The sequence below is a fragment of the Xenopus laevis genome, chromosome 3S (assembly GCF_017654675.1).
Source record: "Xenopus laevis strain J_2021 chromosome 3S, Xenopus_laevis_v10.1, whole genome shotgun sequence".
NCBI classification, from domain to species: domain Eukaryota; kingdom Metazoa; phylum Chordata; class Amphibia; order Anura; family Pipidae; genus Xenopus; species Xenopus laevis.
Genome location: NC_054376.1, coordinates 22,778,553 through 23,043,000, shown reverse-complemented (window position 1 = coordinate 23,043,000; position 264,448 = coordinate 22,778,553). Strand labels below are relative to the sequence as shown.

The 264,448-nt window shown below is 41.3% G+C and overlaps 6 protein-coding genes and 1 long non-coding RNA gene across 18 annotated transcripts; 4 read left to right on the top strand and 3 right to left on the bottom strand.

Annotated features, from left to right (window-relative positions):
• Positions 1–20,370: 20,370 nt before the first annotated feature.
• On the bottom strand, positions 20,371–31,326 carry egr3.S (early growth response 3 S homeolog). The gene is made up of 2 exons (XM_018255037.2): positions 30,627–31,326; positions 20,371–21,422 (listed from the first exon to the last, which is right to left on the bottom strand). Exons 1-2 carry the CDS (start codon positions 30,763–30,765, stop codon positions 20,437–20,439), a joined length of 1,125 nt encoding a protein of 374 aa, XP_018110526.1. The 5' UTR covers positions 30,766–31,326; the 3' UTR covers positions 20,371–20,436.
• A 16,638-nt stretch (positions 31,327–47,964) lies between these two features.
• On the bottom strand, positions 47,965–103,193 carry pebp4.S (phosphatidylethanolamine binding protein 4 S homeolog). 2 transcript variants are annotated; one of them, XM_018255036.2, is made up of 7 exons: positions 102,903–103,193; positions 94,840–94,967; positions 94,269–94,401; positions 74,909–75,007; positions 59,617–59,665; positions 59,415–59,528; positions 47,965–48,204 (listed from the first exon to the last, which is right to left on the bottom strand). In XM_018255036.2, exons 2-7 carry the CDS (start codon positions 94,965–94,967, stop codon positions 48,113–48,115), a joined length of 615 nt encoding a protein of 204 aa, XP_018110525.1. In that variant the 5' UTR covers positions 102,903–103,193; the 3' UTR covers positions 47,965–48,112. The 2 variants fall into 2 exon arrangements, with proteins under 2 accessions (XP_018110525.1, XP_041444025.1); XM_041588091.1 differs by having other exon boundaries at positions 94,840–94,895.
• An 8,906-nt stretch (positions 103,194–112,099) lies between these two features.
• On the top strand, positions 112,100–152,553 carry rhobtb2.S (Rho related BTB domain containing 2 S homeolog). 4 transcript variants are annotated; one of them, XM_018255033.2, is made up of 11 exons: positions 112,100–112,358; positions 112,680–112,769; positions 136,560–136,761; positions 136,881–136,984; positions 137,591–137,776; positions 138,319–139,223; positions 139,395–139,513; positions 146,348–146,498; positions 149,638–149,726; positions 150,629–150,734; positions 151,388–152,553. In XM_018255033.2, exons 2-11 carry the CDS (start codon positions 112,720–112,722, stop codon positions 151,591–151,593), a joined length of 2,118 nt encoding a protein of 705 aa, XP_018110522.1. In that variant the 5' UTR covers positions 112,100–112,358; positions 112,680–112,719; the 3' UTR covers positions 151,594–152,553. The 4 variants fall into 4 exon arrangements, with proteins under 4 accessions (XP_018110522.1, XP_018110524.1, XP_018110523.1 ...); XM_018255035.2 differs by lacking the exons at positions 112,100–112,358; positions 112,680–112,769 and adding an exon at positions 132,072–132,644 and having other exon boundaries at positions 151,388–152,552; XM_018255034.2 differs by lacking the exons at positions 112,100–112,358; positions 112,680–112,769 and adding an exon at positions 132,072–132,667 and having other exon boundaries at positions 151,388–152,552.
• A 14,716-nt stretch (positions 152,554–167,269) lies between these two features.
• Positions 167,270–181,504, bottom strand: tnfrsf10b.L (tumor necrosis factor receptor superfamily member 10b L homeolog). Its single transcript, NM_001090997.2, has 9 exons — positions 181,273–181,504; positions 173,550–173,634; positions 173,296–173,427; positions 170,955–171,069; positions 170,512–170,585; positions 169,400–169,492; positions 168,744–168,763; positions 168,409–168,523; positions 167,270–167,634 (listed from the first exon to the last, which is right to left on the bottom strand). Exons 1-9 carry the CDS (start codon positions 181,336–181,338, stop codon positions 167,348–167,350), a joined length of 987 nt encoding a protein of 328 aa, NP_001084466.1. The 5' UTR covers positions 181,339–181,504; the 3' UTR covers positions 167,270–167,347.
• A 7,504-nt stretch (positions 181,505–189,008) lies between these two features.
• Positions 189,009–215,852, top strand: LOC121402126. Of its 8 annotated transcripts, none has more exons than XM_041588089.1 (4): positions 189,011–189,103; positions 209,340–209,675; positions 210,438–210,616; positions 212,988–213,359. In XM_041588089.1, the coding sequence occupies exons 2-4, from the start codon at positions 209,378–209,380 to the stop codon at positions 213,003–213,005; spliced, it is 495 nt and encodes a 164-aa protein (XP_041444023.1). In that variant the 5' UTR covers positions 189,011–189,103; positions 209,340–209,377; the 3' UTR covers positions 213,006–213,359. The 8 variants fall into 8 exon arrangements, 4 of the variants coding, with proteins under 4 accessions (XP_041444023.1, XP_041444022.1, XP_041444020.1 ...); XM_041588088.1 differs by lacking the exon at positions 212,988–213,359 and adding an exon at positions 213,944–214,535 and having other exon boundaries at positions 189,015–189,103; XM_041588087.1 differs by lacking the exon at positions 212,988–213,359 and adding an exon at positions 215,286–215,852 and having other exon boundaries at positions 189,087–189,103.
• An 11,844-nt stretch (positions 215,853–227,696) lies between these two features.
• On the top strand, positions 227,697–234,008 carry LOC121402127. The gene is made up of 3 exons (XR_005966582.1): positions 227,697–228,249; positions 232,843–232,931; positions 233,846–234,008. It is a non-coding gene; the product is annotated as an uncharacterized LOC121402127 (long non-coding RNA).
• A 24,371-nt stretch (positions 234,009–258,379) lies between these two features.
• Positions 258,380–261,693, top strand: ppp1r3c.2.S (protein phosphatase 1 regulatory subunit 3C gene 2 S homeolog). The gene is given in 2 exon segments (NM_001095855.1): positions 258,380–258,542; positions 260,409–261,693. Coding segments are annotated over 2 exon segments (744 nt in total). The 5' UTR covers positions 258,380–258,479; the 3' UTR covers positions 261,090–261,693.
• Positions 261,694–264,448: the final 2,755 nt, after the last annotated feature.

Below are 264,448 nucleotides of genomic sequence, written 5' to 3'. Positions count from 1 at the left end.
CAATGTTTGAGTCTGTGTTCATAACTTCAGCTGCATGCATCTTCTTTTACTTATTTCATAACCAGGTCGTGCTGTTACTTGTGGTAACAGAAGGTATAATGGCTGGGGGGATTCAGTTAAATCCCCCCTTCAATGTACCACGTGTAAAGCTGCAGAACAAAATATATACCAAATTTTAGGCACCCCCAAGTGAATGTATTTACTTACCTGAAACCCCGGGTCAGTGCTCCTATCAGCAGAAAATTGCACCGGCCCAGTTTTATTCCAGTGAGCACCACGGAGCTATTCTCTTCCGGCTTCTTCTTTCTTTTATATTTCCCAGGGCAGACGCATGCGCAGTAGAATGAAATAGCCAACTTTTTAGTTAAAGATCGGCTTTTCACTCTAATGCGCATTCACAGCCGTGAGAAGCAAGAAAAAGCTGAAAGAGGATTGCTCTGTGGTGCTCACTGGAATAACCCCAGGCCGGTGCAGTTTTCTGCTGGTAGGAGCACCGGCCTGGGGTTTCAGGTAAGTAAATACATTCACTTGGGGGTGCCTAACATTTGGCACCCCTTAGAGCTAAATGACTTTCCTTCTCCTTTAAAGGAGAACTAAAGGTTATCTAAAGTAACAACTGAAGTAGGACAGAAATGTTGTATATTATGTTTTGTGCTTCTATTCCAGCCCAAAGCAACCATGGCCCTTTAGCAGGGAAGATCTGTGCCTCCAAAGATGCCTCAGTAGCTCCCCATCTTCTTTTCTATTGATTCCCTGCACATGCTCTGTGCTGCTGTCAGTTTCTGAGCTTAGGAACCAACACTCAATGTACTGAATATATATCATATACATGTCACAATATAAGGCTGATTAGTAAATTATTCAGATTATTGGTGCATAGCAGTACAGAAACTAGTAGAATTAGCATCAGCCCTGTATCATCAGTTTATTTGACAGGCAAATCTCATTTTCTGCTTTATGGTATGCAACTACCCCTAAGCTTAGGTTCTCAATAGCCACTCAAGCCCCACAGAGCATGTGCAGTGTCCCTGACACTCTTAACAGAATTCAAGATGGGAAACTCATGTGACAACTTTGAAGGCCTGAATCATTACTACTATAGAGATGCTGAACTTTCGGCAGGCCCATTAAAAGAGAAAATTGTTTCATACTTACCGTAATTTTCTTTTCCTGGCCATTCCCCGTAGTAGCATTTCAAAACTTCTGGGTATTCCCTCTCAGCGATGATAAGACAGAAGGAAGAAAAATACCGACACTATAAATGCCTCATCCCACTATGCTCCATGTCTAAGTACAAAGCTTCTGGAATACATAGATAAAAACATTAATGGGTGGGGAGATGCTACTACGGGGAATGGCCAGGAAAAGAAAATTACGGTAAGTATGAAACAATTTTCTCTTTTCCTGGCCATTCCCTCTGTAGCATCTCAAAACTTCTGGGTTAGTACCCGAGCAATAATTCACTAGGGAGGGGAAAGGAAGAAACAACACTCAAAATAATGCTACACACAAATTTAATGATTCAAGAAGAAGAAGCGGCCTGCAGAACCTTGAGGCCGAAAATAGACTCTTTCTGAGAAGAAACATCAAGCTTATAATGTCTAAGAAAAGTATTAGAGGATCTCCATGTAGCCGCCTTGCAGATCAAGTCAGGAGTCACCTGTGCCTCTGCCGCCCAGGATGCTGCCATTCCTCTGGTTGAATGAGCTCTCACCCCACTTGGTAACTGTTGACCTTGTTCTCTGTAGGCCGTGGTAATTGCCAGTACTATCCATCTTCCGATTGTTTTAACAGAAGCAGCATTACCCTTATAGATTCCTGCTGGGATAATGAAAAGATTATCTGACTTTCTGATAGCTTGAGTTCTCAGAATATATTCCTCCAGACAATTTCTCACATCCTGGTTTGACCATAGAGCCTCATCCTGAGAAGGAAAGTCAAGATTAAATGATGGAAGAACAATGGGCTCATTTAAATGAAAACTCGACACTACTTTCGGTAAGAAATCTGGCATTGTTCTAAGAACTACCTTCTCCGGATAAAAAATAGTATAAGGGGCCTCATATGAGAGAGCCCTCAGTTCGCAAATTCTTCTGGCTGAAGTTAAGGCAGTCAGTAAAACAGTTTTTAGAGTAAGGTGCCATAACGAAATTTCTTCCATTGGTGCAAAGGGTTTTGCTGCTAAAGCCTTCAGGACAAGTGGAAGGTCCCACGGAGGAGAGCGAGACTTAATTGGAGGATGAATACGCTTTACCGCTGCTAAGAAACGAATTACCAAAGGCTCTTCTGCATATTTGACGTTCAGGATAGCCGACAAAGCTGATACCTGCACCTTCAGTGAATTCCAAGAAAGGCCTCTATCTAGACCTGACTGCAAGAATTCCAAAATTTTCGTTGTAGATGGCATAAAAGGCGTAGAACTGTCTCTCTGAGCCCAATCCTGAAAACAATCCCAAATCTTGTAATATTGTGAGGAGGTAGTGCTCTTCCTGGCTCTGAGAAGCGTAGAAACAACTTTGTCAGATATTCCAAAACCTAGAAGTCCTCCCCTCTTAACCTCCAGGCCTTGAGATTTAGATATTGAGGAAAGGGGTGATATACTGGCCCCTGAACTAGAATGTCGGGTCTCTTGGGAAACTGTATTGGTTTCTCGATACTCAACCTCCCCAAAAGAGGGTACCATGGCCGACGCGGCCAGTCTGGCAGGACTGCTATTACATTTGCTCTGGATCTCATTATCTTTCGGAGAACCAGGAAGATGAGTGGTAGCGGGGGAAAGATGTAGACAAGATCCTGACCCCAATCCTGGGCTAGGGCATCCACTGCTTCTGCTTCGAGACAGGGCCTTCTTGAAAAGAACCGTGTCACCTTTGCATTCTGGGAGGTCGCCATGAGATCTAGAGTGGGAGTTCCCCACTTGCGAGTTACTTGAATGAACATCTCCTGATTTAGTTCCCATTCGGTATAATCCAATGGTCTTCGGGAGAGAAGATCGGCTGTTAGATTTTCCTTTCCTGGTATGTAAACTGCGGTAAAATCTGACAAATGCATTTCTGCCCAGCATATAACTGGTTCCACCTCCTGAAACAGGGAAAAACTTCTGGTGCCCCCTTGTTTTCTTATATAAGCAACTGTGGATACATTGTCGGATCTTATCTTTACACAAGTTCCCCTTATAAGATCTGCGAAGGCCTTTAATGATTTGGCAACTGCTCTTATCTCTAAGATATTTGAAGGAACGTCTCTCCAATTTCCAGGCCAGAGGCCCTGTGCTGAATGGCCTGAACAGTGAGCTCCCCAACCTTCTGCTGAGGCGTCGGTATATATCTCGATCCAGGATGGGTCCTTTAGAGGAAAGCCTCTTAACAGATTTCCGTCTTCCAACCACCACTGCAGACTTAGCTTGATAGAGGGTGGTATTGGAATGAGTTGAGTCCAGTCCTTGTGATATCTGTTCCACTGGGAGAGAAAAAGATGTTGAAGAGGCCTCATTCTCCACTTGGCCCACTTCACTAGACCTATACACGAAGCCATGAGACCTAAGATCTTCATTATACATGTTGCTGAAGCTTGAGTCTCCCGACAAAGTTTGGAAATTTCCCACTGAATCTTTGCCTTCCTTTCCTGAGTCAACCTGACTATATTGTTTGTTGTGTTTATTTCTGCTCCCAGAAATATAAGGGATTGAGCCGGTGACAACTGACTCTTGTTCTCGTTCACCAACCAGCCCATCTCCTTGAGCTTGGTCAGAGCAAGATCTCTGTTCTTCAGCGATTGCTCTCTGGATCTTGAAACTAGCAACAGGTCGTCCAGATAATGGAAAATCTCCAAGCCTGCTTGTCTTAGCCATGCAATAACTACTATGAGCACCTTCGAGAAGGTCCTGGGAGAAGTAGATAGACCGAAGGGAAGACAAGTAAACTGTAGATGAAGATCCCTCCAAGCAAATCTCAGGTACTGCTGATGCTCTACTGCTACTGGCACATGAAGATATGCATCTTTCAGATCGATCGTTATTAACCAGTCGCCACAATTGATTATTGGCCTGATGGTAGCCAAGGTTTCCATCTTGAAGGATTGGATCTTTATAAACCTGTTTAACCTCCTTAAATCCAGAATAGGTCTGAGGTCCCCCGAACTTTTCATAACAAGAAAAAGAGGAGAGTAGAAACCTCTTGTCCTTTGATGCTGCGGAACAAGTACCACCGCTCCTTTCAGCATTAACTGTTGCACATACTCCTCCATTGCTAGAATGGCTTTTGGGTCTCTTGACACTTGAGTTTGACAAAAAAAATCTTGGTATGGTTTTGAAAGAAATTCTATTCTGTATCCTCTGTAAATAATTTCTAGTACCCAGGAATCCTGAGTTATTCCTGCCCAGGCCTCCCTGAATTGTAGGAGTCTTGCACCCACTCCTAGAGTCTGGGCAGGCCTCATCTCATGCTGACTTATTCTGCAGTTTAGGAGAGCCACTGATTCTTGGCTTACGGTTCTGAAAAAAGCCGGAGTTATTTGAACGCCAGGAATGGCCACGAAAGGAATCTCTTCTTGATCTATAAGATTTAGACTCCTCCTTGCGTCGACTGAAAAATCTCTCAGATTGAGATCTCCTAAAGGTTTCCCTGAAGCGTTTATTCTGTGGCAAAAAAGAGGACTTTCCACCGGAAGACTTGGAAATAATTTCGTCCAGGGATTTACCAAAGAGGCGCCCTGCTTCATACGGGAGCTTACATAACGTATTCTTGGACGCCGTGTCTGCCTGCCAATTCCTCAGCCAAATGGCCCTTCTGGTTGAGATAGACAAGGCTGTAGTACGGGCAACCAACTTTGTTGCATCTATAGCTGCCTCTAAAGAGAAACTAGCAGCCATCTTCAGTTCAGCTAAACTCTCTCTAAATGAGTCTCTAGAAGCTCTAGACTCCATTGCATCTTCCAAATTCTCTATCCAAATAGTCATGGCTTTAGCAACAGAAATCTTGATTTTCTCGATCAATGGAGTTTTCACATGATAAACCACAAAATAACTTCTTCTAGTTTAATTGAATCTGGAATATTTTTCAAAGTCAAAACCGGATAAATAAAACAGGTTTCAATAGCAAATATATTGACACATAGCTGTAAAACCACTGAAATTATGTAGTTATGAAATTATCTATGAATCTATTAATTAATTATGAAATTATCTAATGAATGTACAGATATGGGACCTGTTATTCAGAATGCTCAGGACCTGGGGTTTTCCTGGATAAATTTTTGTAATTTGGATCTTCATACCTTAAGTCTACTAGAAAATCATGTAAACATTCAATAAACCCGTTTTGCTTTCAATAAGGATTAATTACAGGGCCCAGTCACTAAGTTTGAGTGAAGGAATAGAGGAAAAATAGTTCAATTTTCGAATATTTTTTTTGGCTACTTCGACCATCGAATTGGCTACTTCGACCTTCGACTACGACCTTCGAACGATTCAAAATAAAAATCGTTCGACTATTCGACCATTCGATAGTCGAATTACTGTCTCTTTAAGAAAAAACTTCGACCCCCTAGTTCGCCACCTAAAAGCTACCGAAGTCAATGTTAGCCTATGGGGAAGGTCCCCATAGGCTTTCCAAGTTTCTTCTGATCGAAGGATAATCCTTCGATCGATGGATTAAAATCCTTAGAATCGTTCGATTCGAAGGATTTAATCGGTTTGAACGATTATTCCTTCGATCGAACAAATTGCGCAAAATCCTTCGACTTCAATATTCGAAGTCGAAGGATTTTAATTCGCCAGTCGAATATCGAGGGTTAATTAACCCTCGATATTCGACCCTTAATACATCTGCCCCTATATCTTAGTTGGGATCAAGTACAAGGTACTGTTTTATTATTACTAAGAAATTACGAAGAAAAAGGAAATCGGTTTTAAAAAGTTGGATTATTTGATTATAATGGAGTTGATGAGAGATTGTCTTTCCTTAATTCTGAACTTTCTGGATAATGGGACTTCAGATAACAGATGTTTGCTTTCGTTTGGCCACCTTGTTAGGTTTGTCCATACAAGTTAAAGTGTTGTCCTGCACTTGTAAAACTGGTGTGTTTGCTTCAGAAACACTACTATGTAGCCTTACAGATCATTTGCTTTTTAGATGGAGTCAGTGACCCTCATTTGAAAGCTGGAAAGAGTCAGAAGAAGAAGGCAACTAATTTAAAAACTATAAAAAAAATAAATAATGAAGACAAATTGAAAAGTTGCTTAAAATTAACCATTCTATAACATACTAAAAGTTAACAGGTGAACCACCCCTTTAACAGGTGTGACACTTTTGAATATAATAATAATCTGCACATGTCTCAGCACACTACAACACTGATAAACCTTTGTGCTTTTAGTTTATGGGAATGTTCAGCTTGCTTCATGTTATCAAGTAGAGACGATTCCTATTTTCCCCAGCCTCTCCTAGATTTAAGCCCGATGTTTGGATAAGAGGTCGGCACCTCTCCAATATGCCTGGATAGAAGAGATTACCAAACACACGAAGGCGAGTGTAGCGGGGCGAACCCCTGCGTGTTTATTTAACGTTATATCATTGACTTGAAATAAACACGCAGGGGTTCGCCCCGCTACACTCGTCTTCGTGTGTTTGGTAATCTCTTCTATCCAGCTTGCTTCATGTGCCATAGCCCTTTAAAGGGGTTGTTCAGAAGTAAAAGGCAAATAATTAAAAAATTAAAAATAAAAAAATAAAAATAATGAAGACCAGTTGAAAAGTTGCTTAGAATCAGCAATTCTATAACATACTAAAAGTTAACTTAAAGGTGAACAACCCCTTTTAGACAAGTGTTGGTCAACATCATGTCAGCGTTCATTCCAGTCTGCTATAATATTATTCCGGAAACATTCTTGTGTTGGGCTAGAACCATATCGAGGACAATGCTCAGTGAAATGTCATTTCATTTGGATAATACCTTTGCTGTCACCTAGGTAACTAAATAAATAAAAAAATAAAAGAAGTGAAGGGAAAGGGATTGTGGGTTATGGGTGAGGTCATGTCAGCAGGATCGCATCATTCCTTCTCGTACAAATTCTCATAAATAACAGAGTATATATATATATATATATATATATATATATATCTAACACAGCTTTCATTATAGTAGTAGTTGAACTGTAACAGTTCTTAATCGATGCTGATAGCAGGCATATGAGCACGATGATAAATTGTAAACCATTTCAAACCTCACCGAGAGCCTGTTAACCCCTGTGTGAAGGAAAATGTAAAAGCGTTTCAATAAATTAAACATATCTGGATAAAATAGATACGCATAATTGTTATGTAAAAGTGATGGTATAGAAAGCAGAGAACAGATTAATAAACACTTGGCTTTAAGGCCCCATGTAAACCAGTTTCTATGGTAATACCGGCTCCTAGGCACCACTTTCACTGATTATACAAAGCTTTAAATTTAGTGTGGCAGCCATATTTAATGTAGCACTGTCTGTCAAAATTACCAGCAGCAGAAAGTTCTAATGTACAGTGTGACCTATTGCTGACTGTCAGGACAAGTGCAAATAGTACTGGGTTTGTAGCAGGTGAGATTCTGGCTATAGAGTACAAGGGAGGTCTCAGACAGTGGTGAATTATTTTTCAGTGACTACAGGTTATAAAAACAGACATAGAGGTAGAACTTGGGGCTACATTTAAAGGGGTAGTTCATCTTTCAGTTAACTTTATTTGCCTTCTGCTTTCTTTCCAGCCTTCAAATGTGGGTCACTGACCCCATCTAAATGTAACAAATGCTCTGTACAGCTTTACATTTGTTGTTGTTGCTCATTTGTATTACTCGCATTTCTGATCAGTCCCTCTCCTGTTCATATTTCAGTTTCTTTAAATTAATGCATGGCTACTATGGTAATTTAGGCCCTAGCATTGGCGTAACTGCATACCTCCCAACATTTTGGAAATAGTGCGGCAAATTTTTTACCACACCCATATTTGTGGCCACACCCCCTAATTACCATGTTCATTTTGCAAAATTTGGCAGGTTATGAAAGTTTGAACACATTTCTGTGGTTTTTTTTCAGTTATTACGGTTTTGCTAATGAAGGTGAATTGCCCTTTAATCTGTGAGTCTAACTTCTTCCAGGAGACGTTATCTTATATTGTTACAATTACTTATTTGCTTATCTCAAAATTGTTACAAATGTATCTTATCTGCAGCTGTGGCTGTTCTGGGCTCTCTGCTAAAAGTAGGGATGCATCGAATCCAGGATTTGGTCCGGGATTCGGCTAGGACTCGGATTCGGCCGAATCCTTCTGCCCAGCGGAACCGAATCCGAATTCTAATTTACATATGCAAATTAGGAGTGTGGAGGGAAATCGTGTCACAAAACAAGGAAGTAAAAAATGTTTTCCCATTCCCACCCCTAATTTGCATATGCAAATTCGGATTCTGTTTAGTATTCGGCCAAATCTTTTGCGAAGGATCCGAGGGCTCGGCTGAATCAAAAATAGTCGATTCGGTGCATCCCTAGCCAAAAGCCAATTAAGTTAATTCTGGACTTTCCAGTACAAATGAGGGACTGCGGGTTGTGCTGTCAAAAGAGGGACTGTCCCTCTGAAAATGGGGCATTTGGGAGGTATGCAACTGGATGGGCCCCACAGCAAATTAATTTTAGGGCTCCCAAGTCCCAACATATCCAGAGATTGTCCTGTTTTACAAATATATGTTGAAATTGCTCATTATTTGGGCCTCATGGGGCCCCCTATACTGCCTGGGCCCCCTGCAGCCGCAGGGTCTGCTTCCTTTGTAGTTACGCCAATGCCTAGCAACCAGAGCTGCTGAATAACAACCCTTTAAATAAACCTAATAGGGTGGTTTTGCTTCCAATAAGGATTAATTATATCTTAGTTTGGATCAGGTACAAGGTACTGTTTTATCAACACAGAGAAAAATGTAATCGTTTTTAAAAAAGAATTTTGGATTATTTGGATATAATGGATTCTATGGGTGACGGCCTTTCCATAACTTTTGAATATTGGGTTTCTGGATCATGGATCCCATACCTGTTCACAAGTAACCTAAATGATAAATCTTTGCATACATTACTGCTATAAACTCATATTTCACTTGTATCCTTAGGTATATTCTCCCTTATTATTATTATACCTTGTCCACACGCACTTTTATTCACCCTCTCGAACACACTCATCCAGCCATCGCTTTACTTACAGAATTGTAGAAACAGTTGTTGATTCGCTTTCTTCTTGCAACATTGCCTTCAGTTGCTACAGTAACACAGACTTCCTGGATCATTGCTGCTATTGAGAAGCTGAAACTTTAAGCTGGTGCAATAAGTTCAGTATATAAAATATGCCATTTTTAGCCACATTCATTTTTAGGGTTGAATTCTCCTTTAAGGACCAGGCCCCGATTTGCGGCAAGGCCGCATAGGCCCGGGCCTAGGGCGGCAAAAAAATAGGGGCGGCATGCCGCCCAGCCGCACTATGGGGACGCGTGCGTCCCCATTCAATTACAGCAGCTGCGCCGGCGAAAAAACGCCGGCGCGCTGGGAAGGGGAGGTGAGGTGGGCGCTAGGACCGCGCGGCCGCCTGGTCGGACCGCGCGGCCTAGGGGCGCCGCACATTGAAATCCGGCGCTGTTAAGGACTTCTTTGAATTTGGAATGTTGTTCTCCTTGGATGAGTGGACCTCTTGCCAGCTCCCAGTGCTACAATATAGTGAGTCTTTTAAGCAAGAAATGCTTTCACTTTCTCGTGCATAGTTACACATTAACTGGTCTCTCTGTAAAAGAACATGCTGCCATGCTATTTGCATCTTTGTCGCTGCAATAGTTTTGTCTGGACAGCAGAGGGGGTTACTGCTCCAACACAGGCTGTTACACTAAAATGGGGTACCAGGCACTTCATCTAAATATGGGGCATAATGGAGAGGTCGTTTGAGTGGTACAGGTATGTGATTCGTTATCCGAAAGCCCGTTATCCATAAAGTTCCGAATGACGGAAAGGCAATCTCCATTATAATCAAATAATGCAAATGGTAACAGTACTTTGTGCTTGATCCCAACTAAGATATGATTAATCCTTATTGGAGGCAAAACCAGCCTATTGGGTTTAATTACTATTAACTATTAAGATTTTCTAGTAGACTTAAGGTTTAAAGATCCAAATTACAGAAAGATCTGTTATCCGGAAAACTCCAGGCCCCGAGCATTCTGGATAACAGGTCCCATTCCTGTAGGTGCTATTATACCAGTGGTCCTCTGTGGGGATGAAGCAGGGGTGGGGAGTAGCGCTCAGACTGAAGGGCATTTAGGGAGATGCCTATTAGCTTGTGTAGACTTACCTGAAAGTCCAGCTTAAAGGTCAGTAAGGATGAGATTTGGGGTGAAAAGGTATTTGTTGCCCTAGATATTCCTGGAATTGACTAATAGACCAGAGTTTTCCTATACCTCTGACCTTGTTATATAAGCTATGTGGCCCTGACCTAAGGCAGGACTTCCAAGGTGAATTGAATTAGTAAGACCTGGGAACTACTGCCCTGTACTAAGCAAAAAAAGTGAATTTCTTAATGACTGATTGTTGCGGCTTCCTGTGAAAATGTCCTTACATCTGTCACATTATAAATGCATAAACACTGGGCATATTTTCCCCAACGCAGTTACCCATAGGAACCAGAGATCATAGATTTACTTTATGAAGACTGATGAAAACAAATTGCCTATTGGTTGCTATGGGTTCCTCCATAGGCCAAATTTGAACAGTGTCCTGCATAAAGTTCTAATATTGTTTTGAAGATGATAATAATATGGGATGTGATTAATTCACAATTGCCATATTTTTAAATTTTTATCACTTGTTTCAAGTTTTGGTCATTCTGTCAAACATTTTTTTGCAGGATTCATCTGACCTTTGGACTTGTATCCAGTGAATCCAAACCCTTGTTTTCATACAACCTTTTTGTGCACTAGACAAACATCTTTTGCTCATACAACCTGAATTAAGCAGAAACTTACTGTTAAGAAACAATGTGCCAAAGTTTTGTGATTTGATCAAATTATACAGGTATGGCACCTGTTATTCAGAATTCCCGTGACCTGGGGTTTTCCATCATTTGGATCTTCATACCTTAAGTCTACTAGAAAATTATGTAAACATTAAATAAACCCAATAGGCTGGTTCTGTTTCTAATAAGGATTAATTATATCTTAGTTGGGATCAAGTACAAGCTAATGTTTTATCATTACAGAGAAAAAGGAAATTATTTTTAAAAGTTTGGATTATTTGGATGAAATAATCTGAATAACGGCGCCCATACCTGTAATTTTTTGGATCATGTACAGCGCTAGTTAATTAAAGGGCAACTAAAACCCTAACAATACTTATCATGTTATAGCTCCTGTACTTCAGTTCAGCAGATCATCTCTGCGATAATAGGAAACCTCTGAGAAATCACCCCTTTAAATGTAAAGACAAATTTGATCGCATTAAACAACTAATTTTAGCACAATCTGACCAACCGTCTAGGTATTGTTAAATTGATGGGGAGCAAACTATCATATCATCTTGACAAATAGTCCTAATAGTTGATCAAACATGTTTAAAATTTTTCATCATGAATCCCTTTTCAGAGATTATTATGCCACTATAGACACAATCTCTCCCTACTATCCCACAGCCACAGTCCCTTCCCAGAGACTATTATCCCACTGTTACTATAGGCACCATCTCTCCCTACTATACCTGCTATCCCACAGTCACAGTCCCTTCCCAGAGACTATTATCCCACTGTTACTATAGGCACCATCTCTCCCTACTATACCTGCTATCCCACAGTCACACTCCCTTCCCAGAGACTATTATCCCACTGCTACTATAGGCACCATCTCTCCCTACTATACCTGCTATCCCACAGTCACACTCCCTTCCCAGAGACTATTATCCCACTGTTTCTATAGGCACCATCTCTCCCTACTATACCTGCAATCCCACAGTCACACTCCCTTCCCAGAGACTATTATCCCACTGCTACTATAGGTACCATCTCTCCCTACTATACCTGCTATCCCACAGTCACACTCCCTTCCCAGAGACTATTATCCCACTGTTACTATAGGCACCATCTCTCCTTACTATACCTGCTATCCCACAGTCCCTTTCCAGAGACTATTATCCCACTGCTACTATAGGCACCATCTCCCCCTACTATACTTTCTATCCCACAGCCACAGTCCCTTCCCAGAGGCTAGCATCCACACATTTACTATAGGTACCCTCTCTCCTGTCCCTGCTATATATGCTATCTGAGTCACAGAGGATATATTCTTTACTCGCACTAGAGACTTTAGAGAGCTATTTAGTTACGACTTACCCATACTCACCTACAGCTGCTGCTACAAATGGTGTAAATACATCACTTTCTGTTACAAAGCAACTGATTCATTCCACTTCTAGAATGCATCATTCATACAGGACACAGTTTTTTACATCCAATGAAATTGACAAGACATAAATGGATGCCATTTTTCTGCTCCAACTAACATTATTTATTTATCAGCCTGATGGATCAGTTTTACAAAGCGAAAAAAAACATGGGGTCTAACAGATTAGTCTGTACCTTAATAACCCTTTTGAAGCACAGGGGGTGCTCATGCCCCTCTACCAGAAAATATGTGTATAGAAATATATGTATCTGGGAATATAAAGGGCACAAAATATAGAAGACATCTGTTACTTTCATACAAGATTGTAAAAAAAACAAGTGTTTTAAACAACTTTCTGAAGTAGTTCACACTATCCCTTGTCACCCATGAACATATTAAAGGGAAAACCCCAAGTGGAGTCACTTTATAGCCACAGAATCGCTATACAGCAGCCTGGTCATTATCAGTGTATAGAGATACTCAGCATAAGTATACAGAGCAGCCTGATCATTATCAGTATATAGAGATACTCAGCATCATTATACAGAGCAGCCTGCTTATTATCAGTGTACAGAGATACTCAGCATCATATTTAGCACAGCCTGTTCTTTACCATTACCAGTGTATAGAGATACTCATCATCATTATACAGAGGGATACAATTGTGTCTAGGGATACTGGACTTTTGGGCACATCCTATGACAATATGGCAGACATATTGTATTAAAGATTGTATGTGAACATAGAGGAAATGAAAATATTCATGAACCCCTTCTTTGTCATATTAATAACTTTGTCTATGTGTTACAGGCCAACAACATTCATTTGTGCATACATATACACTTGAGTGTAGCATATCTAGTCATAAAAAGTGTTTGCAGAGAGAAATTCTACCATCCAGACCTCCTGACACAGAAGCGTATACACATCCATAGCATGTAAAGTGCAGCGTGTACTCACACAGAAAGCCTCGGTATCTAAGCAGGCTTACATTCCAAGTATTCAGGTAGTGCTGAGTATACTGACATACACAGCAGTACATTTAGGTAGTGCAGACAAACAGAACTTCAAGTGCAGTGTATATTCAACAAGGGATTTGAAGGTGAGCTGCCTTTAGATAGCATTGGAGCAAATTCTTTCTGTCTGTATATGTGGAGAGTACCATGCATGAAATGTATGTGGGGGTGTAGCAATAGTAAGTTTATACATATGGGTGTGGATAGGGGATACAATGTATACATACGGAACACATTTTAGGACATCCTGCAGTGAAATATCTGTCCTTTATGCAATGTCCTATGCCTTCGGAATGACGGATTGGTTGCTTTTACCGCCTTTCTCAGCCGTCAGTCATACGAACGAAGCCCTCAGCCTCCCGCACTCAGCGCTTCATCCTCCGCCCTCAGTCCTCTGCCTTCCGCCCTCAGTCCTGTTACTTTTAGTCCTCTTCCTTCCGCCCTCCCTGCTCAGCCCTCCACCCTCTTTCCTCAGCACTCCCCACTCAGATCTCTCTTTTCAGCCGACAGTCTTATCCATAAGTTTCAAAAGTGGTGAGCGAGGGTGGAAGGAAGAGGACTGAGGGCGGAAGGCAGATGACTGAGGGCGGAGGATGGAAGGCTGAGGTCAGAAGGCTGAGAGCAGAGTTCGTATGACTGACGGCTGAGAAGGGAGGGTAGAGGACGGAGGTGTGATTGCAGATTTGGACGATGAGTGACGGTAAAAGCGACCGATGCGCCATTCCGAAGGCATAGGACATTGCATGAAGGACATGTATTTCGCTGCAGGATGTCCTAAAATGCGTTCCGTATATACAGACAGGTTTGCTCATATACAAACGCAAAGTGCAAATCCCTACAGAAAAACGGCACACACGTTAACATATTTCAGAAAGGTCCATACATGCTCCTTTGCAACTTGTGGTAAGTGCACATGTGCTCATTCAGCCTCCTCTGATGAATAATATGGATTCTGGGAATGGGGTTGCATTAGTCGGGGGGTCATGTTGGTAAGGGAGAAGGACAATTGAGACTTAGATAAGCCAAAAGAAAATCCCCAATAGTGCAAGCTATAACACTATATTTATTCTGCAGAATGCCTGAGAAAACAGCTCTAGAAGCTCTCTCTGTTTGTTTAGGATAGCAGCTGCCATATTAGATTGGTGTGACACTTCCTGCCTGAGTCTCTCCCTGCTCACTCATAGCTCTGGGCTCAGATTACAGCAGGAAGGGGATGAGGGAAAAGGGAGAGGGAAGAGGGAGAGAGGAGCAAACTGAGCATGCTCAAGCCCAAGCCCTGGAGGTTTATACTGAAAACATGAAGTCTGATACAGAAGCCCATGGTACACAATAGAAGGAAAGAAATGAGGTGTTTCTTTTGACAGAGGACTCAGAGCAGCATTACTTTGAGGGTTTACTGGTGTATTTATATAGACCAAAGGTCCCCAACCATTTTCACCTGTATGCAACATTCAGATTAAAAAAGAGTTGGAGAGGTGCAAAATAAGTGCTGTGATTGGCTATTGGTAGCCCCTATGTGGACTGACAGCCTACAGGAGACTCTGTTTGGCAGTGCATCTGGTTTTTAAGGAACCAAAATTTGCCTCCAAGCCAAGCACCTGCTTTGAGGCCACTGAGAGCAACATCCAAGGGGTTGGAGAGCAACATGTTGCTCACGAGCTACTGGTTGGGGATCACTGATATAGACCTTTCTGCTTAATTCATTTTAGCCTTTCCTTCTCCTCTCATTAATGGAGGCAGTGCCTTGATATGAAGTACAGAGCACACAAGTCAGTGACTGTAGAGCAGAGCATTATGCAGGTACACAGAGCAGCACTTATGTAGTTAAGCAGAGCAACGGATGTGTTTAGTAGCATTATCTAACCTACCTTAAAAGTGCAAACCTGCAGTAACCCATAGCAACCAATGTGCAATTATCTTGATCAATCTAGTGCAAATTGGACTAATAAACACAAATGTCTGACTGGTTGCTATGGGTTACTACACTTGTGCCCATATGTACCTGTGTTAGTATAAAAAGCCTCTTGGTGCAATCTCTGGTTCAGGTGCAATTCAGTTGTTTCATTAGACTGCCATTTCAACTGCGCCACAAAGTGAAATCTTAAAGGCACATTTATTAAAGGTCGAATTGTGAGTTTTAAAAAACTCCCTTAAACTCCCATAAATTCGAAAAAAAAATTTCAATGAATGGAATTGACCTGAAAACTTAAATTTGAAGTCGCCCGAAGTTTACTTGTGAGGAAGCGCCGCGAGTGTATTAGCGCAGGAGATTCTTCATTCAAGCAGACGGAAGGCAGTTTGGGGAAATTGTCACCCCGCAGATTAATCGCCAGTCAAGTAAATCTCCCCGAATCTGTCTGCCCAAACCCTAAGTGTATAACTCCAAACTGTCCCATTTTCTGTGGGACAGTCCTGACTTTGACAGCTCAGCCCTGAGATTCTCTTTGATCTCCTGCACTGAGGCCAGATAAAAATACAAAGTTTCTGAAACTCAATTAAGATAAGAGGCTTTTTGGCAGAGAGCCCAGAACACTTAGCACCTGCACTTGCATACATTTGTAACAATTAAAGATAACACAATTGTAACTATTTAAGATAAGCTTGTCTCTCTGGAGAACTGAGACTCGCAGCTTAAGGCTAGGGCCACACGGCGCGATTTTGCCGCGATTCTGCGCTGGGCGAGTTGCGAGTTGCGAGTCGCTGCGGTTTTTAAGCCGAAATAGCTTTGTTAACTTTGGCGCTGGCGTCAATGCAAATCGCGGCGAAATCGCTGCGCTAATTCACACGCGGCGATTCGTTTTCTATTGTCGCCCGAAGTTGCCTCGCTGGGCGTTTCCGGGCGACAGTAGAAAAAGAATCGCCGCGTGTGAATTAGCGCAGCGATTTCGCCGCGATTTGCATTGACGCCAGCGCCAAAGTTAACAAAGCTATTTCGGCTTAAAAACCGCAGCGACTCGCAACTCGCAACTCGCCCAGCGCAGAATCGCGGCAAAATCGCGCCGTGTGGCCCTAGCCTAAAGGGCAATTTCACCTTCATTAGCCAAACTGTTATAACACATAAAACATGGCCCTAAAACTCGCAGGAATGTGTTCAAACTTTCATAATCTGTCAAATTTTGTAAAATGGACATGGTAATTAGGGGGTGTGGTCATAAAGAAGCGGCGGTCACTGCATGCATCACACTTTTTGTCCTTCCTTCCATTTTTTTTAAATGGTGGGAGGTATGTTGGTGTATAGGAAGTGCATTTGCATTGAAGTGTTTTTGCAGTGTTTTTTCAGTGCATGAAGCAGCTCATGTGGTTAGAAGTGCAGTGCATGCAAATAGAAAGTGCAGTGCAGCTCCCTTCATGCAACTAGGAAGTGCTGCACATAGAACATTACGTGTAGATATCTGAAGTGCAGTGCATGGAGCATAAAGTGTAGATATCTGAAGTGCAGTGCATGGAGCATAAAGTGTAGATATCTGAAGTGCAGTGCATGGAGCATAAAGTGTAGATATCTGAAGTGCAGTGCATGGAGCATAAAGTGTAGATATCTGAAGTGCAGTGCATGGAGCAGCTCATGTGGATAGTAAGTGCAGTGCACGTAGCACTGTGTTAGCATTTTTGTAATTAATCTCTTTTATTTTATATATATTTTATTTACTTATATAAATTTCATTTTTTTCATTCCTGACTGTCATCGGTACCAAAGAACGAAGCTGTATAGTCTAGAGAAATACAGACATTGTATACACCTAAGCTGACAGTGGAGGGGTTAATGTGATTTCTTTTTGTTTGTACCATTTTAGAATAGCAGCAAAACTTACCAGGAAAAAGAAAAAGATACTTTCAAGACTTGACTGTCATGCAAGAGAAAGAAAAAGACTGAGAGAGTGGTGGGGAGATGGGGCGGCTCACCCCAAAGCTGCACCACCCATTTATAGCAAACTGACAAACACATCCTTTTATAAAGAGAAAGGCAGGAGAGCAGGCAGACATATCAGAGGGAAGGAGGGGAGTGAATGACAAGCAAGGGAAGAGGGAATGAGTAGTAATAAGTGCAAGTAAATGAGAGGGAGGGGAGAAGGGAGGAAGATGGTGAGCCCAAATAGCGGAACTACACCTTCCCTCATCCTCCCATTATAGCTGCTTTTTTGGTGGATGAAATATGCCCTTCTCTGCCCTCCCTCCTGTTCAGTCTCTCTGAGAAACATTGACAATAGTATGGAAAGAGAAACGGATCTGAACAGAGGGGGTAGATAAAATAGTGTGTGTGTGTGTGTTTATTTGGGAATTAAAGAAGATAAATGAAAACCAGACAACCGCAGGTTAAGAACTGTCTCTGGCCTCTGTGTCCCACAATAGCCGAAGTTCCTCTCTTACAGAAGTAGAACAAGTCCTTTCTGCCCTGGGCCCTGCCATTGCTAAACCTTGACCAGATGCTAATTCTGCAACCGAGCAGAAGTAGTTCAGCAGGTACTACCATAGGGAATAATGAGTTAAATACAAGAAAAGGAAATGATGGAGCATGCACATGAGATTACAGATAACGCATTTTGCTTATTGTGCACTAGGATAAAGTTTGAGCTTGAGCTGTAAGAATAAAACATAAAGGAAGAATAGGATGACAAAGAGTAAGAAAGAAATTAAATGAATGACAAACAAGTCAATAATGAATAATAAGGACAATGATACGGTGCCACATTGAGACGGAAGGACAGGGTTATGGTGTACTATATGTAGGGCTGCCACCATTTCTGGTAAAAAATACCGGCCTTCCTATATATTTATCTTTTTTCTCTATTAATAACATTGGGATCAGCCATCAGCCATCACTGGCATGGTGATCTTGGAACAGTTATTACAGGATTAAACTTGTATCTTGATAAAAATGTAATCCCCAAATGAAGCTTCAGATAATCTTATTAACATGTAGTGGATAGGCCTTGAAATCACTAGCCACATCCATAGAACTGACCCCACAAGACACAACCACTGCCACATTGTCACACGTTCACAGCCACCACCACACACTCACACACTCGCACACATCCACAGGGTGACTCAAGCTGTAGCTGTTTTCTTTTCCCAATAAAACTCTATGACAGACGTTAAAAAGAAAAGTAGGGGGGAGCATGTATGAGAGAGAACAAAATGAGAGTAAGAAAGGAGAATGGAGAGTGTAATTCTCAGAGAGGAGAAAGAAAATATACTAAAGGGTGTTGTAACTGTTGGAAAGTGAGATAGATAGAGATTAGATAGATAGATAGATAGATAGATAGATAGATGATAGATAGATAGATAGATAGATAGAGTGAGAGATTGAGCGAGAGAGAGAGAGAGAGAGAGAGAGAGAGAGAGATTGATTGATTGAAAAGGAGTAATTTTGTTCTGAACAAATAATGTCCAGTGGGAGAACAGAAAGGTCAGGGAAAGCGTCTATATTGGGGATACATAGGTAAGAAGCACCCTGGGGTATAACAGTTGGAGTATACTAGCAGCAGCAGAATCTTATCTAGGCAGCATTAAGGGACCAGAAGCCCTTACAAAGTAGGACCCTGTTTTTAGAATAACCACAAGTTCCCTGTACTCTCCTAACAGGAGCACATACATTTAGCAAGTATAATAGGCTAAATGTCACTATTACTGCAGTGTGGCTACAGAGAAGGGATGGAGCAGTGTTCTGTTGGTACAGCATAATAGGAACACAATGGATCCTGGCCTAACAGGTGAAGTCATGCTCTGCAAGGTACACATTGGAGTAAAACACTCAGGATATTAATGCAGGAGTGTGATGAAAATGCACTGCCGTGTTAAGGGTGGGCATAGAAAAATGTTATGCAGTACAGTATAGAACACTTGACAGAAAGGAGTAATGCTCTGCAGGTCTTCAACCGATACTAATGCTCAGCTAATGTCTGTTCAGGAATTAATGCACAGGGAATTTTCTTTTAAACACATTTCACTCAGGCAGGAATGCATCGTGTGTTTTCTTCACTTTTAGATAAACCCAGGGCTGGGCAGAAACAGTCCTTAAAGGGATTCTGTCATGATTTTTATGATGTCGTTTTTATTTCTAAATGACACTGTTTACGCTGCAAATAATTAACTCTACTATATAAAATTTTATTCTTGAACCAGCAAGTGTATTTTTTAGTTGTAATATTGGTGTGTAGGCACCATCTCATGTCATTTTGCCTGGTCATGTGCTTTCAGAAAGAGCCAGCACTTTAGGATGGAACTGCTTTCTGACAGGCTGTTGTTCCTCCTACTTAGTGTAATTGAATGTGTCTCGTTGGGACCTGGATTTAACTACTGAGTGTTGTTCTTAAATCTACCAGGCAGCTGTTATCTTGTGTTAGGGCTAGTCCACACGGGGAGATAGCGACGTGTTTGCGGTCGCGGCGACAAAGCGCCGCGACCGGCGCAGGCGACAGTTTTGTATGGGCGCCTATGTAAAAACGCCTGTGCTAACCACACGAGGCGATGCGCTTTTCAACAGTCGCCTGAAAAAGCCTGGCGAGGCATTTTCAGGTGACTGTTGAAAAGCGCATCGCCTCGTGTGGTTAGCACAGGCGTTTTTACATAGGCGCCCATACAAAACTGTCGCCTGCGCCGGTCGCGGCGACTGTCGCGGCGCTTTGTCGCCGCGACCGCAAACGCGACGCTATCTCCCCGTGTGGACTAGCCCTTAGGGAGCTGCTTTCTGATTACCTTCCAATTGTTCTGTTGTTAGGCTGCTGGGGGGAGGAAGATAGTGGGGGTGATATCATTCCAACTTGCAGTACAGCAGTAAAGAGTGACTGAAGTTTATCAAAGCACAAGTCACATGACTGGGGGCAGCTGGGAAACTGACAATATGTCTATTCCCATGTCAGATTTCACAATTAAATATAAAAAATTCTGTTTGCTCTTCTGAGAAATGGATTTCAGTGCAGAATTCTGCTGGAGCAGCACTATTAACTGATGTGTTTTGAAAAGAAAAACCATGTTTTCCCATGACAGTATCCCTTTAAGCACAGGTGGTTACAGCTGGTGCCCCACCCACAGAAGGTGAGCAGACAGCCATGTCCCCTCCTTTCTTGTCTTTTTGCTTGAGATGGATTTTTGCGTGTCGCTTCCTCTCATCACTACGTGCAAATTTGCGTCCACAGAAATCACAAGAAAAGGGCTTTTCCCCGGTGTGAGTGCGAATGTGGGTGGTGAGGTGGTCGGAGCGGCTGAAACTCCGCATACAGATGCGACACTGAAAGGGCTTGTGTCCCGTGTGGATTCGCAGATGGCGTGTCAGCTCATCGGAGCGTGAGAAACGACGGTCGCAGCCTTCTGCAGGGCAGGCATGAGGCCTTTCATGGACAGGGGTTTTACTTGGGCGGTTGGGGTATTTTCTGGGACGAATGGGTTTCAGGATAAGAGAGGGTTGGTGGCTCATGCCTACAAAACTGGGCAAAACCTGCTTTTCCTTAAATGCCTTAATCGTTTCCAGTGGTGTTATGGGTGGTGGATTGACCCTTATTGCCTCCATGTTCTGAAAAGGCTTTTGGTCCACTGGAGGCATCTCTGTGTTGTGGTGGAACAAATTATAGTCTGGTATCATAGGAAAGTCCAAACTCTGTTTGGCAGATGAATATTCCTGGGAGGTGTAGGGTGCCATGCCACCTCCTTGGAAGCCTACTTGCTCATGGTACAGGTCTCCGCAGCCAGCATATGATGGTAGGGCATGAAACATTGATTCCACATCACTTTGATTTTGTCCCATAAGGCCACCGTTACTTCCACCGTTTCCACTTCCTCCAGCATTTGTTGCTTGTGAAGTGGGCACACCAAGGATGCCAGTGCTCATAAGGCTAATTATATTTTCCTGGCACCAACTGGAGGGTGAGTCAAAGGAAAACTTTCCCAAATAAGTGACAGTCTTATTACCTGGCTGAAATGTGCCACTGTAGGAGAGATCCTGGGAGGTTTTGTCATTGCTCAAGCCCAGGTCTATCACATTATCTAGAGGAAAAAGAAACAATATGACACTCATGAGTATATACTGTCCATGATTTATTATTACCTTAGCAATTGGTCTGAGGCTCTGAAACAGAAAATGCATTAGGACTCATTTAACACTATGCACAAAAATGATTGCTGAACAGCACCCACTATTAATGCCATACAAATAGCAGCTACATGTTGTCATTTATACTAGAGCTGTACTTGATTCTTTATTTTAGTGATGGGAAGTGCAGCCAGCTCCAGAGCAAGGAAGCCCTTAACACATGCCTTAGCCACACAGTTAGTACAAGGCAAGGCTTGCTTAGAAGGGACATTGTTTGTTTTACACCACAATTTATAATTTTGCTTTTTAATTATTCATGCAAAATTAACTGTTTAATTTAAAATTGCAATTCACACCAATTTTCTAGCCTAATAATAAACAGGGCCAGATTTCCTAGGCAGGCACCTCTAGGCCACGCAGTCCTAGCCTGAACTACCCCCTGCGAGCGCACACATGCATGTGTGTATGTGCCAGAACACTGGGGAGTGTTCCCCTGAAAGAGGCTGGGCAGCATGCCGCCCCCAAATATTTTGCCACCCTAGTGGCCTCGCTCCAAATCCAGGCCTGTTAATGAATCGTTTAACCAGAAATGTACTGAGCTCTTCATAACTGATGAATTGCATTATGGGTTATTTATGGTTATGGTGTCCTCAGGCAGAATTAAAGGAAAACGATACCCCCAAAATGAATACTTGAGCAACAGATAGTTTATATGAAATTAAGTGGCATATTAAAGAATCTTATCAAACTGGAATATATATTTAAGTAAATCTTGCCCTTTTACATCTCTTGTCTTGAACCATCATTTTGTGATGGTCTTTGTGCTGCCTCAGAGATCACCTGACCAGAAATACTGCAGCTCTAACTGTAACAGGAAGAAGTGTGGAAGCAAAAGACACAAATCTGTCTATTAATTGGCTCATGTGACCTAACATGTTTGGTTTGTTTGTGTGCACTGTGAATCATACGATCCCAGGGGGCAGCTCTTATTTTTTAAAACGGCAGTTTTCTATTTATGAATTACCCAATGGCACATACTACTAAAAAAGTATATTAGTATGAAAATGGTTTATTTACAGACACCATGCTTTTGTTGGTTATCTATGTATCTGACTGCCAGTCTATCGGCCTGTCTATCTGTCTACTAAATTGCTCTTACTGGTAAGCCTGGAGTTAATGGAGTGCTCATTGGCCAAATTTCCAGTGATCTTACTGGCTTGTCTGAGGTTAATGGGGTGCTCCTTGGCAGGGCCAGGCCAAGCCGACCAGGCGAGTACAAATTAGGAGTAGGCAGAAGGGATACCTGCATACAGCTAATTCCGGCCCTGCTCCTTGGCCATTCCTACAGTGATCTTACTGGCATTTTGGGGTCAATATGCTGATTATTCATTTTCTGTAGTAATTACATTAACACGTGTGGGGTTAATATCCATTTTATTAAATGATTATACTGGCACATCTGGAGTTATTTTGCCCTTAATCCATTTTATTTAGTGATTATACTGGCACATTTGGGGTTATTATGCCCTTTATCCATACCTCCCAACTGTCCCATTCTGAGTGGGACAGTCCCACTTTTGACAGCTCAGCCCGCAGTCTCGGATTGTTACTTAAATGTCCCCACTTTCTCTTTGATCTCCTGCACTGAACAGCCTGAAACAGATACAAAGTTTCTAACTTAATTGGCTTTTGGCAGAGAGCCCTGAATAGATACTTAGATACTTTTGTATTGATTTAAGATAAGAAGGTCTCCTGGGGAACCTGCGATTTGCAGTTTAAAGGGCAATTAGCAAAACTGTAATAACACATAAAAAAACACAGAAATGTGTTCAAACGTTCATAACCTGCCAAATTTTGTAAAATGAACATGGTCATTAGGGGGTGTGTCCACAAAATGGGCGTGGTCAAAATATTTTCGCCACGCTCTGCACAGAAAATCTTTTTGTCCCTCTGTCTATTTCCAAAATGTTGGGAAGTATGCTTTATCTGTTTTATTTAGTGATTATACTGGCACATTTGGGGTTATTATGCCGTTTATCTGTTTTATTTAGTGATTATACTAGCACATCTGGGGTTATTATGCCCTTTACCCCTTTTAGTGATTATATAGGTGTGGTATGTAGGGACGTGGTCACAAAGTGGGTCTAAAAAATTTCGCCATTCTACACACAAGAGTTTTTTTGTCCCTCTTTCTCAAATGTTGGGAGAGGCATGTTATTGTATCCATGGTGCACTTGCACTGTTGTGTGTAAATGAGCTCTGCTTGTTAGCACAACGTACAATAAGGTTTAAGCATATATAATCCAGTAGATGGTGCTAAGGTGATTAACAGGTTAATAAAGCACCTAGAGGCTCTGGTTATTTCAGTCAGTGACATTGTGCCTTGTATATATAAGGGCTAATATGGCACCCAAGAGTTTTTGCTATTTTGCGTTTAAAGTATCCAAGAGTTGTACATTATGAGACCCATTTATCTCAATTTTTTCTGAAAAATACTCTGTCCAAATCCGCACTGGATTTTCCCCTTATTTATCAATAGATTTTCTGGAAAATTTCCTGTGCAGGAAAAAAAATCATGAAAAAACCCCAAGAAACCCAGAGCAGATGAAGATATCTTCGGGACTTCTCCCATTGACTTACATGCCACCTCGGCAGTTCTGAGATGCCGGATTTTCAGATTTGGACTTTTTTTTATCCTCGGGCTATAATAAATCCCGAAAAATTTGTGGGTTTTTTTCCCCACAAAAAATTTGGATTTTAAAGTAAAAAACACAAATTGTTCGAGTTTTTGTCGTTCAACCTTGAATAAATAACCGCCTGAATGTATCAGACCACATTATCTGATAAAGACCATGTTGCCTTTAGGCTTGATTCACACGGGACGATTTGTCGCCCGCATTTTTAAAAAGCGAGTAGCGGCGACTAGTCGCCTGTATTTTTACAAGTGAATATTCCTAGCGATTTTGTCTCCCGAGCGATTTCTTTCCCGCCATGCATTGCAGGACTATCTCCGCCCATAGGATGCACCGCAGTGCATCATGGGATAGCAGGCGGAAGTGTTATCTCGGCGTGTTGTTCTCGGCGGTTATTCTCTGCGTGTTTCCTCTGCGTGTTTGGCTGGTTCTTTGAAAATGGAAAATAGATTTGGCTATTTAAATTTTTCTTATATACTTCTATTATTATTTGCTACAGAAAGAAAGACATGAAAGAGCTGCTGCTAGAAAATATTGGGTACATCCCATCACAGATCAGCGGTTAAAGAATGGACAATTTCAGTTATTACATGGTGAACTTCGCAACTATCTTTCACAAGAGACCAGGATAAGAACTAGTGCATGAGTTGGGCTTCTTTCCTTTCAAGTCTGTGCTGTGATTCATACACAAACCGCAGCAGTGAGAGGGTTAAATGTAGAAATCCCCCCTACTCTGCAATACACCTACTCACCCCTTTCCTGTGAGCTGTCACCTCCCTGCTCAGTCTCCTGCCTCCCCCACACAGGGCTGGGAGCTCCCCCACCTCCACAGACATATTTAAAGACTTCCGCCCCCCCCCCCACAAAATAATTCTCGAAGTATCGAAAGAGGGGACCTAAGCTCCTGTCACATCAATAAGGCACTCAGTAGATGGGTTACCCTGAGATGATGACATACAAGACATATTGGGACCTGCAGAAAGTGACTAAGTCTACTGTTGTGACATAATAGGTGTGTTTGTGGTTTGTGTTGATGCTGTGTAGCAGTGAGGCACTTGGGATACCCTTTGTGATGCAGCAGAAAATATACAGTAAATACCTAGGAGCTTGGTAGCCAGTGAAGAATAGCGGAACCCTTCCTGTTCTGCAGAGTTGCCACTGCACATTAGAGAGTTAATAGCCATTGACACACAAACTTTATTCCTTATCTGAAGATTAGCAGAATCTCCTCATCTGGCCTTACCCTAACAAAGGATGTGTTGCTCGATACACTAAGGAGGTTATTTACTTAAAACAATATTATAGAATCCGAAATTTTAGTGGAAAAAAAAAAAAACACAAACTTTTCGGATTTATTACACCCCGAGGATGGGAAAAGTCCAAATACGAAAATCTGGCATCTCAGACCTGCCGAGGTTGCATATAAGTCAAAGGGAGAAGTTCCAAAGATATTTTGGCACTGGGTTTCGTGCAATAATCCAAAGATTTCGTGGTTTTCGGGCAAAAATCTGATCAGATACACGTTACTGTTTTATAGAGATAAAGTGGATTACTGTATTTGGATACAATAGAGTCTAGGGGTGATGGCCTTTCTGTAATTCAGAGCTTCCTGGATAATGGCATACCTCCCATCATTTTGGAAAAAGGGACAAAAAGATTAGTGACCAGGCCCATTTGTGTGACCACACCCCCTAATTACCATGTTCGTTTTACAAAATTTGGCAAGTTATGAAAGTTTGAACACATTTCTGTGTTGTTACAGTTTTCCTAATGAAGGTCCATTTAAAGGGGACCTGTCACCCAGACATAAAAAGCTGTACAATAAAAGTCCTTTTCAAATTAAACGTGAAATTTAAATTCTTTTTTTTATTAAAACGTTCATAGCTGTTGTAAATGCATTTAAAAATCTCAGCGGTCAAACAAATATTACCAGGCCCTCCTCTATGCCTAAGGCAAAGATGTGGGGCAAGCAATTATTTTCACTTTCCATTCAGCACTTCCTAGATGTCACTGCTCTCCCCACATTCCCCCAGTTCTCTTAATCATTTATTGTATAGTCAGGCATAGGGATGGACATCGGGTCCCCCATTCTTGTGCACAAATAAGATTCTGAGATGATACAAGGCTTGTCTAAATAACAGTGTCCACAAAATGGCTCCTGTCTGCTTGCTATAATTATGAGTTCCCAGACTGAAGAAAACAAGAATCAAATAATTTATACAGTGTTCACTTTGCTTGACTATCATGATAAAATAGGATTTGGAATAAAATTTTTTGGGTGACGGGTCCCCTTTAAGCTGCAAGCCACAGTTTCTCCAAGAGAACTGCTTACACTTAATTTGTTAAAATTATTTCTTTGCTTATCTTAAATTGTAACAAAAATATCTAAGTTCACCTGCCACGTATTCTGGGCCAAAAGCCAATTAAGTCTTAGAAACGTTTAGAATCTTTTTCTGGTTGTTCAGTGATATCAAAGAGAAAGTCATATTCTGCACTACTATTCAACTGCCATTGCTCATTAATAAATCTAAGAGCTTTATCACACTGTGCACTACTGCCAGTGTCGGACTGGGACACCAGGGGCCCACCCAAAAACCTTAGACCAGGGGCCCACTCTCAGTACTATTATTCTTTCTCTCCTCGCTTTGCCTCTATTCTTCTAGTTTATTTTCTTTACATTCTGTAGTCTATTATTCCATCTATTTAGCCTCTTTATTCTTATAGAAATGGGGAATGGTCATGAAATAGACCAAATGTTTAGCAGCATGAGGGCCCACTGATACCTGGGCCCACCGGGAGTTTTCCTGGTATCCCTGTGGGCCAGTCCGACATTGACTACTGCTCAACAGCAGGGGTACCTGTATCATAATATGCACTAGTACTTAACATAAGGGAGAGATTTATCATACTGGGCACAAGTACACAACAGCATAGAGAGTTTTATCATACTGTGCACTACTGCCCAACAGCAGGGATACCTGTAAAATACTGGGCACTAGTACTCAACAGCAGGGTGAGCTTCATCATACTGTGCACTAATACTCAACAGTATGCAACAGCAGGGTGAGCTTCATCATACTGTGCACTAATACTCAACATCATGCAACAGCAGGGTGAGCTTTACTATACTGTGCACTAATACTCAACAGTATACAACAGCAGGGTGAGCTTTCCTATACTGTGCACTAATACTCAACAGTATGCAACAGCAGGGTGAGCTTTACTATACTGTGCACTAATACTCAACAGTATGCAACAGCAGGGTGAGCTTTACTATACTGTGCACTAATACTCAACAGTATATAACAGCAGGGTGAGCTTCATCATACTGTGCACTAATACTTAACAGTATACAACAGCAGGGTGAGCACTAATACTCAAGAGCAGGGTGAGGTTTATTATACTGGTTACTAGTCCTTAACAGCAAAGAAAATATCATATTGGACAGTATTAGTCAATGGCAGGACAAGCTTTATCATACTGGACACTTGCACTTAACAACAGGGTGAGCTTTATCATCACACAGAACAGACTTTTTCATTCATTGAGTTATTACTCAACAAGACAGATAGCCAGAGACTCAATCCAAGGCTTTCACAGCAGTTTTCAGGTTTAAGAATAGTTCTTTCTCAGATGGCCCCATGAAAATATCTGTCCTGTTCCCCTGCTTACCACTTGGTTTCAATGCCATCATCAACCGGCCACAGCTTCAAAGACTGAGCCCCAGAACATGAACATGCTCATATCATGGCATAACAACACCAAACAGGGGACTGAGTTTTACAATGACCGTTGCTATTGCCCAATATAGGGGGATGCTTAGCAGGTTTTCTTTATGATGATATTGTACAATCTCATGTGCTGCACCAAACAACAGATACAAAGTTATAGCGAGCCATCTCAGGTCATTTTACCTGGTCATGTGCTTTCAGAGAGAGCCAGCACTTTCGCATGGAACTGCTTTCTGGCAGGCTGTTGTTTCTCCTACTCAATGTAGCTGAATGTGTCCCAGTGTGACCTGGATTTTACTATTGAGTGCTGTTCTTAGATCTACCAGGCAGCTGTTATCTTGTGTTAGGGAGCTGCTATCTCGTTACCTTCCCATTGTTCTGTTGTTAGGCTGCTGGGGGGAAAGGGAGGGGGTGATATCACACCAACTTCCAATAGAGTAGTAAAGAATGACTGAAGTTTATCAGAGCACAAGTCACATGACTGGGGCAGCTGGGAAACTTACAATATATCTATCCCATGTCAGATTTCAAAATTAAATATAAAAAAAAAAGTGCAGAATTCTGCTGGAGCAGCACTATTAACTGATGCGTTTTGAAAAAAAATTTTTTCCCCATGACAGTCTTCCTTTAACTAGCCATGCACGACCAACATGGGGGTGCTCTTCTAAGCCCCTCATACTTTTTTTGGAACTTCAATGATTTTGAGTCTGCATTGAAGGAGTTTAAAAGCTTTGAGTTAACTTTTAGTATGATGTAGGGAGTGATATTCTGAGACAATTTGCTATTGGTTTTAATTTTTTGTTATTCATGTTATTTTTGAGATATTTAGCTTTTACTCAGCAGCTCTCCAGATTGCAATTTCAGCACTCTGGTTGCTAGGATCAGAATTACCCTAGACACCAAGCATCAATTATGAATGAGAGACACGAATATGAACAGGAGAGGGTCTGAATAGACAGGTGAGCAATAAAAAGTAGCAATAACAACACATCTGTCGCCTTACAGAGCATTTGTTTTTAGATGGGGTCAGTGACCCCCGTATGCAGTGGCGTAACTAGATATTACTGGGCCCCACAGCAAATTATTTTTCAGGCCCCCAAAATGTTTAGAGGTTGACTTGTTTCTCCAATATTTATTGAAATTGTATATGAATTAGGGCCCCGTGGGGCCCCTATACCTCCTGGGCCCCCCTGCAGCCGCAGGGTCTGCTTCCTCTATAGTTACGCCCCTGCCCGTATGAAAGCTGGAAAAGGCAGAAGAAGAAGGTAAGTTATTTGAAAACTATAACAAATAAATAATGAAAGACAATTTAAAAGTTACTTAGAATTGGCCATTGTATAACATACTAAAAGTTAGGTGAACCACCCCTTCATGTTACTTTTTAGTCCTTTTTCCATCCCTCCTGCTTTATCCCTTTCATTCCCAATAGAGAAATACTGTAAGTCTAATGTGACTTGGTCAATGTGCCAGTGCCATTTGGTAGCAAGTTGGCAAGATGTCAGCGGTCATACATGATACTACAAACATGAAGGTGCTTCTGAGTGCCTGATACTTTTGGGAGCAGTATTGTTTTAGGTCTAGCTAAAAGGCAACATCGTCTTTAGTACTTGTTTTCTCCATCCCAGTTGACCCTTTTACTGGCCAGCCTAGAAACATTGGATGACCTCTGTAACTTGCCAGGGCTATTTGGTAGCAGGTTGTGGCAACATGATGTCAGAAGGTCACACTCTGTCTGGGACCCTCCAAGCTGCCTGCGCTGGTTTCCTCTGCCCTTCAGACCAGGCTCAGTTCCACTGATGGAGGAATCTAATTACAATATAATTGAATGCGCAGGCAAGTTTGACATTCAACTTGAACTGGTGCGCTCTAACATGAAAAGCCTCCCATCCACTTGCCCCACTACAGACTGTTATGGCAGAGTTTTTGCCTGGTGAAAATAAATGTGATACAGGGGTGGAGGTGTTGCTTTGCTGCTGCTGTTGCAGGACGGAGCTTGACAGTTCAGATAACAACTAACCACTGACTGTCATCCTATACTGCCATCCATTAGGGCAGTGATCCCCAACCAGTAGCTCGCCAGCAACATGTTGCTCCCCGACCCCTTGGATGTTGCTCCCAGTGGCCTCAAAGCAGGTGCTTATTTTTGAATTCCACGCTTTGAAGCAAATTTTAATTGCATAAAAACTATGTATAGTGCCAAGTAGAGCCTCTTGTAGGCTGCCAGTCCTTTTAGGGGCTACCAATAGCCAATCACAGCCCTTATTTGGCACCTCCCAGGAACATTTTACATGCTTGTGTTGCTCCCCAACTCACCCAACTTTACATCTGAACGTTGCTCACGGTTGAAAAAGGTTGGGGACCTCTGCATTAGGGTATCATCACCAGGCGTTAATACGCACTGCAGGGCCCCTCACTACACAATACAGTGACTACCAACAACGTACTCAGCTGTACCATCTCCATACACTGCTCCATACACTGGCACACACACTGCTTTGCACTAAATATACCCCATGCCAGTGTTGTGGGATTCAACCGGACTTCTCCATCATCCTGCGCCGCAAGCGCAGCCACAGCGCTATCTTGCCATGATCACCTTGCGCCCTTATTCTCCTGCCACTCTGGCCTGTACCATGGCACGGGGCAAGCGGGGGCTTCCTTCTGATTAATATGTAACCACTCATTAACCCCCAAATCCCTGTGGAATCCCCTTATCCTAATCGCAGCCACTCACCTGTAGACATGGGATAGTGCTGATCGCCAGGGTAGATGGCTAGAGACGCAGACAGATCCTGCCCCTCATCGGGGTACAGGGAATCCGGCAGCAGAGAGGTCATGTTCACTGGTAGCTTGCCCAGCAGCTTGCCACTCATAGCTCCGGCATCACACAAGGAGGGGCAATAGGTAAGTCACTTAGCCCTGTCTGCCTGAGGAATAGGACTGGGGTGCTATCGAGTGCAAGTGTAAATGGTTCTGCCTCTCAGTTCTGCCGCTTGAGCGCTGAGGAAAAGTGCGCAGCGCAAAGGAATGTCGGGATCCCTCGGGGTCGGGATACATCCATCACATTGGGCGCAACATGCCCCAGCGGCACTGAGAAGAGGCAAAGGCACAGAGACTGCTGCCAATAGGGGGAAAAGAAAGATCTGGCTCGTTTGGAGGTTGAGCGATAGTAGAACTGGGCATGAGACATGTATGGAGGCTGCCAATGATGTCCTGTGGCACCAGATGAGGGAGGCAGCAGATCTGCCCCAGGGAGGCTAAGGATGGTTGGAAGGTGGGAGCAGGTATGGAAGGGGATGCCCCATGGGTCGGGGTTGATGCGGGTGTTGTAGTGGATTTAGCGCTTCTGTCGTCTCTCGCTGAATCTTGACGCTCTGTTCGGGGACTTCGGCTTCTTTTTAATCTCCGCCCGGGGAAGCTTCAGTGACGTAACTGCCCATATATGGACACAGAGCGCCCGTGGCAGCGCAATGGAACATTAAAGTGAAAGCAGGAAGCTCCTGAGAGCCCGGGACCCCCCTCGCTCTCTCCGCTGAGTTTCACCCATGCGCCGCCTAATGCCTCACCTGCACTCGCTGAGAAAGGTCTGTCCCAACGCGCTGTAGGGGGGTATAATCGCCCAACATTGTCTCATGCAATTTTACTTGAAATGCGACCTGTGTCCATCAGTTACACATAGTTTGTAGTAAACTAACCACCTTCACAAAAGGCTCTACAATGTGCAGCAGAACCAGAATAAGGTGCCACCTTGCCTTCTCTTCATTATGTGATCACGTGTGCAGTGGAACTAGAACTTACTGGACTTTGGGCCCACAGAAGACTCACTACAGTCCCAAACATTGAGAATAAACATTTGTCAAAAACATATTGAAACTGTCAGTCAGCTCCTCACCCAGCCTCAATACCGGGGTCCCCAAAGTTTTGTTTTTTACCTGTGAGCCACATTATAAAAAAATGATAAAAAGAGTTGGGGAGCAACACAAACATGAAATAAAGTCACTGAGGAAGTCAAATAAGGGCTGTGATTGGCTATTGGTAGCCCCTATGTGGACTGACAGCCTACAGGAGCCTTTATATGGCACTACACCTGGTTTTCATGCTACTAAAACTTCAAAAATTCCAAAATAATCCCCTGCTTTGAGGCCACTGGTAGTAATAACAAAGGGGTTGGGGGGGGGGCAACATGTTGTTTAAGGGTTAGTCCTCACGAGGAGATTCGGGGAGATTTTGTCACCTGGCGACTAATCAGCTCGTCTTCTGAGCAACAATCTCCCCGAACTGCCTCAGAGAGTGCATTATTGGCACAGGCGACTTTTCATTGTAGCCTATGGGAAAACACGCTAAGGCAGTTCTGGGAGATTGTTGCTCAGAAGATGAGGCGATTAGTCGCCAGGCGACAAAATCTCCCGAATCTCCTCATGTGGCCTTACCCTAAGAGCTGCTGGTTGGGGATCACTGTTCTAGTTCTGTCCCCTCCAGTAGTTGCCCAGGCTGCTCCATTTATAGTTATACCCAAGGATTAAAAATCAATAAACAGAATTTGTATTTTTTTCTTATTTCAAGCAATTTTATGTGTATATATCAAGTCAGTTTTCATCTCAGCATGTATAAACATTAATACTGAAACATGACCAGTTTGAACCCCTCCAATGAATATTTCAGTGCCACCAGCTGCCCTTACAGAAATAGAAGTCTTTCTGTACCTCATTCCCACCCATGCCCATTTCCTACCACATGCAATTTTTTATGTAGAGGGAAAAGGTTTGTATTGATCTTGTGTATTTTTGTGCCATAACTAGAAGTTATTGGCAGTGGGCAAGGCCAGAACTAGGGTAGGCACAGGGGCGATCCTGGCCCATCTGTCGCCTGAAGCAGCAGCAGTTGCTGCTGCCCCCCCTCCCCCGGAAATTCGCTCTTAAAGTACCAGGAGCAGCATTTTTGCTGCCCCTGTTACCTAGTGGGGCGCTGCCGCCTGAGGCGACAGCCTCAACTTGCCTCATTGGCGTAGCACCCCTGGGTAGGCAGAAGAGGCACCTGCCTAGGACACAATGATAAGGGGCGCTGGGCAGGTACCTGTTAAAGGGTCTTCTGCCTACCCCCACGGGTGCTGTGCGAATGAGTCGAGTTGAAAAACTTGCCACAGGCAGCAGCGCCCCACTTTGTACCAGGGTGGCTAAAATGCTTCAAACTGGAAATTTGGCTCTTCCAGCGCAGGGAGCGCAATTATGCTCTCTGAGCTAGCGTCCTGGCCCTCTCCGCCACTCTCGTGGACCCCCCCTGGCACAAAATAGGTGGTCACATGGGGGTGCAGCAACAGCAAGCTGCCTCAGGCAGCGGAGGGGCCAGGTTCGCCCCCTGCCTACCCCTAATTCATGTTCGCTCCCCTCTGTCACCAACCCCCCCCATGAGATATTGGACCTGGCAGTGGCATAAATATTAGGGACAAGGGGGTATAACTGCACCAGGGTCCACCCCCCAGTGGGAGCAAACTGTCCAAAAAAACACCACTGCCCTGGAAGCAATGTTCCCTCTAATCGCTCTTTGACTGTGTATGCAGCTACAATAATCTTTTATGTATGTGCTGTCTGTGTTTGCAGAGGGAAGCAGATGTATGAATAGTATGCCAAAGTATGAATAGAATTATGGGTATGCACAGAAGCCATGCCGCATCTGCTGAAGTCCCGAAGAACCGAAGTCCTAAAGAGCTGAAGTTGAAGTCCCGAAGCCGCAAAAAGACCCAAAGCCACAAAAGGAGCCAAAGTTGAAGTCCTGAAGTCGTGAAAAGACCACGCCACAAAAGGAGCCAAAGTTGAAGTCCTGAAGTCGTGAAAAGACCCCAAGCCACGAAAGGAGCTGAAGTTGAAGTCCTGAAGTCGCGAAAAGACCCAAAGCCACAAAAGAAGCAGAAGTTGAAGCACCACATCTGCGAGAAGACCTGAAAGCCACGAAAAGAGCCAAAGTTGAAGTTCTGAAGCTGCAAAAAGACCCAAAGCCAGAAAATGAGCCAAATTTAAGGAGCCGAAATTGAAGCCCTGAAGCCACGAGTTCAGTTCTACTGAACACCAATGTGTTTTAATTTTATTAAACCCCTAGCCACCATTGTATTACTTTAAAGGAAAACTATACCCCCAAACAATGTAGGTCTCTATTAAAAGATACTGAGTAAAACAGCTCATGTGTAAAACTCTGCTTCATGTAAATGAACCATTATCATAATAATATACTTTTTTAGTAGTATGTGCCATTGGGTAATCATAAATAGAAAATTGCCATTTTAAAAATTAAGGGCCGCCCCCTGAGATCGTAAGATTCACTGTGCACACATACAAACCACATGTAAGGTCACATGAGCCAATTAACAGACAGAGTTCTGCCTTTTGCTTCCTCATTCTTCCTGTTACAGTTAGTGTTGTAGTATTTCTGGTCAGGTGATCTCTGAGGCAGCACAGATAGAGTCACGAAATGGTGGTTCAAGGCAAGAGATGTAAAAGAGAAGTATTTATGTAAATATATATTCCAGTTTGGTAAGATTCTTTAATATGTCATTCAATTTGATATAAACTATCTGTTGCTTAAGTATTCATTTTGGGGGTATAGTTTTCCTTTAATACTCTATAGCCCACTGCCACCAATAATCCCCTGCTTGAGGCCACTGGGACAACCTCAAAGGGGTTGGGGGGCAACATGTTGCTCAATAGCCACTGGTTGGGGATAATTGTTCTATACCTACTCTCCAGTGGTGTAATGTAGATATTACTGGGCCCCACAGTAGATTATTTTTCAGGCCCCCAGGTTGACAAATATTTATTCAAATTGTATATGAGTTATGACCTCATGGGGCCCCTATACCTCCTGCTGCTCCATTGATAGTTATACCCAAGCGCTTATGCCCTTTGTGTCTGCACCTGCTGCATAGAAATGTCTTTAAGGTGATAATACCCCACATATAACATTTCACAGGATAAAAATCAATAAAAAGAATTCCGAAAAACCCAGAGTCACGAAATGAGTGGAAATTGAAGTCCTGAAGCCACGAGTTCAGTTCTACTGAGCACCAATGTGTGTTTTTTTATATTATTAAACCCCTAGCCACCATTGTATTATTTTAATACTCTATAGGCCCCTGCTATCAATGTTTTTTTAAAAATATTCTTTGGGGCCCAAATGTTTTCTCTAATGGGGGGCCCTGGCGCCAATATTTTTTTTCAACTTATAGGGGGGCTCTGACCACCAATTTTAAAAAAAACTTTTATGGGGGGCCCTGGCGCCAATGTGTTTTTTTTAACTTGTAGGAGGGCCATGACCACCAATTTATAAAAGAAAACTTTTATGGGGGACCCTGGCACCACAGGTTTTTTTAACTTATAAGGGGGCCCTGACCATCAATGGCTTTTTATAACTTGTGTGTGGGTAGTTTTTGGTGCTGATGTCTGTGTGGTCTTTTAACTGTGGTGTGATTTGGGGTGGGACTTGGGGGCAGGGTGGGCACCAGAGGTTCACAACCTATAGCTACCCACCCTAGAGAGCCTATATAGAAAATATATCCCTAGGTGCAATCTTTTAAATCAGGTCATGGACAGTATTTAATTCATTTTTGTGTCTATCTGATTTTTTTTCCAATTCATGTATTTTTTTGTAGAGAAGTTGTCCAAAGTGTGTCCCATATGATAACCTGGAAGTAGTGGGGCCAAAAACTTATTTGAAGTCCATTTGGTCAGGGCCCCTTTGGCTGATAGCAAGGTCGCTTTACATCTACATTATATATAAGATATAATATACAAAATACATATATAAAAATATTGCTGCATCAGCCATTTACCCATAGTTCCAAGAATGTCTAGGTCAGCAAAAAAAGAACACTGCAAATCTCAATCTAATCGACGATAGCCAATTATCGATTATCTAGAAGCGTGAATTAGCATTCTTCCCAAATCTTACCCTAAATGGCCTTCAGAAAGATCCCCCTAAGCTAGAGCTGGGCCAAGAGATACTGGTGCCCAAGGCTGATAAACTCCAACCTAATGCCATCTCCGTCTTCTACAAGCCCCCACCAATTTATTTGCTGGAAACCTCGGCTCCCTGTTTGCTGCCACCTTGCTGCTTACTGCCAGCCAGGTTATTTACTAAACTCCAAATGCCAAAAACCCCAAAAATTATTTTTAGTATAAAATCCAAATTTTAAGTGGAAAAAAACAAAACACATTTTCAGGATTTATTATACCCCGCCTGAGGATGGGAAAAGTCAGAATCTGAAAATCCGGCATTTTAGACCTACCAAGGTTGCATATAAATCAATGGGAATTGTCCCAAAGATATTTTAATCTGCGCTGGGTTTTGTGCAATAATCCGAAGATTTTAAGGTTTTCGGGGCAAAAATCATAAAAATCGGAGAAAATCCAAAAAATTTGTATGATTCGTTTTTTTCCCAATTCCTTAGTTTTTTTTTTACAGCAAACAACATTTTTGAACCTTCTGACAAATCTTGGTAAATTAACCTGGGATCACAGATTTGTCCTGAGGACTAGAGACAAAACTCCTGGGAAGGGTATCTGCCTAAAGATTCCTTTTCCCTGGCTTATAGATTTTGTTAATGACACAATCCACTTGGGAGGTTTTGTTTGGGTAAGCAGGGGGAGCCTGAATAGCATGAAGATAACCCTTAAAAGGCAGAGACACACACTGCTATTTCAGAAGATAAGTCGCCCAGTGACAAATCGGTTCTTCTTAGGGCGACTAATCTCCCCGAATGGCCTTCCCGCCGGCTAGAATGTAAATCGCCTGTGGGATGGCACTCGGATCGCTTCTGCTTTCCGAAGTCGCCCAAAGTTTTCTTGCGAGGGGTAGAAAATAGCATTCTCTCCTGATGCCTCTCCCTATGCCTCCTATCAATTTGAATAGCAAGTTGCATTATGGAATCAAGGGAGGACAGAGCAGGTAAGTTAACAAGGCAATCTTTGAGAGTATCTGAAAGGCCCACTCTGAACTAACTGCATAAGGCAGTATCGTTCCAGCCCGGCTCTACCACCCAATGGTGGAATTCAGCACAATAATCCTCAACCTGCCATTTGCTTTGCCCAAAGGTTATGGATTGCTTCACTGGCAGAGGCGGCACGGTCAGGATCATCATAAATAATTGCCATTGCCTTGAAGAGGGCCTCTAAAGAGAGATGGGCTGGTTCATCAGGGGATAGACTAAATGACAAAATTTACCTGGAATTCCTCAGTGGGAAAGGAGTGGGGTAGGAACCCAAAATGTAATTTGCATGCCTCCCGGAAAGCAAAAAAGTATAGTAAAGAGTAAACCCCAAGGTCCCGGTCTCGGCTCACACTTCTGCCTATAGCAGCTGCCTTTGGTTTTGGGAGGAGCCCTCCGCTACTCAGATGCCGCCAAGACTTAACGCGAGAGGACCAAGGGAAAAGCTCTGGGCGGGCAAGGGAACGGTAACGTGTAACTGTAACAGTTGCCAAGGAGTGAGGTCAAGGGACAGGCCGGGTCAATACAAAACAAACAATACGTTACCAAATCGGGAAGCTGAAGCATAGTCGGAGTCACAGGCCAAAGTCAAAACACCTATATCGAGATACAAAGCAGGATCCGAAGGAATAGTAAACATTCAGGAAAGGGTAAGGACAGGCGGCACACGATTCAGGGACAGGCAAGATCAAACACAGCTTAAACAATAACAGATCTCACCCATGAAGTACCAAAATAGAACTATACTGGGCAATGAGTCAGAGTAGAATAGAGGTTTTTATAGCCAGTCAATTGGCTTACACAAATAACCTGTGGCCAGATTGGCATAAGGTGAAACAAGCAGCACCGATCCTGTGGTAATTGCTGCCAGAGGCGGCTCCAGTAATGCCGCCCCCCCGCCCGATTACATTTCCTGGGTGGGGAGGCAGCAACCCTAGTGCAGAGAGCGCAATTGCGCTCTCTCGCCCTAGTAAAGCCAAATTTCCGGTTTAAAAAACAGAAATTCAGCTCTTAAAGGCACCAGGAGCAGCTTTTTGCCGCCCCTGGAAACCTAGCTGGCGCTGCCGCCTGAGGCGAGCGTCTCAGCTCACCTCATTGGCGGATCGCCACTGGAAACAAGCCATGCTTACCAGCAATTACCAAGCATAGCCATAGGAGTGAACCAAGGCCTTAACTGTCTGCTCGCATAGAGCAGTAGTAATGTAGACAGCACAGACACACCAGGTCCCTGGTTCAACTCCAGCCAGTTTATCACTGGCTCAGCTTGGGAACAGTGCAAATATTTTTTTTCTGGAATCCTGCCCTTGCTCCTTGTTGTGCCCAAGGCTCCTGCCAACTCCTAGTTCCTGCCTTGCCCTTAAGCACTGCTCCACTATTGGCGTTATTCTTTATAGGAACTATATAAGCATCACTACCAGAACACGACTGCACTATATACATTTTTGTAACTACCCTCCAACCCAGCCCTAGCCCAGCATCAACCCATGGCTCTGGAATGTTTAACTGAGCAGCCCACATAGAAGAGCAGGTTATGTCAGTCCCACTGGTCTGGGGCGATGTGATCCTCCTATAGCCCGGAGTGAAAAAAACAATACTCAAGTCTCAAGGAGGAGATACAGAACATGATCTACGTGGGCAGCAGAGGAAATGATGGAGTATTTTAATGGGCTACAGAGGATTAGGGAGGTTTGAAAAGAAAAATGTATAGTGCCGTCTTCTTTTGGCAGCTTCTATTATTTGTACCGAAACGTTTCTTTAAAAATGAGCCTTTTATCTACAATAGCATCCTTATTAATAACCATTATTAGTTGTGATGTTTCCTATGCAGCTTTTATGGGCCAGTTTGCACATTCACATGCTCCAGCTAAAGGATTGTAAGGAGAACTGAACCCTAAAAATTTATACGGCTAAAAATGCCATATTTTCAGCTTCTCGTTAACAGCAATGATCCAGGACTTCAAACTTGTCACAGGGGGGTCACCATCTTGGAAAGTGTCTGTAACACTGACATGCTCAGTGGGCTCTGAGCAGCTAATGAGAAACCAAGCTTAGGGGTCAGAGCATGTGCAGTGAATATTCCAAAAAGAAGATGGGGAGCTACTGGGGCATCTTTGGAGACACAGATCTTTACTGTTAAAGGGCTGTGGTTGCCTTGGGCTGGTACAGAAACCCAAAGCATAATGTACAACATTTCTACCTACTTCTTTAGTTAAGCTTTAGTTCTCCTTTAAAGCTACTGCTCCTGTTTATCCTTAGCCAATTATTGTGGGTTTTAGTGCACGAAAGATGGAAGCTATTGACACATTGGCATATATAGGCAGTTATAAGGTACTACCCCAAACATCCAAGAGGGGAAATACAGTATGATAAGATTCATATGTATGATTGGAGCACAGACCTTCATAAGTTCCACTCTTACCAGGGTGGTCAACAAAGGAGTTTTCCTGTTCTCCCTCTGTCTACATGGATTTCCTACCACTCTCTAAAACAGGGTTTCCCCAACCTTATTTACCCATGAGCTAAATTGAATTGTAAAAAGAGTTGGAGAGCAACAGAAGCATAAAAAAAAGATCCTGGCAGTGTGGGGGTGTCAAATAAGGGCTGTGATTGGCTATTTGGCAGCTGCTATGTGGACTGGCAGCCTACAGGAGAGTCTGTTTGGCAGTACACCTGGTTTTATGCAAATAAAACTTGTCTCCGAAACCTGGAATTCAAAAATAAGCTCCTGCTTTGAGGCCACTTGGAGCAATAGCATCATGTTATTGCTGAGCCACTGGTTGGGATCACTGGTCTAAAACATACAATGGAGGTTAACTGGCTATTGTTGAAACTGACCATAGTGTGTGTGAATTTTTTTTTTTTTTTTTGTCTCTTTTTGAACCCTTTGAGTGTTTGAATGCCTACATTATTTTTACTAAGGATTTGCTGCTCCCTATGCTGAGGTTCTGGGGCTGGTGCAACTGGATCACTTTTTCTGTTGGTCAGATTTTTTTGTGCCCTTTTTCTTTCTAGAATTTTTTTTTGATGTTACTGTTCCTTTAAGCCTCAGCCTACATGCATCTAAAAAGACCTAAAATTAAAGGAGGACATATTGTATATAAGCGGAGTCCACTGAACCTTGAAGGCTGCTAAAACCAGTGTGTACATTACCTTAAAGGACAAATAATGCTGTGCCAGGAGTCACATGAATAGGTAGTTTATTTGATTAAACCACTGGATTGGTATGCGCATGACTGAATGGTAATATTAACCATTAAATCATTTATACCAACACCATTGTGCCTGTGGTTTTCTCTTTATGTTGAGTGATTATTTTGCCCATTAAAAGGGTTATAGCCCAGGGAACTGTGTGTATGTATTGTTCCCTCTCTAGAGTGTTGCCAGATAAGTGAAATAGTAATAATTAACAGGCAATAAGTGAGAGAACTGCAGCTAGAAGAATTCTCTGTAAGCATGGGTATTCAGAGAATCCTAGGGAAGAGGGGAGTCTGATGGGCATAGAGAGGGAATTCCAGAGCATGGGCATGGCACAAGCGATCTCTCAGAGCCAAGAGAGCAGGTGATGCACGAGGAAGTCAATAGGAAATTGTGGGCAGAACAAAGAGAACATTGTATTTTATCTCATCACTAAACTTCCTCTGTTGAATTCTACGCATAAAATTTTTCTTCTTCAGCCTTTTCCAGTGGAACGTTTGGCATATGGTTGTGGTTTGTTGTTATTGTGGTATTGCAATGGGTTTAGTGGTGCTTTTATGTTCCTATTTACTGTGTTTTACTATATTTAACAGATGCACTTTTTTCCCCCACACACACCTTTCTGCCTAAAACTGAAGCTGGTATAAACTACAATATGAAATGTTTCCATTGTTACAACACTGATACCATAAGGAAACATTTTAGGTTGGTTTTGGATTTTTATTTGCAGAAAAGTGTACTGGGTAATAGAGTGGAGGGGTGCATAGATACTATTTCTTAATGAATATTTATTAAAGGGGACCCGTCACCCAAGAAAATCATTCAAACTCCTATTTTATCACATTAGTCAAGCAACATTAACTTTAATTACACAATATAAATAATTTGAATCTTGTTTCCTTCAGTCTGGGAATTCATAATTATGGCAAGCAGGCAGGAGCCATTTTGTGGACACTGTTATTAGGACAAGCCTTGTATCATCTCAGAATCTTGTTTGTGCACCAGAATGGGGGACCCGATGTCCATCCCCATGCCCTGGCTATACAATTAAATGGTGAAGAGAACTGGGGGAATGTGGGGAGAGCAGTGACATCTAGGAAGTGCTGAATGGAAAGTGAAAGTAATTGTCTGCCTTGCCTCTATGCCCATGGCATAGAGGATGAGCAGACAATATTTGATTGACAGCTGAGTTTTTTGAATGAGTTTACAACAGCTATGAATGCTTTAATAAAAAATAGAAATTGGATTTCATGTTTAATTTGAAAAGGACTTTTATTATACAGATTGTTGTGCCTGGGTGACAGGTCCACTTTAAACAATTAGGGTAAAGGACTGATTAGAGACTATTATTACTGGTGGCAGGCTGAGGGACAAATCCTAAGACACTGATGGACAAGCCAAGACGTCCAATATTTCTACATCTTTTTAACGGGTTTTTGGATTAGTAGTACACAAACGTAGGGTGTCATGTCATATTTGGACCTGCTCTCATGCAAGGAAAGGAGAAAATTGACAACATATTCACGGTCCTACCTGTGAGAAACCATAACAAGGAATAGTTTCTTAACTTATCAAATTACTGTAGCTGGGTTGTGGGAAACTTCCTAAAAGGAAAACTATACCCCCTGAACAATGTAGGTCTCTATAAAAATATATTGCATAAAACAGCTCATATGTAAAACTCTGCTTCGTGTAAATAAGCCATTTTCATAATAATATACTTTTTTAGTAGTATGTGCCATTGGGTAATCCTAAATAGAAAATTGCCATTTTAAAAAATAAGGGCCACCCCCTGGGATCATAGGATTCAAGATGCACACAAACATACCAAACAAACTTACATGTTAGGTCACATGAGCCAATTAACAGACAGAGCTCTGTCTTTTGCTTCCACACTTCCTGTTACAGTTAGAATTGTAATATTTCTGATCAGCACACAGACCATCACGAAATGGTGGTTCAAGCCAAGAGAAGTAAACACAATATTTACTTAAATATATATTCCAATTTGATAAGATTCTTTAATATGCCACGTTATTTGAAATAAACCATCTATTACTTAAATATTCATTTTGGGGTAATGTTTTTCTTTAAGCAAGTCCCTCTGGTCAAGCATTTTTGAAGGCAAATGGGTGATAGCTCTGATTGTTTTGCTCCTGACATTGTCTTAAGGAAATTCTCAAACATTAATGGTATGCCACGGCCTTAGAAAAGTATGCAAGATGCTAAACAAAAGAAAGTAAAATGTTTTGTGATGTCTATGGGTCCAAGGTCCATCTCTGATATAAAGAATTATTTTACACCAATAAAGTTTGGATAAATTATCCATTTTGTGCAAGTCCCAGCATTGGCAGTTGACTGGATGTAGACGTTATTAACATTATTACACACTCTTTTATGTACCTACATTTTTCTTCTCCAAATGGCCTTTCTTTGATGCAGAGGACCCAGATAGTGTCGGACAGGGATGCCAGGGGCCCACCAGAAAACCTTAGACCTTGTGCCCACTTTACAAATATTATTCCTCCTCTCCTCACTCAACCTCTTCATTCTCCTACCCCTTATGTAATAAAGAGCACTAAATTTGCCCAGGAGCAGTAACCCATAGCAACCAATAGGATGCTTGCTTTTAAACAGGTGGCCATTACTTTCTACCTGCTGATATGGGTAACTACCCCTGGGCAAACTTAGTGCCTTTTAGAACATAACCCCCCTAGTCTTTTACAGTATATCTACTTACTATATTCTTCCATTATTAAGCATTTTTTCATAAGGAATGACCATGAAATTGGCCAAATGGTAAGACGCAAGAGGCGCCACTGACACCTTGGCCCACGGGGAGTTTTCCTGGTATCCCTGTGGGCCAATCCAAAACTGGTCCCAGAGGTAATGCGCTCTCTGTCCTTCATTGATGACACTGTGAAAGGCAAAAGAACTTATTTGATAATGTCTCTAAACTGCTAATCCAGGGAGCATTGGAGAGATTACTGCTCACAAAGTGGCCTTTGAGTCCAGCTGGTAAATCAGCCCCACTGCTTAAACACAAGCAGAGCAGAGAAGGAGCAATAATATATGTAAGAGCAGATGTGGGATACATATAGTAAGTGTGGGAGAGAAAAGGGATCAGTGCAATTTGTCATGTTTATATGTAGAGCTGGGCAATGAACAGCAGTGTTCCACTGTCATTACAGCTCACCCTATGAAGACGTTATCTATCCAGGAATTTTCATGAGTGTCCCATACTCTCCACTACTACTCTTCCATGGTAATAGCCTTCTCTCTTTTTTCCATTTTCCTAAATGCAGAGTGGAGCTAAGGCTGAAGGGGGAAATCTGGGAAAAAATATTTATTTGCTGTTCTAGATATTCCTGAAAGCTTAGCATGTGGGTAAGTTAGAGTGGATTTGGCTGATACTCCAGTGGTTTTGTATATCTGTATAAGCTGGGGGGGGGCATAAATGAAAAGAGCCTAACAGACTAGAAAAACAGCATTCACAAACAAGCCTGGCCATGTGGCCCTTGTAATTCTTCTTAGATTCCAATCTGTTGTCACTACCTTGTGTTATCTAGCAATGCCTCCTCTCAATAAGAAACACTGGATAAATCTGTCCCTACCTTAGCAGCCAACAGGACTAAGCTTTTTATCAATTTACATGCCTTATTTTTAGTAACTTTACATCAATCACTCCAACTGAAAGTGTACAGCTTTTTCTCTGATAGAGAGACCTCACCTGACTCCTGGCCATGAGCAACAATTATCCAGCCACCGTTTTGCCAAGCCGTTTAAGTTCACTATCCAATTGTTTCCACCATCAGAGGTATGGGCTGACAGGCTTGTCCCCTGATTGTGCGTACACATGAGCACTCCGGAGTGGAAGTTGCCTTTCCGATGCAGGTGGCACGGGCCTTGCTAGGGGCATTTTCTGGCGAAAAATAGTGTTGTTTCCCCATTGTTGTGCAGGTTGTATTAGCCTGTATTACCATTTTGCTAAAAGAGGTGCGCTACCATTTCATATTAAGTGGAAAATAAAGAGCAATTCATGACTTCCAATGGGTTGTAAACCAAAAAATAACATGTTGCTTAAAGGAGAACTAAAGTTTAACTAAATAAGTAGCTAGAAATGTTGTACATTATGTTTTGGGCTTCTGTACCAGCCCAAGGCAACCACAGCCCTTTAGCAGTAAAGATATGTGTCTCCAAAAATGCCCCAGTAGCTCCCCATCTTCTTTTCTGCTGATTCGCCGCACATGCTCTGTGCTGCTGTCACTTACTGAGCTTAGGGACCCACTCACAATATACAGTACACATAGAATAGAAATGTTACAATATAAGGCTGATTAGTAATTAATACAGATAATTACTACATGGCAGCACAGAAACCAGTGCAACTAGCATCAGTGTTTAATAATCAGCCTTGTAGCCTCAGCTTATATTACAGGACAACCTCATTTTCTGCTTGATAATTTGCGATGAACCCTAAGCTTAGCTTCTCAACAGCTGCTCAGAGCCATTGCAATAAGTTCAGTATTTAAAATATGGCATTTTTAGCCATATTAATCTGTAGGGTTTAGTTCTCCTTTAATACGAATTTAATTCTAAGCTGATATTCAATATACACTAACTACACATTTATAATTAGGTTTCAATTGGAGTTAATATAATTGCTATGGATAGCAGGATTTTCTGCTTGTACCCAGGGTCAGACCCGTTCCTGCACTCCCTCTTCTTTCCGGGAACGCTGCAGCGCTGGAAAAATGAGGGGGGAGGGGGTGTACAGGAGGTATCGGCACAGAGGAGTTTGCAGCTGGGGAGCCTCTGGGTTGCCCTGGTGGGTCCAGTGCCCCCCAGTCTGACACCATGTAGAACTACAGTGCATGAAACAGTGTTACAGCCACAGGTGGCCTCCGGCTAAGACTCCATTGCTCACAATGCCTTGCATACTTGATAACATTTTTAACACTGGATGTGGACTGGCAGTTTAGATATTATCATCACAGGTCAGGCATCATGAAAATATTTGGTGTGGATTACTTCCAAACTATTTCCGTGGGAAAGTGACAAACTGCTGTTTGCTATTAAAAACATATTATACCACCTCCACATGTACCTTTTCTTTTGTGTGATACCGTTTCAATGAAAGTTTCAGTGAAAGTACTCACCGCCCCACTAGAACAACTCACACCCACTGCCGACGTACTGTCACCTCATTGTTCAGGATACATTTCTCTCTGCATATCTGCAACTGATACCTGGCCCATCCCCATACACACCTGTTCTCCTAGTTCCTTCTCACAATCGGCACTGACAGCCTTACACTAAAAGGATTTTAAAGCAAAATCAGTAAAATGGCTAAAAGTTGTGTGATGTCTATGAGGCAGTAGGAAAGGGTGGCTAAAGATTTACAATGGACACTTCAATGGAACTAGTTACCAGAAAACATCTGGTTGCCACCAGGCCCAGACTGACAATCTGTAAATTCTGGCAAATACCAGAGGGGCTTCTCTAAGATGCCATAAAAAGTCACTATTTATTGAGCCCCTGGAGTTTGCTGTCTACTGCTGAAGCCTATTTGAATCTGTCTGGACCTGGTCCCTACTAAAATATGAGTTACACCCCAGTAGAACAACAGAAAAAAATCAGTAAATACTGTATACTAAAGGTGGCCATAGACACAACGTTTTCGGCAGAAGACTTGGATATCGGTCAAACATCGGCCACTTTTACTGCTGAATCGTCAGATACAGGTAGAGTTTATTATTTCTAAGGATGCACTGAATGCAGGATTCGGTTCGGGATTTGGCCTTTTTTCAACAGGATTCAGATCATGAAGGTTTTGGCCGAATCCCAAATAGTGGATTCGGTGCATCCCTAATTTTTTCTACCAGTTTATCCGACGATTCAGCTCTAAGACGACCAATGGTCACTGGTAATATACTGTTACGTCTATGGTCAACTTAAAGGAGAACAAAAGCAGTAGCTAGAAATATTGTAAATTGTGTTTTGACACTTTCCAAGATGGTGACCCACTGTGACAAGTTTGAAGTCGTGGATCATTGCTGCTATTGAAAAGCTGAAACTTTAGGCTGTAGCAATAAGTTCAGTATATAAAATATGGCATTTTTTGCCATATTGATTTTTAGAGTTTTCTTCTCCTTTAAGACACTTACCACTGATCAAACCACAAGCAAAGTATTTCCATGAAAAGCTATATGAAAGAGGTCAGAGGATCTGTATTTTTTGAGTTTGCTGCCACACTAGCTTAAGAGAAGTCATGGCAGCACTGAAGTAGGGTGCAAAGTGCCGTTTGTGACACAATTCTGCATGTTGTTTACCCACAATACAGCATTTTTGCTCATAATTCCAGCATAACTGTATCTGTCATCAGGAGTTGCCAATTGGACAATAATATTAGTTTTTACTCAATTGTGGCAAAAATTTTCCAAGTCTGGTTGGTGTCATTTCTATAATTTGCCGTTAAAATGATGTTGGCGCCTGATTATTTAGCCACATTTTAGTCGTTCTGTTTGATGAAGCACTCATTGGGAACCCAGTGTCCCCTGTGTTGATTACGGTAATTCATCTGAAATAATTTGTTTGGTGCATTGGTGCCTAGTGTCAAAACATAAAAATGCTTCGGGAGTTTGGGATGCAGGTACCTTTACTGAATAATAATTATTTGCACAACTGCAATTGTGGCACAATTGTGACTGCAGTTGTACTTTGTAACAGAACCCAATCATCTTGTATATATACCACTCTATTAACGCTGCTAATCAGGGGTGTAACTACAGGGGAAGCAAATCCTGCGGCTGCAGGGGGCCCAGGAGGTATAGAGGACCCATGAGGGCCTATTTGATATACAATTTCAATAAATATTGGTAAAACAGGTCAACCTCTGGACATTTTGGGGGCCTTAAAAATATTTGTTGTGGGACCCAGTAATATCTAGTTACACCACTGCCAGAAGCGTCACTAGAGGGAGGCGGGCCCTGGTGCGTGACGCACAGCGGGGCCCCGCCCCCTCCGAACGGCCGCATTTGTCAGCGGCGCGCGGTCTGCCGGGGGGCACTGAGGGGGTGCGGGCCCTGGCCCGCTCGCACCCCCTGCTCCCCCGGTAGTTCCGCCACTGATCACTGCTGCTAATTCATGCAGTACGGTGTAGAATCCATTTAACTGGGCTGTATTAGCAGTAAATGGAATGTACAAATTGGAATCACTGGCTTGTTTGACAAATACAGATATGGGATCCATTATCTGGAAACCCATTATCCAGAAAGCTCAGAAATACAGAAAGGTCCCACAGACTCCATTATAATCTAATAATCCAGTTTTCAAAACAAGATTTTCTTTTTCTCAGTAATAATAAAACAGTAGCTTGATCCCAACTAAGATATCATTAATCCTTATTGGAAGCAAAACCAGCCTATTGGGTTTATTTAATGTTTACATGATTATCTAGTAGACTTAAGGTATGAAGATCCAAATATTATGGAAAGATCCGTTATCCGGAAAACCTCAGGCCCCGAGCATTCTGCATAACAGGTCCCATACCTGTACTCCAATGCAATATGGATTACATGTAAAGCTTGCCTTCCTTTTAATGCCCCTTGAATAGTTAAATGGGAGATAGTAGCAGATTGTTGGCATGCAGCATTCTCTCTCTCTGTGTATTTGCTCTTTTTACATATGAATGAAATCTACTGTATTGCTTTTAAATTTTCCCGGCAACATCAGTAATAGCAGCTCCTTGTGAAGTGCATTAAGATTACTTTAGTCAAGTCACTCAGCACTGAATCCCCCAATAATATATATAAATGTGGCAGCAGAAGAATATTGTGTAAATGCTTTGTACTCATGTAGTAAATAAACATTGGGGTCTATGCTGCATTTCATTACACAAGCATTTCATTTGTGCTAATATCTCTTTATGTAGTGTTGCCCAAAAAACAAAAAATCATAGTTGACTGTAATAACTGGTATGCCTAAACACAATAGCCTCACATTATCATAGGAAGGTCATAAAGGTGTTGCCTGCCCTTGTTTACTGTATTCTACTGAATGTGATTCATAGCCATGAACTGGGTGGTGGCCACGGGCTTTCCTAGGTTGCTGCGCTGAACAAAGGCTTCGAAATCCCACATGCCTAAAGGAGAATGGGAGAAGAAACTGATAAGAAGGGAAAGGTAGAAATGTATTGAGTTGAGATAGTGATGACTATAATAATAATGAGCCGACAGAATGGTAAAGGATAATGATAGAGAAAAGGCAGATAAGGAAAATATGTAGCAGAACTGACAAGTCTCCGAAATTATTATTAAATGGGTTGTTCACCATTGAGTTAACTTTTAGTATGATGTAGAGAGTGATATTCTGAGACAATTTGCAATTGCAATTGGTTTCCCTTTTTTATTATTTGTGGTTTTTGAGTTATTTAACTTTTTATTCAGCAGCTCTTCAGTTTGCAATTTCAGCAATCTGGTTGCTAGGGTCCAAATTACCATATCATAGATTTGATTAAGAGACTAAAATATGAACAGGAGAGGCCTGAATAGAAAGATGAGTAATAACAATACATTTGTAGCCTTACAGAGCAATTGGTTTTAGATGGGGGTCAGTGACCCCCATTTGAAAGCTGGAAAGAATCAGAAGAAGGCGAATAATTAAAAAAAACTATAAAAAAATAAATAATGAAGACAAATCAAAAAGTTGCTTAGACTTGGCCATTTTATGATATACTAAAAGTAAACTTAAAGGTGAACCACCAGTTGGTAGGCAACAAGAGAAGAGGACAGAAAACAGAACACATAAGGTGATCAACTAAAAGGGGGGCTTGGGAGGATAGATGTTCTATTTATTCCACGCCTTCACTATTTATTCCAACAGACTTAAACCCTGACCAATGGCATATGTAGGGTTGCCACCTTTTCTGGAAAAAAATACCGGCCTTCCTATATTTTTATCTTTTTTCATTATGAATAACATTGGGATCAACCATCATTTTTACCGGTCAGGTGGCAACCCAAGCCATATGCGCCAGATACAATAGAAGTAGGGTTGCCACCTTTTTTGGAAAAAAATACCGGCTTTCCTATATATTTATTGTTTTCCCTATTAATAACATTGGGATCAGCCATCATTTTTACCGGCCAGGTGGTAACCCTAAATAGAAGTAATGAAAGTATTGATGCCAGACACTGCAGTAATGAACAGTAGTGAATGGATTTCTGTATGGCTTTTTCTTATGGGCACAGATTTGTACTAATTTTCCCACCTAACACTGGTCCCCTTTTAATGGAGTTGTTCACCTTTAAATTGAACTAATGAAGTAAGTTTCGGCGACGATCAATCGTGCGGCGCTTGATTTCTCCTCCCTGGCTATCTCATATACAAGGCAGGGAGAAGAAATAGAGCGCCGCACAATGGATTGTCGCGTTTTCTGAAGAGGAGCACAAGCGGAGTTTCGGTAAATTATTTTTTAATAAAGACTTTGCGATTTTAAAGTTAAATATGCATTGATGTTTTTTTCCCCCGTTATATACAAACAAATTTTTTTTAAAAATGTTTTGCCGTTATTTGCCGTTACTGGTCATTTAACTGACAGGCTGAGATGGGACAGTCAGGTTGGCAAAACAGTCAAGTTTAGAAGCTTCAACTAACAATTACTTACAAAAACAAACCTCTCAGCAAATGACCTATAGATAACTTTTAATGCACACATATTAAAAAGTAGTTTTTTAGTGTCAGTATCACTTTAAGATGAACCAACCCTTTAATGAAGAAGGCTCAGTGTATTTTATAATCTGTCATACTGACTGGTGGATACAAGGAAACAAGGAAAGGAATAGAAAAATTCACCATAACACTGCCACAATAAGTCATTCATTACAATACACAAGGAAAGACAGACAGACAGTCAGCAGGCAGAATGAGTTAACTTTCCAGTTTATATACTCAGACACAATATGGTTTTGCCAGAAGGCGAAATGCTGTCCTGAAGGTTTATAACATTTGCTACCCCAGCATTTCTGCACAAGTTCAATTATTATCATGCCAGAGCCCCCAAAAGATTAATGGCGGCCGTAGAGAGGTGGGAGGTAGCAATTAAAAAGGGAATTGTTTTGTCCCTTAAAAACGCTTTAGAAGCTAATACAATTGTCCTCAATGCACGACTTTTGCAGTACAGGCCTCTAAATATGGAGCCGTCCTTCTGTTGTTACTGAGCCATTCACACTTGTTAGCTGTTAGCTGTTGGCTGGCCGATGTATTTTGGAGGTTCTGCGTCAATCACAGGTTTATTACACAGTTGGCTTTTAAGATTTTAAACTGTGGTCTGAAGCAGTTTTGGGGGGAGCAGCTTGAAGGAAGATTTTTAGGAGGTACCACACCTCTATGACAAGCATGCTGGCTTGCCTCTTGGCATAGTCCGTTGCTTAGCTACCTGCAATGGATGTTTCTTTTTTTTTTATCAGATTGTTTTTATTGATTTGCCTTTTAATATTACAAGATGTAACAAGTATAGAAAGCGAAAAGTAAGAAGTAGAAAAAAAGGGAGATAGAATTAGCTAGGGGTGGGCATTCCATTTACATGCAGTACATGAGTTCCATGAAGTATAAAACAAGCACATCGGCATTAAAACATTTTACAGATAACTAGTTGTCCCAGATTTCCCCGAATTTGCCTGGGCAACCTCGTGCAGTATTAGTGAGTTTTTGGCTTGGGAGACTGTCATTCAGCAGTTTCTTCCAGAAAGACTATGGGCTAGATTCACTAATGGGCGAAGTGGTCATCGCTAGCGAAAATTCATCTCCAATTCACAAACAGGCACAGGCGAATGGTCGTTAATCCACAAATTCAGTTGAGTGCGGATTTTACTGATCGTTACCTCTTTGCCAGAGTTGACTTTACCACCTCAGACCACTTACATCATATCCTGTCTGCCAAAAATGCAAGTTTAAAAAACGCTGGTGACTTTTCCTTTTTTTCAGCGGGATTGCCTTCAAAGTCCTGACTTAAAATTTTTGGCTCAACATTTTTCCCCAGACATTTGAGAACATATGGGACATATGGAACATTAATTTTACAGTGGGCTCATGTGTAGGGCATTATTTTAACTCTTTTGTCTTTATTAAGGTTCCTTGGACATTTGTAATAAAAAGTGGTAACTTCAAGCATTTGCACCAACATCTCTAATAAAGACGTCCATAAAACTTTAATGTACCAGCCCTATTCAAATTGACCTAAGTGCAAGATCACTAGTGAATTTTCAATAGGCACAACGAATGCTAGCACATTTTCACTATGAAATGCTTGCACTGCCGAAGTAACGCTAGCGAAAAGCGGCCAGGACGCAACTTCGCCTATTAGTGAATTAGTGTACTGGTAGCGAAATTTACGCCTGGCGAAGTGGTGCGATGTGTGAATCGGTCGCTGCAGACAATTCGCCATTTAGTGAATCTACCACTGTGTTGGAGCCTGGAGAACTAAATGCCCTGTACCAAAAAAAGCCCCCTTAAGTACCTGCCATTGCCCCCCCTCCCCGCACTGTGCATTAGTCAAAAACAGCCCCTTAAAAAAAACTGACCCTAAAATGCAGCGCAGCAGAGCTCCCGGGCACCATCTTCCACCACTTTGTATTCTTTCAACTGCACATGTTAAAGGACCAGTAACATCAAAAATTTTTTGTAAAAAATTCGTTAGTACACAACAAAAAAAAACACATGCACAAATTATACTTTAAAAAAGCAAAGTCTTTATTAAGCAATAACTTACAGAAACTCTGCTTCCTGTCTTCTACAGAAACGGCGAAAGGGCGACCATCCATTGAGCGGTGCTTGATTTCTCCTCCCTGGCTCTCTGCTGCTGGATCCTTCAGCTGACACATTCTGTGCTTTCTGTAGTGCAGCAGCGCTTCCAGCAGGAACTTGAGGCGGATCTGCGGTGCCGGTGTTCCTATGGGCCATGTTCTCTCTATCACTGCTGTAACAGCTCCGGCCCTACCAGATCCCCCTCCGCCCAGGGAGGTGAGTCCGGGTCAGTTCCCTGTAGGGCAGCTGCGTGGCAAGGGGAGAAAGAAGACTTGGAAGGGGGCGCCAAGGTATTTAGGGGGGACCGGAGGTATTTGGGGGTTTGCTGGGACAACCGGTAGCGCGTCCTAGAGCCCTCGCAGCTGCGCGCACCCGCTGCAACTGTTTCTTTCTGGCGCTTCGCAGCTACCGAAAAAACTACAAGTCCCACCATGCATCCGTCCCATCTGCTGGGCAGCTTCTCCGAAAGCGTTACCGGCAGTGGGACGCAGGGACTTGTAGTCAGCTGGATGCAGAGCAATGAGAGAGAGAACATGGCCCATAGGAACACCGGCACCGCAGATCCGCCTCAAGTTCCTGCTGGAAGCGCCGCTGCACTACAGAAAGCACAGAATGTGTCAGCTGAAGGATCCAGCAGCAGAGAGCCAGGGAGGAGAAATCAAGCACCGTTCAATGGATGGTCGCCCTTTCGCCGTTTCTGTAGAAGACAGGAAGCAGAGTTTCTGTAAGTTATTTCTTAATAAAGACTTTGCTTTTTTAAAGTATAATTTGTGTATGTGTTTTTTTTCGTTGTGTACTAACGAATTTTTAAAAAAATTTTTTTGATGTTACTGGTCCTTTAAAATTGTCAATGAACCCGAAATAATACGAAGTGGCAGAAGATGATGGGAGCTCTGCTTCTCTGTATTTTGGGGTCATATTTTTTTAAGGGGTTGTATTTTGACTAATGCACTAAAGCAGGGAGGGAAAAGGGGGGCTTTTGGTATGGGGGGGGGAGGGGGTTTATTTTTCCTTTAACCAGAATATGGTCACGACTTTCTATTATGTGCTCAAGATTCTTTTATATGTGCAATACTTTATTTTATTTTTTAGAATAATAAAGCAAATTACACTATGGGCACTGCCCCTGCTGTTAAATTGTTTTTATAGAAGAGAAGTTTTGGTACCTGCTGCTCGGCATTGATATTATATGCCTTCCCGTTGCTAGGGATCTGTAAGTAGGCAATTCTGCTGCACAACCAAAACTTAGGAGACTCCACACAGATTTTTGAGATTCATTATATATATACTGTATATATATGTGTGTGTGTACTTTCATTTCTGCACAGTGAACTGTCTGTGTGCTAGAACACCAAGATGTATAGATCTTTATTGCACTAGGTGTGGTATTTGTTTTTCCTGGACACTCCATGTCATACTTACCGGGATAGCCCCGCCCCAGTGCTCCCATCAGAAGGACCCTCCCCAAAGCTTTAAAAGCCCAACCCCACCCCCCAGTCCGGTGTCTTTTTTTCCTTCTGCTTCAGTTTTTTTTTTGCTCCTGTTAGAAGCAAGTTTTCTTTTTAACCTTGGGGAAGCAGTAGGGCTGCTGTTAGCGTCCTAGGGACTCGGGTTGGTCCTGGTGATCTTTTACCCCTAAGCACATTACCTCAGGTGGAATCTTCAGTGTTTAAACATCTGGATCAGGTAGGCACAGTTTTTACTGTGGCTAATATCATTGCTTTCCTTGATCCATGTGCCCTCCAGCCTGATTACATCCAGGTCTGTGGCAAGTGCTATGTCCCCCCATCCGTATGCCTACCTGGGCATGTCTAAAAAGCGTCCAGCGGCATTGGGGTATATGGCTCATACACCCTTTATGATTTTTACGGATGGGAGAGGGAGGTGGCAGTTAGGTACGTTATTCTGATGACAAATATTTAGTTAGCGGCCTGAACCTTATGGCCTCCTTCTCTTTTTTCCCCCACATGGGGGTATTATTTTTTTCTTCTGGAGGAATTTAGGTGTCAGAGCCAGCTGCCTCCCTCAAAAGACTTTCCCAAGGTTGAGGTAATTGGCAGCTTCCAGGGTTAAATAAAAGAAAACCCTGAGGTCTTAAATCTACTGGCAGTTAAAGCTAAATTTAAGCTGAGAATGCCACCTTGTTCCAGAGTCTCCTAACTCTTAAAAAAGTATGAGCCATGTTGGCCATTGGAAGAACTGTGCAGCTGCAAGGCTGATATATACGTTCTATGAGCAATGATAATGCAGTGCAGTGATAATGCAAAACTGTTTCTACGTGCTGAGAGCAGCTGAGAGCAGTTCTATGCAATGATGATCTGCAGGGTCTGAAAGCAGCATTAAGGCAAGACTTGTCTATATGTGATGTGAATGTTGCAAATACAATCTTAGCCTTCTTATTTGAGCGCTGAGAATACTATGTTGATCTGCAGGTTCGGTTAACAGCAGCTGCAGGTAATTGGGTAATTACTCTGGAGGTCAGTGTTCAGGTTCAGTTAATGAACAGGTAGATCCCCTCCCAGCCCCTCCCTTAGCAGCTCAGATTGATTATCTGAAACATCAGGTAAGGTTCTGTGTTACGACTCTTTCCTTTATAGTATAGGTTTGTGAACTAAATTAACATGTACTTCTTCTACTCTGCTTCTGATTTAGCTAGCTTAGAAGCTTAGACATTGCTGTATGGAAGGAAGTAAACTGTTTAGCCAGTATATATATGTGTTTATATTAGGGTTGCCACCTTTCCCTGTGGCTCCAGCCGGACAGGGGGTGGTCCCGTGACGTCAGTGGGCGTTCCCGTGACGTCAGTGGGCCTTCCCGTGACGTCAGTGGGCGGTGACGTCACGGGGCGGAGCTATGACGTCGCGATCGCCGATTGGCCGATCGCGGCGTCAATCAAGCTAATCCCGCCCGGTTTTCCTTATTTGGAAAACCGGGCAGGAAGCATTGAACCGGGCAGCCCTTCAAAATACCGGGCTGTCCGGTTCAAAACCGGACAGGTGGCAACCCTAGTTTATATATGTGTGTATATGCGTGTGTATATGTGTGAGCATGTGGATACTGGCTAGCTGGGATGGGCAGCCAGAGAAAGGGGCCTCTTTACTCTTGGGCCGAGTGCTCTGTCTGCATTATGTAGGAATTCCTAGTCCTGGCACTACTGAATATTGCAACCAAACTGACTGTTTCAGTGATTCTAGAGCTGGCTTTAATAACCAAATACAAATGCATATGTTATACATTTATGGGCCTGTCGCTGCATAAGGCAGTAACCAAACTGTCTGTATATGTGGAAACAAAATGTGTATGTTATACATTTATGGGCCTATCACTGCATAAGGCCGTAACCAAACTGACTGTATATGTGGAAACATTTCAGTGATTCTAGAGCTGGCTTGAATAATCAAATACAAAGGCATATGTTCTACATTTATGGGTCTATCACTGCATTTTCTAGTAATCAAACTGACTGTATATGTGGAAACATTTCAGTGATTTTAGAACTGACTTTAATAACCAAATACAAATGCATATGTTATACATTTATGGGCCGGTCACTGCATAAGGCAGTAACCAAACTGACTGTATACGTGGAAACATTTCAGTGATTCTAGAGCTGGCTTGAATAACCAAATATAAATGCATATATTATACATTTCTGTGTCTGTCACTGCAAAAGGCAGTAACCAAACTGACTGTATATGTGAAACATTTCAGTGATTCTAGAGCTAGCTTGTATAACCAAATACAAATGCATATGTTATACATTTCTGGGCCTGTTGCTGCATGATGTGGTAACCAAACTGACTGTATATGTGGAAACTTTTTAGTGGTTCCAGAGCTGGTTTTAATAACCAAATATGAATGTACATGTTAGACATTTTTGGTATAGGCACTTTTTAATATTACACCAAACTGAATGTAGATGGGGTAACATCAGTGGTTCGGAGCTGGCTATAATAACCACATACTAATGCACATGTCATACATTAATTGGGCCAGCCACTGGTCACTACTATAACCTTACTGTATGTATATGCTTAAACATTTCAGTGGCTTTGGTGCTTACTAAGGTTATAACTAAAGTAAATGAACATGCTATACATATCTCTGGTTTGGACACCAATCAATAGAACAACCAAACTGAAGGTAAATGTTAAACTGATGAGTAATGGGTGTGGTAAGGTTCTAGGCATTTCCGGAGGGTGCCTATATAACCTTCAGGTTTGTATGTAAGCATAGTAACACAAGTTAAGGCATCAGTATCCCTGGGTCATGTCTGTTTCAAGTAACTTTGATTTAGGTTATAAGCATGGATTACTCTTGCAAATAAGCCAATAGGGTAACGTATGCTTGCTGATAACAGCAGCCAAGACTGACTTAAAGGCGCTAGCCAAGTCAGATATAGGTATTATGAACTTAATTAAGTACGTCAGCTGTGTTGCAGATAAGTATTATACCCTTATTTACAGCAGTCCATAATGGCTTAGGGGACTGTGTCCCGGTAAGTATTCCACAATCGGTATATGGGTTACAGATACAGTAAAGGTGGTAACTGATGTAGACATGTATCTTGTCTAAATGGATTGGCTAAGGCCAATTCTGATTCATATAAATGCTATGTAATATATAGGATTATGCACCGTTACAAAGACGGTGTGAGAGTAGTGGCCAATTCTGGTTTAAAGGTATACGACTATATTGCATATGGGGGTTATGCAATAGTCAAACAGCAGGTAGGTATTATACAATGGCTGTATTATAACATGAACTTGTAGACCACAACTTTTGAAGTCAACGTGGTCCATATATTTGCTTACATTCAACTATAGGCTGTTGGAATAGTTATCAGTCTTAAGGATCTCACTAATTAGAATCTATGTTCTACGACTGGATTTATTCCTGCTGATTAAGAAAATAAGATAAATACGTATCCTGCTTCTGCGATAGGATTGGCCTGGGGCTAAATGGACGTAGAAATGTATACAGTCATATATACATTTAACAAGGATTCTAATATCGCCACAGCTGAATATCAGGCAAGATAGATGTTCTGTATATTCCAATGATAAATCAAGGTCTATTTATAAAACTGGTATGATATTCATCAGGATCTCTTTCTTGGTTACAGGAGTGCAACTTATCTGGTCTCAGTCTGGAAGACAGTGGGTGCATCAGTCAGTGCAAATGTTTGACTAAATCACATACTGTATACTGTATTCACTACTTCCACAGGGTTTTAGAGCTTTGCAATGAGGTATTTTATAATACAGACCTATTTAGTTTGTCTCCAATACAATAGGGGTCAGCTCTTGGACTATATATTCATGGGACATATTATATTAATGGGTACCATATAAAGCTGGCTGTAAAATTAGGTATTCTCCATCAATTCAGTTATAGCTAAAAGTTTTGATCCACAGGTTCGTTATAACAGGCTATTCTGTAATGTTAATCCATATGGTGGACAGGAAGCATGCAATCTTGGCATGCTGGGTTTTCTAAAGGACTATGTTACTCTGTGTTTAGCCTTTTACACCACCATAGACTGGCCTGGCTAGTTGAGGTAAGTATCATAGGGCTTAACATCAAGCTATAAAAAGGGTCTTGTACACTTTATCCTTTTAGACCAAGGCTGCAGTATCGGCCTTAGGCAAGGTCCTGGTTATTGCATCTCTTGCCAACAGGCTTGGACATGCATGTATGGTTAGTAGGGGAGTTCCATTGCAGAATAATAGGTAAATAATTATATCTCCATACCTAGATTAATTTTAATCTTGAACACTTAAGGATGGTACTGTCCATGTCCGGGGATTTGAGAATAACCAATCTCTAGCAGTATTGTTGGTTGTAATACTTCCTTGAGTCATTCAAATTTCTTCCTATATGGTAAACTCATGGGAGCAGGCCATACAGATTGTTTATAGGCCCAATCTATGGGGTACGATAACTCCAGCTATGTACAGGTCACATCTGTGAAGGCTCGAGGACTGTATCATAGCAAGGTTATGCATATCTGCAGGCATTTCTTTTACCTGGTCTACTCCAGGGCACGCTGATCTTTAATACTATCCAGTCTTGTTTGGTGTTGGATCATGAGCTAAAGATAAAAACAATTTCAATCTGTACAGACTGCAGAATGCTTCTAGATACCTCACAGGGCAGGTAAGGTATTCCCACATTGGCAGCACTCCTTCTCCATAAGTCATTCTACGGACCTCTCATTGAGAGGTGTATTGGTTATGGTCTAGAATAAATACAGGTTCCTTAGTATTAAAGAGACTGGGAACTACACTAGGTGATGCCATGTACCGGTAATGTCATACAGAGCGGGGTCATGTAGAATACTAGTGATGGTATTTTTCCTTCCCCCTACTAAATCCTCTTTTGCAGGTACCATGCTTTTTGAGCCATTTCCAAGAGTCCTCTTGTGGATGTTATGCGGTTGGAATAAACGTGCTGGTATGTAGTAGGAGTAAGACTATGTAGAAGTGTTACTCTGGGTTCCTATCCGCTTCGATTTAATAAGAGTTCTCTCTGTTTAAATGTAATTGTCATGCTGGTTTCACACTCGGTATCATTACTTTGGCGTGGGTTCCTTTAAGGAGTACTATTTCCTTTTATTCTCTTCCAGTCCATTTCCTCTGAAAATAGAGTTCACAGATTTCCACAAGGTGATTTTGGTCCACCTTTGGGGGTTTCATTCTTCTGAGTTTTATCTGGTATAGATTATACTCGGCCACTTCCTTATGTGTAACAAATTCCCTCCCATTGGGATATTAGCTTGCTAAGTCCCGGTAAGTATGACATGGAGTGTCCAGGAAAAGGGAAGATTGTATCATACTTACCGTGATCTTCCTTTCCTGGACACTCCATGTCAGGTTTCCCATCCCTTTTTCGGTAGTTTCTAGAAGCTTATTACGAGACACCGGACTGGGGGGTGGGGTTGGGCTTTTAAAGCTTTGGGGAGGGTCCTTCTGATGGGAGCACTGAGGGGCTATCCCGGTAAGTATGACATGGAGTGTCCAGGAAAGGAAGATCACGGTAAGTATGATACAATCTTCCCTTTCCCTCTCTCTGTAGCCTCTGACACTGATCATTGCGATCTGAAAATATATTGATGATCAACAGAAGCCATTGCACTCTGAGGGCCCTGTACTTACAACTGTTTTAATTTAGAAGCACTTTTACTGATGGCACTTTACCTATAACTATTCTAACACAGGAACCATCTCACTCTGATATTTCCATACCTATTAGTGTTTTAAAAATGGCACCGGTATTCACAGCTAGGGATGGGCGAATTTGTCCCGTTTCACCAAAAATTCACCGCCGGCGAAATGATGCCTACGCCCATTAAAGTCTATGGGCGTTACACGCATCTTTTTTTATTTTGACGCACAACGCCATACAAGTCTATGGGCGTCATTTTTTTGGCAAAACAAGGCGAAAAAATTCGCCCATCCCTATTCACAGCATCATGTAACAGATGTGCAAAACCATAATACTTTATAGGATGCTTAATAGAAATAACAGGACATTTGGATAACTAACCTCTCTTTAATTCCTCAGGGAGGAAGTATAGACTTATCCCATTAGGCTGCTCATAGAGGTAGAACTGGTATCTGTGGAAGCCGGTCCCTGGAGGTGGACTTGGCCGACGATAGGCTGAGTAAAAAAAAAAAGTGAGTCTGAAAATAAAGAAACAGAAGGGAATCACTTTTTTTTTGCAAATAATGGCATCAGGATTTCTTACATGATATATCATCTCCATCCAAATCTTGTCCAGAAATAAGCTGCCAGCCCTACAATGAGAAAGAAAAACTCAGAAAAGAAAAGGATGATGTATTTTATTTAGAGCAGAATCATATTTTTCAGTCTATTCGATTACAAATGCCATTGACAAATCTTACTACTCCAGTTGCAAAACATTTGCATGCTGGGTTATCTGCTATTTTACTATGCACAGAAACGTACATGGCCATCTCCAGGGCCGTATTTATATATAGGCCCCCGGGGGCCTGTGCCTAGGGCGGAGTGGTTTTGGGGGTGGCCCTCGGGGTGCCTGTTTTTTTCTTCAGTTTTGTTTTTGACGGAGCTGAGGGGGTGAGGGGTAGGGGAACCCGAGAAAGACTGCGGAAGTGACGTCACGCATATGGTGTGCTGACGTCAGCGAGTACGGCATGTGACGGCAGCGCACCAGCGATTGATGTCAGCGCCCACGACGTAGGGGCGTGTTTAGGTCCGATGCCTAGGGCTGCATCGGAACTAAATACAGCTCTGGCCACCTCATCAACTGCAGAAATAAGTTACATCTATGCAGAAATATCAGGGGAAAATAAAGCATAACCAATTGCAGAATAACAACAATTTAGTGTGCCCTGGGCCATTTATTACACACAATACAGACAGGGTGCTAATGAGTACACTCCCTACTTTTGTGTACGCGGTGCATCCGGAGTGGCAACTATGAGAAGAATGCTTTCTGTCAGTATGGAAAGATTGCTTCAGGTGAGGAAACACGTAGCGTGCAAGGATTGCCGCAGGTGAGAAAACAGCATGTAGAGAATGCAAGTGGGCAAGCAGAGTAATGCGCTTCCTCTGGGTGCAGCATTCACCTTCAGGATGGATGGTAAGGTTGCTGGCAGCCCAAAGTGGCATAATGAGCGTTTATACAACTCAGTCTCTTTTCAAGTTCAGTTCTTACATAAACAATTTAAAGGGATACTGTCATGGGAAAAAATTTTTTTCAAAATGAATCAGTTAATAGTGCTGCTCCAGCAGAATTCTGCGCTGCAATCCATTTCTCAAAAGAGCAAACAGATTTTTTTATATTCAATTTTAAAATCTGACATGGGGCTAAACATATTGTAAATTTCCCAGCTGCCCCCAGTCATGTGATTTGTGCCTGCACTTAAGGAGAGAAATGCTTTCTGGCAGGCTGCTGTTTTTCCTTCTCAATGTAACTGAATGTGTCTCAGTGGGACATGGGTTTTTACTATTAAGTGCTGTTCTTAGATCTACCAGGCAGCTGTTATCTTGTGTTAGGGAGCTGTTATCTGGTTACCTTCCCATTGTTCTTTTGTTTGGCTGCTGGGGGGAAAAGGGAGGGGGTGATATCACTCTAACATGCAGTACAGCAGTAAAGAGTGATTGAAGTATATCAGAGCACAAGTCACATGACTTGGGGCAGCTGGGAAATTGACAATATGTCTAGCCCCATGTCAGATTTCAAATTTGAATATAAAAAAATCTGTTTGCTCTTTTGAGAAATGGATTTCAGTGCAGAATTCTGCTGGAGCAGCACTATTAACTGATTCATTTTGAAAATATTTTTTTTTCCCATGACAGTATCCCTTTAAGGGGCAGATTTATCAAGCGTCGAAAAGTAAATTCAAATTTTCGAATTTCAAAATTCACACATTCGAATGTAAATTCTAATGTGAGATTTCTAACACCTCGGCCATGGAAATAGTCCTAATTCGAATATTCACCACCTATAACCTGCCAAGTTTGTGTACAAGTCAATGGCAACGGTCCGCTGAGCCATTTGGAGATGTTAATAGCCTTCCTGGGAGAAAAACTCGATTCACATGAATCGAATACTATTCGAATTTTCGGGTCAGAACCATTCGATCGAATATTAGACATTCAAATTTTTTCTTAAAGAACCTCCCAGTCGAATTGTGAGTATATTCGAATTAAAAAAATTGACATGAATTTGAAATTCAAATAAATGGGCCTCCTCCAGTTGCAAGTAGCTAGGACTTTGGGTTCCACCAGTGAGGTCTTCTTCATACATCCAACTCAAGAATGCCTGGATGTTGGCCTCAGGGTGTGAATATTGGACAAACAGCTAATTTTATTGGCAAGATATGCTCTCTAGTTTCTCTTCTTATATGCATTTTGCAAATTAATTTGCTGATACATTGCAGATAGACAATGCATAAATACTTGTATCATTCACAGGCAGGGATAATGGGATTATAATTGTATTTTAGCTCGGAGTGCATAACACTAGGGCCAGATGATGGCGGATGCAGGCCAAGAATCCAATGCCTCTCTGCTCTTCTGTTCCTGCTCTACCTGCACCTGGAAGCATTGGCTCCACTTCGGTTCAGGCAGACATGGCGAAGTCCAGCGTCAAAATGCGAGATTTTGACATTTGGGGGGTTATCTATCTAAATCCGATTTTTTTAAGTAAAAAAAAGTCAAACAAAACTGGAATCCACAATTTGACCTTATTTATCAATTAAGAAAACTTGATAAAATCGGTTAGCAAACAAACTTGGAAAATTCAGGTTTTTCTGAAAGAAAAAAAAACCTGAATTGCTCGGGTTTAAACCTGAAACGCTTGAATTTTTCGTGAAACAGCTCGAAACCCCTGATTTTTTTGGATCTTTGGCCGGAACTCAGCGCAGAGCATGATATCTTCTCATTTGAAATGGGACCTTTGCCATTGACTTGTACAGGACCCCGACAGCTTGGAGATGGAGTATTTTCGGATTCTGGCTTTTATCAGCCTCAGGATATAATAAATCATGAAAAATTAAGAGTTTTTTTTATCAACTAGAAATTTGGATTTCACATTAAAAAAATCTAACATTTTTCGAGTTTTTGGCATTCAGACTTAGGTCAAGAGTTGATTTAATCCCTAAACATGCAGCCAAATTATTGTACAACTTTAAAGTATTCCACTGTATGTATATTTAAACACACTGTGTCGCCTGTGTACATTAAACCATGAGGACTTTGGTTTTTAAACATTTATACGATTTAACAAACTGCATCAAAAACATCCAAAATAGACAATGGCAATTAGAATTAAGGTGGCCATACATAGGCAGATTTATGCTGCTTTTTTAGGCCCTTCTGCTTAGTGTACGGCGCCTCTGATTGGCCTACCGAAAACGATATGTGGCAGAAAATTTGTCAGATTACAATCAGTCAAGTTTGATTTTTCCCATCGGATTAAATACAACATTTGTATATTGATGCAGTCCTTGATGCGACAGGTGGTGTAGGATCAAGCGGAGCATATCATTGAAAGATCCGCTCATTTGGCAACCTCACTACACAAGGGAATCATATACTATATCAGGGATCCCCAACCTTTAGAACCCATGAGCAAGATTCAGAAGTAAAAGAAGTTGGGGAGGAACACTAGCATGAAAAATGTTCCTGGGGTGCCAAATAAGGGCTGTGATTGGCCATTTAGTAGCCCCTGTGTGGATTGTCAACCTACATTGAGGCTCTGTTTATACAACCAAAACTTGCCTCCAAGCCTGGAATTCAAAAATAAGCACCTGCTTTGAGGCCACTGGGAGCAACATCCAAGGGGTTGGAGAGTAACATGTTGCTCACGAGCTACTGGTTGGGGATCACTGTACTATATGGTCAGCATTGCTTAAGCATGTTTATCTACTGCACAATCTGAACTTTAAGAGCCAGATGCACAGTTTTGAGCTGCTCCCAATTTGCGGAGACTGCGGGAATTCACTCCATACAAAAATCCCAGGTTTTTATAAAAAAAAAAAAACCAGAAGAATTTTAATGTTTCTATCACCAGAAATCAATTCTTGTCTTCTCTTGCTCAGCTATGCAACAACTCTAGGCTGCCGACTTAAAGTCACTAATCTTGATCCATGGATTGGTCGGATAGTGGAGAGTAAATATTTTCCTCTTTTTTGTTGCAAACAGAAAACAGGTTCAGAGTTTACTTCCTGCACTTTCTTTTCCATCAACTATTATCTAAAGAGGAATTATGTGAGTCTGATCTTGAAGCAGAAATGTCTATTCATCAGCTTTCACATGTTGCTACCTGTATACATATATATTATAGATCTCTGCCACTAATCAATCATGGGAGCAACATACAGTCTTTTGTACTTGTCAGTCGCTGAAACTCAATTACACAAAGAGAATCAGCTACAGCTCTCAGGGAAACTGCTGTAATGTTTCTAAAGCTTTTTGTAAATGCTGCAACCAACCCTGTATGTATGTATGTATGTATGTATGTGTATGTATATATGTATATATGTATATATGTATATATATATATATATATATATATATATATATATATATATATATATATATATATATATATATATATATATATATATATATATATATATATATATATATATATATATATATATATATATACATACATATATGTGTGTGTGCTTACCTCCCAACTGTCCATTTTTCGGAGGGACAGTCCCTCTTTTGACAGCTCAACCCGCAGTCCCTCATTTGTACTGGAAAGTCCCTGTTTTCTATGCACTGAACTGCCAGAAAAAGAAACAAAGTTTCTCACTTAATTGGCTTTTAGCAGAGCCCAGAACACCTAACAGGTGCAAATAAGATACTTTGTAAAAATTTTGAGACACAAAAACACAGTTTAGATGAGGAGAAATATTTTCAAACTTTCATAACCTGCCAAATTTTATAAAACAAACATGGTAATTAGGGGGTGTGGCCACAGATATTTTAAAGTGGGTTTGTGTTTAAAAGTTTTAACTGTTTTTTGTTTTTATGGGAGGAAGCCACTGATAATGCCTATAACTTCTTGGTTTCCACCAGGGACAGATTGATCAACTTTAAATCTTACACTTCTTTTACTACTCCCCTGCTAGATAGCATAGGGTTTTCCCTAACAAATCCTCTGCCTGTCCACGTTGCCATCAACTATCTGCGAGCTTCATTCACATGATTTGGGAGTGCCCTGTAATTCTACGGTTTTGGAGGGATGTGGTGAGATGCCTCAGCGATTATTTAGACCTACCACAGGTGCTGTCCCCTGAGGAGTGCTTACTGGGTGCTGTAGCTGAGCTAGTTCCCCGCAGTCACACCAGAATTATGTATAGATCCTTACTATTCTATGCAAGAAAGGTTATTGTTATGCACTGGATCCAACCCCCTACACTTAAACAGTGGTCTAATCTGGTTAATTGTATGCTTCCATTAATAAAACTGACCTACGAAGCCAGAGGGCTTCTTGACAAGTTTGATAAGGTTTGGGGTCAGTGGGTGGATGTCTTTCCAATGTCACCAATTGAGTGAGGTTTTCCAGGACTTTGTACTGACATGGTTCCAATATCTGTGTGTAGTTGAAAGGATATGTTATATGTCTATTTGTGTACTTGTAATGCTGCACTGATTTGATGTATAGCCAAGTGTTAAATAAAAACTTTTTTTTTAAAAAAAAATATTTTTGTTTTAATAATTGTTTTTAACCATTTGAGGGGCATGCCACATTTGTTTTAGGGTGGGCTCATGTCTGTGGCATTAGAGGATCTCTTTTGTCTTTATTTTGCTTCCTTGGTGTAATAATAAGTGGCCAATTCAAATTGACCTAAGTGTATGAGTACTAACGAAGTTTTGCTAGGCAGAAATGAACATTAGTGAAAGTTCGCTATGAAATGCTTTATCTGCCAAATTTACGCCTAGAGAAAGTTTGCCAGCATTCCCTGCAGAGAAGCAACTTCACATTTTAGTGAATTAGCATAGTGGTAACAAATTTTAGCCTGACGAAGTTGCGCGAAGTGTGACGAAGCTTTCGCAGATAAAAATTCGCCCTTTAACGAATTTGCCCATATGTATGTTAGTAGCAACGGTGCTTTGTTTATTAAGTTGTTAAGTTTCACTATGATCTGTGAAGGCCTCAAGTAGGCCAGATATACATATTGTACAGGTATGGGATCCATTATCCGGAAACTCGTTATCCAGAAAGCTCCAAATTACAGAAAGGTCGTCTTTCATAGACTCCATTTTATCCAAATAATCCATATATTTGATAATGGTTTCCTTTTTCTCTGTAATAATAAAACAGTACCTTGTACTTGATCCAAACTAAGACATAATTAATCCTTATTGGAAGCAGAATCAACCTATTGGGTTTATTTAATGTTTATATGATTTTCTAGTAGACAACGTATGAAGACCCAAATTATGGAAAGACCCATGATCTGGAAATCCCCAGGTCCTGAGCATTCTGAATAATAGTTCCCATACCTGTACTACAAAATCTAAAAGTCAATAAAAAAAATATTTTTATTAAAAAAAAAAAGATTAAGATGAGAGGTGAGCACCTATCTGCTGAAGTTCTCTAGCAATTCAGTTTTCTTGGCTTGATCCAAACAGAGTGGCAGGGTTTATCTAAATGAGGGGTCCCCTTTACCCATGAGCCACATTTAATTGTAAAACAGTTGGGGAGCAACACAAGCTCAAATAAGGGCTATTTAGTAGTCAATGTGTGGACTGGCAATCTAAAGCAGGTACTGTTTAGCAGTACACCTAGTTTTAATGCAACAAAAACTTGCCCCCAAGCCAGGAATTCCAAAATAACCTCCTGCTTTGAAGAAATTGGGAGCAACAGCGATGGGGTTAGTAAGCAACATGTTGCTCATGAGCCACAGGTTAGAGATCCCTGCTCTAAATGACAGAGTAACAGTATCTCTGATAAAAAACACTGTTCTCCAAGTTCTAATGAAATGATCAAGTCTGTCTACTCACTAGGCTTAGCAGTTGCTTTGATGCTGTGTATTGTCTGCCAGACTGGGGCTTCACAAGTGAAATCTTTTGCGCTCCAATTTCTTGCTGTTCCTTAGTACAACAGTGGTTATTGTACATGTCAAATCCTGATAAGATACACGGCACCTTGAGTGGAACTTTAGGGGCAGATTTATTAAGAGTCGAATTTTCAAATGATTTTTTTCTGGTGTCAAAATTCACATTCAAATTTGAATCCCCTAATTCAAAATTAGAATGTGAGATTTATTGTATCACATCTCAACCATGGAAACAGTTCTAATTCAAATATTTGCCACCTGCTGAGTTAATTTACAAGTCAATGGCAGAGGTCAGTTGAACCATTTTTTTTTAGAAGGAAAACTCAATTCGTACAATTCAAATTCGAATTTTCAGGTCGGGACTATTCGATCGAATATTAGACATTCTAATTTTTTCTTAAATAACCTCCCATTCCAGTTCAAATTTATTAGAGTAAAATAAAATTCACATAAATTCGAAATTCGACCTTATAAATCTGCCCATTATAATAACAATTATAATATAGTGAATTAAGTTGTAAATTATAAGGATATTATAAGTTACTCAGGAGTTTCATGACCATATACATTTTATACAGGTCATGGAACTCTGAGGTAACTTCTAATATCCTCATATTTTGCAACTGAGGGTACTTTATTTATTATAATACACAAGTTTCAGTGAGTCATGTGACAAAAATAACATCAGAACTCACCGTTTATAAGGATATAATTTACAAGATATTCATGGCTTTTGTGTATTATAACATTATAATAATCAAGTGACTCTAGGTACAAGGAAGTAGGTACATAAATATAAACCTGTGTCTAAAGATGTCAGTGTTACAGTCCTCAATCTTTGAGGTTAGGACTATTGATTCGTGAACCCTGGTGAAGTCCTCATGTGAATGGACTTGGGCCATTTCTTCTATTGATCCTTTAAATTTATTTTATTTGTTTTGGGGAAAAGGAAATACCTGAGCTCACCAAATTTGAGCATATATCATCAGCAATTAACAATCAAGCTTACAAAGATATTGATCTGTGCAAGTCCTTCATTTACTGATATTCCCAACAAAATCTTACTTAGCAGATTTGAATCAGGTATATAATGTAAAATCTATGTAGCCAGGGACTTAAAGGGGTTGTTTGCCTTTAAATTAACTGTTAGTATGATGTAGACTGTGATATTCTGTGCAATTGGTTTTTATTTTTTATTATTTGTGCTTTTTGAGTTATTTAAATTTTTATTTAGCACCTCCCCCATTTTGCCATTTAAGCAATCTGGTTGTTAGGGTCCAGATTACCCCAGCAACCATGCATTTATATGAATGAGAGACTGGAATATGAATAGAGGAGGGCGTGAATAAAAAGACGAGTAATAAAGAGTAGCAATAACAATACATTTTAGCCTTATAGAGCATTTGTTATTAGATGGGGTCAGTGATCCACCATTTGAAAGCTGGAAAACGTCATAAGAAGAAGGAAAATAACAAAAAATGTTAAAAAGGAGAAAATGAAGACTAATTGATAAGTTGCTTAGAATTAGCCATTCTAGAACATACTAAAAGTAAACGTAAAGGTAAATTACTCCTTTAAGATGGTCATAGAAAAAGTCGTACAAACCGAAGGTTCATAAGATATTTGGGCCGTCACTACTATTTGTCGGACACAACTTTCGTACAATTGCTGTCTGTCAATTTATGGCATTGCTTAAATTTAATCTGAATGGTTAGTGGTAGGTTGGAAGATTGCAATAGACGATCGTTTATCGGATATAGGTATAAATTTGCACATCTATGGGCAGCTTTAATTGGTTCATGTTTGTTCTGCGTGGCTACTGGCTAATGAGTCGACTAAGGTTCCCTAATAATCCAGTTGTTCAGGTAAATAATCCCCATATATCTGTATGTATTGCAGTACTGCAGTGATTTTGTTCCCATTTTCTTGTTTGAAAAATTAATTCCGTGGTTGACCCCATTTTTACTAAGATGGATATAATACCTTGTATGATTTAAACATCCAAACCTGCTTGGGCAGAAAAAGTAGAGGTAATGAAAAAGGTGGGCAGAAATCATATATGAGGGAAATACAGATGAAAGTAGAAGATAATGGTAACTGAAAGTTAAGATGAAAGAGATAAATAGACTGTGGTGACCTGTGGGCAGGGAATTCCTGACAATTCTACTGTACTGAGCTAGAAAATGCTTTATGTGCCCACAACCAAATACATGCATATTAAATGTAATGTATATTTCTGTGTATTATTTTTTCCTGCTTGTATTTATAGAGCTCAGAATGGGGAAAAATACACAGATTTTCCATGTCAATACGGGGAGGCACATTTATCAAAGGTCGAATTTCGAATTCAAAAACTCCCCAAAACTCACATATATTCAACCAATCTAAATGTATTAAAAAATCGAATTCTCGGATGAATTAAATCGACCCGAAAACTCGAATCAAATTCGAATTTAAGAAACTCGACTCAAGTTTTTTCTCAGGAAAAAACCTTTATATGGCAGGAAGGCCGCAAACAACTCCAAATTCATCCCTGGACCTCTCCCATTGACTCAAACAGCAATTTGGCAGGTTTTAGGTGGCTAATAGTGACATTTGAATTCTTAAAGGGCCAGAGTATGATAAATCTCAAAAATCTAATTGAATAACTCCCTAGTTGAATTTGACAGTTTTGACCATAAAAAAATTTGAATTTTCAAATTGACCCTTGATAAATCTGCTCTGTACTGCTTGAGGAACTGTGCTAGCAAGCTTCATTGTGGTTGTACAAGAGCTCTAACGATCTGTGTGCTGGGCAGGGCATATAACTATTTTAGAAAAAGCAGGACAGTATGACAACGAAGAGTTCTAGGGCAAGTTTCATAAAATAACATATATACAGAGCAGGTTGTAGATCTCTGCTAAACCTTGTATTAATGAAATGCAGCATAGTTTAGAACGGTGTTTTAGAGATTACTCCATCAACAGTGTATCACTGGGAAATATATAAAAACCGGGTGCATTAAAGAATCTTTCAACAGCATTATGTATTAAATTACCGTATAATAAGCATAGTACAATATAGCAGCTGCTGAAAAAGGAACATGACAAAATACAGGATGAAACTTTGGAGTGTCCCACCTATGCTAAATAGCCCCTCATGCAACGGAGCCTGACAATGTCTCCTCTTCATTCTCTTGTGTGTGTGTGAATGGGTAGTATTGTAGACTCTATATAAATACCTTGTAGTAATAATAATAATAATGTGCAGGCTTCATTGAGCTGCAGTGAGGATGCTCTTGAGGGAGCAACCAGAGAGTAGTACAGGAATGGGATTTGTTATACAGAAACCAGTTATCTAGAAAGCTCAGAATTACGTGAAGACTTTCGATAGACTCTCCCATAGACTCCATCCAAATAATCAATAGATATAATTAAGCACAACTAGCCTATTGGGTTTATTTAAATTGATACTGACAGTAAAAATTTTCTTTTCAAAATATTAATCTACATTAAAAGTTACATATAGGTCATGTTGATTGTTTTTGCTGATTGCTTTTGTAAGTAATTATTGCTTGAAGTTCCTAAACCTGACTGTCCCATCTCAGTCTGTCAGTTATAGGTTCTAATACTAACGGACTCCTGCTGCACAAATATGGCAGCCCCCTCATAGATGAACGTGGGGATAAGAAAGGTAAAGTAAAAGCATCAGGCAAATACTTTTATGGCAAAATTATAAATGGCATTCAAAGATGATGTTATGATAGATATAAAAAAAGGTTATTTTCTGGTGTCAGTATCTCTTAAATGTTTACATGACTACACCAGCGTTTTCGGCACCAATTTTTTCGCCTTGTTTCGCCGCGGAAATGACATCCATAGACTTGTCTGGCGTCGTGCGTCAAAAAAAAAAGACGCCCGTCAAAATTTTTTTGACATACGTCAAAACATTTTTGACGTCAATAGACTTTAATGGGAGTCGGCGACATTTCGCCGGCGGTGAATTTTTGTCTAAATGAAACGTGTCAAATTCGCCCATCCCTACTACTGATTTAACCCTTTACTGGAACCTGGAAGCCTTAGAGCTCCTGTTATGGTCTGTAAAAAAGGAATGCTTATGAGACAGATTATGCTAATCCAATGTTCCGTGAAGCAGGAGAACCCCTACCAGCACCGGTTATCACCAATGTTTTGGAACTTTCTGAGGCAGTACTAACAGGGAACCTACCTACTCCAAAGATTAACAGAGGACCAATGTGCCCCAGTTCAGAACTAGTAACCTCTAAGATGCTGTCGAATGGCAATTCTTTAACTGCTGTTAGTGCATAAGCCCCTTAATTCTAGGGTGCAGTCAGTTAGAGGTTGACCTCCGCAAGGAATTATTCAGTGGCAAATTCTGATCATCAGAGGGCATAACTAATATACTGTTAGCAGGCCAGGACTGGCAATCTGTGGGTTCTGGCAAATGCCAGAGGGGCTGCTGTATGGTTCAATAGAAAGTTACTATATAGTGGGCTGGTAGGGGGCTGTGGAGCCTCTGTGTACTTGAAATGGAAGGGCCTATTTTGACTACCAGTCCAGGCCTGGCTGTTAGGCAAGTAATTGTTTAGTATTCTCTGCTAATTAGGATGCATATTAGTAGGAGACAGGCAACCTTTTGCCCTGCAGACTGTGTTGGGCAACAACTTTCGGGATCTTCTGATAACTTTCGTCTGTCAGCTATGCGGGGCACGGTGTATTAATAACTGTTATCTATAACAGGGAAACTCTTGCATTCTCCCACTCCTGGGCCACGTGTGAAACGGAATCTCCCACTCAGACATGTAACAACACAAAGAATCAGGAGGAAGACCAGGCGTGGGAGAGGTGGAGGGGGAGAGAGAAAGAAAGCCAGGGATGACGATGAGAAAGGCATATGCAACACGGATATAAAAAGCGAATGAAGGAAAATAAAAAGAGACATTGAGAAGATTAGAGAGGAAGGCTGCAATGGGTGGTTGAAGACTAGAAATGGAGGCAAAGACTAAAGTGGGAAGAAGGCTAAATAAATTAAGGAAGGCCTGATACAATATTCTTATGTAGATAACAAGGTTGGCTTTGCTTTATTCCACACTATCCCTGTTCTCTTCCAGATATTCTTGTCTCATCTGACAGTTTTTCCCCTCTTGATCTCCTCCCATGTTCGCTCAGTTTTACTTCTGCTGTCTTTTCTCAGTATTTCTCTCTGCTTATTTCTCCCCCCTCATCTCTCTTTCTAGGCTCTCCCCCTCTCAGACATCTCTAAACGCAGTAGTTCCCTTGGTAACTGCAGTGGGTTTGGATTTGGGGATGAGTCAGGAGAAGGCAGTTCGCTTTCTTCCTCCACTTTAAGTTCTGACCATGTGGGACAGAGCAAACTAACTTTTATAGACAACAGCATCTGGAACCACCCCCACTCCACTGATCCTAAATTCAGCCCCACCAATTAAAATATACAGCACTTTTATTATCTAGCAACCTAAATATTTGTATAGAACCTCTTAGTTGCTACTCATTCAATACATTATATATGCATTACAATCCTAGACTCTTTATATAGCCATTGGCATGATTTGGGGTGTATCCAGCCTAAAATACTGTCATTCATAAATGCATTGAAGGGAATGTTAGGGAACTGCTGTGTGCCATTGCCTTATATGTATATATGTACCTCCAATGGCTACTTGGCCAGCAAAGAAAAAGCAGCAAGCTGAGTAAGATGAACAAGACTTCTAGAGGGGAATCCATAGCACAGAAGTGATACACTTACAAACACTCTGAATTATTCTTTTTTTTTTTCAGCCTGCAACTGAAAATGCTCGTCATAAACTACACAGGAGATTCTGATCAGATCTTGTGGTTCAGACTTGATCTGACCCACAAAATCTTGTCATGCAACAGAATGAGATATTGTGGAATTCTACAAAATTTGATTCCCCCAATGTAGTTAGATGCATCAAGGTAAAGTTGAAAGGTGTGCTTTGTTTATGTCATATCATAATATCATATTGGAGTCATATCACTCCCCTCTCCCCCCCTCCCCAGCAGCCTAACAATAGAACAATCGGAAGGTAACCAGATAGCAGCTCCCTAACACAAGATAACAGCTCCCTGGAAGATCTAAGAGCAGCACTTAATAGTAAAAGCCAAGTCCCACTGAGACTGATTCAGTTACATTAAGTAGGAGAAATAACAGCCTGCCAGAAAGTAATTCCATGCTAAAGTGCAGGCACAAGTCACATGACTGGGGCAGCTGGGAAACTGACAAAATGTCTAGCCCCATGTCAGATTTCAAAATTGAATATAAAAAAAATCTGCTCTTTTAAGAAATGGATTTCAGTGCAGAATTCTGCTGGAGCAGCACTATTAACTGATGTGTTTTGGAAAAAACATGTTTTTACATGACAGTATCCCTTTAAATGGAGGCCCATGAGACCTATTGTTCTTGGAGCTAGGTGTTGCTGACTGACAGAGGGAGGGGGTGGGGTCTCTCTAGTTGGTTGTTTTCAACCCCCTCCCCTTTACTCAATGCAGGTATGCGAGGGGAGGAGATTAAAGCTTATAAAATGGAGGAGAGGGGCCAGATAACCTTTTGTTTTTGTGTATATAAATTTTGAAAAGTAAAATAAAAATTCCCCCCACCCAGCTGGCACAGCCATATTTAAATATATATAGGAACCATGGCAGTCTTTCTGCATTAATCCAGTGGCAGAGCTGGGGGGCGAGGGGGTACAGTGATCACTGCACTGAAAACCAGGGCACTGCTAGGTACGTTGCCTAGGCTACAGGGAACTGCTGAATAGATTGGATCTGCTTCTCTCGCCTGATTACAAACCACAGAAAGAGAGAAGCACAGCATACAACACTGTGATGGTGCCTTAGACTGCATCAGACATTGGGCAAAGTGGCCATTGCTAGCAAAAATTCACCAGAAATCTCATCCTCAGGGACATTGCCAATTCACTAACAGGTGTAGACTACAAATCACTAGCGAAAGAGATCGTCGCTAGTGCAGTTTCGCGCCCTATAGCCAGGTGAATTTCCACTCAGGCCAACGATCGTTAATCCGCAAATTCACATTTTACAGAACGCTACCTCTATCACCAGAGTTTCCTTCACTACCTTAGACCCGGTGAACTGATAAGATATAGCTACACCTTCCTCAGTCTTGTGTCAGTGACATCATATCCTGTATGCCGAAAAGTCATAAAAATGATAAAAAATACCCTGGCGTTTTTTCATATTTTAAAGCGAGATTTCCTTCATAAGTCCTAGCTATTAAAGATGTTTGTGTTAACGTTTTCCCAACCATTGAGGGGCATGCCACATTTGTTTTAGGGTATGTCTAGGGCATTAGAGGATCTCTTTTGTCTTTATTTTGCTTCCTTGTACATTTGTAATAATTAGTGGCCACTTCAAGCATTTGCACCAACGTCTCTAATAAGGACACACACACACTTATATGACCTATATTTACCTGCCCTATTCAAATTGACCTAAGCGTAAGAGTACTAATGAAGTTTTGCTAGGCAGAATTGAACGCTAGAGAAAGTTTGCTATGAAATGCTCACATTGATGAAGTAACGCTAGTGAAACTTCGCCAGCGTTTGGCTACAGAGACGCAACTTCGCATTTTAATGAATTAGATTAGTGGTAGCGAATTTGTGCCTGACGAAGTGACATGAAGTGTGGTGGAGCCTTCGATGGCGAAAATACCTCCTTTAGTGAATTTTGTGCCTTGCCTTGTCGATTACAGATGAAGCATGCGTTGTTTCGTTGCGACAGGCGTGTCATGTCTGATGGCTAATCTTCCGTATAGTTTACACATCAGATTTTGCATTTTGACCTGGGAAACTACACCAGATGTGTAGGATAGGGTCTGCCAATCAGACCCCATCCTACAAAACCTCCCATGCGTTAGCTCTTATTTTTCATGTCCCCCTCTATTTATTTTATGACATCCGAACTACTGCCTGGTTGCTAAGGTAATGAAGCCTACCAAGAATATAGCAGTTGAAATTCCAAGCCTGAACTACCCCTTTAATTACAAGTTATTTTAATTAGTATCAGCTCATTATCAGAAAACAGAAGAACTCAGCTCTTTATGTTAGCTTTGTACTTAACTTCTCATTTACAGTATTAATAGAAGGGACATTTACAAATGCAGCCACATGTCTTGCATAAAAATGGATGCATATGTTGCATTTATTTGCACCATTCATTATAGGTAATTGCATCAAAAGGTGATCCTTCCACTCCAGTGGAATGCTGTGTTGTGGGTAGAAAGCATGGTTCTTCCTTTTCCTATATCCTCTCTTTCCCTGCTCATTCATAGACCTCTGTCTCTGTCTAACAATCACACTACCACTCACCAGCATGTTCTAATAATCTATGGCCTCCTTCCAATCACAAGTCAGCTCTCCAACTTGTTCAGTCTTTGTTCTGCTAAACTCCATGTACTGCGTATTTACTCACCGGTATATCAGTAAGCAGCCAGTGCCTCCAGTATCTGTATTTGGGGTTCTGACGGGATGGTGCATCTGGATCCACCATAATCAGTATGTAGTTTACTCCCTAAAATGAGAAAATCTTTATCTTGTCAGTGTTTACCAAAAGCACAGTATATCAGTAGAGCAATTCTAAAATAACTAAATAATGCTATCATTCCAAAGCAAATAAAATATTGGTAACAGAACTGTTTCAATAACATGACAATTTGCAGTCCCCCAAAATGCACAAGCCAAGGTGCATATGTTTCTACCTCCCTAGACATATGTATGCATAAGGAGCCCAAGAAAGCTGCTATGTCTAGCTGAGCTATCAGGAGCTGTTAAGCAAGCAACAACAGGTATGGGATGTGTTACAAAGCTCAAAATTACAGGAAGACCACCTCACATAGACTCCATTTTAACCATATAATTCAAATTTATAAAATAGATTTCCCTTTTCTCTATAATACAGTTATTGAATCCGTTATCTGGAAACCCATTATACAGAAAGCTCTGAATTAGGTAAAGGCCATCTCCATTTTATCCAAATATTCCAAATATTTAACAATGATTCCCTGTTTCTCTGTAATAATAAAACAGTAGCTTGTACTTGATCCCAACTAAGATATAATTAATCTTTATTGGAGGCAAAACCAGTCTATTGGGTTTATTTATTGTTGACATGATCCATTATCCAGAAAGCCCCAGGTCCCGAACATTCTGGATAACAGGTCCCATATCTCAACTAAGATATAATTAAACTTATCGGAAAGGAAGGAAAACAATCGTACTGGGCTTATTTAATGTTTCAGTGATACTTTAGTAGACAAAGTATGGAGATCAAAATTACAGACAGATGTCTTATCTGAAAAAGTCCAGGTCTCAAGCAATCTGGATAGCAGAAATTCAAGGAAACAGTTCCAAATAAAATATCAAATCATGGGTTATTTTGATTTACTATACTTTACTATATTTTGATTTAACATATAGGTTTGTAGAAGAACTAAATCGGCAAGCTGCAGAGCAGGGTTTGTGAAAGCTCCCGTTTGTTGTAGTGATTGGATTATTTAAAGCTCTGTTTCTGTGACAACTGCTCTGCCTGAAACATGCATTATGTGTAACATGGAGACCTCTTTGCAAAGGATTCTGGGAGATTGCATCTTCAACTCAGCGAATGCGCCCTCCTCTTGGAGCAGCTTCACATATCCACAACCTCATAAGTTGCTCACAGAATTTCAACATTCATTCTCAACACCCACATGCAGTATATGGATTTTCCCAATTAAACTGTCGTCCCCCAGTGACATGCAGATCGGCCATCTATACCCACCAAACCACACATTTGTCTGCCAGCCCAGCTGTACATGCATGTAAAGTGTATGAAGGCACATTTTAGGAAGAGCAGAGTTACATCTGAGTCATTAAAAATTAGAACCTGCATTGTGGCATCAATCATGGTTCTTAACAACTATATATTTGAGAAAGGTGATGAATTTAATTTGTGTATATGAAGGACAGTAACTGCAGTAACTGCATGGAGCCAAAAGAGAAGGATTGGCCTTTGACCTTTAATAAAACGCCTTCTTCATTTTTGTACATGAAAGTGCTGCAGCATATTTTTTGATTTACTACCCAAAGCAAGGGTCTAAGCTGCCGGAGCACCCATCCAACAGGTAAGGCATCATGCTCTCCTAATCGAGTTGTGGCACAGGAGAAATGGTGACTCAAACAAGCAGAATTGTTGTCCTAAATATTTATGGGTTTTTTTGTCACGGTTTTAGAAAAGGTATTTAAAGGCATGGTTCCGCTTTGAGTTAATTTTTAATATGTTATAGAATGGTTAATTGTAAGCAACTTTTCAATTGGACTTTTATTTTTTGTCTTCAACTTTCAAACGGGGGTCACTGACCCCATCTAAAAAATGGCCTGTAAGGCTACAAATGTATTGTTATTGCTTATTACTCATCTTTTCTATTCAGGCCTCTCCTATCTATTTATATTCCAGTCTCTTATTCAAATCAATGCCTGGTTGCTAGGGTAATTTGAAAACTGGAGAGCTGCTGAATAAAAAGATAAATAACTAAAAGACCACAAAAAATGAAAACCCAATTGCAAATTGTCTCAGAATATCACTCTCTGCATCATACTAAACGGTAACTCAAAGGTGAACAACTTCTTTAAGCACATGAAATTCAGCATTACCCTTCATAACAAAACAGCAGCAGAAGAACTTCAAGTGGCTTGACGTAAAACAAATTGGAGTAAATTCACTGAGGATGTTAGAATACAGGGACTGTTATGATTAAGATGAAATTTGAAATTAGAGGCAAAGAAGTGGTAATTGAATAAGGGTGTACATTTATCTCATGGGAAAATTACACTGTCCATTCACTTGTGTAGGATTTTATGTAATATCCTTTGATAAATGTGCCCTTGGAGATTCGTAAAGTGAAAAAAAGCAATATAATAAGGATTAATCACAGATACAACATAAAAATGCAAAAGACATATAGAACTTTTCTTATCTGGCCTATCATGTACGACATTAGATCCTCAGTTTTTAGCCTTGATGTCAGGAGACATATTTTGCACCTGGATATACAGGTATGGCATCCGTTATCCAGAAAGCTCAGAATTAAGGAATGGCCGTCTCCCATAGTCTCCATTTTATCCAAATAATCCAATTTTTAAAAAAAAAGATTTCCTTTTTCTCTGTAATAATAAAACAGTACCTTGTACTTGATCCAAATTAAGATGTAATTAATCCTTATTGGAGGAAAAACTAGCCTATTGGATTTATTTAATGCTTAACCGATTTTCTAGTAGACTTAAGGTATGAAGATCCAAATTACGGAAAGATCAGTTATCCAGAAGACCCTAGGTCCCGAGCATTCTGGATAACAGATCCCATACCTGTACCAGAAGATAAGTAAGCACCTTCTTTATGGGGAGTGTACACCTAGCACAATTTCTGGTGCTGAGCCAGAATATGACCTCCTCCTGCTCTTTGAAACGTAGGGACCACATTGCCACTGCAGATATATGGTGGACACATCAATTGTGGACAGAACTTTGTCTAAAGTAGAAAAGTAACATTCAAATTATGATTTTGCATAAACAGCATTTTAATGTTTTTTTAATATTAACAGATGTCCTTTGGGTTAGGGATGATGCCATGAAATTTGGGAGAAACATTGGTTCAACCTAAACATTAGTACGTAGGTTATTTTATCTACTCCTTCAACTGAGCTTCAACTTTTCTGTACAATTCATAAGATGGTACTGACTATTATCATTCATTAGTAACTCATTTCATGTCCCAGGGCCTTATAGATTTCTTTGTATGGCTAAGAATAATTATCATTTGCCTTGCATATAGTATATTACTGTGTATTGGACAATCTGTCCATTGCATGGAAACTACTTATTGACTTGTTTTTTCTCACTGTGCTTGCAGTTGAACTGTCTAACCCTTATTACTAGTGATGCTCAACCAGTGGCTCGTAAGCAACATATTGCTCACCAACTCCTTGGATGTTGCACCCAGTGGGCTCAAAGCAGGGGCTTATTCCTGGTTTGGATGCAAGTTTTGGTTGCATAAATCTAGATATACTGCAAACAGAGCATCTTATAGGCTGCCAGTTCACATAGGGGTTGCAAAATAGCAAATCACAGCCCATATCTTGCACCCACAGGGACTTTTTCATGCTTGTGTTGCTCCTCAACTCTTTTTACATTAAAATGTGGCTCACTGGTAAAAAAAAAAGTTGGGGAGCCCTGCCTTAAGACTGTAACTTCTAGCTATAGGGTTTATATCATCTAAGGGGGACCCGCCATTTCAGGGAGATGATCATTTCCAAAGATATTGTTCTAAAACCAATGACATCCCTGTAGCAAATATCAGATTGTGACACTATTGTGTAGCAGCCAAGTAGGAAGAACGAGCCAGAAATCTTTTCCATCTGTGGTGGCACCGAAGGTGTGGGAATATTTCATCAATATACACACACATATATATTCATAGGGAGGTTGCAGAAGTTCCCTAAAAAAATCAGCTTGATAATGGTTCAATATGTAGGCACAGATGTTGATCAACTGGCAGTTAGGCAGGTTAAAAAAAGTAAAAAGGTTGAACTTGATGGACGTGTGTCTTTTTTCAACCTAACTTACTATGTTTCTATATAACTATGGAACTACAACTGCCGATGGGGTGCAGGAAGTTAGTTAGTAGTAGTAGTAAAACATCACCTACTCCACACCTCTAGATTTGCAGGGGAGTACAAGGCAACCCCCCCCCTTCCAATACAACTTGCTTTACACTGCAGTTTGTATTTCTTTTCCCAGTAGACAGGCAGCAGCAGGGAGTCACACACAGCTTATTAATGCCTTATTGATTTTTTTAGGCTTGCAGTCCGACTGGAGGCGGAGGGGCTGCAAATGCTCCCACTTCTCCTTCCCCTCTGCAAATGCTATCCTCCTCCGCTGGAGACGACCACTCGGGCTTCCCCTGGCTGGATCACTGCGGGGGCTATGTGGAAAATACCAGAGAAATGGAGAGAGGAGAAGGAAGGCAGAGCTACTGAATGTCACATTACACAGGAAGTGATGGCCAATGTGAAATAACCCTTGAGGTGCCAAATGTTGCAGAGAATGCTCTCTACTTGCTCACACAGGGAGTGCAAGTGCAACCTCAATCACAGTGCAACTGAAAAAGGAAGAATAGGGTACCCTTTACTAAATTACACTGATATGGTATTGTTCATTATGTGAAATTACTACCTCATAATCTAATATGGGTGTGCAGGTGGCCATCTAAGTTCATAGTGCCTGATCCTGACCTGAGCACTGCACAATACAACTGCTTCCAGACAGCTATAGTTTCTCCTATTCAAGGTTATTCCTCAATTTCCTAAAATGACTTGCTTGCATGATAGTGCTCCTGCTTGGGTGCTTTTCTCACATGTACCACTGCTTGGGCCATTAGCAATGCATTTTTTTCAATTCATTGTGAGCTATATAATGTTGAAACCTTCTGTATGCTTCATTTAACCTGCTTTTTGGAAGGGTAAAGAAATCTATGGGGTCAGAATCCATTGTCTCTTACTGTATTTAAAGGAATAGTAAGAAAAAAAATTCTTTAGTAAAGAAAAAAATGAAAGTGCTCTGCAACTGATGTGCTTCAGAAACTCTACTATAGTTCGTATAAACAAGCTGCTGTGTAGCAATGGCGGAAATTGAAAAAAGGCTATATGGCACAGGTTAAAGGAAAACTATACCCCCCAAACAATGTAGGTCTCTATTAAAAGATACTGAGTAAAGCAGCTCATGTGTAAAACCCTGCTTCATGTAAATGAACCATTATCATAATAATACACTTTTTTAGTAGTATGTGCCATTGGGTAATCATAAATAGAAAATTGCCATTTTAAAAAATAAGGGCCGCCCCCTGAGATCGTAAGATTCACTGTGTACACATACAAATCACATGTAAGGTCACATGAGCCAATTAACAGACAGAGTTCTGCCTTTTGCTTCCTCACTTCTTCCTGTTACAGTTAGTGTTGTAGTATTTCTGGTCAGGTGATCTCTGAGGCAGCACAGATAGAGTCACGAAATGGTGGTTCAAGGCAAGAGATATAAAAGGGCAATATTTATGTAAATATATATTCCAGTTTGGTAAGATTCTTTAATATGTCATTCAATTTGATATAAACTTTCTGTTGCTTAAGTATTCATTTTGGGGGTATAGTTTTCCTTTAAATAGTGGATAACAGATAACACCGTTATGCTCTACAGATCTTAAAAGCTATCCTAAACCGTTTCTCCTTTGAATGGCTGCCCCCATTGCTACACAGCAGCTTATTTTTATATAAACAATAGTGGTGTTTTAACAGTGCCAGGGCAACATTGCATTATATATTTATTACTTTAAAACACTTACATTTTATCCACTATTAACCTGTGCCATATACTGTAGCCTTTATTCAGTTTCCCCCATTGCTACACAGCAGTTTATATGAACTATAGTAGTGTTTCTGAAGCAAACACATCAGTGCAGAGCAACAGTACATTATATTTTCATTACTTTAAATCACTTTAATTTTTTGGCATTACTGTTCCTTTAATGTTATGGGCAGGAAGTTTAAGTAATGAATTTGTGACTGTGAGTCAGATATACCAAACCGTACACTAGAATAAATGTAACAATAAGCAAGATGCAGCATTGGTTCCAGGAAGGCAGGGCCGAGAAAACTCAGTGCTACACTATCAGCCAGAAATAGATTAGGATGAAGTATTCTAAAAGAAAGGAAAGAGGAAGGGGAGGGTAAAAGTGACGTTACAGGGAGGGTGAGACAGAAGGGAAAGTACAACGTTGGAGTGAGGGGGAGAGTGACAGCTAATGGAAACTTCAGAGAGAAGAAGTGAAATTAATAGCATGATGAACACAAAAGTAAAATGAAGTAAGAGAAACAGTGGCTCAGGATAGAGACACATTGCAGGAGCCTCGGAAAAAGGAATGGGTGGAATAGGACAGGGTGGGGAGCTCAGGTACAGGAAAGTTAATAGATCTAAAGAGAATTATTTTCCTGCTCCATGGACAAAATAGCAAGGGGACAAATGAGGTGAAATGTGACAGACAGATATACTGAAATAAGGAATAAAAGTAGAGAAAAGAGGAAATAAAGGAAACACTATCATCACAAAGTTTCCATTTTGTAAATATTCTATTTATAATCATTTATAACTCTATATGTCACTTTATTTAAAGCTATATATACTGTATGGCCAACAGTATTCAAACACCTGTCTGACCATCATCTCATTCCCAAACCAAGAGGATTGACATGAATTTGGTCCTTCCTAACAGCTTTTGCTCTTCCAAAGATTTCCAGTAGATATTGGAACATTATTGGTGAAAATTACTTCCATTCAGCCACAAGAGCATTATTGAGGTTGGGCCCTGATGTTGTAACTGATCCCACAGGTGGTGATTTGGGTTGAGGTCGGGCTCTGCTCCCATCGTAGCAAACCCATTCTGTATGGAGCTGCTTTCTAGAGGCATTTTAAAACTCTTCAGTGAGTGCTCCATCTGAGGATATGTTATTTTATCCAAATAATCCAATTTTTTTAAAATCATTTTTTTTCTGTAATAATAAAACAGTACCTTGTATATGATCCAAACTAAGATATAATTAATTGGTAACAGAACCAAGCTATTGGGTTTATTTAATATTTACATGATTTTGTAGTAGATTTAAGGTATGAAGATCCAAATTACGGAAATATCTGTAATCCAGAAAGTCCCTTGAGCATTCTGGATAACAGGACCTATACCTGTATTTCCTCTGCAACCCTATTTAAAGGGGTTGTTCCACCTTTAAATCAACTTTTAGAATGATGTAGAAAGTGATAGTTTGAGGCAATTTGCTATTGTTATTCATTATTTGTGGTTTTCAAGATATTTGGATTTTAATTCCGCAAGTTCAGCAGCTGTCTGGTTGCTAGGCTCCAAAATACCATAGCAACCAGGCACTGTGAAAGCCTGAATAGTTGGATAATAAAAAGTCACAATTAATGTGTAGTTTACGGAACATTTGTTTTTTTAGATTGGGTCAGTGACCCCCATTTGAAAGCTGGAAACAGCAGTAGCAGAGGGCAAATAATTCAAAACCCATATTAAAAAAATGAAGGCCAATTAAAATGCTGCTTAGAATAAGCATTTTTATAACATACTAAAAGTTAACTTAAAGGTGAAGCACCCCTTTAATCTTATTAAAGTAATAAATATACTCAATACCAAAAACTCTTCCTATACAGTACCTACAATGGAATCATTTTATTGTATTTCTGAACAAATTGTGGCATTGCTCCTGTTGCAGATATGCAAAAAAAATTCCATTACCCACCATGTTTATCTAAATACACCCATAATTAAATTCAATGGGCTCCCTGAGTCAATAGGCCAAGCTGTCTTGTTTTACACTAAAGGTAGGCCGTGGGAGGTTGTGGTCAGACAGGCTTAAAGACTGCAAATTAGGACTGCACTGAATCCAGAATTTGGTCTGGGATTCAGCGACTAAAATGATGGATACCAAAAGTGTAATTAGACACCAAGAAAAAGGGACGGCACTCCGGTACAAGGAATATACTTAAGCATGCCTATGATTAAGGGAGTGATTCCCGAAACGCGTAGGGCGTTGGATCCTTACATGAGCTTGGAATAAAAGTATATTCCTTGTACCGGAGTGCCATCCCTTTTTCTTGGTGTCTATTTGGATTTCAGCAGTGGGGATGCTGCGGACAGAGCACCCGATTGGAGCAGCAAATAGGGAGAGTGAACCTGGAGCGGTCCCTCTTTGTTGAGCTAAGATACCAAAAGTGTGTTCACGGATGATGCATTGGAGTCAGATTTGGTGACATATGAAAATGAATGTTAAATCTTTGTTGAGCTTTGAAGAATTCAGTAATTGAATTTAAAATGATTTGATGCATCCTTGTTGCAAACAAAGCCATGTGAGTAATTCTGCATCTGATAACTTGACGTTAATGAACGGAAACTGGTTGTAGTCCAGTTTTATTAAATTGCTGATGTTGTGGCCAATGTTTCTTGACAAATTTGATGTTTTTCACTTTAGTTAATATGCTCTTTGGTATTGCTCTTTGCTAATCCACAATGCAAATCATAACAGGAGCTTAGAAGTTGTTCCTTGTTGACCTGCAAGTGAAAATGTTAAAGGGGTGCTTCACCTTAAAGTAAACTTTTAATATGTAATAGAATGGCCAATTCTAAGCAACTTTTCAACTGGTTTTCATTATTTATTTATTAGTATTTTTTAATTATTTGCCTTCCTCTTCTGACTCTCCAGCTTTCACATGGGGGTCACTAACCCCCTCTATAAAACAGTTGCTCTGTACTACAAATGTATTGTTGCTTTTTATCACTCCTCTTTCTATCCAGGCCTCTCCTATTTATATTCCAGCCTCTTATTCAAATCAATGTATGGCTGCTAGGGTAATTTGCACCCTAGCAACCAGATTGCTGACACTGCAACTGGAAAGCTGCAACTTAAAAACCACAAATAATAAATAAAGAAAAACAATTGCAAATTGTCTTAGACTATCACTCTCTGCATCAGACTAAAAATTGCCACAAAGGTGAACAACCGCTTTACGACACTTTCTGCCAAAAGTTGTATCTCTTTATATGGCTTCCTTCTATTTCTGTTGGAGATTAATAGGGTCAAATGAGCTCAGTGCCTGAGTTAATGCAATCCATACATCAGGGAGCGGACATGGGGAAACGCGCCTATTTATCAGTTATTAACCAATAAGATGTTTACATTTAAAGGATGACCATTAAATGCTTCCTGCTGATTGGTTGCTATCAAATAGAGTGCACCAGGCCCCCCTGCAAAAAAACTCAGATCCCCATCCTCCCGCCCTGCCTCCGCTCTGCCCCACTTCCCGCCTCCGCCCCCTCCCAACCCTGACTTGTGTCCCCCTTCTTTACCACAGGTAAGAGAGCTGCCGTGGAGGATTGAGTTTTTATAAGCTATAAGGGAAGCAGACCCCACAGTCTGGGCCCTGCCGTTCTCCCGGGACCCCCTGCGACTGTGAGGTCTGCTTCCTCTATAGTTACGCCACTGGTTTCTATGATTTATTACTCCTGGGCAAACTTAGTGCCTTTTATTACATAACCCCATAATACTTGTTCACATGTTTACTTCCACTACATTACATTTATTGATTATACTGACTATACACATGCCTCCCCACTTCCCAGCCAATAACTGGTGTCCCTTGATAAACCCTGGACTCCCACATTGTTTTGCAATAAGTCTGTTGTAGTTGATCAGGGTTCAGTGCTAGAAGCATGGAGGAGAGGTGAGTTACAGAGTTTTGTGAGCAACACACAAAGATGGTATTGCAACAGCTGGCTATACAGGTACAAATCGTTTTTATGTTTGTGGAGCCAGTCTCGAGTGATGACTTTGTATCATGGATATCAGTCGGGTCCCAGATCAGAGGTTTCATTTGTCAAACCACCATGCTGGCCAGTGCATAGTTCTCTGTGGCTCTTTTATACTTCCTGCTGTTCTGATTGGTAAGGGTAGCAAAACGAATTACCTAATTTCTCCTAGGTCTCTCCTGGTAATAGTTGCCCGGTGCTGGCTGGAGGGGTCGGCGCCTCTCCCAGAAATATCTGCAAAGAAGATTAGCCAAACAACACAGGCTGGTGTAGCGGGGATCTCCCCTGCACGTTTATTTCGTCAAGTGATGTAACGTTTCGGGGGCGTGCCCCTTCATCAGATGTCTGATGAAGGGGCACGCCCCCGAAACGTTACATCACTTGACTAAATAAACGTGCAGGGGAGATCCCCGCTACACCAGCCTGTGTTGTTTGGCTAATCTTCTTTGCTGATTGGTAAGGGTGCCAGCCCAAAACAGAACTGTTGAGCAAAGAAGAGTACAGTTAACCATTATAGACCACCTTTCCACCACAAAAGCAATCTTTTGTCAGTTTCATAAAAATAAAATAAAAAATTTCTACCATATTAGAGGGAGAATTCTCTACAGTACAAATGTAGATCCAACTGTTTCTACCGGTACAATGAAAAGCCACAGTAGCACCCTGCATCTCAGGCTAATGCAAGCTGAGCTATTAATGGCGTAAAATAATCATTAAGCTTCATCAGCTCACTCTGGCATGTTGCCACCTTGCATGGCGAGCTTCCAGAGAGATAGCAGTGAAAACAAGAAGAATAATTATTTAAATTCTATGTATACATGCATGAAACTCAAAAGCAGTATAAAGAAAACTCATTCATTAGCTGCTCATTCTTGTAATCCCTTTCCGACCCGCTCTTGCTAGTCCCATCTATCTCCTTTCCAACCCCACATTTAAAAAAACGGGACCAATGGAACCATAAAGAAGACACTGTGCTAAGGGTTTTCGTAAGGAATGTTTGGCCCCCATATGCCCACATGACCATGTCCTGATCCACCCCATTCTGCCCTAGCCACCTACACCTGGCTTCTTTGATGGTAGTATGGGCTTCAGCTGGGCCACTGACAAAAGTCCGAACTGTGCCACTGGTTGCATACCATAAGTAGTTATAAAAGCACCTTTATTTTCTTTGGACACCAAACCAGCAGCAAGCCCCTACAAGTTGTAAATATGCCAGGGTGGTAAACTCTCTAGAAACTGTGCTTCTTTTTTAATGCTAGTGCCCCAGTCTGATGCACAGCTATGATTTATAGATTCTTTAGAAACCAGGAGGGAAGAGTGAACAGAGTAAATTTAGCCAAAAAGAAAAAGTTAAGCTGGCCTTACATAGACCAATAACAGCAGATGACCCGGCCCCTCCAGCTATGTACAATCAATATGAAAATCAGGCAGGATTAAAAATGCTGTTGGACGAGTACCATATTGGAAACATTGATGTGGTCCTCTCCAGATGTGTATCCGTGTATGCCCCATTATGATCCAATCATTGACCCAAGGCCAAATGCGGTGGGTGATGTTGGTGACCATGTAAATATTCTTTCAATTTGTGACTTTGTCATATGAATAGCTCTAAAAAAATAAAATCCCATTTAACTTTCATGAATGAAAAACAAATCTATCTCCAATATCCTTTAATTAAAAAATGTGTATCGTTTTTATAATAAACCTGACTAATTGCAGTGAAATTCTGCCTTAATTTACTTGCTCTGGCTACTGCAGATAGGAAACTTCAGACAGTCCCTAACTGCTCTGCAAGGAAACTATCATAACGGAGCCCCCCCACATTACTTCCCAGAACTTGAGCAGCTTTGTTTGTTTCCCTATAAAGCAGCTGACTGTGTAGAGATTTATATCCGCAGACCCAGTGCATTCTCCATATTCTGTTTATTAATTAGTCTTGCTGTATCGGCTTCAATGGCAGATATTATTTGACTTGTGCTGTTTTGATAATTTATGACAATCCCTAAGCTTAACCTCCCAACAGAAGCCCAGACCACACTGAGCATGTGCGTAGTCTTGGCCTTGCAAAGATTGTATACAAAGTTACAAGATGACAGCCCCCTGTGGCCAGCTTTGAAAACATAAATCATTTGTTTAATTACGCTTCTGGTGCAGTAAGTTCAAATTTATATTTAGTATACAAAATACAGCATTTCTAGCAGTATTCTGTGTTAGACTTTAGTTTCCCTTTAAGATGCAGCCAGCTTTAGCTGCCCCATAATAAAGACTATTAGGTTTAGAGACTCTGACCTTGTATTTGGACACCTAAATGGTCCTTTGATTCACCCAGGCAGCTATGTCTCTTTTCCTAGGTCCCTTTGTAGTTTGCCCAATAGGTGGCAGTGTTTTTTAAAGGGAGAGCACACATGCTCAGGGCCCTCTTCCTGGATTTAACCTTGTGAGGAGGTGGGTACAGGAGTTTTCTGGACAGTAACAGGCCCAAGTTAGGGAAAGTTTATTTAGTGGTATAAGTTAAGCGTCATAGTCGCTCTAGGAGCCAAAGAAAGATAGAGGCAGGGTAATTTAGCGAGCAGCTTTCTAGCTCAAACAAGGAGAGTAGTTGGGGTTAGCACCCTTGCAGGGATCAAGCCGTCAGTGAGACATATCATCTGCCATTGTCCAATAAAGAAGTTATTTGTTTGAACCAATCACCCTGGACTGCTGTTACTTACTTACTTTTTTTTATTAAACCGTTCATAGCTGTTGTAAACTCATTTAAAGATTTAAGCTGTCAATTAAATATTGCATGCCCTTCCTCTATGCCTTAGGCCAGGGGTCCCCAACCTTTTTTACTCGTGAGCCACATTTAAATGTAAAAAGACTTGGAGAGCAACACAAGCACGAAAAAGTGGGAGTGCCAAAAAAGGGCTGTGATTGGCTGTTTGGTAGCCTCTATATGGACTGGAAACCTACAGGAGACTCTGTTTGGCAGTACACATGGTTTTTATACAACCAAAATTTGCCTCCAATTCCGGAATTCAAAAATAAGCACCTGCTTTGAGGCCACTGGGAGCAACATCCAAGGGGTTGGTGAGCAACATGTTGCTCGCGAGCTACTGGTTGGGGATCACTGCCTTAGGCATTGAGGTGGGGCAAGCAAATACTTTCACTTTCAATTCAGCACTTCCTAGATGTCACTGCTCTACCCACATTCCTCCGTTCTCTTAACCATTTCATTGTGTAGCCAGTGCATGGGGATAGACATCAGGTCCTCCATTCTGGGGCACAAACAAGATTCTGAGATGATGCAAGGCTTGCATCCACAAAATGGCTCCTGCCTGCTTGCTATAATTATGAGTTCCCAGAAGAATAAAGGAAACTAGATTCAAATAATTTATACAGTGTAATTAAAGTTAATTTTGCTTGACTAACATGATAAAATATGATTTGGAATAATTTTTATGTGACTTTAAGAAGTCACATAACATTTAAGTTCTATATTTCATAATCATATAGAAAAAGAATAACTGAACCTAAAGAGAAAGTGTTTTATTCCACACAGGGAATCAGTAGTAAAAAACATCCTGGGTTCCCCAAGTGGTGGGAAGTAGTTAAGGTAAGCTGTGACCACTTTATATCAATAGCAAGCAGTTCTCAGCACAAACCAGGTTTAAAATATTAACTGAATCAATGACAGATATCAGTTGACTATATGGCATAGAAATAAACCTGGAAACGGGCCAACAATGGTGCTAATACAAACCCCTCTGTTTCATTTTTCTGCCAACTTCAACACTGGGGGGGGGGGGGGGCTATCTAAAAACGCATTCAGAAAAGACAGTCACTTATATTTACCGGCTGCTGTAATGGAGTGGCAGTATAAAAATCAGAGTTGTAATTTGTCACCATCTTCTGGCTGCTCAGAAGGCAAGCACAGCATTCAATAATGTATTCTATCAGTATTAATATAGAGCTACTTGTATATGCCAAGCTGTACCTCCCAATGATATTAGACATGGTAGTAATAAGAGAAAGGTAACAATTGTTGCAATTTACAATGGTTGATTGCCTCAATAGTGGCAAGGCTGAATCCATTGGTATGCCAGTGCCCTAAGAGGTAGTCTTTTATTGGGTGGTGTGAACAGGAGGCAGACAGGAATATGTAAAGAAATAAATGAAGAGATGTAGTGAGGTGCAGAGCAATTAAAGCATTGGAAAAAGTGATGCATGGGTTCAAGATTTTTTTTACCTTAACCCAACCTGAGACCGACCCAGGCCACTGTGCTGTGCCAATTTATATACAAACCCCTACTCATCTAAGAATTCGCTGAATAGCCTAGAGGTAGGGGAGGGGCTGGAATCAAATATGGCCCACCATTCACCACCAATCCACTCCTAGGGCAATAGGTTAGCCCAGACCTGCCCAAACTTCATATCATTACTTGGAAAGTCATGTGTAATATTCACCATTTAAGCAAACTGATGCTTAACCCAACTATCCAAAAGTATAATGAGTGTGTATGGACACATGGAGTGTGTTAGAGTACCATTAAAGGACCGGTAACATCAAAAAATTAAACTGTTTTAAAGTAATAAAAATATAATACAGTGTTGCCCTGCACTAGTAAAACTGCTGTGTTTGCTTCAGAAACATCACTATTGTTTATATAAATAAGCTGCTGTGTAGCCATGGGGGCAGCCATTCAAAGGAGAAAAGGCTCAAGTTACACGGCAGATAGCAGATAAGCTCTGTAGAACATAATGCTATCTGTTATCCATTATTTATCCTGTGCCATATAGCCTTTTTTTGAATTTCTACTCAGCAGCTTGTTTATATGAACTATAGTAGTATTTCTGAAGCAAACACGTCAGTTTTACCAGTATAGGGCAACACTACATGATATTTTCATTACTTTAAAACACTTTCAGTTTTTGGTGTTACTGTTCCTTTAATGAAAACCAGCACCCAGCCTTGCATTTATTTTAGCTCAGGCGAACTTGTGGTCATGCTGTATAGAGGGCAGACACAATAATATCCAAAGATTCTTCTTCTACTGCACCTGTGACTCCATGCTTGCAACAAAAGGCTAAGACAGTGTGTGTTGCCAAATGCAACACTGATGCTTTAAATAGGTGGTTCACCTTTAAGTTAACTTTTAGTATGTAATAGAATGGCTAATTCTAAGCAACTTTTCAATTGGTCTCCATTATTTATTTTTTATAGTCTTTGAATCATTTGCCTTTATCGCCTGACTTTTTCCAGCTTTCAATGGGGGTCACTGACCCCGTCTAAAAAACAAATGCTCTGTAAGGCTACAAATGTATTGGTATTGCTACTTTTTATTTCTCATCTTTCTATTCAGGCCTCTCCTATTCATATTCCAGTCTCTTATTCAAATCAGTGCATGGTTGCTAGGGTAATTTATACCCTAGCAACCAGCTGGATGAGATTGCAAACTGGAGAGCTGCTGAATAAAAATCTAAATAACTCAAAAACCACACATTATAAATCATGAAAACCAATTGCAAATTATCTCAGAATATCCCTCTCTGCAACATACTGGGGAATAGCCCCTTTAAGCTGAAACCAATTGTGCAAAAGTCAGGTGTGCAACACATGCATAGATACCTATTGCCCTCTTGTGGTTATTCAGGAATATGGGCTGGAATTCTTGTATCTGATCAGCAACACAAAAGAGGCTATTTATTAAAGTACGAATGCCAAAAAATGTGAGTTTTTTTTTACTATAAAATCGAATTTTTAGTGAAGACAAAAAAAACTTAACATTTTTCGTGATTTATTATACCGTGAGGATGGAAAAAGTCAGAATCCGAGGTTATATATATGTCAATGTGAGAAGTCCAGAAGATTCAAAGATTTTGTAGTTTTCAGGCAAAAATCCGAAAAATCTTATTTTTTTCGGACAGAAAATCTGAAGAATTTATACAGTTCGAATTTTTGGACAATTTTCACTAGTTTTTTCCCGAATTGGAATTTTTAGGGAAAATGTATTGATAAATAAGGGAAAAAAACCCTTGTGGATTTGGTCGGAGTAGTTTTCAGAAAATAATGAGATAATAAATGATAAATGGGCCGCCCTCATACATTAATTGCTGTCATATGGACACTCAGGAAATGGATCAGAAATAAAGCATTATGCATGAACAGATTTATTATAATGTATAATAATTATAATATTGTATATTATTCTTATGTCAAATGATCAGATCAGCCCAATTTGACCCAGCACATAGGTGGCCTGGACCACCAAAGCTGTAAAGCACTGCAGAACATATTGGTGCTATATAAAGAACAATAATTTGTTTATTACCAGCAGGGGTAAGAGCTAGTTTATTAATTTTTAGTTTGCTGTAGACAGTTCTATTCTGCTATATTTGTAGCCTCGCACAATAATACATTTTTTGAATGCAGGGGTCAGTGACACCCCCCATTTGAAAGCTAAACGTACAAAGAACTTGGACAAGAGTTTTAAAGACGACTTTCACTGTAAAATGGTATGGACTTTTTTTCAATGAATAGAAATATATTACAAGAATATGATTCCCTATTATTTGGATGATTTATTTCACATGGGGAGTTGGCATGACATCAGAGGCTCCCATCCTAAAATATTCAATGATTCTTGCAGTTTCCTTGACATTGATGAAGCCACTGTAAATTGTGCATCTGCCATTAAAAGGGCACATCATTTGGGTTGCATAGTTGCATTGCATCTCTACCCAGTGCATGGATATCGCAAGCGAAGAGCAAGGGTCGAGTCATATTTTTGTAATACTAAATACCATTTTGTGACATACAGTTTTTTAGTAATAAGACAGTCAGTAGAAGGGAAAGAGAATGGATTCAAGTGCAAGAACATGTTTAGAAGGGAAGTGCCTCAGTCCCTACATGCCGTCATGCTAATGTGTGTTAATTAACAGCAGATGAGGTACAACAGCACCCGGACTGGGAATGCTGTAATGTCAAAGCAAGATTTTTGGCACCACAAGATGAACAACCATCTGTATAAGAAATACATCTTCTGTCATTCTTCTTAACAAACTGCATTTGTTCTAAGGAAGCTTGTGGCACTGTGCCCAAGATAAGTGACTGGCACAGGAACTTGGCTGCATGTTATTTTGGCATGTGCTATCTGTCTATTGCAACCGCACAGCCATCTTTATAGGGGTCATTTATGAGCTCCAAGGCAGTGTGCATTTTTTATACTTTGTACACTGCCTTCTTACCCTGCACCCATGTATAGAGACTTGCAGCTGCCCTGAAAAATATAGCACTGGCTACATTCATTGGTGCAATATTCATATAATATGATATAATACAATAGGGGGGGATGAAGGCACCCCAACTACCACTCCTCAATTTGCGTGTCATTCAGGCACACCAGTTAGTGGCAGAAGAAGCAGGCTGCAATCCTGAGCCGTGTCCTTAGGGGTCATTTATGAAGTTCAGTTGCGGTTGCCCTAAGTTGGCTGCATTTATACTATTCATTTAAGGGATTGTTCACCTTTAACTGTTAGTATGATGCAGAGAGCGATATTCTGAGACAATTTGCAATTGGTTTTCATTTTTTATTATTTGTGGTTTTTGCGTTATTTAGCTTTTTATTCTTTAATTCTCCACTTTGCAATCTCAGCAATCTGGTTGCTAAGGTATCAATAACCCTAGCAACCATGCACTGATTTAAATAACAGAGAATATGAGAGGACCTGAATAGAAAAATGAGTAATATAAAGTAGAAATAATAGTAAATTTGCAGCCTTACAGAGCATTTTTTTTTTTAGATATTGTCAATGACCCCATTTGAAAACTGGAAAGAGTCAGAAGAAGGCAATTAACTCAAAAACTATATATATATAAAAAAAAAAAAACAGCGTGCCTATTGACGCAGGCAAACCAGGCAAGTGACAGAAGTGGGACCATCTAAAAGTATAAAGTGTGTCGATTTTATCTTGAACTGCAAGTTTGGTGCATCGAACACAATTGGGTCAGGAGCATCACACTTTCAAGAACATAACTTATAATTAACCAAAAGTGCACTTTGCACACACCGCATAACTCCCAACTGTCCCGTTTTTAGAGGGACAGTCCCTCTTTTGACAGCTCAACACGCAGTGCCTCATTTGTACTGGAAAGTCACGTTTTTCTCTGCACTGAACAGCCAGAAAAAACTTAATTGGCTTTTGGCAGAGAGCCCAGAACAGCCTCAGCTGCATATAAGATACTTTTGTAACAATTTCTAGATAAGCAAATAAATAATTGTAACAATATAAGATAACAGGTCTCTTGGGAAGACTCACAGCTTAAAGGGTTTACTTATATATATTATATAAGTTGCCTATATTACTTATAATTGCCAACAAAATTAGGGTTTTTTCATTTATCCTTTAAATGGCAAATTAAGGCACAGCAAAATAAGCATTCATTTTATTAGTATTAAACTATAAAGGTTGCATCCCAGGCTTCCTATGTCCTATGTGTTTTTAAATTTAGTACCTACTTCCCCTAGACCAGAAGTTTACTATAAAATCCGAATATTAAGCGAAAAAAAAAAAACTTGAATTTTTCATTATTTATTATACCCAGAGGATGGAAAAAATTTGAAAATCCAACATCTCAGACCTGCCGAGGTTGTATATAAGTCAATGGGAGAAGTCCCGAAGATGTCCTGATCTGCGCTGGGTTTCATGCAAAAATCCGAAAATTTTGTGGTTTTCAGGCAAAAAATCCAATAAATCTCAGTTTTCGGGCATAAAATCCAAAAAAAAATGTACGATTTGAATTTTCGTATGTTTTTCAAGTTTTTTTCCACACTCAAATTTTTCGGAAAAATGTATTAATAAATAAGGGAAAATATGTCTAGCCCCATGTCAGATTTCAAAATTGAATATAAAAAAATCTGTTTGCACTTTTGAGAAATGGATTTCTTAATAGTGCTGGAGCAGCACTATTAACTGATTCATTTTGAAAGAAATGTTTTTTCCCATGACGGTATCCCTTTAACAAAAGTCTTATCTTTTAAGTCTCACCCAAACCCCATAGTCCTTCTTGTCCTGCTACTGCCGATCATGAAAGCCACAAGAAGTTCCTGTGAAGTCTGAGGAATGTGAATGATGTAATGAAAATATTATAGAAGTAGTAAAAGATCAGGGAAATCCCATTATGTCACAGAGTTTTTAAAGACTTCTCAAAGTATCAGGTATTAAAATAGATGAGAATTGGCATTTGAGTGAACAGTACTGAGAAACACTGCTAAGGCACTACCAAAAAATCTACTTAAAACTTCAATAACCAACAATGCTAAATTTAAGCCACAGTCAAAATTATTTGGTAGAAGATAAAAAATAAAAGTACTTTCCATGGCCTAAGTATAGTTACCGGTTGGGCTTTGGAGTATCTGACTAAAGGATGATTCCACTCTTTGGAGAGGCTCAGAGAAAAGTCAAAGCAGTTGGGGATATAAATGCAGGACACAATACCAATATCTGGATATATGATATCTAAATCTTTACTGAAAGACAAAAGGAGGACAAAAAACACAACATAAATAAAATTGTGAGAAAAAATGTTAAGGGAAGTATGGCGGCAGGGCAGGAAAGAATGCAAACATCAGCGCTCTAAAAATAAATAATAATACAGATATGAGATCCGTTATCCAGAAAACTCAAAATTATGGAAAGGCCACCTCTCATAGACATTATAACAAAATAATCCACATTTTTAAAAATGATTTCCTTTTCCTTTAATATTTACATGATTTTCTAGTAGACTTAAGGTATGAAGATCCAAATTACAGAAAGATCTTATATCCAATAAACCCCAGGTCCCGAGCATTCTGGATAACAGGTCCCATACCTATAATAATAAGAATAATAATAACATGGCAGAAATAAAATCCTGTTAAATGATGGCTCATTATTTCTGGATTAATTTTTGACAAATGTCTCACCTGCAGAATTTTTCATCCTCAATATTGTAGAGTTTCCTCATGGAACAGTCTTCAGCCTGAATTGTACAGAAATGGGCAGTCAGTGATAGGATACATAAGAGTGGGAACCACATCCTGGTCATCTCCATCTACAGCAAGGGAAAGAGAATCACCCAAAAATAAATTGTATTTATTTGAATTGTGAGAAAGGTACATGTAAAAAAAACATTTTATTTGAAGCAGAAACATTATGTGGCCTCAAGTAAATGGACACCTGCCATGTTCAGCATCTCATGCCAAAACCAAGGAATTAATAGGAAGTTGGTCCTCCCTTTGCTGCTAAAACAGCCTTTGCCCCTACACTTCTAGAAAGGTTTTTCACTAAATGTTAGAACATTGTTAGTGGGATATGCTTCTATTGTCAATATGGGCATTATCATGTGGAACTGTTGCCACAAAGTAAGAAGCTTAACATTTCATTAGGGGCTAAAGCTGGCCATAGATGCAAAGATACAGTCGTACGAAACAAAAACTTTTGTACAAAAATTCGTTAGTATACATGGAAAAAAAACACCAAGTTCGGACAAGTCGCCATGTCTTTTACCAGCAGGGTCCTTTTATAGACCAGCGCTGACCTTCCCCGCGATGACATCACAAAAGGGGTGGGCGAGCAGGCGTGCAATTATAAAAGTTCAACCTGGAAGTCGGAAGCCAGCATTTGTAAGGTCGTGGGCGGGGGAGAGCAGTCAGAAGAGCTCAACCCCCACCCACCTGTGACCTGGAAAGGGTCAGCGCGAACCCACCCATTTTTTTAAAATAATTTAAAAAAAACCACTGTGTCCATTTTTGCTTATCAACAACTGTGGTTACAGCCGTAAACAAGCCCTTGTGTCTCTTGTGAGATGCAGGGGTCATTTATAGGTTTGCCACTTTGCTGATGGCTAAACCCGAACATGGGGGGCGGGGCAGATAAAATTGGGGGTGGGGCAGTGATGTAGGAACAGACATGATGACATCAGAGGTGGGCACAATGATGATGGTGGAGTTATGTCTCCAGGGCAAGGTTATTGCATCACTTAGATGCAACCAATGTTTTAAAGTGTTGATGCCCAGTTCAAAACCACACCAGTGGCAACCCTATCTCTCGCTATATTCTGCTTGATAATTAAGCCCAATCCTTTAATTACAGGTATGAAATCTACTATACAGAAATCAGTTATCCAGAAAGCTCTGAAATACAGAACTGCTAATTTAGAAAAAAAGTTCTTATTTTTGATTGATTTGCTTTTTGTATCTGTAATAAGAAATGAACTGCACTTGATAGTAAGCCATGTTGATGTGAGCATCTTTGTATTTAAATTAATTTCATGTACAGTATTGGCCAGATTATTAACCGAACAGAAAGTTGAGACCCAAACAGGCCTTACAAAAACCGAACAGTTCGGGACAAAACCGAACAGGTGGCAACCCTAGTAATTTATTGAGGTGGTACAGCTCAATAAATGACCCCCTGTACCCGACATGGTGCTAAACAATTGCCAGGATGCTGGCACAGCATTGCCAGATACTAGTTCTAACAATACATGTAATGCAACATTTTTGAAAGATATAATTTTTGCTGTAAATAATTTTCACTTGCCCACAAATATTTTAGATAAAATTTAATTTGTACAAAGGCAGAAAAGAGGCTTCAATGCTATTCGCAATGGTTGTGTGGTTTTATTTTAATAATAATAATTTGGGAAAAGTCAACCTTTCTTCTGTCACCAACCAACAACTCCATGAGCATTCAATAAACACGAAGAAGGGTAATGGGCAGAAACTCAGCAGTGTTACAGTCCATACATTTCTAGAATTGTTTTTTTTATTATTTTGGAGCTCTCCATCAAACCCTACTGGTCCAGTGCAAAAAAAATTCAACCATGCTACTGCATGTTTTAACGGTATAGTTTCAGTTTGAATGAAGTAATGTGGATCATCATTACTAGAAAGTCATGGAAACATTAAATAAACCCAATTAGCTGGCTTTGGCTTCAATAAGAATGAATTAATAATTATATCTTAGTTTGGATTAAGTACAAGGTACTGTTTTATTATTACAGAGAAAAAGGAAATAAGTTTTAAAAATGTGGATTATTTGGATAAAATTGAGTCTATGGGAAACGGGTATTCTGTAATTTGGAGCTTTCTTGGGTTTTTTATATAACAGATCTCATACCTGAATGATTTACACTGTGGGGCAGATTTATCAAGGGTCGAATTTCGAGTTTATGAGAGTTTCTAAAAACTCCCATAAACTCAAAATTTGGGAACAAAAATGACTAAAACGTTGTTTTTTTTAAAAAACTGGTGAATAGGATCAAGCTACAAATTCGAATTTGAATTAAAAAAAAATTATATATATATATTTTTAAAAACGGGTGAATAGGATCGAGCTGCAAATCTGAATTTGATTCAAGGCTTTTCACCCACAAAATTTTTTTTTTTCCAAAAGTCCACCAAATGACTCCAAATTGATTGAAGGATGTCCCCCATAGGCTAAAACACCAATTCGGCAGGTTTTAGATGGTGAATAGTCGAATTTGAATTCTTCAAATTCGAATCGAATTTGGACTATTCCTTAGTCGAAGTACACAAAAATAACTAGAAATTTGAATTTTTTAAATTTGAAAATTCACCTCGACCTTTGATAAATCTGCCCGTGTGTGTACTTTGTGAATTTGCAAGTTTTGTGTGTGTGAATTTTAATATTTAGATTTCTGTTTAGCACCTCTCCAGTTTGGAATTTTAGCAGCTGGCTGGTTGCTGGGGTCCAATTTATGTTAGCAACCAGGCAGTGGTTTGAATGAGAAAATGTAGATGAAAAGGAGAGGCACCAAGTAGGAATATAAATAATGAATGACAATATTAGCAAATAAAAAAACCTATTAAAAAATTTAGATCTACTGAAAATCTGCTAGGAAAAGGACACTCAATAACATATTAACAGTTATCTTTTAAAAATACTGGCATTAAACAACAAGTCAATAGACTAGAGATGAAAGCCTCACATCTATTCTCAACGGACAGTCCAACTGAATCTGATCTTCACTACTGACAGCCCGATTGCAATAAGAACACTGTACTGAACTGCACACATCCTTCTGGAGTGGGACTGAGATTTTTCAAGGGGAAATGTTTACGTCTCCCCGTGGTAATTAATTAAAATGAGGATCACTAAGGCCGCCTGACTTCCACTCTTTAGCCAACAGAGAAAACCTCATCCATGGCGAGGGATGTTGCCATCAACCACATGACTAAAATGGTGCCCAGCAAGAAATTGTGGCAACACCCTTTAATTGCCATGTTCATTTTACAAAATATGGCAAGTTCTGAAAGTTTGAACACATTTCTGTGTTTTTTATGTGTTATTACAGTTTTGCTAATGAAGGTGAAATTGCCCTTTAAGCTGCAAGTCACAGTTTCACGAAGAGACCTGCTTATCCTAAATTGTTACAATTATGTCTTTGCTCATCTTAAATTGTAACAAAAGTATCTAAGTGCACCAGCCACGTATTCTGGGCTCTCTGCCAAAAGTCAATTAAGTTTTAGAAACGTTGTATCTTTTTCTGGCTGTTCAGTGCAGGAGAAAGTCACGACATTTCAGTAACAATCAGGGACTGCGGGTTGAGCTGTCAAAATCGGGACTGTCCCGCGAAAAATGGGACATTAGGGAGGGAGGTAAACATGAACGCAAATTTTCAGATTGAAAGTGGTAGAATTTCAGGACCCTGTGGTCCAGGTCCCTCCTGCAACGGTAGTGTCTGCTTTCTCTAGTTACACATCTGCATTTTTTTTACTTTTTTCACCTTTATAAAGCATTCATGAAAAATGTTTTGTTTTTCTTTGAACTCACACCCCCATTCCCCTTGTAAACAGGGTAATTTGTATAAAGTTAATAAAAAAAAATTTTAAACAGAAAATGCTGCATTTTAACGCACTTGATGCACTTCACCAGTAGCATAACTAGATGTTACTTGGCCCCACAGCAAATTAATTTTAGGGCCCCCAGTATATCTAGATTTTGTGCTGTTTTACCAGTATATATTGAAATTTCTCATTAATTAGGGCCTCATGTGGCCCCCTATAACTCATGCGCTCCCTTTGCAGCCGCAGGGTCTGCTTCTTCTGTAGTTACACTCCTGCACATCACAATATATTACAATAGAGAGATACAGGTCGCTCTCACTTTATCATAACTTCTCTTTCTGCATTTCTGCTCTAATGCCTAGTTTCACTTGCAGTCTATCAGAGCAACACTACTGTTTCACATTTATGGCGGAGCCTCTCAGTAAAGAGTCCTCATATTTCCCTGACAGTGCAGGCTTTCAGGATCAGAAACCTTTCCAAGTGACACAGTATTCTATTGCCTGACATGTGCTCAGCAAAGCGAAGTGTAAACAAGCAGAGTAGCAAATTGTTTGTTTATACAGTATGGCAGCATGACTTACTGTATCCATATCTAATTTCCCCTCCAGCTCAATCCAGGTCCTGGTAATACCTTAGTAATACCTAGGCCCTCTCTTAGTGAGCTGTCCTACAGTAAAAATATTAACACAATATTAGCGATGAGCGAATCTGTCCCAATCCGCTGTGCTGAAAAATTAGCGGAACTGCAAAAAAATTGCAGGAATGGAGAAATTTCTTATGGGTGTTTTTTTCACTGTGAGTTTTCCATGGGGGATTTTACGCTGCGAATTTTCGCCCCAGTTTCGTGAAAAAATTCTCACCGCCACGAATCCATGGCTGGCGAATAAATTTGCTCATCACTACAAAACATTAAATTCTGCTTAACAAACAGATAAAAAAGGTACAAATAGGAAAAACAAACAAAGTCCTTTAAAAAACTTTTTCTTGCCGATACTGGCTTAGTTTTATGCGCGACGGGTTGCCATAGCAACTGCTCAAGTTCTAGCTTGTTCCAACTTTCTGTCGCTATTAGCCTTTTTTGTATGCTTCGGGTAGTGAGACACATCTTGAGAACGTAACCTTCCAGGGAACTTTTGGTTTGTATGACGACCACGGGAGATAAGTAGATAAGGGAAACACGTAGCCAGGAAGAGTATGCCTCTGAGGAAGCCAGCTGATTGGCGAAACACGTCAGGCAGGAAGTGACGTCACGCAGGGAACACAGGTTTACACATGCCGGCAGGGCCCCTTTACAGAAAAATACCCCTATATGTGATTGTTTCTTCATACTAAATGTGAGTGCAAATTTGTTTTTTAAATCTTTTATATTGTTTAATTAATGTTGTTACACTATCCTGGATTTATATCTTCCTATGGGGATATGAGAGACTGAAAAGAGACGGAGGGAGATTTGCTACATACTACGAGCCATATACTAGACCTATAGTTTGTAAGTAGGCATTTCAGCCAAACGGTGGTAGAAAGCTACTGGAGGAATTTTGCATGTCACCAATAAGAGTGGAAGTTTAAAGGGGAAATACACCTCAGAAAAAAAACTTTGACACTAGGTGGCGGTGTGATACTAAGACATACTACACCAGGCCTGGACTGGGAGTCAAAATAGGCCCTGCCATTCCAAGTACACAGAGGCCCAAACAGCCACCTATCAGCCCCCTAGATGGTAACTTTCTATGGAACCATACAGCAGTCCCTCTGGCATTTGCCAGAACCCACAGATTGCCAGTCCGGGCCTGTACTACACTATTTTTTGTTTCTGTTTCTTATTCTGTTGCCTTAGGCGCTGATCTATATATACAATTTTTTGATTAAATCCTGCTTGACTCAAGTGCCTTAAAGGGGTTGTTCACCTTTAAATACTTTTTTTTCACTTCAGTTGGTTTCAGATAGTTCAACAGAAATACAGATTTTTCCCAATTATTTTCTATTTGTGACTGTTTTTCTAATATTGTATAATATAAGTATAAACTCATTTTTCACCTTCTAAAGCAGCTCTGGGAGGGGGGTCGGTGACTCTTTAACTGTTCAAAATTGATACATTTAGTTGATACATTTGTTGTCTTTGTCCCTGCAGAGCAGAATCCCTGAGTTTCATTAAGGGTCTGGCCACACGAGCAGATTCGGGGAGATTAGTCGCCAGGCGACAAACTTCCTCTTCTTTGCGGCGACTAATCTCCCCAATCTGCCTTCCACTGGCTAAAGTGAAAATCGCCTGGGGGCAGGCACGCGGAGAGCTTTGTTTTCCGAAGTTTCCTTGTAAGGCAATTATGGGCAACTTCGGAAAACGAAGCTCTCCGTGTGCCTGCCCCCAGGCGATTTTTATTTTAGTTGGCGGAAGGCAGATCGGGGAGATTAGTCGCCGCGAAGAAGAGGAGATTTGTTGCCTGGCGACTAATCTCCCCGAATCTGCCTGTGATCCATTTGTGGGCGATAATAATGATACCAAACATGAGGTCCCTCCCCTTAAAAATAACATCATACACTTAGAGGGTTATTTACTAAACTTCCAGTCGGCTTTTTGGGGCAAAACTCAAATTTTTCCGGTTTTTTTTAAACTTGAATTTTTCAAGATTTATTATGCAACAAAAAGCCGAATCGGCAATGACCACATTTCAGACCTGCTGAGGTTGTATATAAGTCAATGGTCCCTATCCTATTTGAAGTTTCTGTGGTCTGCGCTGGAATATGCCCGAAAATCAGACCCTTTCTCGCTTTTCAGGCAAGATTTCATCAGTTCAGGTTTAAACTCGATAAAGTCGAATGAAAAGCCGAATAGTACGATTTTTTCAGAGCTTTTTCCTCGAATCGTTCTTTTTTCAGGCTTTTTTTTGGGATTTTTGCCAGAATAAAATAAAGAGCGATTCGGGGGGGGGGGGAAAAACTAGAGTTTTAACCCAAACTGATTAAATCAAGCTTTTTTAAATAATAAATAAGGTAGTGGATAATAGTGGAAAATAGCGGAAAATAGTGGATTTTAGTTTGGTCGACTTTTCTTTTTTTACATTTTTTTTAGAAAAATACGTATTTTGATAAATAACCCCCTTAGAGCTGCCATTGAGAACTGCCCAAGTATTATCTCCCTCCTGTCACCATCATTTTTTTCTCTCCACCCTGGCGGCAGCAGCTGCCGCTGCAACAGCAACAAGAGTCCTGACCCCCTATTCCAGTCACATTGCCAGATACTTCTAACCACATCAGGCAACAAGCAAAATGTTTGCAACTGGCAAAAGCTCTCATACATTATGTACAGTTTCCAAAACCCCCTGTCTAAATGCAGACACATTTAACCCTCCACATACTCTGGATACATTACCGCATAGCAAGTAATACAGCCTGCAGCAAGCACAAGCCCACATGCATATCGTCTGCACATGCCAACTGACAGCAGCACTTACTGACAGAGGGACACTGAGCTGCGCAGCTGTCAATCAACAAATAATTTTCTTTTGCACTACCCCCTCCCTCCCAAATAAGTCCATAATAATTCCCAGGGAACAGGGTAAATGCCTTAAAGGAAAGGCAAGCCCAAAAGTTAAAAAAACAGACCCCCCCCCCTACCCTACATAGACCCTCCTCCCTTCAGCCTAGTTGCTACCCTGGCAAATGCCCCTAATTCTTTACTTACCCCTCTGTGCAGGTTCTGTCCAGCGGAGATCACAGATGCCATTTTCTTCTCTTAGGTAATCTTCTGAATGAGATCGACATGAGTGGGGCATGCGCAGTTGGAGCAGTTTTCTGTTTCGCGACAACCGCGCATGCGTCGAAACTCACTAAAATTGCAGAAGCGTCGGTCTCATTCCGAAGATTACCGAAGCAGCTGAAAATGGTGCCCGTGAACTCAGATGCCTGAATCTGCACCAAGGGGTAAGTAAAAAGTTAGGGGGTAACACTTAGGCTGGGGGGAGGGGGTCTATGTAGGGTATGGGAGTACGGATTTTTATCTTTTGGGTTTGCTTCTCCTTTAAATCCATGCCTAAGTCCCTATAAATAGTGGGACTCCTCAGTAGCTAGGCAACACAAAGGCTATACGGAGACTATAATGTCTTAACCCACCCCATTCATTTTCCGCCCATCACAGGTTGTTTCCAACACTCATTGAGCGCAACCCCAGCTCTCACCTTGCGATCACACCCTCACTGATCTGCGCCACGCACACACCTGTTTATTTTGGCACAGGCTCCGCCCTTACACGTGGTATACTTCTGACTGACCGCCTCGAGCAGCCGCTTTCTCCTCTGATTGGCCTTGCCGGCTGTCACTCTTGTTTCTGAGGGCGGCAGAGTATTTCAATATACAGAACGAGCGCTTGGAGTAGTAAGGGTGAACTTAAAGTCAGTTCACTGATAGGAGACAATCATTGTCAGGTGGCTGTTTCTTCTTTCCCTTACACAGTTCTTTGTAAGATTGTTTGTCACAGGAGTTTAAGTCCCAGAAAAGCTGCACGGGGATTGGATAGGCTGGAGGGGAAGTTCAAACTTCGCTCATCCAATCCCTGTGCAGATTTCTGTCACTGAGACAACAAGCAGTAGTACAGAGAGCTGTGCAGGGCAGAGAAGAAGCAGGTATCTGACCTCCTGTCTTTCCTTCAGAAATATGCAGCTCACTGACAGCAGAGGGTCTGGAATAGAAACTTTTATCATATTATAGAATGGCTTTAAGCATCTTTTTCACTGGCCCTCATTTTTGTTATATTTATTGCATTATTTGCCGCCTTCTTCTGACTCTTTCCAGCTTTCAAATGTCCAGCTTTTGGCCCTGTTGAATCTCTATTCAGGCCTCTCCTATTCTTATTCCAATCTCTTCTTCAAATCAATGACTGGTTTCTAGGGTAGTTTGGACCTTAGCAACCAGATTACTGAAATTGCAAACTGCAGAATTACTGAATAAAAAGCTCAATACAGTTTTAAAAAAAACATACAAATAATATAAAATGAAAACCAATGACAAATAGTCTCAGAATATCCCTCTCCACTAGGGTTGCCACCCGGCCGGTATTTCACCGGCCTAGCTGGTAAAACACCTGCCGGGGCCGGTATTACAAATTTACCGGCAATGTAGCTGCCGGTAAATTTGTAATACCCTTAAAAAATCCTCGGCCCGCCCCCAATCCCCTGTAAACTTAGCTTGTACTTCGGTTTTTGTCCTGGCCGCGCCGTGGCCCCTCCCCTTTGCATCACAACCCGACGCCTTTGACTTCACACCACGCTCCTTTTTGTACCCACCCCCCACAAATTTTGCAAAAAGTGGCATCCCTACTCTCCACAAGACTATATTCCCAACGTGAATACTTAAGCAACATTTTATATCATATTAAGTGGCATATTAATGAATCTTACCAAACTGGTATATATATTTAAGTAAATATTGCCCTTTTACATCTCTTTCCTTCAGCCACCATTTTGTGATGGTCTATGTGCTGCCTCAGAGATCACCTGACCAGAAATACTGCAGCTCTAACTGTAACAGGAAGAAGTGTTGAAGCAAAAGACAGAACTCTGTCTGTTAATTGGCTCATGTGACCTAACAGGTATGTTTTGTTTGGTATGTTTGTGTGCACAGTGAATCGTACGATGCCAGGGGGCGGCCCTTATTTTTTAAAATGGCAATTTTCTATTTATGATTACCCAATGGCACATACTACTAGAAAAGTATATTATTGTGAAAATGGTTTATTTATATGAAGCAGGGTTTTACATATGAGCTGTTTTATGCAATATCTTTTTATAGAGACCTACATTGTTTGGGGGGTATAGTTTTCCTTTAAAGGTGAATGACCCCTTTAGCTCATGAGAGATGGGAGTTGCAGCCATTCTTTAAAGGGGAAGTAAAGTAAAAAAATATATATATATAAAAGCCCATATTGTCCCAGGCTCACCATTAAAAAATATTACTAACTATTCAAAAATATATTTATTTAAAACAAATCCATCCATATTAACAAAAAAAATCTGATCCCTTGCTTTAATTCCCCCTTCGCCCCACTACGAATCGCATCAATCCTTAGGCAGCTGCCAATTGAACCACAGAGAAACAACTGGAATTCTGGTTGGCAGGGCAGCAGCCCTGCCATCCGCATCAGTGTTGCAGTAACAAGTTCCCAAACACCAAACTTGAGTAGCAACCCACAAACAATGTTAAGTTTAACATATGGGCTCAGGTTATTCTGCACAGGTAGCCCTGTGTATGTGCATTCTTGTATTTATTATGTAGGAGCTTCTTAATTGTTTGCTTTGCTATGTTAAATCAAATAAAATCCAGAGAGATTGTATGGTAAAAATAAGTAAAATAAATGAAACTCTTGAAACAAAGAATTTTACCCCCCCCCCAGGAACTGCCCTTTTATATTTAACCAATCAAAAGGCTTAGTGACTTAACAACTTAGTGCACCTCCCAAAAAAAGGGTAGGGGCCCAACACTTATCATAAAACCTAACCACACCCTCTCACTCCACATTCCCCAATAGAGATACTGTCATGGGAAAAAAAAGTTTTGTTCAAAATGCATCAGTTATTAGTGCTGTCCAGACAGAATTCTGCACTGAAATCTATTTCTCAAAAGAGCAAACAGAATTTTTTATTGTAAGCATCGCTACAATATAAACTGTTAAGAAAAATAAATAAAATGAAAAATAAATTGTAAGCCATACCAGAAATCACCAGTAGGTGGCATACAACAACCCTCAAATATTCCATTATTTGTTATTCATAATGTGCCAACAGCGCTTTACAGAAATCTATACAAAGAAGGTAATACAAGTTCAAGAATAAATTAAGGACTGTGAACCAAAATGTGAGCTCTTCTGACAGCTGGAGGGGAAAAATGTCTTCTCTAAAACACAGCACAGCTTTCTATGTGTCATGGCACTGAGTATTGAGTCCTGTCTCCAATCTGACAAGGACCAAATACTAAGGGCCTTATACTCAGACATACGTTGGGAAAAGCTTGTTACCTCCTGGCTGTCATATGATCAAACTAACCCATAGCAGAGTAAAGGATATACTGTACATGAGTGAATTTGCTGCATGTTCCATTGACCCCCTCCGTGGGTATGGCAGTGCTCAGGAAGAACTGCTCTATAAGGCTCAGGTATTCGCTACCTAAAATGCAAAATAACTTTAAAATAGATTCATAATTGAGTATCTTTAATGAAAGTGGTTTTACGCACAACTGACTGCAGGAAAATTGCTGGAACTGCAACTGCACGTGCCCTTATGACTGCATATCCGTCTTAACATACTGGCAGGTTGAATGTCCCTGGACAATTGACTTCTTTATTATTTAGATATTGCTGCTGGGTACTGGCCCAGTCTGCAACTGTGATTTAACTGGCCCTATACATGCAGCCAGCTGCACCAAGTCTACAGAGGTTCTTGCTCAGTCAGTCTGTTCTGCCCTCATAATCATTTATAAGAACACTGTGCGGGTAGGCTGGCATATTTTTCTGCAATTTCAATGCTGTTATATCTATTAATATTGTCACTGTGGTAAACCTTACACTATATGGAGCTTCCAATTTGTCATGGAGAGAGGGGTCAGTGATCAGCACCAGGCAGGACAGGCACTTAGGAGGGTCATGGAGGTTGGCTCTAGGTACCATTTACCTTGCTGTACTGAAAAGATGGATGAGTGACAGAGGCTATGATAACTCAGTTACCTGGAAAGAAAAAGTGATGTACTATCATAATCTGAGAACTTCTAGGAAATATGTGTGTGCATCAGGAATGAGCTAGATCATATTCGACAAGGCTACTAATCACTGAGAGGGTAGGGAGGGCAGTGCCTGGTGAGTGATAGAAAAAGCAAAACATTCAGTAACAACTGTCCTCACCCTGGCTGTAGAATATAAATGCTCATTAGTTGCTATATTACTGCATTACCTTATTTACCTTTGTTTCAGCAGTGGAACACCAACAATTCTGATTGATGAATAGAAGATGGATATAAATAGACAACTGGGGTTTATTGCCTCTCCTACCTACAGCTGCAAAGGGAGAAGCCTTGGAAGGATAAAAGTGAATTATATACGTTAGTATCAGTCCTTTCTTAGATGTGTCTCATAACACCGGGAACTGGAGACCTTGTAAAGATCTGCACTGCTCAGCTTAAAGGAGAAGGAAGGGCTCAAATTAAAGGAACAGTAACACCAAAGAAAGAACGAAAACATACTGTACTGCTGTTTTGCACTGGTTTGTGTTTGCTTCAGAAACTCTGTTATAGTTTATATAAAAAAGACTGCTGTGTAGCCATGGGGGCAGCCATTCAAAGCTGAAAAAGGAGGAAAGGCATAAGAGACACAGCAGATAACAGATAAGCTGTGTAGTATACTATGGGATTCTTCAGAACATATCTGTTATCTATTTAGTATCCTGTGCTTGAATGGCTGCCCCCATGGCTACACATCAGCTTGTTTATATAAACTATAGTTGTGTTTCTGAAGCAAACCCACCTGTTTTACCAGTGCAAAGCAACAGTGCATTGTATTTTCATTATTTTGGGGTTACTGTTCCTTTAATTAAGAATTAATCAGAAAGGTCTATATAAATACACCAATAAACCCACACAATTATGCAGAGTCCTCTGTCAAAAGAAACACTGCATTTCTTTCCTTCTATTGTGTTCTCATGGGCTTCTGTATCAGACTTTCTGTTTTCAGCATAAACCTTCAGGGCTAGGGCTTGAGCATGCTCAGTTTGCTCCTCTCCCCCCACCCCCACTGTAATCTGAGCCCAGGGCTATGAGTGAACAGGGAGAGACTCAGGAAGGAAGTGATGTCACACAAAGCTAATATGGCAGTTGCTATCCTAAACTAACGGAGAGACCTTCTAGAGCTGTTTACTCAGGTATGGTAAAATATTCTGCAGAATAAATATAGTCTTATGACTTGCACTATTGTGGCTAAGCTATTGGCAATAAAGTGTTTTGGTAGCTTTCCATCTCCTTTAAATGGTACTTTATGTTATGAGTTGGCAGCTGAGGCACATAAACAGACATACTGAACCCAATGTAAGTATACATCGCTATATGAAAGTTGCTTAGATCATATATGTCACATAAAACACATATGCATCAAATTGGTTAAGCGGGAGCGACTTAAACCAAAGAAAAGGATGTAAACTAACCTTTCCAAGTACTCCTGGAATTGAAAATAATTTTCTGTCTTTAGTGGTTTCTGAGATATTAGCAGTTTTAGCCAGCTAATTCCAGGCTTTTAGATCTTTTCCCCTCTTCCTTTGTTCAAGATCCCCTTTTGTTGTAATACATTTTTTTAAGTTTCCTTTACCTGCTAACAAGATTACACATATAGAGAAATTTTATTTTATCATTCATTCTGTTATAATTGTATAGTAGTCAGGGCAAGCTAAATACAGCAATTGACTCCAAATCCTAAGGCAATCAGTCTTCTGACTGGGTCCCTCTTCCGCTACTTTAGGCTCCCCAAGAGGGATTCATCCCCATAGCTTGGAAGACTACTAGCTTTGGTGTACATAAACACCCAGATTTGGTTGCTTCTTAAAGCGATACTGACACGTTCCTATAAAAATCATAGGAACGTGTGAGTATGAAGTAAATGCAATCCTTCCATAGGCTGAAGTCCTGTTTTGATACGTGATTCGAAGGATCGTGCAGCCCCCAGCCCAGCGTCACTGAAACGGTTCAGAAGATCATTTAGCAGTGTCGGGTGAGCACAGGTTTGCGGGTGCTGGGGGGGGCTTTGAGGGGAAATATTCCGGATGCAGCATTTACTTGATACTGACACATTCCTATGATTTTAATAGGAACATACCAGTATCGCTTTAACTGTATGGTGCCTCGGGGGAGAGCTGGTGCCTTTTCTCCAGAGCTGTGTCTTTGGCCGAAACAGGCAAGTATTTTTAGAAAGTCAATTTGACACTGGGCAGTTTTTAAAGCCATGCTTACACTTTCCTGGTAAAGTCAGTGTCACTTTAAGGGTTCTCTCTCATTTCTCTGTATGGGAATTATCAATCATCACTCTCAGAGAGCTGCGAATGTGCTAGAACTTTATAATAAAATTATAATAGTTATTGATTGGTAATTGCCTGAATTTTTATTTTGTACTTGCTTGTTAATTGAACAATTGCCTATTTTAGTTTGGCTGTGTCCCACTGAAAGACCAAGTTAATATTTAATGGCTATTTGTCCTGGAAGCATTAGTTTAGCTGCACAGTTATAGATTTATTCCCGCTTTTAAGGCAGAGAAAAAAATCCCAGACAGATAAAATATTTACATAGACTATAACAATGTAAGTAAAAGGTTATTTGCTGGTTGGGTTGTCCTTCACTATATTATGGCTTGTAGATGTTCTGCTTTGAGCTGTCTGATGTGTAACGAGTAATAGCAAGATTGGCAAGATCGTAACTAAAGAGAAAGCAGACCCTGCAGCTGCAGTGGGCTCCCAGGTTGTATAGGTGGTCCCATGTGGCTCTAATTTCAATATATATTGGGGAATAGGACAACTTCTGGATGTTTAGGGGCCCTTAAATGAATTTCCGGGGGGCAGTAACATCTAGTTACTCCATTGAAGAGTTGGGACCTAAATTAAGTCCTATTTGGCTGAGAAGAAGCTAAGAATTGGTACTTATTCCCTTGGACTGGACAAAATGCAGACCTGCAGCCTTTGGCTTTTATAACCCTTTTTCGTACCATTGCCATTTGTAGTAGCAAACAAATTGCCTGCTGCACACCTTGTCAGAGGAGGTACCTGTAGAAAAACCTCTGCTAAAATCCCAGATAGTTTAAAAAATCATGACACATTAGTGTAGAAATATTATATAAAAATAACACTTTACAATAATATCCAGGAAACACCCTTTTTTATGTATTTATTATTTTTTTCTCTCCCCTAAGTTCCCTGTTGACCTTATAGTTCAGTATATAAATCTCAAACACAAGGTTGAACACAAGCAAACATGCTTATACGTGTGAAATTATGCTGCAATTTGATGCACTGTGCAACTTGTACCAATGCTACTTAAAGTATGATGGACCTGTATGTAACCAGGACGTTAATGTTTGTTACATTTTGTTTTATGATTTTCTTTATGCTGTAATACTGATAAAACCATAATAAAAATTTAAGTTAAAAAAAAAAATAACACTTTATTTCATTGTTTATAAGAAGAAAGTAGAAGAATGAGACCAAGAGAAATCTAGGTTCACCCAATTCTCATTCATTCTCATTGATCTTAATAAAGACAGTTTCCCTTAAAATGTTCTTTATTGTTTGTTCTATGGTCTTACTATACTTCCCCAGAGATTTCATACATCTCATTGTCATCCCAGTTAGGGCCTTAGTCATTGGTTGGGGTGATCTTCAGGAACAAATAGCTTGTGTGTTATACTTTATTGTAGGCTGGCAGTCTTGAGAGGTTTTTAGCCACTGGAGGAGAAAAATGGGGGTCAAGCCAGGAAGGGATATATATGGAGGCTGAAAAGGCAGCATCAGATGATTATAGGATTGCTTTATCTATGGTTATGTATAGCAGCACTAATGTATGGGATACACCTATTTTAGTCCAGAGCTTTAAAGGAACAGTAACACCAAAAAATGAGAGTGTTTTCAACAAATGACAATATAATGTTTTGTTGCCCTGCACTGTTTAACTGGGGTGTTTGCTTCGGAAACACTACTATAGTTTATACATAAGTGGCTTATAGTATTATATATAAGTGGCTGTGTAGCCATGGGGGCAGCCATTCAAGCACAGGAAACATAATAGATAACAGATAAGTTCTGAAGAATCCCATTCTGTCTAGCAGAGTTCACAGGCGCCATCTTCTTATGTTCGGTAATTTTCTAAATGAGACCGGCAAAGCAGCGCATGCACTATTGGAGCAATTTTCTGTTTCGCGACAACTGCGTATGCCCCGAAACTTACGAAAATTGCCGAAGACTACCGAAGCGGCTGAAAATGGCGCCCGTGAACTCCGCTGGACAGAATCTGCACTGAGGGGTAAGTAAAGAGTTAAGCTGGCCGTAGACGCAATGATCTGATCGTACGAATCATGGATTCGTATGATTTTCGGACCGTGTGTGGAGAGTCCTGATATTTTTCGTCCAGCGCAGATCGGTCGTTTGGTCGATCAGACAGGTTAGAAAATTTCTGTCTCCTGCCGATAATATCTCTGTATGTATTGCCGATCGTACGATTTTCAGTGGGAGACTGTCACTAGCTTTATTGGACATAACTATCGTACGATTGCTGTCAGAGGTAGAACTGATCTGTTCTTTTACTACTTTATTTGATCGGAATGGTAAGACTTTGATCTGAATGGTTAGTGGCAGGTGATGGGAAAGTCAGATCGTACGTTGATTCGTACGATCTGATCTTTGCACCTATGGCCAGCTTTAGGGGCATTTGCTCGGGGGGGAGGGAGGGGGGTCTATGTAGGGTAGAGTATTTTTTTATTAAGGGTTTGTTTCTCCTTTAAGAGGCAAACTGTCCAACCCTAAAACGAGGTGGGTATAAATGTGGAGTATGAGGAGACACAGGGGCAGATTCACTAAAGGGCGACGTGGCTAACGCTTGTGACTTTTTGCCAGAAATCCCATCCGCAGGGACATCACCAATTTACTAACAGGTGTAGGTGACAATTCGCTAGCATTTAGTGGCTGCTATAGCTAGTTTACACCAACAGTTTTGTGTAACAGATTATGGTGCACTTTCAATTTCTTGTGTAAACCCCCAGAGCTTCGTTAATGGTTCGCAAACCATCCCTAACTCCAGCCTTTATAGATTGCATTTTTGACTAACTACATTGAAAACATGTTTTATTTTGCACAACCTGTCTATTTATCCAGTTTTTATTTTTACACTGAACAATTCCTTTAATTGTTTACCAGTCTAATACTGGTGAAACAAAACATCATCATTTCCAACACTTCTCTTTACAACATGTTAAACCTTGCTCTATTGCAGACATGTTATAATTGATTTATATAATCCCTCATATATGTACAGTGCATAAATGTGATTGCTTTTAGAAAAAGATGCACCTAAAATCAACTGAAGGGCGTATGAGCAAACATCCTTACAAAAGCACACTAAACGCATTCTGATCATATTTCTTAAACTGCATTATTCTTGGATTCAGATTTGCCCACTGTTTGAGGAGCAGCTTTTCCTAATGGCAGTGGGTACACAGCTGCTGTACATCCCTACTCTTGTATGATGATAGTAGGTAAGTGTGGCAATGCTGGGCAAAGCATGGCAGATCTCTTTTCTGTCTATTGATAAATGCTGTGTACTTGAGGTGTCCTGTCTTCTCTCCTTCACAGTTTTGTAGGGCAAAGGATTGCAGCAGAGCAAGTTGGGTATGAGTGCTCCATACGCCTTCCAAACTGGATTGGTCAGGAGGTGTGGCCCCGGCCTGTGTGACACAGAGGAAAGACATGTGGCTGAAAGACTATACAAGCCACCTGTAGCTCTTCGCTTGCTAAAATTCCACCAGCATACATCTACTCAACATCTCTCATAACCAGGACACCAGCAGGGGATCCATATCTTGTTCTGCACTCTGGTTTTGTCCATCGTCTGTCTGTTTGTTCTTATAAGTAGGTGCAACATTCCTCAAACTGTCGTTACTAAAAGTTTGTGTTTGTCTTTGTTTTGTATTTTATATAGCTGATCATGTGTGCATGCAAAAAACCCCACACAGTCTATTCTGTTTGTGAGTATTTTATACTGCATAGGTAAAAGACTTCATGTTACACTGTTTGGATAAATGGATGTGTTTGTGCAGACATTGAAAGCTTTATTGATGTACCTGTCGCTCACAGCCACATTAATATTGCACTGAAATGAATGCAGTGTTTAGTGTACTTAATGTATCAGATGCATTAATAAAGTCGCCTCCATCTGCGTGTATGTTACAGGGCTGTTGCACTGTGAGCTGTCCATACTGACTGCAGGAAAATGGAGGAAGGGGTGAGAGTCCCGGAGTTAACTGACTTCAATTATGAAGAGTAAGTACAAAATGACACTGTACATATAATGGGGCATATTTATCGAAGGTCGAAGTTAAAAAAACTTCGAACTTCGAATTCAAAAAGACCAATCGAATGGAGGTCGAAGGTTTTTGGGGTCGAAGTGGGCCAAATTCAGCGCACGATCGTACTTCGATTTGAAGTTTTTTTAACCTCGACCTTCGATCCCCCAAACTCCCCCAATTGCCTTCATACGGGTTGTAGGAGGTCCCCCATAGGCTAAAACAGCACTTCGGCAGCTTTTAGGTGACGAATTGTCGAAGTTTTAAAGAGATTCCCTATTCCCTAGTCGAAGTACACAAAAAATAGCTTGAAATTCAAAGTTTTTCACTTCAAAACCACTTCACCTCCACCTTTGATAAATCTGCCCCATAATAACCAAATACACCAAAAAAGTAATTAATATGTTTGCTGTGCAGCAAGTAAATATTGAGACTTTTAGCAAAATAGTTTTATAAAGATATTTAACTATGAACTATTACAGTCTTTGGAATTAACTACAGAGGGGGTGGGCAGATATGCTGGGCATTGTGCCCATTCTGTGACTTCACCAGACACTCAACCAGAGCACCAGGCCAGTGGGCAAGCATGCTGGGCATTGGGCTCATTCTGTTACTCACTAGACACACTCAACCAGAGCACTTGAGAGTGAGCAGACAAGCTGGATGTTATGCATATTCTGGTACTCAATGTCACTTGGCCAGAGTACTAGGAGGGTGGGCAGACATGCTGGGTATTGGGCTTATTCTGTTACTCACCTATCACTTGGCCAGAGCACTAGGAGAGATATGCTGGGCATTGTGCCCACTCTGTTACGGATGCTTGGCCAGAGCACCAGAAGAGTGGGCAGATTTGCTAAGTAGAAGTCATTGCAGGAATTTTCAAGTATTTGCAAGTCAAACTCATGAGAGATGCGTAGCCAAGAAAGATTTTTTTTTTTAGAATGCTGAAACTAACAGATATATATACACAACAAAGACAACCTAAGATATTAATAACTAAATGTTCTATAAAGATCGGCATGTGTGGGTGCATTGTCTCTAGTAATTGGTTGACTTGCAAGTGTAGTTGACCAATGGGTTATTCATACCGTTTACTTTTTGTGCATCCACTGCGGCTCGTTTCATATGTAATGAAAAGGAGAACGTACTGTACTGTGTATTATAATAATAATAATAATAAAAAAGACCCAGACAGAAAGAGGCGTAAAGTACCAAGGGCGAAGAGGGACACTGGAGAAAATTAATGTAGAGTGAAAGGGAAATTAAAAGGTATGAGACTTGATGATTAAATAGTTCATTGGAGTTCAGCCTAATATAGCAAATTACAGGATCTACGTCATTAACCTCAATAAAGCATGGCATGCTAATAAATCTAACAACCTGTTGCTAGGAATTTGAGCAGTTTGCAGATCCAGCTCTATACATAATGATTTAATTGGGTGAGATGCAATTTCCTTTTGCATTTCCATGTTAACTATAACACTGATTATTTTAGTGTGTGGGGAGACAAATAGGGATGGGCGAATCTGAGCCGTTTTGTTTCGCCAAAAATGCGCCGCCGGCGAATTGTTGCCGACGCCCATTAAAGTCTATGGGCGTCAAAAATATTTTGTCGCGCGCCATACAAGTCTATGGGCGTCATTTCCGCGACGAAACAAGGCGAAAAAATTTGCCCATCCCTAGGGACAATATCAAATGCACATACCCGCCCAGCATCCTTACATTTCACAAAAGTGATTTGATAAACTGTTGTATTTTTTAGAATATAACCTACCGTATATATGTGATGGTGGTACAATATAGATCATGTTTTATTCTGAAACTTTTTACAATGTAGTTATATTAAGTTTTTTTTCCATTCCTCCATTTTATAGTCCAGTGTAGAGAAATAAAGGGGTGAAGGTGACACAGAACTACTCACATTTTGCCAAATTTCACCACTCCCTGTTCACTTGAATGAGATTTTTAAGGACATATTTCTCAATTGTTTACTGGACCCTAAAAGCCCAACAAAAGTGAATAGAGAGCTGTGAAATTTCCATCTGTCTAACTGTGGTGAGCTCAATTTCACTTTTTGATAAATATACTCCATTGTGTTCTATTACCCCACTGATTGTTGGGGCTGAATGTCTTTAAAACACTCACTGGAACCAAAGCACCTGAACATGCACATGTTTCTGCAATGTTGCACATTCTGTTAACCAGCAGATATAATAAAGGCATTTTTCAATTTAGGATATCATTGTGATTAATTTTATCTACCGTTTTCAGTTTGTTTGTTGTTATTTATTTTTAAAATATGCTTGCTTTAAAGAAACTTTAAGTTTGAGAACCTAGAGATCCCAGTACCAGATACTTGCTCTACTACTGCATTTTAGACGTTACTCTTTTTGTTGTTGCTGTATGAGCTAGCTCAGCCATCCCCAAACAGTGGCTTTCAAGCAACATGTTGCTTCCTAACTTCTTGGATGTTGCTTTCAGTGGCAGTGGCAGTGGCCTCAAAGCAGGTGGTTATTTTTGAATTTACAGGCTTGGAGGCAAGGCCAAACAAAGCTTCATGTAGGCTGCCAGTCCACATAGGGGCTACCAAACACATGCTTTGCAACTTTTTTTTACCCGGCATAACACAGTAACATGTGTTGAGTTTGACTTTTTACGTCTATATAATACAGCCTGTTAGTTGATCCAGAGGAAGGCAAAAACACATCTGAAGCCTCTCAGAGGTGAAAATTCCTTCATCGAATCAAGATGGCAATCAAACTGGTCCCTAATCAACTTGTGCTAAGATGGCAATCAAACTGGTCCCTAATCAACTTGTACTAAGAGCTAATGGCAATAAGTATTTTCTTTTCACTTAGTAAAAAGCCATCCAACGCCTTTATGAATCTAATGCCAGTACAACTGATTCAGAGAAATAATGCCACAACTCTCACTGTAAAATAAAAACCTTTTTTGAATATTAAGATATAAATAATTTTATATATATATATATATATATATATATATATATATATATATATATATATATATATTACAGTGCTTGAATTGGGGCGGGATGGGATCCCGTTACTTTTTTGAAATGACCAATCTCCATCCCCTCAGGCGGGATGGAACGATTTATAATACCGGAACTATGTGGAACCGGTTTTTTAAAAAAACTTCCCTTTGTTTTTGCGCTTTAGTGTAGGTGGGAGCGTGCGCCATGTGGGACGGAGTTCCCTTCCAATCCAAAGTATAGATAGGCATAAGCGGAGATAGGCAGAGAGGAACCCCGCCTGCTGTAGTCTGCAGAGAGGAAGCCCGGTACAGGAGGAGCCGATCATGCAGCAGTATCGCGTTGGCGCGGCACAGCGCTGGCCTGTGTTCAGGGTCTGCTGCCTCACCTGCTCCAATTACTCACACGCAGAGTCGCAGACACCGGCCGACGGCCGTCAAGTCAGTGTTTCACCGGTGACCAGCCTTCTCTGCTATTCTGCACACGCAGGACTCACCCTGTCCCAGGTCAGGTCCCTAGTCGCAGTCCCAGCCAACTGAGCGAGCAAGGCCCAGGTAGGCACTACACACATCCACGCCATCCATCCATTCCTGATTCAAATGGAGGTCCTGATTCTGTCCCCAGAGACCCTTAAATTAATATTTCAAACTATCGCCCTCGTATGGTCTAGTGTCCCAGTGCCTAGGTAGAAAATTTCAACAGATAGGAATGTTTGGGACAATGCCACCCTTATACTATTTTCCTTTTCTGATCTTTAATTAATGAATTGCTGGCCTCTTAATTTTTAAGTTAATTAACTCAATTTTTAATATTTCGTTTTTTTTAAGCACATGCACTTTAATTAATTGATTGGCTTATTTATTATATTATTTATATACCAAAATAATTGATTAATGTATTCAGGGTCGGACTGGGGGGTCCGGGGCCCACCGGGACTGGTGTCCAGGGCCCCCCTCTGGCCCCGCTACCTACTTGTTCGGCGAATCCCTGCTCGGCGCATCGCGCATGCGCAAACGGCGCGCATGCGCAAACGGAAACGGCGCTCGGCGCGCATGCGCAAACGGCGCTACTATGCGCCGAATTTTTTTTTATTATTTTTAAAAAACAGTTTGGGAGAGGGGGACTGGCCCGGCGGGGCCCACTAGGGTCGGGGCCCACCGGGTATTTTCCCGGTATCCCGCCGGGCCAGTCCGACACTGAATGTATTAATTGATTGATGTGCTGGCACTGTATTGATTTGGGCATTATTGCATATGATTGAATTGGCACTTAGCGCTTATTTATTTATTTATTTAAAATCAATATTTGTAGAGTGTGGGGTTTTACTGCTGCTCTATTTAAAGGATTTCTAGCCATGTTGTCATGTAATCAAGACCTTGAGCATCTTAGCAATTTACTATTCCTTGCCCCTGATCTTTGAAGGGGTGATTGAATATTTGAATATTTGAATTATGGTTCACTTTTTAAGGTAACTTTTTTTTTTTAGTATGTTATAGAATGGCCAGTTCTAAGCAATTTAGCAATTGGTCTTCATTAATATATTTTAATTTGTTAAAAAAAATTGAATTATGTTGTTATTATATTTATAATTATTTTGCCTCTTACTTGACTTTTTCCAACTTTCAAATAGAAAGCTGACCTATCGGAAACAATTGCTCTGTTTTTTAGCTTTTCATTACTCCTTTCTAGTCAGGCCTTTCCGATTCCAGTCTCTTACTCAAATCAGTGCATGGTTGCTAGGGTCATTTGGGCCCTAACAACCAGATTCCAGAAATTGCAGACTGGAGAACTGCTGAATAAAAAGCTAAATACCGGTAACTCACAAGTCACAAATAATAAAAAATGAAAACCAATTGCGAATTGTTTCTGAATATCACTTTCAACATTATACTAAAAGTTATTTTAAAGGTGAACAACCTAATGAACAGGGGGGTTCCACTTCCACAGATAAACTATTTAATCAGATTTATGTTTTCTCAGAATTGCTTCTCTCTTGCCACTTCCTTGCTGCCAAACTTTCTGTTCATTGGCCATGTTTTAGTGATCTTACTTGCTTGTCTGGGATCAATTGAGTGCCCATTGGCCATTTCTATAGTGATTATACTGGCACAGCTAGGGTTTGCACGACTTGGTTATGTTTTTTAAGTGGTTGTGTTTTTTAGGGGGTGTGGCCAAAAAGTGGGCATGGCTTTGTAGACATTTTTCGGCGTGCTTAAAATGGTCCTGACTTGCGTTTTTCTCCTGTGTGTGCCATGATGTTGCGGGAGCCGGGAAGGCTTGATTGGTGTGAGCATGTGTGCAGCATCCTGCCAATGTGACATGCTTAATGCGTATGTATAATGTGTGTGTGTATAATGTGTGTGTGTATTTTGTGTGTATTGTGCATGTGTGTGTATAGTGTATGTGTGTGCATAGTGTATAGTGTGTGTATAGTGTATGTGTGTATGTGTTTGCATAGTGTATAGTGTGTGTGTGTATGTATGTGTGTGTATATAATGTGAGTGTGTGTACATGTATGGCCACCAGCCTGCCGGGTCTCCACATTGGCCGCAGGCAAAACAGGGTGTGTGTGTGTGTGTGTGTGTGTGTGTGTGTGTGTGTGTGTGTGTGTGTGTGTGTGTGTGTGTGTGTGTGTGTGTGTGTGTGTGTGTGTGTGTGTGTGTGTGTGTGTGTGTGTGTGTGTGTGTGTGTGTGTGTGTATATGTGTGTGTGTGTGTGTATATGTGTGTGTACTGTGTATATGGACTCATTGCTCTTATCCGGGGCACAATGACAGTACCTGAAATCTTGCCATGTGCCTGACTAGTAGCTTTATGTGGGATTGAGCAGGAGAGACCGACCCACTGGCCCCTGTATGGTTGGTTCTTGCAGAGCAGAGTCAGTACAAAATTTTCACATGTTTAAATAACCGGATCTCCTGTTACTGGCTCAGTTGTGCATTTTTTGTATAATGGCAACGCTTGAGAAGTTGACCCCTGACTTGAGATGAATGCGCATTGTGCAGTTGCACACTTTAAAAAATGGTGGCTGAGGTAGGCAAATAAATGAGTTTAGCAAGGCAGGGCAGATGGCTAGGAAAGTCTGGTGGCAGAAGAAGTACAGAATGTGTGTGTGAAACACGGGGAGGATGGCTTTACTCACTGAAACAGCTAAACGCCTATTAAGGTCTCTTGGAATTTGGCAGATAAGGGGAGAGGCCAGAGGGAAAAAACACTTAATGGGCAAATGAGTCTGAATTTAGGGAAATAAAATACAGCAGAGGGTGGAATAAAGTTAAAGGAGGCAGAATGCAGATAAGGTCAGGAATGAGCTGAGAACATTAACGTATATATAAATGAATGATAGGGCAAAAGAACATCAGGGAAAAGTAGATAATGTACACAGGAAGAATGAGAACATATTTTGCTCTATTAAAGTAGGAAACTTTGAAGCAAGTAGTAGGATGTGGGTGAGAACAGTAAAGAAAAAGAAAATATGTGAGGATGAAATAGAAAAGATTAAAGGGAAAGTTTACCTAGCAAAACGATTTTTTTTCAGGACAACCAAGGCTTTCACAATCTGCTGATATATTTTGTGTGAGTCCACTTCTGTAAATTTACAAGCTTTTAAATGCATATTCTGTATATACATTTCATTTAAAGCAACATAGGGGGTTCATCACAGTGAGGTTGGGGAATGCACTGCCGGGTGATGTTGTGATGCTGATTCAGATAATGACTATAAGAGGGACTTTTTGGACAGACATAATATCAAAGGCTATTGTGATTCTAAACTCTATAGTTAGTATAGATATGGGTATATAGAATTTAATTAAAAGTAGGGAGGGGTGTGTGTATGGATGCTGGGTTTTCATTTGGAGGGGTTGGACTTGATGGACTTTGTCTTTTTTCAACCAAATTTAACTATGTAACTGTAAATGTAAAAAATTAGGGTCATTCTATTTCTTGCAATATTAAAAAAAATATTTTTGATAAACATGGAAATAGCAAAATAACTGGTGGGCGGGCACGTCGATAATCCCTCCACCTTTTCGAACCCAATTCAAGCACTGTATATATATATATATATATATATATATATATATATATATATATATATATATATATATATATATATATATATATATATATAACAAACAAGGGAAAGTTGTGCTCACCACTAGTTTTTAAAAACATTAGGCGGGGGTGCAATGAGGGTGTGACCACAAAATACATATAGACAAATACAAGATTCCTCTGCACTCAACCCATTATCAATATATTTAAGACAGCGACATTTTGTGCATACTGCTACTGAAAAATGCCTTACCCTTTAAACAAAACAGGGATTGTTTGTCCATATATTGCAATATATTTAAGCTGGCCAACTACGTCAAAATTACCAAACTTGGCTGCCCTTTTATTAGACACCAGTGGTGATCCCACTGGTGTCTAATAAAAGGGCAGCCAAGTTTGGGAGTTTTACTTTGAAAGCAGCTAGTAAGTTGCAGGTAAAACGTATTCGTCCCTTTTATAAAATGTATAATTAAACCATAGAATTCTTAATGAATCAGATGAAAATTGAGCATAGGACTGGCCAGATATGGGATGACTTTGACGTAGTTGGCCAGCTTAAATATATTGCAATATATGGACAAACAATCCCTGTTTTGTTTAAAGGGTAAGGCATTTTTCAGTAGCAGTATGCACAAAATGTCGCTGTCTTAAATATATTGATAATGGGTTGAGTGCAGAGGAATCTTGTATTTGTCTATATATATATATATATATATATATATATATATATATATATATATATATATATATATATATATATATATATATATATATATATATATATATATATATATTAAAATTACATGGCAGGGATGAGCTGAGCACCTGAGCTGAGTGCTGGTCCTTCCGGGTTGCGCGGCGCTTTGGGGAAATCTGGAAATCCCCGAAACGCTGCATGACGTCATCGCGCAAGGTGCAAAATTCAAATCTGATGAGCTGAGCACCTGAGCTGAGTGCTGGTCCTTCCGGGTTGCGCGGCGCTTTGGGGAAATCTGGAAATCCCCGAAACGCTGCATGACGTCATCACGCAAGGTGCAAAATTCAAATCTTTATAGGGCACTTGGGCTAGTTTGCATTGCCTGATGTAAAGGCTCCTTTCAAGTTCCTAGGTACTTCTAGTCTGTGTTTCTGAGCGTGTTTATAGTGTGTTGACCCCTGCCTGTCCCTGACATTGCTTCTTGCTGCTTGGACTGACCCCTGCCTGGCTGACGACTCTACTGTTTCCTGATTTTGGTACCGTTTGAATACTCCCTTTTGTTAGTGCATTGCTCATGTGTGTTTGACCCGGCCTGTTCCTATACTCCATTTTCTGCTTCGATGTCCTTACACGTTCGGTCCCTGTACTTGCCCAGAACTCTCTCTGTGGTTCTCCCTCAATAAGACCTGGCGGCATCTGAGTAGGGGAGGGCTCCACCCAAAGGCAGAAGAGCGGGCTGACCTCAGAGTTAGTTCTGGGTTAGGGATACGGTATGTTACAATATATATATATATATATATATGAAATGCTGTGTTACTTTTACGCCAGATGTAACGGGACGCGCACCTTCCAAAAAGTTCAACTTTTGTCTCGTCGGTCCACAAGGTATTTTCCCAAAAGTCTTGGCAATCATTGAGATGTTTTTTAGCAAAATTGAGACGAGCCTTAATGTTCTTTTCGCTTAAAAGTGGTTTGCGCCTTGGAAATCTGCCATGCAGGCCGTTTTTGCCCAGTCTCTTTCTTATGGTGGAGTCGTGAACACTGACCTTAATTGAGGCAAGTGAAGCCTGCAGTTCTTTAGATGTTGTCCTGGGGTCTTTTGTGGCCTCTCGGATGAGTTGTCTCTGCGCTCTTGGGGTAATTTTGGTCGGCCGGCCACTCCTGGGAAGGTTCACCACTGTTCCATGTTTTTGCCATTTGTGGATAATGGCTCTCACTGTTGTTCGCTGGAGTCCCAAAGCTTTAGAAATGGCTTTATAACCTTTGAAATTGAACTCAGGTGTGATAAACCACAGTTAAGTTATTTTTTAACAAGGGGGGCAATCACTTTATCACACAGGCCAATGTAGATTTGGAGTTTTTTTTCTCCCTTAATAACGTAAACCTTCATTTAAAAACTGCATTTTGTGTTCAATTATGTTATCTTTGACTAATAGTTAACGGTTTTTGATGAGCAGAAACATTTAAGTGTGACAAACATGCAAAAGAATAAGAAATCAGGAAGGGGGCAAATAGTTTTTCACACCACTGTATGTATATATATATATATATATATATATATATATATATATATATATATATATATATATATATATATATATATATATATATATAGTTATATCAACCCCAACTTGGCAAGGAATTTCCATACCTTTTACCAGCTTGGACTCTCTCATTTAATAATATTCTGCTTGACACTGGAGAACAAAACTGTATGGCATATTCTATATGGGCCCTTACCAGTGCTCTGTATAGTGGAAGAATAATCCCCCTCATCCTGGGAATCTATGTCCCTTTTAATACAGCTCAAAATGGTGTTTGTTCTTGCAGCTGATGACTGAGCTTGACTGAGCTACAGCCAAGTTTATTATCTACAAGGACTCCAGTGTCCTTCTCCATTATGCATTTGCCCAACACCATCCCAGGGTATAAGTGGCTTGCATAATTTTACATCTCATTTACATTTATGGACATTGAATCTCATCTGCTACCTAGACTCATTCTTGTCAAAATTAATTGTGCTGCTTAGCTTTTTGTTATTGGCAAACACTGATACATTACTTACAATAATCTCCCCTAAGTAATTAAGAAACAAATTAAATGAAAGTGGACCTTGTAGGAACCCACTAAGACCCCTACTCCAACAATATACCATTTATAAACCCTCTATTCCCGATCCAGTAGCCAATTTCCTATCTATGTACAAACAACATTACCAAGACCAACAGACCTTAGTTTTAAAAGCAGTTGTTTGTAGGGCACTGTATCAAATGCTTTGCCAAAATCCAAATAGATCACTACTGCTCCCCCACTGTCCAGCATCTTACTAACCAATCATATTTGTCTGACATAATTTATTATTCATAAAGCCATGCTGATTGCTGCTCATAATGCAATTCTCCATTACATCCTTTTGTGTGGGATCCCTTAACAAACCTTAAATACTCTGCCCAAAACAGATGTCAAACCTACTGGCCTATAATTGCCTGACTGAGATCATAATCCACAATAACATCAGCTTCCTCCAATACATAGGTATCATACCAGATAAAAGTGGTTGTGAGAAAAACAGAAATAATGGGCAGGCTTAAGAATGGAGTAAGTTCTCTAGGTGCCCGAGGGTGTCTTCCATCTGGCCCTCAGGCCCTGGTGCCTTGTTCGCATTAATTTTGAGTAAACCTTTATGTACCATATTTGTCGACCACTGACTAGACAGAGCAAAGCCATGAGTTCAGTTCTCAGGTTGGTGTATACACTGAAGAAAATAACTGACATTTGTCTTAATTAATTATTTAATAGAGACACACTCTCAACTTGCATATTTTTACTATTCAAATACTGTTTTGGGCTTAGTCTTGTTTCACAATCTATTCCTCATGTTTTTATCTTTGCCTTCTGGATTGCTGCTTTATAACATTTGTTTTAGTGTTTATTTTAAATACACACAGCTACTATTCTCTCATACTTGTAGTTTTTAAATGTTTTCCTCTTTGTTCCTATTAAAGGGGTTGTTTACCTTTTAAATTAACTTTTAGCATTATGTAGAGAGTGACATTCTGAGACAACCTGCAATTTCATCTTTTATTATTTGCGGTTTTTGAGTTATTTAGCTTTTTATTCAGGAGCTCTCCAGTTTGCAATATCAGCAAAGTGATTAGTAGGGTACAAATTACCCTAGCAACAATACACTCATTTGAAGAGACTGGAAAATGAATAGGAGATGCCTGAATAGAAAGACGAGTAAAAAAAGTAGTAGTAGTAATACGGGGGTTATTTAATAAACTCTGGAAAGGCTTTTTGGGGCAAAACTCAATTTTTTTTTTTAAAACTCAAATTTTTCAAAATTTATTAAAGTCTGATGCAGCAAAAAACCAGAATCCAAAGATCCGCCATCTCAGACCTGCCGAGGTTCTGTCAATGGCAGAGGTCCCTATCCTATTTTGAAGTTTCTGTGGTCTGCGCTGGATTTAGCCTGAAAATCAGACTTTTTGGACAAAAATTAAAAAAATTCAAGCTTTTCGTGAATAATCCAGAAAAAAACATACTCTATTTTATTGAGTTTTTACCCAAACCGATTAAATTGAGGTTGTTTAATTATAAATAAGGTCAAATCGTTTTTGGTTGGACTTTTTTTATTTAAAGAAATCTGAAAAATTGGGATTTTGATAAATAACCCCCTAAATGTGCAGCCTTACAGAGCATTTGTTTTTAAATGGGGTTAGTGACCCCCATTCTATGAGTTAACTTTTGACCTTACTTATGAGTAACTCCCTTACTTCTGGATTCAGCCACATACGGTGGACCTTAAACACTTTTACATTTTCTTCTTTAGGGAATAAATTGAGAACAGTAATGATTTAATATCATTTTGAATGACAGCAACTTTTGTTTTGTCTTTTAATGGAAAACATAACACCCCAATCAATACTTACCATTGAGACTTCTTTCATTTGTAAACACACTGAATGTTAGAAATCTTCTCTTAGTAATCCTGTCAAAGCGATGACTGAAAGTTGACATTGTAGCTGGATGGGTGGATGAAGTGCATGAAAAACAGGTTGTATCTGTCACTTTTATGTCACTCTGCTGCTTCTTAGTATGGCATAATTTGGCTCTGGGCACAAACCTTCATGAGGTCTCCTCAAAAATTCTCTAAAAATAATGAATATCTTTAAAACGCTGATTGTGATAACATTTTACGTTAATTGTACTCCAAACGACCAAACAGTAATGTTTTGCTCTGTTAGAGCTTAAAGGAAATTTTGAAATTCGAAACATCTATTTAACTCCACCTTATGTCCCACATAAATATGAATGTCCAGGTTCTTCTGTGAAACGTAGAGATCCCAAAATGAAAATAACACAATTTTCATGGGTTCGTCTACAGCAAAATCAACATACAGCAGTTATATTTTGTGGTACAAGTACCTCGAAAGCCATATATTTTATGAAAGTATGCATTCTGACAACTTCAAAAGGAGAAAACATGCCTTAGTTCTCCAAGCTACCAAACTGCAAAGTTTATAGAATCTTAGGCACAAAAGTAAAAGTTGAATACAAATGCCGGGGTCCTCTGAACTACAGAATACAGTATGCATAGGATAACCAAAATAACGTGGCACTTCTAGATCAAGATATAAATTATGTAGTACACTGTAAATGTTTTACAGTATACATTTTTTATGGTTTTACCTATAGCAAGATAGCCACACTGTCTGCACAGTTAGTATTTACTAACACTTGATTTTTTCTCACTATATTAAAAAAAATTAAGAATTCCCTTAATTTACAATAAAACGTCTCAAAAAAATCAGTGCAAGAAAAAGTCTCCACAAGATCATGCGTCAGTTTGTATTGTCGCCCCAAAAACTCAACTTTATCAAAGTATCTCCTCAACATTTCGAATGATAGGATTAGCGAATGAAAACCTGCTCAAACAACCCAAAACTATCAAAAATCCTGAAGGTAAAAACCATGTTCCAATTGTTAAAGGGGCCCTCTGCCATTGACTTCTACGTGATTTCGACAGGTTTTAGCTGAAGTTTTTTCGGAGTCGAAATTTTAGCAGCTTCCGAGCATATAATACATTTTTCTTCTGAAAATTCAAGTTTTTCTCCTTTAAAAACTCAACCAGAAAAACTTAAGTTTTAATATAGGTCCCTAAATGTTGAAAGAGCCTCTAACAGTTAGTGAACCCCAGAAAACATATATTTTCATATATTTTTTTAAAGTGTATACTTACCCTAAATGGGTAAATTATTATAGTCCAATCTGTAACTATAAGCTGAAGGTGATTTTTAAAAAATGTCTCAAATTCTTCTCAAACTCATTAAAGAATTTATTTTCACTCTCGAAAAATTACAGTGGACCTTTTCGGGCCTCACTGGGCCTTTTTTCAAGCCAGTGGAGCCCGAAACGTCCCCTGTAATTTTTCAAGAGTGAAACGTCCCCTGTAATCTTTCAGGAGCTCAATAAATTCTTCAATGAGTTTGCAACTGTACTTTTTCAGGAGCTCAATACATTTTTCAATACATATGCAGCTGTACTTTTTGCTTACACATGACTAAGTCTCCAGTGCAAACAGGAGACCTATAGAGAGTACCTACCACACAATTGGTGGCAATTTACATGTATGGGTAGAAGCACTCCAACTATATACATACACTGTATATCTATATATGCACTTATCCACTGAGGAAGGGAGCGCGAGGCTCCTGAAACGTTTGGTTATATTCCGCACATTAAAGCCTTGGAGGTATTTTAAGTACACCACCCGCATTGGCATCGCGTCTTCATTATTTTTGTTCTACTATTGAATGCATCCTGTTGAGTCACGTGATCAGGAGACACGCAGAGCCTGCAGCACACAAGTTATACAAGTATCGTGAGTGTATTGGCACTATTTATTTACTACGCTTATAGCTTACTGTACTTTCAGGCTTCATGTCTGACACCTGAGAGGACCTGCAACTTGAATCCGATTCTCAAATACGCATTCATTTTGACTCAGGGCCGGATTTACATAATGGGTCACCTATGGGCTCAATGTCGTTCATCGCCCCTGTCCCCTCCCCTTGTGCAAATTTTCATCATCGGGACCAGAGCAATGGGGATTGGTGCATGGGAAATTCAAAAAATGATTCTCCTGCGAATTCCCAGTGTTTTTGAAACAATGTGGGTGTGGTTGAGCAGCATGCCGCCCCCTAAAATCCTGCCACCCTTGGTCCGGGCGCTGGTGGCATTTCCACACCACTTTACCACGACTAACATTTTGACACTGCAGGTGCAACTCGGTGCTCATTCGCAATGATAGTGGGAACAACACCACACTATGGGGAATATCATAGCAATTGGCATCTGAAATATTTTACTTTGCAGGCTGCACTGTCGAATTAAATGAGGCTTTATAACTTTTTCAATGTAGTTTAAAAAACTCCTTACACGCAATTTCTCAGTGTTGTTTTTAAATATAAATCCTGGTGAGATTTTTGCCTTCTTATTAGGGATGCACCGAATCCAGGATTCGGTTCGGGATTCGGCCAGACCCGGCCGAATCCTTCTGCCCGGCCTAACCCAATCCAAACCCTAATTTGCATATGCTAATTAGGGGTGGGGAGGGAAATCACGTGGCTTTTTGGTCACAAAACAAGGAAGTAAATTTTTTTCCCCTTCCCGCCCTTAATTTGCATATGCAAATAGGGTTCAGATTCGGTTCGGTATTCAGCCGAATCTTTCACAAAGGATTCGGGGGTTCGGCCGAATCCAAAATAGTGGATTCGGTGCATCCCTACTTCTTATGCTCTACAACTCCCTCCATCCTAAACCCATGCTTCACCCCAACCATCCTCTCCCTGCTACTGACCAGCCTCATCCTCTAACCGTTCTTTTTGGTTCCCCTTTCAACCCTCTCAGACTCTAACCATTTGCTGTCTCCCTTGCACCTTCCATTATTTCTCTTCTTTGCCTTCCTATCCCTTAATCATTCTCAACATCTCCAATTCTGCTTTCAGGTTTGCCATTTTTCTCACTGTCCCCCTCTCAGCTTCTCACTGTGTTTTTCCATTCCTACCTCTTCTCTTTCTCATTTGCTCCCTCTTCCTATCCTCTCTCCCCCCTCCACAGTCCCCGTGTTTGTTTCACACTGGCTCAGACTGGGAGAGTCTGGAACAGGCAGGATAGGGGTGTGGGGAATTATTTGTGCTCACCGGAGGAGCTGCAGGATACAGGCAGCAATGGTGATGATTACGCCGTCTGATTTTTTTAAAGGTCAGGTCAATTCAGGTGTGTGCCAAATATAGCAAGTGCTGGGAATGGGTACCAAGTGCCCTTTATAGGGCAACGTCAGTGTGTACTAGCAGTCTCCAGAGCAGGTGACCTGCAAACTGACTGTGAGTAGAGAAAACATATTGCACAGAGAAGGAATGGCAGTGGCCAGACAGAATTTAGCACCTTTGCAATAAGGATCAGGCTCTGTCATTTTTTTCAGTAGGGTCATTTTGGGATGCTGAACTTATTGCTATTTTCAGAACAGCTCCTTAGATTATCGAGTTACAGGTTAGGTTTTTTTATAGGCAGTTTAATGTAAAGCAGCCCTTAAAACTCAGCACTGCTCAATATAGAAAATAAATCTGATGTAGACAGCCGTCAATGAAGGACTTCCTAGGCTCAAAAAAAATGTAGTTATTAAAGGGGAAGTTGGTCTTTGTCTTTAATGTAAATTACATTGTGGTTGTTTTTCATTATTTTGTGTCTTTTAAATTATTTGCTGGGGTCTGGCCATTCCTCGTTCCCCATTCTGGTCATGCACTCGAGCCAGCTTAGCAAACATCACAGGCATCTATTAATGTGTTCTACTTAAGGCAAGAAATGGATGCTGTAGTACAACAATACCCAGAGGGCTGCAATGTACTTAGCCTTTATTATGATGTATCAACCTGACCTTGTCATCAGTCTCCATACCCACCCTGTAATTACACACTAAGAGATTGCAAGTTCCTTGCTTAATGCTGCCATGCAAGTGGCACTTATTAAGGCAGCAGCTTTCAGTGCCAATCTCCGGCCAGAGAATATTTTAAAGTGATTGATTTGCATCTCTGCAACCATGGCATTCTCAGAATGTTTGTTATTTTTGACAGGCGAAAAACTGACAGCTAGAAATTGTTATGGCCCTCAAGCAAAATTCCCAGGGGCCCTGACCAGTCCACCCGCTGCACAACTGAAAGAAACCACAGTCACTTACAACAGACTATACATGCTAATGAATGATAACTATAGGCAGCTCCATAAGCCTCTGGGCCCCAGTCAGACCTGGTTTTACTAAAGGACAGAGAGGGCATCTACCCTGGGATGATGTGCTTGACCACAAAATTCCTTTGGTAAAAGTAGAAAAACCAACAACTTTAGTGCCCATAGGGGACAAGGGGGTACAATGGACCAAATAATCTTATATTACTAATAAATACAGACATGTCATGCAATTGGCCTTTTCATGGTACTCTGTGGACATTAAAACATACCCATTAATTTCACAAATACTATTACAAATCAGAATAGAACAACATGAAGAAATCTTCTGATAGCAATAAAATAAACAACTAAACAGCTCACATATACATCTTGACATTTCATTCTCAGCACATGAATACTAATATGAGGGCCACAAGTGGGCACTTGTGAATACAATTTACTAACCACCGGTGCTGATGTTGGCACCCCTGGTATCTTCTGCAGAAACTGGGCTTGATTACACCAACATTTAAAAAATACTGTAACACAGTGGGGCTCGTTTATATACACTGGCCAAATTTGCACCTGGGTAGTAACCCATAGCAACCCATCAGGCATTAGCTTTTCTCAGCCAGCTGCAGGTTGACTTCTGATGAAGTGGCAAGGAGCCACGAAACGCGTCAAGCGGGCAGCCAGAACTGATGTGTTGCTGCTGTAATTGGGGGTTTTAATGGCTAGTAAATACATTTCTAAGTTTTTTAACTTTTACACCGGTGCTCCATTCATTTGCTTCTTTCTGGATATGTATCAGCCTCATGGAATAGCGGTGCAGCACGTAGAACCAGCAGTCCGGTAAGTGCTCCCACTGAACGTTTTTGTGCATGACTGCTGAAAGCAATCATCTGATTGGTTGCTATGGGTTACTGCCCAGGTGCAAATTTGCCCAGCATTTATAAATTACCCCCAGTGTGTGCAAAGCAAGTACCAAGCTTGGGCAGTGACCTGGAGGAGAACCTCACACCTCCCTAAGTGGACAGCAGACCTCCCCTTTGTAAACTGTCAGGGCAACATTTTTCCTAAAACAGAACTCATGGTCTTCCCGTCAGATCTGGCCGTTCTCCTTCTTTCACCACTACTATTGATGGCATGGTCATTAACCCATGGCATGCTGTCTGGGGGTTATCTTTGACCAGTTCCTCTCCTTCTCTAATCATATTAATACCACTGCCAAAACCTGCCACTTTTTTCTGTCAGTACTGCCAAGATACGCCACTTTCTTTTTACAAGTAACAGCTAAAATACTAATCTATGCCCTTATCCAGGGTCCTTGTGTGTTTTGGCTACAAATGTTTTTTTCTAACTTGTAGGGGGGGGTCTTGGCCACCAATTAAGTTTTTTTTAACTTTCATGGGGGGCCCATGAACACCTTGGTCACTAATGGGTGTTTAGCGTTCATGTTTTAGCGCCCATGTTTGTGTTGCTTTTTTACTGTGGTGTAGAGGTTTGTGGGGTCTAGGGTGGGGCTTTAGTTGGTGGGCAGGGCCTAGGGGGCCCAGACATTTGTTGTCGTATGGGGCCCCTGTGATTTCTGTTGGAGACCCTGAACATAGATATCAGCTATTATCACATTCTTGCTACGTAAATTGTCTCTCACTGTTTACTAAAGATAATCACCAGAATTGTTGCCGAATATAGACAAAACTTTCACCAATTTTTAAAGCCACCCAGAGAGAGACATAATGTGTCACAAAGTCAGAAATTGTATAGCGCAAGAGGTGTAAAGTTAGATTTTTTTAACATGAGCAGCAAAAATTAGTGATGGCACTGGGGAAGCATGATACTTATAAATGTGTTATTAGTCACTGAATTTTATTAATAAATAAATTACTCTTGATATTACTTGATTAATCATAAGTATATTTAATAATACAGGTATGGGACCTGTTATCCAGAATGCTTGGGACCTGGGGTTTTCCAGATAACGGAACTTTCTGTAATTTGATCTTCATACATTTAGGGGCACATTTACTAAAGGCCGAATTTCGAAGTGGTAAAACTTTGAAATTCGACTATCGAATTGTAGAAATTCGATAGTCAAAAGGTTTTTTTTGAGTGAAATTAGCCGTTTTAGATCAAATTCAAATCGTTCGATCGAACGTAGAAATCGTTCGAATTGAATTCAAACAATTTAATAGATTGATCGAACGATTTTCAAAAAAAAAAACTCTGGCTTTTAAAAACTTAGCCAAACACTGCCTATAGGTTCTAGGTGGTCCCCATAGGCTAACATAGCAATTCGGCAGATTTAAGGTGGCGAAGTGTCGAAGCTGAAGTTTTTTAAAGAGACAGTACTTTGATTTTCGAATGGTCGAATATTCAAAGTTTTTTCAATTCGAATTTTGGCCTATTCGATGGTCGAAGTACCCAAAAATTACTTCGAAATTCGAAGTTTTTGAATTTGAAAATTCACTTTGAATTCACTTCGACCCTTAGTAAATGGGCCCCTTAATCTGTTATCCAGAATACTTGGGACCTGGGGTTTTCCAGATAACGGAACTTTCTGTAATTTGATCTTCATACATTAAATATACTAGAAAATCTTGTAAACATTAAATAAACCCAATAGGCTGGTGTTGTTTCCAATAAGGATTACTTATATCTTAGTTGGGATCAAGTACAAGGCACTGTTTTATTATTTCAGAGAAAAAGGAAATCATTTTTTAAACATTGTATTTTTTGGATAAAATTGAGTCTATGGGAGACGGACTTCCTGTAATCCAGAGATTACTGGATTACGGGTTTCCGGATAACAGATCCCATACCTGTGCAATCATAAATTGCTGATAAATACAATTTTGTATAAACTATGCTGTACTGTGGCCACTAGCAGTGGTGTGCAAAAAAACCGCAACATTTCTAGCAAATTAACCTAAATGATCACCAAAAAACTTTCAGTTCGCCAGAAATATCGCTGAAATGCACTGCCGGCTTCCATACATAATGCCATAATGCTGTCTCATCGCACTTTAGTAAACATGGTGCTGTCTCAAGAAGATTTTCAGATATATCAGATATTTTCAGATATAAAATAACATTTTTTTTTTACCAACAGTTTTTACCAACTGTTGCTCCTCATCAGCTTTCCAAGTGTGTGTGACAAGTACGGACGGGTTGGATGGTGGAGACAAACTCATCTCTGCTTATGCTATTCAAGAGAACCAGTAGGTGGCACTGGAGAATTTCACTACCGGTTTGAGCATGATTTTTTATTCCAAACCCCCCCCCCACCACCACCGCCTGATTAGATTCACACAGACGCGCACACACACACACACACCTCCTCACTGGAAACCAGGAATCACAACCTGCACCCATCACCGCTATATGGAAGCCCATAATGCTTCTATTTTATACACTATAATACAGACACTGCTACATTCACAATGAAACCACGACACGCTGTTCTATATTAGCTTACACACTGATATCTATACACACACATATTTATATATAGAGATACAATTTCACACACCCACACTGCACCCACACTGCACCCACCAGCAAAATACCTTCATTTGATGTGACACTGACACACAACTGGATATTGCAGCTATAAAGATATACACATTTGTATACCTATTCACAAATCTACACGTACACTCATAGGCAAATATACACAGGCATGCCCATCTAAATACTCACAACCTGGCTGCATACTAACACACCTGCATCTACTCACAGCACCGCACCCTATAGACTGCCTTAGATGGGTGCTAGCAGCACAACACTCCTATGTTTCAGTAGAAACAGAAGCATGCACTGGATCTTCTACTCTGCGTCTTTGCCTAACGTTCTCTGAAGGGAAGAGACGATGCAAGGGTGATCATCATCATGGCTGCCATGTATGGGACCTGGCCCTTGTATGGTTTGGGGACTATGATAGTTATTGGTATTGGAAGGGTGGGGGGCTGGTTGGATATATATGCACTGGGATATCTGCGCTGTTGGAGAACTCTGCTGGGGCTGGGCTTGTTATTTATTTTTTTAACTCGTGAGGTTGTATGGAAAGTGTTCATTTAAGGAGAGATGGAAAAAGTGGTGTATCTGTTCTGTATGCTTTACACATTTAGCTAGCATGAGTCCTGTGTGCATGGGAAAGACTAATATTTTATGGTCTGGGGGCCTGGTTATTGTACAGGTTTGGGGTCCCTGTTTTTAAAATTTTTATTGGATTGATCAGTTCTATCTCTTTAGGATCAATGGTCATGTTAAATCAAATTGGTGTACTCCTCTATGTATGTATCTATGTAGGGATCCTATTTTGTATATGTGGTTTTCTTTTGGCAGTGTTGCGCTTGTTGGTGTGACTTTTTGCAGGGCTACTGGGGTGGGAGTATAAAAATGACAGCATGCTACAGTCAGAGACAGATTCAATGCATGTAAAACTTGTCCTTTATGGGTTTCCATACACAGTACACCAGATTCAGTTGCAGATATTTGTGTATGCAAGACTCCAAGATCGAAGGATCACCGATGGTTCTTTTGCAAGCTGAAAAATGGTTTGTATGGGCAAATAATGTGGATGGATAGATGAGGGTTCCGCTTAAAGGATAATTAAACCTTAAAAATAAGCGAATGAAAAATTGATGAGGGTGCTATTCTAAGCACTTTTGCAATGTACATTCACTATTTATGTTTTGTTAATTCCAAGATATTAAAGGATTCATGTACAGTTAATATGAATGAATTTTGTTACAACAGCGCCACCTGCTGGTGATTTTCCAACCAGTCTGACCACCAAGTAGTCATGAGAGTTGTCAGGAGAAATAAAGAGGCTGCTCTGATGTTCTTCTGGTTAGGGAAAAAATAGAAAAGGTCGGAATGGGATGCTCAACCTGCCTCTAAGGACAGAAAATAAAGTTGTGTACTGCCTGGTGGGCTCCTGAGGTGACAGCACAGGTGGGTCAAGAACCCCTAGTCTGACCATGTGTTCTGTGACATGGAATTTGCATGTATTTTATCCTGCTTTTGTTCTGGGTATACATTGACCTGGCCCTGGGATAGTATAGTCATACCCACTAGGAATCAGCACAGAAGATATTATTCTTGCTCTCGATCATTCTTTGACTCAAGCAAGCAGCAAAATGGCTTTACATTCTCAATCCCATGTTCTTTAAAGGGGTTGTTCACCTTTAAATTAACTTCTAGTTTGACGTAGATATTCTGTGATAATTTGCAACTGGTTTTAATTTTTTATTACTTGTGGTTTTTGAGTTATTTAGCTTTTGATTCAGCAGCTCTTCAGTTTGCCATCTCGGCAATCTAGGTTACTAGGGTCCAAATTATGCTAGCATTGATTGACTATTCATTGATATAAATTAGAGACTGGAATATGAATAGGATAGGTCCTGAATAGAATGATGAGTATTAAAAAGTAGCAATAACAATGAATGTGTAGCCTTACAGCGCATTTGTATTTAGATGGCCCCCATTTGAAAGCTGGAAATGGTTAGAAGAAGAAGGCAAATAATTCCATTACTATTAAAAAAAGGCCAATTGAAAAGTTGCTTAGAATTAGCCATTTTATAATATCTTAAGAGTTAACTTAAAGTTGAACCACCCCTTTTACCCTGTCTAAAAGGTTACTAAAACACACCTAGCTCATTCTCTCCTTGTTGAATCTGGGCAAATGGTGCCATTTTTTTTTATTTTATTAATTTAGAAGGTTAATTTGGCCCTTTCGTTATTACATTCTTGGTTGCTTGGAGACTGGGTTGGAAGCAGATTTTGTTGCTGGGGTGACGAGATTAGGGCAACTAGCTATTAAGCACTGTATGGTTGATTGCTTGGATATCTTTATATATCGTTACTTGCCTGTTTGCATCTCCATGTATTTTTCCAACGAAGAATATTCAGATGTGTTCCCCCCCCCCAGTGCTGGTAGTGCCAGTCTACGCATCGTCAGGGTGCAACGTATGCAGTCCCAGATGTATAGTCACACTCAGCAACTAATATTCGACTGACAAGGCAATTTTTCAGGTTTGGCGGTTGCCCAAAATGCTAAAATTGGAAATTGAGGAAGAATTTTCCTACGGTATCCTACCCTAGAGAAGTGTCTGTAATTCTCTCAGCAAATATATTCATCAATATATATGTACTTTATCTAGATATATATTATCTTCTCATGTATATCTCAAATTATATAGTCCTACTTGTTTACTGTACATTATTAAAAATACATCAACGGTGTATAATTATTTTAATCCCCCCAATATTATTAATGTATTAAAAATAAAAAATAAAATAATAATAAAAAAAAAAAAAATATATATATATATATATATATATATATATATATATATATATATATATATATATTACATGTCTACTGTGCATTCTTACAATATATCAATAGTATACAAAGAGGTTAGCAAAGATTGTGATAAAGAAATATACACCATTACAGAGATTAATTTCTGTGACATATGAAGAGGGTGGCCCTTCCCTGTAGAGTTTACAATCTGAGTTGGTGGGTATCATCCAGTGAACTGCTTTTTACTGTTATAATATATATTTTTTTTACTAGTTGTGTTATTTGACCATAACAATATCTTCATATTTCTCATATTTATATAGTTTAATAGAACAGTGCATCTGTTTACAGCTAAACTTTTTTACCTTCACTCTACTTAACCAATGAGCCTTTCTTGTAAAGGGTCGTTTATTGTGCTTTGTCTTGCAGGACAGTGGCTCTGATGCAGAGATTATGTCTGGGATCTCTGCCATAAAGCAAGAAAGGCCAGCTGCAAGAAAGCAGTCACATGAGTAGCAGGAGATGGATTCTACCTAGAATAGTGGTAGTGACTCACCAAAAATAGACATGGCTGCCATCAGGAGTCATGGGGCCCTATACTGCTAAGTTAGCAGGGGGTCATCTGAGGCAGCAGCCCCAATGCCGCTCCCCTTCCTGGTCTGCGTTTCTAACTTCTAGCGGAGGAGTGGGTCGAAGAGGGGCCGCTTCGCTAGTGCAGGGAGCTATATTGCGCTTGCTGCACTAGCAGAGCTGAATTTCCATTTTAAAAAAATGGAAACTTACCAGAGGCAGCTATTTGCCGCCCCTGGTAACAGGCTGGTCCGTGCTGCCTGAGGCTAGATTTTCACCTTACCTCATGGCCGGAACGACCCTGGGTATATTTATTGGAAAGTGGCTTCAAAGGACATTTTCTTGAATTATACAAATATCATCTGATCCTTATATAATATTTTTAAGTTGTTTTTGGCATTTTCCTGTACTTGCCCACATTTTTTATAATCTCTGGGACAGTCCCAAATCATGCCGTTCCCACTGCCTGCATGTACAACCACTTTTTGGTGTTGTCCCATGTGCCTGTGCCCTCAAAAGCATTTTTTCTCATAAAGGTTTCACTAAAGGTAGGTACCTGGCACCACACTACATCTGTTATTAACAATGGAGATTGGGTTTCATGTTATGATCACTACATGACTGGTCTCTTGTAAATGGCTTGATGTTTGAATGACATTGAATGTGAATACTCTGATCCTCTTTACTTTACATCCTTCCTACAGTACGTCATGTAACTGCTTCTGCCTTTCATCTCACTTTTCCTCCTCCTTCCTCCTCATTCCTACTGACCTCATTTTGCTTTTCCCTTGTTATTTCTTACACTGCTCAGACTCTTCTATTCATTTGTCGTGTCCTCATCTCCCTCTGCTCTGTCTCATTGGCTTTATCTCTGAGTATAACCCTGTTTCATTTATTCCCCCTCTTATCAGATCTCAGCTGCTGGACACTGATATGGATTATGAACGTCCCAATGTTGAGACAATCAAATGCGTTGTGGTTGGCGACAACGCAGTGGGGAAAACACGGCTGATCTGCGCACGTGCCTGCAATGCCACCCTGACTCAATACCAGCTCCTTGCCACCCATGTGCCAACTGTCTGGGCTATAGATCAGTACAGAGTATGCCAAGAGGTAAGTACAGATGGAAACACTCAATGGCTGAACTATGTTTACTGGCAGCAGCACAGGGCAGTTTCTTGCCTTTAACCAGCAGTAACCCAGGTATAAATGTCTCATATACCCTGTGGCAGGTGCTTGAACGTTCTCGGGATGTTGTTGATGATGTCAGCGTATCATTGCGGCTTTGGGATACATTTGGTGACCATCACAAAGATAGAAGATTTGCCTATGGGAGGTGGGTGATAGAGTTTTTAAAGAGTATTTAAATGAGAAGGAAAGCTATCAAAGCAGTTTATTGCCAATAACCACAATAGTGCAAGCTTTAACACTAAATTTATTCTGCAGCATGCCTTACCATACCTGAGTAAACCGCTCTAGACAGTCTCTCTGTTTTTTTAGGATAGCAGCTGCCATATTAGCTTGTGTGACATGACTTCCTGTCTGAGTCTCTCCCTGCAAACTCATAGCTCTGGGCTAAGATTACAGCAGGGAGAGGAGGAGGGAGGGGGGAGAGAAGAGCAAACTGAGCATACTCAAGCCCTAGCACTGAAGGTTTATGCTGAAAACAAGAAGTCTGATTTTGACAGAGGACTCAGAGCAGTATTACTTTAAGGGTTTATTAGTGTATTTACATAGACCTTTCTGATAAAGCTTAGCCTTTCCTTCTTCTTTAAGATAAATAAATAGTAGACAACTTCAACTTATAAGTTGGATATATATATATATTTTATATAGTATTTATATAGTATTGTAGTATACTCCTTTCATATGTTCTTTTATCCTTCCACTTGCATTTTTGTAGTGTTTTTTAAACATGTCTCTATCTTAAATGCATTTGCAGGTCAGATGTGGTGGTCCTCTGCTTCTCTATTGCTAACCCCAACTCTCTCCAGCATGTCCAGACCATGTGGTATCCTGAGATTAAGCATTTCTGTCCCCGCGCTCCTGTTATTCTTGTGGGATGCCAGCTAGACCTCCGTTATGCCGATCTAGAAGCTGTGAACAGAGCACGTCGTCCACTGGCCAGGTTAAGTCTTCTTGCATAAACTTGAGGTTCCATAAACACTTGCCAACTTTACTTACTTTGTACAAATGTAGACAATAAGGTACTGTAAAATTTCACATGGGTTGGAAACGTTAGTCTAGAGGTTGTGATCAGCCTTTGAAGTGGGGTATCATACTAGAGACCCTGGTTAGATTCCACTTGGTAACTCCCTGTGACCCTGGACAAGTCACCTAATCTGGTGTCCCAGCATGCTAAGTGTTTTTATAATGGCTGCCTTGCTCTATGTTAATAGTCTTTAGTCCCATGGGAGAAAAGCACAATATAAATTATGCCCCTTTCCTTCTCCTTTTACGCTATATGAAAGCTAGCTATTTGTCATCAATATAGTTGACTATGTGATCTACAAATTATTGTTTCTTCAAGATAAAAATAACATCAGCTGAAAGTTCACATGTTTTGAAATTCCGATTAGAATTTACATATCTGTAATCTGCTCTAATTGCATGCCAAATGTTTCATTTAGCACTATTAGTTAACTAACAGATGAAACTTTTCTACACTAGGCAAATTCGCCCCCAGGAGATTCTACCACCGGAGAAGGGCCGTGAAGTAGCCAAGGAGCTGGGAATTCCCTATTATGAGACTAGTGTAGTTGCGCAGTGTGGCATCAAAGAAGTCTTTGATAATGCCATCAGGTCAGCCCTTATTTCTCGGCGTCACCTTCAGTTTTGGAAATCACATCTACGCAGTGTGCGCAGGCCTCTGCCTCAGGCTCCATTTCTGCCCCCAAGACCTCCACCTCCAGTTATCATAGTGCCTGACCCACCAACAAAGAGTGAAGAACACCCGGCATGGTTGTTGGAAGAGGCTTCCTGTGCTGATGTGGTGCTGGTGGTTCAAGAGAGAATTCGTATCTATGCTCACCGCATCTACCTCTCAACATCCTCCTCCAAGTTTTGTGACTTGTTTCTTATGGAGGATGGGGATCCACCTACCCAAACCAGGGATCCGCTACTGAGGGCCTCTAGTTTTGATGCCTGTGAGGGATCAGGAGAAGCAGTAGGAGGGGGTATGAGAACATCAGCAAGTGATGGGACTCTTGGGAGGGAGTGCGGCAGGGACTTGTCCAGTTGGAGCAGGGCTTTTGAGAGCATCCGCAGTCGAGTTCTTGAAGAGCCTCCAGGATACATGGCACGCCGTGTAGCAGTGGTAAAAATGGACAGCTCAGTGAGGCCTAGGCCTTTCAGGGCAGTGTTGAAATTTCTCTACACTGGACGGCTGGATGAGAGGGAACCAGATCTCATGGAAGTAGCACACATTGCTGAGTTGTTAGAAGTGTTTGACCTGCGTATGATGGTGGCAAATATCTTAAACAGAGAGGCCTTTATGAACCAGGAGATTACAAGGGCTTTCCATGTCAGAAGAAGCAATCGTGTCAAGGAGTGTCTGGCTAAAGGAACCTTCTCTGGTGAGTACTATTAAAGATTGTCCATACTGAGGGTCATAGATGCTGGGCCAGCCTAAAGAAAGAGAGGGCGGAAGAAAGATTATAGGTTACAGGTTGTCTGTTTAATTGTAAAATATGAAGTCTTTGTATTGTCTCTAATTCCTCCATTATGTATTTACTGCATTTTTTTAGATGTCACCTTTATGCTGGATGATGGGACTATAAAAGCCCACAAGCCTCTGCTTATCTCTGGCTGTGACTGGATGGCAGCCATGTTTGGAGGTCCTTTTCTGGAGAGCAGTACCACTGAGGTAAGAAACAGTATTAGAGAATCTGAAATCTCTCTGAAAACAAGAGAGAAAGGAGCTAACAGCACCTGTAAATGGAATATATATCTAATAAAGGGTTTTTTCTCCTTTAACTTTAAGTGTGGGGTAGAGAGTGCTATTCTGATACACATTGCAGTTGGTCTTCATTTTTTAATAATTGACGTTTTTAAATTATTTAGATTTTTGTTCTGCAGTTTGGAATTTCAGTAGCTATTTGGTTTCTAATGTCTCAATTACCCTAGCAACCAGATAATGGTTTGACTAAGAAATGGGAGGATGGAAAAGAGAGACCTGATTGGGCTAAAATAACATTGTAATTGTAGGTGCAAAAGGGAATGAGTGGCACACATTTGAAAGCTGGAAAGCGTCAGAAAAGGATATAAAAAAAAAAAAAAATGTATGCAAAAAAACAGTAAAGACCAGTTGATATGTTACAAATAATTGATCATTCTACTAAAAGTTAATTTTGAAGTTAAACTACCCCTTTAATTAACTGCATACATAATCTGTGAAGAATGACCTTATAGATTGTTTTATATAGAAAATTCCGTCTTTGCTCATTTACATTAACAGTTATAGCAATATGAGTTAGAGATACAAAATTGCTTACTCTTTCTTAATGTATGAACATCTATTGATTGAAATGGGTATCATTATAAACATACAGAGACAGAATAAGTAAATGACCAGTATATAATTAGATCTTTTCTTTACTTTGTCTTTTTTCAGCATTCCTGGACTAAACAATATACCTTAACTTGCCTGCCCTATTTCATGCCTTGGACCATAGTCTTGTTTAAAAAGGGGGGGATGGGGCAAGGTGCAAAGCTGCATCCTATAGGACCCAGTTAGAGAGCACTTTTACCCATGGCAATAGTTGTGCAGGCCAAGGTGCCGACAGTTTATTGGGAGGGGCTGAGGAAGACCCAGCAGTCTTAGTACACATAGGTACAAAGTTAGAGGAGGGAGTGAAGTCCTCAGGAATGATTTTTAAAAAACGAGGTGTAAAGTTGAGGGTGAGGACATACAAGGTAATTTTCTCAGAGATATTACCTGTGCCACGAGACAGCGGGATCTTAGGGAGATTAATGCGTGGCTGAGAGAGTTAGTGTAGGGATAAGGGTTTTGGGTTTTTGGAGAACTGTACTGATTTCTCAAATGGCTACAGGCTCATAGTAAGAGGTGGGCCTCACCTCAATGATGATGGTGTAGCTGTTTTGAGGGAGAAGATGGCTAGAAGGTTGTAGGAGATTTTAAACTAGGTGTGGGGTTCAGTAAAGGATTCCATGGAAGACAGGTTAGATGAGGTAGTGGGCAAAGGAAGGGAAAATGGGGAAGGAGATTTGGTTGGGGGTACTGTTAAGGATAGGGAGGACCACATGTCATTTGTTCAATATGGTACCAGTATTAAATGTATGTTTGTAAATGCAAGGAGTCTGACTGGTAAAATGGGAGAGCTTGAGGTGCTGGAGGGAAAATATGATGTGATTGGTGTGGCCGTAACCTGGCTGAATGAGTCATATGACTGTGCAGTCAGCGGCTATCAGTGCCGGGCCAGCCCGGCCGGCCATAGTGCACAACAGGCCACATGTGCAGAGGCAGAGAAGGTGTGTGCCTGGCCCCCCCCAGCTTTGCGCCCTAGGCATGTGCTTACTCTGCCTACCCCTAGTTCTGCCCTGGCGACTATACTTTGTTTCGGAGGGACAGGGGCAACAATAAAGGAGGAGGTGATGTTAGAAAATGAGGGGGCAGAAGTCTTATGGGTGGAGCTCTTCACTGATTGTAGAGTCCAGCAAATTAATTGAAGCATATGCTATAGACCCCCTAATGTAAGTGAGGAGGAGAAGGCTAAGCTCCTGATGCAAATAGAAAGGGCTGCTAATTTGGGTAAAGTATTGATAATGGGGATTTTAATTACCCAAATATTCACTGGAGCAACAGTACTGCCAGGTCAGTTAAAGAAAACAAGTTTATAAACTTGTTTCATGACAATTTTATGGCACATGTTGTTGAGGACGAAGGGGCACACCCCCGAAACTTTATATCACTGGCGCAATAAACACCCAGGGCTAAACCCCGCTACACTAGCCATCGAGTGTTGGTATCATTCCTGATTATATAGTGGGAGAGGTGCCGAACTCTCTAACCAGCATCGGGCATTCGTACAGGAGAGGAGGGGGAAAGAGGAACACAGTGGTTCGTAAACAGGTTGTCGAGGAGCCAACCAGAAAAAATGCTATTCTGGATCTAGAAATCTCTAATGACCCAGAACATATAGCAAATGTGCAAGTAATTGAACCCCTGGGTAATAGTGACCATAATGTTATATTATTTAATGTCTGGTGCAAAAAATCAAATATATACTGGGGCAACAAAAACCATGAATTTCAGAAAAGCTAATTTTAGTGCCTTGATGGCTGCCCTACAGAGTATTGATTGGGGCATTAAGTTTTCAGCAAAAAATACAGAACAGAAATGGTTGTCATTTAAAATGATATTAAATCGTTATTGTTCTTAATTTATTCCCTTAAGAAGTAAATATAGAAGCACCAAGAATCACCCTATGTGGCTTAATATAGAAGCAAAGAAATTAATAGGAAAGAAGAGAATTTAAGGCATTTAAAAATTACAAGTCTATGGGGAAAGAAGCTTCATTTAATGAATATAAACACTATAATTAATGTTGTAAAACAGCAATCCGGAAGATAGTTCACAGTACAAATTGATCCAGGGACTGGTCCTCTGTATCAACTAGCAGTTAGGCAGGTTATATATAGACTTAAAAGGTTGAACTTGATGGAAGTGTGTCTTTTTTCCAGCCAACTTACTATGTTACTATGTATTTGCACTAGAAGAACAAGTAGCTGCTCTTTAGGCTGCAGTCTTCAGAGCAATATCTAAAGTGCAAAAAACAAGATACATTTCATGTACTGTAACTGTTAGGGGCAGATTTAATTATGCTCGAATATCGAGGGTTAATTAACCCTCGATATTCGACTGCCGAGTTGAAATCCTTCGACTTCGAATATCGAAGTCGAAGGATTTAGCGCAAATAGTTCGATGATCGAACGATTAAATCCTTCAAATCGTTCGATTCGAAGGATTTAATCCATCGATCGAACGATTTTTCTTCAACCTAAAAATTGTTCAAAAGCCTATGGGGACCTTCCCCTTCAACATTGACCTTGGTAGGTTTTAGGTGGCGAACTAGGGGGTCAAAGTTTTTTTTTAAAGAGACAGTACTTCGACTATCGAATGGTCGAATAGTCGAACGATTTTTAGTTCGAAACGTACGATTCAAAGTCATAGTCGAAGGTCGAAGTAGCCCATTCGATGGTCGAAGTAGCCAAAAAAATCATTTGAAATTCAAAGTTTTTTTTATTCTATTCCTTCACTAAGTAAATGGGCCCCTTACTGTTCATTTAAAGGAAAAATTATTTAATTCTGATGCAAATTGCACTGGTTTCTGTGCTGCCATGTAGTAATTATCTGTATTAATTACTAATCAGCCTTATATTGTGACATTTCTATTCTATGTGTACTGTATATTGCGAGTGGGTCCCTAAGCTCACTAACTGACAGCAGCACAGAGCATGTGCAGTGAATCAGCATAAAAAGAAGATGGGGAGCTACTGGGGCATCTTTGGAGAGACAGATCTTTACTGCTAAAGGACTGTGGTTGACTTGGGCTGGTACAGAGACCAGAAACATAATGTACAACATTTCTAACCTACTTCTTTAGTTAAGCTTTAGTTCTCCTTTAAATGAAGCTTACTGAGTCATTTGTAGAATGTGTCAAGTGCCTCTAGGTGGTGCTGTTGTATCTTGGTCAGTTGAAATTGTACGTTGTATAGTAGACTGTATTTTGTACAGTATCTCTACGATTAATCTTAAAGTTCATTGAGTGAAAGGTATATTGTGCATGTGACTGGGCAGGATTATGATAACATTCCAGTGAGAACTGACATCCTACAAGAAGCCAGAGACGCAAGTAATTGGGTCGCTGATTCATACTGTAGTTGCCAGAGGCTCTGTGGGATATCATCATTGCATTGCCATATTAGTGTTCTGTGTCAGCACTGTTACTTTATATAGAAGAATTACACTCAATATACTGACACCATTATGTTTGTGACATGTCATGATACTGTGTGCAAAAAAAAAAAAAGCAGTAAAACCTCATATTTAATTCCTATGCAAAAAGATCTACGTCCATGTGTTTTACTTATACAAATGTTCACCTTCAGACACTTTTTCAGTTCAGTTGGTTTCAGATAGTTCACCAGAAATAAAGACTTTTTCCAGTTACTTTCTATTTGTGACTGTTTTTCTAATATTGAAGTGTAAAGTAGGGATGCGCCGAATGCAGGATTCGGTTCGGGATTCGGGCAGGATTCGGCCTTTTTCAGTAGGATTCGGCCGAATCCTTCTGCCCGGCCGAACCGAATCCGAATCCTATTTTGCATATGCAAATTAGGGATGGGGAGGGAAATCGCATGACTTTTTGTCACAAACCAAGGAAGTAAAAAATGTTTTCCCCTTCCCACCCCTGATTCGGTTCGGTATTCGGCCGAATCTTTCGCAAAGGATTCCGGGGTTTGGCTGAATCCAAAATAGTGGATACGGTGCATCCCTAGTGTAAAGTTACATTTTTTACCTTCTAAAGCAGCTTGGGGGGGGGGGTCACCGACTCTTAACTGCTCTAAATTGATACATGTAGTTGATACATTTGTTATCTTTGTCCCTGCTGAGCAGAATCCCTGACTGTCCTTATAATAGGGAACTCCGGCTTCCAAACCAAAATTTAATAAAGAGGCCCACATAACACAGAAACCCCTAATATATACATCACTGTTACCTGTTTCTTCAAAAAGTATGAATAAATGCCATTTTCTATGCTGAAATCCCGTTGTTTAACAGTTCTTCTCTTTCTGCATCATTTGAAATCCTGGCAGGGAAGGAGGGACTAAACACTGATGTTACAAATTGTAACAACTACTCCACAGCTTACAGACAGCATGCAGGAACTACATAACCCACAATGCATTGCACTGTGATGTTACTTTCCTTATTGAAATCATGTGTGCTGGGAATTTTGGGGTTTGGAGGATGCAGGCTTTTAATACAAAGTAACAGTAGTCAGCCAGCTCAGCAAAGTAGTCAGAGAGATCAGCAGGAGGGCAGGGGTCTAGGCTTAGCAAACTGTCAGAAACCATTAAAAATCATGAAACGTCTGCATATTTTTAAAATGATGTGTACTGCAAAGTTGCTTGAAATTATGTTTACTTTTCAAAAAGCTTAATTTATGTTTTTGTGGAGTTCCCCTTTAAAGGCAGCTGTTAGAATTGATACAATAGTTGCTAATATTCCACAGATACTGCTGAGAAATGTAACAACTAATTGTATCAACTAAATGTAGCAAATTGTAACAGTTCGGAATCTGCTTCTGGATCACTGAGCTGCCAGACTGAAACGCTACAGACAGGAACATTAACTGTAAACTTAAATTTTGGGAAAACGGTAAAAGATGGAAAGCAATAGAAAAAAGGTTGTGTTTATGGTAAACAATCTGAAAACAACTAAACATTTATTCATTTATAAGAAATGAATAAATGAAAGAACTCTGCATGTAATGAGGGTATATTTCCTCTTACAAATAAGATATAGCAAATTGCTCTCCATTGGGTTGCAACTTTTTAAAGAAATGAAGGGATGCACCAAACCCTTTAATTCTGAATTCAGCTGAATCCTTCTTATTGGATATGACCAAATACTGAACAAAATCCATATCCTCTGTAAGCTTGTGGAATCCACAACAGACACTTCTTCGCTTTAAGGCAGTTTATTTACACACAGGGGTGACCATTTCAGGATACAAAACACAAATCATAAAAATAAATCCTTGCCACTGGGCACTACCTTCGCACATTTGATGAGTTCCCTCACTAAACGGGGCCCCTTATATACTACAAGTAAGAAAACATGTAGGTTGGGGTCACCCCTGTACTCATGATCCTTCTTTAGGGGATTGCTCAGCCTCCTGTTTATTCCTCAATGTCTCACTCAGACAGGCTTTCTGTCACTTGGTCACGGGCACCCTCTGCTCCTTGCAGTGACAGGCAGCACCCTTTGGGAGTTCCTCACACCGACAGGTAACCTTTCTATTCTGTACCCGGCTCTGAGAGACCCAATAACACTTAACTACAATTAAATACCTTTCCACAGGACAGCCTTCCTGTGATAAGTGAGCTCCATTAAGTGAGCTCCATTAAGTGAGCTGGACTGCTGGATTGGAGTACCTGGCAAATGACCCCAACTTTTTACTTACCCCTCAATGCAGATTTAGGGATCGGAGTTCATGGCAGCCATCTTCTGGATCTATGGTAATCTGACAACGAGACAGGCGCATGCACAGTTGGAACGATTTCCCATTACGCATGTACAGAAATTGCCGAAGCACCGGAAGAAGACACGGAGACCCGGAAGATGGCTGCCTTGAACTCCTATCCTTGAATCTGCACCAAGGGGTAAGTAAAAAGTTAGGGGCATTTGCTCGGAGTAGCAGCCAGGCTGGGGGGAGGAGGGAGGGGGGTCGATGTGGGGTAGGTGGGTAGGGTTTTTTTTTTTTAATAAGGGGTTTGTTTCTCCTTTAAGGACTATGTCACACCTTTCCTTGTAGGGGTATAATGATAAAAAATTAAAAAAAGTAATGCTGGACTGGCTAGGCTAAAACTGTAACAAGATGGAGCGGCCTTAATATTAGTAAAGCAGTATGTGTTTATTAATAAGATGTGTGTGTCTTTCCTTTTTAAATAGGTAGTGATTCCATATACCTCTCGAAGCAGTATGCGAGCTGTACTGGAGTATCTGTATACTGGCCAGTTTAGTACAGGGCCAGATCTTGACCCATTGGACCTCATCATTCTTGCAAACAGACTTTGCTTACCCCATCTTGTAGCACTGACAGGTAAGGCTGTAAAATACCAACACTGTGAAGTTTACATGTATTTCTGTCTTTCAAATCCATGTTAGTCATTGATGAAGGCAGGAGCTGAAGTTCATTATATGGTGAGAGTAAGGGGATATGCATAATGGAAGGACAAGATTGTCCAACTAGTCAATAAAATTTATAATCCCCTGCTGTGAGATCTGGTTATATGGAACTAACAGGTAACAATGCATGTACTCCTTTAATTGTCCAGGACTGATTTGTTCATGTATCGTTACTCACTTGCAACTCTGTATATTGGGTTGTTCTTATATGTGTTCAAGTCCCACTATACTTAGTTTCTCTTCTGTTGAATTTTGTTCAGTACAGAAGACATTATGCCTTTTGCCCCAACTACCAACCCATTCACTGAGAAAAAAAAAGGATATATAGTGTGTGTATATATATATATATATATATATATATATATATATATATATATATATATATATATATATATACCGACACTTGTAATTCAGTGCTTCCAAAACAAGTATATATAATAGATATAGATATATAGTATGGTACAGCCAGACTTTGACATAAATAACTATATATGTTTGTATATATATATATATATATATTTCCATGATAGTCTGCCTCTGATGTAAACAAACCATTGCCCATTGCCCCTTAGGCTCACAAACTCCTCTCTTACTTTGTTCCATGTTGAAGTGAAAGGGATACTGTCATGGGAAAAAAAAATTTTTCAAAATGAATCAGTTAATAGTGCTACTCCAGCAGAATTCTGCACTGACATCCATTTCTCAAAAGAGCAAACAGATTTTTTTATATTCAATTTTGAAATCTGACATGGGGCTAGACATATTGTCAATTTCCCAGCTGCCCCAAGTCATGTGACTTGTGCTCTGATAAACTTCAATCACTCTTTACTGCTGTACTGCAAGTTGGAGTGATATCACCCCCTCCCTTTCCCTCACAGCAGCCAAACAAAATAACAATGGGAAGGTAATCCGATAACAGTTCCCTAACACAAGATAACAGCTGCCTGGTAGATCTAAGAACAACACTCAATAGTAAAAACCCATGTCCCACTGAGACTCATTCAGTTACATTGAGAAGGAAAAACAGCAGCCTGCCAGAAAGCATTTCTCTCCTAAAGTGCAGGCACAAGTCACATGACTAGGGGCAGCTGGGAAATTGACAATATGTCTAGCCCCATGTCAGATTTCAAAATTGAATATAAAAAAATCTGTTTGCTCTTTTGAGAAATGGATTTCATTGCAGAATTCTGCTGGAGCAGCACTATAAACTGATGCATTTTGAAAAAAACATGTTTTCCCATGACAGTATCCCTTGAAGGATAATGTGACTTGCAGTCCCTTCCATTGTGGGTGGTGCACAGATTCTATGGAAAGCAGAGGGACTTCAAGTCCAAGAATCCATCACTTCACAATGGAACAAGCTGAGGCAGACTATCATGATCGATATGTGATCGATATGTGAAGCAACCTCAGGTGTGTTTAGCACTGTACACAGTGTCATTGAAGGGCTACTGTCATGGGAAAACATGCAACAGTTAATAGTGCTGCTCCAGCAGAATTCTGCACTGAAATCCGTTTCTCAAAAAAAAAAATTATATTTAATTTTGAAATCTGACATGGGGCTAAACATATTTTCAGTTTCCCTAGCTGCCCCCAGTCATGTGAATTTTGCTCTGATAAACTTCAGTCAATCTTTACTGCTGTACTGCAAGTTGGAGCAGTGGCGGGCCAAGTCGGCCAGGTGCCCTAGGCAACCCGGCGACTACACCGCCCCCCACCGCATGCGCAGAGGACGCGATGCGCAAGTGCACATGTGCCGAGGACGTGCAAATGCGCATGCGCCTGGGACACGCAAGCGCGCATAGGTGAGCAGGCAGAAGAAGAAAAAACTGCTGTCACTGCTTCTGGAACTAGGGGACGGCATCGGAAGAGGTACGTGCTTGGCGCCCCTCTACCTTTGCGCCCTAGGCATGTGCCTCTTCTGCCTACCCCTAGTTCCGGCCCTGAGTTGGAGTGATATCACTCCAGCCTAAAGGTGGCCATACACGGACCGATAAAAGCTGCCGACAGACAGTGTCGGCAGCTTATTGGCCCGTGTATGGGGCCCCCCGACGGGCTTCACCGATCGAGATCTGGCCGAAAGTCGGCCAGATCTCGATCGGATGGGACAGAAAATCCCGTCGGATCGCGGCCGCATCTATTCGTTGATGCGGTCCCGCGATCCGACCGCCCGTTAAGGCATTGTTAGGATCCGATCGTTGGGCCCTAGGGCCCACGATCAGATCAGCCCGATATTGCCCACCTCAAGGTGGGCATATCGGAGGGAGATCTGCTCGTTTGGCGACATTGCCAAACGTGCGGATCTCTCAGTGTATGGGCACCTTTACAAAAGAACAATGGGAAGGTAACCAGATAACAGCTCCCTAACACAAGATAACTGCTCCCTGGTAGATCTAAGGACCGCACTCAATAGTAAAAATCCAGGTGTATAAAAACAATACACTTGCTGGTTCAGGAATGAAATTTTATATTGTAGAGTGAATTATTTGCAGTGTAAACAGCATAATTTAAAAATCAAAACTACACCATAAAAATCATGACAGAATCCCTTTAAAGGAGAACTAAAGCTTAACAAAGAAGTAGGTAGAAATGTTGTACATTATGTGTTGGGCTTCTGTACCAGCCCAATGCAAACACAGCCTTTTAGCAGGGAAGATCTGTGTCTCCAAAGATGCCCCAGTAGCTCCCCATCTTCTTTTCTGCTAATTCACTGCACATGCTCAGTGCTGCTGTCACTTACTGAGCTAAGTGACCCACTCACAATATACAGTACATATAGAATATAAATGCCACAATAGCAGGCTGTTTAGTAATTAATACAGATAATTACTACATGGTGCAATAAGTTCTGTATATAAAATATGGCATTTTTAGCCATTTTAATTTTTACGGTTTAGTTCTCCTTTAACACAATTCTGTGTCATAACCAAGTACATCACAAAGTAGGGGGAAGTACAGTATAAATTGAACCCTCGTGGGCGCAATCATGATTAGATGCTTCGGTAATATGAAATGTTCATTGTCCAGCCATTGATTTTTATATTATATTACAGAACAACACACGGTGTCAGTCATGTTGGATGCATCTCTGAATAACAAGGACATTGATGGAGAAGCTCTTATGTTACTGGAGGCTGCTCAGGTAATTCACACAGTCCTAACAGAAATGGGATGTAAATTGCAAGAAAGTATTAGAGATAAAAGCAAGGTTAAGTGGTCATGGTGTGATGGCTGGGATTGTTTCATGTTGATTACACCTTCGGAAAACGAATCGCCGTGTGTGATTAGTGCCGGCGTTTTTTCATTTTAGCTGGCGCAGAGTGAGGGAAGACATTTGGGGAGATTGGTCGCCGCAAAGACAAGGCGATTTGTCGCCAGACGACCAAATCTCCCCAAAACGGCAAGTGTGGCCTTACCCTTAAGTGATGCAATTCCTCAATGCTACCAAACTCTCCACTCTTTGACATGTTCAACCAACAAGGTAGAATTTGTCCCAGCTTAGAGGCTGCTCAATGGGTTTAAATAACTGCAATTATAGTCGTGGTTAGTTGAAATTTGGCAAAATGAGCAGCGCAGAAGCTGAAATACAGGGAATCAAAGCTGGGTAAATACTGGGGAAGTGTAGCTCCAGCTTCCAGGTACACAGCAGTCTGGTTAATGTATACAGCTGTTCTATTGGTGACCCACAATCAGTCAAATGAAGTGCATATTTGCCACGCTTATGACGAAGTGGATTTACCCTTTAAGCGGAATTGTCAAATAAGCTGTTATCTTGCACAGATGGGTTATATAATAATAGACAAGACTACAGATTATAAAGTGAATTATTATGCACCCCTCTTCACATTTGTAGATTCCTCAGACATCTCAGTAGGTCACTGTAGTGATCAGTCGTGTTTCAGCCTCAGTAATCAGTTGTAGATATTAACATATTAATCAGAAGACTCCAGTAGTGTATGGGCCCCATGTATGAAATTCTAGCTGTAGCCAGTGGATTAACCAGTGCCAGGAATTCACTGTAATTGATTTATTATTTAATTGCAGTTTCATGGAGCAGATCAGCTGGCAGCATGGTGTATGCACCACATCTCAACCAACTATAACCGAGTCTGTAGGAGATTTCCACGTGACATCAAAGTTGTGTCTGCAGGTCAGTGAAACTCTCAGGCCCGGACCGGCAATCTGTGGGTTCTGGCAAATGCCAGAGGGGCTGCTTAAAGGTCCCATAGAAAGTCAGTATTTAGTGGGATGGTGGGGGGCTGTTTGGGCCTCTATGTGGGCTGATTGGGCCTCTGTGTACCTGAAATGCCAGGGCCTATTTTAATTCACAGTCCGGACCTGGAAACTCTATTCCATAACAACTTTTCTATCTATGTATACTGCACCTAAACATTAATATGCCACAAGCTCCCCAAATAACCACCAACCAATCACAGTCAGTGTCAGTGACAGTAGTCTGATAAAAGATTATTGCTTACTGGGTGCTATAGATCACAGTAATCTTAAAGACATATAGATATAGATCACTGCTCTGGTGTACAAGTGCATATTTCAGTTCCCCGGTGCTATATGTGGACTCTTCTACTGCAATGAAAGGTGCTCCAGAAAAACAATGTGAATAGCTCACCAATAGATTGTGTGGTCCAGATGCACCAGCCCCAGATGCCCAGCTTTAGGGTGCGGCAAACCGAAATACAATGCAAAAAGACAGGACTATTTGGCAATAGTCCAGTTGTATCTTCCTTTCATTACTCGTGTAGTCCAGTTGTATCTGCCTTTCATTACTCTTGCTTTTATTTACAGAAAATCAGCAGGCCCTTGAAACCCAGCGCTGGCCCCCTGTTTGGTACCTAAAGGAAGAAGACCACTTTCAGAGAGCCCAGAGGGAGCGTGAGAAAGAGACAGCCCTGCACCAGAAGAGACAACCAAAGAGGCGCTGGTTGTTCTGGAACAACTCCCGGGCAAACTCCTCTGCTTCCCCGACTCCCTCCTCGTCTGCTATTGGCTAAGTCCTGCTCTTAACCCTCAATGTGTCTTCTTCCCTTGTGAAAGCAGTGTGTGCATGTGCATAGAACAGGGGTCAGAGTAGGCCTTGGTATGTGGGCTAAACTATCATTTTATTGGCTGTTGCCCTCATTCCATTTTGTACAGATTCTGTTAATGATTCATATTTTGTAAGCTGAAAAACAGTTACAGTATATGAGATATAGTATATTAAGATAGGGATTATTCCCCTTTGACAGAGACAAGATCATCTCCATGTGGGGCTTCAACAACAAAAAAAGTCTTAAAAAATCTAGAGGTGCAATTAGATGGTTGTATATGAAGAATACCTCTGCTGAGCCCAACAAGATGGCAGCTCCAACTCAAATGCACCAATACTAATCCAATACTAATAAGCACACACTATGCTTTGGTGTTACTCCAGTCTGTCTTGTGATATGCGGAGTAACCAGCTGGTCCAGAAGTAATCTGCTCTGCCATATTTGTCTGATCTAGCCATTGAAGTGTGTGGTTAACTTGTGTGAAATACAGGAGGAGAATAGTTGGGTCAGCAGTTTATGCACCATCCTAATTCTCCAAAGTTTACCCGTGGAAAGAGAATGAAATGAGTGGCAGGTTGTAGCAGTCATTCCTATGTACATACACCAATCTAACCACTTCTGGTACACCAACCAACTAATATACAGACAATCAAATTTTTGGTATGGTATTTTTCTGGTTATTTTCTTTAATGTCAGATACAAACAGAATAATCACCAAGAGGCCTGGCATTGGTGCATGTACTGTGTATCTAGTTATAAGGTGACTGCTGAGCCAGTTGGAGCATGTAAGAGTATACATGGTTAGCTCCACCAATTATACAGGTAGTAGAATCCTCCTGGAACACTTACCAGTCCAACCACCAAGTAGTCAAAGAAGTTGTCAGGAGAAAGAAAGAGGCTGCTCTGATGTTTTTCTGCTTATGAAAGATGTGAGAAAGGTTTCTAATTGTTTTCCTAAGCCGAAGAACATCCTGACAACTTCCTTGACTACTTGGTGGTTGGACTAGTAAGAAAATGACCAGCAGGTGGAGCTGCTGTAACAAAATGCATTCATATTAACAGCCCATGTATCCCTTAATATCTTGGAATAAAAAAATAATGAATGTAAATATCAAAAGTGGTTAAAATAGTACTCTCGCCAATTTTACATTCACTTATTTTAAAGGTTTACTTATCCTTTAAGAGTTTCTGTGGCAGAGGCTGGATGATAGCAAAAGATTCAGTAATGGTTGGTTAAAGGAAAACTATACCCCTCAAACAATGTAGGTCTCTATAAAAAGATATTGCATAAAACAGCTCATATGTAAAATCCTGCTTCATGTAAATAAACCATTTTCATAATAATATACTTTTCTAGTAGTATGTGCCATTGGGTAATCATAAATAGAAAATTGCCATTTTAAAAAATAAGGGCCGCCCCCTGGGATCGTAGGATTCACTGTACTCACAAACATACCAACAAACCATACATGTTAGGTCACATGAGCCAATTAACAGGCAGAGTTGTGTCTTTTGCTTCCACACTTCTTCCTGTTACAGTTAGAGCTGTAGTATTTCTGGTCAGGTGATCTCTGAGGCAGCACACAGACCATCTCGAAATGGTGGCTCAAGGCAAGAGATATAAAAGGGCAAGATTTACTTAAATATATATTCCAGTTTGGTAAGATTCTTTAATATGCCACTTAATATGATATGAACTATCTGTTGCTTAAGTGTTAATTTTGGGGGTATAGTTTTCCTTTAAAAGAAGGGTGGTCACGTGAAGTGTTGTTAGAAGAGGGGGGTCGTTTATAAACAACAGGCAAATTTGCAGCTTGGTAGTAACCCATGGCAACCAATCAGATGTGTCCTTTTTTGTTTTAACTGCAGCAGGCTGAGAAAAGCTAATCACTGATTGGTTGCTACGGGTAACTGCACCAGTGTTTATAAATGATCCCCAGCTTTGGCTGGGTAAAGGGGAACAAACACATTCCTCACAGTCAGGAAAAGCTTGCTGCTCATAGGGTCAGATCTTTAACTTTACTCATCTGTTTGGGTAGAATGACAGTAAACGTCAGGACAGCTATGCCCCGAACACTGGACATTCTAATACACTGTACATATGCGCACACTAAACCCTGACTGGGTGTCTGTCTGTCTATGTGCCTAATATATAATTCCCTGTTGAATCTGTGCTGGTTTGGGGGAAAGAGGCTATGTATATAAAAGTCACTGGAGCTCATTTATTAACACTGGGCAAATTTGCCCATGGGCAGTTACCTATAGCAACCAATCAATGATTAGCATTTTAAAGCCAGCTTCAAGTAGAACAATGAATGCTTGGTTGCCAAGGGTTACTGCCCATGGGCAAATTTGCCCAGTGTTGATAAATGACCCCCACTGTATATTTTGGGGCTAATCTGACTGAATCTTACGTTCTCAAAGAAATGAACATTTTCTTTTTGTAATAAAATGAAGCAATTGCAAACGATTGTCAGAGCACAATTTACAACACATGGGTGCACAGGATTGTATGTATTCACTAATGACTTCTCTGATCTCTATAAGGATAAATAATGAGAAACCAGAGAATGGCAATCGTAGAAAGCTGATAGGTGCACAGGGTTGCATGACATCATATTGCATACCTCCCAATATTTGGGACAAAAAGATTTGCTGTGCATATGCGCTGCAATGTTTTTTACCACACCCGTTTTTGTGGCCACACCCCCTAATTATCATGTTCATTTTACACAATTTGGCAGGTAATGAAAGTTTGAACACATTTCTGTGGTATATGTGTTATTACAAATTTGCTAATGAAGTTGAATTGCCCTTTAAGCTGCAAGTCACAGTTTCCCCTGCTTATCTTAAATTGTTACAAAAGTATCTAAGTGCACCTGCCACATATTCTGGGCCAAAGCCAATTAAGTTTTAGAAGCTTTGTATCTTTTTCTGGCTGTTCATTGTAGGAGATCAAACAGAAAGTGGGGGAATTTCAGTAACAATCCAGGACTGTGGGTTGAGGTGCCAAAATTGGGACTGTCCTGCGAAAAATGGGGCAGTTGGGAGGTATGTTATTCCTATAAATTTGCAAACATGTGACTTGTACACTAGGGAACCCTGAGACTACCAGCAGCCTGGATTTGTCCATAATCTATGGGATCCCCTTGCTTGTTGCAGCAGCCTTCCACCAAGTTCATGGACGTTACTGCTGTTATTGATGCAAAACTAATTGGACTAGAAGTCACGCCGTCCTTACTTTAATATCGTTCAGTGCAACTTGAACCTAATTCACAAAATGCTAATTTGCCTCCATATTAGCACAATGCAAGTAACTTTGGGTGGAGGCCACTTTGAGTGAATTTTTTAAGGGTTGGTTTACCTTTAGGTTTTAAATTGGCCTTCATATTTTCTTTTTTATAGTTTTTGAATTGTTGGCCTTCTTCTCTCACATGGGGGTCACTGACCCCCCATCTGCAACAAATGTTGTTGGGTAAAACTTTTGATTTAGATCACTAGAAAAGTCGGACTGGGCCGACACTGGGAAAAAACCCAGTGGGCCCCGGCCCTCATGGGTCCCCACTGGCCCAGACCCGCTCCTCGATCGACTTGGCCCCCCAACAAAATGAAATGCACCCTGGCGCATGTGCAGGGAGCCCCAGAAGTTTGGAACCCGGTGGACCCCTAATGCTCCAGTCTTAATATGTGAAGCAGGATTAGGTTTAGTATGTGGTCATCTGGTTTCTAAGAAGGACTCTGGCATAATGGGATCAAACTCACAATAGACTTATTAGAAGTATGGGATCCGTTATCCAGAAAGCTTGGAATTACTGGAAAGCTGTCTCCCATAGACCTAATTTTAATCAAATAATTCAACGTTTTAAAAACAATACCCTTTTTCTCTGCTCTATGAAAACAATACCTTTTACTGGATCCCAAATAAGATATAATTAATCCTTATTGGAGACAAAACAATCCTATTGGGTTTATTATTATATTACTTTTTTTTAAACAATTTTTTTAGTAGACCTAAGGTAAGGAGATCCAAATTCCTTAACCCGGAAAACCCCAGATCCCAAGCATTCTGAATAACAGGTCCCATATCTATACAGGTACACTGGCACACAGGGCAATTGAAAAAGCAGGGTTACCCCTTGCTACTTTTATTTAAGCGGACGTGCGACGTTTCGGGGTTCCTACCCCTTTCTCAAGCATACAAACAGTGACCATCGTGCAGTGTATAAAACAGGTGTGCAATTAACATAATTAGCATATTAATGACATGCTGTGTATATTCTCAAGGAACCTAATCCTTTAGCCAATGTGATTGGATTGTGAACCCATTTGATTTAAAAACCTAATAAAAGGATCCAAACAAGTGCATAACGCATGTATAAATAAATATGCCATCTTAAATTTGCCATCTTAATTGTGCCACTCTATGGCCCTGCTCGTAAAAATGTTTCGCCAATAAAGTTTCTTTTTTTGGTTTACTTGTTTCTTCCTCATGGAAGAAACAAGTAAACCAAAAAAAGAAACTTTATTGGCGAAACATTTTTACGAGCAGGGCCATAGAGTGGCACAATTAAGATGGCAAATTTTGGAGAAAGTAACGGCGTTTTCTGGACAGGATATTAAACGTAAGCTATTACAGAGGGAATGCTTTTGGATTTGGTGTCTACAATCTAGACATCCGAGGGGACTTAACGAGGAATATAATTTATCATGTTTTTTATGAAGCAGAGTTATGCTTAGCAGTTGATCTTTCTTTTAATTGGAAGAATTAAAATTTAATAATTTTTCGCATTTTTTTGCAGATGAGAACACTCTTGTAGACTCCAGGGACAGGTAACGATCAATTTATTCCAGTAGGGCAAGTTTGTGGTTGGTAATTAGATACATTGTATCTTTTAAATCTTTTATCTTTTGTATCGGTTTTACTGTGCAAATTGTGTAAGTAATCCGTTTGGTAATTTTTGTATTTTTATATTGTTTCTTTTTTTCAGTATCTTTTACAGCACTAGCACCAGCTGGATTTACCACAGTATGGACATTTTAATGCATATTTATTTATACATGCGTTATGCACTTGTTTGGATCCTTTTATTAGGTTTTTAAATCAAATGGGTTCACAATCCAATCACATTGGCTAAAGGATTAGGTTCCTTGAGAATATACACAGCATGTCATTAATATGCTAATTATGTTAATTGCACACCTGTTTTATACACTGCACGATGGTCACTGTTTGTATGCTTGAGAAAGGGGTAGGAACCCCGAAACATCGCACGTCCGCTTAAATAAAAGTAGCAAGGGGTAACCCTGCTTTTTCAATTGCCCTGTGTGCCAGTGTACCTTTTTGGAAGCCTTTACCGAGGGGGTTGCCGAGCCCTCTACCCTGAGCACCAGGCGTCATCGTTTACACTGAGGAGTGTGCTCTACTTCACTACCTATTTTGGCCCATATCTATACAGACATTATCTGATACAGCCTGTACCAGTTGCCAGTTGTAAAGTTGTCTGATGTTTTTTTTTCCATATGCAGTACATACCTGAAAAGTGTGAGATTATAGTGTAACTTGCTGCAAGTGAATCAAAGGACCACTTAGGTGTCCAAATTCGGGGGAAACCTAAACCTCTACACATAGAGAAAAAGTACAATCATTAATCAATCATTGGTGTCATTACAGCATCATACTTTGGAACGACAGAGTTTTTCTTTTAATGTGGGCATAGGGGATGTTAGTACAGGTATGGGCCCTGTTATCCAGAATGCTTGGAACCTGGGGTTTTCCAGATAATGGATCTTTCCATGCTAGAAAATGATGTAAACATGAAATAAATCAAATAGGCTGGTTTTGCTTCCAATACGGATTCATTTTATCTTAGTTGGGATCAAGTACAATTTTACAGAGAAAAATAATTTGTTAAAATTTGGATTCATTTATTATAATGGAGTCTATGGGAGATGGCCTTTCCGTAAATCGAAACTTTCTGGATAACGGGTTTCTAGATAATTGATCCCATACCTGTACACAAAATGATACATTGTTTTCTATCTGTGGGAGTAAAAATGTGATGGCGTGGTAGAGCTTTCATAGAGGCTGTCATATGCCACATGCACCGTCGTCTTTCTGAGAAGGAAAAGATCCAGTGATGGAGGTAGAACCCTCTGAGCAGTTTTGAAATTTACATTGAGAAATGTTTTGTTCTTTGTAGCTTCACAGAGCAATCGTTTATGGACTGCCGGGGTTAGTGACACAGGAAAGCAGGAAAGAGTCACAAGAACATACCTCCCGACATTTTGGAACTAGAAAGAGGGACAAAAATTCAGCGTGGAGACATTTTTGACCACGCCAATTTTTGTGACCACACCCACTAATTACCATGTTTATGTTACAACATTTGGCAGGTTATGAAAGTTTGAACACATTTCTGTGGTTTTTAAGTTTTATTACAGTTTTGTTAATGAAGGTGAACTGTCCTTTAGGGAGCCAGCACACGGGCAGATTTGGGGAGAATTAGTCACCTGGCGACTAATCGCCTCTTCTGCGGGGCGACAATCTCCCCAAACTGCCTTCCCCGTTCCTGCAGCCTGCTATAATGACAAAACGCTAGCGCCAATGCACTCATGGCGCTTCGATTTCTGAAGTCGACCAAAGTTGCCTCACAAGGAAACTTTGGGCGACTTCGGAAATCGAAGCGCCGCAAGTGCATTGGCGCTGTCGTTTTGTCATTATAGCAGGTGGCAGGCATGGTGAAGGCAGTTCATGGGGGTTTGTTGCCCGGCAGAAGAGGCGATTAGTTGCCAGCCAACTAAATCTCCCCGAATCTACCCGTGTGCTTGAGGCATTAAGCTGTAAGTCACAGTTTCCCCGAGAGACCTGCTTATCTTAAATTGTTATAACTGTATCTAAGTGCACCTGCCATGTATTCTGGGCTCTCTGCCAAAAGCCAATTGAGTTTTAGAAACTTTGTATCCAATTCTGGAGAAGAGATTAAAGAGAAAGTCAGGACATTCCAGTAACAATCCGGGACTGCAGGCTGAGCTGTCAAAATTGGGACGTCACGTGAAAAACAGGACAATTCGGAGGTATGCAATAAGGCAAAAAATTTTAAAAAATGAAGACCAGTTGAAAAGTTGCTAAGAATGGGCTATTAACTGCCAGAGTATTATGACCAGGGTTTAGGCTTCAATGGCTTGACCCAGATCCCACCTATAACTAAGCTCTGTCTCTTTTCTTCCCATCCGCTTTCCCTGAGTCAAGACATGGAAAGTCATGAACAGAAATTGAGGTTAGTAACAACAAAGTGGTATAAGGGAATGAAGAAGTTGCAGCTCAGTATTATTTGGTGTTGGTAAAGCAAGTCAGGTATTGTTATGTTCATTAAGGCTACACTAATTCAAAGTAATTTTTTCGATACTTCGACCATTGATTAGGATACTACGACTTCGAATTTACTTAACCTTTATTCGACCATTCGATAATAAAAGTACTGTCTCTTTAAAAAAACTTCGACTTTAATACTTCGCCAAATTAAACCTGCCGAAGTGCTATGTTAAGGTGGCCAGACACGGAGAGATCCGCTCGTTTGGCCCTAGGGCCCAACGATCGGATCCTAACGAATAGTAACAGCTCGGATCGTGGGACCACATCAACGAACAGATGCGGCCGCGATCCAACGGGATTTTCAGTCCCATCCGATCGAGAACTGGCCAAATTGTAGCCAGCATTTTTATTTTACTTACCAACGAACCATAAGAAATAGACACCAGACAAGTACATGGTGGAGAAGGCCGCAGCTGCTGTTTTATTAATTATCCGTCATATTAATCAGAACAGTAACAACTGCTAATAACTGCTCAGTACATATCTTCCCAGCCAGCCCCTCCATCAGATCCTCACAGCAGGCCACCTTAAAGGATTAAAAAGCATTAAGCCCTGCTTTAGCCACCTAGCCAGGAGCATACCTCTACTTAACCTGTAACCTTTATAAATTTTTATCTGTGACAATATTAAAATTTTTTAAAAAATGATATTAACAACTGGGTGGGTCGGTGGGATTCCAAGGTCGATCCTCTCCCTTTGACCACTAGGGTTGCCACCTTTTCATGAAAAACATACCGGCCTTCCTATATATTTATCCTTTTTCCCTATTAATAACATTGGGATCAGCCATAATTTTTACCGGCCATGACGATAAAATACCGGCCATGTGGCAAACCTATTGACTGCCGATGAACAATGAGGGCCGCTCCGCAAGTTTGCCTTTATATAGATTGATTTCGCCACGCCTCCTTTTTGAAGCAAACAATTAGAAGATGGCATTGAAACAGTAACCAATCAGAATACAGGTAAGCAATTTTATGGGGAAACAACTTTAATACAATTTTGACTGCTGTCACACTCCCATGCCTGGGAGAGCTGAAGACTCCCAATCCATAAAAAAACAGTAACATTAAACAGATTTGAATTTTGATATATAGGGCCTTCCCATGTTCTTCTGCATAACCTTCACCTTTCCCTCTCATCACTGTGTGCGTATATGTTTGTATGTATATATATAAATATATACTGTATATATAAAATCCAACATATGTGATGAACCAATTACATAAAAATTCAAATTGGAAGTATGTGTTAGGGTGCAGATCTTATTGCGGTGAGTCACTCCGCATTTTTAATGATATATAGTATCCAGCCAGATCGCACACCTTAGTTTAAAACATAGCGTTTATTAGTTCATATAAAAAGCATATAAAATTCATAGGGAAGTATAGGCAACTTATCTGCACAGAGTCCAAAAGTTATCGGAACATATCAAACACTCGCAAAGTTTCGGGAATGTCTTTTTCAAGCGTGTTACATGTGCAGGAACGCCAAGGACTCCATGTTCCAGTTCGTCTCTCACAATGCAACCGAAGAGAAGCGCGTCCGTTTAAGTGCTGGTCCATCCCTGACAAGAGGACGCATCATTATAGTGATCCGACGCGTCTCTTCCGCTGCATTGTGAGACGAACTGGAACATGGAGTCTTTGGTGTTCCTGCACATGTAACACGCTTGAAAAAGGGAAAAGACATTCCCGAAATGTCGCGTGAGTGTTGATATGTTGCGATAACATTTGGACTCTGTGCAGATAAGTTGCCTATACTTCCCTTTGAATTTTTCTACGCTTCTATATGAACTAATAAACGCTATGTTTTTAAACTAAGGACAGGGCACCACTGTTTCGGTGCCCTGGGCGCAACTTCGGATTTTAGTAAATTAGCGTTGTCCTGGTGAATCTACGCCTGACGAAGTGTTGTGCAGTGAGTGAAACCGATGCTGCCGGATTTTCAGAGGTTAGCGAATTTGCCCCAAAGGGTTATTTATTATGTGCAGGGCAGAGTGCAAAGTGCACAAACTTGTGCACAATCGGCCAGGCTTTTAGCACTCTCAACCTGGCCCATAAAAGAATTGCTGCAGGTCTCTGTGAGCCAAATCAGATATTGGAGACCTGCGTGTCCCCTGATAAATGGACTTATTCAGATGTACAGTTTAGGGAGCACAAGCAGATGCAGGGGATAAGGACACTTTGCAAGTTGTGCTGGATTTTTTATTCAGACTCAGGTTCAGCCAGGCCCCACCCCTTATTGCTCGTTCGCTGATGCTCATAGCACAGTAACTTATAGAAAGTGGAATGTGTATCTGAGTTACAGAAAGGTGATTCTCATGTAAGTGACTGCCCAGCCCTACCTGGATATTCCAGTGACTGTGAGTCTGTGAGACTTGCAGGAAAGTTTCTTCTGAATCTGGTTGCAAACCAGTTAGAACTGAATCAGACAAAGAAGAGAATTAATTTGCACAATGAGGTAGTGTCTAATATTACATAATACTTGCTATTCTTCCCCTACTTCTGTGACACTTTAGCAATTAGCCTGAGCTGCTGTAAGCGTTCTGCTTTCATAATAAGAAACTAGCTTTCCATGTTCAAATGATTTAAAAAGACCCGGGGCTTCAGCAATTATAATCAGTTGGCTGTACCTAACGTTATGGCACCCCTCCCCTGTGATTATACCTTTTTTTTTTTATATATATCTGTAAAATCAGAATTTCTAATCTGTCTGAACTAGGACTTCCAACACCGTCAAAGGCTGAAGACAGTCTTTTTCTAATGTTGGCTCCCTGTCCTCCAGGGTCATATAATGGATAATACCCCAGTGGGCCCCAGTGTCAGTGGACCTTCCTTCTTCTTCTCCTGCCCACCATGGATTTAAAATATGGCCTACTCCTTATCACAATTATGCCCCTCCTGAAACCTGATCTAGGAATTGCTGCAGGTACAATGGCAGTATGGCACATAAGCCCCAGCCAATTAGCATACACCTGTACATATTTCCCTTCCTACACTATCTGTGAGAATTCTAAATTTGTAGTGCATTTAAAATCAAGTCACCCGGCAAACAATGTGACCAACAGTGCACTTACCGTAACTCAGAAGCTCTAGTGAGAAAGCAGGGAGCTTTTAAGCCCCAGCCCATTAACATACACCTGTAAATCATTCCCAGTTTTAAAGGCTGAATGGCAGCTATAGGCAATATTTGGCTACTATTTGTACATGAAAAACAGAAAGAAATTGCCAGCACTCGGTCTTACCCACACTGTGCTGTTGACCAGCTGCTTGAAACACCCTTGTGGTACTAATACCTCATTTTTTGTACCGTAATAATTATTTCTAAAGGCAAACTGTGCGCTGATAATCTTTCTTCTTCACAATGGCACATAATACCCAGTATTCCTTTAGACAAATTGGCTCATAATCTCAAGTATTCCTGAAGGCACGTTGACAATTAATCCCCAGTATTCCTGTAGGCACATTGACAATTAATCCCCAGTATTCCTGTAGGCACATTGCCCCATAATCTCCAGTATTCCTGTAGGCACATTGGCGAATAATCCTTAGTATTCCTGCAAGTACAATGGAACATAATTCTCAGTATTCATTCAGGTGCATTGGCCCATAATCCCAAGTATTCCTGCAGACACATTGGCACATAATTCTTAGTATTCCTGCAGGCACACTGGCCCATAATCCCCAGTATTCATGAAGACACATTGACCCATAATCCCAAGTATTTCTGCAGGTACATTGGCCCATAATCCCCAGTACTCCTATAAACACATTGGCCCATAATCCCCAGTATTCCTATAAACACATTGGCCCATAGTTCCTAGAATTCCTGCAGATCCATTGACACCTAGTCTCTCTTATTGATGCAGACACATAGGCCCATCATCCCTAATATTCTTTCAGGCACATTCGCCCCTAGTATTCCTTCAAGTATACCGTAGAAAGCTATTAATGATATTTTGACCTCTGTTTATCTCCATTTACCAACAAAAGTCATTGTTTTATTAATAGCCTGTCTGTTATCTAGTGGTTGAATGTGGGCCCACTGATCCCTGAATGTATCTTCTATAAAGTATATAAGAATTTGTACAATATATATCATATAGAATTTGAGAAGTAGTTACATGCTTCAACCCCCCCCCCCTCCACACCCTCCTCCTGCCCCTTCAGTTTTGCAACTTGGCACTTGATGGCGTGAGTCACCCCTTCACATGAACTTCTTCACTAACACATTTCCTATAGGGAAGTGCACAGGCTATTCCATTTGAAGAATGTTTTAAAAGAAACCGAAACCTTCTCGAAAACAGGATATTTATCATAGACTACAGAAGTGTCTGAAGCCCCCTTTATTCCTTCCAACATACTCCTTTATATACTGTATATGGGCAAGGGGTGTGATGTATTTTTTTCAGAATTCCCCTTGGAACAACCATGGGATCCCACACTTTGAGGCTAAAGCAGTGGAATTGGGGCCCCAATCAGAATGCCATTAACGCCTTTAAACACATGAAAAGTCTTTTATGATCACCCAATATCAGATTTTTCTGCTGCAGACGGCAAGTGGGTGAAAGGGTTCCACAAGTGCAACAGGGAAGAGAACATGAAGTAGAACAAGATGGTGCTCACTAATCCTGCTGTGCTATTCTGTGAACCATTGTCTTAAGAAGCAGTATTTGTGGTCCGTAGTTTCAGTGGTGTAACTAGATTGTGCCGAGGACCCCTGCAAAAATATCTCAGATCCCCATCCTCCCAACCTTCCCGCCTCATGCCGACTTGTAACCCCCTTCCCTGCTGCAGTTAAGAGAACAGCTGGGTGAGTTTCTTGTTAGCTATAGAGGAAGCAGACTTCTCATTCTGGGCTCCCCTTGCAATTGCAGGGTCTGCTTCCTCTATATTTACGCCACCTCTAATCGGTGCGGCTCACAGGTGCAAAGTTTCTGGAAAGGATCAAGGGTTTTAAAAAAGTTCTCTATCCATTATTATTGATATTTTCTCCCCTTTGTTCTGCACTTCAGTTTTCTGTTGCCTTTTGATATCACCTCACTGCTAGGGTCCAATACACATTTCAGGACCGAAACATTCCCTGCAGTTATTATTTTCAGGTGTAGGCAGACTAGCTGTGCCCAGGGTGCGGCGTCTAATTGGGGTTAGTAGTTTTTGCTTTCATTGTGTTTTTTCACTCCCCACAGGCTTCAGTGATGTTCCCCGGTGTTCTGTCCATTGTCTCCCCAGTCGTAAAAATCTGCAGCACTGCTGTCTCTCCTTTGAAAGGCTTGTGGTCCAACAAGAATTATTTGCACAGGACAGCGTGATTAATATTCATAATAAGGCAAAATCACTGGTGACAGTTTAAATGTCAGGCCTTTATGCTGAAAAACCTGTTGACGTTATAATACAGCTTTGCACTAATAGATATTTATTCACATTAATATAGCCCTCTAGCAAAGGAGGCACTTTATCCATTGCACTGACATTTGATTGCGTAGAACATTCTGCCTGCACCTACTGACGGTAAGTCACAAGACAGTAGGGCGGGATAGAGGAAACTGGTGCCAAACATTCCTCAGCGCTGATGTAGTGGAATTAAATGCAGGCACAATGGATAGGTCTGAAGAATTTATTTTCAACATCCTGCAAGGATACTGACCCAGGGCCAGGGAATAGAGAAAGTACTAACTGAATCTGATGGTACAAAAAGAACCGAAATGGCCCATCTAATCTACACATTAAAGGAATAGTAAAATTAAAAAAAGTCTTTTAAAGCAATGAAACTATAATATACTATAATAAAAATGGTGTGTTTGTTTCAGAAACTCTACCATAGTTTATATAAACAAGCTGCTGTGTAGCCATGGGGGCAGCCATTTAAAGCTGAAAAGGAAGAAAAGGCACAGGACACACAGCAGATAAAAAATAAGCTCTGTAGTATACAATGGGATTCTTCAGAACTTATCTGTTATCTACTGTGTATCCTGTGTTTTTTTTCAGCTTTGAATGCCTGACCCCATGGCTACACAACAGCTTGTTTATATAAACTATAGTAGAGTTTCTGAAGCAAACACAAGAGCTTTACCAGTGCAGGGCAACATTACATTTTATTGTCATTCCTTTAAAACACTTATTTTTTGGTTTTGGTGAAACTTTCAAAATATAATCAATTAAAGATTGTACTGTTTCTGAAATAATCAAGTTTATCTCCGCTTCCCCTCTCTCAGCATCGGTTTATCTTCATTCACTTTTCATGCAAGGGTTGGGAGTCAGATTTTCATTGAGTTAGAGCCAAAATATACATACTTTTTGGGGGAGGGCACTCTTTCATAGCAGATGTAACTCACCCCAGCACTAACAAAATATAACATAATACAGGTAACTGACTTTAGTACAAGTCCTGCATGTAGAGTATATCTGTTTATTTTATATAAGGGAACTCTGATACATGTTTTAGTCAAAATGACCCCCCCAAAGTCTGTATTAGATGTAATTGTCTTACAAAATCAGACTTCCAACTTCTGCATTGAAGACAAAATAAAGAGAGGCAGATGCGGAGAGGATAGTGATGATAACTTAATTATTTCAGTAACGGTACAGAATTTTTGATCATATTTAGATTTTTTTAACTTCAGTAGGATGAAAGGGGTTGTTCATCTTTAGATTAACTTTTAGTACGATGTAGAGAGTGATATGCTGAGACAATCTGCTATTGGTTTTCATTTTTTATTATTTGTGGTTTTTGAGTTATTTAGCTTTTTATTCAGCAGCTCTCCAGTTTGCAGTTTCAGCAATCTGGTTCATGCAATGATTTGAATGGGAGTGGAAGATAAATAGGAGAGGCCTGAAAGGTGAGTAATAAATAGAAGCAATAACAATACATTTAGGGCTCTTACAGACGAGCGGTTGAAGCTGCGCTCCCCTGCGTTCCGTTTTTATGTGTTCAGCCGCAGGGGAGCGCAGGAGTAGACGCAGTTTTTTTTCAATGGGGCTGTACTCACACATGCGCATGTAGGTGCCGAACGCAGGTTGAGACACAACATGCTGCATTTTTCCTGCGTTTGGCACCCCATTGAAAAAAAACAATGCATCTACTCCTGCGCTCCCCTGCAACTGAACGCATAAAAACAGAACGCAGGGGAGCGCAGCTTCAAACGCTCGTCTGAAAGAGACCTAAAGAACAGAACTTGCTTATTGCAAAGGCTGAGTTAAGTTTTGTGCCTGTCCTTAAAGTAATGAAAATATAATGTAGTGTTGCCCTGCACTGGTAAAACTGATGTGTTTGCTTCAGAAACACTACTATTATTTATATAAATAAGCTGCTGAATAGCAATGGCGGAAATTGAAAAAGCTATATGGCACAGCTTAAATAGTGGATAACAGATAACACCATTATGTACTACAGAGCTTATCTGCTATCTGCTGTGTAACCTGAGACCTCCTTTGAATGGAGGAAGCTTATTTATAAACAGTAGTAGTGTTTCTGAAGCAAACACACCAGTTTTACCAGTGCAGGGCAACACTACATTATATTTTTTTTTTACTTTAAAACACTTTATGTTACTGTTCCTTAAAGAGACTTACAATCTAAATATATACCTAGAAGCATCAAAGCAAAGGCATCCCTGGGCTATATCTGATCTGAGCTTGGTCAGGAGTAGCCTCATAAGGATAACCAGGCCACATAATTGGGTCAGTGTGATCTGTCCCACAATTTCTGTACAAAGATCTGAATTTAAAAGGGTTGTTCACCTTTGAGATAACTTTTAGTATGATGTAGAGAGTGATATTCTGAGACAATTTGTTTTAATGTTTTATTATTGAAGGTTTTTGAGTTATTTAGCTTTTTATCCAGCAGCTTTTCAATTTGCATCTTAACCAATCTGGTAACTAGGGTCCAAATTACCCTAGCAACCATGCATTGATTTGAATAAGAGACTGGAATATGAATCGGAGAGGCCTGAATAGAAGGATCAGTAATAAAATGTAACAATAGCAATACATTTGTAGCCTTACAGAGAATTATTTTTTTAGAAGGGAGTCAGCGACGCCCATGTGAAAGCTGCAAAGAGTCGGTAGAAAAAGGCACATAACTATAAATATTGAAAACTAATTGAAAGGTTTGTTAGAATTGGCCGTTCTATAACATAATAAAAGTTACCGTAAAGGTGAACCATCCCTTTAACAACATAGAGACAGTTTTACCCACTAGTATAGAGATAAACCAACTTTCCCAGTCATTGACATTTGGAAATAAATACAAATACAAACTTTTGGGTATTTTGTGTTTTTTTTTTATTAAGGATTTTCAATTTTATTACAAAAATAAACATTATGCACATAAATAGAATGTCTCTTAATTTTTCTCTACATAGTCTCTTTCTTGTAAAAGTATCCTGACAATTGTTCTGGCAGGGGTGTGCAAATGAATGGCGTGCAGAGTGGCCAGCAGATCATTCACATCTCCGGAATTCTGCTGGTACCAGGCCTGTAGCATGGCAATCTTCTGCTCTCTGGAGTTGCCCCTGTTGTTCTCCTTGGCTTCATACACAGTGTTGGCAGAGATGTGCAGGTTTCGCATGAATTGGTCCCATCTTTCCATTGGCACATGTTCAAAAAAGTGGTCCCAAGATCGGCGGAATACTGTTGGACAAGGAAAGGTGAGGTTTTGTTACAAGGGCTGGACAGAGAGGGTCCTGGGTCCCAAGGGAGGGGAGTAGATAAAAATACAAAGAACATATATCAAGGATCTCCAACCTGCAGCCCTCCAGCTGTTGTTAAAGGAGAACTAAAGCCTAACTAAAGAAGTAGCTAGAAATGTACATTATGTTTTGTGCTTCTGTCCAGCCCAATGCAACCACAGCCCTTTAGCAGTAAAGATCTGTGTCTCCAAAGATGCCCCAGTAGATCCCCATCTTCTTTTCTGCTGAGTCACTGCACATGCTCTGTGCATTTATAGCCACATTCATTTTTAGGGTTTACTTCTCTTTTAAATAACAGCCCTCAGCATCGTACCAATGGCAGAGTGTAGAGTTCTGACAAGAGTATATTTTGAACGAAAACATTAAGATGTGAACAAAGAACTATTTTCCTTTACCGAGAGTTTGTGAAGGGGTTACTGGCTCTGCATTCAGCGATATTCATGTCTAATCAGCCATTGTCTCTTATTCTCAGCCCTTAGATTGTAAGCTCTGGCGAGTAGGGCAAGCCGACCTGGTTCCCTAAGCAACCCGGCCCTAAGTAGGTCCCTCGAACCCTATTCTAATTCTGTAAACCTTGCTTTGTTTTTTGCAAGATCCTTGTTCATTAGAAATTAATGTGTAATTTGCTGGCGCTATGTAGACAATGATGTGGATGAAGATGTGGATGAAGCTGTGTCATGTGGGTGTCAGTTAGCAGGTCCCAGGCTGTACTTACTTGCTTCTTGCTCTTTGTGATCTGCATTTACGAAAGTCAACTTTGGAGAGATCAGGGGAATCTCTTCTCTTCCCAGGTTTCCAGTTATCTTGGAGACACATAAAGAGTTGAGCATCTGTGAATAAAGAACAAGCCTTGTACACAGTTGTGCATATCCACACAGACAATACATATCACATGGGAAACTATGTGAAGTAAAGAGGCAGGCTATAGTGCCCAGAGGAAAGTACACACAGTTTTATATGTTACCAGGCCTGCCAGAGTTCTATGGGTACCATGCATGCAACATACAGATGTATTTCCTGTTCATGAATAAGTATGTAAGTGTTTCTTACCTCAACTCGATTGTGCAAATCTAGGAATAAAAAAAAAACATTTTGGTCAGTAGTGAGCAACTCCCCACTTAATCCCTCCCAACATTGAATTCTGCTCATTCACTACTCTGTGCCCTAAAGCTACCCTATTCCTTCCCTGCCCAAACACTGTTCCCATTCCCTCACTCTCCTCTGCCCAAACACTGTCCCCATTCCCTCACTCTCCTCTGCCCAAACAGTCCCCATTCCCTCATTCTCCTCTGCCCAAACACTGTCCCCATTCCCTCACTCTCCTCTGCCCAAACACTGTCCCCATTCCCTCACTCTCCTCTGCCCAAACACTGTCCCCATTCCCTCACTCTCCTCTGCCCAAACACTGTCCCCATTCCCTCACTCTCCTCTGCCCAAACACTGTCCCCATTCCCTCATTCTCCTCTGCCCAAACACGGTCACTATTCCCTCACTCCCCTGCCCAAACACTGCTCCATTCCCTCACTCTCGTTGCCCTCTGCCGGAGCACTGCTGCAATCATTTTCTGCTGGAACACTGCCCAATTCCTCTGTGGTTGCTCTCCTCAAGCACTGACCTTCTCTCTAAATCCTGCTTGGACTTTCACTCTTCCTTGCTAGCACTACTATCCCCGCCCAAGTCAAAAACACAATGAAGCTCCCTCTCACCTTCACACCACTTTAGATGTTTATACAAAAAGAATCCAGTCAGCAACAGTAGAAAGGCTACAAATGGGACCCAAATCCAGGTTTTTAATGATCCTGTAGAAAAGGTAGAAAGGTTTGTAGGTTAGAGAGGATTATTGCAAGGATTTAGGGAAGGAATAATAGGATTTTTCTCTTATGTTACCTGCTTACCCTATTTCTAGATACCCCATACGTTTCTTACAAATGAACTACTATAGTTGTCTGTACCCAAAATACCTCAGTGTTACTAGGGATAGTATGCAAAGTTAGCCCAGGTGTAACAACTGCTTTCAATAAATAAAATATGCTTTATCATAAACACTTATTATTTGAAATACCTGTGTATTACAAGACATTATGCACCTTCCTGCTACAGAAAACCAGAACAACCGAGTGCACCTTCCAGATCAGTGTTCTGGATATATGTTCTCAGCATTGGCCTTGTACCTTTATAGGTTGCACATCTCCCTTATAACTATTAGGGTAAAGACACACAGCTACTAATAGCAGCTACTTTTTGTGGATACATAATGCCATGCCATAGACAATACTGAGAATAGCAAAGCCAATTATATCACTATTGTCTATTTTGTAGTGGTGACAAGTAGTTTCTACTAGTAGCTCTGTGTGTCTTCAGCCTCAAAATTCATAAATTATACGAGTAGGGAAGTGGGTGTGGGCAAAAAGCTATTATACGCAGATACGCTATAGGGAATTATTGACCGGGTTGTTAAATTAAAAAAAAAAAAAAAAAAAAAAAAAAAACATTGGCAAGGCATCAGGACTTGAATGGCAGAAGGTCTGTACATCCTACTTTTGTGAGTCAACTTTTGACACAGGGGATGAATGGATCAGTCCAGTTTAACCCCTTTATTAGATATGTACAGACTCTGTTCCATCTATTCAGTACTCTAGGCAGGACACATTCACTAAAAAAGAGTTGGAGAGGAAACTCGGGGTTGAACTTCCAAAGTTGCAGAAGATTTCCCAAAAGTCCCATTTCCACCAAAAGCCTTTGTAACCTCTAATGTCTCCATGTAATTGTTGTAAGTGGGGGGCCCTAGGAAGCCCAGTCCTAAAATTAGGAAACTTACCACTTTCAGCAGGTCCGCAGTGACTATCTGATGTTGAGTTGCACGGGAGGTGGAGTTCCTGGCCTGGAGGGCAGCTACAGGCAAAATGACAGTTAGGTAGAATTCTGGCAGATTACTATAAATAATCATTTGTTTATATTTCTGATCAGTTATGTGGTTAAAGGGGGCAGATAAGGCTTCTCTAAAGCCCCTCCCCCTGCTGTTCTAGCCCCCTTGTACTATATATATATATATATATATATATATATATATATATATATATATATATATATATATACATATATATATACATATATATATATATATATACATATATATATATATATATATATATATATATATATATATATATATATACATATATATATATATATATATATATATATATATATATACACCTATGTTTATGACAGCAGCTTGCTCTATTTTTCATGAGTACCTACCTTTCGGTACAGGTGAGACACACTTCGCAGGGGTGATCCATGGGGCAGTAGGTACCTTTCTTGCATCGGCATTCTGCATTCTGAGTGGCTGTGCAGGACCTCACCTCCTCCTGATCTGCAAATCCAAATGTCAGGGAGAAAAAAATGACTCTACTCAATGGCCTCCAGCTCTCTGTAACTCCCAGCTTCGACCACAACAGGTTAAATATAAACTATTTACCAGCACAGGCGTATATGGAGGGGGGAAGCAAACAGGCATGTCCCTACTGAGATTATCCCAATAGTAGGGGGTCCTACGCTCCCAAACACTTATCCCATAAAAATGTTATTTTAAATATTCATATAAGTAAAGGTTTTTAATGGAATTTTTTTTCCTATATTAACAATAGTAGTGTTTCTTTTCTTTTCAATTATTTCTATTAAAAACAGAAAGAACAAAGAGCAGCAAAGCAATATCTTAGCATAACAATAGTCAATTACATAATAAAAAGAAATATCATATAGTAGTGTTTCTGACGCAAACACAGTAGTTTTACCAGTGCAGGGAAACACTACATTATAATTTTTATTTCTTTAAAACTTTCATTTTTTAATGTTTAATCAATTCTTTTCACTTTTTCCTCCTCTTAATTATACACTCACTCAGTGTGACAGATTGGCATTGGAAGTCTCAGCCGAAATGGGAGGTCAATGCGAGTCACAGGCTTCAATCTCTTGCTATTTTCTACCTATTGACTGTTAATCTGCTGGTGGGCCAGATCATTAAAGGACCAGTAACAAAACATTTTTTTTTTAAAAATTATTTCTTTGTAACGAGAAAAAAAAACAAAAAAACCACTACAGTTTTAACTTAAATTGCAAAGTTTTTATTAAGAAATGACTTACAGATTCTCTGCATACGCTCCTCATCAGACGGCAGGGCGACGATCCATTGTGTGTCACTCAATATCTCCTATAGAAGGCAGGGAGGAGAAATTGAGCACCACACAATGGTCGCCGTCGCCCTGACACCGTTTCTGAAGAGGAGCGCATGCAGAGAATCGGTAAGTAATTTCTTAATAAAAGCTTTGAGATTTAAGTTAAAACTGCCTTGGTGTTTTTTTTTTTTCGTTGCAAAGAAACTTTTTTTTATGTTACTGGTCCTTTAACTAGGGATTAACTAAAGCCAGTAAATCAGGGTTCGGGAAAATTCCCCTAATAGACATGGCTGAACACCGAACTGAATCTGAACCCTCAGCATGCCCGGAAATTTAGTGTTACATGGGTGGAAAATTGCCAATACACGCGGATGCACTTCATTTTCCACGTTTTCTTGGGTTTGGATTTGACTGAATCCTACTAAAAAAAGAAAGAAATATAAAAGTCTAGGAATTTGCACAAATCCCAGAAACACATTTAAACTGTCCATACACAGTTAAATGTGCCAAGGCTGGCAAATGAGTGGGTCTGCCCACACACTGGAATAAATAGAGCGGATCAGATTCCACTCCTACTGGGTCCTCACACAATGGGATTTTCTAACCTGCTTACTGGTTTTAAACTTTTGGCCAGACACAAATTGGGGGAAATTAATAAAAGGCACTAAGTTTGCCCAGGAGGAGGAACACATAGCAACCAATCAGCAGGTAGAATTTACTGGTCACCTGTTTAAAAGAAACATCTTATAGGTTGCTATGGGTTACTGCTCCTGGGCAAGCTTAGCACCTTTTATGAAAAATGGGGTATTGGATCCTCCACAAAAAAAAGTTGAAAAGAATCCTCAAATTTAGATATAAATAAATTTATTTTAGTCAAAAGTAACGTAAAGAATTACTTTGCTCAATCCAGGGATATATACAGGTATGGGATCCGTTATCCAGAAACCCGTTATGCAGAAAGCTCCAAATTATTGAAAGGCTGTCCCATAGAGTCCATTTTATACAAATAATCCAAATGTTTACAATTGATTTCCTTTTTCTCTGTAATAATAAAACAGTCGCTTGTAATTGATTTCAAGTAAGATATAATTAACCCTTATATGAAGCAAAACAGCCTATTGGGTTTATTTAATGTTTACATGATTTTCTAGTAGACAAGGTATGAAGATCCAAATTACGTAAAGATTTGTTATCCGGAAAACCTCAGGTCCCGAGCATTCTGGATAACAGGTCCCATACCTGTATTCACATTAAAACGGATACCTGCCCCTCGCCAATGGTTGTGCTAAATACTCAGGATTGCTCCAAACCCAGATCTTGCAGCACAATTATGGCAGAATGGCAAACAGAAGCAGAGATTTGGTGCAGACACACACAAGGCATATCTGCACAGACGGACAGATAGGACGGGCACAAACACTTACCATCCCGACACCTAGAACAGCTGAGGCAGTGGTCCAGGCCAGTTGGACCTTCACTATAAGTGGAACCTGGGTGGCAGGGAATACATTCCCCCTTAGTGTCCCTCGTTGTGCATGGCTCTTCCACATACGTCCCTATAAATGACACCCAGAGAAATCAGAACAAAAACAGTTGGACATATACCTTTATATACAAGCACATGCATACAAGCACATGCACAAATCATATAGAAACAAATAGGCCAATAATGATTTACCTGCGGGGCATCGCAGACATCGGATATTTCCAGCCTGGTAATACATATCTGAGTTTAATGGAAGCCCATTGCTAGTGGAGACCACCTGAGGAGAGAAGATATAGACGTTACTAATGGCCCTGGTCTCCCCCACCCTGGGTAAATACACAATTCCATGAGGTTTGCATTGGAATAGCTGTCCCTGAAAGACCTGCCAAGAGTTGCCGTGTCATTGTATTGCCTAGCAACCCTAGAGCTGTGCAGTAACGAGACATTGTGAAAGGTACATAGTTTACCTTGTGACTCATATGCAAAAGAACCACATGTGTTTTGTGCAATGCAGCAATAGCCACTGGGAAAGCCCAAACAGGCCTGAGCTGAATGGAGTACACAGTAAGTCTGCACTAAGCACCTTTATTAATAATGCCCCGACCGGAGCATTCGGTACCACCAGCATGTAAATATCCAAAGTCCCAAATTTCATTCTGAGCTTAACAGACTTTACAGGAGGATCTCACTGGGGAGGGCAGTAGAAATGCTGGTTTCCCCCATCTAGAGAATTGAGATTCCATGTGGTTTTACTACATGTATGGCAAATTCTCTGTAAAAGTGTTCAGATACAGAAATTGTCCCTCATGAACCACATGCACAAGGCCATGGGATGACTCACCTTCTGAACTATCAATCCTTCCACAGTGGCTATTGGTACCAGCCATGCGCTCAAGTTAATTCATTTAAACAGCCCTTTTCTGACTTTCATCAACTGAACCAGCCATGTTTCCTATGGAGGCCACAGATCATATGTGCAAGCGCCATCTGCATGTGCTTCCATTAGTATAAGGGATGGTTAGATAAAGCTTCCCAACAGCTGATCTGAATGGAATGGGAGCTGCAGACCCTAAGGGATCCATACAAGGATCCATAAGGGGTCCTTATCAGTTAGATTGCCCCAAACTTATTCCAATTATGGCTGCCTTTAGTCTGCCAGAACACTATGGCATACAATAATCTTACACTGTACGTAGCCAAGCTTAAAAGGAGAACTAAAGAAGTAGGAAGACATATTACACATTATGTTTTGGGCTTCTGTGCCAGCCCAAGGCAACCACAGCCCTTTAGCAGTAAAGATCTGTGTCTCCAAAGATGCCACAGTAGCTCCACATCTTCTTTTCTGCTGATTCACTGCACATGCTCTGTGCTGCTGTCACTTACTGAGCTTAGGGACCCACTCACAATATACAGTACACATAGAATAGAAATGTCACAATATAAGGCTGATTAGTAATTAATACAGATAATTACTACATGGCAGAACAGAAACCTCACTTTCTGCTTAATAATGGTCACAATCCCTACACTTAGCTTCTCAACAGCAACAGAGTGCTGCAGACACTTTCCAAGATGGTGGCCCCCTGTGAGAAGTTTGAAGTCCTGAAGCTGCTACTGACAGTCTGAAACTTTAGGCTGGAGCAATAAGGTCAGTATATAATATGCCATTTTAGCCATATTCATTTCTAGAGTTTAGTTCTCCTTTAAAGGGCTAAAGGGAGTTATAGTTCTTGGACATGCTGGAAGATCAATGTGCCAATATCATATCTGGTGGATGGAGTTTACGCCAATGGAGGTGCCCCATAGACTGCAGCCCAGCCAGTTATTCCAACTAGAAACACCACAGCACTGAGAATGGATTAGTAGGACAGACAATTGTAAAGGAACTGCTGAGGACATCAATTTGTGATCTGTGACAATAAATTTATGCACAAACCAGTCTGTACTGGGCACGAGACCTGAGGGTGAATATCATCATAGGAAGAGTAATGTAGTGTAATTGGGATTGCTGCCATTATCCTCATTGCGTATAAATACACGTCATCAACATGTTCCACAGGTAATGCAACATTCTTGGGTACTTTCCTCAGATTAGAATAAGAAATGCCTGTAGATTGGGCGCATGTATGTTTCAATGTACAGATACATGAATGTAGTATAAGGCATAACTGGCCCTTCCTTGAGCCACGGCCTCTAAATCCCACAGTCCTTTGTTACACATAGCACAATCCAAGTGTGGGAGCTGCCATGATTGCTCAGATGATGTCATTTCCCATAGACTCCTTTAAAATCAAAAAATCCAAATGCTTAAAACAAAAATTATACCCTTTTTCTCTAGAATAATAATAAAACCGTATATTATACTTGATTCAAACTAAGATATAATTAATCCTTATTGGATGCTAATCCAGCCTATTGAGTTTATTTCATGATGCTACTAGACCGGTTTGAAGATCCAAATTACAGGAAGACCCATTATACGGAAAACCCCAGGTCCTGAGCATTCTGGATAACAATGGTGTTGCACCATAAACCATTAAAGCTGCCTGAAAAAGCCATTGGTTTGTACTAATTAGCACACTAATGATGACTGGTGGCCAGCTTGGGCTGCACCTGCTCGCTCTATAAAACATAGTGATGATTTAAGGTGACCGTACACGCGCTGATAAAACTGCCAACAGACAAGAGTCAGCAGCTTATTGGCCCGTGCATGGGGCCCTCCGACGGGCTTTCCTGATCGATGTCTGCCCAAAAGTTTTGCATTATGATCCAATCATTGGGCCCTGGGGCCCACGATCGGATCAGCCCAATATCGCCCCCCCCAGGTGGGCATATCGGTGTATGGCCACCTTTACAAACAGGATTCGTCATCATCAAACCAATCAGATCATCTCTTTTATTTTCAAAATTGTAGCAGACTGTTCAGTACTCATTAGTGATTGTGCCATTTAGCGCTATATGTTTTGAAAATAGCAGCCAACGTGTAGGAGGTCACCATGTACAGACCTTTAATATTAAAGCCCAGTGGTGTTTCCACTTACTACTGCCAGTGCAGCGCAGAGCAAAAGGAAACCTGGTAACAACGTATCTGTGGCATAATTTTTTATGGTACTTTCAAGATTAACCCCATGAATTCTATGGCAGGTGGAGCTTAAAGTGTTAAATTAAGTTACTTAACCGCAATATGCTGTTTTGAATTACTTTTTTTTTGGGGGGGGGGTATATGCTGGATTCTGTTTCATACTGTAATGGTGCATATAAAGTGCAAGCTGTACGGCAAGCATGTATCCACACCGGGCAAATGAGTTCTGCATCGGTAGCACCTCATTTAGTGGTTTCCTTTTTTTTTTTGTTACCGCTGATTCATTCAGCACATAGAACAAAACAGAAACTCCCCGATTTCTTCACACTCTTGACTTTGCAGATTAACCACTGCTGCACTGTGCCATTATACCGACACCACAAGTACGCACACCAGGCCAGATTTATCAGCAGCAGAACATTGCACAAAGGGCAAGTTATACTCAATGATGTACAGGAAACCACCAGTCACCTCTGTCCCTTCCCAAATGAAAGACAGTCTGACATAAATAGAAGGGGCAGAAAAAATTAACCCAAGTGCAAACCCTGCTTCATTGCTTACAGGGGCAGTTCCCCTTTAAGTTTACTTTCCGTATGTTAGAATTTCCTAGTAACTTTGCAATTGATAATTAAATAACTGAGAAACCACAAAAAATAAAAACGAAGACCACCTTTACTTCTCCTTTATTTATTCACTCTTTGACTTTGCATAGCAATGATATTTAGCCCATCCAGACATGCCAGGGCACATCGGATGCCCCAGTAACCCGCCTCACGAATCGTCACATTAGAGAAGCAGACAATGGACTTCATAGATACACATATACACACACACACACACACACACACATATATATATCTTTATATAGATATATATATAACAAACAAGGGAAAGTTGTGCTCACCACTATTTTTTAAAACCATTAGGCGGGGGTGCAACGAGGATGTGACCACAAAATACATATAGTCAAATACAAGAGTCCTCTGCACTCAACCCATTATCAATATATTTAAGACAGCGACATTTTGTGCATACTGCTACTAAAAAATGCCTTACCCTTTAAACAAAACAGGGATTGTTTGTCCATATATTGCAATATATTTAAGCTGGCCAACTACGTCAAAGTCATCCCATATCTGGCCAGTCCTATGCTCAATTTTATCTGATTCATTAAGAATTCTATTGCTTCATTAATGTATAATGAAGCAATAGAATTCTTAATGAATCAGATAAAATTGAGCATAGGACTGGCCAGATATGGGATGACTTTGACGTAGTTGGCCAGCTTAAATATATTGCAATATATGGACAAACAATCCCTGTTTTGTTTAAAGGGTAAGGCATTTTTTAGTAGCAGTATGCACAAAATGTCGCTGTCTTAAATATATTGATAATGGGTTGAGTGCAGAGGACTCTTGTATTTGACTATATATATATATATATATATATATATATATATATATATATATATATATATATATATATATATATATATATATATATATATATATATATATATATATATATATATATATATATATATATATATATATATATATATATACACACACATACATACACATTTTCAACAAGAGGGGGAAAAAAAAGTATTTTCTCTTTTTACAGTAAGCAGTAACGGATGGTTTAACCCATTTTTTTTAATGGATATCCAATAAAAAGAGATAGGATAGAGTTTATATTCTGGTGTTATTTGAGCAGGTATGGGATCTGTTATCCAGAATGCTCATGACCTGGGTAACCTTTCTGTGATTTGGATCTTCATACCTTAAAAGTCTAAAAAATCATGTAAACATTAAATAAACCCAATAGGCTGGTTCTGCTTCCAATTAGTTGGGGTCAAATACAAGGTACTGTTTTATTATTACTGAGGAAAAGGGAATCATTTTTTTTAAAAAAAATGGATTATTTGGATAAAATGGAGTGTATGGGAGACAGCTTGTAATTAGGAGCTTTCTGGATAACGGGTTTCCGGATAACGGATCCCATACCTGTACTCGAAACAGAGCACAATAAGGAAAGCCAGTGAAGAGATAAAGGGAAGATTATCAGCGGCAGATAAAGAAAAGGCAGGAGACTACAAAGGAAAGACAAGAGGCCGCGGTAACTGAAAATGAAAACAAATGGTATTCTTTGTACTGCATTATCTTAATTGCATGATATTAGCCACATAATTATTATTCACAGGCTGCCACGGGTCAATTGATTTATCTACCCACGACATCACAGGCAATGTGCGCCAATAAATAAGGTGCACGAGTATAGGGCTCCCTTCCAACAGCTGCAAATAAACCCAGACCGGAACCCCTGTCTAATTAAAGGGGATTTCCTCGGATTAGGATGATGCTATGAAGGGGGGTAATGTTAAATTTAAGGTAAACTTTAGCACACGTTCCAAAGCAGTTTCACCATTTATTATATTTTTTTTTTTTTTTTTTTGCACTATGGCTTGAAATGTAAACAGGTAGCTGGTTGCTAGGGAGTAATTACCATAACAACTAGCAAATCAAAATAGAAGGTGAACAGAACGATAGAAATAAAATGGAAACATAAGAATAACTCAGAACAGGACAACTAATGCTAATTCAAAACCCATGCAAAAAACATAATGACGGCCAATTGAAAACGTCCTTAGAATTGGTTATAGTAAAGAGAAAATGTACCCTTTCAAGTTTGAAATTGAGCTATGGTTTAAAATTCATACAGAGTATTGGTTCTTTTAATTCCATTAATGTATAAACAGCCAATGCCTTTGCAGACCTGTCGGGAAAGGAATGTATCCATAAAAAAAGGCAGGAAACGTGGTCTGTGCTCCTTGAGGACTAGTTACTTATATTGGCCTGTGTATGGCACCCAGTGGGCAAGACTCTCTCCCTGCAGCCACTTTCCATTCAGTTCAATAATAAATGTGATGCCTACAACAGATATTGATGCAGCTGGGTATCGGTCACTGCAAAACACTCACATTCCCAGGCTTTTTCCACCCAACCTCCTGACACTGCACGCGTCTTGTGAGTGGCCAGGCAGCAGGCACGCCCCGGAATACATATGTATGTAGGACACAAAATGCATCAACTTTGCCCCTTTCTGTATCAGCAATGATCCCCTTGCCACCCTGTATGTGCGGATGTACTGTTGGGAATGGGACGTACAAGATGAAATGTCCTATTTCTCTGCCCCATGTCCTTACTAGGTGCCCAGTGCCAGACAGAGCGGATTCCTATCAGCGCACACAAACACACTGGGCAGTAGAGGGCGACGCAGAGTCTCACTGTGTTACACATGATGATTATTAATAAATGTCGCTAACAGACTGGCAAATGCACAGTTAATCGGAAGAAGCAATATAGTGGGCAGAGGGGTCTCGGGTCAGGTCCAGGTAAGAAATGCCCACAGTGTCGGACTGGCCCACTGGGATGTCAGTGGGCCCTCATGCTGCTAAACATTTGGCATATTTCCCTATTTGTATGAGAACAAATAGGCTAATAGACGGAATAATAGATTATAATACGTAAAGAAAGAGGGACTAGGAGAACAGAGTACGAGTAAGGAGAAAAAGAAAAATAGTGCAGAGAGTGGGCCCCTGGTCTAAGATGAATTGGTGGGCCCCTGGTGGAGTTTTTGGGTGGCCCCCTGCTTTCCCAGCCCAGATCTGATTGCTCAGCAAAACTAGCTGGTCTGTAATGGCCAGGAATTCCAGATTGAACAAGGCAGCCTACTCGGGGCCGGTGTCTGGCCAGTGTCAATCTGCAGCCTTTCTCACTTTGATGCTCAAAGTTGTAGTTCAGCAAAACCTAGATGGATATAGACTGCCAGACCCTGTTTTATAGGATTATGGTCAGTGTGAAAGTAAAGTTTACTGCCATGACCTAGAGTCCTGCGTGCGTCCATTTTTTGGGACCCATACCCGCATTCTTACCTGCTTGGACCCGCTAGCCGACCTGCAAGTACCTTATCCGCAACCCGGACCCACTGACCATCAAGAATCAGGAAGTGCTGTCATTGTAAACAGGAAGGGACATCATCGGAAGTAGACACAACCAGAAAAAAGGAGTAAATATCGCTATTGAGAAGACCCGTGGCCCGACCCGCAAAACCGCGTCTATACCTGCACCCGGAACTTCTACCCGCAACCCGCAGGTCCGACCCGCTGCAGGACTCTACCATGACCCTTTCAGTGTTCCATGGCTCACGCAGACTTGGCAGAAATGTTGGCTGCAGTTTGGAATGCCCTGGTAGTACCACCCCTGGCAAAGGGATGATTGACTTCTTAGCAAGTGAGAAAACTGCTGCTCTAGAGTCGCCTCATTGCCCAGACATCCAACTTGGAACAAACATGGAAACTAGAGTTCAGCATTGGGTTGGCTTGTGGGTAATACACACTACATACAGATGTGGCTCTCAATTTCTCCTTTAAAGTCATTTCCCTCACTGCAGCTCAAATCCTGATGACGTCACTATTTTTCAGCAACAACACTTCCAGTTCAATGGAGGTCAGCGGGTTCAGGTGTGGGTCACGTGTCCGGGTTTCCATAAAAACAGACGCACAAAGGACTCTCGGGTCACTTTCCTATTGGGTTTTTTTTTTAAACCTTCCTCAGGATCAGCTCTAGAGGATGTGCAGGAACTTTCTTTCTACCACTATGTTAGTGGGGGAATCCCACAATAAAGAAGCAGCTGCTTGGCTTCCTTTGGGTCATACCAATTACAAGAAAGGGAATTACACATATAATAACATAAACAGCAGAACAAATGATTAAAAACTGCAAAGCGCACAATAATACACAGAATCACAACGAGGACCAAACCACTCACCAACAAGAAGGCGAAGGTAAGTTTTGCCATTGGGGCATATCCATTGCGCTCCCCTCTCGGGGCCATTGCAGTCTGAGCCAACACCGCCTCCCTCAGAAAGGCAGCGCTTATACGTCCCTCTCCCACCAGTAAAGTCTATAGACATAACACGATCCACCACCTCTGTCTCTGCCGGTCTGGCTGATTCTGGTTTGGTGTTTGGAACTTTGCTCAAGACCGCTCACAACGTTGCCGCCCCTATTCTGACACTTTACAATGGCCAAACCCACTTTTACGACGTGCGTCAGGCCCGCGGGAGAAACTAAATCCATATAAGGAAAGGGGAGGAGCGCCGGGTGAAGGCCAAGGGGAAGAAAAAACACTGGTGTGCGCGTGGGGAAGGTGCACCGACGTCATGATACAAGTTGTTACGCGGAGCCTATTTCTTTAAAAATGTTCCCCGCTGTGTAATAGACATTCTTGTGACTTTTTGGAAGGTGTCCATGATCACAAGAACTGACAGATAGTGTACAGACTGTAGTTTCTCGTCTGTATTGTTTAATAGAGCCAGCTGCCCCAACACACATGAACAGTGGAATTAGTATGGACAGAATCAGTTTACTTCTCTGGTTTAATGCATTTGGGGCATTTTAGGCACAGTATTTTTTCTAAATAGCTCAAAACTGTACTACCTGCAGCACCCAGTAATACCTGTATGGCAGCTTCTCTCATGGTGATGTGTTACTTCTTGGCACACGTGCACTGACTGTGTAGCCCATAAACCAGGCACCAAAGCACTACTACCTTGAAATGTTATTGTGGTGTTTTGACACCTTATGTTTCTGCTCTGTAAAAATCCTTAAACCATCTGTGTGCTATTAAACTAGAAATTGGTTCAATTTCTGAGTATAAGCATAACCTCTGGGAAGGGGCTGTGGGATAGCAGGTATAGTAAGGAGAGATGGTGCCTATAGTAACAGTGGGATAATAGTCTCTGGGAAGGGAGTGTGACTGTGGGATAGCAGGTATAGTAGGGAGAGATGGTGCCTATAGTAACAGTGGGATAATAGTCTCTGGGAAGGGAGTGAGGCTGTAGGATAGCAGGTATAGTAGGGAGAGATGGTGCCTATAGTTGCAGTGGGATTATAGTCTCTGGGAAGGGAGTGTGGCTGTGGGATAGCAGGTATAGTAGGGAGAGATGGTGCCTATAGTAACAGTGGATAATAGTCTCTGGGAAGGGAGTGTGGATTTGAGATAGCAGGTATAGCACGGAGAGATGGTGCCTATAGTAAAACTGGGATAGTAGCCTCTAGGAAGGGACTGTGGCTGTGAGATAACAGGTATAGTTGGGAGAGACGGTGCCTATATTTACAGTGGGATAATAGTCTCTGGGAAGGGACTGTGGGATAGCAGGTATAGTAGGGAGTGATGATGCCTATAGTAGCAATGGGACAATAGTCTCTGGGAAGGGAGTGTGACTGGGATAGTAGGGAGAGATGGTGCCTATAGTAGCAGTGGAATAATAGTCTCTGGGAAGGGGTTGTGGCTGTGGGATTGCAGATATAGTGGGGAGAGATGGTGCCAATAGTAACAGTGGGATAATAGTCTCTGGAAAGGGACTGTGGGATAGTAGGGAGAGATGGTGCGTATAGTAGCAGTGGGATAGTAGTCTCTGGGAAGGGAGTTTGGATGTGAGATAGCAGGTATAGTAGGGAGAGATGTTGCCTCTAGTAGCAGTGGGATAATTGTTTCTGAGAAGGGACTGGGGCTGTGGGATAGCAGGTGTAGTAGGGTGAGATGGTGCCTATAGTAGCAGTGGGAAAATAGTCTCTGGGAAGGGACCGTGGCTGTGGAATAGCAGTTATAGTAGGGAGAGATGGTGCCTATAGTAGCAGTGGGGATAATAGCCTATGGGAAGGGACTGTGGCTGTGAGATAACAGGTATAGTAGGGAGAGATGGTGCCTATAGTAGCAATGGGTCCCGGACAATAGTCTCTGGGAATCAACTGTGGTGGCTGTGGGATAGTAGGGAGAGATGGTGCCTCCATCACTCCAAACTGTTTAGTTGCATGTCTCTGTACTATCTCCAGCTCATTAATATCTGGAGCCCAAAACTGCACTGCATACTCAGGTGATGCCTTACCAGGGACCTATAAAGAGGCAAAATCCCTTGAGTTAATCTCCTTTTTATGCAAGACAGCACTTTATTTGCTTTAGTAGCCACAGAATGACACTGCCTAGAGTTACACTGTTTGTTATCCACAAACCTCTACTGAGCATGTTCCCTGTGCTTTACTGTTATAGTTGATACATTAGTAGCTAATGTTTCTCTGATGCTGTTAAAAGATATAGCAAATTGTAAGGGTTAAGAGAGGAAAAGGAAGGAAATGCATCATGTGTTAGAATGAGCCATTGCTGCTGGAGATCTAGGAAAAAAATGCAAACTTTGACCAATTTTACTACAACACTAGTGTATAAATAAAATCCATCACCCTAGCTACAGAAAGGACTTTCCCAGACATCTGACAACTCCTTCACAACCAAGAAGCGTGTAATTCCCCTGTGTAGATCACATTACAGCTGGTATATTTAGGGTATGTTCATATAACTTAGGGTAAATGTCCAGATGGTCCAATCTGCCTGACCAAACCATTTCATCTGATAATAAGATTACACATATGACACATTGTTCATATTTGCCTTCTACGCAGTATGTACAACAGCAAAAATAAGTATATACTGTATATAATTAAAAAATCTCTCCCTACTGGTCTTCAGACTGAGCCCCCATTTGTTGTGTAGTCCCTCCAAGTCCCAACCCACAATTTGGGAAGTTTATGTTTGTATAGAAGAATTTGCAGACAGGGCCCTAACTTCCTCATTGTTTATGTGTCATTCACTGCCTGTATGCGCTGCTGGGGCCACATTACATAATGTTGTGGTCTCATGTGGTTTAGTGAACTCTATATCTGTAAATCCCATGCTCTCACCCCCCTAACCTCCTCTGTTCCAGGTTAACTATTTAAGTAGTACTCAGGCTGCCATCACAAATCCACTCTTCCTATATTGTTGCTAACGTGTTTGGGGGCCTGCGCAATTCTGTAGGCAGCTGCACTGTGTTTGCTATCAGCCGACTCACCCAGATGTCACCAAGCGATAAAACTGAGCTGTAGTTTTTTTTACTGTAATGAAATTTAATATGTATTGTCATATTTTAAGCACATCGTAGCTTTTTGAAAAATATGGCACTACATTTTATTAACTATTCAGTAAGTATTGTTTAATGCGCCACACTGTCTTTGTTTTTGTATTTAAGCAATATTGCACTATTTCTTTCATGCACTAGTTTATTGTTATTTAAAAATAATTACACCGTTTTGGGATGATCGCGGTACATTTTACGGGCTCTTACTCACTGGCGTTTTGACCTGCGCTCCCCTGCGGCTGAACGCCAAAAAACGGAACGCAGGGGAGCGCAGGTCAAAACGCCAGTGAGTAAGAGCCCTACTACAGCTCAAACAACTCATATAGTGCAGCTGACCCTGAGCTCTGCATTTATGGTTCTGCTTTTTTGCCATAAAAATATCGAAAAGGAAAATGGGGAACTTGTTCAGGAATTACATTTTATATCGTAGAGTGAATTATTTGCAGTGTAAACAGTATAATTTAGAAATAAAAACGACATCATAAAAATCATGACACAATCTCTTTAATGCAAGAAATAACACAGATCAAATATATTTACTAATCACAATCACACCCAGACCATTTGGACCTGCCAGAGCCACAGATGGAATGGCAGGGTTTTTTCTTGCTCATATCCAGGAAGGGGCCTGTAGGAAGGGGGGGCCCAGCTTCACACCCTGCATCCAGTTCTGTGCAATGCTAGATATGCCACTGAGGCAAAAAATATGTTCAGCATCCTATTCATTGAGCTTATTATTTGTGCTTTGCTTTAAAACGGCCGTTTTCGATCGAAAAAATACTTTGACTATCGAAGTATCAAATTTGATTGAAGTTTTTTAACTTCGAAATTCGACCCTTAGTAAATGTGCCCCCTAATTCATGACATTCTTGCTGATTATGATAAACAGATTATGCTGATTGGAGCAACATTCCAGAGTATATATTCCCAATAAAAAAGATCTTGTTTACTTGTTAAATTATTCAGAATTAAAAGTTGGTTGACTGGTGAAACGTCTTCAAGAAAAACACAGCAAGTCCAGTTGATCTGACTTACCGTATGTCTACAGATTTGCTTCCAGATTCTTGTTTGATAGGCAGCTCAGCCCTGTATTCAAGTTAAATTCTGAAAATTCAATTGCTGTCACCATGCTTTCTATAATAGCTAAGATATAGTGTCTCCATGCTGGATAGGGGCTCCAGTCACTCAAGATGAGAAGATTAAAGGAGAACCAAACCATTCCCCATGTCACTTCTGTTGTATAAACATGATTAATGACCTAAGCAGGTAATCAAAAGTGATGGAGCCAAGCAGGCCTGGATATGTGGCAAGGCCACCAGGCCTAGGGCAGCAACATTTTGGGGGCGCCCAGCCGCATCTCTAAGGAGCACTGGGGACTCAAAGTTCCCCAGTGCTTTGGTGCTTGACAGCTAGCTTACGCACGCGCTGAGGAGGAGTTGTGCCCAGTAACTTTTTGCCACTAGGACCATGCGGCGGGGGGGGCCTGCTCATGTGAGCGCCGGGTCCAGGACCATGCGGCCTCGGGCACTACGCCATGGAATCCGGCCCTGGAGCCAAGATGGAGGCCTCCAACAAGAGTCCCTGTACAGATTATTTTTCTGCCACCTCCATGAACACAAGCACATAGTATTTTTAATTCCTGGCTTGGGAGCAAGTTTTGGTTGCATAAAAACCATGTGTACTGCCAAACAGAGCCTCCTGTAAGCTGCCAGTCCACATAGGGGCTACCAAATAGCCAATCACAGCCCTTATTTGGCATTCCCCAACCATTTTTACAATTGAATGTGGCTCCCAGGTAAAAAAGGTTGTGCACTATGCTTTGTCTGTTGATGTATAAACTGTATGACTGTCTGTACTTATATACATATGGCATATATAACATCACAATCTAAGAAGCAAAGCAAAATCTGCATAAATGGCATCTTAACACAAAGTCCGCTCATCAAGGGGAATTAATGATTAAAGGCAAAGAAAAAAAGAAGAAAACTGGCTCTAATAAACTATGTGGGAGGTTAACATCAAAAGGAGCACAATAATATATACTAAAGATTAACATCTAGAGGAGAATACTAAAATATACTAGAGGTTAACATCAAAAGGATCATAATTAATATACAAAGGGTGATGTGATGGGCATTAGGTTAATGGCACATAGTCTGATGCTCAGGCAGAAAAAAGCTGCAGTCTAAATGCTCCTTTCACCTGTCGTCACTGCTTCTCATAGAGAATCTGTATCCTCACTCCCTTAGCTAGACATGCAGGTGACAGTCAGTCAGACCAACATTCATAATAACATTCTTGATGACTCATAAGATTGGAGATAGGTAGAGAGACCAGACTGATATGTAACCCCTTGTTACAGAGAAATGGTGGGAGTGTCTTCAGATGACAAATGACAATAAGCGGTTTAGAGGAAGAGTCTAGTCAACTAAGGGCTAAGCAGCCCAATAACACCCCTTTAAACCATGTCAAACCTTGTATGGGCCCTCCCTATGGCCTACATCAGGGCTGTCCAACTGGTGGCCCGTGACCCCCCCTTCTGTGGCCCCCCACATGCTGTGTCTGCTTACCATATGTAAACTTTAAAAGGTATCACTACAGAGATAAACTGGCACCTGCATTGCTTAAACCGCAAATTCAGACTGTAATACCTTGTATTGTTCACACCTGTGATCCCCCTGTATTGTTCACACTTGTGACACCTCTATTGTTTATATCCTAAAGGCCTTATATCCTAAATTTGCTGGATAGACTTTGGCGCAACTTCGAACTCTAACGCCAGGCGAATTTACGGTCTGGCGAAAGAGCGTTACTGCGCAAATTCACTAAGTTTTTGATTTTACTGACCCTTACCTCTATCACCAGACTTGCCTTCACCACCTCAGACCAGGTGAAGTGCACTTGAGTAGATAGGAGTTCCTCAAAAAAAAGTTTACAATTTTTCTAAGTCCCAAAAAACACTGGCTTAAAGGGTGATAGACTGAAAAAGATTGTAATTTTTTTTTTCGGGTATCCTCCTTCCACCCTACATTTGCTAACATATGGCACCTAAACTATACTGTGGGCACATGTGTAGGGCATTATAACAATTTTTATATAATTTTATTAAGGTTCCCTGGCCTTGTGTAATGTAATGTATTTGCTGCAGCATATACGGCCATTGTACTTTAACTACACGCCGTATGCTAATTAGCCAACGCTAGCGTAACTTCGGACTGCTGAGCGTAATTTCGCTGGCGTACCCACCTCACCCCGGGCTTGCGTGTAGTATCCCAGCAGCTCACTCCCATGCTGCTATATGGGGCTGTACTCACTCAGGCGCGTGTAGGCACCGAACGCAGGTTGAGACGCAACATGCTGCATTTTTCCTGCGTTCGGCGCCTACACGCGCCTGAGTGAGTACAGCCCCATTTGAAATAATGACATGCGTCTATTCCTGCGCTCCCCTGCGGCTGAACGCCAAAAAACGGAACGCAGGGGAGCGCAGGTCAGAACGCAAGTGAGTAAGAGCCCTTATATCTCTTAGTGGTGCAAAGGTGTGGCACAATCAGATTCATGAGCTCAGTGTGTAAATACCTCTAGGAAGTCATAAGTCATAAGTGTTCTTGGACGAGATATAAAGAAGGAAATAATGTGCAAAAACAGTCTGAATGGAGGGAGGTGTCGCCAGCTCAAATAATAATGTAACCAAAAAAGGCAAACTAGTAAAGAGAGCAAATAAACACCAGCGATTGCAATGCTGTGATCCATATAAGGAATCAAATGCAAAGGTCTTTCTCCTGATGTGATTGGTCAAACATTCAGTACAGCCTCAGAGACGCAACTGCTGGGATTGTGCAGATTTACTGTAGATGCTGAGTATGAGTTGGGTGCCAGCAATAAAATTAACAAGGGTACAAGCCTGTACCAGCTGAAGTAGTGGTGTAACACCCATCAGGATATGTAGGGTCACACCACCAGGACACGCCCACAATCTACACAAACCCCACCCACTGTAACCAATCAAATGGTTACAATGGTTGTCCATAGACCATTAAAGGAAAACTATACCCCCAAAATGAATACTTGAGCAACAGATTTGTATCAAATTAAGTGGCATATTAAAGAATATTATCAAACTGGAATATATATTTAAAGGAGAACTAAAGTCAAAATACAAATACAGCTCAAAGTACTGGCCAGTATGTTAAGATCTGCTTACCAGAAGCATATCTCCAACTTAGTTTCCTTGTAAAATTAATCTGAAATTGAATTCCAAATTATTGCCAAGTAGAATGAAAGTATATCACGCCAGTCTCTTAATAAAAATCCCCATCTCAGGGCATGCACATGCGCACAACCATGCCTCCGTGCCCTGGGCATGCGCAGATAAATTTCCCTGTGCAAGAAAGTATTTAAACATTGTGCTTGTAACATCGTTGGTTAAACACACATATAAATGAAATACTGATTACAGACCTCAGTCAGACAAAACACGCAGCCTTTCCTCCCCCTTCTTCCCCTGTTCGCAACACTTGTACGCTGAGCGAGAGAGCTTCCGTAACCATAGAGACGCAACGCTGTTCTAAACTCCCGCTCCACTTACAAGATAGTTTTGCGAACAGGGGAGGAAGGGGGAGGAAAGGCTGCGTGTTTTATCTGACTGAGGTCTGTAATCAGTATTTCATTTATTTGTGTGTTTAACCAACGATGTTACAAGCACAGGGAAGGCAGTGAGGATATAAGTTTAATGGGGAAGTGACGTATAGGGTTAAGAACATGGCGCCCTCAAAGTTATTGAAATGTTGATAAGTTTGGAATGTGAGCAGAGCTTTTAAAAGGCACACAGACATAATCTAACCCAGCATTTCAGGACAGGGGGTAATTGGCAACATTTTGGGATAGTTTTCTAATTTTACCTTTCCTTCTCCTTTAAGTAAATATTGCCCTTTTAAATCTCTGGCCTTGAACCACCATTTTGTTATAGTCTGTGTGCTGCCTCAGAGATCACCTGACCAGAAATGCTGCAGCTCTAACTATAACAGGAAGAAGTGTTGAAGCAAAATACAGAACTCTGTCTGTTAATTGGCTCATGTGACCTAACAAGTATGATTTGTTTGGTATGTTTGTGTACACCATGAATCATACGATCCCAGGGGGCGGCCCTTATTTTTAAAATGGCAGTTTTCTATTGAATTTATGATTACCCAATGGCACATACTACTAAAAAAGTACATTATTAAGAAAATGGTTTATTTACATGAAGCAGAGTTTTACATATGAGTTGTGTTATACAATATATTTTTTATACAGGCCTACATTGTTTGAGGGTTATAGTTTTCCTTTAAAGGGATACTGTCATGGAAAAACATGTTTTTTCCAAAACACATCAGTTAATAGTGCTGCTCCAGCAGAATTCTGCACTGAAATTCATTTCTCAAAAGAGCAAACAGATCTTTTTGTATTCAATTTTGAAATCTGACATAGGGCTAGACATTTTGTCAGTAAAAAAAACACAAATAGAGACCACTCACCGCTTTTCCTCCCCCTGACAGGTGCTCAGTCTTCAGTGTCCCCACTGTATCACACAACAAACTTGACATAGATGGCACTTCTGGGCAAGATTTATTGTAGCAGGTTGCTAGACAGAAGAGGCCTAACGCGTTTCGGGATGAGATCCATTAATTGTAGGCTATGATTAAGAGATCTCATCCCGAAACGCGTTAGGCCTCTTCTGTCTAGCAACCTGCTACACAAAATCTTGCCCTGAAGTGCCATCTATGTCAAGTTTGTCGTAGACATTTTGTCAGTCCCAGTCATGTGACTTGTCCCTGCACTTTAGGATGGAACTATTTTCTGGCAGGCTGTTATTTCTCCTACTTAATGTAACTGAATCAGTCTCAGCGGGACTTGGTTTTTACTATTAAGTGCTGTTCTTAGATCTTTCAGGGAACTGTTATCTTGTGTTAGGGAGCTGCTATCTGGTTACCTTCCCATTGTTCTGTTGTTAGGCTGCTGGGAGGGGGAGGGAAGGGAGGGGGTGATATCAGTCCAACTTGCAGTACAGCAGTAAAGAGTGATAGAAGTTTATAAGAGCACAAGTCACATGACTGGGGGCAGCTGGGAAACTGACAATATGTCAAGCCCCATGTCACATTTAAAAATTAAAATAACAAAATCTGTTTGCTCTTTTGAAAAATGGATTTCAGTGCAGAATTCTGCTGGAGCAGCACTATTAACTGATGCATTTTGAAAAAAACATGTTTTCCCATGAGAGTATCTCTTTAAGAGCTTTCTGATGGTTGGTGGCTTTTACAGGATACTATATGTATCTGTTTCGGTACTGGGAAACAGATATTGTGTTTTTATTGGCAGGTACTTGTATTTGTTATTACAAATAACATATTTATATATATCTTTATAAATATGTAACAAGTAGAGAGCTTTGTATTGGGAGTCACTGATTTACAGCAGTACCATGAAGTCCAGTAATAGTCAGTGTAGGCATAAGAGTTGTTTACCTAGAATCCAGAGATGTGTGGGTGGGTGGGGAGTGCTAGGACCCTAAGAACATACCTCTGCTGCCTTTTTTAACTCTGACACTGCCCATCCAGAATCAGCGGCGAGCAAGCAAGTAAACTACTGGCGATTGGGTTGCTGGTGATTGGGGAGGAAGGGGGGAGTGGGTTAGAGGAGTGATGCTTGAACTACTGGGGTGCACTGAGAGGTAGAGTTAGGTGCAATATGTATTTTATACTTTTATCTAAATCAGGGCTGTCCAACTGGCGCCCCCCCTCATGTGGCCCTCCACATCAAAGTCTGCCTGCTGTGTCTGTTTACCATATGTAAACTTTAAAAGGTATCACTACAGAGATAAACTGGCCCCTGCATTGTCTAAACCTCAAATTCAGACTAATCCCCTGCATTGTTCACACCTGTGATCCCCCTGCATTGTTCACACCTGTGAGACCTCTATTGTTCACTCCCCTAAAGACCTGTACTGTTCACAACTGAGACCCAGACTGAAACTGGCCACATTGTTCACCTGTTCACACCTTATTCAAAATGCTAATGGGGCACCAGCACTTTGTCACTGTATGTAGTACATATTAGACTGGTCCTGATTCCAGTCTCCTGCTCTGTTCTGCCTTCCCTATGCTCCCTGTGTGTGTGTCATACTTTGGTATTTGTTCTGGGGGTTTGTTAGCATTTGAAAATTATTTTTAGTGGCCCCGAAACTGTTTAATAATATGCTGGGGTACTGTATTATACACAGGGGAGGAGGAGGCATATGTATTTATGTCTTATATGACTTAGCTTTTTTCACATATGAGTGACATCCTTGCCAGGGCAGGCACAAGGTAGTCCTTGTCCTAGGCAAGAGCTTCACTCAGTGCCCCCTGTCCTGCATTACCATTTCCCTCCTTACCATGATGGTTTTTAAATAAAGAGAGCAAGAAAATGTACAACATTTTTTCATTTATATTACTGCTCCCTGTACCTGTACCAGCAAGCTCAACAGCCTTCCATAATACAGCCCTCCTGCAGCTGTCATATTGCCCCCAATCTTTACCTGTGTCAGCAGCAGCCAAAAATAAATCTGATCACATCATATTGCCCCAAAGTATTTATGTACCTGTGCCAGTTCCCAGCAGCAACAGCAAACTAATGGCCCACGCCCCAAATCTGTACCTGGCTGTGCCAGCAGGAAGCTTCACACTTTACAGTAATAGAAAGAATGTCTTCAGTTCAGTGCAACTGTGCAAGGCTGAGAGCAGCGAGAGCGAGCCACAACAAGCAGGCCCCCAGCTCTCTGCCTCTCTCATCCAACACATCAGTGATGTCATTGACGCATGTATGCACATCGCGGTGCACCGCACAGAAGGAGCTATTACTTGCCGGCAAGAGGGGGAAGGAGATGGATTCCACCCAACTGGGGGACCATCATTACTGAAACAAATTATTAAATAATAAAAAAAAAGTGCGCCCCTCAATGATGGCATCCTAGACAGCCGCCTACTCTGCCTACCCCTAGTTCCAGCCCTGATCCCTGCAGTGAGCACCAACCATTTGGTTTTTTGGTGTGCTATTAATGTGGACATGGCCTTGCGGTAACATGGGTGTGGTTTAAAGTAGGTGTGGTCTAAAAACAGGGAGTGGCTAACACCGGCTTCCGTTATGGGCCCTCCACCATGTAGATTGGAAAAATTGCGGCCCTCGGTACCATAGAAATTGGACAGCACTGATCTAAGTAATTCTCTGATGCTGAAGGCCCAGGTTGAATGCTCTTTCTAACCAACCATTAAATCTGCTCAAAAAATACAGCTTGTGAAATGACCCTAGATGACCCAGTACTTGTTGCAAGTTAGAACTAGACTATGTATAAAGCTCTCTGATTTACCCACCGGTGTCTCCAGCACACAGAGACACAACAAATACTAAGGGGCCTCGCTCAGCCTGTAAATTTATAGTTAGTCCCCTTGCAGCCATGCCTCGCTTGTGTTGCGGCTCCTCGTGTTCTGTAAGTAGAGATGCTCCCAACCCAGCAGTCTACTGGGATTCACTATAAGGGGCTGAGAGGGATATATACCAGCATTATAACTAACATGTTCACCTCCACTGCCTTTTGGCTACAATCAAATTTAGTATCTGTTCTTATCAGTTGGGGTATACATCCTAGCTAAGGAATGTATGGACTGTAAACCCACTGTGAGCAGGGAACTATTGATCCTCTATTACAGGGGTCCCCAACCTTTTTTACCCATGAGCCATATTCAATTGTAAAAAGAGTTGGGGAGCATGAAAAAAGTCCCTTGCGGTGCCAAATAAGGGCTGTGTTTGGCCATTTGATAGCCCCTATGTGGACTGGCAGCCTACAGGAGACTCTACTTGGCAGTATGCTTATTTTTTATGCAATTAAAACTTGCTTCCAAGTAGGGATGCACCGAATCCACTATTTTGGATTCGGCCGAACCCCCGAATCCTTCGTGAAATATTCGGCTGAATACTGAACCGAATCCGAATGTGCATATGCAAATTAGGACTGGGAAGGGGAAAACATTTTTTACTTCCTTTTTTTGTGACAAAAAGTCACGTGATTTCTCTCCCTGCACCTAATTCGCATTTGCAAATTAGGATTCGGTTCGGCCTGCCAGAAGGAAGCGGCCGAATCCTGCTGAAAAAAGCCGAATCCCAAACCAAATCCTGGATTCGGTGCATCCCTACTTCCAAGACCGGAATTCAAAAACAAGCACCTGCTTTGAGGCCACTGAGAGCAACATCCAAGGGATTGGTGAGCAACATGTTGCTCACGAGCTACTGGTTGGGGATCACTGCTCTATTATATGATCCTCTGGCCAAAAGCTTTGCATTTGAGTAAGTGCCCCAGGACTTGCACCCCTGGGGTGCCTGATATCATGGTGCACTGCACTATGCCACATGTTGGGCATTGGTTGTTAAAAAAAATTATAAATTCAGTTGATAGGCCTGGGGCTGCACACAGCCACTTTTTAAGTGTTTTTTATCTATTTATTAATACTTTTACTCCTGTACATCAACCTGTTTGGTTTCGTGAGTTTTTCATGGATTTGAGTCTATGCACTCATCTAAAGGAGAGGAGCATGACCTCTAGGCTTATTCTCCCCTTGAAACCCATCCCCACTGAGGGCCGAAGATATTTTATTGGGATTTCTATGGAGATCCACTTGTGCTTGTGCTATTGTCCCCTTGTCTTTGGGCCAGAGAGAGATGGGTAATGGAGGTCACTGTAGTCATCAGTTGAAGGTAAAACTGAAGATACCTTTTAATTTTGTGCCTTTTGGCCAGGTGACTTGGAGTATTGGACCTTTTTTGGGTGAAGTCCAATTTTTGGTTGAAGAAGCACATTCTAGCTTCAGTAACAAAATTGCTTTCCCTTAATGGGCTGTTCACCATGCAAAATCTTTTCAGTTCTGTTGGTTTTAAATAGTTCACCAGAAATAAATAACTTCTTCAATTGCTTTCTATTTGTGACTATTTTTCTAATATTGAAGTGGAACATTTAATTTTTTGCCTTCTTGTGTCTTTCTGAAGCAGCTCTGGGAAGGGGGGGGTGTTCTTAATCGATACATACAGGGGCATATTTATCAAGGGTCGAATTTTAAAAACTTCGAAATTCGAATTCAAAATGACCAACCAAAATTAAGTCAAAGTTTTTTTTGGCTGAATAAGTCAGTTTTCAATCGAATAGGTCCATATTTGGCCACATTTGAATCGTACGAACTGAAGTAATAGCGCATTAGATTGAATTTGAAACAAAGTTTTTCCCCCCAAAAAATTTGATTTTTCAAAGTCCACCAATTGACTTTTGAAAAATCGAATTTGGACTATTCCCTAGTCCAAGTACACAAAAATAGCTCAAAATTAGAATTTTTTGAATTCGAAAATTCACCTCGACCTTTGATAAATCTGCCCCTTAGTTGATACATTTGTTATCTTTGTCCCTGCTGAGCAGAATCCCTGAGTTTCATTAAAGGCAGCTGTTAGAATTGATATAATAGTTGCGAATACTCCTGAGATGCTGCTGAAAAATGTAATAACACATTTATCAAGGGTCGAATTTGAATTCATGTAGTAAATAAAAAATTGAAAGCGATTGAAAAAAGTCTTTATTTCTGGAGAACAATCTGAAAACAACTCCTTTAAAAGGCTTCTATGAATTACATTTTATTGTTTAAGGGGAATATAAAAGTCAGATTTATGCCCAGTTTCCCAACCTTCTGCCTTCATTTCCAAACACAACTGCAATTGTGCTTTGTGGACATTTCTGTTCAACTAAAACTATGATTGGAATTCTGGAGGAGAATGCTGCATTGTGGGGAAAAACATGACTATTTGTGCCTGAAAACTGCACGTTGTATACTGCATTGTATTCATAAATGAGACTTCATGGCTCCCATTAAATGCAGAAACAACTTACATGCATTTTAAAAGTGACACAAATTACAGCACATTGGTAAATTGATGGCACATTAGTAAAGTGATGTTATGCATGTTACAATTCACAATAATGCTGAAATTATAATATATCATGCTGCATTGTTGGAAAAGCACATGGCATTTTGCCTGAATGGGTAGTTTCTTTGTCCCACTCACCCGCCTTACTGTGTAAAATGTATCCTTTCAATTGGTTTCAATTCAGTTTTACCTGAGCCATCGGGATTCCTGTCTCTCTGCAGTAACTGGGTTATTAGGTCTGAAAAGCTGAGCTATATACACATTCTGAGTGATATGGGGAACTGCTTAAATATAACCAATTTGTTTCCTTGTTCGAAAGTATGTATAATATTCACCCGTATATGATTTCCAACTACACCAACATGCAGTACTTTCATATCCCTTTATAAACAACACACACCAACATGCTTCCCTGCCTTCGGTTATGAACTGCATGGAATGATGTGGATCTGTGTAACAAGCATTAGGGGATCTCCATTATTTTGCCTACTGAAAGTGTCAGCCTATACTATCAAATCATTGTTATTGTGTAATGAATGTATTTTACAAAGTTGGTTTCAATTACAATTTCTTTAATTATGCAAAACCATTTTGGTGAAAATCCACCCAAATATTAGACAGGATTCAGCATACAAAGACATTATTGGAAATTCTGTCATTCCTACTTTGTGGCAATAGTTTGGGCTCATTCCTGTTTCAGCACAATAATGTCTCCCATGCACAAAGTAGCCCTGTCCTAAAACCAACATCTGTAGGAGGAATGGGAATGTCATCCGAGAGCCAGGCCTGATTCCCAGCATCAGGGCCCAACCTCACTAAAGCTCTTATGAATGAATGGAAGCAAATCCCACCTACAATGTTCCAACATTAGTAACAACCTTCCCAAATTAGTAGACCGCGGTGAAAATACTGCAATTTGCCCCTAGACCCGCACCCACCTTGAAGCCCGCCACAGATGCAATGGTGAGACAGCACTGCAAATGTGCTTGAGCTCCTTTAGGGAGTTTGGGGGCCAGTGTGAACCTGGTAACAACACTTAGGGGGTTATTTATGAAAAAAAATTAAAAAAAACCCACAAATTTATCTAATTTATTTCTGAAATATACTCCGACCAAATCTGCACTGGTTAATTCCCCTTATTTATCAATACATTTTGCTGAAGATTTCCTGTGTTGGAAAAAACTCAAAAATATTGTGAAAAATTCGGATCATACAAATTTTCCAGATTTTCCAGCCGAAAAACTCTAATTTTTTGGATTTGTGCCAATAAACCACAAAACCCAGTGCAGATCAGGATATCTTCAGGGCTTCTTCCATTGACTTATATACAACCTCGGCAGGTCTGATTCAGACTTTTTCCATCCTTGGGGTATAATAAATCCCGAAAAATTTTAGTTTTTTTTTTCACTAAAAATTCATATTTTATAGTCAAAAAACTCAAATTATTTATTGGAGTTTTTGGTATTCGGACTTTAATAAATAACTCCTCTTAGAGTAGAGTCTGTTATATGAGCAAATGGAGCACAAATAGAGTATGTTATATGAGCAAATAGAGCACACAGGGTCATTGCAAGTAAGTTGCCTTGCGTGTTTATTGTGAAGTGTGTGACTTTGGATTTTTTTGACCAAATAGAGCACTCCCCTTGGCTAGGGAATAAGATATTGGACCTGCAGGTTCACAATATAAGCCAACATGACCTGTTATTGTACATTAACACGAATGCATGGACTATATTCAATGATATTAGCATAATACAATAATTTCACGCCCACATTTCTGACTGCAAGTGCAGTGTGCAAAGTGCAATTTTGGCAACCTCTCCAAAAGAGTGTATGTCTGTATGGCCACCTTAAATATGGCTAATGAATGCCTCAGTTTAAACAACTGTCCATTTTAGAGTGACTGCATCTGTAGTTAGAGTTATAAATAAGTCTTATGGTGCCGCTTGGTATGTACCAAGGGGAAATGTTACAGAAGATGAAATACATCCTATAAGTCAAATTCTGTCAAAGTAAGTCAAAGTAAGTGTAATGTTCCCTTTAAGTGTGTGTGCATACAAGTTATAATAAAAACAAACTGCTACAATATCATTATTGTGCAGAGGAGCTGTTCATTTACAGACCTGAAGCCCCCCAGGACTAGCAATGGCTGCCACAGAATGTTGTTAGTTGTAGTTAAACTGCAGCTCTGGCACTGCTAGTACCACCAGTTAGGAACAGTGGGAAAGAACTACTCTTATTGCCACCATCTGTATTTCATCAGGCATGTTGGTGAAAGCATTTTCAGAAATGATCACACAAAGCCCTGCAAGTCCCCCCATATCAAAGCTGAACAGGCGACTATGCTTGGCAGATAATGGGAATTTCCAGCATGACCCTCCCTAACATCATGAGCTTTTGTCTGGTTGAAGCCCTGAGGCATGGCTGCATTAACACAGGCAGCTATAGGACAGGGGGGGCCTGACAATGTTGGAAGGCTAGGGCCCTACTGAGGGAATTAGACAAGGAGTGCTCAACTTGTAACATTCAATCCCTTCTGTTGGTCTGTGTCTTGCCTTGCGTGCCAAGCTCTGCTTGATGCCAGCTCAGTTTAGCACATGGATTCCTCACACCAGATGTGCCTTACGCCAAAAGCTCTTTGCACAATCTATTGGATGGGTGTCTGTGAATGGTGTCTCAAGGTGCCATACTTTTGACCTTCAGTGCACCAGCACTTGGCCTAACTGAAAGTGAACCCTTGTGTAAATCTGAAAGTATTTTCTAAAATCAACATAACACAACGTTTTGTTAACAGCTTTCAAAGTGTCCACATTTCATGACTATTTGCTACAAGCATGTGCTGAAAATTCCACTGGTGTGAGCAGTTACATTTACATCCTGGGGATTTCACAGTTAGTAAAAGCCATAATAACATTTCATCTTAATTGCTGAAAAATTCTTTTGTGAGTCAGGCAAGCAAGACAAAATGGCACTCATCATCTGAACCCAACATTTTTTTCTCTTCTTCATCTGAACCCAAACTCCTTTTCCTGATCTGAATCAAGCTCCTCTTCCCTTCCTCATCTAAACCCAAACTTCTTTTCCTCGTCTGAACCCAAGCTCTTCTTTTCTTCCTCATCTAAACCCAAACTCCTTTTATTAATCTGAACCCAAGCTCCTCTTCTTTTATTATCTCAACCCAAACTCCTTTTCCTCATCTGAACCCAAGCTCCTCTTCTTTTCATTATCTAAACCCATATTCCTTTCCCCTCATCTGAATCCAAGCTCCTCTTCTCTTCCTCATCTGAACCCAAGCTCCTCTTCTCTTCCTTATCCAAATCAAGCTCCTCTTCCATATCTGGGTAGACCAGACCAAAACATAAACCAGAAGAAAACTTAGCCTGTTTAGGGAGAGATGGACTAAAAGGAGCCAAAAAGCCTGTCACATGTGAAACATGCAGTGTAAAGCCTTCTGAAAACAGAAGGTATTTACTTGCTTCATTCTATACACATAGTACTGGCTTAATACCAAAAATTTGATTTTAACTCTCACATAAGGCATCATGAGCGGAGACATGCAAATCACTCCTTTATGTTCCTGTGGCCAACTATGGATTCAGAACTGGTTTTATAGCACAGATACAGCCTAATAGTTCAGAGCCATATAAAGTAGATCACCAAGGAGAATTTGCAAGATCTTAAAGGGACACTATAGCCTTTGGTCTGATGATTTATTGCAGGTCCTTGAATAACAGAATTGCAGCAATTACATTGCAAACAAGGATATTTACCTTTTATTGGGGTACTTGCATTCCCTGGATCTGAAGGTCATGGAATATCTTTGGTGTGCATCCTCATTATACTGTAACTGTCATATATTGTCACAAGTGAGATTGACATTCAGGGACATTTTTTGCAGTAATGGACTATGTGGGAGGAGGCAGAGAGTGGAGACAATAGAGTGTAGTGGGTGGGACTTTTCTCTTTAGGGAGGTTTAATTCTCCTTTTAATACACGTAAACATGATACATTCTATAGGACCATGATATTGGATTTAGTCTATGGACACTTGTTGCACTAGGATTGGCTATGGATTTTGTATAAGAACATTGGCACTGTACGGATGTAAATGATGGACATATGTTATTAAAGTGGACCCGTCACCCAGACATAAAAATCTGTATAATAAAAGTCCTTCTTAAATTAAATATGAAATCCAATTTCTTTTTTTTTTATTAAAGCATTCATAGCTGTTGTAAACTCATTTAAAAATATCAGCTGTCAATCAAGTATTGCCTACCCCGCCTCTATGCCTAGGCATAGAGGCGGGGCAAGCAATTACTTTCACTTTCCATTCAGCACTTCCTAGATGTCACTTCTCTCCCTACATTCCCCCAGCTCTCTTAACGATTTAATTGTGTAACCAGTGCATGTGGATGGACATTGGGTCCCTGTCCCCTGGTGCACAAACAAGATTCTGAGATGATAAAAGGCTTGCCTTAATAACAGTGTCCACAAAATGGCTCCTTCCTGGTTGCTATAATTATGAGTTCCCAGACTGATGGAAACAATATTCAAATAATTTATACAGTGTAATTTAAAGTTCACTTTGCTTGACTAACATGATAAAATAGGATTTGGATAATTTTGTTTGGGTGACGGGTCCCCTTTAAGTTGCTAGAGGTTGGCTGAATGATGGACATATCAACCTGTAACTGACTGCTGAACAGATGGGGGTGGGTTGTACTGTATCTTTAAATGTTCACAAGCGACTTGTATATGTACACTCGAAAAAGGGCAGATTAGGGGGCCCAAAACATATTATGTAAGGAACCTTAATAAACAGACATTTCTGTGATCCTCCTGTATATTCCTTTTTATCTACGTTCACCAAAAACTTATTCCCTAGGGAAAAATTCCCTAGACTGCCAATGTTTCCAGCATAGCTGTAATGAATATTATAATAATGAACACTGAGTTTTAGCTTGAATGACCTTCCAAACACACAAATAAGCCAGTGTCCTTCACATTCCTTTGCTTAACAATATGAGGGACCATAATAGCAGATTTCAGCAACAAATAGAAGGGAGCTCCTCTAATCAGAGGCAATAGAGGATCCTTCATACCAAACCTGTTTGATAAATTCTCAGTGTTGCTTTTAAGTGCAAAGCTCCGGGCTGAACATTCTGAGTGCAAGCTGTGTGGCTCACTGTCTCAGTTGCATGCATTAGTGTGTCTAAATCACAATATCTGGTATTCTGGACATTCTAGTCGCTGTGGGTGAAATATTAAGAAATAGGAACACATCCAGCTCTGCTATTTCCTGCACGCTTTGCTTTATTAAATAGGTTATTTTGCACTTATATACTCTGGTATAGGGGGTTGTTATGAAGACATAAGGACAAAGCTGGTGCCATGCATCTAAGGCAAACCTTGTCCCTGACTCTCCTCAAGGTAACTTTGAAACCATGAAAAATGTGTAAAAAATGGAAAGATGCTTAGAATGAGATATTTTCTTTCATTGTTTAAAAAATATGTTGTGCAACAGGTTAGATAATGCGGCAGCCTGAGGCCCCAGTGAGGGTAGAAATTACATTGGAAGCCATGAACAATGCTGAGTGATATTCCTGGCTGAATAAGATAAGCACTACAGCCAGGGGCCTATGATGCAATGATGGCGGCTCAAAAACCAAGATTAGAGACATCCTATGACCTTATGCTTCTGGTATTCAAAACAGGCCCTGGTATTTCAAGTACACAGAGGGCCAATCAGCACCCCAAAAGCCAAATAATAGTGATTATCTATGGCATCTTATAGCAGTCCTTTTAGGACCCACATATTTCCAGTCTCCTGTCTTCCATGTGTCCCCTAATGTATATCAGTTAGTTCCTCAAACTCTCTTCTTCTGAAATCCCCTTGTCTTATATTGGTTCCTTTTCCCTAAGCCTTTCAGACCTTGGACCACCTTAGCAGCATATTTCCAATGTATATTTAGATTTTTTCCCTTATTAATAACATTGGGGTCAAGAATAATTTTTACCGTTCTGGCCGGCAGAATACTGGCCAGGTGGCAACCCTACATGGATCTTACTGTATATGATTTTATATGATTTATATGTTGGTCTTACTTTTTTAGCAGTGGTTCCAAACTGTGGACTGTTTTCCCTGGGGCAAAAAATACATAAATAGGGTTGCGATGCCGGGTCTGAACTGCCTGCCTGGTTTTCCAAATAAAGCAGGCTTCCCCTAGATTGACATGGCAACCAGTCAATTGCCATATCATCACCTCCTGTTACATTAGCTCCTGTTTCCCACGTCCGAAAAGAGGTGACAGGAAAAGGTGGCAACTATAAAACTGGGCTGGGTGGACCAGCAAGAAGGTCAGTTAGGGATAGATTTAAGTAGAATGCCTACTTGAACTCCTAGATGGCCCTGGAAGCCCAGCGCCGGATTTCAATAAGGTGCGCCCCTAGGCCGCGCGGTCCGACCAGGCGGCCGCGCGGCCCTAGCGCCCACCTCACTTTCCCTTCCCAGCGCGCCGGCGAAGAAACGCCGGCGCAGCTGCTGTAATTGAATAGGGACGCGCGCGTCCCCATAATGCAGCTGGGCAGCATGCCGCCCCTATTTTTGTGCCGCCCTAGGCCCGGGCCTATGCGGCCTTGCCGCAAATCCGGGCCTGTGGAAGCCTATATTGAAGGTCACTTGCAACAATATTTGGGGTAAACACTTCGGGTAGATTTATCAAGGGTTGAATTTCAAATTCATGGGAGTTTTTTAAAACACCCATGGACTCCAATTAACTCCAACTTCGGCCAATCGAAATGTATTAAAAAAATAGAATTTTCGAAACTCGGGTGAATAGGATCGAACCAAAAATTTGAATCGAATTCAAATTGAATTTGGTTGAAGTTTTAAAAAACTTGAATGTCCGGAAGGATGCAAACAACTCCAAATTGATCCCAGGAAGTCTCCCATTGACTAAAACAGCAATTCAGCAGGATTTAGGTAGTGGATAGTCAAATTCAAGTTCTTAAAGGGCCAAAGTATGATAAATCTCGAAAATCGAATTCAAATTTTTAAGAAAACTCGAATCAAATTTTAACAATTCCCTAGTCGAATTTGGCAGTTTTGGCCAAAAAAACCTTGAAAATGTGAATTTTCTGCCCATTCATGTCAATGATCCCCAACCAGTGGATTGCGAGCAACATGTTTCTCACCAACCCCTTGAATGTTGCTTACAGTGGCCTCAAAACAGGTGATTACTTTTGAATTTCTGGAAAAGGTGGTATCTATAAAACTGGGCTGGGTGGACCAGCAAGAAGGTCAGTTAGGGATAGATTTAAGTAGAATGCCTACTTGAACTCCTAGATGGCCCTGGAAGCCCAGCGCCGGATTTCAATAAGGTGCGCCCCTAGGCCGCGCGGTCCGACCAGGCGGCCGCGCGGCCCTAGCGCCCACCTCACTTTCCCTTCCCAGCGCGCCGGCGAAGAAACGCCGGCGCAGCTGCTGTAATTGAATAGGACGCGCGCGTCCCCATAATGCAGCTGGGCAGCATGCCGCCCCTATTTTTGTGCCGCCCTAGGCCCGGGCCTATGCGGCCTTGCCGCAAATCCGGGCCTGTGGAAGCCTATATTGAAGGTCACTTGCAACAATATTTGGGGTAAACACTTCGGGTAGATTTATCAAGGGTTGAATTTCAAATTCATGGGAGTTTTTTAAAACACCCATGAACTCCAATTAACTCCAACTTCGGCCAATCGAAATGTATTAAAAAAATAGAATTTTCGAAACTCGGGTGAATAGGATCGAACCAAAATTTGAATCGAATTCAAATTGAATTTGGTTGAAGTTTTAAAAAACTTGAATGTCCGGAAGGATGCAAACAACTCCAAATTGATCCCAGGAAGTCTCCCATTGACTAAAACAGCAATTCAGCAGGATTTAGGTAGTGGATAGTCAAATTCAAGTTCTTAAAGGGCCAAAGTATGATAAATCTCGAAAATCGAATTCAAATTTTTAAGAAAACTCGAATCAAATTTTAACAATTCCCTAGTCGAATTGGCAGTTTTGGCCAAAAAAACCTTGAAAATTTGAATTTTCTGCCCATTCATGTCAATGATCCCCAACCAGTGGATTGCGAGCAACATGTTTCTCACCAACCCCTTGAATGTTGCTTACAGTGGCCTCAAAACAGGTGATTACTTTTGAATTTCTGGAAAAGGTGGCAACTATAAAACTGGGCTGGGTGGACCAGCAAGAAGGTCAGTTAGGGATAGATTTAAGTAGAATGCCTACTTGAACTCCTAGATGGCCCTGGAAGCCCAGCGCCGGATTTCAATAAGGTGCGCCCCTAGGCCGCGCGGTCCGACCAGGCGGCCGCGCGGCCCTAGCGCCCACCTCACTTTCCCTTCCCAGCGCGCCGGCGAAGAAACGCCGGCGCAGCTGCTGTAATTGAATAGGGACTCGTGCGTCCCCATAATGCAGCTGGGCAGCATGCCGCCCCTATTTTTGTGCCGCCCTAGGCCCGGGCCTATGCGGCCTTGCCGCAAATCCGGGCCTGTGGAAGCCTATATTGAAGGTCACTTGCAACAATATTTGGGGTAAACACTTCGGGTAGATTTATCAAGGGTTGAATTTCAAATTCATGGGAGTTTTTTAAAACACCCATGAACTCCAATTAACTCCAACTTCGGCCAATCGAAATGTATTAAAAAAATAGAATTTTCGAAACTCGGGTGAATAGGATCGAACCAAAAATTTGAATCGAATTCAAATTGAATTTGGTTGAAGTTTTAAAAAACTTGAATGTCCGGAAGGATGCAAACAACTCCAAATTGATCCCAGGAAGTCTCCCATTGACTAAAACAGCAATTCAGCAGGATTTAGGTAGTGGATAGTCAAATTCAAGTTCTTAAAGGGCCAAAGTATGATAAATCTCGAAAATCGAATTCAAATTTTTAAGAAAACTCGAATCAAATTTTAACAATTCCCTAGTCGAATTTGGCAGTTTTGGCCAAAAAAACCTTGAAAATTTGAATTTTCTGCCCATTCATGTCAATGATCCCCAACCAGTGGATTGCGAGCAACATGTTTCTCACCAACCCCTTGAATGTTGCTTACAGTGGCCTCAAAACAGGTGATTACTTTTGAATTTCTGGTTTGGAGGTAAATCATGAAAAAAATTGAATCACACAAATTTTTACGCCCGAAAATCTTCGGATCATTGCATTAAACCCAGTCAAGATCAGGATTGACTTCTAAATGAACTCGGCAGGTCTGAATTGGAGTAAGTTTTTATTCAGACTTTTAACACCCTCTGGTTTTAAATTTGCTTTCTTTTCCCACTAAAAATTCTAAATTTTTTTTAGTAAAAAAACCCTCGAATTTTTTGAGTTTTTGGCATTCGAACTTTAATAAATAACCCCCTACAACTTAGCAAATAGTAAGGTGGGTGGCAAATCATAAGAGTGATGGAGCTGCCAAAGAACAGGTGGTGTCATTGTTAAGTCAGTGTAAATGTAACATTCCATGTTTGTCCTGCTAGTAGGGATGCGCCGAATCCAGGATTCGGTACGCGATTTGGCCAGGATTCTGCCTTTTTCCTGTTTTTTTGGTGTGTGAGTAACATCTGCGCCCAATTCTTTAGGCACAATTCTGCTGCACCTATCGATGCAGGGTATGAAGGGAACCCTGGAGCTACCACCTAGCCAGGAGTTGGGGGCAGCAGAGCTCAATTGGGAACACTACTGAGTACATAAATAAGGTATTTTGTAACACTTGCATTCCTTAGGAGAACGGATATTAGGAAATGACTGTGTTTCATTGATACACGATTCCACAGCAGTCCACAACCGTTGGATAGCAGGACATTACCAAAAAATGCTTAGAAAAAAGCCCACATTTGGGAAAAAGCTCTGAGGTATAGGGGAACAACTTAACCTAGGAGATGTTAAAAAGACACGCCATAGGCTAAGTTCAAAAATGTAATTTGAATGAATCTGTCATTGACTGACATTGTTATTTTTAGAACTTGCCCTAGGACATCATCCGACATCGTCATCCAGGTGTGGAATGTCCCTTTGCAGTTTTTCATTAATTATGGCTTGTGGATTGGGCATGGACTGCCAAAGTATGGCATAAAACCAGGTCCCAGGTCAGGGTAATGTACACTAGGCATAGCTCCAGAGAGGCAACACAGTACCAACAATATTAAATGTTGTATAGATGCCTCAGCCCCAGCTACAAGACCCTCATAGTTGTGTTTGATTGGTCTCTTCACTATCCTGAACCTATTCACTTGAATCCTCACACTGGCAGGTCACAAACTACCCTAAGCCTTACACTCCTGCAGTGATCTTCAACAGGACATCACCATCACAAATCATCACAAATCATCCACCACTGAGGTTCATTCTACTGGACTTCCACTAAGGTGTACTTCTTACTCTATGTCCTCTCTTCAATAGTCATGTCTCTTTCAGCTTCATCCATCCTTCCCTGTGGAGTGCCACACCAAGACATGGTAACACTTCCTTCTACCCATAACAGAATCACTTTAACTAGATAAGGCAGAAGGTATGCTTAAAGGGATACTGTCATAGGAAAAAAATATTTTTTCAAAATTAATCAGTTAATAGTGATGCTCCAGCAGAATTCTGCCCTGAAATCTATTTCTCAAAAGAGGAAACAGATTTTTTTATATTCAATTTTGAAATCTGACATGGGGCTAGACATTTTGTCAATTTCCCAGCTGCCCCAAGTCATGTGACTTGTGTTCTGATAAACTTCAATCACTCTTTACTGCTGTACTGCAAGTTAGAGTGATATCACCCCCTCCCTTTCTCCCCCCAGCAGCCAAACAAAAGAACAATGGGAAGGTAACCAGATAGCAGCTTCCTAACACAAGATAACTGCTGCCTGGAAGATCACAGCACTCAATAGTAAAAACCCATGTCCCACTGAGACACATTCAGTTACATTGAGAAGGGAAAAACAGCAGCCTGCCAGAAAGCATTTCTCTCCTAAAGTGCAGGCACAAGTCACATGACTGGGGGCAGCTGGGAAATTGACAAAATGTCTAGCCCCATGTCAGATTTCAAAATTGAATATAAAAAAATCTGTTTGTTTTTTTGAGAAATGGATTTCAGTGCAGAATTCTGCTGGAGCATCACTATTAACTGATTAATTTTGAAAATTTTCCCATGACAGTATCCCTTTAACAGTAAGGGAAGTACTGTTTAGTCAGTACAAATAAATTTGAAAAAATTTACTGTACAATATATCTACTGTCATATCTTCCAGCAGACATATGCATGTATTTCCTTGATTAACTTTGCACATAAACAGGGCCACCATTGTGGAGCACAGGGGGGGACAGTCGTCCTGTCAGAATTATAGGTTAAAGGGAGGGCCCGGCTGTGCTGCACTTTAGGATTAGCTGGGCCCCCTTAAGAGTGTTCAAGCAGAAGAACCTGAGGTAAGTTCCACTAAACACCAATAGTTTTTTAACTTGTATGGGTGGGGGGCTACCATTTTTTTACCTTGTGGGGGAGAGGCAGGCCACCAATTAAGTTTTTTTAACTTTTATGGGAGCCCCTGTCCACCAATAGTTTTTTTTTTAACTTGTAGGTCGGACCCTGGTCACTAATGGGTTGTTTTAACTTGTAGGGGGACCCTGGCCAGCAATGGGTTTTTAGTGTTCATGATTTACCACCCATGTTTTTGTGGCTTTTTTAATGTGGAGTGGGGTCTGGGGCGGAGCCTGTGGTGGGCGGGGCCTATAAAATGTTGTCGTACAGGGCCCCTTGAATTCTGATGGCAGCCCAGCACATACCATACATATAGGGAGAGGCAGGCTCTAGCAAAAATAGTAAGGAGAAGGTGACATGGGTTTTTATCGGGCTACCCTCTCCCTTGGACCCTCTAATCTCAGCGTTTGGTGCACATATTGCTGCTTTTTTTCCCAGTAATGCAATTCTCAATCACTCAAAAAGTCCAAGGGGCAAATTCACTAAAGCACGAATCGGCTAACGCTAGTGCAAATTCGCCAGCATGACGCGATTTCATTACTTCGCCGATTTACTAACGGGTGCTGGTGTAAATTCGATAGCGAAGTGGACCTACTCTACTTCGCACCCTTATGCCAGGCGAAGTTGCACTATTGGAAAGGGACATAACTACGCTCATCCACTAACTTGCCCATTTTAATGAAGGTTACCTCTTGCGCCAGACATGCCTTTGCCACCTCAGACCAGACGAAGTGCAATAGAGTAGATAGGGCTTGCTTCAAAAAAAGTTGAAATTTTTTCTAAGTCCCAGAAAATGTTGGCGTCTTTTACTTTTTTAAGGGTGATAGGCTGAAAAAGATCAAAATTTTTTTGGGGGGTACTCTCCTTCCCCCCTACATTTCCTAACATATGGCACCTAAACTATACAGTGGGCACATGTATAGGGCAAAATTAGAACTCTATTTTATTTTATAAAGCTTTCCCAGGCTTGTGTAGTGTAATCTATTTGCTGCTACATATACCTGTATGTCCATTGTACTTTAACTTGGCGCTGTATGCAAATTAGGCATCGCTAGCGTAACTTCGCTTTGCTAGCTAACACTAGCACAACTTCGCTACCTTTCGCCTCCCTGAGCGCAACTTCGATTTTAGTGAATTATCGGCGCCCTGGCGAAGTGTGGCGAAGCCAACGCTGGCGCAACTTTGGAGGTAAGTAAATTTGCCCCCAAGAATCTGAAATTCCATTATTTCTAACAAACACAATTTTTTAAGATTTATTTGCATAAGGAAAGTAGAGGAGATAAGGAACCAGATCAAAGCATATCATTTGAATACAGTCATTTAGAACTAATCTTATCTAATCTTCTATAGAGACAGCTAGAATAATGTAACAAACAGGCCAGACATATTAACCATAAATGCCATTACTAGGAATAATATTGATCTAATTAAACTTTTTTTCTGGGGAGGGGGTGATAGTGTCCCTTTAGGGTATTTTGCACACTGGGCAATTTCTAGGGTTTTGTTGCCTAAAGGTGGCCATACACGGAGAGATCCGCTCGTTTGGCAATGTCGCCAAACGACCGAATCTCTCACCGATATGAGGTGGGCAATATCGAGCTAATCCGATCGTGGGCCCTAGGGCCCAACGATGGGATCCTAACGATAGCTAACGGGTGGTCAGATCGCGGGACCACATCAACGAACAGATGCGGCTGCGATCCGACTTTATATATGCCTCCCGCTGGCTAGAATCTAAATCGCAGTGGGATGGCACTCGGAGTGCTTTGTTTTCCGAAGTTGCCTGAAGTTTCCTCGTGAGGCGACTTTGGGCAACTTTAGAAAAAGGAAGCCACTGATTGCCATAATACCGGCGATTTACATTCTAGACGGCGGGAGGCATTTCATTGAGAAGAAGAGGAGATTTGTCGTTGGGTGATAATGATTTCCTGCATTTACTCACTGGATGGACTTGAAAAGAATTATAAAATGCGCTGACTCGCCATCTAGTTCCCTGGAACAGACTAATGGCAGGTTTGTTAAAAGTGATAAGAGTGCTTATTTGCTCCCACTTGCTGTGCTCACCACGTCCAGAAGTTGAAGTCCATAAGAAGACAGAGGAACAAGGAATCTGTGGGAGGCTAAACAAACCTGCACTCCATTTATTAGCCATTAGGAGGAACGAGGCCCACATAGGGTCGAGATGAGTTTAGGCTAGGCCCCCTCCCCCGCTAGATGTGTATTGTGAGTATCGGCTGTCAGCCCCCACTCTCTCTCACAGGGAGTTACAACAATAGGGCCCCCTTTTCGGCGGGAAAAAAGGGGGCGGGCTGAAGGGCGGAGCCAGGGGGCAGGTAAGCCAGGAAGGGGCTTTTAAGGAGGAGCAGGAGGCCAGTAAAACATAACCTGTTTTTTCTTTCAGAGAGGACACTTACCGGTACGCTGCCAGTTTCGTTGAAAATGGAGAGAGGAAGATCCACTGCGCCGAGAAGGAGGGTGCTGCGTCCTCAGAGGTTCCGTGACGAAGAAGATGTCGGCCAAGTCCACGGTTCCGGTGCGAAGAGGAAGGTAAATTTCTCCCCTCTAGGTGGACGCTCCAACAGGCGACGCAGGATGATGGAGGCCATCACTGGAGACGACGCCGCCAGCAGCCACGGACCGGAGGAAGAGTTCGGAGGAAGCGGGTCGGAAGACGATGGCGGCGGTATGAAGATGCAGGCATCGCGAGACTCGGATGACGTCATCGCACCGGAAGGAGGTAAGGGAGCCGGAGCGGTCCACACCGCTAAGAGCCCGATTACGGCCAGCCACAGAGGTCCACAGCCGGGGGAGAAGGAGGCCACAATACCCCATGCAGCACCCAAGGGGCCCCAATTTTGCTCATCACGCCAGCCCACCAACGATCGGGGAGCATTTACACCACGGGGCAAGACACCAACCAGGGGCCCTATCTTATTAAAACCCCGCCATACAAACCCCATCTCCGCCCAAACAGGGAACCCCCCTCCCAGTAGCCAGAGGGGGGTCCCTCCAAGAAGCAAGGGCCGGGAACCAGGAAAACGCGGGGGGGAAAAGCCAGGCCCGCCCCAACAACCCCAGCAGTCCAGCCCCTACAACTCCCCCGATCCATAGGAATCCCCATAGAGGGGGAGGGAGCTGGGAACAGGAGCAGGGCTCGGACGAAGGAGAATGGGGATGGAGGCAGAATCCACCCCAAACCAATCTAGGGCTAGGCACCCAGGACCTTTCCCAAGGGGGGGAGGGAACTCCAGGCCCAGGGGAACAGGTGGTCACTCGTATTTTCAAACCTCAAGACACTGGAGCCAGCCACAGTGGTCTGGGGAGTATGACCAATGGGAAGATGATGACTCTTGCTATTTATCGAGGAATACAATTACGAGGATGATTGTGAGTTTTTTCCTGCAAGCAGCCACGGGCATCGGCAAAGGAGGCCAGTAAAGGGAATGTGGCAGGAAGACATTGGTTACGGAAATAACCGGGTGCCAAGTTTTTATTTTAGAAACCGAGAGGAGGAGGAGAGTTGGATCCAATGGAGAAAGGAGAGAGAGCAGAAGGGAGAGGAGGAAGCAGGACCTTCAAGACGGCAGGAAGGAAGGGAGAGGGCTTCATCCAGTACAGAAGGGCAGTCTTCACAGAACGGCGACAGGACCAAGGTGCCTACACGGAAGACTACTATGGGTGAGTTGAATATTTCTTCTGATTCAGAATCTGATTTTGAGGGGTCAGATAGTGAGACTGAGGGAGGAAAGATATTATCATTAATGAAAAAATTCTTTAGAGGAAAAGGGAAAGAAAAAGGTTTAGGAAAAACAAAAGAAAGTAGTCAATCAATGGTGCTAGTTGGAGCAGCAGATACTTACGCATGCGCGTTGACAGAAACAGCAGATCACTTGCCGAGGAAAACTAGGAAAAATATTGAGGCTGGAAAATTTGTGGATATCTATGAGTTGACTAGGGAAGCTGTTCAGGCAAAGGAGGACGGGGTGAAAACCGAAGAGAAAGGAAAAAAGGGAAAAACAATTTTCGATTGGTTGAAGGGATTCTTGGTTTTTGCAAGCGTATACTTAGAGAAAAAAACAGAACAATGTTTGAATATTATAAAGTACATAGACACAATAGTTGATACATATTTGTTTTATAAAGGCTCTTCATGGTCGGATTACGACAGGGCTTTTAGGAAGAAGATATTGAGTAGCAAGGTCTTGTCTTTTGGACAAAAGGATATAGATTTGTGGACGAGATTGGTTTCAAAACATAATAGTTCAGCTGGCAATGGCAATAAAGGGTCATATGCTTTTAAGCCCAGAAACATCTGTTTTGCGTACAACGAGAAAAGGTGTACTAGGGGCTATGCGTGCAGGTTTAAGCATTCTTGTTTGGCTTGCGGATCTTCTCATGCGGTATCTGAATGTAATAAAAAGAAAGAAGGTCAGATAAACAGGCAGCCTTTTCGAACAGCTTACCAGAAGAGCGGAAACGCCAATACAGACAGCCAGGCTAAGTAAAGAGTTGGCAAGTTACCCAGACAAGGAAGCCGCAAAATTTTTAACAAAAGGTTTTTTGGAAGGTTTTAGGATCCCAGTTTTACACCCTCCCCCCACCCAGCAAAGTTTTTGAAAATTTGAAATCAGCTAGTCGACATACCGAAGTTTTGAAGCACAAAATTGAAAAAGAAATAAAAGCAGGGAGAATGGCAGGACCATTTGAGGACTTGCCTATTGAGGGGCTAGTAGTGTCACCTTTAGGTATAGTCCCAAAAAAGGAGTCAGGAAAATTTAGAATGATACAGCACCTTTCATATCCAGATGGAGAATCGGTGAATGATGCTTTAGACGAGGAACAGTGTAAAGTACAATATCAGTCTTTCGATGAAGCATTGGAAATAGTTAGGAGTCAAGGAAAAGGGGCATTGTTGGCAAAGGTAGACATCGAATCTGCATTTAGGTTGTTACCCTTACATCCAGAAAGCTTTAGATTGACAGGTTGTCATTTTCAGGGAGCATTTTATGTCGACCTATGTCTACCCATGGGCTGCGCAATCTCTTGTTCATTTTTTGAGACTTTCAGCACCTATTTGCATTGGCAGTTATATAAAAGATCAGGCAACAAAGCTATAGCTCACTATTTAGATGATTTCCTGATCATAGGCCCCAGACACTCTGCAATCTATCAGGACACATTAGCAATATTTCTGCATATGTTGAAGGAATTAGGAGTGCCAGTGGCCGTTGACAAAACAGTAGAACCAACCACAAAATTGACCTTTTTGGGTATTGAGATTGATACAGGGGCCAAAATGTGTAGATTACCAAAAGAAAAGGTAGTAAAAACTAGGCAAGCAGTTAGGAGATTGGAAGCAGCGAATAAAGTATCACTGAGGGAAAATGCAACAAGCCCTAGGTCTATTGAATTTCGCATGCAGGATAATACCAATGGGTCGCATTTTTAACAGGAGATTGGAAAATCCACATCAGGGGTTAATAAACCATTTCATAAAATAAGGGTCACAAAGGAAATGAAAGCAGATTTGAAAATATGGAACTGTTTCTTATCTAAATTCAATGGTGTCAGGTTATGGTTAGCAGAAACACAAATTAATCAAGAGGTAGAGCTTTTTCACAGATGCAGCCGGAAGCGTTGGCTTTGGAGCTTACTTGGCAGGGAAATGGTGTGCGGCCAGGTGGCCGCAAGCATGGCATGACAAGGTCTGACAAAGAATTTGACATTGTTGGAGTTATTCCCAATCTTGGTAGCATTGGAGCTTTGGGCAGAAGATTTGAAGGATAGGGCAATTAAGTTTCTTTCTGATAACATGGGAGTGGTCCACGCAGTGAATAACCTGTCATCAGACTCAACCCCAGTAATTGGACTACTAAGACATCTGGTTCTGATTTGTATGAGGTTTAATATATCGTTCAGAGCCCAACATGTACCAGGGGTAGAAAACACTATAGCAGATGCCTTGTCTAGAGAAAAGTGGGATATTTTCTTTAAGTGCGCTCCATATGCGGAAAAATCAGCTTACGCATGCCCTAAAAATTTATGGCAGCTCGTGACCCCCTCTTAGAAGAATTGTGTGAAAGGGCAGTATCCGAAAAGACTCTTTCCAGCTACAAAAGGGCCTGGAAGAGATGGCAGATATTCTGCAGAAGCGGTAAGAGCAATCAAGGCACTAAGGATTTGGTGTCATTTTTAATGGTCCTGTACAGAGAAGGAAAGTCAAGAGCAGGAGCCAGCAACGCATTAGCCGCAATTTCTCATTTTTCCATAGTAAAGGGTAGAGCAGATATCACACATGATCCATTAGTTAGGAAAATAATGAAGGGATGGGCAAGAGTTGAAGGCCCCAGGGTCGATAAGCGAGAACCCATAATTGAATGCAGACTAAAAATGATTCTGAACTCTCTTGAGGAGGTGTGTTCAGACCAATTTGAATGTATTTTGTTTAGAGGCAGCCTTCGCTCTGGCTTTCGGAGGAGCATTTAGGATAAGCGAATTGGTCCCCCCATCCAAGAAGGTAACAGATAAAGGTTTAATGTATAGCCAGGTTTTATTACAGGACAGGAAGTTGTTAGTTTACATCAGTAGATCAAAAACAGATCAGTTGGGTAAGGGCAGATGGTTCAGTATAGAAAAAACTTCGAGAATAACATGCCCGGTCAAGGCCTTGCAGGATTACATAGGGATGCGCCCAGCAGGGGGGCACCTTTTGTTAATTCACAGGGACTTATCCCCCATGTCAGCATTTCAATTTAGGCAAGTGCTCAAAAAGGCAGTCATTGCGAACGGATGGGATCCTAAAAAATTTGGATCACATTCATTCAGGATAGGGGCAGCAACAGAAGCAGCAATGAGGGGAGAAACAGAGGATAGGATAAAAGGAATTGGGAGGTGGAAATCAAAAGCATACAAAAAATACATACGCCCCATAAATGTAACACAGTAGTAATCCTACAATTTTTAACCTACCCCCCCCCCCTTTTTTTCTTTGGTTTGTTGCTGCAGGGGGAAAAGCTACCTGCAACATTTTGATCATAGGCCACTCCTTTATTTTTTGGGCAAGACAGCATGCAGCAGGCAAGCAGTTGGGGTTACCGGAGGAACACATGAAGATTACATGGCAGGGGTGGAGAGGCATGAAGTGGGAACAAATGAGAGGCCGGTTGTATAGTTCAATACAGAAGTTCAAGTTCATAAACCTGGTGATAGTACATGCTGGGGAAATGACCTTACGTCAATCAAAACCCCAGCGTTGATAGAAAGCATGAGAAAGGACTTGGAGGATTTAATGTCCAGCAACAAGATAGGGGGAGTGGCTTGGTCAGACATCATACAGAGAGGAGAATGGCGAGGAGCAGTTTCCCCCCAGGGCATTGAAAGAGCCAGGAAAAAAGTAAACCGGGCCATGCACAAGATCATGTGTTCCTCAGGTAACGGGGTAATTAGACATGACAATATAAGGTACCGACAAACACAGCTTTTTAGAAAGGATAAAGTACATTTGACAGAGGAAGGTTTGGATTTGTTCTGGGCAAACTTCAGGAATTATATAGAAGAATGGTGGAGGTCGCAGGAGGTCTAGGTGGGCCATGGAAAAGGATAGGTGGCACCCTTCCCTTCTTTTCCATTGGGTGGCATCAGTGTGGCTCCAGGAAGATGGATGGTTTTTTCAGTGAAGTGCAGGCCTACCCTCGGAAAGTCGCCGAGTGTGGAGCAGACTTTGACTGCACGGTCTTGTCTGTGTCATGCGAGAGGCTGGGTTAGCGCCATTATTGCACATGATAGGGAGCAGGGGGATGGGCTACTGGTTGGTCAACAGCGGGCGCTCTGCCCCATGATCCCTGCTCTCTAAAATAACTGTTGGTACGGTGTGGGCACCAGGCCCACGTTCTTGGCGATTATAGGAGCCGCAGCTGGTGGTCAGGGTGTACCTAGTCCTTGGCACATATATATATAACTTTGTTAATAAAATACGTGACCTCCACAGATTTTGCCACCTTAAGAAGTCTCCGTGTCGTTATTCAGGTTTTTATTCAGGTTGGTGGTAAGCACAACGGAAGGGGGTAGGGGGATCCTTAGCCTAGGAGGAACGAGGCCCACATAGGGTCGAGATGAGTTTAGGCTAGGCCCCCTCCCCCGCTAGATGTGTATTGTGAGTATCGGCTGTCAGCCCCCACTCTCTCTCACAGGGAGTTACAACAATAGGGCCCCCTTTTCGGCGGGAAAAAAGGGGGCGGGCTGAAGGGCGGAGCCAGGGGGCAGGTAAGCCAGGAAGGGGCTTTTAAGGAGGAGCAGGAGGCCAGTAAAACATAACCTGTTTTTTCTTTCTCCCACCCTCCCATCCCAGGTAAAGAGCAAGAAGATACGAAAAGACGGTGCTCCAGGGTTTCTAGCAACCGATCGCCCTTATGGGGTCAGGAAGGAATTTTTCATCAGGCTGCTAATTGGCCAAAAAAGCACCTGAGTTTTTTGCCTTCCTCTGGGGCACCATTATCTGTGTAGGTCAATAGGTACCACCCTGACACAGCTGCGTTTTCAGTGACAAGGCATCAGTGCGGCTCCAGGAAGATGGATGGTTTTTTCAGTGAAGTGCAGGCCTACCCTCGGAAAGTCGCGAGTGTGGAGCAGACTTTGACTGCACGGTCTTGTCTGTGTCATGCGAGAGGCTGGGTTAGCGCCATTATTGCACATGATAGGGAGCAGGGGGATGGGCTACTGGTTGGTCAACAGCGGGCGCTCTGCCCCATGATCCCTGCTCTCTAAAATAACTGTTTGGTACGGTGTGGGCACCAGGCCCACGTTCTTGGCGATTATAGGAGCCGCAGCTGGTGGTCAGGGTGTACCTAGTCCTTGGCACATATATATATAACTTTGTTAATAAAATACGTGACCTCCACAGATTTTGCCACCTTAAGAAGTCTCCGTGTCGTTATTCAGGTTTTTATTCAGGTTGGTGGTAAGCACAACGGAAGGGGGTAGGGGGATCCTTAGCCTATGGGAAAAACCCTTAAAGGGGACATATACCTTAAGTTTATAGTTTGTCTAATTTAAAAACATAGGTTTAAAAATTTAAGGCAGTATATTTTTTACTGTACCTTTCCGATCCAATTTTCCTACAAATCACAAAAAACCTGTTATGCAACGGCCGCATCGCCTGTTTCCTTTATATCCGGTGTATGGTCTGTGGTAGAATGCAGGGGTGCCGCTGGCCCTTGGAGCTTTAGTTAGCAGAGTACTGTAACACATTCTATACCCCACTCCTCATTTTACTTTTAATTTATACTTTTGTGTTACATGTTATATGCAGTGTCGGACTGGCCCACAGGGATACCAGGAAAACTCCCGGTGGGGCCCGGGTGTCAATAGGCCCTCATGCTGCTAAACATTTGGTCTATTTCATGACCATTCCCTATTTATATGAGAACAAAGAGGCCAAATAGATGAAATAATAGATTATAGTATGTAAAGAAAAGAGACTAGGAGAATAGAGGTTGAGTGAGGAGAGGAAAAATAATAGTACTGAGTGGGCCCCTGTTCTAAGGTTTTTGGGTGGGCCCCTGGTGTCCCAGTCCGACACTGGTTATATGATATGGTGGCTAGAAGAGTAGACCATAGGATCCTCCATTTAACCAAATGAACCGTGCAAATAATGTGGGCAGGACTTGGGCACTGCTTATTTGTTTATCAAAAAAGTGACTGTTTCCTGAGGTAAACATTGAAACACACCATAAGCTCAGTTCAGCCTGGACACTGAGAAGAACAGATCAGTGCAGCTGACTTTGTAAACGTTTTATTTATGTAAAACAACTTCATGTTACTCTATGACAACTCATTTTGTATTTACATGTTTTTATTGTTTTTCATATTAAACAAGCAGGATTTCAAACCAAATATCAAAGAACATATACAATGTATAGGCACGCCTATACAACTTGTTGTGGCTAAATGCATAGAAAGAAAAGTAAATAGTTTTTAATTGGTGATGCCACCTAAACAATTTACTAGATTACAAAGAGGAAATTATTTCATGGAACAAAATATTTGACTATATGTCTCCTTTAATGAGAAGTGAATTATGGGCCACTAAAATATCTAGCAACGTTTCACAGGAAAGGCAAGCACTTCACCAATTCTTGCTGCGCAAATAATCCTTTAATTTAGGCAGTTTTACCACTCCAAGTACAGAACAACGTTCCCTTGCGTTTCCTGTGAAATTTTGCTGAATGTGGACCTGGGCGTACGTCTAAGGAATAGCACCACCGTATGCAACAACACCTGAAGAGTGTAAGTAGTGCTCCCCATATCTCGTATTTACCACTAAAATATCTATACACCTCCATAAGTTTGTTAAAAGTAACACTATGACCTCAATGCTGCTAGTGTGTGTGATGACCAAATTTTCCCCACTGTGCTCACAGTACATGGAGATCATTACTCTAATAAGCAGGTGCCCTATGCATATCATGTCTGGAGGGTATTTTATATGGTGCCCAGTCTGGGTAAGCCTTTTGTGCAGAGATCGCACTAGGGCAATAGTCAGTGGACAATGTTCCCTCTAAGGTGTGTGTATACATAAATTTTGAGGCTAGCGCACACAACAAATTATGGTGTGCGCAAAGAATTTTTGTGCGCACATAGCCAAGAAAGAAGTATAGGGACCATTCTTAGTGTACATTTCTCTGCCAGTATATTTTATATAAAACTCCATCCCTGATGCCTCCCAGTAATTTTTGGGCCAAAAAACACCGTAAATCTGTATTTAACCTGCCTAACTGTTAGTTAATCCAGAGGATTAATCAGCTGCAGGCTAGAGACCATATACATTTAATTGTGTTATACAGAAGACAAGAAATTTTGATTTATTGAGTTATTCCTTGTACTGGGGTGATGCAGAATGACAGATCTCTTGTTCCTATTAATGTGCTGTTGCACAGGCCAACACCCTAGCATTCCCATCACTAGGCTCATTTGCAGACATTTGTACCTCAAGGGAAGTGGGAATGAAGTTCCAGACTGGCCAATTCCCCAATTCAAATGCATCAGTAGACCAGACTGTCCCTCTCTCAATAGATCAAATTTGGGCAGACTATTTGGTGTATGATACCAACATTATTAACAGGAACAATAAATATACAGTATAGGATGGTCAAGACTTTCTCCCACAAAAGTGACAATCACACCAGTGTCATGCACAATATACATTCAAAGCCTAATGCACTACTGCCCTCCAGTGGCCACATAATAAGAGCAGACTTCTTGTTCATTAATTAGCAACATCACAACAACATTGTTACTTGCCCTTTGAAACATTATTCTGTCAGTCCAACATTCCCTAAATCATGTTTATTATAAATACACAACAAGAACTCTGTCCTGTGAACTGTTAATATTCATTTTACTTACATTACATTTGAAATAAAGTTTTTGTATTACTTTGTCTGAAATAATCAATGAAAAAGGTAATTTTGTTGTAATTAGACAGGGGCAGCTTTATCAAAGGTCGAATTAAAACCTTGAATTCTAATTTTCAAATGTTTTTTATAGTCAAAACTCTCAAATTCGACTAGGGAGTTATCCAAATTCAATTCAAGTTTTTTTTAAATTCTAATTAGATTTTCGAGATTTATCATACTCTGGCCCTTTAACAATTCAAATTTGACTAAAACCTGTTTAAGTCAATGGGAGAGGTCCAGGGATCAATTTGGAGATGTTTGCAGTCTTCCTGACATTCTTGTGCCTCTAAGGTTTACATAATAAAGATGTATAACAATTGTCTCTAGGAAACACATAGGAGCAGACTGAATATCCCAAACTCGGCAGCATTTGAGTGGTTCTAAAGCAGGGGTTCCCAACCTTTTTTACCCATGAGCCATATAAAAATATAAAAAGAGTTTTGGAACAACAAGTGCATTAAAAAGTTCCGGGGGGGGGTGCCAAATATGGGCTGTGAGTGGCTATTGGTAACCCCTTTGTAAACTTGCAGCCTACAGGAGACTGTGTTTAGCAGTAAACTTGTTTTTTTTTTTTTCAACCAAACCTTGCCTCCAAATCAGAAATTCAAAAATAAGAACCTGATTTGAGGTCACTGGGAGCAACATCCAAAGAGTTTTTGAACAACATATTACTCACGAGACACTGGTTGGGGATCACTGTAACATAGTATATGTCTTATTGAGAGGTCTGGGATGTTGGGCGAATAACCATAAATGTCATAAGAATACACTCTGGTGGTTCATTATAGTCATGGTGGTTCCATAGGCCCTGTGAGTATAGGACAAGTAACCAGGCAAATGGCCTGAGATGGCTGCCTACTAAAAAAAAAATACACTTGCTAGTTCAGGAATGCAATTTTATATTGTAGAATAATTTGCAGTGCAAACAGTTTTATTTAGAATCAAAAAATACACCATTAAAATCATGACAGAATCCCTTTAAACAATTGAGCAGGCTGGAAGGGACAGAAGAAATAGAGGGAAGTCTGATCTGCTCATCTGGTGCTTGTTTCCTGCCCAATTATAGCTTCTTGCTTCTTCTGCCAGTCTGCAGAGCACAGAGAATGCTGCTCTAAGAGTCGATACGTCGCAGAGCTTCACATAACTCCCTATGTTATATCAAAACCTGTGTAGGTATTGTTTGAAAGAAGGTGTAAGGGGTTGTGAAGTGATGAAGTGAAGCCACTTGATAGGAAGGTGTGGCCGGAATAACATCACCTGGCAGGGTAAGTGAGACCCAACGGCTTAGTTTAGGAGAAGTTAGAACAGGAAAGATTTAAAGTGAGTGAGCACTAGGTGCACGAGGCAGTGAGGGTATTTAGTGGGGCAGTTAGTTTCCTATGGGCACTCTGTAAGTGAGGGAACCAGAGGAAGTTTAGGACTAGGTAGGAAGGACACCAAGGCTTCAGCCCAGGATTTGGATGACACGGCCTAACCTGGAAGAGTGGAAGGGTAGTGGAATTGTATCACCCTGAAGGTATCGGACCACTATTGGAGAGTGGAGGGATACGGGTGGAGCATATACAACCCGGACCATTAGTTAGGTTAGGTGGGATCCAAAATCTTTAAGGAAAGGAAAAAGGTGTGCCTACCCGAGGAAAATTGGTTCCATGGAATATATGTGAATTTGCTGTTTTGGAAGACGTAAATGCTGATGTGTGTAATGTGTGCCTTTTTATAGGATAACAGTCATGGTGAATAAAACACACTTTAAAATACAAGAATATCCACTTGCTGGAAGTCAAGGGACCCCAGGATCAGTAGGTCACTAGCAGGAGTTATGCAGGTTGGACATCCTGGAGCTAAAATAAACTTGGTTTCAATATGCACCTTTATGACTTCAGGAATCACTAGTGGCTCACCAGGGCTCATCTGGCCCTATCGTCCAGCGAAGAGGTCTGATGACCAGTTGTCTCATGCCCCAAGACAGCCACCCACTGCTGACAGCTGACAAAAAATCCGGCTCCTTTCTCAAAGTGCCTTGCCTACATAGAGAGACAAAATCAGAGTTATCATGAACAGAATGTGTCCCAAAATACCATGTGGATGTGTCCAGCACCTGATCATCTCTTGCATAACAGTTCACAGTCCCATCGTTGCGCAGCCTTTGCGCCTGAAGTCATTTTCCAGCTGGCTAAGTATAATACTGAGGAGTCCTTGGGTCCTGGCATGTATCAGAGGGATCCAAAATGTCATCTTGCCGTCTCAATCAGAGGGGTTTACATCCCGTGTTTGAAGGCTGAGAACAGGAAAGACTTCTGCTCATCATCATCCCACTCTGGGGGGTAAGGAGTAAGGGCGCAATCTTGCAACAAGTGTACACCTAGAAAGTGGGATGAGATGATCTGGAATCAGTGGCAAGAGAAAGAAGAAGATGGCAGCAGGAGGTTAAAACAGATGACAACCTTGCAGGCGATATGACCCAACTGGGTGCACCACTGCAGTTTAGCTGCAAACTAAGCAATGCACAGTCCTGCTTGGAAGGCTTGACTTGAGCAGAAAAAAGGGTATAAGTGTTATAGGAAGGGGGAAGCTAATGCCACTGGTAGGTTAGTGCTGATTATTGAGCATGTGTGGGCCTTAGTGTATTTGTAAGGCTGGGCAGGGCCTGTATGGGCCACACTATATTTGTAAGGCTGGGCAGGACCTCAGTATATTTGTAAGGCTGGGCAGGACCTCAGTATATTTGTAAGGCTGGGCAGGGCCTGTATGGGCATCAGTGTATTTGTAAGGCTGGGTGTAGAAGCATTTCTAGCAGCCTCCAAGCGCAACTAGTGACGTTCTCTTTCCACGCCCCCAGTCTAATACTTCAGGCAACAGAATCTAGTGGCAGGAAAATATAGACATAGCTGCAAATGTGACACTGAGTTACTGGCCGACATGTGAATTGTCTGTGAGTCTCAGGACTAGGGTTGCCACCTTTTTCTGGAAAGAAAACACCAGCCTTCCTTTATATATTTATCGTTTTTCCCTATTAATAACATTGGGTTCAACCATAATTTTTACTGGCCAGGCCATTAAAATACCGGCAAGGTGCCAACCACACTCAGAACTATAACAAAAGGTGAGATCCAAAGGGAGAGTCTTTATTCTTAGCCTCCCTAAGTACACAGTGTATACACTCGTTGTCCAGATAGCTGCCCATATAGCTGCCTATGCCAGCAGCCCTTGCCTTGTAGTTGCCACCTCATCTTTAGAACAAAGGGGCAAATTTACTTACCTTCGAAGTTGCGCCAGCGTTGGCTTCGTCGCACTTCGCCAGGTGAAGTTTCGCCAGGGTGCCGCTAATTCACTAAAATGGACGTATATGTACAATACACAAGCCTGGGAAAGCTTCATAAAATAAAATAGAGTTGTTATTTTGCCCTATACATGTGCCCACTGTATAGTTTAGGTGCCATATGTTAGGAAATGTAGGGGGGAAGGAGGGTACCCCAAAAAAATGTACGATCTTTTTCAGCCTATCGCCCTTAAAAAAGTAAAAGACGCCAGCATTTTTTGGGACTTATAAAACATGTTTAACCTTTTTTGAAGCAAGCCCTTTCTTCTCTATTGCACTTCGCCTGGTCTGAGGTGGCGAAGTCTGGTAACGTTCAGTAAAATCCGCAAGATAGTGAATTAGTGTAGTTACGTCCCGTCGCCATATCGCAACTTCACCTGGCGTAAGGGTGGGAAGTAGCGCTAGAGTAGGTCCACTTCGCTAGCAAATTTACATCAGCACCTGTAAATCGGCGAAGTAACGAATTGACATCAAGCTAGCGAATTTTCGCTAGCGTTAGCCACTTCGCCCTTTAGTAAATTTGCCCCAAAATATCTAACAATTGCTGCGTAATAACAGACTTTCTAGTCTATGTGGCCCTGTGATACTGGAGACCCTGGTTAGCAATTTGTTTAGCTGCAGATTGCACTGCTTTCTGGGAAGCCATGCTGAATGCATGTTATTAGGCAATCAGTGAGTGAGCTGGTGTCACTTATGTAGCATGTTGGTTTCCCTTCAGCCTGTGACCTATTGAAATTATACTTCTTTTTTCAGCAGTGTGAGGCAAAATTACCCCCCCCCTTGACATCATGGAAGATGAGCTGGCGCTGTTTTATCAGGGTTCCGATGAGGGTGAGGAGGTTCTGACACCTGCCAAGTAAGAAGAGGTGAGTACTACTCCAGTATAGCCACATATATTGTTTAGAACTAACTTGTGCCCTGTCCGCCTCTGCACAACTACAGCTCCCTGCACTTCAGCTAAAATGTCTGCAGCTGTGTTTCAGCTACCCAGGAAGTTTGACTGTCTATATTGTACTGTAGCATGATGACAAACTATACCCCTTAAACAATGTAGGTCTCTATAAAAATATATTGCATAAAACAGCTCATATGTAAAACCCTGCTTCAGGTAAATAAACAACTCTCATAATAATAGACTTTTTTAGTAATATGCGCCATTGGATAGTCATAAATAGAAAACCATTTTAAAAAATAAGGGCAGCCCCCTGGGATCGTATGATTCACTGTGCACACAAACATACCAAACAAACTGTACTTGTTAGGTCACATGAGCCAATTAACAGACAGAGTTCTGTCTTTTGCTTCAACACTTCTTCCTGTTACAGTTAGAGCTGCACTTTTCTGGTCAGGTGATCACTGAGGCAGCACACAGGTAATGCAAAATGGTGGTTCAAGGCAAGAGATGTAAAAGGCCAATATTTACTTAGATATATATATATATACCAGTTTGATGAGTCTTTAATATGCCACTTAATATAATATAAACTATCTGTTGCTCAAGTAATCATTGTGGGGGTATAGTTTTCCTTTAAAGGAAAAGTAACACCAAAAAATGAAAGTGTTTTGAAATAATGAAATGAAAATATGAAGTGTTGTCCTGCACTGGTAAAACTGACGTGTTTCACCTAGATTATCATGGCTCACACTTACTGCATCTAGGGATAAGGGGGGACTTGCCCTTCCACATTTGCAAAATTATTATTATGCGTCCCAACTATCTTATATCCATAACTGGTTCAACCCAGATGATAGCAACTCATTGACAAATTTGCATGCAACAATCATGGGTTCTCTGGAAGCTATTCGAAATGCCCCTTATAGGAAGGGGGGGGGACCGTCCTTCATTGCCAGGGGTACTCGGTACTCCTATTAAAGTGTGGACAAAGGTGCAAGCTAAAGGCGCTATCTCTTATCCTAAATTATCAGGGAAAACCCACTGTGGAGAAATTCTAATCTGCCTCATCTGTCACAACTACCGGATTTTCATTACTGGCCACTTATTGGGATCCGACATTTAGAGGACCTATTAGTGAATGGATCCTTCCCCTCCCTGGCACAGTTAAAAACTAAATTTAACCGACAGGACATACAACTATTTCGATACTTCCAATTAAGACATGCTTTCTATGCCCAGTTCCAATCATACCAGCTTTCACCAACGCAGCAGGTGTGGGAGGCCAGACTTTGGGACCCTGCCCCAGCTAAACTGGTATCACAGTTATACAATATAATCCAGGCCTCCCAGTCTGTGCCGTTTGACAAAGCCAAAAGGAAATGGTTGGATACGCTTCCCTCCTTGGAGGAGGAACAGTGGCAGGAGGCTGTAGACAACCTTTACTCCTTTCTGATTTCCCTAAGAGATAAAATGATCCAATTCAAGATGATTCACCAAATATATATCACGCCCCAGAGACTCAAAGTTATGGGTAGACTAGAAGGGGCTAAATGTGCCAAGTGCAGTACAGCAGAGGCAGGCTTCCTGCACTTAATCTGGGACTGCCCCAGGGTACTGTCATATTGGAAGGCGGTAATTCAATATAGTAATGAACATCTGTCTCTCCCTGGAATTTGTACTCCTGAAGTCTGTATTCTAGGTATAATTGACGAAGTGGTGCCCTTGCAAAAAACTAGAACTTTACTACGTTCTATGGTGTTTTATGCAAAAAAGCTAATTATTATGAAATGGATGAGTCCTAATGCCCCCACACTCCAGCAGTGGATTGATTTAATAAATGTCACCCTTCCACTAATCAAGTTAACCTATAATGCTCGGGGAACTCCTGACAAGTTTGGGAAAATATGGTCCCCTTGGTTGGATGTCAACCCCCAGGTATCGTTGTCAGACGATTAAACTTTGACTGCAAGCTGCGATATATTGAATTGGTCAATGTCAATCACTGTGTTATGATATCACTTGTACCCAGTCTTCTCTGAAAATGCCAAGTACGATTATTATTATTATTGTTAATTTTTATTGTTTTCTTTTATGTTTAAAATGCAAAAATAAAAACCTTTAAAAAAAAAAAACTGACGTGTTTGCTTCAGAAACACTACTATAGTTCATATAAACAAGCTGCTGTGTAGCAATGGCAGAAAATGAAAACAGGCTATATGGCAAAGGTTAAATACTGGATAACAGATAACACTATTATTTTTCACAGAGCTTATCTGCTATCTGCTGTGTAATCTGAGCCTTTTCTCCTTTGAATGGCTGCCCCCATTGGTACACAGCAGCTTAATTATATAGACAATAGTAGAGTTTCTGAAGCAAACACAGCAGTTTTACCAGTGCAGGGCAACACTGCATTATATTTTTATTACTTTAAAACACTTTAATTTTTTGATGCTACTGTTCCTTTAAATAAGTTGCTTATATAACATAGACATATGGCTGCTGGGTTGCTTGCTATGGTCTTATAAGAGAGAGCCCCCAAAACATTTCCAGGTTCCACTGGGAGAGTCATTCATACAGTTCTTGGCTGAGATTCAAAATAGGCCCTGGCATTTCAAGTACACCAAGATTCAATCAGCCCCCCCCCTTCAACATTTCTAATAAATAGTGGCGCCTTATAGAAATCCTCTGCCACTTGACAGAACCTACAGAGTGCCAGTCTGGGCCTGTCTCCAAACATGCAGCCATGTAGTGCCCTGTGCTTGTCTTCAACCCTTGACACCATTGGCCAAAAGGGTGAGCGCATCCGGGAGATCCGAGAAAAGGTAACTAATAAACTATGGAAGGCGGGTATTGTCACTGCTTTGTCACATTTTGGCTTTGGACTGGAGGAAGCAGCACAGCAGCCCCACTTAAAGTGATACTGACACTAAATATTTTATTTTCAAAATATAAATTCACTTTAAAAGTTAACTATAGCTCATGTTGATCGTTTTTCGCTGATAGGTCTGCTTTTTTAAGTAATTGTCATTTGAAGTTCTGTCAGTTAGAGTTTCTAATGCTAACGGACTACTGCTGCACAAATATGGCAACCCCCTCATAGAGGAACGGGGTAGTAATAAAGGTAATGTAAAAGCATCAGGCAAACACTTTTATGGTAAAATTATAAATAGCATTCAAAGACAATGTTATGATAGATAATAAAAAAGGTTATTTTCTGATGTCATTATATCTTTAAGGTCACTGATGTGAGCAAACTTGTCTAAGGGTAGAAAGGCCAATATACTCTTAATCATACCCGGGAGTGTAACTACAGAGAAAGGAGACCCTGTGGCTGCAGGGGGGCTTAGGAGGTATAGGGGCCCCATAAGTCTGTGTCCCCCCTACCATTGGCTCCTAAGCAGCATCTTGATAACCAACCCCTTGGATGTTGATCCCAGCCATCTTAAAGCAGGTGCTTGTTCTGGAATTCTTGGGAGCAAGGCAAGCATGAAAAAAGTTCCTGGGGTGCAAAATATGGGCTGTGATTGGCCATTTGGTAACCCCTAGGGCTGGCAGTCTACAGGAGGCTATGTTTGTCCCTGGTTTTTATGCAACCAAAACTTGCCTCCAAGCCAGGAATTCAAAAATAAGCCCCTGCTTTGAGGCCACTGAGAGCAACATCCAAGGGGTTGGAGAGCAACATGTTACTCACGAGCCACTGGTTGGGGATCACTGGTCTAGATATTGTCCAGTTTGGCAAAGGATGCCTCTGTCTTGCTACTGTAGTGAGCATTAATGTGTGAGATACTGTCTTTTAATGGGATTGGTCCACCTTGGGTGGAATATTAATGGAATTTTTTACTGCACATAGCACTGAAAGCTGTAATGTAAAAAAAAAATAGCTCAGGAGTTTAGTTTCCCTTGAGCCAAAAGCATCCTAATTTGAATGCATGTCATGAATGGCCCTTAGAGAAAGTGATCTATCCCTAGCTAACTCATGCCTCAGGAAATCTGAGGTAAAAGTGATTTTTCCATGACAAGGCCATACAAAAGCATGCGATGATGAAATCAAGACAACAATGGGTTGGCGAAGAAGATTGTAGTGGTAGCAGTATGTATGCAAAGATTGAATACAATAACTTGCCATTCCTTTCTTCCATTTCAGGCCTGGCTCAATGAGACGTTTGCACCAGAACTGTTACATGGTAATTCAGCTTGTGGTCTCCTCTGTATTCACTTTGCTGGCCCTTTAGAGAAAGTGACCATTAAAATGACTAAAATATTACAAAGGCAGCATGAGCCTGAATAACACACTTAGACCACCTATCTTTGTACTTTTAGGAATAATAGACCCCTTTCATCTTGTGGAACTTTAATAATGGATTGCTTTGCAATAATAGTTTCAGATATAGGCTCTCTGTAATATAACTGTTGGCTAAGCCAGCTGTCTTATAGCATGTAACTTAACAAAGCCCGGAAGTATATGTGTGATAGTGTCACTGGACCTAATGGATTTCTGAGTGCCTTATTGCTTTTGCAGGAGCAGAATCTGCACCAAGCAAGACCTGGAGAGCTGAAGATCAGCTTCCACTACATGGAGATTGAGCGGATACGATAGATGCTCAGCAGCTACGGAGCCATATGCTTAAGATATTGGTGGGGTATCATGCTTTGCTGCATGTAGCATTTTGCAAAGAAAGATTCTTTTTCCCTAGTTTTTAGTGTTAAAGAATCATACCCACCCATATAACATAATGTCAAATTCTCTTCTGCTCTTCTGAGAACTTACAGGTGCAGGGATCATTTTATGGTTCTCTTCTGCTCAGGTCTGTCTCTCCAGGAGAACTAAAGCTTAACTAAAGAAGAAGCTAGAAATATTTTGGGCTTCTGTACCAGCCCAAGGCAACCACAGCCCTTTAGCAGTTAAGATCTGTGTCTCCAAAGATGCCGCAGTAGCTCCCCATCTTCTTTTCTGCTGATTCACTGTACATGATCTGTGCTGCTGTCACTCACAATATACAGTACGCATAGAATATAAATGTCACAATATAAGGTAATTAATACAGATGATTACTACATAGCAACACAGAAACCAGTGTAACTAGCATCAGAATTTAATAATCAGCCCTGTCACATCTGCTTAAGACCAACCTCATTTTCTGCTTGATAATTTGTGACGACCCCTAAGCTTAGCTTCTCAGCTTCTTAGCTCTCTGGACAGAATATAAATGGGAACTCTTGTTCCAAATAATGATATTAGCGAGTCAAATCACTAATATCATGAAAACCAAAAGATACTTAAAAAAATGTTAACTGGAAACGTGCTCAGAGCGATCTTACAGCAGGTTATTTTAGTGGGTATAGTTCTCTTCAGTGGGTCTACAAAGCCTTCGATTTTAATTCTTAGATTGATATAGTAAAAAGTATGATTGATATCTGATACGGCTAATAAAATATGAATGTGTATGGCCAGCTGCAGTATTATCTGTGCAAAACCTTTACACGATAATTCTAATAGAGCTTCACTCTAAGTACCCTGATATTTTGTTTCCCTCCACTCATGGCAGATTGAGAAGTTTTTTCTTCACATTCTGGAGAAAGAGAAAACCAGAGGAGAGGGAGAACCTCTACACCTGTCCACTGAGGAGTTTGCCTTTGCTAAAGAGTGAGTTTCCTTCATTTCTGTGATCAGAAAGAACTACAGATCACTGTATGGCAGAGGGAATCACAACAGACTATAATATAATCTCAGAGTGACATGATTGGTGTTGGAGTAGGTGTAATAAAGGGTTTGAACCATTATTATTATTATTAATAATAATAATTTGTTATTATTTAACAATATTAATAGAAGAAATATTAATTAAACATTAAACATTTGCAGGATCAAAGGTTAAGCCTTCTGATGAACTGTTAGCAATAACTTGATTATAGTTACAAGAAAATCCAGTTCCGCGTTAATAGGAAAGTGTCACGATCGCCGCCCGGAGCCGGTCCTGGAGCTCCGGGCGGCGCGCCCTCCCCTGCCGGCGTCGCTCCCAAAATGGCGGCGCCCATGGCCGCCACGTGGGTAGCGGCGCCGGCGCGATGACGTCAGCGCACCGACGTCGGCGCAAGGACGCCAATGATGTCACTATGGCGCCAAATTTGAAAATAAAAACGCTACCTAGACGCCAGAATGGCGCCCAAGTATAGGAATCATTTCCTGTGAGTATCCTGGGTTCCCTGTGAGCTTCTATAGCTAAATCTTGTTCCTGATTGTTATTCTGACCCTTTGCCTGGACTTTGGACTTTGTTGTTATCTGCCTGCCTGTGAACTCTTGCCTGGATCCTGACTACCCCTTTGATTAACCCTTTGGACACCGCGACCTTGCACCCTCAAGAGGGCTTCCTCCTCGATCCTGACTACCTCCCTGGAGGGAGCTCCCGGCTCCTTGACAGAAAGCACCACAACATTTGGCGCACAACCTTCAGATTCCTGATAACCAAGCGATGATCCAAATATCCTGGCACTCCTTCATTAGTCCAAAGCGAAGCTACTGATGGAAAGTCTAGGCTCCCTTTCATACCAGAGATCTTAGAAAAAACTCCAACCTAATTAAATGCAAAAACACTAAATTCTAACTGATCAATGTCTTAACTTTGTACCAGACCTTATTTGCTACTCAAATAAGTTGTCTATATTGTTTATTGTCTGTCTTCTGACTGTTTGTTGATTCCAAGGATATTTGCTGGGTAACAATATCTGTGTTTACAGTTTTCCCAGCAACATACATAGAACAAAGAGATTGTACCTTGAACACTGGACAATAGCAGTCCCAAAATCTACTGCTTTTACCTGAACCTTGGCTTTGAGTCATATATCAAAGCAGATGTACAGTCATATGAAAAAGTTTGAGAACCCCTCTCAGCCTGCACAATAATTAACTCCTTTCAACAAAAAGTATGTCTTTCATTTCCATTACTGGGGTGTTTTCTGAACAAAGATTTTTAGGGAAGCAGTATTCAGCTGTATGAAATTAAATCAAATATGAAAAACTGGCTGTGCAAAAATTTGGGTACCCTTGTAATTTTGCTAATTTGAATGCATGTAACTGCTCAATACTGATTACTGGCAAGGGATTGGATATTCCAACAAGACAATGACCCTAAAACCACTTCAAAATCTGCAAAGGCATTTATGCAGAGGGAGAAGTACAATATTCTGGAATGGCAGTCCCCCTATCTATGGGATGATTTGAAGCAGTCTGTTGTAATAAAGGAGTGGACCCCTTTATTCATATTAATAATTTGTATGAATTATCATTATTAACAAATATTAATAAAAATATGCAGGATTGATTATTAAGCCTTCTGATGAACTGTTAGTGAGTCATAACTTACACACGCATACAAGTAAGATAGAATTTACAAACATTTACCTAACTTTGAGTTCAGCATGAGTTCAGCACAATCGGGGAGCCCCACAACCTTTGGTGCATGACCCTCAGGTTCCCCACAATCAAACAATGATCAAAATCCTGGCACCCACTTATGGGTCCAAGGCAAAGCTACTGACCTAAAGCAAAGGCTGTGCTTTATGCCCAAAATGGTTTGAAAACCCCCAACTGCTGACATAAGCAATATTGTTTCCAAAACAGCAAATACTGTTGCCTCTTCAGCCAGGTCTCAATCAAATAAGTTGGTCTTATGAGGCTATTGCCTGCTTGCTGTATGCTTGGTATTGTTAGGGCTATTTGGCGGGTAACAATACCTATGCTTACTATATAACAATAAACAATGCCTATGACTCTTTACCCAGCAAAGCACATACAAGGACACTGGACTCCCCTTATCTTCAGTAGGTTTCTAGAATGAGCAAAATTTACTGTACTGACTAATCCTAAGACATTCATATATCAAAGCAGATATATCTATATATATATATATATATATATATATATATATATATATATATATATATATATATATATATATATATAGATATATATATATATATATATATAGTAAATCATTATGCAAAGAAAACCTCTATGCTACAGCTGTCCATGCTTGGCAGCCATCAAATTTAACTGAACTGGAGAGATGTTGTATGGACCAATGGTCAAAAATACCACCATCCAGAATCCAGATAATCATCAGAGGCTATAAGAGGCGTCTAGAGGCTGTTACATAAGTATTGATGTTACAAAACTAAAATTCAGGAGCTGTTATTATAACTCCACCATGCAAGGTTTAGGTTTGTTTAAGTTGTAGGTTGCTTTTGTTAGCTTATACAGTAGATCTAGTTACTAAACTTTATTGTATTGGTCAAGGGACTCGTTACACTAATATAAGCCATTTATAATCTTTATGTTTTCACATTTTTATTATGCTTTTGTGTTGTAAACAGCATGATGTATGTATGAAGTTAAATAGCTTAATCATACTCAACTTGCGCTGTAAAAAGTAAATCTTGTTTGTTTTGGAAAACCCAATAAAAATGTTGAAGATTGAGGGGCACATTTACTTAGCTCAAGTAAAGGATTCGAAGTAAAAAAACTTCGAATTTCGAAGGTTTTTTTTGGGTACTTCGACCATGGAATAGGATACTTCGACCTTCAACTACGACTTCGACTTCAAATCGAACGATTTGAACTAAAAATTCGTCTATTCGACCATTCGATAGTCGAAGTACTGTCTCTTTAAAAAAAACTTTGACTACCTACTTCACCACTCAAAACCTACCGAGCACCAATGTTAGCCTATGGGGACCTTCCCCATAAGCTTTCTAAGCAATTTCTGATCAAAGGAAAATCGTTCGATTGATGAATTAAAATCCTTCGACATCGATATTCTAAGTAAATGCGGTAAATCCTTCGATATTCGAAGTCGAAGGATTTTACTTCGATGGTTGAATATCGAGGGTTAATTAACCCTCGATATTCGACCCTTAGTAAATGTGCCTCCCAGTATTGATGTAATATCTTTGTTGGGGTGCCCAAATTTAATAATTTTGTTATGATGCATAGTGAATATTTTCTGTTAATCCAATAAACGTTGTCACTGCTGAAATACTACTGCTTCCATAAGGCATGTTATATATTAAAAGGAAGTTGCTACTTTGAAAGCTCAGCCAATGATAAACAAAACTCCAAAGAATTAAGAGGGGTTCCCAAATTTTTCATATGACTGTATATATTGTACATCATTTTGAAATCAATTATAGAAAACCGATGTAGCGCTATAGTAAAATGAGTGCACAGGTCTCTTTCTATAGGCTCCATTCCCAATACTGTGCTCCGGATGAGACCTTCAATCTTAGGGAGTAAGCCCTCGCAAACGGTGTGGAGGCAGGGTGTAGTGTAACTGTAACTATATGCAGGGTGCAAGAATTGGGTGCCAGTGGTTCTTATAACTTAACCAATGGACATATTTATTGAACAATTACTATCCTCAGTGGAGTGTACATAATAGCAAAACAGGATCATATAGAACAGTGGATAGGCATATACTCACAGCACCTTTGGTCAGTATTAATCCCCACAGGGAAGGGAACATACACAGCAGCAATGAAGGTACACCCAGCTTTCAGCCTTTTCCCTAAGTGGAACCCAGGGGAATTCTACATTGAATTTCAATGTTACAGAGCCATTGTAACATTGAAATTCAAGTAGAAAAATAGGGACACTGAATCCACTATTTTGTGATTCTGCCATAAAAAAGAACTGTGTGCTGCACATGAGGAAGACAAAAATGCAATTTCCTTTACTCTTGATGAAAAACCACATGATTAAACAGATTCAGTTCAGCCATATACTTGAATTGGGTTGAATCCAGTGTCGGACTGGGGCACCAGGGGCCCACCCAAAAACCTTAGATCAGGGGCCCCCTGTCAGTACTATTATTCTTTCTCTCCTCACTCAACCGCTATTCTCCTAGTCTCTTTTCTTTACAAACTAGAATACTATAATCTATTATTCAATCTATTTAGCCTTTTTGTTCTCATAGAAATAAAGAATTACTATGAAATATGCCAAATGTTTAGCAGCATGAGGGCCCACTGACACCTGGGCCCACCGGGAGTTTTCCTGGGATCCCTGTGGGCCAGTCCGACACTGGCTGAATCCTGCTACAAAAGGCCAAATCCTGGAAAAACCAAATTATGGATTCAGTGCAACCCTATACACACTCATCTGTCAAGTTTGATCTTTCTGTCCAAATGACGCTTGCCTATCCTCTAGCTGACTAGTATTATTGTCTCTCCTTGTCACTACAGGTACATGACAAACACAGAAACTCTGTTAAAGAGTGTGGCCCTTCGTCACATGCCACCGAATCTGCAGACTGTGAATCTTCTCAAATGTGGTAAATGGTTCATTAAAAAAAAAAAAAGTATAAATAAATATATTAATATATTATATATAGTTCACCAATCCTGCAATTGGTGGTGCGTTCCTTCCGTTGACCAGCCCGGGTCCCTTAGCAACCGATGTGTATAGGAAACGGATCCACACACACGCTGATTAATGCAGTCATGATGAAGGGTGGGTGTTCCCCCCCGAAACGTTGATGTTTGGTGGCTGAATAAAAGGGGATATTCGCCGAATGCATTAATCAGTGTGTGTGCGGATCTGTTTCTTATACACATCGATAATTATAACAGTGGCATATAAAATGAAGTGGTAATGAAAAACTCCACTTGCTTATGAACTTAAACAGCAAAATGTTGCCACTTGCACTCAACCTGTACCCGCACCCAATCCTAACCTGCATTGGTTGCCCAAATTTCAACTGAAATCCAGCCAACCAGTGGTCAACGTGCGTGTTTCAGGTCAACCCCCACATCATTAGCCACTAGCTTTTGGTATGTCTGCATAGAAAGAATTTGATGAATTATCAAAGCCCAGATAATGTTCTGTAGTTTGAAACTGCCATACCCTTGTATGAAAACCATTTGGAATCAAAGTGATGGGCAAGTCCCAGACTGGCAATCTGTGGGTTTTGGCAAATGCCAGAGGGACTGCTGTAAGATGCCATAGACAGTCACTATTGATTGGGCTGGGAGGGGTGCTGTTTGGGCCTCTGTTTACTTGAAATGCCAGGGCATATTTTGATTCCCAGTCCAGACCTATAATGGGCTACACAATAGGCACAGTAGCTGCTTTTCTAGTAACCTCTGACTTTGTTTGCAGATAGTAACCAGTAACACTCTGAAATGAATTGATTGTATTATTTTTTGTCCTCTGTAGTAAAAGCCGTTTCCCTTTTTCTCCTTCCAGTGAACATGATATGGATATGGAAGTTGGATCTCAACATTTTATCTGTTATCGGACCATCGCACCCCTTTTGGCTTTAGGAGCTGTGAGACTCATTTAAAGGGCATGTAAAGGCAAAAAAATAAAAAGCCCATTTTTACTTTCTTTAATGAAAAAGAAACCTATCTTCAATATACTTTAATAAAAAAATATGTACCGTTTTTATAAGAAACCTGACTGTATGCAGTGAAATTCTCCCTTAATTTACTGCTGTGGATAGGAATTGTCCGATGGTCCCTAACTGCTGAACAAGGAAACAATCATACTTATGAACAGCAGGGGGAGCCCCCACCTTACTTACCAGCCATGCAGAACTAAAGCATCTTTGTTTATGACGATCCCTAAGCAGCCCAGACCACACTGAGCATGTGCACAGTCTTAGTCTTGGAAAGATGTTTAACAAAGTTACAAGATGGTGACCCCCTGTAGCCAACTTTGAAAGCATAAATTATTTGTTTGATTAGGCTTGTGGTGCAGTAAGTTCATGATTATATTTAGTATACAAATTACAGCAATTCTAACCTTATTCTATTTTAGACTTTACATGCCCTTTAATGATACAGAGTGGGTCATCCTTTGACTTATCCTAAAGGGGGCAGCAAAACAGTGGCTTAGACTGACTTGTAAGGCACCACTTGCCATAATAATTCACTGAAGGAAACTGAACCAAAGTGCTGATTTAGCAGTTCCACAGTCCCCAGTACAAATGGGGATTCAGCTGATGATATCATGAACACATTATCAAGGATGTCCTTGGGTCCCCTACCTAATATCACTCAGGGACAGAATGGTCCAATTTAAAATGATTAATCAAACTTATATTACCCCCCTGAGGCTCTAGACTAGACTAGACAGAGCCAATTGTGTGAATTGCGGTATGGGAGAAGCTGGATTCCTCCATTTGATACGGGACTGCCCTAGAGTAGCAGCATACTGTACAGAAGTCATCCGCTACTTCACTACAAAAAATTCCAGAACACTTTTACGGTCTATTTTGTTTTATGCAAAAAAGTTAGTAATAATGAAATGGATGAGCTCCAACCCTAACCCTCCTACACTTCAGCAATGGATCGATCTAATAAATGGTACATTGCCCCTAATCAAACTGACGTACAATGCTAGGGGAACACCAGGGAAATTTGAGAAAATATTGGAACCTTGGTTGGATGCCAACCCTCATGCTGAACTATAGGTTTGCTTTGTTGGTTTATATTTGTCTTTTTTGGTTTATGTTTATAATGCAAAATAAAAACCTTTAAAAAAAAAAAAAAGGATGTCCTTGGGAAAAGGTGTTTAGTGCTAGAAATCACATGAAAGCGTGAATAAAGCTGTGTGTGCTTTGTGCAATGCTAGTGCAAGACGAAGGTATGAGTGTAAGGTAGCATCAAGCTCAGAGACAAAGCTACGCTCCTGGATTTTCATCCTGATTTAAAATATATTGCTGAGGAGGTAAAGTCATCATTAGATATGCCAGCACTTTATAAAAAAGGATGATAACTGTGGTTTATATTGGTGTGAACGGGTTCACTAGTTATATTTGGAGGGTTAGGCCATGCTGGTAATTACACAGTGTGAACTCCTTTTCAGGAATGTGAACAGCAGAGAGGTCATTGGGTACATACAGGGTTGAAACACTTACAGACTTGCATCAGCTACATCAGTTACACCCTCCAGGCACACATGTAAATAAACCAACTGTACTTGTCTGTCAACTGAGGCCTTTTGTTCTCCCCCTACCGTTCTCCCCTCTTCTTCCTCTTGTGCCTTCTACTAATGAGGCAAAAGTTTATAGACTAAGTAGAAGCCAGAGTTGTACTATTAAATATACATATTAATAAAGGGTCAACAGTTTTTTTAAACACAAGTGATGATTGTACATTTTTTGGATTTTGTCAGATGGTTTGTGGTTTACTAAATGAAATTATACAAATGTAGTAATATGAACAGTGTTAAATGGGGTGCCACTACATGTATATGTGATCTATATAGTGAATAAAGTACCCCCTCTTGTATAACATAAGGATATTCTAAATTACTGAGGCGTTCCATGACCATATAAAAGTCCGTTTATAACTCATGACATTACTAAGAGCCATTTATAAGGATATAAATTACAATATATTAATGGCTCTTGTGTATTATATATTATATCACCCTGTATAGCTGATAATCATTAAACAACACACTGAGACTGGCTGCTACTCTCCCTTTTTTTATGCTCTCTTTCAAATCGGGGTGGGCCCACAGGGCCGCCATCAGGGGGAGACAGGGGGGACAAGTGGCCCGGGCATGAAGGGGGGCCCAGAAGTGCTGCAGTTTAGAAAGAGCTGGGCCCCCCTTGCCAGCTGCGGCCAGCTGAACTGCCAAAAATGTGGAAGTGCCGAAAAGCCGAACAGCCGAACTACCGAAGCGGCAAAAAGACCCAAAGTCACGAAAATAGCCAAAGTCCCGAAGCAGCGAAAAGACCCAAAGTCATGAAAACAGCCGAAATTGAAGTCCTAAAATGGCGAAAAGACCCAAAGTCACGAAAGGAGGCAAAGTTGAAATCCTAAAGCCACGAGTTCAATTCTACTGAACACCAATTTGTGTGTTTTGTTTTTTAAATCCACTGGCCACCAATGTATTATTTTAATATTCTATAGACCCCTGCCACCAATGTTTTTTTTAAAAAATATTTTGTGGGGCCCCAATTTTTTTAACTTGTAAGGGGGGACCTGGCACCAATGTTTTTTTTAAAAAAAAATTTTTGGGGCCCCAGTTTTTTTAACTTGTAAGGGGGGCCCTGGCGCCAATGTTTTTTTTTAAAAAATATTCTTTTTTTGGGCCCCAATTTTTTTTTACTTGTAAGGGGGGCCCTGACACCAATGTTTTTTTTTTAAAAAAAAAATTTTGGGCCCCAATTTTTTTTAACTTGTAAGGGGGGCCCTGGCACCAATATTTTTTTTTTAAATATTTTTTTGGGGCCCCAATTCTTTTTACTTGTAAGGGGAGCCCTGGCACCAATGTTTTTTTTTTTTAAAAAAAAGTCTCTGACCATCAATAGCTTTTTATAACTTGTGTGTGTGTGGGGGTTACTTTTTTAGCGCTGATGTCTGTGTGGTCTTTTAACTGTGATGTGGAGTGGGCGGGGTCTGGACGGGGCTTGGGCGCCAGGGTAGGGGGAAATGTTGTTGTACGGGGCCCCGTGATTTCTAATGGTGGCCCTGTGGGCTCATACCTGGGCAGATAAGCTGTTGAAGGGGCCAAGTCTGCAACTTATTGCCAACTTAACCCTTGACACATGACACAGATCTGACACTCAAATTACTGGAGTGCTTTCGATGTAACATATCTGGATTAATCTATGGGGGATGCGCTCTACTTCCAGAGGAAACCACAGGATTAACAGATAAATCTGTGGGAAAAATCATTCAGATATACTAAAAAGCTTGTGGTACTCAGGTATATTGATGATGCAAAGCCAGACTAAGCCTGTGTCATATGTCAGTGTTTTTACAGCCTGTTGCACTCAATATCAATGTGTATCAGCAGTATCACCTGCATGAGACCTATTTTGCTATTTGTTACCTGTATAGCAATGAGCATTTTTCCTCAATGCACTTTAGCTTTGCATATCTCTGCCTTTGTTCCCTCTGTGCTTCATTTTTTATTATTTTATTTTGTTACACCCATCCTCTAACCTTAGTCTAACTCTACCTTCTTTTCTTGTGTTTGGTTCTGTTTCTAGGAGAAATCATTTGCTCTTCTGAATGGGAAGAACCTTCTGTCACCCCTAACCCCCTGCCCCCACTTTAGAGTGCTAGTAGTGGGTAATTGTAAGGCTTGGCAACCCATCCCACTCTCCCCATCTTTAAAAAAAAAATGCTCCTTACCCTCTGTTTATATACGGCTCCTTCTTAATTGTGTGACAATCGCTCTGCTGCTGAATAGTGTTGGGCAGAAACTAGTGAGTAAACAATGTGGGGAGCACATTCAAAATGCATTAGAGGCAGATAGTCCAGCAGTACAGTGGCATCACCACCAGATGGGTCTTGTAGTTTCCACATGCAGAATAACAATGAATGAAAAGGTACAGAGTGCTTTATTTTGCTGTTAGTACATAGAAGACACAAATCTGCATTATAATGGTTCTTGTACAACCGCAATGGTTTAAGAGTAGGGGGGGGTACCTTATTTCCTATTATACACAGGTTTCAGGGAGTCATATGACACATGGTATCACTAAGCACTACTTAAAAGGTTAGGTTTTACGGGTTATTTGTGTCTGTAGTGTATTAAAAGCATATCCTCAGCCTCCACCATCTGTGCTGAAGCTACCACACAGGCCAGTGTGGCCTGAAGCTTCATCCGCACATGCCCTTAAAGGGCCCCTCTTCTCAGAGTGGTTGTGCAAACTACAACCCCTGTTTCCAAAAAAGTTGGGACAACGTGCAAAATATAAATAAAAAGAGAAAAGGGTGATTTGTGAATAATTTAAGCCTAATAATTAATTGTAAAGAGTACAAAGACAACATATCATATCTTAAAACTGAGAAAAGTTATTGTTTTCTGGAAAACCAGTAAACCCCCGATTCTCTAAAGAATCGTTAATGAAAGAATGGTAACAACAGTGAGGCAGCAAAATGCGATGGGTGCTGATTCACTCGGCATCCCCAGGCAGCAACTGGCGACGCTAATTTGTGGGGATGTAGAGTGAATCTGTGCCTATTGCTTGTTATTACCTATCTGCTATTAGAATTCTTAAATTTTGAGTTTATTGGTAGTAAAGTGTTACTGAAAAATTTCTTTATAAACAACATTTTTTGTGAAAATGTTCTCCTGTCCTTGAATGAGTTCTCCCTGGTGAGCTGTACTTAAAATCTTGACTTTAACATCAGATGAACGCTGCACTCTTGAAAATGCAACATAAAGTTGACCATGACCAAACACAGGCTCAGATAGGTAAATGCCGACTTTATCCAATGTTTGTCCTTGTGATTTGTTGATTGTCATGGCAAATGCAGCCTTAATGGGGAATTGTCGTCGTTTAAGTTTAAAAGGTAATTCCTGGTCAGAACTGGTAAGGTCAATTCTGGGAATCAAAACAGTATCACCGCTATGGGATCCTGTAAGCACTTCTGCCTTGATAACATTTTGTCTCATGCTCTTCACAACCAACCGTGTACCGTTACATAAACCTTGCTTAGTGTTAGGGTAGGGGCACACGGCGCGATTTCGCCGCGATTCTGCGCTGGGCGAGTTGTCGCTGCGTTTTTTAAGCCGAAATAGCTTTGCTAACTTTGGCGCTGGCGTCAATGCAAATCGCGGCGAAATCGCTGCGCTAATTCACACGCGGCGATTCTTTTTCTACTGTCGCCCGGAAACGCTCAGCGAGGCAACTTCGGACGACAATAGAAAACGAATCGCCGCGTGTGAATTAGCGCAGCGATTTCGCCGCGATTTGCATTGACGCCAGCGCCAAAGTTAGCAAAGCTATTTCGGCTTAAAAAACGCAGCGACAACTCGCTTAGCGCAGAATCGCGGCGAAATCGCGCCGTGTGCCCCTACCCTTAAGGTTTCTTAACAGCATGACTATTGTTCCTACTTTGAGTATAAGATTGTGTTGTGGTAATCCAGCATTGTTGATAGTGTTTAAATATTCTAATGGGAAGTTAAGTTTCTCACTTTCGTCTTCAGAATCAATACAGTCAGTACTCAGAAAGACACAGCTTTGTCCAGGAAGTAATGCAATCACTTGGTTGTTTATCATGTCAACATCAATATTTTTTGGAGATAATATAGCCCGTTTTGCTAAAAATGGCCACCCACGCAGGTACGCAACCGGTTCCCCTCCTAGAGTGACGCTAGCGCCGCCATTAGACAAACTTGCAAAGGAGTAGCAAGATGGCCGACGCTTATACAGACTTTAGTGGGCGGATGACAAACTCGCAGAGGAGTAGCAAGATGGCCGACGCTTATACAGACTTTAGTGGGCGGATTTGGCAGTGGGCGGATGACAAAGTCGCAGAGGAGTAGCAAGATGGCCGACGCTTATACAGACTTTCGTGCAGGTACGCAACCGGTTCCCCTCCTAGAGTGACGCTAGCGCCGCCATTAGACAAACTTGCAAAGGAGTAGCAAGATGGCCGATGCTTATACAGACTTTAGTGGGCGGATGACAAACTCGCAGAGGAGTAGCAAGATGGCCGACGCTTATACAGACTTTAGTGGGCGGATTTGGCAGTGGGCGGATGACAAAGTCGCAGAGGAGTAGCAAGATGGCCGACGCTTATACAGACTTTCGTGCAGGTACGCAACCGGTTCCCCTAGTGTGACGGTGAGCGCATCTGCCTCCCTAGATCCTAACCTTCCAGCGGTCGCCGCCTGAGTGAGCAGGAAAGAAGAGGCGGCGGGAGGCAGAAGGAGACGGTGAGCGCATCTGCCTCCCTAGATCCTAACCTTCCAGCGCATCTGCCTCCCCGATCCTAACCTGTTCTGATCCTAACCTTCCAGCACATCTGCTAATCGAAGGCCGCATCTATGTCTTTCGGCTGAAGTTGCGCGCGCATCTCATAGATCCTAACCGAAGTTGCGTGCGCATCTGCCTCCCCTCCACTCGGGACATAGATAGGCCTTCGGTTAGTATATAGGATATTTGTTTGGTATCAGGGCCAGGGGCTTGTTTGCCACTGTGTTGAATCTCCTCTTCTTTTAAAAACTCTCTGTAACCATTTGAGAACTGAGAAGACCGATTGCTGTAGGTTTGAAAGTGAAATGTTGTCCCATTCTTGCCTGATAAAGGATTTTGAGGTCTCCTTTGTCATATTTCTACTTCCATAATACACAGGTCTATAAATATGGAGGCTCGTCGGGTTAGGGTCAGGTGCAGGTGGTGAATGCATGGTTTAGGGTCTTGTGTGGTCAGCCTGCACATTGCTACCCCGTACCTTCACAGATGGGTCAGCTACCCATGCCATGTGCACTAATGCACCCCCATAACATTATGGATGTGCCAGCTCCTCATGCCATGTGCACTAATGCACCCCTATACCATCACAGATGTGCCAGCTCCCCATGCCATGTTCATTAATGCACCTCTATACCATCACGGATGTGCCCGCTTCCTGTGACATGTGCACTAATGCACCCCCATACCATTACTATTGCCGGCTTTTGTACTGTGCTCTGATGATAAGCCAGATGATGCTTCTACTCTTGCTTGGAGGACTTTTCCTCCATTATTTCCAAAAACAATTAAAGTTTTTATTTGTCAAACCACAGGACAGTTTGCCTCAGTTTATCTTTGTACTTCATAATTTTATATTACAAAATATTGAGGTCATTGTTATTGTACAAATCAATGCTTGAGGTGTGCAGACAATAAACTTCAGCCTTCTAATACTAGAATACCATGCGCACCAACCTGTGGAACAGAAATCACAGGAGAGGTGCCTTTTTGCCCATGGGTGGGATGCTAGAAATGGAGGGCTACAGTTTGGCTGTTCTGCTTACTCAAGACAAACAGAATAGTTCACTTTAATACTAGCATGGTAGTGGGTAGTGGGTGGAAAGCATTCTCAGAAATTTTGGAGATCTTCCCTTTATTAGGATGTCATCCAAGTGCACAATGGTGTCTATTTGCTGGAACCTTTAGATGCCATCACTGTTCTTGGCAAGGTTGCCAATCCATAATTAGTGTTCTATATAGAACATATTGCCTTAAAGGAAAACTATACCCCCAAAATGAATACTTAAGCAACAGATAGTTTATATCAAATTGAATGACATATTAAAGAATCTTACCAAACTGGAATATATATTTACATAAATATTGCCCTTTTACATCTCTTGCCTTGAACCACCATTTCGTGACTCTATCTGTGCTGCCTCAGAGATCACCTGACCAGAAATACTACAACACTAACTGTAACAGGAAGAAGTGAGGAAGCAAAAGGCAGAACTCTGTCTGTTAATTGGCTCATGTGACCTTACATGTGGTTTGTATATGTGCACAGTGAATCTTACGATCTCAGGGGGCGGCCCTTATTTTTTAAAATGGCAATTTTCTATTTATGATTACCCAATGGCACATACTACTAAAAAAGTATATTATTATGATAATGGTTCATTTACATGAAGCAGGGTTTTACACATGAGCTGTTTTACTCAGTATCTTTTAATAGAGACCTACAGGGGTATAGTTTTCCTTTAAAAGACAAATTCTAATAACGTTTTGGTAAATGGGAGTACTGCTACATTTAGACAGGCATCCTGCTGTCTACTTTGACTATCCTTATCCCGAGAAGGATTTAAAGGGAAAGGGCTCCTGTAGAATAGGTGAATAAAAGGCTTCAAAAACTGATTTTTTTTTTTTAATATATTTACCTTGAAAAGAAACCAAGATGGTGCCTGTGAGCACAGTCCAACTATTCCCCTACCCCCATAGGCTCACGGTGTAATACAACCTTTCCCTCACCTAATTCTATTGTGAAGTTATTGATTCTGGCACAGAATCCACTATTTTGGATTCGGCCGAACCCTAAAATCCTTCATGAAAGATCCATCTGAATACCGAACCAAATCCAAATCCTAATTTGCACATGCAAATTAGGGGTGGGAAGGGGAAAACATTTTTTACTTCCTTGTTTTGTGACAAAAAGTCTCCCTCCCCGCCCCTAATTTGCATATGCAAATTCGGATTTGGTTCGGCCGGTCAGAAGGATTCAGCCGAATCCTGCTGAAAAAGTCCGAATCCTGGCAAATCCTACATAGTAACATAGTAAGTAAGGTTGAAAAAAGACACACGTCCATCAAGTTCAACCTTAGTTGTTTTTTTTTAATCTGCCTGCTCGTTGAACCAAAGGAAGACAAAAAAAAAACAAAATTTTGGCCAGTCTTTCCTCATAGCTAAGATTTTCCATACCTTTTACCAGCTTAGTTGCTCTTCTGTACCCTTTCTAATACAATAATGTCCTGTTTGAGTGATGGAGACCAAAACTGTACGGCAGTACGGCATATTCTAGATGGGGCTTTACAAGTGCTCTATACAGTGGAAGAATGACACCCTCCTTCCATGACTCTATGCCCCTTTTAATACAGCTCAAGACCTTATTTGCCCTTGATGCTGCTGACTGGCATTGTTTGCTACAGCCAAGTTTATCATCTACAAGGACTCCAAGGTCCTTTTCCATAATGGATTTGCCTAGTGCCAGTGGCGTAACTACCGGGGGAGCAGGGGGTGCAATTGGGCCAGGGCCCGCACCCCCGCAGGGCCCCCCGGCAGTCACGCACCAACTGGATTCGGCTGCAGCCGCACGGACGGTGGTGGGGTCCAGGCCCGGCTGCACGGCCGCACCAGGGCCTGCCTCCACCTAGTTCCGTCACTGCCTAGTGCAGTCCCATTAAGGGTATAAGTGGCTTGGATATTTTTACATCCCAGGTGCATGACTTTACATTTATCAACATTGAATCTCATTTGCCACTTAGCTGCCCAGATTGCCAGTTTGTCAAGATCATGTTGCAAGGATGCCACATCCTGGATGGAATTAATTGGGCTGGATAGTTTTATGTCAAATTTGTCTGACATGACCTATCTGTAATAAAATTACCTGGTGTGCGACGTCGTGGACGGCCGCCACGCCGCCGCGCTCCTGGTCCGGCGCCATCTAGATTCTTAAAGGGTGCGCGCGGCGCGCCTCTTAAAGGTACAGGCGCGCTGGCGTGATTGCGCCAGCGCGTATTGACGCTCGTTTTGGCGCCAATTTCAAATGTATATAAAGCCCATTCTGACTCCCAGCCAGTGCCCGTGATAGAACTTGTTTCTAGTGGTTTCCTGAGCCTTGTGCATCTGATCTGAATCTCGTCTGTCTGATTATCCGTGTTTGACCTTGCCTGTATCCTGACTATTCTGAAATCTGTATCCTGACCCTTGCCTGCCTACGACAACTCTTCCTGCTTAACCCCTTGATTGACAACCCGGTTTGACCCTTGCCTGCCTGACGATTCTGATATCCGCCTGCCTCGACTCTGCTTGTCTGACGATTCTCTTGCCTGCTCCATTTGTACCGTGACCTTCGGCCCAAAAGACTCTCTACCTGCCGTGCCCCTCTGCTAGCCAGAACATCTCGCTTTGTACCCCTCGTTAAGTCCAGGTGACACCCAAGTAAGCTGAGGGCTCCTCCCGAAGCCCAACAGTGGTCACACTACTGGTGAAGCCGAGCCGAGACCAGGGTACTTAGCACCTGTTCTGGTATTGGGTGCCGGCCATGACATTATCACGGGCCATGGAGGTCGAAAGTCATGACGATGTTGCTGCTGCTTCTCCTACCGCTTCAGTTTCCCCAACTTCCACCGAAGCGCTTCTTTCCACCTTGTTACAGCGCTTGGAGGACCACGAGCGGAAGCAGAACTTCCTTCTGCAGGGTTATCATGATCTAACCCATCAGCTGGAGACTCCACAAACTCCGCAGCAGCTGCCAGTCCTTGATCCTGCTCCTCCTGTGGGTTCTTCTGCCATGTGGGGCAACACTACTAGGCCCCATGAACCCAAAATCGTATTCCCCGAGAAATTTAGCGGGGACAGAACTAAATTTTTTGTCTTTAAAGAGGCATGTAAATTGTACCTTAGTTTCCATCCTCACTCATTCTCATCTGGTGAGGAGGAGGTAAGGTTTGTAATGACCCTGTTATTGGGTGACCCCCAAATTTGGGCCCTCAGGCTGCCTTCTTCAGACCCTGCTCGTTATTCCCTAGACACCTTCTTTAACAGCATGGCCATTCTTTACGATGACCCGGATCGTGCATCTTCAGCCAATTCCGCGATTCGTAAGTTGCGCCAGGGGAAAAGGGATGCGGAGGTGTATTGCACCGAGTTCCGCCGGTGGGCAGTGGAAACGGGGTGGAATGATTAGGCTCTACGGAGTCAGTTTCGTTTGGGGTTATCTGACTCAGTAAAGGATAGTCTTGTAAATTACCCCCTATCTTCCAACCTGGACGATCTTATGTCTCTGGCCATCCAGGTGGATAGGAGACAAAAGGAGAGAAGGGGTGAGAGGGGTGTTTCTACTTATTCTGGGGTTACTAGTGTGAAGTCTAATATGGTGACCAATGTTAAGTTTTCAGACCTCTCTGTGCCTCTACCTCAGGAGGAACCTATGCAGTTAGGCATTTTTCATCTAACTCCTGAGGAAAAGGTACGCAGGCGCTCCCAAGGTTTATGTATTTATTGTGGGGAGAAGGGTCATTTCTTGAACCTATGTCCTAGGAGGAAAGGGAGGCTCCCTAACCTAAATGGAGAAGGGGAGCTCCATTTGGGCGCAGGAGTTTCCTCTCCCCAATCTGCCTCTAAAGTTTTGTTACCAATTAAACTAACTTGGCCTACGGGCTCTGTTAAACTGTCCGCATTTGTGGACTCTGGGGTGGAGGGTAATTTTCTGGATACTGCTTTTGCAGCTAAATTCTGTATCCCTGTAGTTCCTCTAAGTGCCCTATAATGGCAGTGGATAGAAGACCCTTAGGGTCAGGTGTAATCTCTAAGGAGACGGTAACTCTTTCCATGTGTGTTAATAATTTGCATTGTGAGGAGATAGCTTTTTACCTCATAGAGGGTGCTTCCTCTCCGCTTATTTTGGGGTTACCGTGGCTCCAGAGGCATAACCCTCTGATTGACTGGGTCTCAAGGGAGGTGGTTCAATGGGGTACTATGTGTGGTGGGGTATGTTTTCCCTCTGTAGTTGCAACTACTTCACTTGAAGGGTTACCTGCTGCATATGCAGACTTCGCTGATGTTTTCTCTAAAAAGGCAGCAGAAACCTTACCCCCACACCGGCAGTATGACTGCCCAATAGATCTGGTCCCTGGGTCAACTCTTCCTCGTGGTAGAACCTATCCTCTTTCATTGCCCGAAGCCCAGGCAATGAAAGAGTATATAAAAGAGAACCTAGAAAGGGGTTTCATCAGACCTTCTAGTTCCCCTGCGGGGGCAGGCTTCTTTTTCGTAGGGAAAAAAGATGGTGGTCTTGGCCCATGTATTGATTATAGGGGGCTTAATAAGATTACCATAAAAAATCGCTATCCTCTCCCTCTAATTTCTGAACTTTTTGATCAAGTTAAAAATGCAAAAGTCTTTACCAAGCTTGATCTTAGGGGGGCTTATAACTTGATTCGAATCAGGGAGGGGGATGAGTGGAAAACAGCGTTCAACACCAGGGATGGCCACTACGAGTATTTGGTAATGCCATTCGGTCTTTGTAACGCCCCCGCAGTGTTCCAGGAATTTGTCAATGACATTTTTCGGGACCTGCTGGGGATATTCGTAGTGGTCTATCTTGATGACATTCTTATTTTCTCTTCTAATCTAGTTGAACACAGGAATCATGTTTGTGAGGTTTTACGTATACTGAGAGAAAATAATCTGTATGCAAAATTTGAGAAGTGTACTTTTGAAGTTACCTCTGTTCAATTTTTGGGTTTTAACATTTCTAACAGGGGTCTTGAGATGGATCCAGGGAAGGTGAGAGCAGTCCTGGAATGGACCCAACCCCTTTCTTTACGAGCAACCCAAAGATTCCTCGGTTTTGCAAATTATTACCACCAATTCATCAAGAATTTTTCCCTGGTAGTTGCCCCAATCACCAACTTGACCAAAAAGGGTGCTGACCCTAGTATTTGGCCCCCAGAGGCAGTTTTAGCTTTCAAACGCCTCAAAAAAGAGTTCAGTTCTGCCCCTATTTTGCAGCATCCTGATACTGCTTTACCATTCATTGTGGAGGTAGATGCCTCTGAAGTGGGTGCTGGGGCAGTCCTTTCCCAAAGGTACCCGATTACCAACAAGTTAAATCCCTGCGCGTTTTTCTCTAGGAAGTTTTCGCCTGCAGAGGCAAACTATGATATTGGGAACAGGGAATTGTTGGCTATCAAGTGGGCCTTTGAGGAATGGCGGCATCTACTTGAAGGTGCTAAACATATGGTAACCGTATATACAGACCATAAAAACCTGCTTTACATTGAATCGGCCACACGGCTAAACCCTAGGCAAGCTAGATGGGCATTGTTCTTCACCAGGTTTAATTTTTCTTTAACATATAGGCCTGGATCTAAAAACACCAAAGCTGATGCACTCTCCAGGAGTTTTGAATCTACCTCCTCTGACTCTAGTGAGTGCATCCCCATCATTCCTAGGGAGTTGATTGTTGCCGCATTGGATTCTGACCTCTCCACCTTGTTGTCCCCTGTCCAATCTTCTGCTCCTGCAGAATGTTTGTGCCTGAGGAGTTGAGGGAACAAGTTCTCGAAGAGGTTCATAACTCCAAAATGGCTGGGCATCCTGGCATTTCCAAAACTATTTCTTTGTTAGCCCGTCATGTGTGGTGGCCTTCTTTTAAACAGGATACTAAGGTTTTTGTAAATTCCAATTTGTCAAAGGTCTAAATCCTCTCGTCAATTGTCACAAGGTCTGTTGAATCCGTTACCAATCCCTGAGAAGCCATGGTCCCATCTTTCGATGGATTTCATTGTAGATCTGCCTCCTTCCCAGGGTGAAACTGTAATTTGGGTGGTGGTGGATAGGTTTAGTAAAATGAGCCATTTTGTTCCCCTTCCACACCTCCCTTCTGCCAAAACCTTAGCCGATCTGTTTATCTCTCATATTTTCAGGTTACATGGGTTCCCTGTTAACATTGTATCTGACAGAGGAGTTCAGTTTGTCTCAAAGTTTTGGAGAGCTTTCTGCTCGTTAGTTGGGATTGATTTATCCTTCTCAACTGCTTACCATCCCCAAACCAACGGACAAACGGAAAGAGTGAATCAATCCCTTGAGCAATATCTCAGGTGTTACGTTTCTGATAACCAGTCCTCTTGGGCTGAATTGTTGCCCTGGGCAGAGTTTGCACTACAATAATGCCACTCACTCCTCCTCTGGGGAGTCTCCTTTCTTTATTGTAAATGGGCTACATCTAAAAGCATTTTCTTTTTCTGGTTTAGATTCCTCTGTACCCTCTGCTAATTCTTCTGTCAATCATTTTTCTAAGGTTTGGGCTCAAGTTCATCATTCTCTTTCCGCAGCTTCCTCTGCTCAAAAGAAAGCTGCAGATAGATCTCATAGAGTGGCTCCTCAATACAAAGTGGGAGATTCTGTTTGGCTATCTACCAAAAATATTAAGTTGAAGGTCCCCTCTCTCAAACTGGGGCCCAGGTTTATTGGTCCATACCCAATAACTGAAATAATCAATTCTTCTTCTGTTCGTCTCCAATTACCTGCAGAGTTTAAAATATCTAATTCTTTTCATGTTTCTCTTCTAAAACCAGCCACTCAAGTCCGACATATTCCTGTTCCTCCCCCAGTGTTAGTCGAAGGTCAGCCTGAATTTGAGATCCAGGAGTTCCTCGATTCTCGTCTGGTACGGGGTAAGCTTCAGTACCTTATTAAGTGGAAGGGCTATGGCTCTGAGGAGAACTCCTGGGTCTCAGTCGATGATATCAAGGCGGATCAACTCAGGAAGAAATTCCATCAAAAATTTCCTGGGAAGCCTGGGGGTCCAGTGGCCCCCCCTAGAGGGGGGGGGTAATGTAATAAAATTACCTGGTGTGCGACGGCGTGGCACCCAAGTAAGCTGAGGGCTCCTCCCGAAGCCCAACAGTGGTCACACTACTGGTGAAGCCGAGCCGAGACCAGGGTACTTAGCACCTGTTCTGGTATTGGGTGCCGGCCATGACACTATCCTTTATAAAGCCATGCTGATTGTTGCTCATAATGCCATTTACTAGGACAAAATTTTGAATGTGATCCCTTAACAAGCCTTCAAATAATTTGCCCACCACAGATGTCAATCTTACTGGCCTATAATTGCCAGGCTGAGATCGTAATCCTTTTTTAAATATTGGAATAACATCAGCTTTTCTCCAATCCATAGGCACCATACCAGATGAAAGGTAATCTGAGAAAATCAGAAATAGGGGCTGGTCTAAAACTGAACTAAGCTCTCTTAGAACCCGGGGGTGTATGACATCAGGCCCTGGAGCTTTGTTTACATACATTTTTATTAAAGCTTTATGAATCATATCCTGAGTCAGCCACTGACTAGATTGAGATGAGCCATTAGTGCAGCTATAAAGTGAGCCTGGGAACTCAGACTCCTCTATTGTATACACTGAAGAAAAGAACTGATTTATCACATTTGCCTTTTCTGTATCTGTTACAACCATACTGGTACCATTATTTAATGGAGCAACACTCTCAATCTGCAACTTTTTACTATTAATATATTTAAAAAACTTTTTAGGGTTAGTTTTCACCTCCACCGCAATTAACTCTTCATTTCCTTTCTTAGCCTTCCGGAATTTATTACAGTGTTTATATTCATTAAATGCAGCTTCTTTTCCAACAGATTTGTAGTTTTTAAATGCCTTTCTCATCTTTCCTATTAACTTCTTTACTTCTGTATTAAGCCACATAGGATAATTCTTAGAGCTTCTACATTTACATTAGAACAGTAATGATTTAATATCATTTTAAATGACAACCATTTCTGTTCTGTGTTTTTAGCTGAAAACTTAATGCCCCATTAGGGCAGCCCTCAAGGCACTAAAATTAGCTTTTCCAAAATTCATGGTTTTTGTTGCCCCAGTGTACATTTGTTTTTTGCACCAGATTAAATGATATAACATTATGGTCACTATTACCCAGGGGTTCAATGACTTGCACATTTGCTATAAGTTCTGGGTCATTTGAGATCACTAGATCCAGAATAGCATTTTTTTCTGGTAGGCTCAACAACCTGTGCCATAAAATTGTTGTGCAATAAGTTTATAAACTTGTTCCCATTAACTGATCTGGCAGTACTGTTGCTCCAGTCAATATCTGGGTAATTAAAATCCCCCATAATCATTACTTTACCCAAACTAGCAGCCTTTTCTATTTGCATCAGGAGCTTCGCCTCCTCCTCCTCACTTACATGAGGGGGTCTATAGCATACGCCTACAATTAATTTGCTGGACTCTTTACAATTGGTGAAGAACTCCACCCATAATACTTCTGCCCCCTCATTTTCTAACATAACCTTCTCCTTTATATAAGTTTTTAAATCCTGTCTAAGAAACAGACATACCCCTCCTCTTTTTCTATTGCCTCTGTCCCTCCGAAACAAAGTATAGTCACTGATATTAACTGCACAGTCATGCGACTCATTCAGCCATGTTTCGGCCACACCAATCACATCTGAATCCTGAACCGAATCATGGATTCGGTGCATCCCTTATTCTGGGACTTGAAGTCACTCTACTTTCTATGTCTATGCACCTCCCACTATGGAATGCAGAGAGAGGGACTTTGAGGCACAGAATGACTTTTCAATTTCCAACTACACTGATTTGGGAATGCTTGCCCTGATTTGGGAATGCTTGCCCTTGTCTATAATCCTGGGCTTCTTTAAAGGAACAAAAAATGAAAATGTTTCAGAGAAAGGACAGTATAATGTTCTGTGCCATGCACTGGAACAACACAACTATAGTTTATATAAACAAGCTGCTGTGTAACCATAGGGGCAACCATTCAAAGCACAGGATATACGGTATATAATAGAAAAGCTCTTTAGAATTCCATTGTATTGTAACGCTTTCTTGGCCTATCCCACAAATTAGGGGTTATGGGTGTAGGCCTGTGAAGAGTTTGAGCTCACAAGATGCGTCCGTTCTCTAGGAAGTCTTCCACAAAAATGGCGGCGGTGACGTGACGTCAGGGAACCGCCTAGTCCAAGCGCGCCAAAGGGTATGCGCTTGGCTCCTGCAAAATCTCGCGATGACACTAGTGGCGCCAGCGAAAATTCACAGTGCACAATAACAAAAACGCCAGCGAATATGCGCCTGGCGAAAACAATAGTGGCGCAGGCGAATAATGGGACACCGGAAGAACCTCCAAGCCCGAACCCACGGCCTTACTATGCACGCACCAAAAATAGCAAGTGCGTGCAGGACTGCCCTTTGCCTAATGGGTCCGGCAGCCTGTCAGCAAAATTTAAAGGGACAGAACACAATTTTACAAAAATTGCAAAAACACTATTTTAGCCTGGATTGGGGGCGGGCCCCACGTTGGGCGCCAAAATGTAACGCTTTCTTGGCCTATCCCGCCAATTAGGGGTTAAGGGTGTCCAGCTAGTGTATGAGCATGGGTTACACTATGATACTACACTCAGGGCGGAGCCTTTGCTAAATGGAAGCTTCCCCTTAAGATGGTGTAAAACTACAACCCACAGGCTAATTAGTGTGAAAGATAGAATAATGGACGCCAGGAGGTTCTTTATGCAGTAAAACAGGTGAGATGGTTTATTGAACAGAATATGCAAAGGCAATTGACCACAGGTTTACTCACGCAGGAGCTGTAGTAGGAGTTAGCATATCACAGAGGAGAAAGGATAGCATTGATGATGATGCAGCATGTACAGGTATCACTCCTCATGTCAAACAGTAGGAAGAATATCTCACTCTCAAAGACCAGCGACCAATGTGAAACAGGATCGATCAAGTAGGGGTCAGGCAGTGCTCTGCTAAACTGAATTCCCTATCACTGAGTTCCCTACACTAAAGGCAACCTTAGAAGCCTTTTGGAGGCTACTCCCTGCTATTCTCCTTGTTGGAGCATACAACTGCTCATGCTACTTAAATCTGGCTATCTCTCTCTCCTAGAGAGACTATTACAGAATCTGACCTAATGATAACTAATCCTCGTTCACGGGATTGCCTGGTTCCCGACTTCAGCACCAAAGGTACAGGTCCCTTTGGGGTAAATGGCTTACTGGGGCCTTGGTGATCCCAGGCTCAATGGGAAACACCTAGCAGCACAGACACCAGGAGCCAAAGAGGAAGAGGCCACTCCCTACACAACACTATATAGCAGTGTGGCAGGGGAGTGGTATTGCACCCTTTGGCCTATAGCTATAACTGTTACACAAACAGGTCATAAAGGCTTTTGCCCAATAAACAACAGCTATAGAGAAAGATACAAGAAAGGTAGGGGATTAACTCTATAGGAGCCTAATAGATCCTATAGGTCCCTACAGTATACTAAAGCGCTTATCTGTTATCAGCTGTGTATCCTGAGGCATTTCCTCCTTGTTCAGCTCTGAATGGCTGTCCCATGGCTACACAGCAGCTTTTTTATATAAACTTTAGTAGTTTTTCTGAAGCAAACGCAAAAGTTGCAGATTGATATTTTCTATAGGTCTCTTTGCTATACCATGTTCTTAAAGGGGACCTATATTTTTCAGCAGGTATGTTTGTTGTAATGGCCATAGCAGGTCTACAGGATTCTGCCACTACAGCCGGGTGCCCCCAACCTTTTATACCCCCAAATCAAGTATAAAAAGGGTGGAGCAACATTTGCATGAATAAAGTCCCGGGAATGCCAAAAAAGGGCTCTGCATGGCTATTTGGTAGCCCATGTGGATCGGTAGCCTATAGGAGACTCTGTTTGGCAGTACACCTGGTTATTATGCAACTAAAACTTGCCTCCATCCTGGATTTTAAAAATAAGTCCCTGCTTTGAGGCCACTGGAAGCAACATCCTATGGGTTCGTGAGCAACTACAGTGCAGAACATTGCCTCCATTGAATCATTGAGAGACACTCCCTCCTGTACAGTAGTCCTCAGTGGTAGTGCATTTGAGCTGGAGTGGGACCTCCTAGTTTATATAGGAGGGGAAAAGGTGTAGATCTAAAAGAAGTAGGAGTGATCCCTCCACCCCCTATCCCAATCTGCAGCGTCAAGGGCCACATCACTAGTGCAACGATCGCTATATAAATTTTTGCCGCCCCTGGTAACTGCCCACTCACTGCTGTCTGAGGTAAGACCTTGTATAATGGCAGGAGTAGCCCTGAGTAGAAGTAAAAGTAGAGCAACTGGACTTGGACTTGGAAGAGATGCACAATACTACCTGAACTGGTAATGCCCTGGCATTTCACGTACATAGAGCCCAATCAGCCAACATAAAAGGGGTGGATTAATGTACATGCTACCCTACTCTATACTCTATAGCTTAGGGTCCCATTGAGCTTTTCTTCAATTATTATATATATGGGCTATATCTGCTGGGCTCCGGTCGGGTGCACCTACTGGGTGTAGAAAGCAGGAAAGGAGCCAAACCTAACCTGGCATGAAGGTGCTTGTGTGTCTGAATCTGCACCCGGACCCAGCAGTAGCCTAGAAAAGGGGTTGTGTGGATGTAGCCTAGGGGCCCCATATGTCATTAATCCACAACAGCCCCCGTTAAGCCCACTAAATAGCGACTCTACAAGACATTGCCTCTAATTCCACTCAAAGGCAACAGAAGGCCATGGCCTAGGAACTGGGCTCTCATGGGTTACACTTTGGCACAATGCAGGTCCTGGATGGGGTGCAGACTGACAAGGTCGGGGGGGGGGAATAGCTCTTGGGGGAGTAGGGAAGAAATTGTATGGCATTTGGATTACGTTTCTTTCACACAACAAGAGGGTTAAACCATTGGTGCTCACTGCCATGTGAAAGATGAAGAAAATTATAGTCTAAAGGCCCCATACACAGAGCGATAAAAGCTGCAGACAGACTGAGTCGGTAGCTTATTTGCCCTCTGACGGCATAGGCGGAGGGTAACTTTTTTGTTTGGAGAGGCTAAATTTGACCATATACTGGCTAACTTAAAGGGAACCAATCACCCTGGATTTCTTTTACCCCACCAGAGGGGTGGGGTAATAGAGCTTGCACGCCGGTTGGGATAAACAGTAGGTTTTTTTTTTCAAAATATATTGTGTACTGAAGACAGTGGGTCCTGGCACATTATACCAAGTGGGAGACAGTGGGTCCTGGCACATTATACTCAGTGGGAGACAATGGGTCCTGGCATGTTATACACAGTGGGAGACAGTGGGTCCTGGCATGTTATACACAATGAGAGACAGTGGGTCCTGGCACATTATACTCAATGGGAGACAGTGGGTCATGGCACATTATACTCAGTGGGAGACAGTGGGTCATGGCACATTATACTCAGTGGGAGACAGTGGGTCCTGGCATGTTATACACAGTGGGAGAAAGTGGGTCCTGACACGTTATACACAATGAGAGACAGTGGGTCCTGGCACATTATACCCAGTGGGAGACAGTGGGTCCTGGCACATTATACTCAGTGGGAGACAGTGGGTCCTGGCACATTATACTCAGTGGGAGACAGTGGGTCCTGGCACATTATACTCAGTGAGAGACAGTGGGTCCTGGCACATTATACTCAGTGGGAGACAGTGGGTCCTGGCACATTAAACACAGTGGGTCCTGACACATTATACTCAGTGGGAGACAGTGGGTCCTGGCACATTATACTGATACTCAGTGGGAGACAGTGGGTCCTGGCACATTATACTCATTGGGAGACAGTGGGTCCTGGCACATTATACACAGTGCGAGACAGTGGGCCCTGGCATGTTATACACAGTGGGAGACAGTGGGTCCTGGCACGTTATACACAATGAGAGACAGTGGGTCCTGGCACATTATACCCAGTGGGAGACAGTGGGTCCTGGCACGTTATACACAGTGGGAGACAGTGGGTCCTGGCACATTATACTCAGTGGGAGACAGTGGGTCCTGGCACATTATACTCAGTGGGAGACAGTGGGTCTTGGCACATTATACTCAGTGGGAGACAGTGGGTCCTGGCACATTATACTCAGTGAGAGACAGTGGGTCCTGGCACATTATACTCAGTGGGAGACAGTGGGTCCTGGCATGTTATACACAGTGGGAGAAAGTGGGTCCTGGCACGTTATACACAATGAGAGACAGTGGGTCCTGGCACATTATACCCAGTGGGAGACAGTGGGTCCTGGCATGTTATACACAGTGGGAGAAAGTGGGTCCTGGCACGTTATACACAATGAGAGACAGTGGGTCCTGGCACATTATACCCAGTGGGAGACAGTGGGTCCTGGCACATTATACTCAGTGGGAGACAGTGGGTCCTGGCACATTATACTCAGTGGGAGACAGTAGGTCCTGGCACATTATACTCAGTGAGAGACAGTGGGTCTCACACATCATTTGTATGACCAGCACTCAGGAAAGACTTGGGGGATAAGGTCTATCAAGTCATTCCTTACACCAATTGAATTGAATTCTGCCATTGATATGGTTATTGTGCTTATTCTCATTGCTCAGGAGCAAGTGTGGCTTGTCCTTATGTCTGTAAGAAGAAGTTTCAATCATGGAAACCAGGAATCTAATGAGTGGACAGTACTGATGGACCTCTGTATGAAAATGGATCATACTCATCACATCTTTAAATGATCCTTGTCCTGAGCAAGTGCAGTTGTACCTCCCCTGCTGCTGTCCATCAGCTGCCTCTACCCACCTAATGTTTGGCTTCCCACCCTTGCTCAGGGGTGCTACTAATTCAGTGTGACTTGTGACAAATGGAGGACAGGAAAAGCGAGAATGGGCCTAGTGCGTCCCCTCCTGTAGGCAATGGGGATCAGAGGCTGAATGGAAATTACAGACATTAAACAGAGAAATTATAGAAGTCTGCGGAACAAATGGAAACACTTTGCATCCATCGTTCATTTTATGGACAAAAACCCCACATAATCAGTTAAAGGGGAACAGAACCATAAAAAAACAAAATGCTATATAATCTTAGTCTCATGAGGTTAGTATCAGGCATTGTTGGCCTTCTGTATGTGTTGGCCCAGCTCTGGGAGAGGCCATCTGTGGGAGAGAGAGTCAGTTTGGAGCTGAGGTGTAGGAAGGGCTTTCAATGTTTGGGTCATCAAGTGTAATTGTTTAAATTTCATTCAGGAAGTGATTTGCATGGGGGCAGGGGCTGATGTGAAATAGTCAGATGAGCGGGTGAGTCTATGCAAGGTCACTATCTGGGGGGCACATGGCAGGCCTGGACTGACAGTTTAGAGATTTAAGCAAATGTCAGGGAGGCAGAGCTGGACTGGGAGTAAAAAGCACACAGACACTGCCCCCCCCCCATCTCCCCTCTACTTGGAGCTTCTTGTTTGCAGAAAGCAAGGATGGGAAACTCTCGCATCTCACGTCTGCTGACCAATGAAAGGGGCCTGGTATCTTGGTCGTTCCCTCACTCCTCCATAGGAGGAGGAGAGAGGGTCGAATGCATGGCTGCTCAGTGTGTTAAAGGAATTGTTCAGTGTAAAAATAAAAACTGGGTAAATAGCAGAGCCGGGCCAACCCGGCCAGGCGCCCTAGGCAGGCTGGCGCAGCATATCGCCCACAGGCATGCATGCGTGAAAAAAAAATCAAATATGCGCATGCGCGGAAAAAAAAAACAAAAACAAATGTGCGCATGCGCGGGAAAAAAACAAAAAAAACAATGGTGCGCATGCGCGGAAAAACCAAGTACGTGCATGTGTGAAAAAGACGAAAGTGTGCATGAGCAGAAATAAGATGCAAAGGAACAGTGCGCACACACACGCCGGTCATCTGGAAGCAGGGACCGGACTAGGGGGTATAAGAAGCAGAGAAGGTACGTGCCTGGCGCCCCCCCAGCTTTGCGCCCTAGGCACGTGCCTACTCTGCCTACCCCTAGTTCCGGCCCTGGTAAATAGATAGGCCAAACAAAATAAAAAAGGTTTCTAAAATAGTTAGTTAGCCAAATATGTAATGTATAAAGGTTGGAGTGACTGGATGTCTAACATAATAGCCAGAACACTACTTCCTGCTTTTCAGCTCTCTTGGTTTACACTGACTGGTTACCCTGGTTACCAATCAGAGACTTGGGGGGGGGACATGGGTCATATCTGTTGCTTTTGAATCTGAGCTGAATGCTGAGGATCAATTACGAACTCACTGAACAGATTTGTACCATGTGGCCCCCCTTCAATTCACTGACTAGCTCAGAGTTATAAAGCTGAAAAGCAGGAAGTTGGATTCTGGCTATTATATTAGACATCCAGTCACTCCAGCCTTTATACATTAGATTTTTGGTTAACTAACTATATTAGTAACATTCTTTATTTTGCACAGCCTATCTATTTACCCAGTTTTTATTTTCACACTGAACTGTTCCTTTAAAGGAGTAGCAGAGCAGCACAGTGCATTCTATAGTCTCTACCCCTGCCTAGATGGCCACGATAACCATAATCGCGGCTCTGGCGGGCACCAATCTGCCATTTCACCGGTAAATTGAGCGGCCCTTCGGCCATTTGCCTGGATTGACAGATTGCCAGTCCGGGCCTGCAGGGAGGGTGCTGAGAAATGACATAGACATCCACTATTTATTGGAGCTGTTTGGGCCTTTGTGTATCCAATATGCCATGGCCCATTTTAAATCCATCCAGACCTGGTACATTTATAGGCCCCATTGCAGAGGGGGCCCCAAGATGAAAAAAATCAACTTGTATGGCAGTATATGAGTGCAGCGAGTGATGTTTGGGTGGATTATGAATGAAGTTTTGGCATAATTGGAGTGTGCATTAGTTACAGTAGTAAATAGGATGAGTTGCCCTTTTCTAAAATTTTACTTTGTGTACTGAAAGAAAATTCTAAGGACCTTTCCAATGTTTCAGTGGTTTTTAAAGTTGGGTGTCTAATAAAAGAAGACTTAAGGTGGCCATACATGGGCAGATCAAAGCTACTGATATTGGTCCTTTAGACCAATTCAGCATCTTATCTGCCTATGTGCGGAGGCTTCTGACGGGTCCCCTCGATCAATATCAGGCCAAAAATTGGTCAGGTATCAATCTGGCAAGTTTGATTTTTTTCTTCTATCTAGGACCTCATCAGCTAGTTGATGCAGTCCTGTGACCCATCGGCACCCATTCGCATCACTGTAATCCGATTGTTCGACCCTATGGCTAAACGTTCAGATTATATCGCCCTGCCATTATATCATATTCTTGAAGTTTTTTCCTATTAATAACATTCGCATCAAGCATCATTCTTACCGGCCAGGTGGCAACCCTAGCTAGTAGAAGCCAGCCACTAACAGACATGGAACACAACTGACTCCTGCTGCAGAGAGCACAAAAATGGATAAAAATTGCTGTTGAATTGCTGCTTTCAATAACAATTCCAAACCACCGATGGGTGGGTGGGGTTCGTTCCCCTAGAAAGTGTCTATTGGCTAACTTTATTTGCGGCCTGATAACGCGCATGTCGCGCTAATTGAGTCTACATTGTGGCATTGCCCTAACAGGGAGGGAAACAATTGCAATGTCGCACCGATTTACCCAAACCCAATCGCGGTTTATCAGAGTCAAGGTGGGGTATATACACGGCCATGGCGCCTGTGCCAATAGAGCACTGCCGCGATTAGACTGAGATTTGCTTGCGAGTCTACTCAGCTCAATGAGAGTTAAAACAAAAGCGCAATATATGGGAGCCCACTCATCCCCTTCAGCTGTCACCCTGCCCCATGGCTCCACTCCTATTGGCTGCCTATAGTAACAGACTGATTTGCTGCAACTGCGCTGGGTCACGTGACGCCAGAGATTGACTCCCTGCAACTGAGCATAAGGAGTTCTCAGTAGGCGCAGCACGCCGGTGGAAGAGGAATCGGGGATTGTTAGAGCTTTACTCCGCCTGCATTTTCCATCTTTTCCCCTTGTAAACAACTTACTCCGCTCTCCACCTTATATCTATGGTCATCTGTTCCGCTGCCTCTCGGGGCCCCAGGGAATACGTGCAATTCCTTGTGAAGAAGGTAAGAATTCTCTCCTCTCTGTTCCAACCGAATTCTTCTTATATCCCCTTAACCCCAGGGGTTGTTGACCTTTGAATAAACTTTTAGTAATAATGTAGCGAGTGATATTCTGAGACAATTTGCAATTGGTTTTCATTTTTTATTATGTTTGGTTTTTTAATTATTTAGCAACTTTCCAGTATGCAAATTCAGCAGTCGGTTGCTAGGACCCATATTACCCTAGAAACCATGATTGATTTGAATAAGAAACTGGAATATGAATGAGAGGAACTGAATAGAAATTTGAGTAATATAAAGTAGCAATAACCATATATTTGTAGCCTTGCAGTGCATTTTTTTTTTTTTTAAGATGGGGGTCAGTAACCCCATTAAAAATCCGAAGAAGGAAAATAATTAAACTATAAAAAAACATAGGAGATCAATTGAAAAGTGGCTGAGAACTAGCCATTTTATAATCTACTAAAAGTTTTTAACTTAAATGTGAAAAATAAGTCCAATAAAAGTAAATTGTGCTCTAAGCAACTTTCTACTATACATTCATTTTCAGCAGTGGTGAAGTTTTTGCAGTTGAAAGTACAGTATGTCTGTCCCTTATGCACTTGCTGGTTCTGACTCCTGAAACAGATATAGCAAAGTCAACTCTGCTCCCGTGTATATAATAACAAGGTTTGTGCTGATGCCACATAAGAAAGTATATACGGTACTAGTCAAAAAATAATTAGTAAATCAAAAATACAAGTTTTTTTTGAGGTTTTACTCACAGTTCACCCCAGTCCCAAGGTGCAAGTCCAAAACAATGTATCCAAAAAAGATGTGAGGACCTCCAATAATGAAGTAATTATATGAAAAATAGAAAATTTATTTAGGACATGAAGACCTAACGCTCATATAGAGTAAGTGCCCCAATAGGCACGAAACGCGTTAGGTCTTCATGTCCTAAATACATTTTTTATTTTTAATATAATTGCTTCTTTATTATTGGAGGTCCTCACCTCTTTTTTGGAAACATTGTTTTCAACTCTGCTCTAGCCAATATTCCGTTTCCTACACTGTCTCCAATGCTTCTTCAGCGTTTGGAAATCAACTGGTTTGTGCAGTAGTGTTTCAAAAGTCAGAACGAATAGTCAGAAAGAATAGCAATGGGCAGACCCATAACCGAATTTAGTAGAAGCACCATGGAAAGTTACTTAGTTATATTTTATTAAATTAGAATTATTTTTTTTTAATGTCCTTTTAATGCCATACTCTGTAACATATGACTTCTTTAATGGGGCTATGACTATAATACAACCATAACTTTAGATTGGTCACTTCCCCTGAATGATTATTATTAATAATAATAATAAACAAGGCTCTGGCAGGAAGTAACTAAGGCTTGTCTCCCCACAATCTTCTTGAATGCACTTCTTATATATCTAACTCCAATAGCACAACTTGCCTATTTGCTGTTGCCCTAGCCAATCGAGCATTGCTCAGTTATAAGTTGCCATCTAGCTCAATTGCACCTTTTACCCCCTACCTCCATAGTTGCGGTTGTGCTGACCATACACAGCTGGTAAAAGCTGCTGATCTGGTAACTCCAGACCCATGTCAGCAACTTATATGTACAGTGCTGCCTGTCTAGTATCTGGCCAGTTTGCAAATGAAGTTTGGTGTGACCTGAATCTGCATGTTGACATGGTCCTCACCCAACAGGTCCTATATTCTCACTGGATGATCCAGTTGTTAACTGACCATTGGATCTGCCATATTTGGCCACCTGCATGATGGCTCAAAAAGGCAGATCTAACTGGCATCCTATCCATACAAGCTGGTCTCTATATTTTCTGTACTTTTATTGTGACTTTATTTTCTTTTCCTTTTTAGACATTCCCCTTCTCTCCCCTGAAGATGCCTGGAGACTTTTCTGTCTGTGTCTGCCTCAGCCCCCCACCACAGCCCCAGTTCCATTGCTCGGCCTCTGGCTCCCTCCGCCCTTGCTTGGTTCCCACCCGTCGCCCCCCTGACCCACGCAAGAAGAATGTCGTTTTTGCTGATGCCCTCGGACTGGCGCTCACATCTGTGCGACACTTCACACGTGCCTTCTTTGATGAAGAACCGCTGGTACTCGCCCTGGCTTCCCTGCGAGCCCTGCGCCCTCTCTCCAGCCCTACTTATACCCTAGACTTCAGCCCACCCACCCAGCGCTACAGCCGCTACAGAGAAAAGCTTGAACAAAAGATGGTGTGCTTGGAGCAATGTGCTGTGCAGGGGGCATGTGTGGCGGGTACCGTGAGGGTGCGTAACATTGGCTATGAAAAGCGTGTCACTTTGCGTGTAAGCTGTAATGGATGGCGCAATCACTATAATATTCCATGCACTTACCTGCGTGACCCCCGTGGGGGAGGGGACACAGACTCTTTTTCTTTCCGATTGCCCCTTCCAGTTGGTACGGAGCAGGCAGAGTTCTGTATCTGCTACTGGTGTGCAGGGGAGGAGTATTGGGACAACAATGATGGCGAGAATTACTCCTTGCACAAAGAGAGGAAAGGCAAAGGCTACCTATAGGGACCCTACTGGTGAACTCTGTGGGCTTGGCTGCAAAGCTTGCATCTGTTAACACTTCCAGTGCTGGCTCGCTTGAGGTCAGGTGCTTGTAACTCATCCCACTTTAAATGGTTTATCTGGTACATCTGCTGCTGCTGCTGCTACTAACTTGCAGGGTGTTGGGTGCACCATGTGTGCACATAATGTGACTTCTGTGCTTGCAGCCCAGCAGGACAGTTCCAGCATCTCAAAGAAAAGAGCATATTTGTCATGTAGTTGCCACCAGTTGGTTTCATCTGATCGTTTTTGAAAGAAGTGAGGCACCTACTGAGACTGCACATACATACCATTGTGCCTGAATTGCACATGAGTGGGACAAGTACATAATGGGGATGTAGAGATAGTGGCTTGTAACTAAAATATACTTTGGCAAGTCAGGTAAAATCTTTTTTCCAAAATGTAATGATTTCTGGCAGCTGCCAAGTCTGAAGGGACTCTTAGCACTGACCAACTGATGTTCCAGTTGCCCTGCAGGCTAGGTCCACAATGATTTTAGGATGTCTCCTTCTCACCACTTTTAGCTCAACCTTTTTACCAACAAACCAAATAAATATTATTTTTTAAATCGAGGTCTGTGTGCTGTAATTTTTTTTTTTTTTTTTTTTAAATTTATTTTTAAAGCATCACTGGCATAACTAGGTTTAAATATTTTCTGATGCAAATATATATTTTTATTTGTATAGTGCTCCTTGAGGGCAAAGCACTGTACAGCAGAACAACAAATTAGTACAAGTATGGAACCCTTTATCCAGAATGATCTCTCTGTAATCTGGATCTTCATATCTGAAGTCAACTAGAAAATCATGTAAACATTAAACTCAATAGGCTGGTTTTGCTGCCAATAAGAATTATATCATGGTTTGGATCAAGTACAAGCTACTGTTACAGAGAAAAAGTAAATAATTTTTTTTATTTTTTATTATGGAGTCTATTGGCGATGGCCTTTCTGTAAATCGGAGCTATATGGATGAGTTTCTTTTTTTTTTTCTTTTTTTGGGTTTGAAATTTTTATTTGGTTTTCACAATAAACCATAAAAATCAATATGAAACAAATAGTATGCAGAATAAGAAGATTAATACAATGACATATTATACAGAATGTATAATTTACAATGAAGTAATATGTAAAATATAGAAACTAACAAGAACTATCACTAACTAAGCCTGTGGACGCATAGACATTCTTAAAAGAAAAGGAAGAAAGAAAAAGCACATTGTCTTGGGAATGTCAGATAACCCCCCCCCCCCCCCCCCCCCCTGAACATTTTACAATTGAAGAAACAGATATTTGACTTCTGGTATTGGAGTCACAGAACTCAAAGTAAGGAGACCATATACGTCTAAATGATTCTTCGGAGTTATTTCCTTTAGTTTTTACTAATAAAGCTTCCTGCCAACTAAGCTGGTTCATATAAGCCATTGTGTCTGTCAATGAGGGAGACTCATTTTGTAGCCAACAGTTAAATAAAGCCTTTCTGGAGGCAGCCAAAAATAAAATTGTCAATATTTTATTTTCTTGGGACTTAAATTCTGTATTAAAATTTGAAGAGAGCCTAATATCATCTAGAAGCAACAAAGCAAAACCTGGAGATAATTTAATTTTTATTTTCAGATTAATGTTTAGAAAACTGGTAACTTCCTTCCAAAATATACTGATCTTTGGACAAGTCCATAGTTAGTGAAAAAGGGACACATTATACTCGTCACACTTGGGACAGTATGATACAGGACTAGAAAAGATACCTTTAGAACATTTAAAATGTTGTATCCTCCAACTCCCCGCCATAATGAATTTATTGTAATTACAAATAGACTTCACCAAATCTGAATTGGATATTTGACATTGTAGAAACTCAGCCCATTTGTTGGACACTAAGTAATGGGTGTGAGGATGAGTTTCTGAATAACTGATCCCCCCTACCTGTATAAGAAACTGGGTCATTACAATAAATATAAATGAGTATAATACAATACAAATAATTATAAAGTATAGTTACAATACTATATTATGCTTATAGTAAAGGAGACAAAAGGATGGAGGTCACTACCCATAGAGCTTTTGGTCGGCATATTTTTTATGAAGTTGAACTAATGGTGCCATGCAAGGAAGTAACTTGCTTCTCGTAGTTGTATTCCTTTTGTAGCCACCAATGTCCTTAAAAGGAGAAGCCAGGGGTGTTTCGCCAATGAGGCGTGTTGAGGCTGTCGCCTCAGGCGGCAGCACCCCACTAGGTACCGGGGGCAGCAAAAATGCTGCTTCTGGTACTTTAAGAGCAAATTTCTGTTGCTGCCTCAGTCGGCGGAGGGGCCAGGATCGCCCCTGGGAGAAGCCTACCTGGGTAAATGCCTCTAATTTTTTACTCGCCCCTCTGTGCAGACACTCGCCTCGTGTGTTAACATAATTTTCGGCACATGCGCAGTTGGAGTGAATTTCTGGTCCGGACAACTGTGCATGCGCAGTGGTTCGGGACCGGAAATTCACTCCAACTGCGCATGCGCCGAAACTTCCAAAAAAGACTGAATAAAGAAGATGGTGCCTGTCAGAGGCGGGCCAGGCAAGCCGGGCGCCCAAGGCAGCCCAGCTGTCAGCTCGACCCCTCTCTTCCTCCGTCACACGCGCTGGTGCGCAGGAACGGCGCGGGTGCGCATGCGCAGGAACGGTGCGGGTGCGCATGTGCAGGAACGTTTGGGGCGTATTGCATACGCGAAGTTCCAGGTGAGTCCAGTCTAGGGGTAGGCAGAAGAGGTAGCTGCCCAGCGCCCCCTAATCGTTGCGCCCTAGGCAGCTGCCTCTTCTGCCTACCCCTAGTTCCGGCCCTGGTGCCTGTGAAATCCTGTGGCCAGAATCTGCATGGTGGTGCACTGTGATTAAGGTCAGGGGTATTTATGCTGTGCCTGGGAGGGTAGTGGCAAGCAAATTATGTGCCTTTACCTGTTAAGCTTTGCTATTAATGGGGTGGTGCACCTTTGCGTTAACTTTTATGTTATGGAATGGTTCATTCTTAATGTGACCTTAATTTTTTTTTCTTAGTTTTTTTTTGCCTTTTTCTGACTGTTTCCAGATTTAATATTGTTTATATGACCTCCCCATCTAAAACAACCAGGCTACGATTTTATTATTCTTGCAACTTTTATTGCTAATCGTTTTAGTCATATTCCAGTCTCTCATTCAAATCAATGCATTTGGACCCTAGCAACCAGGTTGCTGAATAAGCTAATAAAAAACAAAAACAAAAAAAACTAAAGCCATAAAAGAAAACCAATAGCCAATTGTCTCAAAGCAATGATCTACATATTACCAATAAGGTAATTTTAAAGGT

Bases quoted from the DNA above. Each gene is read 5' to 3' on its own strand.
- egr3.S (XM_018255037.2), bottom strand. From the start codon at position 30,765: ATGAGTGGCAAGCTGCTGGGCAAGCTACCAGTGAACATGACCTCTCTG. The intron at 21,423-30,626 runs GTGAGTGGCTGC...TTTTTCCTCTAG, and splicing joins GCACTATCCCATGTCTACAG to ATAATGTGATAGACCTGGGC.
- pebp4.S (XM_018255036.2), bottom strand. From the start codon at position 94,967: ATGGAGATGACCAGGATGTGGTTCCCACTCTTATGTATCCTATCACTG. The intron at 59,666-74,908 runs GTGAGTAAATAC...TTCTCATTGTAG, and splicing joins GGCTGCTTACTGATATACCG to GGCTGGCAGCTTATTTCTGG. The intron at 48,205-59,414 runs GTTAGTTATCCA...ATTCTCCTTTAG, and splicing joins CCCTGAGGAATTAAAGAGAG to GCATGTGGGATTTCGAAGCC.
- rhobtb2.S (XM_018255033.2), top strand. From the start codon at position 112,720: ATGGAGGAAGGGGTGAGAGTCCCGGAGTTAACTGACTTCAATTATGAA. The intron at 136,985-137,590 runs GTGGGTGATAGA...ATGCATTTGCAG, and splicing joins AGAAGATTTGCCTATGGGAG to GTCAGATGTGGTGGTCCTCT. The intron at 139,514-146,347 runs GTAAGAAACAGT...CTTTTTAAATAG, and splicing joins TGGAGAGCAGTACCACTGAG to GTAGTGATTCCATATACCTC.
- tnfrsf10b.L (NM_001090997.2), bottom strand. From the start codon at position 181,338: ATGGCCCCGAGAGGGGAGCGCAATGGATATGCCCCAATGGCAAAACTT. The intron at 173,635-181,272 runs GTGAGTGGTTTG...TTCTCTCCTCAG, and splicing joins TTACCTTCGCCTTCTTGTTG to GTGGTCTCCACTAGCAATGG. The intron at 173,428-173,549 runs GTAAATCATTAT...TGTCATTTATAG, and splicing joins ATGTCTGCGATGCCCCGCAG to GGACGTATGTGGAAGAGCCA.
- LOC121402126 (XM_041588086.1), top strand. From the start codon at position 210,382: ATGTGGCAGGAAGACATTGGTTACGGAAATAACCGGGTGCCAAGTTTT.